At 34.4% G+C, this 286,654-nt stretch overlaps 23 protein-coding genes, 1 long non-coding RNA gene, 2 other non-coding genes and 4 pseudogenes across 31 annotated transcripts in view; 14 read left to right on the top strand and 16 right to left on the bottom strand.

The window, feature by feature from the left end:
- The window catches only part of LOC117924560 (probable ethanolamine kinase), an 11,105-nt gene extending 4,418 nt beyond the window's left edge, over window positions 1-6,687 (bottom strand). The window contains exons 1-4 of one of the 2 annotated variants that reach the window (XM_034843214.1): window positions 6,446-6,687; window positions 5,710-5,801; window positions 5,387-5,493; window positions 3,551-3,656 (exon numbers count right to left, since the gene is read on the bottom strand). In XM_034843214.1, the coding sequence (XP_034699105.1) occupies window positions 3,551-3,656; window positions 5,387-5,493; window positions 5,710-5,801; window positions 6,446-6,579 (439 nt within the window). In that variant the 5' untranslated portion in view covers window positions 6,580-6,687. Of the gene's footprint in view, window positions 1-3,550; window positions 3,657-4,264; window positions 4,503-5,386; window positions 5,494-5,709; window positions 5,802-6,445 lie in introns of those variants that run through there. The other variant, XM_034843215.1, reaches the window with a different exon arrangement.
- A 2,961-nt stretch (window positions 6,688-9,648) lies between these two features.
- On the top strand, window positions 9,649-25,314 carry LOC117925245 (protein sel-1 homolog 1). Of its 2 annotated transcripts, none has more exons than XM_034844200.1 (9): window positions 9,649-9,711; window positions 11,819-11,896; window positions 11,979-12,107; window positions 13,061-13,176; window positions 13,771-13,852; window positions 23,280-23,339; window positions 23,422-23,529; window positions 23,922-23,967; window positions 24,679-25,314. In XM_034844200.1, exons 2-9 carry the CDS (start codon window positions 11,825-11,827, stop codon window positions 24,864-24,866), a joined length of 801 nt encoding a protein of 266 aa, XP_034700091.1. In that variant the 5' UTR covers window positions 9,649-9,711; window positions 11,819-11,824; the 3' UTR covers window positions 24,867-25,314. The 2 variants fall into 2 exon arrangements, with proteins under 2 accessions (XP_034700091.1, XP_034700092.1); XM_034844201.1 differs by lacking the exon at window positions 9,649-9,711 and adding an exon at window positions 11,460-11,720.
- Window positions 25,315-26,286: 972 nt separating this feature from the next.
- On the top strand, window positions 26,287-32,333 carry LOC117924487 (DEAD-box ATP-dependent RNA helicase 52C-like). Its single transcript, XM_034843110.1, has 6 exons — window positions 26,287-27,310; window positions 27,564-27,647; window positions 28,648-28,890; window positions 30,423-30,590; window positions 30,748-30,861; window positions 31,352-32,333. The coding sequence occupies exons 1-6, from the start codon at window positions 26,639-26,641 to the stop codon at window positions 31,916-31,918; spliced, it is 1,848 nt and encodes a 615-aa protein (XP_034699001.1). The 5' UTR covers window positions 26,287-26,638; the 3' UTR covers window positions 31,919-32,333.
- Window positions 32,334-33,986: 1,653 nt separating this feature from the next.
- Window positions 33,987-37,628, top strand: LOC117924584 (uncharacterized protein At2g34160-like). The gene is made up of 5 exons (XM_034843245.1): window positions 33,987-34,227; window positions 34,660-34,708; window positions 36,731-36,793; window positions 36,881-36,945; window positions 37,226-37,628. Exons 1-5 carry the CDS (start codon window positions 34,111-34,113, stop codon window positions 37,322-37,324), a joined length of 393 nt encoding a protein of 130 aa, XP_034699136.1. The 5' UTR covers window positions 33,987-34,110; the 3' UTR covers window positions 37,325-37,628.
- Window positions 37,629-38,209: 581 nt separating this feature from the next.
- LOC117924447 (adenine nucleotide transporter BT1, chloroplastic/mitochondrial-like) lies at window positions 38,210-42,664 on the bottom strand. Its single transcript, XM_034843050.1, has 3 exons — window positions 41,905-42,664; window positions 39,151-39,312; window positions 38,210-39,049 (listed from the first exon to the last, which is right to left on the bottom strand). The coding sequence occupies exons 1-3, from the start codon at window positions 42,469-42,471 to the stop codon at window positions 38,579-38,581; spliced, it is 1,200 nt and encodes a 399-aa protein (XP_034698941.1). The 5' UTR covers window positions 42,472-42,664; the 3' UTR covers window positions 38,210-38,578.
- A 3,784-nt stretch (window positions 42,665-46,448) lies between these two features.
- Window positions 46,449-50,075, top strand: LOC117925003 (chaperone protein dnaJ 49-like). Of its 2 annotated transcripts, none has more exons than XM_034843782.1 (3): window positions 46,449-47,562; window positions 47,656-47,938; window positions 49,386-50,075. In XM_034843782.1, the coding sequence occupies exons 1-2, from the start codon at window positions 46,851-46,853 to the stop codon at window positions 47,922-47,924; spliced, it is 981 nt and encodes a 326-aa protein (XP_034699673.1). In that variant the 5' UTR covers window positions 46,449-46,850; the 3' UTR covers window positions 47,925-47,938; window positions 49,386-50,075. The 2 variants fall into 2 exon arrangements, with proteins under 2 accessions (XP_034699673.1, XP_034699672.1); XM_034843781.1 differs by having other exon boundaries at window positions 46,451-46,608; window positions 46,760-47,938.
- Window positions 50,076-50,562: 487 nt separating this feature from the next.
- LOC117925004 (signal peptidase complex catalytic subunit SEC11C-like) lies at window positions 50,563-65,851 on the bottom strand. The gene is made up of 8 exons (XM_034843783.1): window positions 65,724-65,851; window positions 65,253-65,365; window positions 63,823-63,894; window positions 62,909-62,944; window positions 52,582-52,627; window positions 52,149-52,236; window positions 51,043-51,100; window positions 50,563-50,928 (listed from the first exon to the last, which is right to left on the bottom strand). Exons 1-8 carry the CDS (start codon window positions 65,800-65,802, stop codon window positions 50,878-50,880), a joined length of 543 nt encoding a protein of 180 aa, XP_034699674.1. The 5' UTR covers window positions 65,803-65,851; the 3' UTR covers window positions 50,563-50,877.
- Window positions 65,852-67,918: 2,067 nt separating this feature from the next.
- On the top strand, window positions 67,919-70,543 carry LOC117924525 (NHP2-like protein 1). Its single transcript, XM_034843157.1, has 5 exons — window positions 67,919-68,009; window positions 68,107-68,233; window positions 68,317-68,420; window positions 69,970-70,101; window positions 70,210-70,543. Exons 1-5 carry the CDS (start codon window positions 68,007-68,009, stop codon window positions 70,234-70,236), a joined length of 393 nt encoding a protein of 130 aa, XP_034699048.1. The 5' UTR covers window positions 67,919-68,006; the 3' UTR covers window positions 70,237-70,543.
- Window positions 70,544-71,585: 1,042 nt separating this feature from the next.
- On the top strand, window positions 71,586-71,667 carry TRNAS-AGA. The gene has a single exon. It is a non-coding gene; the product is annotated as a tRNA-Ser (tRNA).
- Window positions 71,668-72,013: 346 nt separating this feature from the next.
- Window positions 72,014-74,458, bottom strand: LOC117924955 (pentatricopeptide repeat-containing protein At4g32430, mitochondrial). The gene has a single exon (XM_034843708.1). The coding sequence runs from the start codon at window positions 74,410-74,412 to the stop codon at window positions 72,091-72,093; it is 2,322 nt and encodes a 773-aa protein (XP_034699599.1). The 5' UTR covers window positions 74,413-74,458; the 3' UTR covers window positions 72,014-72,090.
- Window positions 74,459-81,488: 7,030 nt separating this feature from the next.
- Window positions 81,489-85,442, top strand: LOC117924551 (protein NRT1/ PTR FAMILY 6.2-like). 2 transcript variants are annotated; one of them, XM_034843198.1, is made up of 6 exons: window positions 81,489-81,599; window positions 81,725-81,827; window positions 83,109-83,326; window positions 83,503-84,050; window positions 84,139-84,476; window positions 84,700-85,442. In XM_034843198.1, exons 1-6 carry the CDS (start codon window positions 81,597-81,599, stop codon window positions 85,230-85,232), a joined length of 1,743 nt encoding a protein of 580 aa, XP_034699089.1. In that variant the 5' UTR covers window positions 81,489-81,596; the 3' UTR covers window positions 85,233-85,442. The 2 variants fall into 2 exon arrangements, with proteins under 2 accessions (XP_034699089.1, XP_034699091.1); XM_034843200.1 differs by lacking the exon at window positions 81,489-81,599 and adding an exon at window positions 82,313-82,537 and having other exon boundaries at window positions 81,739-81,827.
- Window positions 85,443-93,203: 7,761 nt separating this feature from the next.
- LOC117925611 (protein NRT1/ PTR FAMILY 6.2-like) lies at window positions 93,204-96,699 on the top strand. The gene is made up of 6 exons (XM_034844675.1): window positions 93,204-93,365; window positions 93,444-93,601; window positions 94,586-94,803; window positions 94,898-95,445; window positions 95,644-95,975; window positions 96,119-96,699. Exons 2-6 carry the CDS (start codon window positions 93,487-93,489, stop codon window positions 96,667-96,669), a joined length of 1,764 nt encoding a protein of 587 aa, XP_034700566.1. The 5' UTR covers window positions 93,204-93,365; window positions 93,444-93,486; the 3' UTR covers window positions 96,670-96,699.
- A 2,745-nt stretch (window positions 96,700-99,444) lies between these two features.
- Window positions 99,445-100,867, top strand: LOC117924794 (annotated as a pseudogene).
- A 4,997-nt stretch (window positions 100,868-105,864) lies between these two features.
- LOC117925445 (probable sugar phosphate/phosphate translocator At5g25400) lies at window positions 105,865-107,426 on the bottom strand. Its single transcript, XM_034844451.1, has one exon. The coding sequence runs from the start codon at window positions 107,280-107,282 to the stop codon at window positions 106,230-106,232; it is 1,053 nt and encodes a 350-aa protein (XP_034700342.1). The 5' UTR covers window positions 107,283-107,426; the 3' UTR covers window positions 105,865-106,229.
- An 18,004-nt stretch (window positions 107,427-125,430) lies between these two features.
- Window positions 125,431-130,700, top strand: LOC117925508 (beta-glucuronosyltransferase GlcAT14B-like). Its single transcript, XM_034844529.1, has 4 exons — window positions 125,431-126,207; window positions 126,850-126,925; window positions 127,054-127,169; window positions 129,795-130,700. The coding sequence occupies exons 1-4, from the start codon at window positions 125,628-125,630 to the stop codon at window positions 130,310-130,312; spliced, it is 1,290 nt and encodes a 429-aa protein (XP_034700420.1). The 5' UTR covers window positions 125,431-125,627; the 3' UTR covers window positions 130,313-130,700.
- Window positions 130,701-132,066: 1,366 nt separating this feature from the next.
- LOC117924793 (pentatricopeptide repeat-containing protein ELI1, chloroplastic-like) lies at window positions 132,067-133,362 on the bottom strand. The gene has a single exon (XM_034843506.1). The coding sequence runs from the start codon at window positions 133,360-133,362 to the stop codon at window positions 132,067-132,069; it is 1,296 nt and encodes a 431-aa protein (XP_034699397.1).
- Window positions 133,363-134,531: 1,169 nt separating this feature from the next.
- LOC117924663 (2-alkenal reductase (NADP(+)-dependent)-like) lies at window positions 134,532-136,299 on the bottom strand. Its single transcript, XM_034843362.1, has 5 exons — window positions 135,976-136,299; window positions 135,715-135,892; window positions 135,364-135,530; window positions 135,176-135,258; window positions 134,532-135,093 (listed from the first exon to the last, which is right to left on the bottom strand). The coding sequence occupies exons 1-5, from the start codon at window positions 136,213-136,215 to the stop codon at window positions 134,715-134,717; spliced, it is 1,047 nt and encodes a 348-aa protein (XP_034699253.1). The 5' UTR covers window positions 136,216-136,299; the 3' UTR covers window positions 134,532-134,714.
- A 3,053-nt stretch (window positions 136,300-139,352) lies between these two features.
- Window positions 139,353-203,522, top strand: LOC117924488 (nuclear pore complex protein NUP205). 2 transcript variants are annotated; one of them, XM_034843112.1, is made up of 45 exons: window positions 139,353-139,634; window positions 139,875-139,970; window positions 156,569-156,643; window positions 156,756-156,860; window positions 156,962-157,072; window positions 160,675-160,834; window positions 164,926-165,011; window positions 165,089-165,211; window positions 165,305-165,532; window positions 173,606-173,695; window positions 176,494-176,655; window positions 178,229-178,345; window positions 178,452-178,658; window positions 180,044-180,145; window positions 180,309-180,452; window positions 182,366-182,496; window positions 182,584-182,703; window positions 182,845-182,968; window positions 186,098-186,295; window positions 187,510-187,628; window positions 187,831-187,981; window positions 188,071-188,183; window positions 188,270-188,351; window positions 188,436-188,522; window positions 188,647-188,724; window positions 191,437-191,643; window positions 193,880-193,972; window positions 194,055-194,168; window positions 194,292-194,462; window positions 194,596-194,651; window positions 194,733-194,805; window positions 194,911-195,101; window positions 195,190-195,313; window positions 195,412-195,489; window positions 196,030-196,194; window positions 197,985-198,155; window positions 198,235-198,372; window positions 199,462-199,605; window positions 200,019-200,141; window positions 200,264-200,356; window positions 200,495-200,632; window positions 200,743-200,843; window positions 202,015-202,134; window positions 202,206-202,338; window positions 203,160-203,522. In XM_034843112.1, exons 1-45 carry the CDS (start codon window positions 139,494-139,496, stop codon window positions 203,241-203,243), a joined length of 5,667 nt encoding a protein of 1,888 aa, XP_034699003.1. In that variant the 5' UTR covers window positions 139,353-139,493; the 3' UTR covers window positions 203,244-203,522. The 2 variants fall into 2 exon arrangements, with proteins under 2 accessions (XP_034699003.1, XP_034699002.1); XM_034843111.1 differs by having other exon boundaries at window positions 139,354-139,634; window positions 200,261-200,356.
- Window positions 203,523-204,337: 815 nt separating this feature from the next.
- On the top strand, window positions 204,338-209,169 carry LOC117924456. The gene is made up of 2 exons (XM_034843060.1): window positions 204,338-205,120; window positions 208,267-209,169. Exons 1-2 carry the CDS (start codon window positions 204,521-204,523, stop codon window positions 208,627-208,629), a joined length of 963 nt encoding a protein of 320 aa, XP_034698951.1. The 5' UTR covers window positions 204,338-204,520; the 3' UTR covers window positions 208,630-209,169.
- Window positions 209,170-209,797: 628 nt separating this feature from the next.
- LOC117925216 lies at window positions 209,798-214,266 on the bottom strand. The gene is made up of 9 exons (XM_034844152.1): window positions 214,164-214,266; window positions 213,511-213,641; window positions 213,148-213,220; window positions 212,929-213,011; window positions 212,682-212,720; window positions 211,667-211,737; window positions 211,481-211,595; window positions 210,755-210,900; window positions 209,798-210,124 (listed from the first exon to the last, which is right to left on the bottom strand). Exons 1-8 carry the CDS (start codon window positions 214,207-214,209, stop codon window positions 210,832-210,834), a joined length of 627 nt encoding a protein of 208 aa, XP_034700043.1. The 5' UTR covers window positions 214,210-214,266; the 3' UTR covers window positions 209,798-210,124; window positions 210,755-210,831.
- Window positions 214,267-214,465: 199 nt separating this feature from the next.
- LOC117925217 (protein BUNDLE SHEATH DEFECTIVE 2, chloroplastic-like) lies at window positions 214,466-217,247 on the top strand. Its single transcript, XM_034844153.1, has 5 exons — window positions 214,466-214,655; window positions 214,753-214,853; window positions 215,222-215,285; window positions 216,395-216,491; window positions 217,011-217,247. The coding sequence occupies exons 1-5, from the start codon at window positions 214,598-214,600 to the stop codon at window positions 217,087-217,089; spliced, it is 399 nt and encodes a 132-aa protein (XP_034700044.1). The 5' UTR covers window positions 214,466-214,597; the 3' UTR covers window positions 217,090-217,247.
- Window positions 217,248-218,694: 1,447 nt separating this feature from the next.
- Window positions 218,695-220,208, bottom strand: LOC117925214 (peroxidase 25-like). The gene is made up of 4 exons (XM_034844151.1): window positions 219,934-220,208; window positions 219,676-219,855; window positions 219,410-219,575; window positions 218,695-219,315 (listed from the first exon to the last, which is right to left on the bottom strand). Exons 1-4 carry the CDS (start codon window positions 220,144-220,146, stop codon window positions 218,894-218,896), a joined length of 981 nt encoding a protein of 326 aa, XP_034700042.1. The 5' UTR covers window positions 220,147-220,208; the 3' UTR covers window positions 218,695-218,893.
- Window positions 220,209-223,236: 3,028 nt separating this feature from the next.
- Window positions 223,237-230,237, bottom strand: LOC117924792 (annotated as a pseudogene).
- Window positions 230,238-234,616: 4,379 nt separating this feature from the next.
- On the bottom strand, window positions 234,617-236,177 carry LOC117925213 (annotated as a pseudogene).
- Window positions 236,178-238,510: 2,333 nt separating this feature from the next.
- On the bottom strand, window positions 238,511-238,583 carry TRNAR-CCU. Its single transcript has one exon. It is a non-coding gene; the product is annotated as a tRNA-Arg (tRNA).
- A 1,111-nt stretch (window positions 238,584-239,694) lies between these two features.
- LOC117925736 (heme oxygenase 1, chloroplastic) lies at window positions 239,695-244,381 on the bottom strand. Its single transcript, XM_034844831.1, has 4 exons — window positions 243,702-244,381; window positions 240,802-241,025; window positions 240,167-240,274; window positions 239,695-239,968 (listed from the first exon to the last, which is right to left on the bottom strand). Exons 1-4 carry the CDS (start codon window positions 244,147-244,149, stop codon window positions 239,876-239,878), a joined length of 873 nt encoding a protein of 290 aa, XP_034700722.1. The 5' UTR covers window positions 244,150-244,381; the 3' UTR covers window positions 239,695-239,875.
- A 1,784-nt stretch (window positions 244,382-246,165) lies between these two features.
- On the bottom strand, window positions 246,166-247,443 carry LOC117924791 (annotated as a pseudogene).
- A 2,250-nt stretch (window positions 247,444-249,693) lies between these two features.
- On the top strand, window positions 249,694-250,151 carry LOC117925615. Its single transcript, XR_004652996.1, has 2 exons — window positions 249,694-249,772; window positions 249,880-250,151. It is a non-coding gene; the product is annotated as an uncharacterized LOC117925615 (long non-coding RNA).
- Window positions 250,152-267,637: 17,486 nt separating this feature from the next.
- Window positions 267,638-269,226, bottom strand: LOC117924887 (peroxidase 25-like). Its single transcript, XM_034843616.1, has 4 exons — window positions 268,912-269,226; window positions 268,660-268,839; window positions 268,391-268,553; window positions 267,638-268,289 (listed from the first exon to the last, which is right to left on the bottom strand). Exons 1-4 carry the CDS (start codon window positions 269,128-269,130, stop codon window positions 267,868-267,870), a joined length of 984 nt encoding a protein of 327 aa, XP_034699507.1. The 5' UTR covers window positions 269,131-269,226; the 3' UTR covers window positions 267,638-267,867.
- Window positions 269,227-272,255: 3,029 nt separating this feature from the next.
- Window positions 272,256-274,886, bottom strand: LOC117924531 (SPX domain-containing protein 2-like). The gene is made up of 3 exons (XM_034843168.1): window positions 274,503-274,886; window positions 273,646-273,772; window positions 272,256-272,960 (listed from the first exon to the last, which is right to left on the bottom strand). The coding sequence occupies exons 1-3, from the start codon at window positions 274,797-274,799 to the stop codon at window positions 272,503-272,505; spliced, it is 882 nt and encodes a 293-aa protein (XP_034699059.1). The 5' UTR covers window positions 274,800-274,886; the 3' UTR covers window positions 272,256-272,502.
- Window positions 274,887-286,654: the final 11,768 nt, after the last annotated feature.

The raw sequence follows: 286,654 nt of genomic DNA, 5'->3' as shown, positions 1-286,654 counted from the left end.
AATCCTTACCTAAAACATGCATTGTCAAAGTCCCCCACTGGTATGGATTCAGGCAGAATCAAATTTTTCTAACAATAGAGGCCACTTGTGAATATCTTCCTCATGCTTGAGTTTATTTTTTTTTTTTTTGATAGATAAACATCAGAATATATTAATGAAGGCTGAGAAGCCGCATGTATACAGGTAGTATACTCAAAAGCCCAAGAAGAAAGGCTGCCACAACCTCACCCACCCTCAAGTGACCGCAAGCCACTCTAAAAAGCCTAAAAGAGAATAAGAATCCTCACCAATGTACACCCTAGCCCACCTCCACAAATTACATACAAAAAAATTCTTGAATTTTTGAATATCTAAAGATCCTCCCCTAAAAGCTAACCGGTTCCTTTCCTTCCACACCGTCCAAAATATACACAACGGAATGGAATTCCATGTATTTTTTCTTTTTTTTCCCACAAAAGAACCCCTCCAACTAAAAAGCACATCTATAACTGAATTTGGGAACACCCACTGGACTCCAAAAATAGCGAGTGCAATCTCCCAAAGAGATTTGACCACTGTACAGTGAACTAGAATATGATCCGCATTTTCCTCTTCGCAGCCGCACAAAAAACACCGATTAGGGAGCTGCCACCCCCTTCTTTGAAGCTTATCCAAGGTGAGGATCTTCCCCCACGAAGCTTCCCAAGCAAAAAAAGACACTTTTGTTGGAACCTTATCCAACCAAATGCGTCTGTTCGGGAAGGCACAGACTGAGGACCCCACCAGCAATTTGTAGGCCCCCTTAGCCCTAAAAACGCCATTGCCTTCCCCTTTCCATCTCACTGTATCATCCTCAGTAGAAGTTCTGAAATCCCTCAGCAGAGTCAACATATTTCCTATCTGGTCCAGCTCCCAATCATTGAAGTCTCTAACCAATCTCAGATTCCAGCTTCCTTGACCCATGCTCGAGTCCCACACTTCACTTACTTTGGCATTTCTATTCCCTACCAAGGTAAAAAGCTGAGGGAAGGTTTGAGACAGCGCCTCATTACCACACCATTTATCCGTCCAGAATAGCACTTTGGTCCCCTTTCCTACCTTAAAATCAATGCTCTCCCAACACCAATCAGCTTCCTTCATGATCTCCTTCCACAATCCCACTCCGTGAGGCCCACCAGCTTCCTTTGTCCTCCACCCACTTCCCTCTTGGCCATACTTTACCCCTATCACCATTTTCCACAGGTTCTCTTTCTCATGAGCATATCTCCACACCCATTTGCCCAACAAGGCTCTATTCAGAAAATTAATCTTTCGGATGCCTAAACCTCCCTCCTCCTTGGGGCTACAGACCACCTTCCACTTTATTAGGTGAGCTTTCCTCTCCAAGCTACCTCCCCCCCAAAGGAAGTCTCTTTGGATTTTCTCAATCCAGTTTATGTTTTCAAATAGATATCTTTCATACACAAGAAGTGCCATCAAAAGGAAACATAAAACTGTATATCAGTTAGCCACCAAAACCTTTACAAGTATGAGTTTGTGATGGGATTGTTTGGTAGTGGCAATGACTAGTTTTCTGAAAATTAATTTTCATAATGAAAACATTAACATGTTCAGAAAGTTGTCATGCTTGGATCATTTTAATTATTAATGATAGGTTTTGTTAATAAAAAATTTTGTATGTCACCATTGTCATGAAAATCAAATTGTAACATAGTCTAAGGCATTGCTGTCTCTGAACCAATCCATAAAAACTGAAGATGTTCAAAGAGAGCACATCGGCTGCATTGGACAAGGAGAAGGAACTGAACTTCTCATGAGCATGCATTTGAGGGAAACTTTCCTTGCTTTTTTGGAAAATGATTTTGAGAAATTCCAAGTTTTTAAATTGAAAATCAAGTCCAATTAAATGTTTCTACAGCTCATAATAAGTCAACCGGGCTCCGGACTTTTTGTAGCAGGCTATACTAAGTGGCCCAATCCATCCTGCTGTATTATCCAATCTCAATTGATTGAACTCCACTTCAAATGGTCAATGCTGGTTCCTACTGATCAATCAAAGTCCCTCCTCCACCAATCAAGAGGTGCAGGCAGCAGTTCCTTGTTTTGATATTTTCCTACTTTTCAAGTTTCTTACAGGTTCTAACCATCTATTTTGCAAGCTCAATTCAAACTGAAACTTTCCAAGTTCTCTTAACAAACTTATCTAGGTTTTCAGTGTACATTTTTCTCATGGTGCCTACATAGGAAAAATCTTTTTCAGGCAGAGAAGAACCTATTAAAAATCTTCATTACTTTTTTGAGCTCCACTGAGAAAAAAAAATTGAAAGGCAAATATCAACCATCAGAAAAGCTTTCTAAATGCAATCTGCAACAGAAAAGGTGTGGAAAGTGCAACTTGTGAGGAGATGAAAGTGAGGGGGAGCACAAAAGGCATGTGAGAGGCAAAGAGCAAAAGGAGCATAAAAGCATGGGAAGCACTAGACAAGAGATATGAGGCTTTTTCATATTTTTTTTTTTTTAAAAAAAAAATTGATATATAAAAAGAGACACCAAAAAGGTGACTCAAGGTATACAATACCTATACACTCACCTCCAATAAGGCCAAAAAGAACCTAGATGGCCCAAAAAACAACCTTAATTAGAGCCCAACCAATCAATAAAATTAACTATAGTTAGAGGATGGTCAACTATAAACAACTTAGCCTCAGACCAAAAAGAAAGAACAAAAGAGTATTTCAGTCCCTGGATTGACAACACATCATCCTTGAATGTCAATCTATTTCTCGCCTTCCAAACCGTCCAAAAAATGTGAAGAGGAGCAGTTCTCCACACCTTCTTGTGCTTTTTGCCCACAAAAGAACCATGTTAGCTTAGGAGAGTCTCTCTAACTGAAGAAAGCAACACCCAAGACACCCTAAATAAAACCCTTGTTTTTTAACAATGAAGGAGAAGATGGTCTATGGTCTCCTCTTTCGCAAGACACATAAAGCATCTATTTGCCAATGCCCGTCCTCTTTTCTGGACCATATCCAAGGTTAAGGCTTTGCCCCACGTAGCCTCCCACGCAAAGAAACTAATCTTGGGTTGCACACTCACAAGGGGGTGATATAACTTTTTTTTTTTTGGATAGGCGAAAAAGAAAATATATTAAAAGCGCCTAAAAGGGGGGTGATTTACTATTATGGCAGTCCAGAGAGGTCATGTGCTTTCAGATTCACATTAGATCAAAGGTTAGGCCAAAGCTGGTTTGGAGAGATGGTCTAGAATCACTAGCACACTAAATAAACCCAAAAACAGATGCCAGCAACAGAAAATGGTTGTCAATCTCACAATGGACCAACTACCACTCTGGTAGACCATTAACTATTCCAGCAATCAATAAGTGATTCTAGAATGCTTCATTGAATTACTTAATAGAAAATCATTAAAAAATCAAATTGAGCGAGCCAACAAAAATCATCACAGGCACTTAAAGCTGGTTTATGCATCAATAAATATAATATCCAGTAATTCCTTCTCAGAAAAATTCCATCACTACTATAACTCCATTTGTTATGTCAACAATGCTTACCTGATGGAGTTAGTGTCCGTGCATTGATAAAAGATTGAACCATGCCATTTCCAAAAACTCCAAGCAGCTTCGCACCAAAACCAGCAGCTGAGAGGTACCCAATGGCCTAAACACAATGCATGGCAAGAAATTACAAAGTGGAGCATATGACCAAAAGGATATCAACTATACACAAAAAAGAACTCGAATTAAAATAACCTTAAAACTTTAAGTGGCCAATGCTACTTGAAAGGAATTTCAAATACACATTAAGAGAAAATCACTACTATATGGTATGTATTGTTTAATTTTCCATGTAACATAAAATATTTTAACCAAAACTGTCTGATTCCCTAGGGCCAAGAGCACATTCAAGAAAGTAGAGAAATTATATCCTGGATGGATGCAAGTGGTAACATACTTTCTCCAAAGTTATCACAATTTTTTTAATTTCAAGGACAACAATGGTCATCAAGATATGATCTACATAATGGAAAATATTTTCATATCTGATATAATGCCTAACTTCCAAAACTTTAGTATGAGGGCGTTAAGAGTTCAAAACTCCACAAGTTTCTAACTATAGAGTCAAGTTCAAGTTCATACACTTATAAGGGGGCAAATTACTTTATTTTAAAATTATGGAGTTATGAGGCCAAAAATGAAAATTTTAAACTAACAATTATGACTGTAACCTCACAGAATAGCAGAACCTCTTTATTTAAAAACCCTTACATGGAGTTCAACAAACAGAAGATGGATTATAAGAAATGAGAGGAGTTGTATGAATTGAAAACAAATCAGCTTTCCTTGCCATCCATCAGACCATTCTGTGCCGAAATTCCTCCTCATGAACTCCATCCCATGCAAAGAAGCTCACAGTAACAGATGAAATTTTGCATACCCAGGCATCAATAACTATGTATGTTCATAACCAAGTTGAGTTCATTGATTTCTCCAGGAAGATGGTACACTGCATTGAAAGATTTTTGTTTGACAAATTAAAACCTTTTCATGTGGTATACAGTTTTAAGGAAGATTTTAGAATTGGGAAGAACCAAAGTTTAGGGCTTAGATGAATCTCTCTAGGAAATGACAGAGCACTTGGATATCCTTGACCAAGTGAAATTTTGTCTTTATCATTTGCATCTTAGTTAATCAGGTAATTCTCTACATGAATGTTCAACAATGACCTCAAGCAAACTTCATGCACTTACTATACTCAGGCCAATAGTTAAATTTCTTTGCTGTAGCTGATAGTAGTAAACAATTCTTCCTGCTCTGTCTGATTAATCATACAGTTTTATAAAAAAAATAAAAAATTCATAGATATGCTACCACGATAATTGAGTCATACACAGTACAAGTGCATCTAAATCGCATGTAAATTCTCAGGACTAACATGGATTGTCAAGCCCAATAGGAAGCACTTGCAGGGGAGTGGTTTTTTTATCAGTTAAGTTCTAATTATTTCAATTAATACCAGAATAATAGTAATGGCTTTCTTTTTTGTTGTTGTAGAGCACTCATCTTTTGCTTGTTTTTCTTTCTTTGTGCGAACACACATACAAACACATCGTACATTGCATATAGCAACAACATAAATTGACACCATCATCATATTTTCCTTTCTCTTTTTGGTAGTAGAAACCATTATATCCAATTTGACACACAAAATGTGTCCCATAATGCAAGAAACCATTACAAAAATGCAAGATTATGTCTTTTCAAATTAGAGATAGGAAAAAAACAATAATGTTAAAAAAAATTGTATGACCAAGAAAATCAGTTAGCATGCATACTATGGATACAGCATTGGCAAACTACATATCAACAACAGAAAACTTAGGGCCTCACCTGCAATTCACGTTCACGATTGATAACATATTCGGTGTTAGGACCATACAGCCTAACTGTCATACATGTACTATTTCCATTTTCCTCCTTAACGGATACCTTCAGCACTGCACATATGCATGGAAAAATTTTGCTTAGACTAAGACTCTAGGACCATAGGTACATTAGAAAAAGGAGAAAGGAAAAAGAAAAACATCCATAGGTAAAAGATCCTAATTTTTTTCATTCCAACGTACAGAAACTTTTGCAGCCATCTTTCAGATTATAGATTCAGGCAGCTGTTAAAGAAAGCCAATCTGGTGTACAAAAAAGCAAATACTCACACAAATTTGTAATGCCACCCGATATGGTCTCAACAGAAAATTGTGAATCGTCCAAATTTGACCATTTCTTGAACAGATCCTTGCACAGCTCTCTGTCAAGATGAATTTAATAATAACTTCAGAAAGAACGGCCATCATAAGAACAAAACAAGAAAGCTATGCTCTGTTTCATTTCTGAGAGAACTGTTTGGAAAAAACACAAATTTCCTCGTCTTTTCTTTTCCTCCCTTCCAACAGCAACAAAACAGAATGCCAACAAAATCAAGAAAAATAGAGCAAATTCAAATTTATCCTTTCCTGCTGTTTTACTTCAAAGACAAACTAGAGAATTTACTTCAATCGAACCAAAAAGTTGTTCTATTACTCTTAATTTACCGGAGATCATAGTTTCATCAGATCCCAAATAATGAAACGTATAAGATTCACAATCTCAATCTCCTTTGGCTTCTTTTCTTCTACATTTTACAACCAACAAGGGAAAGAAAAAACTACAGGAAGAAGTAATGAAATGAAAAGAAGACAGAGAGACGAAACGAAGGTGATCAGAAGCTTCGTTTGTAAGAGAAGTTACGACTGAAATTCTTAGCTTGCTCTTCCAGTTATCAACGAAAGATTCAAGATTTAAATTTTCTCAATCCTTCACCCCTCTTTTCCATTTCCTACGTTTCTGCACCAATCAAAGGGCAAAAACAAACCAAAAATCACATTTTAAAAGGAAGAAAGAAGAGAAACAAACATGATCTTAGGAGTCATTTGGGGGAAAGAGAGGGAGGTGTCGACGGTGGTATGGGAAGAGTGAATTTCGGAGCAGCAGTTCTCCCGAGCTTCCTCTGCAACTTCCATGGCGTCCCAGATCTTCACGGCTCCCATTCTTCAATCTAAATGGAACTGTGGGCCTTTCTCTCCTCTCCTGCTGTGCCGGGAACAAGATTTTTAGTTTGTATAAATAGAATATATCTATGCTACTGCCTCCTGGTCCTCGCTCTCTCTCTCTCTATTCTTTCAAATCAACATCCATGTCCAATGTTTGTCCTCGACTTTATAAATATTTACCGACAACCAACATCAAATAGAATTCCACCTGATTCCTCCATAAACCCAATCTTTTTTTAATTAAAATTTATTCATAAAATAACCAAATTACCCTTTTTTTTTTAAAAAAATAATTTAAAAAAACGTCTTAAAAGAAAAATGACTAATATACCAGATATTTTATATATTTATATGCTTATTTTAAAAAATAAGTAAAAATAATTAAAAGATATTTTATGAAATACTCTATTTTATATTTTTTAAAATAAAAAAGTAAAAATAAATTTTTATTAGATTTCATGGTTTTTTATTTTATAAAATAGAAAGTTATTTTAGAGAATAAAAAATTATTTTTGAAAACTGTTATCCTAATTACTTTAATGTAAAAATTATTTTTAAAAAAAAATTTGGAAGATATGCGATGAGTGGTGGTGAATGTATTTAAAATTTTTAGACAACAAATTTTCTTTAACGGTGGGAAATATTTCGAGGACAAACCTATACTTAAAAAATGCCCAATATACCCTCTGTCTTTAGAGTTCAAACGTCAAACTTTTTATCGTCTCTTCCAAGCGAGATTTTTCAAAAGTTATATCTTAACATTCGTCACATGTTTTAGTTTGTTCGGTACGTCATTGCTCCTCTGGTATTTTTCTACCAAAGCTACCAAAAGGGAAATGGATGCTTACAATATCCTATGGAGGAAAGATCCACAGTGAACAAACAATCAGCAAAATTAGGTCATTTCCTTTCTTGTGAATTAGATAAAATATCAAAATTCGAAACCAACCTAGATGGAAAGGAAATAAATCTTCCATGCGTCGAACCATATTCCCCCACTTGCCGTATTTGACCCCAGCTTCTTCTACCTCGATGATGCTTGGATTGTCTTTTCACTTTCAGAAACTCGGACCCACCCCAGCCTAGTTTGAATCTCATTATTTTAACTTTTTTAAACAGGACACGTGGGCTTGATAGCCTTGATGAATTCTGATTCTCCACATTGGGCCCACCCACATACACCCCGTCGCTGTCCGTTGGATTGCGCTTCCACCCACGTGTCACTCGGACCAAGGCGCGTGCTTTGAAGCTGTCAAACGCGGTGGTGAATCGATGATTGAAAGTCAATGATGAGAACGCCAGGTTTGATGGGAAGAAAAACCGGTTCAAAGATTCTAAAAAAGCATAGTTTTTTAGTAGTTTACACTTAAACTTAATTTAGCAAATTGAAATTTGCATTTCACTGGACGTCATGTGACCAAGATCATGACTTGACGAAATCCCCACCTTAATTTAATTTTTTTTCTCTTTTTTTTATTTGTTGGAAAGTCCACTTTCAACAAATCTTAAGGGGATCCGTGATTAAGATTAATTTTCTAGGTTATTGTTTGACTATATTTAATGGTACCTAATTTTACTTTTGAAATTGAAAGGATTTTATTTGATTTTCTGCATGTGATATCTTCATTCACTTGATTCTTTTTATTTTTTTTATGATATTTAAATAAAATCCATTAGGTGAGTTAGGGATTACTATGAGACAGATTTTTCCTAATATCCAAATATTGATTTAAAATTTAAATAAGCAGGTTAGGGGTGAGTTTGAAATTATTTTTTAAACATAAGATGAAATTAAAGAGGGTTTGAATATTATTTTGTCTCATCACATTCTGATTATATATAAAATTAATTTAAAATTTTAATTTAATTTTTTGTATTTATAATATAATAATAATAATAATAAATGTTTTTCAATAAATTAAGTTATAAAAAAAATTATAATATTTTAATTATTTAAAATATTTATTTATTTTAATATGATTAAAAAATTAAATTTTTTTTAAGTTAAAAAAAAAAGTTAAACACAAAATGGAAAATCCAAATATTTGCCTTGCCCCATTTAACTTTTTATAAAAAATATATTTATTTTAAAAAATAACAAATATAATTGTGTTGTGAGCTATTTATGTTATCTTATATATTTATATACTATTTCAATTAGTTTAAAAATATGTAAAAATATTTTATTTAAACAAATTCTAGACAAAGGTATAACTGTAAAGAAATACTAATATAAATAAAACATCATTTTGTATATATTTGAAAGTAACAAATGAATATATTTTTATATTAAAATAATTTAATCGATTAATTATAAATATATTATAATAAAATTTTCAAACATTTTACAAAAAATAATAAACAAATGTGATGAATGTAAAATATATATATATATATATATATGTTTCAGTAAATAACAATGAAACAAAATTTGGGTTCGTGATACTACTACATATAATTTTCTTATGAATTGATGTTCGTAATACGATAAAATAGTATTATCACCTATCAATGTTATTTCTCAAATTATTAAATTACAAATTACAATTATTTTATAACTCTCCAAGACCGAATGTGTTTTTAGATCATTATATGAAACATATTGTTTTAATCTCCTGAAATGTTTATTGAGAATAAATGTTGCCACTAACTTTAATTAAGCCCCAATCCATATAAATATATGATCACTTTAAGATTTTACGTCAAAGTCCCGTAAACATATATGTAATATTTTATCTTAAAATGATATAATTTGAAAAATTACAAATAAATTGATAATAAAAAATTATATAAAAAGGGAAAATGAAGAAAGATTATGAAGGGTTTTCAATATATTTATATTTTTACTATTTATAAAAATATAAATACAAATATTTTGTCAATTATATTTTTTGTTTTTATAAATATTGAATATGCTTGATAGTTTTTCTTTTGTTTCTTAATTAAAAAACTTAAAACAAAAGCATCGTATAGATAATGACTAGAAATAATAGGTTTGACATAATTATTGGGCCGCAATGACAAGGTGGAATGGGACTTCACCGGCCCAATTGGGCTCAGTGTAAACCTACAACAGCAACGAAACTCGGCATTGGCTTCGCTCAAGCTCCTCTCACGCTCTCATATCAGGTGGGTTTCACTCTTGGCTTGCTTTCTCAATCTACATGTATTTTGCTTAATTAGACGTCGATTTGGTTTGAATTTCATGTTTTCTGTTGTTTCGAACGGTGAGTGACTGTGGGTTTTGAGCTTGGTCGGGGAGGAGGCGGAGGAAATGGAGCTCGAATATGAGCGTAGGGGCGTTTAGTTTAAATTTCGCGTTTTCTGTTGTTTATCTGATAAGTGGAATTGTTGTTCTTTGTTTTTTCACTGGGCTGCCTGAAAAGTCGGGGAAATGAAGGGGAAAAAAAAATAATAATCATGTTTTGGGCGTGTAGGACTTGAGGTTTCTCAGTCTGTGTTGTCCTGAAAGTGGGGGAAGGGAAGAGGAGACAAAGTTTTTTGTTGTGTTGCTTTGGTTGATGAGAAACAGGATATTTTCTGTTTGGTTGCCGAGACATGGAGAAAAAGAAGAAAAGTAAAGTTTCTCTAAAAAATTGTTTTTTTTTTTGTGAGAATTTTTGTTTAATTGCCGAGAAAGTTGAAGAAAAGAAGCGAACTGTTTAATTCTAGTTCCAATGTCTAGTTTAGACTATTTGGAAAGAGAGAAATATAAGATCTTTTGAGAACGTGGAACTCTCCCTCCAAAGACTGAAATACTTGTTTTTGTGTAACTTGTTAACTTGGACCAATCTGTTCATGGGAGAAAGATTGATGTTCATAGTAGATTTCATTGATTGGTTGGGGTTGGTTTGAGGGATGGAGTATCTTTTTGTTCTCTTCATTTTTTTGGCGCTTTTTGGTTGCCGCTATATACATTGTGTATACCTTGGTGCACCTTCTTTTGCGTTTTTAATACAAATCTCATTTACTAATAAAAATTGGTTGACAACAAAGTTGGGCTTTTCTGTTTGGTTGCCAAGAATGTGGAGGGAATCCTGAAAAAGGGCTACCATAAAGTCAAGAAAATACATGGAAGGAAAACTTATGGTTTTAGATATCGTTCACTCTGTGCCCAAGGGCCCTTGTGGCTTTAAAATGTGTCCAAATGATTAAGAGGAATCCATACATTTATAGTGCTATGAACCTTTTCCCTATCCAATGTGGGATATCTAAATCACCCTTAATATAGATACAACATCTTTGTCATGTCCCACAAGATTGTGGGGTTAAACAAATAAACATCCTTTATAGGGCCAAACGATCTCCTACATTGGGGTGTGGATTTGACTTTGATACCATTTATAATAGTATACTCCCAAACATGTAGATATCGCCCATTTTAAGCCCGAGGAACCCTTACGGCCTAAAATACATCTACGTGGTTAAGAAGAATCCATACATATATAGCGTCGAAAACTTTTTCTCTTATATGATGTTTATCATGTTGGATATTACAAGGGCCTCTTGGGCTCACAGTGGATAATTTCATTAAAACCGGACTATTACAAATAGTATCGTAGTTGAAATATATGTATGGACTCCTCTTAACAATGTAGGTGTGTTTTAAAGTCGTGAGAGCCCTTTAGACTTAGAGTGGACAATATATACACGATTGAGAGCAAACCATTATAAATTGTATTAGAAATGAACCCTAACCTCGATGTGGAAGTTTGTTTGCTCCCCCTTCCCCCATTGCAATCTTATAGGACATGATGAGGATGTTGTGTCTAAATGGGGGGGAGGGGAGGTTGTTGATTGTATTATTCTACATTGGATAGAGGAAAAAGTTTTTGGTGTTATATATATATATATATGAAGTTCTCTTAACCATGATTTTAAAGTCATGAAGGTCCCTTTGGCCCAGAGCAAACAATATCAATATGGTTAAGAAAAGGTCACTACACATTCGGCCATTGCAAACATTGAAATGGGAATAATATGTCCTTGAATATCAGCCTCTCCGAAGTATAGGAGGGGAAATCACAAAAAGCATCCCCATCCCTAGGTACTAAGAATTAGATAATGGACCCATTTTTAGTCACCCTTTCCAGCCTACAAAATGAGGTTACTACATACTCAGGTGAGCCAAATTTGAGGTGAGCACAACTTGTTTTTAGGGTGTCAAGAGTTCCAACTGCTAACTGGCCCTTTTCTCATTTTCCCTATTTTATTTTCTTTGCATGATTATACACAGAAAAAGATGTTGGGGTCACTCTTTGCAAAGACTTCTCTGAAACCAAGCGCCCTTCACCTTTTCCAATTCAATCTACAGGTAAGTTTGCACTTCCCCAATATAATCCCAGTTGGATTTTTTTTCCCTTGTTTTTCATAATTATTTTCTTTTTTGGTTACAGAGAGGTCTACATAGTAGAAATAAGAAGGCTGCGGAGTTCTTAGCACAAGGGTTTAGTGCTATAAAGGAAGTTGATAGGGTCATGGATAAATCAGAGCCCAATAGCCGCCTTCTCATACCTCTCCTCAGGGTATGATAAATTTGAAATATTAAAAGCAAAAGAATTAAGAAGGAAAAAAAATTCACACCATTTTCTCCATTATTTTACTGTTATTTTGTTTTGTAGCATTTGTTGTTGTATATCTGTATTTGTATCATTTGATGTTTTTCCAAGGTAACAATTGGTGTTCTATCATGCTTCTTAAGTTGTGTGCAAGCTAGTTAATTGGTAAATTCTTTCAGTGGTTGTGCCATCAAATTCCGTCCTCAGTGGGGTTTGAGGTTTGGTGATTTTGAGGATTATGTGGTTGCATAACCCATGTGATGAGATGGTCCTGTTTCTGAAAAACAAGCATCCAATACATGAATAGACTCTTGTAAATGGTCTACATCGTATAATTTATGGATAGATACTTAAGGCAGCTGGAGTGTTGCTGTTATATCGTGATCTTCATCCTGAAGCTACTGATTAGTGAACATTGAAGTTATGTGGTTTCATAATTCAACTGTAAAGGAAGGGTCTTTTCTAAGGAGGGTGGAGCATTTGTGCTTAAATAAACAGAGGATATGATCATATGGTTGACTGACTTGTATATTAACTAATATCCATGAGTGAATTAGGTTACATAAGTAAGACTAGATTTAGCTTTATTCAGTTATAATGTTAGATGACATTGTTTGTTGGTTAGCAGATTTAATTGGAATCAGGGTTTGATTTTGGAATTTAAATTAGCTGCAGTTTTTTGTATATGTAGATTTTTGTGTTGAACTTGGTGGTGCCCTCACAGTGGGTTAACTTGTCTCTTTTCTCATCCTTTTCTATTTTTTCTATTAGTGGTTATTATTGTGATTATCATGATGATGATCATTATTATTATTTAGCTCTATTTCTGTTTTTTTTTTTTTAAATTATTTAGTTCTAATCAAGAAAAGTTCTGTTCCATTTTGTTGTCACCCTGTCTTCTTATTCAAGTTTCATGTCAGAAAGCAAAGGAAAACTTTGAGTTAGCTCTGGAGGCTGACAACTCAAACTCCCATGCTAGGTATTGGTTGTCCAAATTGCATCTCAAGTACCATGTCCCAGGGGCATGCAAAGCTATGTAAGTGAGAGTTATCTCTTTCCATAAGTGATTAGTTTCTTTTATCATGCTTCTTAATGCCCCTATGGTGGTCTTTGTAGACATCATTGCTTCACTTTCTATGTTGAAATATGTGTAGTCCAGCTGCAAAATAAGAATTCTACTGAGGTTTTCTGTATTTTTATCTTATCAATAAATGAACTGGATATGTTTGGTTCTAGATTGATTTTTGCGGCTCTTGTGTACTCCATCATCTGAAATTTGGAACCTTTTAGATGGAAATTGATTGAGGAGTTCTGATGTTCTCCTAGCCAACAAAATGCTTGCTTATGAATGAATATGCTTTAACATTATTTACGTTTGTGTCCTTGTCATTCAACTTCATTAAGCTGCCTAAAAAACTGCAGGTGGTTCTTTAACTATTTATTACCTATTTTGATATTTAATTGAATGATTGTAACAAAACTTAGGGCATACAGCCATCTCGTAGTGTTGTGTAAATCTTTCTTTGTTGTAACTCACACTATACAATTTTCCAAACACTTCCATTATATTTCTGTTTCCTATTTATCTACAAGCACATTCTTGATTTTGTTTGCTTGTTCGTTATGATAGTGGAGCTGCTTTGTTAGTGGAAGCTGCAGATATGGGTGATGCTGAAGCACAGTATGAATTGGGTCGTCGTCTAAGATATGAGGTTAGTTTCCTTAAGATTGACATTGTGATTATATAATTTATATTTGTATTGATTTGAACCACTTGGGACTCTTGTCAAAGCCAGTCAATAGCATGCTTTCAGATGGGCAGTTTTTGATTGATATCAACATTAATCAACGGGTGAATGATGTTATCTTTTTCATGATTCCATTGGGATGTAACGATTGTCACCATCATATCATGAATCTTGCATGGTTCAAATTAGGCAACCATAGTTTCACACCCTTCTCGGAAAATTTGAGGGAAAATGTGATGGAAAGAAAATCGAGAGTAAGAGTAGAAGGAAAGGAAAAGTAACACAAAATAAAAAATAAATTGAAAGCCAATAAAATATTAAAAGAAAATAAAAAATAAATTGAAAGTCAATAAAGCATTTTTGTATGTTTCTTCAAACTCATTGCACTTATTTTCCTTCATTATATGAAGATTAAATAATTTAAAAATGTATAAATTTTAATTATATTTGATTTTCTTTCGTATTATCCATGGTGTGAAACCAAACATGAGAAAACCATTTTCCTTGCTACTTTTATATCTTGGGTTATTTCTGGGAGGTTTCATGTTTGTTCTTTGGTACATTACTTTAATTTCCTAAATAGCTTAACCAAAATCCAAATCCATAAATCCCTTCCAGGCTTTGTGCTTGAAGGTTGCTCCAGCACTTCATTAGTTGATCCTTAACTACATCTTGCTTGTGTAAAGTTGGGATCATGGTTCCAGCTTTTCTAATTCATGCCCCAAGATCAAAGGATAGACACCTTTTTTATCCATGTCTAAGATTTTATAAGAAGGTTTTATCAAGATAATGTCCACATACATAACATATGTATGTGATTATGTGAAAAAATTAGTAGAAGGCCCATGCAACATGAATGATATTCTGAACCATGGAATATAAACATAAACGATCTGCTGAACACACACATTGTCATAGAGGAAGTGCACCATTCCATCTTCTTATCTCTAGTACTGTCCTTACACAATTTTATCATGGAATTTCTGATCCATAGTCAATATGAAGCTTTATGCCATGTTCATTCTGGACATGATGCTGTCCTATGAACATCATGTTGCAACCAGGGAAGTGGGAACAAGCTCTTCATGAGCATGCAATTGTCATGGAACTGCAGTTTAACCTCCCAGTAGATATTTGATGACATCCTGATGAGATTGGATAAGTGCTCCAGAAAGCCCATCAATCACTTCAAAAGCTAAGCAATGTTCTTGCCTCCTTTTCCAGTTTTTGATTTTTGAACCTTCTTCAATTTGTGTAAATGCCAAAATGTAACCCATCCAGTATTGCCCTTATCTGGTGAAATTGTCAACTTCCAGTTCCCCTTTGCTTCCCCTCAGGGGTTTTAAAAGCAGTCACAATTGCATGGTAGACTGACGCCCTCATGTACCTTATCTGGTGAAATTGTCAACTCCAGTTCCCCTTTGCTTCCCCTCAGGGGTTTTTAAAGCAGCCACAATTGTATGGTAGACTGAAAGGCCTCATGTACCTTATCTGGTGCAATTGTCAACTTGCTGTTCCCCTTTGCTTCCCCTCGGGGGTTTTTAAAGTAGCCACAATTGCATGGTAGATTAATCTGGTGTGTCTTTAAATTTTTCTTCTTGTAATTCAACAATTTCACCTATTTGACTTAATTTGCCCTTCAAGAAAGTATATTTTTGCCCCTTTTCTTATTTCTGCTCCATATTTATTCAAATATTTTTTGACCTTAAGATGCTTTTTGTAGATGTGAAATTTAATGAAACTTACAACATTAGTGTTGTTTTTTTTTTTTTTTTTTTTTTTTTTGATGGGTAAACAAAAAGAGCCAAAAAGAGCACACCCAAAATATACAAGACGTATACAATGGTCGTCAAAAGGTGTCAGAAAAAGGAAAATGGACAACAAAAAACTACCCTCCCTTAATACGAACCCATCCAATCACTGAAGTCAAATAAGGACATTGGGCCTTCAACTATATACAACTTGGTCCAAGACAACAAATTACAAAGAAATAAGCTTTTCAATATTTGGTCGGAAAGCTTCTTGTTTTTGTACGATCTTCTATCTCTCCTTTCGAATTGTCCAAAAGATGCACAAAGGAGCTGCTCCCCACCCCTTTTTCGTTTCCTCCCAACAAAGGAGCCACCCCATCCTAACAGGGTCTCTCTTACAGAAGAAGTAACACACAAGATATACCGAAAAGAGAGAACAATAGCCGGCACAAAATTGTCTTGTCACAATGCAGCAGGATGTGGTTAACCAACTCCTCCTGGATGTGACAAACGAAACATTATCGCCGGTTTTGGAATCCTAAAGGGCTTTAACAGTCTACTTTTTTCAGCTCTTCTATAATTCTTGGCTTCTGAGTTGTGAAACTCTGGTGTAGTGATCTAGGTTTGTGGTACTTGCCTGAGGTCATACATCTGTAAAATTTGCATCATGTTTGGTTGTTGATAGCTTCATAAATTGATTATTTTATGCCATCCTTTTTGTTCCTTCCTATCCTATTTCCTTGTTAGGAGCATATCTGATGTAGGACAACCTTAGGATGGTTGCCTACACTCAAGGGTAGGTGGGCTAGGGTTTTATTTTTAGGGTGTAAGGAGAGGAACAAGGAATAAACTTTATGGTAGAGAAAATTATAAGATAAGAAATAGAGAGAAAGAAGAAACAATGAAGAAAAGACGGAAAACCTTAGAGTCTCACTAAGGCCTTCTAGGAGTCTCACCTAGAAGAAAATCAATGGAGTCTCACCATTGAGGGTTGCAACCTTGCAATGAAAGAAAGTATAATATTATTCATCAAAATTCATTCCTTTGATTTACATTGATTAGCCTATTTATAGGCTTCTCTAAGAAATCCAAAGTCTACTAGGACTCTAATAACCTATTCTACTAGGACTCTAATAGCCTATTCTACTAGGACTCTAATAACCTATCATGACTCAAATTCTAATTATATTATAACTCAACTAGCTAATCCTAATTAGACTCCAACAAATACCAATCACTATTCAATTCTAATTAATATTAATCCTACTTAAAGTTTACTTAGGTCTTCCCTTTCTTCATTGAATAAACTTTAAAAGGCTTTCCCCCATCAATTCTCCCTGGCTTGAAAGAACTCGGCTCCGACAAGTTAGATGCTTGATACAATTCATAGAGATCGGGGTTAATCTTCTAAAAATCCGTTGTTGTAATCCATGTGTTCTCAGAATGTGGTTTGCCTCGCCATTTCACCAAAAATTTTTGGTATTCACCTTGTCGAGTAGACACAAGTTGATCATCAAGAACATACTCGATCTCAGGACGTGGGCTAAGAGTAAGTGGTAATTGAAGATCCAACTCTTCACTTACATCGTTGTGATGACCATGGTAGATATACAAATCTTCCACATTAAATATTGGACTAAAATGCAAGTTTGAAGGGAGCTCTAACAAATAAGCATTCTCACCCAACCGCTTTAGTACCCGAAATGGACCCGCTTTCTTAGCTTGAAGCTTTTGATATGTGCTCGAATGAAATCTTTCTGGTCGTAAACGAACCATCACTAGATCACCTTCTTGAAACTGAATATATCTTCGATGTGCATCTGCTGCCTCTTTATAGTTCTCATTGCTGATTTTGATTTTTTCTCGTACCTTTTCATGTATATCTCGTATATGACGTGCAAATGCATCACCATCTTGGCTGGTGCGGACAGAAGCAGGTAATGGTATAAGATCAACAGGTTGCTTAGGTTTCAGCCCATATGCCACTTCAAAAGGTGAGTACCCAGTAGTACAATTAGTGGAGCTATTGAAAGCAAATTCGGCTTGTGGTAAGATATTATCCCACTTTCTCAACTGATCTCTCACTCTCACAATGCATCTCAAAAGATTACCAAGACTGCGATTGACAACTTCTGTTTGTCCATCAGTTTGAGGATGAAAAGAACTTGAAAATTTTAATTGAGTACCTAGCTTGGCCCACAAGGTTTTCCAAAAATAGCTCATAAACTTGACATCGCAATCAGAAACAATGGATTGTGGTAATCCATGCAATCGAACTACTTCTTTAAAGAATAAGGCAACAACATAAGAAGCATCCGAAGCCTTCTTACATGGGATAAAATGTGCCATTTTGGAAAATCTATCAACCACAACAAATATAGAATCAAAACCCCGTTGTGTCCTTGGTAATCCAAGTACAAAATCCATGCTCAAGTCTTCCCAAGGTTTGGAAGGAACTGGTAATGGCGTATATAACCCCGTATTTTGCTTTGAACCTTTTCCTACTTGACATGCTCGACATTGTTTGATAACCTTCCAAACATCCTACTTTAAACTAGGCCAAAAGAAGCGATCTTCCATCAAAGCAATGGTCTTATCTCGTCCAAAATGTCCACCCATTCCGCCTCCATGAAGTTCCCATATGACATGATCACGTAGAGAAGTCCTTGGTAAGCATAAACGATTTTTATAAAACAAGTACCCTTCTAAAATCTGGAAATCAATACATGTTGCTTTTGAACCACTCAAAAGAGAGGAATAAACATCTCCAAAATCAGCATCATTGTCATAACAATGCTTTAATTCTTCAAATCCAATTGTAGTGGTTGACATGTTTACTAAGAGAAGGGCCTTCCTGCTAAGGGCATCGGCTACTTTATTTTCAATTCCTGCACAATGCCTTAAATTAAAGGTAAACAGTTGAAGAAAACTACTCCATTTTGCATGTCGAGAGTTAAGATTCTTTTGAGAATTAAGATATCGCAAGGCTTCATGATCTGAATACAAAACAAATTCCTTGTAACTGAGATAATGTTGCCAATGCCTAATTGCTTGCACCACTGCATAGAATTCAAGATCATATGTGGAGTATTTTTTCTTTGCCCCATTGAGCTTCTCACTAAAGAAAGCCACGGGATGTCCCTTTTGGCTAAGGATTGCTCCAATTCCCACATGGGAAGCATCACAGGCCACCTCAAATACTTTCTCAAAGTCTGGTAGGCGTAGGATAGGAGGGTTCACCATCTTGGATTTGATTTCTTCAAATGCCTTGTTGGCCGCCTTGGTCCAAATAAATAAACCAGGTTTCATGCATTCAGTAATTGGGGCCATAATAGAGCTGAAATTTCGAATAAATCGTCGATAGAATGTAGCCATTCCATGGAAGCTTCGCACCTCATGGATATTTGTTGGTACTGGCCAATCAACAATAGCTCTAATCTTCTCCGGATCTGTTTCAACACCCTTAGAAGACACAACAAAGCCAAGAAATACAACACTAGGGCTCATGAAAGTACATTTTTTCAAATTAATGTAAAACTTTTCAGCTCTAAGAGTGCGCATTACTTGCTTCAAGTGTTCCTCATGATCTTCACAAGATCGACTATAAATAAGAATATCATCAAAATAGACAACAACAAACTGTCCAATAAAAGGTTTTAATACCTGCGTCATAATCCGCATGAAGGTACTTGGAGCATTGGTTAGTCCAAACGGCATGACTAACCACTCATACAATCCATCCTTAGTTTTGAAAGGTGTCTTCCATTCATCCCCTGGTCTAATACCTATTTGATGATATCCACTTCTTAGATCAATCTTTGAGAAGATTATTAATCCAACCATCATATCTAGCATGTCATCAAGTCTTGGAATTGGAAATCGATACTTGATTGTGATTTTGTTGATTGCACGACTATCCACACACATCCGCCATGATCCATCCTTCTTTGGTGTTAGTAGGGCAGGAACTCCACAAGGACTTAGGCTTTCACGAATAAAGCCTTTAGTAAGTAATTCATCAACTTGCCTTTTCAATTCAGCATGCTCTGTTGGATTCATTCTTTAGGCTGGTAAATTTGGTAATGATGCACCGGGAATCAAATCAATGGCATGTTGTACGTCACGCATAGGAGGGAGTTCATTAGGTAACTCTGCAGGGCACAAGTCAGAAAAGTCATCAAGGATTTTACGTGCGTTTGCTAGATATTCCTTATCTTGTTCCTTAAATTCTTCCACTTTCCGAGCCATTAAAGCAAAAATAACTTTAGTTTCCTTGCTCTCATTTTCAAATTGACACATAGTAAGTACCTTTTTTGGTTGTGCATTCTCATTTGACTTCTTAATTGGAGGGACTTCTTTCATTGGACGAAGGATCTTCTTACGTCCGTTGTGTATGAGAGCATATGTATTTTCATAGCCGTCATGTTGAACTTTTCTATCAAAGAGCCAAAGTCTTCTAAGTAAAATATGACTTACTTTAATGGGTAAGACCTCACACCATACAGACTTTTCAAAGTCCTTACCAAAAAGGAATGTTACTAAACAACGAAAACTTACCGGGATAGAGGTGTCATTAACCCATGCTACTCTGAATGGATTTGGATGTCTCTCTGTTTTAAGGTTTAGCTTCTCAACAAGTTCTTGTGAAGCTATGTTCAAACTGCTACCTCCATCAATGATCATGGTGCATAATCTCCCTTGGCAAGAAATACGTGTTTGGAAAATGCTAGTACGTCGTCAATCTTCTTCTCCTTTTACTTTTGGAACGGTTAATAAAGGTCGTACTACAAGACTATGTCCTTCCGTCATACCATCATACTAGTCACATTCTTCACTAACTTCATCTTCATTGTAAGTCTCTTCTTCCTTTAGGTAACTTTCCAATTCAGATTCTGGTTCTTCAACACAAAAGTGTAAACTTTTGGTTGGGCATACAACAGCATAATGACCATGCCCACCACACTTAAAGCATAAAGGAGTCACGTCTATTTTTCTATCTCCATTACTCATTGAATTTTTACCTTTATTACCATTCTTATAAGCCACATTCGAAGTTTGTTGAGTGTTGCCCCCACCATTCACATGATTAGGAGTTCTGAAGTTTGATGTGCTTAAAGGTTTGCTTGCTGTCCTGCTGGAGAAAGTGCTCCCAATTTGTGAACTTGGACGCCTGGAAATCCGGAATTTGAGGCCTTCTTCTATTTTGAGGGCTAGTTGATAAACGTCATCTACAGTATAAGTGTGTGCAGCTATCATCTCAAGTTGAATCTCCATTCGAAGTCCAGCTTTGTAGCGGGCTGCAAGTCGAGCATCACTTTCCCGTACTTGATTTCGAATGCTCAATTCATGGAATTCTTTTGTATATTCTTCAACGGACTTGGTACCTTGTTTAAGGGAAAACAATTTTGTATACATAAGTTGTTCATAATCAGTTGGGAGAAAGTGCTCCTTCATCTTCAACTTCATCTCGTCCCATGTGTCAATAGGCGGCTAGCCAGTTCTATGAGCTTGATTCTCAATGTTATGCCACCATAGATGTACTGCTCCTTTCAACTTTGCCTTCACAAAACGAACTTTTCTATTTTCGGACATTGCATACCAATCAAAGTAATCTTCCATTGACATAATCCAATCAAGAAAAGCTGTTGGATTTAGTTTTCCATAAAATTCAGCAACTTCAAGACGTACCTTTTTTGTCACATCATCATCTAGCTCAAAAAGTTTGGCCTTTCTTTGATTCCCCATCATAAAATTGTCTTGTTCTTCGCGTGATCGATTTGGCAATTGTCTAAATTGATGACTTGCGATCTCCTCTTCAATTGGTCGTTTTTCTTGGCTCTTTTCTAATAACTTCATGATCTCATCAAGTTTGCTATTTAGTTGTATTATAGCATCTTGATGGGATTGTTGTGTGGCTGAAATTTCCTCCAAGCGTATTGTATCGGCATCTTGATTGCTAGAAGTTTTTTTGGAACTCATGCTTGCATAAGTTGCTCCGCTCCTTAATTGCATATGCCTTCAAGCCAAGAATTTTGGCTCTGATACCAAAATTGATGTAGGACAACCCTATGATGGTTGCCTACACTCAAGGGTAGGTGGGCTAGGGTTTTATTTTTAGGGTGTAAGGAGAGGAACAAGGAATAAACTTTATGGTAGAGAAAATTATAAGATAAGAAATAGAGAGAAAGAAAAAACAATGAAGAAAAGACGGAAAACCTTAGAATTTCACTAAGGCCTTCTAGGAGTCTTACCTAGAAGAAAATCAATGGAGTCTCACCATTGAGGGTTGCAACCTTGCAATGAAAGAAAGTATAATATTATTCATCAAAATTCATTCCTTTGATTTACATTGATTAGCCTATTTATAGGCTTCTCTAAGAAATCCAAAGTCTACTAGGACTCTAATAACCTATTCTACTAGGACTCTAATAGCCTATTCTACTAGGACTCTAATAACCTATCATGACTCAAATTCTAATTATATTATAACTCAACTAGCTAATCCTAATTAGACTCCAACAAATACCAATCCCTATTCAATTCTAATTAATATTAATCCTACTTAAAGTTTACTTAGGTCTTCCCTTTCTTCATTGAATAAACTTTAAAAGGCTTTCCCCCATCAATATCATTCAGATTTGTTGTCACAGATCACAAAGTTATGTCTCTCATACTTTTAATGGTGACTACTATTACCTCCAACAGCTTGATTCTTTTCTTAATTATTTGCGTCAGTATTATCCCATCACAGAAAAAAATAAAAATGCCTATTGGTGGCACAAAACAATTAAAGGAGGGTGAATGAGTCCAAAGATTTTTTAGCCCTTTTCGTCTTTATGTAATTAATTTGAAACTCCCCTAGATTGAATCTGATGCAGTTCCAATTTCACAGGACTAACTCATATTTAGTTTCAGTCCCTTTTCAGTTATAATCCAATTAAGGCAACTAAACTCGATTCTTGAGAATACTGTAATGCAAGAAATATATAGCAAACCTAATAAGAGAAGCATGTGCCAAAGATAAGGAGACCAGATATATGTGAAAACCCTGAGAACTGGGAACATGAGCCATGGAGCCGAAGCTTGAAGTTAGTCCACTCCCTGAACCAATCACTGGCTAGTCTTGATTGGATTTCTGAAACCAAAAACTACATGATCTCTCTCAGTCCATGTCTGTAGTAGATCAACTGGTATTAGGTCCTCCATTGATTGACTGACTTTGTATTGAAAACTCCAAAGTCCTATCTTTTGTAAAAGGAAGTGAATATTAAGTAATTTAAATTATTAAGCTTTGGAAACACTTAAAAGTTATACTTGGTTTTCGATTTAAAAATATTAGAACTTGTCAAAAATGTTTCCCCTGAAAAGTTTAAGAAAATCCTTGCTCAATTGTGTGCCCCTTAGAAGTTTGCATGCAAATACTTCCAGTCCCATGTGCTTTCTTTAAACATCTTTAGCCTTAATGGGTTGGTTTGGAGATGGCATATCTAATACTATTTTACAACTCAATTTTCACAAAATTACCACCATACAAACTTTTTTACTAACAAAAAACATTTGTTAATTATTCCTCAGTAACATTTTTTCTAGATTAATGCTTACTACTGCTTCATCATGTTCTTTGGCTTGGCTTTTGCCAGAATGAATATGTTCAGTCAGGACAACAAGCTTTCTATTACTTGGAGAAGGCTGCTGACCAGGTATGTTTTCTTAATGTTCACATGCATTAGCAATGCGTCCAGGATATGTTTCAAAGCCTTACTGGAGCTTGCTATGTTCTAGTTGCATACAGGTGCTCTTTACCTTCTAGCTGCTATATATTTGACTGGGGATGGCGTGAAGAAGGATATGGCCTCAGCATTATGGTGTTTCCATAAAGCATCGGAGAGGGTAAAAATGCTGACCACCCTCACTTTTTCATGAAATGCCATACAATCTTCATAAGAAGATATGTATATGGTTGGAAATCACTTTTTAGCCACTAGATTTGTTCTAAATATGAAATTCATTAACACTTGGTCTTCTAAAATTCTATGTAACCCACTTGAGCGCCATTTTTAGTGTTCTGTGACTTCATTGGATTCTCACGTCTGCTAATAGTGCAATATAGACTTTCTATATAATACTTTTAACAATGGTGTGATGAAAGTATATGGATGATTTCTCTGCAGACTCACCAAGAAAATTAAAAGCCAAAAGTTCTGACATGGTCAAAATCTCATTATGTATTCATTTAGTGCACCATTTTGAACAGTTCTCACCTTCTCTTCACATATCTGCAGGGACATGCTGGCGCAGCTATAGTATATGGATCTCTTCTTCTCAGAGGTCGGTCTCCCCACCTTATTGTGCTTTTCTTATTGGAACATGCTGGGGTCCTTTTCAGAAGATTAACTGCATAAATGCTCCATTGGGTTTTTCTATTAGAATAAATCCCTCTTATTTATTCATAATCTATAATATATAATCCATACACTCAGAACTTAATGCGATATTGTTCTTAGATTAAAAAAAATCCTCTTATTTGTCTATAATTTATACTACAAAATCTATTAAGTCAAAATATGAATGTGAGATTGGACTACATTGAAAGACATCCATAAATAGCATATACTTTATTCTCTGAACTGTTCACTTACAGTGACTCCCACTTCTTAGCTTGCTTGATGGGTATGAGAGGTACTCGTGAGTCATTGCTTACCATGGACTAATCAAGTTACCTGGGTGATCATTTGGATTAAAAATAGAAGTTTTAGCATCCAAGAAAAATAAAGAAATTACTATCTAATGCATTTACATCTGCCGAATGTATTAAAAATATTGCTAACAGATTCAGGTTCATTTGGATGCCATAGTCATTATCTTCTAGTGTTGAACAGGTATTTGGAAAACTGGGTTCCTGGTATAGGCTTCTTTTTCTCATTTGTCCTTTAGACCTCCTGTATTAGCTTAGTAGTGAATTGCGCCATTTGAAAATATTTTTTCCTCATCTTGGCTTTTGGATTTTCGCCCTCTTAATGGAGCACAATCATGTCTCAGGTGTTCAATTACCAGAATCTGTAACAAAATTGTACAAAACAGCAAGCAAGAGTTCAGGAAGTGCTGTGCTAGATCCAGTAGAGATGGCAAAAGAACAGTTTCAGATTGCTGCAAAAGCAGGGTGTGAGCTTGGATTCAAATGGCTGCAAAGACTTGAGGAGGAAGAGAAGCGTTTACTGACCGAATGACACATCAACCACATGCCTCTACAGATATTCTCCCTCTTTTCTGAATGCCAAGAGAAAAGAAATAAAGAAAAAAGTATGAGCTCAGGATCAATTAAAGAGTGAGGTTACCATTTCTGATCAGAGAATTCAACCATGCACCCAAATGGAGTGTCCATGTTCAAAATTGCTTTACCTTGTATTGAGAATAACTCCAAGTATTAGCAACAGGACTTTGATTCATAAGCCTACGATTTTCCATGTAAAATGCAAGAGTTGAAGGGTTTGGGTGTGGGGCAACCTAGAAATAGACCAGACCACCCAAGACAGACACTAATGGAAAAAGTTGATTGCAGGACTGACTGGGCAAAGGTCCCTAGCCTTTCCCCTATCGTTAATAGTGTAAATGGGAAAAGCCAAGGGCCCTGACTCAATATTCACTTCGTCATGCTCTGGAAAGATTTACGTTGAACTCTGCCATTATGCCATTCAAATGTCTTTTCTTACAAAAAGTTTCCAACCCATTTCGATGAATTCAGTCATCTTCAGTTCCTACCCCTGTTCTCTGTCACCTATATTCTCAAGCCATGGACCACGAAAGACAGGATTTTTGTTTTTATTTTTATTTAAATAACTTTTAAAATATGAGAATTCAAAAAACATTTTTAAATTGTGACATTAAGAAGAAATTCAATTCAAAATTTATTTTCTTAGAAAATAATATTTATAAAATTTTATCTTTTAAAAAAATCTACCAATTCAAGATTCAATTAAAAATATCTCTTCAAATGATAATTTTCAATTAATCCCCTAAAAAAGTATCATTTTCATAATTAAAAAAAAATGGTTGTGATATAAGATAGGTTTGAGATTTAAATGTATTTAGGGTTTGTTTGGTCGTGATTTTAAGAAATATTTTTAATTTTTTTTTTATTATTTAAGTGTTAGAAATATTAAAAAGATTTTTTAAAATCATAATTTTAATAATTTTTTTAAAATCATATAAAAGTGGATTAGCGGCAATTTAATGTGATGAATGGGAGTATCAACTGCCTGCTACTAACAACAGGTCCCCCACAAACAAACTTTGTCTGATGAAAATATCTGGGAGATAGTGGGTGGGACCCACTTTTTGAAAATTAAAATAATGAAAATATAATACAAAGCTACATGCAAACCCATTCGCCGCGGCTGACTTACAGTCCTTATTACCATTCTGCCCTCCTGGCCTCTCCACGCTAATTAATTGCGCGTGTCCGGCCCCACAATTCGTTTCCCACTTTCCCAAATTTGACCCTCCACCTTGCCCACTTTCCCAAACGCGGCCTTATTTCGAAAGAGTGATTTTACTGAGATGGCCCTGGCGGAATCTTCAAAGCCCACGCGCGCCTTAAGTTAAACTTAAATGACAGTGGGGCTTTGCAAGGCCTCCAACCCTCTGGGAAACCTCTCTTTTTTTCTCATTCACGTTCTCTCTCTAGACCCCCTTCGGTCTTTCTCACTCTTCTCGGAAAACGTGCTTGAGTTGTGTCCACCTTCTTCTCTCTCTCTCTAGGGTTTTGTAGCTTTTTAATTTTTTTCCCCATGGGGTCTACATCACATCTCTCACCTGTATATTATCCAACTCAGCTCTGTTTTTGAATCAATCAAACTACTTCAAACGGTTCATTTCCCATTTCTTTCACACTTTCTCCGTGCATTTCTGAAGCTTTACAGCGGTCTCTGGCCTAGGGTTTTACCCATTTCATCGCTGTTTGCTTCACCGAGGGTTGAGCTTTGGGAAGCTTTCATTAACGATGACAATGTCGTGGGCTGATGTCTCCACTGACACACCCACCAACCCAACTCGCCTTGCTCGCCCCACTCGCCCCACATACGTGCCCCCACATCTCCGGCATGGTGCTGCGGTTGCCACCGCCAACGGCACCACTCCAATCGGTTCCGACTGCCCTCCAGAACAAGGCCGGACGGCTACCAGCCGGGGCCGTGGCCAGAGCCGGGGACGTGGACGTGGGCAAGGATGGGGTCAGAGGAGAGAGGCTTCTGAGGCAAATGCTAGCCCATTCGACGGTTCTGAGAAATTTGATGAATTGGAAGAGGTAGAAGACACTAATGGTGGTTTGAGTATAAATTTCGATGCGTACGAGGACATACCAGTTGAGGCCAGTGGCTCCGATATACCCCCACCTGTCAGTGCATTTGCAGAGATTCATCTGGGTGAGGGTTTGAACCAAAATATCAGAAGGTGCAAGTACGTGAAACCGACGCCGATACAACGCCATGCCATTCCGATTGCAATGGCGGGTCGAGATTTGATGGCCTGTGCCCAGACGGGTTCGGGCAAAACGGCGGCGTTTTGTTTCCCGATCATATGTGGTATTTTGAGGAACCAGTTATCGCGGGGTGGTGCCAGGCTTGCTTGTCCAACTGCTCTTATCCTATCTCCGACGCGGGAATTGTCTTGTCAGGTGAATGGTTGTTGTTGGTCCATTTGGTTGCTGAGAACATGTGTGAAAAGAAAAGAAAGAAAAGAAAATATATGTAGATTTCCGAGGCACTAGAACCTTGACTCAGCTGTGCTTAATACTAAGGTTTTGGTTTGCTTGGGGTGATGGTGATTCAGGCTGAGGTTCTTTTGATGCATTTTCTCAGCAACCAAATAAAACAATATGGGTTTGTTTGAATTTTGATTTAATTCCTTTTGGGTTTGTGATTTGATAGATACACGAGGAAGCTAAGAAGTTCTCTTATAAAACCGGTTTGAAGGTGGTAGTAGCTTATGGAGGAGCACCAATATCTCAGCAGGTTTGCAAATTCCTAGTATATCATTATTTTAATATTTGAATATTTGGAATAGAACCCTTACTTGTTGTTTTCACGATCATACTCCAATGGGGAATAACGGTTTCTGGTATTTATAGACCACTGCTTTGGAGTGTGGCTTATATATGTATTGTGTGTGCGAGCTCGGGGCGCTTGTTTTGGGCCTTGTCTCAGTAGGTGCTTGCTATTAGCTGCAAAACATTCTATTATGATCTATTTTGTTGCTCAAAGATGGGTGGAAAAGTTTGAAAACTTGGAACCTTAGGTGGATGTTGTAGGATTCTGGATTTCTTATCTTTTCTGTCAAACAGAACACCAATGAAGAAGAGAAACATGAGCAGTCAGTCTGGTGAGATTCTTGATCATATAGGCCATGGGAGTCACATTGTATTCTGGTTTTCACCCCTTACCGAATTTTGATTCTCAAAGTATGTGTCCTTAAGTTTTGGTTTGAATACCTTTTCCTGCAATTTTCCCTTTTACACTCCTTTTTCTTCTACCTAAAGGCATTGTTATTCTCATAGGTCTATTGTTGAAGTGTGGGGATCATATTGACTATTTTATTGCTTGTCCATTTTTTGCTTTTTCCTAAGCACCATTATCTGTTACCGCTGTCAGCTGGACTTATTTTTTATTTTTTCTTTCATCTTTCCTTGAAGGTGCTAGTCGCAGATATGAAAATATGGAATTCTCTATTCATAGGGGAACTTGTTGTCCCCTTAACATGTCTTAGACAAGTCAATATTTTATTAATCATGTATTAGTTACTTGTTTATGCTGTCTATGGTGGATCTCTACATTTCTTTATGCCATCTTTAGAACATTATTCCATTAGCTTCTTTTACCGAAGGCAATTTGTCCATAATGTTGTCTTATCCTGTCCCTTCATTTTTTGGGCCATTTTTTTATTTCAATAGTTTTAAATTGAGGAACTTTAACTTTCAATCTGTTTTTGACTGCCTCTTAATTCTTGATTCTCCAGTTCCGTAATTTGGAAAGAGGTGTGGACATCTTAGTTGCTACACCTGGTCGCCTTGTGGATATGATTGAGAGAGCAAGAGTTTCTCTTAGAATGATAAAATATTTGGCTTTAGATGAGGCTGATAGAATGTTGGACATGGGCTTTGAGCCTCAGATCAGGAAGATTGTCGAGCAGATGGATATGCCACCACCAGGTGCAAGACAGACAATGCTTTTCAGTGCTACGTTTCCTAATGAGATACAGGTTGGTTGTTTCCCTTGTTGTGCACTGTCTATCTGGCAATGAATTTCAGATTCTTGATCATTTGGAATTTTATGCAGCTGTCCGGTGGAATTTTCATGGAGAGGTGCATAAATTTCTAAGAGCCCATTTGGTAGCAGAAAGGAATTCTTTTTACAAAACTGTTTTTGTTTTTGGAAATATAGATTATATGCATGTTAAATATCTTGTTAGTTTTCAACCATTTTCAATTATTAAACTCATCCATGTCCAAAAATGTTAAAAAGATGTTTTTGTCATTTCCTGTTAATCACCAATTTCTGGAAGGTTTTTTTTTTTTTTTTTCTCTGAAGAGTTTATGGAAGGTGCTACTAATATATTCCAACGTCACGTCAAATAACATGTTTGTTTTGGACCGTTTTCAATTATTAAAGTACTTCCATATCTGAAAATTAAAAAAAAAAAAGTTTTTGTTGTTTCCTGTTGTTAATCAATTTTTTGGAAAATCTTTTCTCAAAGGTTTACCAAAACATTCTACCAAGGTTCCTCTGTCAACTTTCAGTTGCCTAAAACTGTTGCCACCTTTATCTCATTAAGGATGATCTGCAGGATCTTTGGTCTCATGTTCCATATTATTGTGGTAAAAAGTTAGCTTGATGACTTGATTTTACTCCATTGATGGAAAAAATTTCAGAAATTTTCAATCTCATATATAAATAGTATCATTGAAACTTGTCTCATGATTATTACTTTTTGCATTGGAAATTTTCTAGACATGGCCATTTGTTTTTTTGGTTTTACATTTCTCCATGCTTGCCATGAGTGGCTGTCTATATTCTTAGTTTGAGGCTCAAATTCAAGACTTCATCATAATTCCCATAAAGTGTTCTTTGGTCATTAAATATATGTCCTACTCCTTACCTTTGTTTTTGATATAGAAGTGTTGAGAGGCTGTAAACATAATGGATTAACTTAGGCTTAGATTGTTAAAAGCACATAGCATCCAAGATCAATCACACGTTTTGTGCTTGGCTTGGCCAAGCTAACAGCCTAAAAATACTAAATAGTAAATACAGTTAAGCTAGTTAATAATTGTGGAAATTATCATTGTTCCTTATGGCATTTGGTTTAAATTTATACTTCTATGTGATGAAAATACCCCTAGAAAATGCAAAAGAAAATCAGAGCGGTTGATGCCAAGACCCAACAAAGTACTAGTCTTCATATCTTTGTGATATACATTATAATTATTTACATTGGATGCCAACTGAACAAGCTGAGCTTGAACTATGCTGTAGTGTGGTGTGGTTCTTGTTTTCACCCCCAAATGGGAAAGTACTTGTAATTGTTTACAGATTACATGTGTTCATTTGATGCATCGGAATTTTTTTTCACCTAGCAAAAATAAAAAAAAAAAAAAGAAAAAAAGAAAAAGAAAAATGAAAGCTATGAATAAATTGAGCTTCTCTGATAGCTTGTTTGATTGTTGTATTTATTTTCCACATTTTGGACTGCTACTCTGGGCTAATCAAACCCATTATTCATCTATCTTGCAGAGGCTTGCTGCGGATTTTTTATCAAACTACATATTTCTATCTGTAGGACGAGTTGGTTCAAGCACTGATCTTATCATGCAGAGAGTTGAATTTGTTGAAGATACAGACAAACGTTACCATCTGATGGATCTTCTTCAATCTCAAATGACAAATAGAACCCCCAAAAACGTATGTTACTTCTTTTTCCTGTTCAAATTAGATTTCCTGACTGCTACTGCACAGTTGTGGTTTTGATTTGATGCAGATTTTTATAAAGTCTGTCATTTCTTTTTAACTGAAATTTTCAGTTGGCTGATTTTCAGAAATTGAATAACTTGTTGTGCAGTATACTTTAACTCTAGTTTTTGTGGAGACAAAGAGAGGAGTAGATGCATTAGAACAGTGGTTGTGCATGAATGGTCTGGCAGCAACAGCAATACATGGTGACAAAGTGCAAATGGTTAGCTTATTTTCTGTCTTGACTCTCTTTAGGAATTTGGTTGTCTGGGATGAATACCATTAAAGGTTGAATGCTATTTAACAATGGGATGGTGCTAAGTGGACTGTGCGCTTTATGTTTTAAAACTTGGCTTGTGGGAAAATAAACTTGGCTTGCTGGAATCTCATTTTATTTTTATTTTTATTTTTATAATTTGTCATTTGAATGCAGAAATATTTATTTTCTGTGTGTAGCTGGCTGTAACTTTTTTGATAATTTCTTGTTTAGCTATTACTAACTGTATAAGAAGTTTCTCAAGCTTTGACCAATTTATTTTATTTTTGGGATGGATGGAAGTTATGAATTATAAGCTCGAATATCTTCTTTATCTGTCTTATAACTTTTTATCTAATATGAATTTTTATTCTGTTCAGAAAATTGCTTATTTAGTTTTGCAAATTGTCTTCTTATATCATCTGCATTAATTATTATTTACTTGTAAAATTTAAAGGAAAGGGAACGGGCCTTGAAATCATTCAAAAGTGGAGCCACTCCGATAATGGTAGCAACTGATGTTGCTGCACGAGGCCTGGATATTCCACATGTAGCACATGTCATCAACTTTGATCTGCCAAAAGCCATAGATGACTATGTTCACAGAATAGGCCGGACAGGTCGTGCCGGTAAATCAGGTCTAGCAACAGCATTTTTCAATGATGGGAACCTTTCCCTTGCAAAATCACTTGTGGAGCTAATGCAGGAATCAAACCAAGAGGTTCCTTCTTGGTTGAACCAATATGCTGAGAGACCATCATATGGTGGTGGTCGGTCCCGATACGGAGGTGGCAGGTTTGGTGGACATGATTTTCGAAGTAGTTCTCAATTGAAAAGGGAAGACTATTACTCTCCAAGTCCATATGATGATGTGACTCAGACTGACGTTTTTGTTGCCCCTGCTTCTGGTGAAGGTTACTATTCAATCCCTTATGGTGAAGCAGCTCCACCTGACTCTTATGCTGCTGGATCAGACAGATATGGATTTGATCATGGTTCAATTGTGGCAAGTGGTTGGGACTAAATGACTCATTTCATACTTTAAAGTGGCTATACTTAGCATTTGGTATAGAGTAGTTTTGACATATAAACAGCTGCTGAAGACTACAGGAAGTGAAAATAGTTCCAACTGTGGCTGTCCACAAATACTTAAGCTTTACATGGTCTTTTGCCCTGATTAAACGCCATTGACTGTAGCTGTCTTTTTGTTAGTTGGTACATTCCTAGTATTTGATCATCTGTGGTTTATTCCTCTTGGGAGGAAATGAAGGTTGACCATTCCCTCTATGCAGGATGGTTGTCTTGTAATGAATATACTCTCATGTATATTTGTAAAGCTTCAAGATGAATCTTGAACCCAGGTGGGATATGGAATGTTGTTTTCATTCCTTCAATTATGTTATACTTTTGTTGTTCAGTACATTGCTTTTCTAATTTTATACACTCTGGTTCATGGTTGATTATTTAAAGCAAGAGTAGCCGGTGGTCTGCTATATTTTTTGGTCAGCTTCAGTTGGTAGTAGCCAATAGCAGGTTTTCTCGGCCCATAACTTCAAGAATGGAATCACTTGTTTGGGACGGGAATGATCATTGTCTGCTAAAACGATCTCCAGCAATAGTTTTTTAAAACAATTTTTGAAAATAGTTTTATCATGTTTTGTAAAACAAAAATAGTAAAGTCAATTAAAATGTTATTAATCTATTTTTTTTTATAAATAACTTTTATTTATTGTGTTTTGTTTTTTATAATTCTCAGTATTTATGTAATTACTTTTTAAAATAAACAAAAACAATTAGAAATAATTAAAGAGATTTTTTTTTTTAAACAAAACACTCTATTTTTTATTTTTTAAAATGAAAAAAATGTTTTTTATTTTTTAATTATTAAAAGTGTTTTTCTGATTTTTTTTTAAATTTTAATGAAAAGAAAATTGTTTTAAAAATAATTGCAAATTAGAGCTTATATTTTTTTACTTATGCTTTCCATCTTCAACAAAAGTTTCTTAAATTCAGCTACAATTCCTCTTTTTGATTATGAAGTGTGGTTGGATATTAATTTGGCATGAAATTTATAGGCATTCTTGTGGTGCATTTATACTAAATGGAAAATGAGAAGTTGGAATATAAATAAAGAGAATTATAATAATATATGGAAGAGACTAATCAAAATCCAAATAAAGTATTTTCATGGCCATTCTAGGAAGTGTTTTTAACTTAAAAAATGTTTTATAAAATTAAAAAAACACTTTTAAATATCTAAGAAATCACTTAGATTACATTTAGTTGATGTGATATAATATAATAGGATATGTACATTTAAGGATATCATATCCATTAGATAAAAATGCATATCCTCGTATATGACTTCCTATAAGATATAATATCCTTGAATGTGCATGTTATATCCATAAGTTATTTTAAAGTAGGGTTATTTGATCAAAAGACCCATTAAAAACTTAATTTTGAAAATCTAACCATCTATCATCACATTTTGACAAAATATATTTTCATTATTTTCTTATAAAATAATTATTTCCTTTAAAACCTATGTGTAAATACTTGAAATAATCAAATGCATTTATGTAAAAAAAATAGATTACTTTTTTAAAAAAATACGAAAAATGTTAAATTCATAAATATGATGATTATTTTATTTTTTTTAAACCAATTAATGATTTATAATAATATATGTGATGAAATATGTTATGTTATTGTTATATTTAATTTGTAAATTAAATAAAAAAATATGAAATATATATTATTTTTAACGTTTAAAATAAAAATTATATCATATTTTAATATTTTTATTTAAAAAATAATAGTTAAAAGAAAATGTTATTTGATTAAAAGCGTCATTAAAACCCAATTTTATAAATCTAATCCTTTCTCTTTTTTTTTGACCTAATTTTGATAAAAATATAATAATTATTTTTTTAATAAAAATAATTATTTCTATTAAATTATAGTGTAAATATTTGAAATAATTAAGGAGATTTATGTAAGTTGAAAAAAAAAATTATTTCTTAAAATGAAATTTTTTAACACAAATAAAAAGCGTAGGCTGGTGTAAATAAGAAAACAGAGGCTTAACATACCCTCTTGCGAGCAGGTGTCCGTTTCTCTGTGCCTCTTCTTTCACTCTCATCATTATCTCATCTTCGACGAGGGTTAGGGTTAGGGTTTGTGGGTTTGTGGGTTTGTGGGTTTGTTTAAGCTATGGAAGAAATCACAGAGGGAGTGAACAGCATGAACATTGCAGATTCTCACAAGAAGAATCGGATTCAGGTCTCTAACACCAAGAAGCCCTTGTTTTTCTATGTTAATCTCGCCAAGGTATGTATTCATTTACTTTTTCAATTTCGTTTGCTTATCTATGTTTTGTCATATGCTCTGTTTGGTTGCTGAGATACTGGTAGGGAAAAAGATAATGAATTGAAAGTTTAAATCTTGGATTGCTTTGGACTCCGATGGTAGAAATTAAAATTACCCCACTAGGTTGTGCCAGGGCTGAACCCTTTTTTAAAAACACGAGGCTCCAGATCTTGCTTTTCTTTATTTCCTCTGCTTTTTATCTGTTTTCGTGGAAACCAAACATAGGGTTAAAGATTCGTGTTTGTGTCCCTGGCTTGGACGTTTTGGGATCTGGGGTTTAGATGTTCTGTATGGGTCCCGAATATGCCTTAATTACGTGAGTTTTTGTTCTGTTTATATTATTAGGTATCCCGAGTTTTTCATCTGTTACATTATTGTAATGTTGGTTTGCAGAGGTACATGCAGCAGCACAACGAGGTGGAGCTCTCTGCCCTGGGAATGGGTATTCTTTAACTTCTCTACATATTGATAATTTTCTGCACAATGTCAATTTCATAAATTCCTTTGCCTTTTCATGCCTTTCCATATTTGTGGCCTTGAATGCCAAATGATTTATAATTCTTTATTTCATTAGCAATCAAATGTATGGTATGACTTTTGGGTTGTGATGTTCATAGTATTGAGGTGCCTTGCACTATTTTGGAAAGCAACGCCATAATGTCTGTGTTCCTTTAAGCTAAATTAGGGCAAAACAATTTCTTGGCCCTTCGGTTTCTTGGCTTCCCAGCATCCAAACAGTAAAAGATAGAGACTATCTTTACCACTTTTATTCTTCAAAATTTTGACTGAACATTTAAACTTTCTCATTGCATCATTTTTTGTTGGAAGCTTTCATAAAATGCTTGGAGTCTTGATTGCTTTGTTACCCTAGATGTGACCCTAGAGATAAATGATTGTGTTGAGTACCATCTGCAATTTGTTGTGCTACTGCTATCTTTGTATTTTTGTATCACATGGTGCTTGTGGATGTTTTATGATTCCATGTGGAGCATATGATTGTATTTTGATGTGAACTTTTAGTGGGTTCTTATCTCTTGGTTGCCCACATTCTACGTACTTAACAGTCTAGTTCTATTTCTATTTGTTGCTATCCCCAGAATGCAAATTTATGTGTATTGTAAGTCATTTTCTTTATAATTGGTTACATTTATGTCCTTCTGGACTTCTTCTTTTACAAGGTTATGAAAATGGAAGTGTTTCTATGTAAGGATGATTGGGTGAATTGATTTTGAAACTTGTTTCATTGGGCCAAGCTCAATCTTCCAAGTTCATTTGCCTGCCACTTTTGTTTATTTATTTGTTTTAGTGGCAGTGGGGGGTTTGATTTGTAAGGGGTGGATTGATTATATAGCATTACTTCAATTCTTAAGGATAGGTGGTTGTCTATTAAATAAATGGAATTACATAAATTCTTAATGATGGATTTTCCTTCTTCTTCATAGAATTCAGGTAGAAATTTATGACTAGCTGGTATATTTAGTATTGAGGTTGGTTTTACTCCTTTATGTCATAGTTCTTCCCTTGGTCTCTGACATTTAGGTGTTCTTTCTTACCTTGATTTCTTTTCTTTTACTAGTAAAGTGATTCTTTGTGTTATTGTGAATGGGTTTGTCCCTCTTCAGTCTTATGCTAATCTGCTTGAATATCTTTGTCTTGCCACCTAGCATGCATGCTTAGGCTTTTCATCTAGTGGTTCTTTGTTATTGTGAATGGATTTGTCCCTCTTCAGTCTTATGGTAATCCACTTGAATATCTTTGTCTTACCACCTAGCATGCATGTTTAGGCTTTTCATCTGGGTCATTTGGATACGATCTTCAATAGGTCTTATGTGGTTATCATGTAGATGAGCTATTTATCTTTTATGTATGATCTTAATTTTTAATGTTAACATAGTTTTAATTTGTGTGCATTTTAGTCACTTTCTTTTTCAGTTTCTCAATGTAATTGTGAGATCTGTTTTTGTACTTTGCACATACTATATGTTGAATTTCTATGTTGTGGGATGTCTACTGTTAGCCTGCATTCCATACTAGAGTATTCCATAGTGTTTGCAAATTGTGTTGTGGAGTTAGTGTTGTATATTATAAATAATTTTCTCTTAATTTTTGGTCCAATCTTGGACTAGGTTGATGCACATCTGATATTGCTCCTAGATACGCAAAATATCTTCTTCTTCTTCTTTCTTTTTATTATTATTATAATCCCTAATTGAATAGTTGGAATTTCCTTCCATGTGGAATATTTGTATGCAACTGTTGTACACTGGCATGTATCACAGATTTTGTGGGAATGGGGGTATAATTGGTATTCCATTGCCTCAGACAAACTTCATGCCATGTATTATATTATTTTATTTCTTTTCAAAAGAAAAAATATTGTACTCTTTATGTGGATCTGATCAATGATCTTAGCAGTTTCTTATGGCAGTCCTAGTGACTGATGTGTAATCTCTCATATCTGCAGCTATTGCTACTGTTGTTACCATTGCTGAAATTCTGAAAAACAATGGATTGGCTGTCGAGAAAAGTAAGTTCTGTTGTGCTTTTTTCTTTCGTATTATAAGCTAACTGTTTAATCTTTGATTTTGTGAAATTTAACGGTTACACCATGCAGAGATCATGACATCTACTGTTGATATGAAGGATGAATCAAGAGGTCGACCCATCCAAAAAGCCAAGGTGAGTTTGGAATGTAGGATATGTTTGTGCTTCCTGTATGATATTGTTTAGAAACATCTGCTATGGGGTCCATTGGCTTGAGGCCCCTCTTCATTTTATTTGACTTTTTTTAATAATTATGTCTCTATGGTAGGTGCTTTTTTTTTTTCTGTTCTTTTTTTTTCTTTTACAGAATGTTTTATTTATACAAATTTGCATTTTTTTAGTCATTGTGAGGATGAGATGTACTTTCAATCTCTGTGAGTGTTTGATAACCTTGGGTTGATATATTGTTTCTCAGATCGAGATATTGCTGGGGAAGACTGAAAACTTTGACGAACTGATGGCAGCTGCAGCAGAAGAGAGGGAGGCTGGGGATGTTGAAGAGCAGCAGAGTTGAGAGGATGTTGTTTCCTTAGCATCTAGTTTGTCGTTCTTAAGTGTGCTGGTACTGGTAAAGCAGGGTACTCAGTCAATTTCAATGTTTGTAGACGGATTAAGGTCTGCAGTCTGGGATTAGCTTGCTAGCTGTGAAATATTATGTTAGGAGAGTAGATCTGCAGTTTTCCATTCAAAATTCAATTTTGTTTGATTTTTTATTTTATTTTATTTTTATTTTTAACTTGATGTTTTTATTTGAACACTTGGATGTGATGTTTTGGAATATGTATGAATCGATGCTTACTAATCCTTGGTTTTTTTTTTTTTTTTAAATATTAATTTTATTTTAGTCTTTTATTGGATTAAGAAAAGCTGTTATATACTTGTTACCCTTCTGCTTTAAGAACCTTATAGTATAGCATAAGGGTGATTCCTTCATTCTAAACTTTACTATCCCAATTTTGATAAATAAATAAATGAATATCTATTTCTGGGATTAAACCTTTGATCTTTGTCTAGGTTGGCCACATTGTAGTTTTGCAGGAGCTTATTTGTCCTGGGTGTGTTGGTTTGGTTTTGAACCTTGAGATAAACAGAATACATTTCCACCTTCAAGCTTATAAATACTACTTAAAAACAGTATGCTTGCATGTAAAATTGATAGGAAGGACTAATGTATGATGGAAAATTTTGTTAATAGTAGTCAAGCTGTCCTTAAATTAGATCCCAGTCTTTCTTATTCTGCATTCAGAATATCATGAGCTAATCCCAAACTATAGAACCTGCAGAATGTAACAAAATTCTTATGCCAAGGTGCCTCTTCTGACCCTTGGATGATTGAATTAAGCCTAGTAAATAAAAGCTAATATTGGTTAACTACTCACGTGGTTTCACACTAGTCACGGCAAACACAAAAAGGGCACTCCAGAATTGCATTTTCGTTGCCAGCCGCCCACCAACCAGTCGATGAGCATGACAGTCTACAACACATCATCTTACAAACTTATCCTCTCTAAAATAATAAAAAAATAAAATGCATCGAACTAATGACACTTGAATGCCCAAATCCCACTTCATGTCTCATCCCAGAAACAAGGATGTTTAGGCCAAAGCCTAAATTAAAATGAAAAACATAAGGATGCAATGGATTAAACAAATGCCCCCATCAGCGTGTCTTGGTTTTGCCCTTTTCTGATCAAAGGGGCTGAATATGTACGCAAAACCATTTATTCCATTGAATAAAAATATCAATTTTTTACTCATCGAAAATGCGCTATCGATCATCTTCTTTCTCGATCAGGATCCTCTTGCACGCCTCGTAGCACATAAAAGAAATCCCAGCAGCGGGTACCAGTTTCATGCAGCTTGGGCCCAACCCTCTATACAGACCAGGGAGCCCTTCCGTTTCAAGTATGCTTGCAAGAGCATGTAGTACGTTTTGGTACTGTCTCCCATTGAGAGCTCCAGCCTGCATATGCTTTCGAGCAACCTCAAGTGGGAAAGTTGCACTACTTGAAATAGCACCAGCTGCTGATCCAATTAAGAGGGTCATGATGTTTCCAATTTCCTCCTGATTAGAAGCTTTCTTGTAAGCTCTCCGAAATGTATCATAGGCAAAGTAATTGGTCGCAGCATATGGGATTACTCCAATTAGACTGGGGGTCAGGCCTCTGTAAAGTTCTGCAGGTCCCTCATCTCTCATGATCGTAAGGAATGCGTCTAAAAGATTTTTGTACACACCTCTCTGCAATCAGACAAATCAGCAAGTAATGAGACAAATGAGCTTTGAAGAAGATGCTTTGGTGCTTAACATTCTCTAGACCATTTATGAGATTTGAGTTTCACCTGCACGGTTAGTCTGGTTTTGAGTAACTCAAGCGGGTACGTACATAAAGTAGAGCTAACTCCAGCAATGGCACCTGCAATAGGTGATGCAGGAAAAGGAAGTTTAGGCTGTTCCCCAGGGTTAGGCGTCAAGTGCTTCTTCACTGTATCATAAGCAAATAACTGTAGGAAGGTTCTATTAGTAAATATAAGAGTGCAACAATGCATTGAAGCCAATGTAGATTATATCAGATCCCACAACAAAGGAAATGTGATTCTGTTGAATGTGAAGGTAGGTTTGGTTGGAAGTTTAATTGTATAAAATGTAAAAGCCTACGAATAGCAAATGTTCAAATCACATAATGCACGAAAAATGGTTATGACTAACAAATGTATTGTGCCATACATGTATTGCTAACAGAAAACATTCTACTGAGAAATCAGTCATTGCAACCATCATATCTTCTCTGTTTAGAACATCTTCCAAGGACTTTAGTAGCTGTGTTTGAAAAGATTATTGATGAAAACTCTACTAGGATACTAGGATCTAAGAACTTTGTTTGGTACTCTTTTCCAAAGTGTATTATTGAAGTACACATAATTGGAGCCCCACCCAGTATGAACCAAAAAGGCTCCTACCTATCTATGTATCTAAACAAACAACACTCACACATATCTATAACTAGGCTACCTAACTCTTCGAAAACAGGGAACCACTATCATTAATGATCACATATTTTTCACGTCTATAACTAGGCTACCAATCTCTATGAAAATAAAGACCATTTCATTCCTCCCACACATTTGAGGATCTGAATCATTCAATGAAGTGGTAGATGATTGTCAACCAGTTAATTTGCCTCTCTGCAGAACAAAATTGAACCAAAATATAATGAAACCAAACGGCAGCAAAGAGAAGAAGATGAAGATGAATGAGAAGGCATCAGGTAAGTGGGGGTTTATAAAGAGTTCTCTTGAATGAACAAATAAAATTTGAAAATATTATTTGTTTCCTGATAAAAAATAAGGATAAATGAGTTGAGGAGACAGATGAAGACACATAAAGTTTATGAAGCATGCTATCCTTCTAGGTAACAACTGTAAATGACAAAACTATATGAATTATAAATAAATTACATGGAAAAACCTCAATATGTCGGGTATGAAGAGAACAATAAAGCAAAACTTGCAGGTACTAGCTTATTCCATGAGAAGTCTATTGAGGCATACGAGGGTGATCTAGATCAAAAAGATTTCAGATCACGTGTCAGTGGTAGAGTCGGATGACAAAACCTTTTGCATGCCATATTATACTGGTGGCTTTTAGAGAAGTGTTCCAAATTTCCAATTGTGATTATTTGTCAGTTAAACCATATTTCCTGTTGAAATTTCAAAACTCCAACCCCCAGTCTTAAATATTCCATTGTGAATGCATTAATAACCGGTAATGATATCTTCGTGTAAAAAAGTATAATATAAAAGAATGAAATAAATATGAAAATCACTTAGATAAATTTCATATTAGGGAAAAGCACGTAAATATAACAACTTGATTTATGTTCACATTAGTGATCCTATTCTTTTCACTAGATTATTAGTTAAAATAATTGATTTTGAAAGCCAGATATTAGATAAACGAGAAGTGCTGAAGATGCCTAGAACAGGAACGGATATGGTTTAGCTTTCTAGCAACTATGGATATTTATGTTCATTGTTTCATTTGTCTTCAATTATACTGTGCAGTTATTGAAACTTTGAGCCATCTATCAATTTCATTTTGGTGGTCATAGTATCATATATGCCATTTAACCAGTACTTTTAGCAGAACCTGTCTTACTATTCAAATTGAAACCAAGAGATACTTTTCCAAATTGGAACTTACCGTAGAACTTTCAGACTGAAATTTCCATTCTTATTGTAAAATGCGATAACTTATGAGGGGAAAAAAGCAGGGATTCCCTGAGTAAAGGTTCTGTGCCACAGGATTAAGTGATCATCAGCAGACAATCTCAGAGCAATAATATACCAATGAACATCAATTACAAGTTTGGTTGTATGCTCAACCGCATTGGACACACTCACACACATGCTAAAAACCAGTAAATTGGGGCATCAAATAGTTCGTTTCAAAAATAAAAAAGGGTCCACTTTCTTAGGAAGAATCACGGTTTAGCTAATCTAGCAGGCATATCTTAACTAACACTTGGTTTTGGTGGACCATAAATCACCATGGTTTATGATATAAATGACAAAGAATTAAGTACAAAGCCAAACATATTAACAGCCACAACTCAAATGAAATTCATCAACTGGAAAGCAGTTCATGATATAAATGACAAAGAAAACAACACATTATTACAAAGTGAAACTATCAACTCAAATGATAAAGAGGGTCATTTCCTAAATCAATAGTTTCGAGACTCAATTTTCCTATGGAAGCACACAAACAAGAACATAGACAACCAACATACACAAACAAGAAGGATATCAATAAACCAATATACAAAATTCTAACAGAAAGAACATAGATGTATTGTCACAGCAATCACAAACCAATAACCAAAACCATATCTATCTGCATTGTCAGAACAATCAGAAACCAATAACAAAAATCATTTCTATCTGTCATTGCTCAATCGAATAAACCAGGAAGCTAATATCCAAACCAAGCAATCAACCCACAAACACTAAAATCAACGACAATAGGAAACAATTTAGAACTTTTACAAAAAATAAAATTCCAAGTAGAAAACATGGAACAAGTAAAATGCACACCTCAATGGCCCTGCTGGGCGCAACACGGATAACATTAACGAAATTACCCCTGAACAGGCCCTTCCATCCATCATTCTTCATGATATTCTGAAACACTTCACCTGTTGAGTTTCCACAACTCCCTACCATCAAATGAGTCCTTATAGTCTCTAATGGAGCAACGGCCGTCCTCGACACCGCACCCGCAATTGCCCCACTGATCAACCTCCTTAGAGACGGATTCCCAATCTTAATCTTCAATTTCACAGCACCCCTCTTCTTCTTCTTCTTCGTCACTATCTCCTCCTCTGCAATCTCACCCACTCCCAACTCTGGAACCTCAACAATCTTATACCCAGATTCCTGCACCAAGGCATACTTGGTGTACATGTTAGCGAATGGAGGCCTTGAGCCATTGTCATGAGAATTGGGAGAAATCCCAAACCCCATTCCCGCCTGACCCACACTTGCGAATAAGCCACCCGGGTGAAAACAATTCTCCTGGGGACTCCACTGGAACCCAAGTCCAGAAGTGGAGAATAACACATCCCCATTGCGTTCAACTCCCTGCAATCCTCTCCCACCCATGGATACAGAACTTCCCCAGGAAACAAACAGAGCAAGAGAGAGTTGCAGGGAGTAAAACCCAGAAGCGGAGGCCTCTGGTTTTCACTGTCGCAAAGAGCAGGGAGGGATGGTGGGGTGGTCCTTGTCCAAAATTTATGAACGCCTTTTTGCTTTGCTTTGCCCTCCAAAACTGTCCCTTTGTGGGCAAGAGAGCTGGGCCTTGCTTGAGAGGGTGAATATTTTATTGAGTGCAAATTACACCAACTTTATGAGTGCGAATTTACCAATAATTTTCCTTGTTACCAAACACTACTTTCTAGACTGTGGGAGCCCATCTTCTCTCTCTCATTATTTTAACAAAAACACCATAACTAAACATTCAAACTACATTAAAAATAAAAAAGAACAAGATTTCTTTCTTGTTATGCTCTTAAGACATACGGATTATCATATGATCCTTTCCTATATACAAATCTCTTGTATCTTGAAACATGGGCGTACAATTTTTGTTGTTACTACACTTTCCATGATATTAAAAATGGGGGAGGTGAATGATAAAAATGGTTGTACTTACGCAAAAAGGGCAAGTACTTGTGTAGGGAAGGCAGCAGGCAGTGAGTGCCACAGGATATAGATAGAATGTGATATTTGGGTTTGTGATGGGGAACCTTACAAAATATGTACGTGTATTTTAATTTTAATTTTAATTTTAATTCAACAATAAATATAATGCACATGCAGATTTTGTGCCACCGACACTCTATGAGATTGGACCATTTTCTCGTCACATCACCATGTGAGTGCCTCTCTCCCCTCTCCCCACCATTTTGTTCATTTCTCTTCTTTTTGCTTACCCATTTTTCATTTTTGTTTTATTTCTTGTTTGGAGCTCTTTTTACTAATTATTATGATTTTTTTCTATCTGTTTCTGTTGCGGGGGTAATATGTAGTATCTACTACAAACCTTTCCTAGTTGGAAAAAGGGAAAAAGGTTACATTTCCAGGAGAAAAAAATTGGATTCTTTGGAATGTTGGCATGTTTGGGAAAAAGTGGGCCATACTTGAGAATATAGGTAAAATTTACTTTTAAGTTTATACTCTATATTTGAATTCAATAAAATACTTTTAGAACCTAATTTCAAATAAATCAAAATCTTTTTTTTTTTTTAATTTTAGTTATAAATTAATAGCTTTTAATGAGTTACTTTAGAAAAAAGTTTACCCAAAAAAATTATTAAAGATAAAAAAAAAAAAAAAAAAACATCTCGAGTGCGCCAACATGAAAAAACTTAAAATTTAATATTTTTAAAAAAAGGTTTGTTTTTTATATTTAATGAAATTTCCACTAAGCTAAGATAACACACACAAGGTACATAGAAAAAAATTCTTATTCCATTGTACCATGTTATTCATGCTTTAAAAAAAAATAGAATTTTAAAATTGGAAATGGTAAAATGTTATGATCATATATATTTTATAAAGAAAAAAAAGGTTATTTGTGGATTAGAATTAAGATTCCGGATTTGAAAATAAATGCTTAGCTTATATTTCAAACATCATATTATTATCCTTTAATTCACATTTCAAATTCTTGAATTAAGTATTAACCCCTTTATTTCATAAGTAAACCATAGTTTTAAAATTTAGGGTATGACACAATCCAGCGATTCGTGAGTTGCAACACAAACAACTTCATTAACTCATACAAATGAAAGGTAAGTGGGATATACATTGGTTGAAAAACCTTCACTAAAAGTGATTGAAGTGTAGCAACTCACAACAAGGATATGAAGAAGAAAATCCAATAAGATGATTAAAGTAAGATGTGTGATAACTGTTAGAGTGATTTATTTGTTTCATATGCTAGATTTATTATCATTTTTTAGGAGTAATGGTCGTTTCTTTTCTTTTTTCATTTAACCTATTTAAACTTTATTTATATTATACCTATTTTTCAAGTGATAGAATAAGAAACCTTTTTTTCTATATGACTCTTTAAATATCACATAGTATTAGAGTTTTTTGATTTATGATATCATTAAAGAGAGTTTAATCCCACACATAGCTTTCTCTGTGTCTAATTATAGAATATTATCACGGGTGATTTCATCAATTTTTCTTGTTTGATCATAATATTTGATTTTGTATTTGTTTTATTTGGTTCGTATTTGTTTTCTTTTGTTGGGTGATTGTTTTTATTTATTCATTATGGTCAATAAAACAAATAATTTCCTTTAATCTATTAGTATGAGATTTGATGAAAAAGTGTATTAATTCGTAATGGGGTTATGCAATAAAAAATTTCCCAAATGACAAAAAAATGTGGAGTTATATTATTAGATCTCTATTCAAAACCAGAAATAGAGAGAATAAAAAATATACAGAATAATTAGACATTTGGGAAGTAAACATGAGGTGCATCAGTGGTTTAAGGAGACCATGCAGAGTGGAAGCATTGTTGTTCAAGTGGTTGACGTCTGTACAACAACTCCATGCCCAGCCACCTTAATTCTTTCAAACAAAGCTTTCAATGCCATCTCCAGATTCCCCACCGCCAAGATCAGTGTAGAATTTGCACAGTTGGTCTCCCTCCCTCCCTCATTATTTTCTGTTTGATTATTTTCCGAAATTGCCCTCATCTGACACTTACAGATAGTGATGTTTTGCAGGATTCAACGGTGGAGGCAGCATGAAGCATGTAGATCGTATATTGTTAATATTTTCTTTTCCGTTCTTCAATTTTCTCATTATCCAAACAGATGACGAGGGATGCTTAAGGTCAACTTCGGCCAACCTGTAGATAGTATATTTTGCAATATTCACGGAATTGGTGACATCACAATATATAATTTATGTATTATATAAAATTAATTAATTATAAAAACTTAAGAATATAAATATAATTCAAACTTTTAAAAATATTTTATCTCTTATATTTGATATCATCAAATTAAATAATGATAAGTTTAAATCTAAATATATTATTTTTTTTTAAATTTTATTTAATAAAATATATATAATATTTAAATGTGAAGATATATTTTAAAAAAATATATATATAATATTTAATTTTTTTTACACATAAAAAATTACAGATGTTATTATTTTATAATTTTTAAAATTATTGTATTATTTAATTTTATTATTTTAATACTTATCTTTATAAAAATAAATATTTATATTTACTTAAAGAGTTTAAATTAATGAAATTTCAAAAAATAAAATAAAAACAAAAAAATAAAAACCCAAGGTTACACTATCTATTTTTTGTAAAGATTTGCGCGAAGTTTAGGCATAGCCCAGTGGTAGCTATTTTCTTAGTCAAGTGCTGCAATCCAGCATTCCCCTCTATGTTGTTGCCCAATGTAACCAATCCCACATCAGAACTTGACAAAAAAAATTCCTCTGATAAAAAGTGGGCTAAAGCATGGACGAAATTCACAAAGCATTTGGCCAGTCCACAGTGGGCTGAGGTGCTTTGGGCCTGTGCAAAGTATGGCCCATTTTGGCCAAAAATGGGATCAGCCTCTGGCCCGTTGGACCGACCGGTCCTATGGGAAAGGTAGATAAATAAATTTGGGAGTGTGTCAGTAGAAAGACCATTTTGACCTGGTATGATTTACTTTTTATTTTTCTAACACATTTGGAATATAAATGGACAATTTTGTTAATACGCCTTTGGAGGAAATGTGGCTATTTTTGTTCTCATTTGACCGCAAAATATAATTGATTGCCATTTTAGTTTTTTTTTTAAATATTTTTATTAAAATTTTCTAAATTCAAATAAAGCTTTGATCAAATTTGTAAAGAAGTTTCTGATCGGGTAAAATTAGAATGAAATAATAATTAGAATTTATTCCATAGTTAATCCAGAGAGGAAATTCCTAAACCGGTGCAGGAAAACGCTCTGTCCACGTTTTGGGAATATCGTTTTGCTGGAAGCCAAACAGCCGGCTTCAAATGACCCAATCTATAAAACAAGGACGCAATTTCTTGGACACTTCTCTAGCCTGCTGCCGATTTGGCTCTGCACCTAAAACGTCGCCGTTTTTGTCTGTCCAAATTCCTCCGTTATGTAGAGACTCTGAGACCCTAGTCGATCGAAATTAAAGTGAGAAATCAAATCTGCGACGCATCATCTTTGTGATCCATTTGAAGGTTAAATTCCAATTCCTGAAATTCTTGCCTTTTTTGTCATCAATTGAATCGAAAATTTCTATTTCTGTTTTGACCCTCAGTTTCTCGTCAAACCCAACAAAAAATAAAAATTAAATTCAGTGATACAAGTATATATATTTTTTGAATGCAGATTTCATAGATAATTTCCAAATTTTCTCTCGTTTTCCCTAGTTTTCTAGGGCTTTTGTCGAGGTTTCCTTCATATTTTCTGTGATTTCGATATGGACGGGAACAAAGATGAGGCCTTGAAATGCCTGAAAATTGGGAAAGATGCGTTGGAGGCAGGGGATCGAGCCCGTGCCTTGAAATTCGTTACGAAAGCGCGTCGTCTTGATCCGAACCTTCCTGTTGACGATCTCTTATCGGCGATTGAACGAGAAACGGGTCAATCGGAGACGCCGGCCGGTGGGGCTAATGATGAGGCTTCGAAGGCCTCCGATCATCCTTCGGTTCGACATAGGGTTCCATCGAGTGGGTCTTCAGCGTCTTCGTCTTCATCATCGGTGGCGTACACGGAGGAACAGATCTCAATTGTGAGGCAGGTTAAGAAGAAGAAAGATTACTATGAGGTTCTAGGGTTGGAGAAGAGTTGTACTGTTGAGGATATTCGCAAGGCTTATCGGAAACTGTCTTTGAAGGTTCACCCTGATAAGAACAAGGCTCCGGGTGCAGAGGAGGCTTTTAAGGCAGTGTCTAAAGCGTTTCAGTGTTTGAGCAACGAAGAGAGCCGGAAAAAGTACGATCTTGTTGGGTCGGATGAACCAGTTTACGAGCGGCATCCAGCGACTCGCAGGGCAAACGGTTTCAATGGGTTCTATGATGGCGATGTTGATGCAGAAGAGATCTTTAGGAACTTCTTCTTCGGTGGAATGCCTCAAGCAACCACCCAGTTTCGGGGGTTCGCATTCGGGCCTGGAATGGGAACGAGAACGGGTAATAATGACTCTGGTGGATTTAACATCAGGGCACTTATTCAATTACTTCCAGTGCTTATTATTCTGCTTTTGAACTTTTTGCCATCATCAGAGCCAATGTATGCATTCGCTAGATCTTACCCATATGAATACCGGTTTGTCACACAAAAGGGAGTGAATTATTATGTGAAGTCAACCAAATTTGAGCAAGATTACCCTTCAAATAGCCATGAACGAGTGGCTTTTGAGGCACGGGTTGAGAGAGAATACTTTGCACTTCTGTCACAGAATTGTCGGCATGAGTTGCAGCGTCTCCAGTGGGGTTTTATACGGGAAACACCGCATTGTGACATGTTAAAACAGTTTGAGGCTGTGGCATAATGACCTCAATCAAGGTATATTTTTTATCCTAAAGCTTTGCAAATTTTACTATATTTTCTTAGGGGGTTTGGATGAGGATGTTATGTTATGCTGTGCCTAACTGTGATATATTCATTTTTCTCACTTGCACAAGTCTTAAATCTCCAAATGTAGGTTATATCTTTACTTTGAACAAAGTTGGAGCATTTGGTTTTACACAGATGTACATTTGTGTGTTAGAATCTCCAAGAGCAATGACAGTCTGATCCTGTGCTTGAATTTCTCTAGCCTGACTTTTTTGTTTTTTGTTTTTTTTTTAAATATGCCATCCCTTTGGAGCATACCATGTTGCAACAAGACAATGATCACCACCCATATTCTGGTCTTGGCCCCGTGTGCAACTTGGGAGAAGCATAAAAAGATTATAAACAATCATATATAAGGGAAACTTTGTGTATAGTGTTTTGATATGAAGCGAAATCTACTATCAAAATGTAGGAACATGCTTTGAAAAATGAGATGCCCTTTGCATGTGCAGGAGCCCTAATTACACCCTTGTGGAAGGAAAAAAATGTGGCTCAGAGTGAGAAAACCTTGTGAACAGTTTTGCTTGAATTTTTTATGATGGAAAAATGTTTGTAAAATAATTATTTTTTAAAATCAAGTTTATATGATTATTGTATAACTGACCCTTGATGTCTATTAACAGTTTAATGTTGTAAACTTTGTATGATACAGAGAGATAGGGAGATGGTAAATTCTAAAATAAGTCGATAATGATGTTCATATTTGTGATTCTTTAGGCTTGTCAGCTGAAAGGCTGTAAACCAATTTCAAGGAGGGAAGGAGGGGCATTCACTTCCATACCCCTATAAATATAGGAGAAAAGAATTTGGTTTTATTTATCAATAAATAAATAAATAAATATAGGAGAAAAGAATTAAAAAAAATGATGCACAAGCTCGATGATGCTATTCACATATCTTCTGCCTTTTTTACAGTAGTCCTTCAATGTCAAAACATTGTTGAATTCCAAAATTTATTGCCTTTTGGCTTGCTTTATTATATTATTGGTATTTTGATTGACCTATCCCATTGCTTAGTTGCTAGGGATATTTTTGGTGATTTCTTGCTACAAGATTGACCTGAATTTTGTGTCCAAGTTCATGAAATTCATGTTCTGTTGAAGGGGATATCGATCTGTTTTTCTTAGGTTTTTTTTGTAAATGATTTTTTCTTTTTTGTATAGGTAAAGGCTGGTACTGTTCTATGCATATTTTAGCATAGGTAAATTAAATGATTCTTAGTCATGGAATTCTGCATATATAATTTGGATGTATACCAGATTGTCTCAAATCTATTTAATTTTGAACAATCTGATTATCAACTGTAATTTGATTTTTCTGTTTTCTTTGAATATAAAATGAGCACATATATGGGAATGTCTATTGAGTGTCTATTGTTTCTTTCCTTGTTTTGCAGGTTTGTGCTCAGTGCCACTATTTCAAAATTTCTATTTTGAAGAAAATGCATCTGAAATTTGGAATTTTGCATTGAAGATATGAGTGATGGGTGTAGGATGCCATCTTGGGGTTATTGCTATTGAATTTGGATCTCTTCATTATCTTGAACACCTTTAGCCCATTTTGGTGCTACAAACTTCTGGTGCCTTGTATATGCGCCATAATTTTTTAGAAGCATTTATGACTAGCTTTGGTTGTAGTTTTGCGCCGCAATTTGCATAACCATTAATCTCCACTATAGTGAATCTCAAAACTATTCCCCATACACAAAGTTACATATTAAGTTCTATGTAATATTGTCTAAGATCCTCAATAATCACTATATATTTGTATTGATCATGCTTTCAGGTGCATTTTTGTGTTGGTGGTAGTCCATTACCTAGTTGTTATAGGTGAGGTATAGTATGATACTGGTAGGGTTCTCCCAGATTGATGGTGATCCGATGAAACTTTTCTTGCAAGCCTGGACCTTTTTTGGTTTGGGATGAACATGTAAACTTACAGACAAGGAGGGTTTACTCTGTATACCTTGCCTGGCTTCAAGCACACTAGGTCTGCCTCATGTAAGACCCACCAAGAACATTCAGTAACTGATCTTCATGATGATTACTGGTGATTATTTTATCACAGATGTGCATATTTGAATTTAGTTGCCATTTTATTGTAACTGGTATCCATTATTTCTTCTACCAAATTTTGGTCTAAGCAAGTGAGAATTCCATTTTTTATCTTCTTGTCAGTAGCTTTGATGCCCTGGAGATGAGCTTTAATGGGAAAAAATGTTTGTAGTCTTATGATTGAAAAAGAATGATTATAAATGAAAAGGGAAAATAACTAAGGAACTAGGCATCATACGAAGTCTTTTAAGTTTGTAGAGGGTGTCCCGAGGTCCTAGGATTTATCATGTTCTTGTTGCCTTGTACACTTTTAACGGTTGAAGAGGTCATACATGATTGTTTGGTTGTCCGTAATTTTGCTTTATTACCTGTCCGCATTGCATATATTTTGAAGCTATTAGGGTGACAGCCTGACACCTACAAGAGTTGCTACAGACCATTCAATGTTGGGTGCCTTTTTTTCTTGGTGTTCGTGTGTTTTGTTGATCCTCCTACTTCTAATAACGGAAATTCACATTCTGAGTTAATTTTCCGAATTTAAGCACTAATGGAGCAGGAACCAGCTGAACAAGTGTAGTTGTTACCATTCAACGCTACAAATTTAAAGTCCACATGATGGTGGGAGGATTAAGAATGAGAATAGCATCGTCCCAACAAAGACTGCTAGAAGTATGAGGAATTGCATTTGTTGTAACAATGTAACAAGGGAGGTGTCCATCAAATTGGATTACAGCCAAAGATGCTGTCATGTGTTATTTAGCCGTGTGGTCCAGTTGACAAATGAGTATGTCTGGAGAATGTAGTATGGTTTACTGTTTTCTGGTGAGCGTATATCTATTCCTTTGAAGTAATGAAAAGCAATGCCATAACACCTATAAGAATATACTGCAAGAAGAACAACAGTAACCAGAAGTATTAACAATTAATATTCAAGATTCTGATGATCTAACTTTTCTGAAATCAGTCCTCCAGAGAGGGAGAGAGCAAGAGAGACCAAACCTTGACAATAGGCTTTTCAGTCATGATTATTGTCACCCAACCAACATAAGGTAAAAATCTGCATACAATATTCAACAAAATGATCATGGACATAAAACTGTCTCCATTCTTTTGGGACATTTGGTTACTGAAACAAAGCATCAGTGAGAATATAAAGAATTAAGACATCCACAACTCCAACTAGGCTAGGAATGGGTATTGTGAGAACAAGAAAAGATTCATTTTACAACTGACAAGCCTAACAAGAAAATATTTTCAAAATGCCTGCCTGTCCACACATTTCATTAAGGAGAAAACTATAAGTAGATTATGCCCGAAGTATGGAATCCAACTACACCATGAAGTGTCTCATATTTAACTTATCTGCTGATATGCCACATGCAATTTCATGGAACTTACTTTTCAGTAAAATGGTCCTAGTCCAAATTGGAGTTAGTTGGAGGGGTGGCTTTCCCCTCAAAAGAAGTGTAAGGCTTTTGGCCTCGTCTGAAGGAAGCCTTTTTTTTTTTCTTTTTTTTGTTATGGGAGGATTCTGATTTTGGATCGACTCAAAAAAGCAGAGGAATCAATTCTGACCTTAGATCAAACTCAAAGAATAGGATAGATTCTGTAGATCATTGCTATATGTGAAAAAGTGCAAAAGAATTAATTAACCCTCTGATTTTGCATTGTGGGAAAGCTAGTATGCTGTGGCATCCTCTATTTTCCCTTTTAACATCTCTTGGGGGTTCCTTCTTCGGTGAAAGAGTAGTTATTGGGATGACATGGAAGTTTTGTCAGGAAGAATCGAGGAAGAGCATGGAAACAACTCCTTTGTGCCCCTTTTGGACAATTTGGAAGGAAGGTAATGGAAGATTTTTGAAGGAATGGAGGATCAGGTTTTTCACTGAAAATTTTCTTCATTTGCACCATTTTCCATTGGTCTCGTCAGCCTCTTCAACCTTATTAACCCGCCTGTTGGATTTGTTTGTCTCCTCTCCACCTATTGGTGCCTTTGGTATACCTTTGTACTTAGGGTGCACACCCTTAATAATAATAATAATAACCATTCTGATCATTCATCATGAAAATATTTGAAAAAATCCTGTTTTCTAGACAGCAATTACCCAACAGCTCTCCCCATGATATGGTGTCTTTGCAGCCAAAGTTGACCATAAGGGTACAAAAACCTGTCATCTTTAGGATTGTGATCTCCTGATACAAATAAGACAATGAAAAGATGAAGAAAATCAGTCTAACAAGTAATGGAGCACATTGTGATTACTTGAAATATTAAGGAACCCTAATATGAAAAAACTGTTCAGAACCTGCTAAAGCAATTTAAATACTTGGAAATTGTTTGAACTTAACAAGAAAATGTACTTAAGAATTTTATGCAAACCCATAATGGCCTTCAGATAATCTCATCATTATTTTTGTTTTCATAGAAAATTTTATGCCTGTCATAGTTTAGAGAAAGGTTTTAATCAGGCAGAAGATTTTATCTTGACATTTTTGTCAGTTAAAAAATTGTCTATACAGTTGTATTGAATTTATCACCTTTGGTTAGGACATCAACTTCTCCATTATCTTGCCGCTCATGAACCTATGAAAGAAGAGAAGACAACTGAAGCACAAATTTGCTGCTAATAGTAAACAACATCCAATAGTGGCAGCAAAAATTAAATGAAACTTAAATTTTATCAGAGTGCGAAGATTCACATTGAGATTTCAAGGTAGGAGATTCTTATAAAAAATTGATTTCAAGACAGAAGAAGCTCAACTTAGAAGAGCATCAGTTATTTAGAAAGGCTTCATGCTGAATAAGACATGAGACACTGAACTTTGAAGCAAACTCAGCTATATAAAGGAGAATGACTTCCCTAGCCCAGCCCATTTTTGGTACCTCAGCTTAGTTGAGCCTCTTCTTCCTGCATTGCTTTTTCATTCTCATTAATAGAGTGTTGCTAATTAATGATGCCATGGAAGCATTAAACTATAGAAATTAGAAGGATGACCTAGAAAGAATATAAGAAATGTTATAACAAAAAAAGCTTTGACTATATTTGTAATTTAGACAACTTCATGAGAAAGAATAATACAGAGTAGCGTACTAAATTGTATGAACAAAAATGTCAAACACACCTGGAAGCTCTTTAAAGTAATATCCAGAAAGAATATTGGTTATTATCTCTTCTGTCCACCCCATTCCAATTCCAAATTCTTTAAAGTAATATCCAGAAAGAATATTGGTTATTATATCTTCCATCCACCTCATTCCAATTCCATCTATCTAGAATGAATTTACATCCACTCCTTTCATAAGGATCATAAGATAGCAAAAGGCATATAACTTTAAAAGGGATGACATTCTAGTAATGCATTTTAACCTTCCAACTAGTCCACAACATCTTTGACCCCATTAAGAGCACCAAGAGAACCCAAGAATCCAAACCCCTAAAAAAACGTGGAGAATTAATAATGAAGCATGTTTTCTCTCTTTCTCTTGTTTTGTTTTTTTGTTTTTGGAGGAAGGGGAGGGGGTGAGAGACCAAGGTAGAGAGCCTATCTAAGAGGCCTTGCTAACCCAAAAGGGGGAAAATGGAACCACAAACCCCTCCTGAATCAAGAATAAAAGTAAAGAACATAAGATGCAACCAATCCCTGCCCACGTCATCCTCCTAAAAGGCAATCCTATTCCCAACTCTACATTTCTCACCCTAGATCAACAACCCCCAATGGACTGTAGAAATATATTTTTGAAAACAATATAGGAGGATAACAACCTCTATATCATTCTAAACAAAGTTGCAAATTCCATAATACGAAGTAATATTCAGCCTCCACAATAAACCAACAGAGAGGAAAAAGGGATAATGGTCTGTAAAACCTGTAGTTAATGGATGATACATATGGATCTTAATAGAGTTCATACTGCAAGTGTTTCATGTAGCCAACTCTTAATACCTGATATTAAGGTCTGTTGAATTGAGCTCGAAAGAGAGATGACCTAAAACCTAGATGAACCTGGCTTTTACTTACAATTTATATGTCCCATGCCCCACAGAGGAATATGAACTCATCATTTCCACTCCATAGTTTATTTAGCTAGAGTTCTTTCAACACCTCTGGCACTGGTAGTCGAATGAAAAAAAAAGTATGGGTGTACATGGGCCTTACCACACTTTGAACTAGTGATCAGAATGCTGGCCTAAGGTCAGACAAGACTGACCTCAAACATAAGACAGCATCAGCACAGCCCTAAAAAGAATTATTTTGAACAAGGTCAGCCCCATAAAGCTGATTCCACAAAAATGATATTATATCAAGACTTAATACATATTCTATTAGCTATTAATTAAGTATTTTGGTTTGGTGTTTGGTGTAGTGTTTCACCACCAGTAGATTCCTGCCCCTCTTTGCTCAGCATTTCTTTGTACAGGGATGCTACGGTAGCTGATATTTGGAGTTTGCAAGGTGGTAGGGGTCAGTGGAGTCCTTTTTCTAATAGGAGCATGCATGATTGGGAGTTGGAGAATGTGGTTCTGGTTCTTCTCCCACAGAGGATTCAATCCAATGTCGGTGGAGGTGTCTAGACCCACCGAGGATTGTTTGGAGTGGAGTTACACCGAGGACAAGAAATTGTACACAGGGGGTCCACCAGATATGCCAAAAGAAGAGGAATGGAAACTGAATCACCCACACAAAACAGCAAACTAGACACCAACTGTCCACAATTTAGGCTATCTAAGAAATCTATGAGTGTCAGTTCCTCAATCCCAATGGGACTTTAGACCACTCCAGGAGGGACTTAAGAGGGTTCTTCTCCTATTTTGATCAGGAAGCTCTTCCTCATTGAAGATCCAATCATTATAGTTCTCCACATGCACCAAAAAAATTAAAGGGGAGTCATTTGCCAAACCTTCCAACACTGACACTTTCCAACCCAATAGATCTTTCACTGAATTTGGAAAAACCCACTGCAACAAAAAAAGAGAAAAAAAAATGCTAATGACATAGACCACAACTTGTTCTATCATGATGGATTAGGATGTGATTTGCAGATTCTTTACCAACTTTGCAAATATTGAGTCTATTCACCATTGTCCATCCTTTCCTATACACCATTTCCCAAGGAATAAACAGGTCTGCAAAGTGGCACAACACAAGTAATGCAGGAGTTTTTTTTTGGGGGGAAGGAATTGCTCTAATTCTCAACACATGAGTCATAGAAAGTTTCACTTGAAATCTTTCTTTCTTTTCCTTCTTCCATAATAAATTGTCCTCCCCTATTGCTTGTGGTCTGGCATCAGCAATGAGCTCTAAAAACTGGTCCACCTCTCTCATCTCCAATCCTGAAAATTTCTTCTGAAATGAAGGGATTATTTTCCTTCACTCTCTCCTATCTTCCACAAGTCTCCTATCCTTGCATTCCTAGTAGAGGCTAGCCTGAATAGCCTATGAAAAGCCTCTTTTAAAGAGCACTTGCCACCTATTTATCCAACCAGAATTTGGCTCTCAATTCATTCCTAACCAAAATAATAGTTCTTAGGCTAAAAACTCTTCCCATTCTCTCCTAATATCCTTCCATAGGCCCATCCCAATGGCTATTTCATCTCTAGCATGCACCAACCCCTATTGAACTCTCCAAACTTGCATTGGATTATCTTTCTCTACTTACTGTCACACTCATGCACATATCTTCAAAGCCATTTGCAAAAGTGCTTTTAAGAACATCTAACTTTCTGATTCCCAATCCTTCAAACTTATCTTCCTTAGAAATGGTCATCCAATTCACTAGATGCGTTTTCCTCCCCTCTGAATGACTCCCAACAAAAAAATGTCTCATAATCTTTTCCAACCCTATTCTCACTTTCCCGGGCATGAAATACACAGGTGCTCTTTGTGAGGGTCAATCTTCCTTCCCTGGACAACCGTTACTTCTTCCAATTGGATCGTCTCCTTTTAAATCTCTCCTCTATAAGTGCCACATTGGAGGCTCCCAAAACCTACAACTAGAAAAGGATGCCAATCTATCCATCTTCTCCAATGCAGCAACAGGAATTAATCCCACTCTTCTGCAAATTAATTTTCAATTATGATACAAGCTCAAAAGAGATCTGCACCCATTTTCACTATCTCAATTACTCCACATTAGGCTCATAGAAAAGTATAAGTGTAGTCTGCAAACAATAAATCAGAGATTTCTATGCCTTCTCCCCATCTACTTCTTACCTTAAAACCACTGATAAAGACCCCCTACTTTGCTCTAGGCCTTTTACCTCATCATTCTGTCACCAAGACTTGACTAGATTCCCAAATCCCTCCACTTCAAACCATATGTTTTTAAATCTAAAAGGAGACTTTCCTTTTCTAAGGCCTCCACAATCAAGAAAAATGGGAAAAGATCTGACATTTTCCTTGGCAGTATCTACTGAGAAACAAAACAAAAATGCTCCTCCCAATCACCAGAGAACAGAAAATGACCCACATCGGCCTTTGAGAGGCTATACTACTTTCCACTCTAAGTGAAACCACCCTCTACTAGAGGAGGATCCACCAACTCAAACTCCAATAGAAGCTCAGAGAATTCCCTCATAGTGAATGGCAACTATTTTCAGTTTCTTTTTTCAACAAGTTAGCAAATCAAATTAAAATCCCCACCTAAACACCAAGGTTCTTCTCACAGCCCTTTGATTGAGACCAATTCCTCCCACATCTCTCCTCTCCTTCCCTCTTAGTGGACCATAGGTCCCTATAGGCACCCAAATGATACCATCTGTGCAATTATTAAATTGACAAGATAGAGAATACATCCCACGTCCATTTCCAAGCAATCCAATGCTTTAGAATTCCACATCAGCAAAATCCCTCCTGCTAACCCCCTAGGATCAAGAGACCATTCTAATCTCCGACCTACCCCCAAACTTCTAACTAACCCAATGGTCAAACTGATTCTAGTTTCCTGTAAACAAACCAAGTCCGGTTTCTTAGCCTGTATGAAGATTTGATTACTTTCCTCTTATCCAGATCATGCATGCCTTCCACATTCCAAGAGAGACCGCAACTTCATGTAGAGATATCTTCCAAAGAGCAACCTTCAGCTGCACTCTCAGCTTCCTTCCCTACAGGTTCCATTATGATTAACAGAGCTAAAATGTTTACTGAGTTCCCTATCCTTCCTTAAAACTGTTTTTCACTCCCCTCTTCTTCAATGTAATTGAACTGTTGGGACCCTTTCTTGCCTCAATCTCCATTAGGACTCTAAGAATATCATTTTCAAGGCCTTCCACTGAGACCCCCACATTCATACAGAACTATAGATATATTTTATTTAACCAGAGAGAAGGCCGTTTATCAGTTTCCCAGTTCCCTTCACCATTGCCAGTGGTGCATCATAAACTTCCACCAAAGAATTGGAAGCATTTAACAGTGCTTCTCCTGAGTAAGCTTCCGTAAGTATGCCCACATCAACCTTTGTTCCCTAAGGATTAGAGCATTTTTTGAAAATTCTATAGAGTGCCCATCCTTAAGGATCATTCACAAAGGACCACCATCACATGAAGCCTGCTTAGGCTCTGACTCCATTCTGAATTCCCCGACTCCCGAATTTTACTGACAGTCTCCCAACCCAGAAAGAGAACAAGAAGAGGCATGAGAAAACCCGCTGTTAACCCCCTTTATTGGAAAAACCAGGGATTAAATCCTTCTATAGGTTGTCCTTCATAGGAGGTGTGGGATTCAAAAGACTCTTTTAATTGTGGATTTCTTTGGTCTAGAAGGTAGTGTAGGAGAAATTTCTGAAACATTAGCTTACGAAGAGGGGATGGCATTTAACTAACAATTTCCCTATGCAAACTTTTTGAGAAATTAGGGTTGCAACTTAGATGAGTTGATCTGGTTGGAAATTAGCCCAAGGCCAACCAAACCTCAACTTGATTTAATGACTTTCAATCCAAGCTTGATTTGGTTGGATTTAGGTGCTTGTGTTGGATAAAAATTGATTTTTTTTTTGAAAAAAAAAAAAGTTATCTTTTCACATCCAATTATATATTAATTCCATGTCAATTAACTAAGCATACCAAGAAATAAGCCCCATAAAAATATGTTAAAATATTTAAGATAATAACATATAGACTTGACAGAAATACCAGTTTTTCTACAAAATGGTTAGTGCCCATAGGAGAAGGAATTCCCTGGTTAAGATTAAAATTATTGAAACTTGGGTAGTAAAGGAGAGAGAGATAGATTAAATTTGGGGTGGCTCCGGATTTTCATTTTCTTTTGTCTGAAATTTGGGAGTGGAGACCCAATTGCAATGGGCTAACCATTGATGCTTTAGGAGGCGATGATGCAACTATGCTAGAGGCTCCGTTCTTTGATGAAGAGGTGTTCAGTGCTCTCTCGATTCTTAGTGGGGGACAAAGCTTCAAGCCCTGATAGTTTTCCTATGGTGTTTTGGTAGTTCAGTTGGGATTTTTTTAAGGATGAGTTAATGAGATTTTTTAGGGATTTTCTTGAGCACAAAAGATTCGTAAAGTATATGAATGCTTATTTTCCAATGTTAATTCCTAAGAAAAGGGTTGTTGAAGACCTTAAGGACTTTAGGCCTATAAGCATGGTGGGTAGCCTTTACAAGTTAGCTAAAGTGTTAGCTAATAGGCTCAAGAAGGTTGTGGGGAAGGTAGTGTCTCTTTCCCAAAATGCATTTTGGGAGAGAAGGAAAGTTTGGATGCTTCTCTGATCACTAATGAAGCCATTGATTCACTTATGAAAAGTAATGTTTGTGGTCTAATTTGTAAGTTTGATATAAAGAAGGCTTATGATTATGTCAACTGGAACTTCTTATTCATGATGTTAAAAAAGATGTGTTTTGGAGATAAATGGATCAATTAGATTAGTTGGTGCATTTCCATAGTGAGCTTCTCTGTTTTTGTCAACGGCTCTTTGTCAGGCTTTTTTCAAAGCTCCTAAGGGTTGATGCAAAGGGACCCCCCTCACCTTACCTTTTTGTGATTGTTATGGAGGCGCTCAGTTATTTGCTCGAAAAGGCTAAGGTTGGAGGTTTCTTGTTAGGGTGGTAGGTGAGAGGCAAAGAGAGAAAGGGGATAGAAGTTTCTTATTTGCTATTAGTGGATGACACTTTAGTATTCTGTGAGCCTTCTCTAGATCAGATGACTTACTTAAGTTAGGTATTTATGTGGTTTGAGGCTATATGGGGGTTGAGTGTTAACTTGGACAAGAGCCAACTAATTCCAATAGGAAAGGTGGAGAATGTAGAGGAATTGGCTCAAGAGTTTGGTTGCAAGGTTAGGGTGCTTCCTTCTACTTACTTGAGCCTTCCTTTGGGTGCTTCGTTTAAGTTTGTGATAGTTTGGGATGACGTAGAGGAGAAGTTTCGCAAAAAAAACTAGTTGTTTGGAAAAGACAATATATCGCTAAGGGAGGAAGACTTACCCTAATGCATAACACTCTCTCTAGCATGGCTATTTATTTTATGTCCTTGTTTTATATTCCAAGACTAGTCGGGCTAAGGTTGGGACAAATTCAAAGAGATTTTCTTTGGGAAGAAGGGGCTCTTAAGCATAAACCATATTTGGCAAGGTGGTCTATCATATGTTCAAACAATAAAAAAGGTGGTGTAGGGTCAAGAATTTGTGAATGCTCAACATAGTCCTACAATGCAAATGAAGTTGGCGTTTTGCTGAGGAGAAAGGAGCTTTTTGGAGGCAAGTCATTAGTATAAAATATAAGGAAGAAGGAGTGTGACACTCCCACAGGGTGAGGAAAGGGAAAAAGGTAGGGTTATGGAAAGCCATCAAGAAGGATTGAGACATTTTGAGTTATAAAGTTGTCTTTTTTGTGGGGAATGGGAGGAGGGTGAGGTTTTGAAAGGACAAATGGTGTGGTGATGAACCATTGCGCATTTCTTTTCCTTCCTCATTTGCTATACCCATCATCAGACGAGGGTTGTTGGGCTCCTTGCTTCTCTAGGCGGCTCAACGATTGGGAGGTGGAAATTGTGGAGCATTTCCTTCTGGGATCGCAAGGGAGGAGGGTGTGTAAGGATATAGACGATAAAGTTATGTAGATAGATTCAAAGGATGAGATATTTTTTGTTAAGATCCTTTGCAAGGCATTGGAGATAGGAAAACAAGGCATTTTTCCAACAGGTGTGATTTGGAACTCTTGGTGTCGTTTAAGATGGGTATCTTTGCTTGGGAGGCTATTTGGAATAAGGTTTTAATTTTGGATCACATGCAAAGGAGAGGTTGGTCTTTGACAAATGGATGCTTCCTTTGCCTTGCATAGGAAGAATTTGTTGATCACATTCTCATTCACTATGATAGGACAAGGCTTTTATAACATCTTCTATTCTCTTTGTTTGGCATGTCGTGGGTGCTCCCCTCATCGGCTATGACCAAACAAGGGTCTTATGGCAACTTTTGGTTTCTCTGTTTGGCATGTAGTGGGTGCTCACCTCTTTGGTTAAAGAGACACTCTAGGATGACAAGGCTATTTTGTGGATAAAAAAAGGAAAAAAACATGGTGGACTGCTCTTTTACGCCTATTTTGAACAATTCAAAAGGAAATAAACAATAGGACATTTGAAAATGAGGGGAGGTTGGTTCAAGGGCTTAAATTTCTTTCCTCTTTAATCTGTAGGTGTGGTGTAAGTTGTTTATAGTTCCTAGTCCTATTTCCATTGTAGACTTTGTGGACTGGTTAGGTTCGGGTTGAGGAGGGTTGTTTTTTTTATTGCCCCTCTTTGTTTTTTGTGGCGCCTTTAGAGATTTTTTGTATACTTCCTATGTACTTTGGGATGCTCTTTTGGTGTTCCTCTTTTATAATATTCACCTTTTTACCCTTTTTTTTTTAAAAAAAAACATATACACTTGAAACAAATATGGAATTTATATAATGATGATTTCATATAATGAAAAGAATTGATATCAACATACTAAGGTTTAATATTATGTTAACAATTACAAAAATAGTTGTCCCATTTTCCTCTTAATATTTTACTTTATCTACCTAGCTTTTCTAATTCACGTATTAAATGCAATAAAAGTGAAGGCAATGTAGAATTACCACAAACAAAAATATGAAAATTAATAAACAAATTATCACAACTTCAATTTTTTTTTTTAATTATCTTTAACAAAAACATTAATATATAACATCCAAAAGTATAGTTATGTAACCAAAAGCATATACAAAACGATGAAATTTATGTCATGTCAGATTTAGGGTTGAGCTTTGGTTAGTGAAACTGAAGCCTGAACCCAAACACAACCCAACCTTAATTAAGATTCATATCTCTCAATCAAAGCTTGGATTTTTTTTAGTTTGGTTTGGATCAGGCTAGGCTTTAGATCACTCGTGTTCCAGCCCAAAAAATTGGCCAATCATGTTATCATATATTGTAAATTGGCCTAAAACCTAGACACACAAAAGGATCTCAGCACAGCCCATCCATACAGGTTTATATCAAGTGTCAAACTGGTCCAGAGGTTGGGTCAGACAGTCAGGTTATGCCAGTCTGTTGCACCATAGCCAATCCAGGCTCCATAGATGTTCTTTCTTGCAATAAATCCCATATGTGAAATTAAAGCAAGAATAAGAATCTAGCTGGTTAGTTATTCTTTAATGGGATAACTGAAATAGGTAAAAACTCAAGATGTAGATAGCTAATTATTGATGTATGATATTCGTTGTGACATGATACCCGGATCCTTCAATTTCACTCAATGTAACTGTGTTGACACAATATGACATGGGTGTTGGTGTGGGATCCTTGTTGGACACTTCTATTTTACTTTGAGTGTGGCTGTTTGATTTTTTTAATAATATCCTTTTTTTCTTTCAACTTTTCAAGTGATAATCATATTAAAGAAAAAGAAGGGTTAGCTGAAAAGTGAATTTTTGTAAGAATATTTAGTGATAAAAGGAAGAAAAAACGTATTAGAGGGAAAAGTTTGGAGCTTTTAAAAAGCATTTATTAACTTCTAATTTATTTTTAACTAATTTCTCTTTTATTATGTCATATCCCAGTACCCATGCCCATTTTTTGGATCCTTTTTAGTCGAGTCCCAATATCCCAAAATTTGAGTTGTGAAGGATCCAACACCTAGACACACACCCACATACCACACTCATGCCTAAACCTATGCAACATAGGTTCTTACAAATGATTTACACCATTTCCCTAATATGTCTTCTTCTTAAATGCTTCATTCTAATCAGTTTCAGCAATATGGATTCCATGACTAAAAAATTCAATGACTATTGTGATTGATAGGTTGATCTTCCATTTCTAGTCAGCATCATCACAATAAATTGGCACAATACATGAAGTTTTAAATTGCAAGAGATTTTAGAAACCACCTCTAGCTACCCTACAAAGCAGAATTTTGTGATTTGATTTAAGGCCCTTCCTGTTTTCTGGCTAAATGGTTAGCTTCCCATGGGTGAGATGTTATATGCTGATGCCAACATAATGCACTGTAAACCACTCAAAGGAAAGGGGGAAAGTACCGACAGACTTCAAATACTTCAAAGAACCTTTATGCCATATTTGAGCCCAGAGCTTCTGATTAAAGGGAACAATTATGGCTGGGAAAAGTTAAGAAGTGTAACCTACAGCATTCTTACCTGCGTTACTCCTCCTTTATCCATTAGTACATGGTTTATCTAAACAAACAGTATGGCATTCATCACATGCCAACAACCCCACACTTACCCAACACCACCACAACACACCCCCCACCTCCACCTCCCCGGATCAAACAGGAAATTAATTAATTAATGGGTTGAGAAATAATTAATTGGTTCCACTAGCAGGAACAAACAGGCAGAAGAAGGAAATAGTTCTAAAAATGCATACCTCAATTACTCGATGGACAATCGGAATATCTTTTCCCTGGAAATCGAAAGAAATATGTATTAGCAAGAGAGATTACAGAGGCAAACAGGTTCAGTATAAATAGGCCCATATCGAGAATGATCACTGAATGCCTAAATGTAAGAAAGACTACGGATCCATCTATTTTATACAGACGACATAGGAGAATTTCATCAACAACATAACTATCAAAATCCAGAAAGAAAATGTTTTAAAATGGAATTCCTTCACTTTTATCAAGTCATCCATGAAATTTTCAGCCCTAGAATTAGAGCATGCTACAATTATAGAGAGCAAGAGTTTCAGAGGTGTTGAAAAGGAAAAAAGAGTTCAAGTCTACTTGAAGTCAGACTATTTATGTAGATACAGTCACAAAATATATCCTTGATCGCAGACCCATTAATGAAGTTCAAATTATGAATAGGTTGTTATATGGCCAGTTGAATTTTCAAGAAGCTGTTATCTTTTCGAAATACTTGGATTGCTCTATAACTCTTATTAATGAAAATAGAACTTGTATTTGGCAAGAATATTTTTTAATAGGTCTGTTTTTGGCAAAAGATATGCAAAAGAGTCTATTCCATTTAAGCACTTCTCAGAAGATGCACAGACTTGCTCAAAAGCCATACCTTTCACCAGGAAAGTCCTTTATCTCAGAAGGAGATATTCCGCTAGAATGCCCATTTCTATATTATGTTGGAAGCAAGGAACACTGATGTTCCTCATAATTTTAGCCAATATAATAGCTGAATTGAGTCGGTACATACTGGTATAGATTTTATGCATTTAACGAACCAAGTTTAAAATAAACCTACTGTCTCAGAAAAAGCAAAATGAAAACAGATACTTATTAAAAAAAATAAACACCTCACAATTTGAACAAGAAAAGAACATACATCAACATTAAACACCACAATTTCTCCAGTCCGAATGAGATCCTTGGTCATTCGCAAAAATAAAATGTCTCCCTGCAAGAAAATAAAAGTTATACAGATACAACATGAAAAAAATTGCAATTGAAGGCCTAGATGCATGACCTATATAGCAAAGGAAATAAAATGTATCGAATGTACTCCAGCACCTTTCTTTCTTTCTTTCTTTTTGCTTTTCTATTTTTTCTTAAGTGGCATAACTTTACTATTAGGAGCAAAAAACAGGAAGAAAATTCCACCTCTCAGCTTGTATACTAACAGACATATATATATATATAATCACTTTACAGTTGAAGATGCAAAATAAAATTAGTCAGTGTATTAACAGCCACAAAATCTAGGTATTCAATCATAACTTAGAGTGAATTAATATTAATATTCAACAGAACAGTTAAGGGTTTCTTTTTTCATTTATTTCAACCTTTTATGCATAGGCAATGGACTGGCAACAACTTCTGTTCAAATTATGGAAAACAAGACTCTGTGGTGTAAAGTCTTATTATACCAACATCGAACTTGGACTTTCTTTTGGAATATATCTTGATAACGAACTACTTGTAAAACCTGCCCTTTTGGCGTTGAAGGTGAAAACAAATTTCATAATAGAGATCCAAAAAACACATCACTCAATATTTCAAAATACCACTTGTCTCAAAAGTTTAAGTTATTAAGGAATGAGGCAAACAATGTACCAGCTAACACTTAACATCCCACCTCTCTTGCAGCCTCCTCTTGAATGTGGAATCAACAAATTGGCCGAATAAACAATAAAGAAGTTTGAACCACTCCCTATTAGATTAGGCTTTTAGAGGTTTTGTGTTCAAGCCTCTTAATGTTTACTTACCCATTCATTTATACACATGCAAAAGGTAACCAAAGTGAGTGGGGCATTAAGTTTTTGGTTAGCTAGCTTCATAGAAATTGTTGACTCATACCTAATAGCTCAAGCTTTTGGGGCTTTCAGGCAAATGGTAGTTTACAAGCAAGCTGTGTATCAAGGAACAATAAAAGCTATTTACAACTTCAGAATTCAGATACAAAAACTTACAAGAGCTATCTGTTTGAAAGGGAATAGTAGTTTCAAGGTTTATTTAATTAAAAAGGTCATTAAAAACTCAATTTTGGAAATTTAACCCTCCATCATTTTCGGGCTTGTTTTAACAAAAATACCTTCAATGTTTTCTTGTCAAAATAACCCTTTTTTTAAAAAATTTACATGTAAATACTTGAAATGGTAAAGGGTATTTATGTCATAAATGAATTATTTTTAAGTAAAAAAATTCGGGAATTATTTCATTCTTTTTAATTAATTAATTCAATTTGAAAGCAGTGATCCTAGATCACAATAAACCCTATGCTACAAAACAAGTAAGTTGTGTGGCAACAAACCATACCCTTTTGAAACCAGGTTCCATGCTTCCAGAGAGCACAACTACAACAGGTGAACTGCTACCAGTTATACATATTAATCCTTTCCATATCATCAGCGCAGAGGCAACAATCATTCCTGAAATACAATTCAAACAAAAAGAACCTTTCAATGCCATTCATCTTCAGAGCAAAAGCACATATGTCCCCCCAAATTGTTTCATGCTAGAAGTCAGAATTTTTGCAAGTCCACTACCAAAAATGCCCCGTCTCAAAGCGCATTACCAGATGAAACTTCATGGGGTGTTTTTTCTTTTTGCTTCTGTAAGCAAGAAAATGTAGCTCTAATATGCCCTGAAACCTCAACCCAATTGAAATTGTAACTTTATTTTCATTTCCTTCCTATTCTTGGGTTCCAAACAAAAAAGAAAAAAAAAAAGATCAAAAGAGTGAAAGAGAGTTGAAGATAGAAGCAAAAATAATGATGTATTACTAACCAAGGGTGGCAGCTTGAGATAGAGTTGACCTGATCTGAAGAGTTTTGATGGAGTCCATGCTCTCTCCTATCAACCCCATTTCTCTGAGAGCTTCTTCTTCCAATGCAATTGCAGTTGAGTAAAGAGGAAATGAAGATTTGGAATGTGGGTGACCAGCCATGTGGCAGTTGGATGTTTGATGGGAATGCGTGTTTGGGTGGCCCACTATCAAGCCATGTCATGTAATCTTTGTTAAATCATATTAATTTAAAAATTTTTAAATTAAATAATAATATTTTTAAGGGTTGAGATTAATATGGTTTTTAATCTTCCCAAATATTAACTTTTATTAAAGAAAATATATCTAAGTAATTAGAAAAACACTCAAATATATGGTGTTTCCAATCCCCAATAAATATGACTAATTCCAAAATTTTAAGATGAAGTGCTCTTCAAGGGAGATCTAAAATTTCTTTAAATTTTCAAAGAAGACTTAACTAATCTCCCCAAATTGTCAAAAAAAAATTACAATATATTTTTTTTAATTCAAAGTTTGAAAATCAAAATCTATAAAATATTTTTTTCATCATTCAAGGTTAAGTTGTTGAAAATCCTCTATTGATGTTATTCAAATAAGACCCAAATCATATCATAGTCTAAATCACAACAGTATCGAAGTTAAAGCAAAACTCAAGTTAAATCAAAACTCAAAATTAAGAATATGTTTGAAAATATTTTTACTCAAAGTGTTTTTAGTATAAATGTTTTCTTAAAAAGTGTTTTGAGAAGACTCGCATATGAAGAGTTTTTCTAAAAAAACATTACAAGTAATTTTTCAATACTATAAATAATTTTTCAAAAATTTTAAAGTATTTCATAAATTTTATCAAACATCTAATGTTTTTTTAGAAATTTTTTTTTACGCTAAAAACACTTCATCAAATTACTACAAAATGAATTCTAAATTTAAGTCAAACGCAAATTAAGTTTAAACTATTTGAGATCATAAGTTAAGACTCAAATCATACCAAGGTCCAAACCACAACAAGCCCAAGTTAAAACAAAACCCAAGTCAAGTCAAAACTCAAAACTAAATTTAAGACAAACCCAAATTAAGTTCAAGTTATTTTGAGATCAAGTTGTTGAAAGCCTTAATTCAATATTATTCAAGTGAAGACCCAAATCATACCAAGGCTTAAACCAGACAACACCCAAGTTAAGACAAAATCCTTAGGACAAAACTCAAAATTAAATATAAGTCCAACCCAAATTAAGTTCAAGGTATCCGAGATCAAGTTTCTTCAAACCCTCAATTAACCATTATGAAAAGAAGAATAAGAGGACATAATAGAGATTGCACCCTATATATTACTTTTTCAAATCAATTAAAATCAAATTTAATCATGCATAAATTTTCATGAAAGAAAAATTTGTATGTAAAATATTGTCATAGTTGTCATACCATAACTATCTTCACAATAGACAAGATGCAATTCATAAAGTTATAACACATAAGATTGCTCAAAGATTAGTGAATAACAAAATGTATGAAGATGAAAACCAAACAAGACGATCGATTGATTAAAAAAGACTAACATTTTAGAGAAAATATCATGAACATATGGAGATTGAAGACGAGAATAATAATATGTTGCTCAAGAGACATCAAAGTTGAATCAAAGAAAGAATCAACCAACAAGTTCTAGATAGAAAACAATATAAGAAAACTAAATATTGGATCGTAAATTTATAAATACTTCTACTTTAAGTTCGATTAAGGATTCAAAAATTTTTTTTTTAATGTATTTATATGAAAAATTAAATAGTAAATATGATAAAATTTTAAGATAACAATAAAAAGGTAAAAATAAATTTATACATTTTTATAAATAAAAAATGAATAAGTATATAATATAATAGAATTTGATATTTTTTCTTAAAAATCTAAAAAAAATATATTATCATATAACATAAATAAATATTATAAAAACTTTAAATTCGATTTGGGTTAAGCTCGGATTGTTCCAATCTTGATCAAATCTCAATCTAAATTGAACTCCAATTGAAAAAATCTAATCCAAACCCAATGTGGTATTAAAATGGTTGTCCAAACCCATTCGGATCGGGTAGTCAAAACAAGTCCAAATATCCGATTCGGATCAGGTTGGTTTATATCAACCCGCCCTAGTTGGGTTCATATATAATTTGGCTTGATGCGGCCATAAACCCTTACTCATATATTTTGTGTGACCTTCGTTCCACGAAAAACCCTAGCCCCTCTTCTCCCCCAAGAAAACAACCGCAATGGTACTTTCTCTCTTTCTCTCTCTGTGATCATCCTCTACTCTATGGAATTTTTTTGTGTGGTTTATCGTCGTTGTTGTTGTGATGTTGTTGGTTTCAGACAGGTGCAGGTGAAGCAGTAAATCCAAAAGCATACCCACTTGCGGATGCGCAACTCACCATAACTATTATGGATCTCATTCAACAAGCTGCCAACTACAAGCAGCTCAAAAAGGGCGCTAATGAAGGTCCCTGTCTGCAAGAACTCTATTTATATAGCTCGATTTGTTTTTTCTATTTCATAATATTTATACGTGCTTTGAAATTTCAGCAACCAAAACCCTCAATAGGGGTATCTCTGAGTTCGTAGTTATGGCTGCTGACACGGAGCCCCTTGAGATCCTACTCCATCTTCCTTTGCTTGCTGAGGATAAGGTACCGTGTATTGGTGACGAACTGTTATTTGGTTTTTGATTTATTTTTGGTTGTACTCTTTGAATAAGTCATAAGCGTTTGTAATTGATAATGTGTTTTGGGTATTTTAATTGCTAGGGTTGGCAATGGGATATGAATTTCCCATTCATACCTTCCTTGGTCAGGTTCTTGGCGACTTCGTTAGTGGTTATGCCCATCATCTTAATCAGATGATAACATTCAGGCATTTAGAGCTTGAGGCAAATTTTTAGCCTTTTTGAGGGAATTTTTAAAATGCATATTAACCTAGATTCCTAGAGGCAAAGGGGAATATCCTGCTGGTATTTTTGGTTAAAGATTGAAAGAGAATTTTCTAATGATTATATTCTAGCCTTTAACATGGTGGATGTTGGAGAGATGAAAACTCATCCATCTCTTAGTTGTTGTTATTATGGAATGATTTAACTTTAAGATAGCTCATTTGGTAGTGGAAGGACCAATGCCAGTAGGTGGGCTTCTTTCTTCTCTAGAAAGATGAAAGAGATGGTGGTAGATGATTTAGGGTGTTTTTCATTAGGTAGAGATCTTCCCAGATGACTGTTTAGACTTTCAGTGCTTTCTATGTTTTTGTGGGTTTTGTTTAATATTGAGATTTTTCCTTGTTATTTTGTTATGTCATTTGATTTCTTTCTTTCTCCTTGTGGGTTCTTTTTTCTTGTGTGATTAATAGTGAAAGTAGATTTTGGGTAGCATATTTGCATAATATATATGATTATATCATAGTATAATTTCATTATTTATGTCAACTGAACACTTGGCAAAGTCTGCAGGAGTTATATCATCAATTGGAAGGGAGAAAAATGACTGCTTGATAAGTGAATTGTTTAGGGGCCATTTTGTTAGTTTATGGGTCATTAACCCTATTCTCAATAATGATTACATATGAAATCTGATGGGATTATGCTGTGGAAAAGGTTAATGCTGGAAGCACATCAAATAATTCATGAAACATATTATCCCGAGTTATTTTCTCCTTGGGCTTGTATATACAGTTTCTATTATCAACAAGAAGTTTCTCCTTTGGGTTGACATTAAGCTCCAGCGACAGGACTGACTGAACTCTCCTTTTTTTTCCCCTCTTTTTCATGGGCAGTTGTGAACATGTGATCTTTCCAGTCCATATACAATTTTTTATGGAATGGTTTAGCTCAGTTGGGAGTCTTAGATGTTTTCTCAACTGGCTGGTTTCATCTATTAATGATCATTTTGTCGGCCTAAAACTGCATTTGAGCTATGAAGTATGAGTGGGGCACCTATTCCAATTTCTTCCTCTTTCATACGCAATACATGGAGTCTGATTTTTTTCTTTTGTTTTACAAGTTTTCTGAAAACAAAAATTCTTAGAACTGCATATGGATTTTCAGTAAGAGAAGTCATATTTTTAGGATATAGTTAGTTTTTGGATTGCCTTGAAACATTTTTAAAGATATTTTTCAGAATTTTCTTTCCTTGCTAGTTCAGAATAATTATAATGCATTCATAACAAAGTTCCGGTTCTTGAATTTGGCAGAATGTGCCTTATGTATTTGTCCCTTCAAAGCAAGCACTTGGCCGAGCATGTGGAGTCACAAGGCCTGTCATTGCCTGTTCGGTGACTAGCAATGAGGGAAGCCAACTGAAATCTCAAATACAACAACTCAAGGTACCTTGCCATCGATATCTTCTGTTTTTCAAATTTTGTTGTCAAATTTTACTTACAGTGATTTTGATCTGGCAGCTGAATTTTTTTTTTTGTTTTCATGAAATGCAGGATGCCATTGAGAAGCTCTTGATCTGAGAAATATGGAATCTCGTTTCGGTGTGATGGGCCTCTTGGATCATAGTAGTTGTAGCAGCTCCTTTAGAGGCTTTGACCTAATGTAGTTGTTGTGCCACTAGGGAATTGAGCTCTTCCATTGTGACATTTATCAAAAATTTTATCCTCCATGGTTTTCCTAATTTAATATGAGAGAATATTTGGATATATATTTGCCAAAGTAAGGATGAATGATGCTTTAAACTGATCTTAGTAGTGTGTTTATGCTAAGTCTGTTGGCTGTGTTGTTTGGTGCTTTAAGATGGTAATGTATTTGCTCTTCCTGAAATACAATGTGCCACTGTCTTGGGCTCGGTAATCTGGTATTAGAAATCATTCTAACTTCCGCAAAATGAATTTGATTAGCCACTTGAGCAGATGATTTGGGCAGGTCTTTTTTTATTTTTATTTTTTTAAATGGGTATGATTTGGGTAGTTTGTAACAAGCTTGTGGTTTTTCTAGTTTGGTTGGGATGAGTGACCCATCATATAGCAGAATGAATTTGGTTGGGATGTTTGTACCGTAGAACATGTCATGTGGTCATGTCTATATTCAAACGTATTTGTAGCTTTCACTAAGTATTATTATCTTTCTTTTTCCCTCTTAATGTATTGTAGTGGATTAATGTAGATATTTTACGGCTATGGATGGGGTTGGAATGGGTGATCATCCTGATCACATATCGAATCCCACCCCCTCCCAAAGAAAATTTTAAATGGGGTGGGGATAATTTTCATACCCACCTCATTAAATACTTTTTTATTTAATTGTACATAATTAGGTCATTTGACCCAAGTTTGGTCTAAATATCTAATCTATTCCAAACTCATGTGGGTATTTTTTGACATCTGTAAAATTAGGTCTCATGCCATCCATACTTACAATTGCAATGAACTGATTATCTTTACAATAAAATTTGCTTGAATGTTGGGGCTTGAGCACCTGCTTGATGGGTGGTAGCCGGAGGAGAAGATGAGGGAGTTTGTGTAGATGTTACGTGTCTACTGCTTTTAACAAAAAAAAGGGGAAGCCTTTTCTGCCCGTAAACCTTAACGGGTGAAACTTAATAGCAAAAATTTTAAAAACAAATACATTAAAATTTCTTATTTCAATAAATTTAACATGGGAAATTAATATGTATGATTCTTTTCAACTTAATTATACTGGTGCCAAATGCAAAAAAACATAAACAAAATGCACGATTTACATTTGTAATCAATGTAGGGCTAAATTGGAAGCAGAGATATAGAATCCATGAATAAAGTTGTAAATCTTTTTGGATATGGTATGAAAATATTATATAGAAAATAATCACAACTTCAAGCATCTTGTGGGCGTGCCGGAGTGGTTATCGGGCATGACTAGAAATCATGTGGGCTCTGCCCGCGCAGGTTCGAATCCTGCCGCCCACGCTTTTTCATTTTGCGTTGCTTCTACCTTTTCTTCTCATTTTGTTTTGCTTTGAATGTGAAACTTCTAAAGAAACTATCAACACAATTATTTTTGGTTTCCAGAAAATATCAAAGAAAGAAAAAATATATATTTTTTTATTTTTTATTTTTATTTTTAATTATATCATAAAAAGAAAAAAAAATTAAATACAATTAAAATGAAATAAATTTGAAATAACATTTAAAATAATTTAATAAATTTAATTTTTTATTTTTTTATTTTCCTTCACCTTTTCACATTTTTCTTTTATTTTACTTTTCTCCTTCGTTTTTTTTTCATTCGCTTTAAAAGGATTTGAGGCAATCATTTCACTTTCAACAAGATTTGAGGTATTCAATGACGGTTGTCAACTTATGTTGTTACAAAGACCCTCTTCCTCTACTTCATGTTGTTACAAAGACTCTCTTCCTCTTTCTCTCCTTCTCTAAAAATTTCATTTCTAATCCCAGTGTTTCCGCCATCCTATATATCTCCTCAGACTGAGGGTGGGACTTGTCATCTGAGGAGAACCCATGCAAATACAAGGAACCATCAGCATCACCCACATCCACCCAACTAAATCCTATTTCCTTCCTCACTCCCCTTTCTCTCATCCCTTTCCTTATTTTTGCTACCTTTTCCCATTCCCCCTTCTCTGCATACAAGTTTGACATCAACACATACGAGCCTGACCCCATTGGCTCCATCTCAATCAAATTATCAGCTACCCTTTTAGCCATATCAACATTCCCATGTATCCTACAAGCCCCAAGCAAGCTCTGCAATACAGATAATCCTGCTCCTCCAGGGATCTGACCCACAAATTCCTCTGCCTCCTTTAGTCGTCCTGCTCGGCCTAGCATATCCACCATAGAAGAATAATGCTCCGGTGACGGTTCAATCAAATGGTCTTTCACCATTGAGTTAAAAAGCTGGTAGCCTGTATCAACCATCCCCTTTCGCCCACATGCTGTTATTACAGCAAGGAAAGTGATAGAGTCAGGTTTTACTCCTTCCCTCTCCATCTCCTTGAACAAATTCATTACTGCTTCATAATCTCCATGCCTTGCATGGGCAGAGATTATTGCTGTCCAAGCAACTTCATTTTTCAGAGGGGTTTCACTGAAAACTCCCAAAGATTCACAAATGCTCCCACGCTTTGCATACATGTCAAGGAGTGCACTCGAGACAATTGGATTGGTGTTTAAGCCGAGTTTTAGTATATGAGAGTGGCACCTTTGCCCATGTCTCATAGAGATGGATTCGGCAGAGGCAATGGAGCTCAATGCACTGCCAAATGTGAATTCGTTTGGCCGGGACTCCATTAGCACTGACAAGAATGTTTGTAGCGCCTCTTGCCACAGTCCATTTTGGGTATATCCTGAGATCAAAGAATTCCATGATATGATTTCTCTGTAGTTAAGCTCCTCAAAAACCTTCATTGAGTCACTCATGGACTCAAATTTAGCATACATGGTGATTAGGCTGTTGGAAACATTCAGTTCTGACAAAAAGCTTGTCTTCACACAAACCCCATGAATCATCTGGCCTTCTTCCACCAAATTCTTCATTGTTATGGCATGAATTAATCCAACAAATGTAACATCATTTGGATAAACACCATCCCTTCTCATCTCATTGAAGAGAGACGTGGCATCTTCTTCACTTATTGAAATCATGGTTGTCCAGGAGACTACATTACGATCAATAATGCTCTCAAACACCAACTTTGCATCTTCAATGTCTTCACACTTCGAATACGTTGAAATCAAAACATTACAAACCTTAACATGGGTGTCATATCCAATTTTCACAGCCAAACTATGTATTTGTCTCCCAAGCTCGAACTCTTTTCCATGGCCACAAGCTGAAATTGCACCTGTAAATGAGACATGATCAAGCTTCATTCCTTCTCTTAGCATTTCAAGAAAAACCAAAATCGCCTCTAATCCAGAATTTCCCTCTTGGGCATACCCTGAGAGCATTGCATTCCATGAAACCAAATCTTTATTGCGCATTTCATCAAACACTCTCCTGGCTTCCACTAGACGACAGCATCTCGAATACATTGTAATAAGGGCATTCCCAACAAAGACTTCGCAATCTAACCCACATTTTAGTATACGTGAATGCAACTGAAATCCAAAAATAAATCCTTCATGGTCAGAACAAAAGGCAAGAACAGTGGTACATGTCACCGCATCGAACGCAACTCCAGTGAAATTCATCCGAAGAGCAAAATTCAACGCATCATCGCTCCTCTGAATCCCTGAAAGGACGGTGTTCCAAGAAACAATATCGGGATTATTCAGATTCTCAAACACAACCAACGCTCGATCAAATAGTCCAGCTTTACAATACATGTTCATCAGAGAATTTGGAACCGTGACATGAGAAATGAACCCAGAGGAAATTGCGAACGCATGAATCTGACACCCGAGTTTTGAGTTGCCACAGCAAGCCTTAAGCACAATTGCAACTGTAACCTGGTCGATGTTGCCCAAGAAACCCCATTGAAGCTGTTTCTTGAAGAGGTCAAGAGCTTCAAGGCTAAGATTTCCGCGTAGAGCTGTGAGCATGGAACGGTTGAGGGAGGCAATGGTTGTGTGAGGACTTTGGTCGAGCGGTTGGTGTACATACTTAGATGAGTGGAAGTTTTTAAATTGTACTGACCGTTGTTGGACTACTCTGTGAAGAATTTTGAAAGGCGGGTGGCGAGTGATCATCAGACGACACCGTTTCAATTTGCAAAACAAGAAGAGTTACGGCGAGATAGAACCCTTATACCTTCACAAACGTGAAGGTGTCTTGCGGTTTGTCTTCTAATACACAGTCTTATTAACACCTATCTATGTTATTTTAAAATCACGAAGATTTTGATTTCACAGTGTTTTTACAAATTAAGTGTATAATAAAAATTTTAAAATATTTTTTTAAAAAATGAAAAATTTACCTGTAATATTTCATAAAAAAATATTTAATAAATAATTCTCTTAAAAGTATTTTTACGAAAATCCTTCAACTTAAAATATTTTAAATAATTTCTTTTTGAGATGAATATTTATAAAAATTATTTCTAGAGATCCTTTAAATTCTTTAAATTATTTTTTAAAACTTTGTTACCCATCTAACTAGAAACCTTGGCTTTAATTAATAGGTAAAAAAAAAAAAAAAATACATGGTATGTCCATTTAAAATGTTACCCATTAAAAAAAAAAGTCTATTTTAAATGTTATTTAATTATGACATTTCAAAAAAGTTCTCCCAGCAAAAAGATAAGAGTATGTTAAACAATATTTATATTCAATAATAAAAAAAATATTTTTAGAATAATTATCATTCAGGTACTTGTAAATAATTTTTAATTTTTTAAAAGCGTTTTTTAAATTTTAGGAAACGGTTTTTTTATATTAAAAGTGTGTTTAGAAAACAGTCAAATGTCATTTTGAAGAGACTGTTGAGCTAAGAATTCAATGAGGAGACTGATCAATTTGAGAGAAACAACTACCCTTCCCCCCCACCAATTTTTTTTTTTTTTTTTGAGAGACTGATTATTTTGAGTTCCCAAAAGACTTGGAAAGTCCTCACGTTCAAATGTTAATATTAAGTTGCTACCATGGTTTTGAGAATCTGGACCATCAACAAAGATGATATCCTTGAAAGGAAAACCCGTTGACCTATATATTTTTGGTAGCAAACACTACCCATATTCTCTATCAATCTCCTACCAATCTTGCTGTAATATCCATATTCTCTATCAATCTTCTACTACCAATCTCGATGGTAATTTACAGCTCACACATACCTCTTGTAACCTGTATATAATACAATGAATCACAAAGGAATAAAGAGGCTCTTATTTTCCTATTCTTTCTGTAAACCTAACAATCCTCTCCTTCAAACTCAAAGAACCAGGGGAATTTGGCATCCACTTCAGAATCAGTCGTCGCACAATACAGCTACTTGTTCTCATGGTCGACTCCTACTGTGACCATATTGTTTAAGGTTCAAAAACTTAGAACCAGAGGCTACAAGATTTGTTTAACATAGTAAAGAGCAATATACAAAGATGCATCCACAAACCCGCTGTGGGTTCATACTGAGACAGCGTATTAGGAACATATATTCTTGGTTGACAACTGAAGTAGCATTTGGGTTTAAAATATCGAATACAGAAGGCCCCTTAGAAAATTGGTATCTTAACTCACTTTTCTTATTGGTATGGGTATCTCTTAGTCCATCATGAGTAGGCAGGAAAGCTAGAATTATTGTCATGAGGGCAGCGTCGCCTTGTTGGACTCTGGATCATTCTCTTTGGTGGACTCAGGACTGAATCTTTTGTCTACGACATCAATCATAGAGTTTTACCATTTATTATAAGCTCCATTAATCATACTTTTTACGTATAAATTAATAATTTAAAACATGATTTGTGTGCTTGTTTGCCTCAAACTTTTGTGGAACCACGTTAAAAAGGGCATCTCCTCGACATATAGAATGTTATATGCATAAAAGCAGAAATGGACGAATTCTAATCCACCATTGAAAGCAAGCATATCCTTTACATCCAGCTGGCCATCAATACTACTTGAAAAAAGTAAACCAATAATGGTATATTGTGACAAGTACTACCTAAAAAAATAACCCAAAGATAAAATGTGATAAGTTAAGACTGTAGAAAGACAAGTCAAACTTTAATCTACGTTGATAAAAAAACTTAAAACTAGCAAAGGATAAGTTAGATCACAAGAACCACTTAAAAAGATACCATAAAAGTCAAAAGTGTATATCCAAAAATATCGTACGACATGTTATTATGAGCAGTATGACTTGAAAGGCCGAAAATCAATCATTAATCACACATAACAACTGTTACAAAATAAACTACAGATGCCCAAGGAATGAACAGAGAGGGGACCTATCCCTTTTTATTTCTCGCTGATCTTTACAAAAGAAAATTTTTTCCCCTTCAACTGGAGAGACATTCGGAAAAAGTAGCATTATTCAGAGTGATACCTCAATGAACATAGCAGTGAACTCTCCCTAGACCTAACGCTAGCTGTTGATTGAATGTCCGGATAGCACGAGGCAATGAAATTTTGCGAGAGCAGCAAAAATGTAATTTTCAGTACCTACCAATCCACCATTGAAAGCAAGCATATAGAATGTTAAAAACGGCATCTCCTCGACGTATAGAATGTTATATATACCTTTAGTGTTCCATCAGTTTGCCACATAAAGTATGTCGTATTAAGAAAAGAAAGCAATAATACCTTCTAATGCTTTTCTCAATTATCATTATGGCCCACTTAAGATTGTCATTACTAATAACACTTTCTTGTATTTTTTTTGTAATCAAATTTTCCACTACTCATCTTTATCTAAGACAGCATATAATGAGACAGTCAGCAGATGAATCCATACAAAACCAAGATGTCAAAGTTGTAGAGCTGAGTGAGGATGTTATATTTTCCTTTCAGTTGTTTTTATAGCATTTAACTTCGGTCGTATTTGACATTGAATTGTATATTGCCGTGTCCATTCCCTTCGGTTTTTGGCATGTCCTTGCCAACCCCATTCACATATCAGTGTGAAGTTTCCTGGAATCCAAACACCATAAGAATTTGGAAATGTGGGAGGATGATGTGATTGATGGCAAGGATTGAGCAAACGGGTGGTGCAGATGCTTCTACTCTTTTCACCTTTATCTTTTTCTCCTAGAGCCACCTCAAATTCAATTCCAAACAATATGTGGAGTATAATAAGAGCAAAACTGAAAGTTGCACTACAGAAAACCAATTTGATTTCATGTTGAAAATGTGCATTCACAAGATCTATATATTCTTCTACTGAATAAGTAGTTGGGGCTGGGAGAAATTCTTGTGTTTGGGACCATTTAATGGTCCTGTTTAGGAGTCTTTATCTGGAAAGTCGAAATAATTAAATGGTGGTAGCCACTCATTCTGTTGACTCCTTCTATACCGTCCATCGAAATTTGGCAAGAGTCTGCGGAGTTAGGACAAAATCCAGCCACAATAAGATCAATTGGAACTAATTCTAGGCACACATCTTTGTGCAGAAAATCAAATATTTCCCACTACATATTCTAATAAAATGTATGTTTCTCTTCCTCCATATATAATCTCCCATCAACAATACTTCTTTTAAACATTAGAATTAGTTCAAGTCTAAGGGCAGGAAACAATAGCAGTGTTATGATCAAGTAATTACTGATGCCAATGGAATAAAATTTTATCCAAGAAAGAGAAGCCCTTAATTATAGACTCATCAGGAATTGTAGCCCTCAAAACTGCTTGATAGTTGGCACTAGGATATTTCAAAGATTCTCGATCGTTTTCGGTCTGAATATTTAATTATCATTCCTTCATTTTAGTCCTCGGTGGCTAGCAAAGTTAGAATAATAATGAATGCGCGGTGTTCCCTTGTTGGACTGTGTATAATTGTCTACGAGATGAATTGAGGAGCTTAAAATGATATAATTAAATATAAGCCAGGATTTGTTTGCTTGTTTGCCACAAACTTTGGAGAAGCACATTAGAAACGATATGCCCCTTAAGATATGGACATCTAAATGTATAATGCAAAATGGATCAAGAATCGAATCACCATTAAAGCAAGTTTTTCATTCTTTTTGTTTGTTTATTATGCATCACTTTACACATGGAGAATGAAAAGAAGTGGGACACTAAAACTTGAGTTCCTCTATATCAAGCATATTCCTTGGTCTCCTCAAGGATTCTATGTATATTATCCTTTTACCTCCATGCAATGGGAGATATACACATATATGCCTCAAATCACATTCTATTGACCGTCCAAAAAATCATAGCGATGAGTCGAACCTCATCAAGATTCAAGACGATGATGATATGGAGATTAATGTCTGTCATAGTCAATATTTTTTGCAAGACAAAATAAAATGGGATAAAGAAACCTTGGTTAATTTTGAAAAACTTAAAATATTAGTCTCTACAAAAGCGAAAAATTTGGGGTTGGTGGAACAGTGGAACATAGGCACAATTTTGAAAATGAATTGGATGACCAAGATAAAAAGAAGGGAGCCATAAATCTTGAAATAAAAGATTTTCTGAAATGGTGGAAAAGGATCTGGGGTGGCTTGCCCTCAATAATTGGAATGAGGCACTGTATGGAAATAATAAAGAAATTAACACACCCACCATGTACACTTGGAGCTCTCTCTCTCCAACATCTGGCCGCTAAGGATAGAAGGAGAGGGTGGGAAACATGCAACACCAGAGTGGACAATAATCCCTACCCAGGTAGATGTTGTTGTGATTTATTCTCTTTATGTGATAAGAGTCAAAAGGGATTAAACAAATGCTTGGTTGCATATTTAGTGGAATTGTGGAAAAAAAGAGGACGTTTTAGGGGCCCATGGAAGGTTGTCTGAATATGGGGTTTGGCATTCTCTTCTGTGCAGTGGACCACTTCCTCATGTTGTATGTTGCCCTAGTGGCTGGTGGGGGTGGTGATAGCTCACATTTCTGTCTGTTGGTTCATCTGCAGATGCACTGCATATCTACTCCTCCATACATACTATTAAAAATTGAGTGCACGTGCAGATCACATGGACATACAGCACATGTGGGCATATTGATAAACATGACTCTGATCCATCTGCAATAGGACTCCATTTCTTTCATGAGCCTCCTCCAATGAATTAAGTCAAACCCCATTATATGTATCCTCTCATATTATTGAGCTTGATTTTATTCATCCCACTCCTCTAGCTGACTTTGCAAGTGACCCTTCTCCCCTGCCATGATTGTCACCAAAAATGAGGAAGCTAGTCAAGGATTAATTCTACATTAACATGATGAGTTCTTTTTCTCCTTTTCAAATTTGCTTTGAGATGGTGGGAGTCTGGTAGGGACCCTGGCTCAATTATTAGATCAATACAGGTATCATGCACAGCCCAGGGAGCTAGGGATGTGTAATAAGCCAGGTGTGCTGGCTGATATAACTTTGTGTACAGTTGGTAGTTTGGAGAGGCTGGGGACTAGATGAATTGAAATTAACCTCAATTTCAATAATCTTTGTGAATGTTTTTCATCTTCATTTTGAGAAAGAAAATAATCATCATCATATAGTAGTATTACTTTCAAATGTGTGCTCCACAAACGAGGATCACATGGAAGTTGGAAAAGAAAACATTTTCCTTTTTTCAATCACTTAATTGTCAATAGAAAAGAAGCAAATCTCATTTCTGAAAGTATGATATAGGAACAAAATAGGGAGAATTCAATCCAAACTCAATGAAAAGCAAAATGGAATATTATTTCACTTTCGGATGCTTTCAAACAAATGTCTTTCTTAGTCTAGTAATTCAGTGACTACGAGATCGATGGTGACAATCGATGGTACTCCTTATAAAGCCGCTTATTGTTATCCACATGTTAGAATTTGTATCTTCCTCTACTTTTTCCCTGATTCAAGGCTTCCAAGAATAGGGTTCAGAAAAACGCCCCTTGAATTTCTTCAAAAGAAACTTCATCATCTTTTATATTTCGGAAAATAGTTGCACTAAACCTTTTTAATCCCACAAAAGCTCTTATACCCACCTGATGAGAAAATCATAACACCCATATGCAGTTAGAAAAATAAAATGAAATAGAAGAGAAAATATTTGCATGGTTGAACATAATTGCCTACGTCCATGGCGAGAGGGAGATTAAATTTACTAATGAAATTTAAGAATATACATTTTAAACTCTTTCAATTTTTCTCTACCCAAAACCTAATACACCCTTTGTCTTCTTTCGTTTCACTTTATATCTCTTACTGCGTGAATTCTGCTAAATTTCTTGGTAAGGTAGCACACCACCACCACATGGGTGAACTACTCCTGCCCGCCAATAAAGTCAGCTGATCGATGAACCCACCATTCACCTCTTTGATTATATGGCCCCTACACTTTAGGCCTAAGATTTTGGGTTCAAAGCTCATAATGTCTCTTCCTGAGTGGAGTATCCAGCGAACACCTGTACGGTCGCAATCCCAATTGACTCCTCTAGTGATGAAAAGAACCAACGTTCAGTTAATACTGTTGAAAATTTCCATGTTCAACTTACATATAGACACTATACCATTGCAACTTAGCCACTTCCTTGACTGACGAAGTTGGCATGCCTTTGCAGCTAAGCTACTTGTTTGATCTATCAATGCAGCTATTTCAAACGATTCTAAAAATGATAGTTGAGTATAACTCCTTGTAAAAACCAAATAATTGAATGGGCACTGTAATAACATTGTTTTCATGTCAAAAAAGGGCTGCTCATGTGATCAATAAAATAAAATTTCTCCCTCTCTTTTTGCCCATACAGAGACAAAGGAGTTAGCAAGGGAAAACAAAAGGTGGGAAGCATTTGCGCGCTCTTGTGGGGTAGCAAAAGCACTTGATGAAACTTGGAAGGGTTGGGGTACTGTGGTTCACATATATCCTCTGTAACCAAGAGGCTATTATCCTATCAAAAAGGAGAAGTGGTAGCAAAAATGCCACGGGCATTGCACGTTCCAGATTCCATTTATTTTGCTCTTATACCTTCCTCTCTAACAAATCAACACCACCTTTAGTTTTTCTTATTTTTCTAAAAAATATCTGCTAAAACAACAAAATTTAAATCAGTCCCTAGAACCTTCCACATTGAAAATGGGATGAACCTAATCTCTTCCCAGCGGTGGCCTGTCTCAAGCTGGTAGTGGTGGGGCACTTTTAGTTGAGCATGGTCTACATAACTTTGCCTATAAAAGGAGAAGCTCCCAAGATAGCTAAGTCGTCAATTGGAGCATAGAAGAGAGGAAGATCCTCACTTTCCTAGCTTTCAATCTTTTTCAGCTTTCAAGTTTTCCTACACTAAGAGTTGGCAAAATGGTTATTATTGAGTTACTTTTATTACTTCGTTTCTTAAGATACTCTTTTGGATCAATGACAGTTGGTGCTTGTCATCTTGTTCATAGTTTAAATTTTTTTTTTTTAATTTTGTCTTAATCTCTCAGGAAGGGAAGATGAGTTGGACAGTTGCTGATGCTGTAGATTACAAAGGGCTCCCTGCTGATAGGTCAAAAACCGGTGGTTGGGTGCCTGCTGCTCTTATTCTAGGTTTGTTAATCTCTTGTTATATATATCTGTAAGCTAGCTTCTTCATATATTATGTTTCCACCATCATTGATCCTTGTGGTTTGGCTTCAGCTTAGAACTCAAGACTATGCTCCATCGCCTATGTCTTTTTTCTCTTTCCTTTTCTTTCCTGGTTGGAAAACCAAAAGTGCATTATCTCTTCCTTTTCTTCTTCTTTGCTTGTCTGTTTTCTTGTTTGGACTACTCTGTTCATTCAAGGCCTTTTTCAAAATCAAAGAACTAATCATTTTCCATATGATCTTGAAGCTTGCTTCACGATGTTCAATTTCAATAGATCTGGGGACTTTAATTCCAATTCTAACATTTTCACAACACTTGAGTTTACAGTCCAGTTTTTAAAATCACATTCTATTTGCTTTAGTTGATGATAACATCCATACTTTCTGATTTTATTATTTTTTATTTTTTATATTTATATTAACTAGTTAAATGGGAAAAATATGCAGAGGCAAGAAAGGAAGGAGGGAGGGAGAGAGTTTTTCTAATGTGAAACTTTTCATTCACTCAGCATGTGATCTGTTGGTAATGAATTTTGAAAAGAATAGTAAGCAGGTGGTTCATGCTAAATGACCAACTAGCTAGGGAGACATAAGTAGAAAACAAAAGCTCATCAGAAGATTCTGCACTTCAGATACGAAACCTCCTCATCGGGTGTCAATGTTTCCCTAAAAGTCAACTCAAGTTCTTAATTTTATCTGCAAACTTTGCTTTGTTCTATTTTATTTGATCGGGCAGGAGGGGTATTTGATCTGTGAGGGAAGACAATCTGAGTGGGACCCTTAGAACACAAATCTTTACACTTTGCATATATATGATAATATTTCATGCCCTCTTTGAAAGTTTGTGGGGATAAGGCAGATATTCTATCTGGTTCACTCATGTGAAGTATGCAGATATACTCTTATTCCCATCCTCCTTTTCCCCACCTTGCTTTATACAATTATGCACCCAACTTTACAAAAGAACCAGCCCTTTTTATCATCTTACTGTCTTTTGTTATTCAAAAATTAAATTCTAATATGTACCTTATGAATTCCTTAATTTCTGATATTTTTAATTTTTGATCCTTGTCCCCACAATATAAATTATATTAGAAGTAAGAGGGAATAGAAAAAATGAAGAAGATCAGGAAATTTAGCAATTGTTTAGTTGAGAAAAAAAATATTTAAGTCTTTTTAGTCTTTAATGAAGTGAGTATTTTTTGTGGCACCTGAATTTACAGATCTCTCAAAATTTTGACAGGGATTGAAATATGCGAGAGGCTCTCGACCATGGGAATAGCAGTAAACCTTGTGACATATTTGGTTTCCACAATGCATCTGCCTAGTGCTACTTCAGCTAATACTGTGACAGATTTTATGGGCACGTCCTTTCTCCTGTGTCTGCTTGGAGGCTTTCTTGCTGATTCTTTCCTTGGAAGGTTCAGAACAATTGCTATCTTTGCCACAGTACAAGCAATGGTGAGTGAAAATAGTCCAACAAATTCTATCTATAAAAATGATCCTTCTTTCCCATATGCCACCAGCACCACCACGTTTGGATGGAAAAATAAAATTGGTAATAAGGAATGAGCTACCCTTTGTTTTACTTTTATTCATTGTTTTTAATCTTCAGTTTGGTGATAACCATGATTCAGGGTACTGGCATGTTAGCAATAATCACCAGACTGCCGCAGCTTCAACCACCTCCATGCAAAAATACTCCTACCCAAACATGCAAACAAGCCAATGGCTTCCAAATGGGAATTCTATACTTGGCCTTGTATCTGATTGCACTGGGGACGGGTGGCCTAAAATCGAGTGTCTCAGGATTTGGAACAGATCAATTCGATGACAAGGATGAAAAAGAGCAGTCCCAGATGATCTATTTCTTCAGCAGGTTCTTTTTCTTCATTAGCACAGGAACTTTGATGGCAGTTACCGTCCTCGTCTACATACAAGATGAAGTGAGTCGAAGCTTGGGTTATGGAATTTGTTGTGTCTCAATGCTTATAGCCATCTTGGTGTACTTTTCCGGGACTAAAAGATACAGATACAAGAAAAGTGTGGGAAGTCCCATTGTGCACATTTCCCAAGTTATTGTAGCTGCCATGAGGAAGAGGAAGATGGATCTTCCTTTTAATGCCAGCTTACTGTATGAGGATTCTGCTGAGGGTTCAAGAATCCAACACACAGATCAGTTCCGGTGAGTAATTTTTATTCAACTAGAAATATTCAAGTAATCTTCTGGCATTATTTGTAACAATATTGATCTCATGCTTTTTCTGTTGTAGTTGCTTGGACAAGGCTGCCATTCTAGCAGAAGAGTTTGATAAAACTGCCAGTTCTGATCCAAACCCTTGGAAGCTATGCTCAGTGACAAGGGTAGAAGAAGTGAAAATGATGGCCAGGCTGCTGCCAATATGGGCCACAACCATCATATTTTGGACTACATATGCCCAGATGATCACATTTTCAGTTGAGCAAGCATCCACCATGGAGAGATCAATTGGCAATTTCCAAATTCCAGCCGGCTCTCTTACTGTCTTCTTTGTTGCAGCCATATTGATTACTCTGGCAGTTTATGACCGATTCATCATGCCAATGTGGAAGAAATGGAGAGGAAAGCCAGGTAAATTAGAAAGAAAAATAATTTTATGTGTGACTCAAGGGGATCAAAGCATCAACTTAAATGAATATGTGTTCTCTCTCTTTTCTCATTCTTTCCAATCTGATATCTCAAATGTTGATGAGATCAAGCAGGATCTTGGCCTCACCTAAGATCCCTAGACTAGAGTGATGTTTCCTTGTTTATACTTAAAGGCATGAGTAACTTATTAATCACTCTGCAACAGGTTTCTCCAGCCTACAGAGAATTGCCTTAGGCCTCATTCTCTCAATAGTGGGAATGACAGCTGCAGCACTAGCTGAGAGGAGACGATTATCTGTGGCAAAATCCGTGGGTGACAACACTGCTACTCTTCCCATTAGCGTCTTCTTGCTGATTCCACAGTTCTTCTTGGTGGGTTCTGGAGAAGCCTTCATATACACTGGTCAGCTCGATTTCTTCATTACCCAATCACCAAAGGGGATGAAAACTATGAGCACTGGCCTCTTCCTCTCAACTCTCTCGCTAGGTTTCTTTGTTAGTAGCTTCTTGGTATCGGTAGTGAAGAGGGTGACAGGGAGCAGAGATAGCCAAGGATGGCTAGCAGACAACATCAACTACGGAAGACTTGATTGTTTCTATGGGCTTCTAGCCATACTAAGCTTCATTAATTTCGCAGTATTTCTGGTTTGTGCAGTGTGGTACAAGCCTCAAAAACCTAATGATGGCATGCAGATGGAGACTATGGCTAATGGGTCATGCCCTGAGGAGAAGTGCTAGATAGTTATGAGCTAGCTAGGGTTGCACCCTTTGGATCTTTCTTTTGTTTCCAATGTGTATACAGCACAAAATGCATGGGGTTTGGTTATTTTTACTCTTTTAACTTGTATGAATAGAGTGGCTTGGTTTTTCTTTGATCTCATGTATACTTTGTTTGAATGGACATGCTGGCTGATCTCATCGCTTCCACTACAGTACTTTATCATCTAAGTTCCTTGTGATCTTTTCTCCTCTATCTATCGATCCAATTATGATTACACTTAAGACTCATTTAGTGGTTGATGTTCAAATTCAGGCTTTGTGTTGTCATCGTAACAATAATCATATCACCTTATTACCTTACATTAATTTAAGTTATATTAAATGCCATCTAAAGGAAGAAATTAAATTTTAATGGGTATAATTAAACCTATGGTTTCGAATAGATAAAAAAGATCGTAATTATTTCATGGTCATAACCATCTACCTAACTAGTTACTCAAGGAATGTTTCTTCTGTTGCCAATGGCATACATGAGCATGAAATGCTTTAGGTTGGTTTTTCTCTCTTTCATCTTCTTTTGTTGCCAATGTGTATACATGAGCATGTGGTTTTTCTCTCTTTCATCTTCCATCAATAGGGCAGCATTTGGTTGTTCTTTTATGTCATGTGTACTTGTTTTGAATGGACCTGTTTATTCAACTCATCGCTTTCACCACAGTATTACATCTAATTATGTTCCTTCTAATCTTTTCTCCTTTATCCATCTGTATATAATCTACTCATTACACTTGGACTCATTTAATGGTTTATGTTCAAATTTGGGCTCAATTATAAAACATATTTGGATTGGTTAAATTATCATTGTGTTGTCACCATTATAATCATTTCATTTGAGGAAATAAATTAAATTTTAACGTGTATAAACCTATGATCTCGATTACATAAAATAGATCATAATTATCTCCATATTTATAACCATCTAATTAACTAGTCTCTTCTCGAATCTTTCTTTTATTGCCAATGTGTAAACAGTAAGAAAATGAGTGATTTGGTTGTTATTTTACATCATATATACTTGTTTTGAATGGACATGTTTGTTCACCTCGTCGCTTCTGCTATGGTATTTTACATCATATGTAATCATTTTGTGCAGACTCATTCAATGGTTTATCATGTTCACTTGTACTTCATTATGACACATATTTTAATTCGTTAAATTATCATTTTGTGTTCTTACCATTACAATAATTATCATGTCATATTATCACCTTATATTCATTTAAGTTATTATTATATTTTTCAATGTCATCTAATGAAAACTAAATAAATTTTAATGTAAAACCATTAATTTCTTTTATTTTTGATACAAAATTCTATTTTTCATTAAATAAATCATGTACACCTTTAAAATCCAATCCATAAGTATTTTCATTTTTCTGCTTTTTTAAGTGAATTTGAGTAAATAATAGTAATAATAGTCTTCGTCTTTCACATTTCACAACTACTAGTATTAAATATAGTGTCCAACAAAAATATGTACATTGACAATAAATGGGTTCCTTCGAATAAAAAAATAAATCATTATTTCATTGCTAATATTCTATATAATATGATATTCATCTTGGTTGTAAAGTTGATATTTTATAAGTTACTGGAAACATTTTGAATAATTGAAAGTGTCATTGAATAACAAATCATTAAATATTACTTCTATTAGTTACCTTTAAAGTTTCAGGGAACTCTACGATGATAATAGTTATATTTTTCTTTGAATTGCTTTTAATTAAAATATTTTAAAAGCGTTTTCGAGAAAATAATCTATTAAATGTTTTTTTTATAAAAAAAATTAAGTACTATAAGTGATTTAAAGTATTTTCCAATTTTTTACTAAATGCCTAATTTTTCTTCAAAAACAATAGAATGAAAATATATATATATATATATATATATATATATATATATACTTTAAACTAGAAAAAAGGAAAAAAAAATAAAAGATTTAAAATCAATAAAATTATTTTATATTCTACGTTAAACTCATTCACTTATTTTTCTCTTTCTATATAAAGATTAAATAATTTAAAAATATATAAATTTTTAATTAATTTTAATTTTAATTTATTTTTATTATTTTTCATGTTCAAAACCAAACATGAGAAAAATATTTTCCTTAGTGTTATATTTGGTTCCATAATATATAAGGAAAATAAAATAGAGAAGAAAAGTGAAAGGAAAAAATAAACAAAGTAAAATAAAAAATAAATTCAAAATTAATAAATTATTTTTATATGTTTTTTAAATTTAATTTCACTTAATTTCCTCCATTATATAAGGATTAAATAATTTTAAAATGCATAAAATTCTAACAAAATTTAATAATATATATATATTTTCATAGTAAAACCAAAATGAAAAAAATTATTTTCTTTAATATTTTTTTTTCTTTACTTAATACTTTTTGGAGTCAAACATAAGCTTTACATTTATTTACAACTAATTAAAACTTTATAATGAAAAGATTAAGGAAAAAAATAGGTTATGAAATTCAACCTATTTACTAAATAGATTTTATGAATTATTTTTTAGAATTTATATATATAGTAAATGGCTTTTGAGTTGAGCCAAAGTCTAAGACGCTATTGCTAATTCTTAACATTGACTCAGATCTTAAGAGATGTAAAGTAAATGGAATATTATGATGACAGGTATCCAATTATCATCTATCACTCTAAACCTTATTTAATTTTCATGCATCATCATTGGCATTCTTTGAAGTGAAATGACTCAAAGGAAATTTAAAGATTCATGTAACGCTGACAAAATAGATGAAGCCTCTACCATAGAAACAACGAGTAGGAGTCATAGTGATATGATGTGAATATGACAAGATACAACATGCTATTCCCCTTGCTAAAGTACCACCAAATTGATTAATTGCTTCTTACTATGTGACAATGCATTTAGGTCCTCCAATAATATCATCACGTCTAGAAGCAAATGATTGATTGAAGAGGAAAATCTAAAATAAAAATTTTATTATTTCGCAAAAATTTTGAGGTTTGGTTGGAAATAATTATTAAAGATAATGTTTTTCAACTTAAAAATATATTTAATAATGAATAATAATTAAAAATACAAAAAATGTTTAAAACAATTTAAACTCTAGAGATTCCAAATGAATTTTCTTTCTCTTCCATGCACGCACGTTTTCCAAGCAATCAAACAAAAGGAAAAGAAGTACAAATCTCGCATGTCATGGGGGAACTTGGGAGATCCATTTTCAATGTAGCTGAATGGAAGTAGATACATTGTCCACCCGTTATTTCGAATCTTTATCATCAAAATGGAAAGTGGCTAGCTTAGAGTTAGATCCCAGATCCACCAACAATGGTGTTGGCCTATGACCTTATTGAAAAGGAGCGAATTGGAGGCGAGAGTTCACCCTGGATCCCTCGATCCTTGCAATGATGGCGTAGAAGGTGGCTCTTCAAGAATGGACAAGGCTGCTGGGATAAGAGCCACAAAACTTGCATGGTATTAGATCATCCTGCGGATCCATTTTCATTGTAGCTGAAAAAGAAGCCCATGTCCATATTCTCCACCCTTGTTTTGGAATCTTATAAAAAAATTTCAAATTCCTCACTTTAAGACTTTAGAGAAAGAGCACACATCCACCACCGTCCTACTAAAGGCAAAATTTTCCAGAACATTGTGGGCTTCTGGAGTTGTAATCATCAGGGTAGGTGCCTGTCTCTACGTGTAAACCAATATAAAACTCCAAGAGAAAAAGAAAGTAGAGAATCGCAATGAGGCTTAGCTGGGATCATGAAGTAGGCAATGATGCCTATGGGTGTGACTTGCATATTGGCGATTGACTTGGGGATGTAACACTCTTCACTCATATTCTACTGTTGTGATTATGTCCCTAGCACATTGGAATGGTCATGTTTTCTTTTTGGAAATTTTTTTAAAAAAAAAGTAAGAATATTTGGAAGAAGGTACATTCTCCCAAATTTTATTTTATTTTTTCCTTGAATCTTTCTTTATGAACGACGATCAATATAGATATAAATATATATAAATATATATATTTACATTTTATTTTTCAAAATTTCCCAATTATTTCTTTCTCTCCATTTTTTTTTGTGTGTAATAATTTGTAAGAAAAAATAATTTTTTTTAAAAAAAAAAAATTTCCTTCCCTTGCCCTGCAATATGGGATGTCAATCTTCTCTCATTTTTTTGTCAAGTATTGGAACCGATCGACAGATAGTTTGGAAAAAAAATGGATGAGCAACTCCAAATCCATGGCAACTATGAACAGTGACGAGGGTGGAAGAGCTAAAAATGATGATCAGAATGCTGCCGATTGGGCCACAACCTTCACTTGTTGGGCTGTTCATGCACAAATAATAACCTTCTTGGTGGAGTAAGCTTCTTCGATGGACAGTTCTTTTGGAAAATCTCCTTCATTCCATGTCTAGGTAGTTTATCGAGACAACAATGATCATTCTCATCAGGAGGAAGCCGAGGTAAATCAATGGAATCTCCAAAGACAGTCGTAAACTTAGAAGTACATCCACTCCTTTTCTTTTACCTCCTTTCACATTGTTACTTAACCGAAACCTCGTTAAAATATTTTTGTTAATGATCAGGTCTCACAAGTTTGCAAAAGACAGCTAGGTCTTGTGATATCTGTAATAGCAACAAAAGTTGTAGCAGGTGTGGAGGTGAGGCGACTGAAAGTGATTAGAGCCGTCAGCAGCACCACTACATCAAGTCTGCCCATAAGCAGCGCATTCATATTGATTCCTCAGTAAGCTAGTTGGTATTGCAGAGGCCTTTATAGCAGCGGTGACAATTTGAATTTGTGGGTCGTATTATCTTAGTCCTCTTCAGTCCCTGGACTGGGCTCTTAGTCCTGATACCGAATGGAAGGCCCATGCTAGCTCCATGCAGGAATAAGTCTGACAAGCCTTACTAGAGCCGTCAATGCTTCCAAATATGACTTTTGTATTTAATAATGAATTCGAGTTTGTTGGTAAGAGGATTTAAGTCTTTATAGTAGTGTTGATGGTTTGTATTAATGTTAAGAGCCTCCAAATATGACCTTCCTGTTTAATAATTAATTCGAGTTAGGTATAGTCAGAAAGTTAGGTTAATTAATGATTCCTTGTCATACTTGATTCAAACTCATGAAAACCGTCTCTACTTTGGTAAGCCTTAATAATCAAATTAAGTTATGCCAAAAGAGTTAGGTCTTTTTAGTAGCGTTTGTGGATTATATTAGTGTCAAAACTTCCAAATAAGACATTCCTATTTTATAATCAATTCCAATTAAGTCAAATTAGATTAATTAGCAATCTATCGTTCTAACAGGATAACCACTACCAAAGTTGAACTGATTGAATTCGATCTTTAACCATAAACTAATAACTTTTTTAATTTAGTAATCAGTGTAATTCTAAATTCATTAATGACAATAGTGAAGAGGATTTGGGGAGATAAAGATTGTGGACAAAATTGGCTATCACCTTCCCAACTTGGAATGCAATTAATGGAATGGTTTATGCTAGTGAAGGTGATTAAATTAAGACTTCAATGCCAGCTCACACCCTGATCCGCTCTCATGAATAAAGTATAGAGAGTTAACAAATCAAATCAGTTTTCATATTGTTTCTTGTTATTAAAATTAATATTTTAATTTTATACATTAGTCTTATTAATAAACAAATGACCTAATGGATAACAATAAGAAAATATGGGGATTAGGTGATTTTAGGAAAAACAATTACAAATATTTTTCAATATTTATGCCTACTTTTGTAATAAACAATGATTAAAAATATAGTTATCATATTTATGAAGAATGAAAAATAATATGTTTTAATTGTTTTAATCAATGTTTTCATAATTAGTCATTGAATTGAAAAAGTTATTAATGGTTGAATCGTAGTTGAATTGGTGATATCATAAATATATAATTTATATATTATTTAAAATAAAAATAATTATAAAAATTAAAAATATATATAAATTAAAAATTAATAATATTTATTTTTTATGTTATGCATAAATATAAATTTATTAATATTTTAAATCTTATTAAATGAAATATGTATAATATTTAAACGTGAATATTGAAAATGAAAGAAAATTTAATTATTTAATTTAAACTAATTTTATCATTTTAAACAATATTATATTATTTCTACTTAATATTATAATTTTTTTAGCAATATATATTGTTTACTTTATAAAGCAACAAGTTGGATGTAGCCAAGTGATATGTTAGCTTATATAATGGTTGGGCCCATTTGGATGAATAAAAGGAGAGGGGCATTGAACCATTCCGTTCTTCAATAATGGATTGGTACACCAGTCCTACTGTCAATTCAAACGGTTCATGGTTGATTCAATGGCTAAGTGATTTACAAAATTGAACTGGATCAGGAAGGTCATCAGTTGGATCGATTGGATTGATCGGTCCGATTTGATTTTCGAAATACTGGTTCTAATCATAATATGGTTTAAAAAATAGCCAATATATTTTTTTAATCATAATATATGAAATTATATTATTAAACAAAAATTTAACCACTTCACCTAAAGAATCTATTTCTATGTCTATATGGTATTGTATGTAATTTTTAAAGAATTTCATATGATAAATTATTAAATATAAGATTAAATTTGTAAAAATGATTCATTTTTAGACTTTAATTATTCTCATTGTTTAACAACAAAATAAAACTTATCACTTAAACCTAAGAAAACACCAAATATCTTTCACTCCTACAAATTCAACACTTATTATTTCAATACTCGTAATTTAGTATTAACGTTTTTCGATAATTCATTTTCACTTTTATCAAATACCACCTAAGTAGTTTCATTATGTACAATTTTTGTAAATTATACATTTTCTTTATTCTAATAAAAATTTATAAGAGCTTGTTTTGACCATGATTATAGTAAAAGTGTACAAAAGGCTTCTATAAACACTGATCTCATAAGAATTAGGGAAAATAATTCACATAGCATTTTTGGTAATGTTTAATAAAAAAAATGTTTTAATATTGATAGATTACTAAAAGAATATAAAATTTTATTATAAAAAAATTATAATAAATTAATAAATTTTTCATAGGGAAAGAATATATAAACAAACATGTTGAAAGAATATACATGTAAATATATACATTATTTGAAAAACTAAAAAAATATATGCAAAGAGTTATATTATTAGAAAACACTCCGTCGAATCCTAAAAGAAAATTATATGTAAACAACTAGATTATTATATATAAAAAAATATCTAAACATCTACATATAATCGATTGTGGATTAGAAATCGTTTTTTTATCTCTATAGTTAATATAAAGGTTTTTTCATGTAAAATCCTTATATCTTTTTTTTATTACTTTGATTATTCTTAATATCTTTAGATTTTAATTTGAATTAATTTCTCATCACTTATATTGCAATTTTTAAAAACACTCTTTAACTTTTTGATGTCAACCTATTTGACAAATGATTTTTCAACTTGTAATATTTTATAAAAAAAAAAAATCATATATAATGAAAATAATATCAAACACGTTCTTAATAATATTAAACGCATTTTTATCTAATAAAAAGTAACTAAAAAATCTTTTTATTTATTAATGGTCGAATTAAACATCAATTTTCAAAGTTTTGTATACTCTAATTACATCATTTCCATAAACGCATAATTCTCTAAAATTATACTTTACCATAATTACATCATTTTCCATAGAAGCATAATACTCCAAAATTTTAATTATGATATTAGATTTAGTAACTACTAACTATGTATTAATTTGGTCATTTCCTGTCCACGTGCTGTAATGCAACTTGGATAAAAATAAATAAAAAAGAAAAAAAAGGAAAAAGCGATTTCATCATCCAGATGATAAGTATCGGGTGCGATGATTCGCGGCGGAAGCTCTGAAGAAGTGGAAAAAGTCATGCTCAGATCGATCTATCCCGTGGCATTGGCGGGAAACCTGCGTTGATGTCTAACATCCTACGCACTCTATTGCTCTTACCAGCAACACCCATTCCACTTCCGTCATTTCTGTTCGCGTTTTTCAGTCATTCTTCCATTGCTTCTTCGGCTTTAATCAGGTGGGAACTGTCCTCACCATATCCAAATTCAGAAGCCTGTTTTCATGCTTTCGGAAGAGCCTTACATGAATCTTGCAGGGTATTTGATTAGGTTTTTGTTTATTTTTGCGAGCTTCCGGATATGGAGATGGAGACTGAGGAAAGGAAAGCGCTTGTGCTGGATGCCTATGATTACAAGGGTGCTCCGGCAGATAGGGCTCAAACTGGTGGTTGGGTTTCTGCAGCTACGATCCTTGGTAAATTCCCTTTTCCTTCTTTCTTTCTAAAACGAAAACATTAATGCGAATGCATGGTCGTTCCATAGATGGATGTAGGTAGGTTTCTTTCTAAAATGAAAACATTAATGTGAATGCATGGTGGTTCCATAGATGGATGAAGGTAGGTAGGGAAGGCTGGGATATTCGGTTGGGATCTTTACAAGTAAAGGTGAGAGTCATAGGTCATGTTTGGTTAATAAATAAATAAATAAATAAATAAAACTAAATTAATTAAATATAATTAGTTTTACTGTGATATTTTAGATTTAAAATATAAACAATTTTCTTATTACTTAGTGGAGAGGTTATAAATGTAGTTTTAGGTGATGGGTCTCTTTATATAAAATAAAATGTGGTTTAATATTTTTAGTAATGAACATCTAGTTATAACTTACTAATTTCATCAAGCAAAAAAATGAAAATTTCGAATTAATTTGAGTATGAATGAAAGCTAGAGCTCGAAGAGTACTAAAATAACTTACTAAAATATTATAATAATAGTATATAATTCAATAATATGCCACCATTTGTCCATTCAAGGGAGTGATTAGAGAATCATGCAATAATAGCTATTCTTGTTGCACTAAGTAATCCTATTTCAATCCAATTGAAATTGTTTGCCCCGATGCCCTTCAACTCTAGCCGTCAAACAAAGGACTATCCCATATACTTGATGATGAAGTAGGTCAAGCCCACCACCAAGGTGCAATAAGTCCGCACCAATCTCAGGCAAAGCATTTTCTATCAAGCACATTCCAAGTAAGTATAGACCACACTCAATACAAAAATATTAATCTTAAGCAAATTATCTCTTGAAGAAGCTGGAGGCAACTATTTGAAACTGTCCAGACGGAATTGTAATCTCTATCACCCATCTTAACATTTTGGAAGTGACCTCTCTTTTCATGCACAATATCAAGTTCATGCTTCCATCCCATGATACTAACATCTACCTGAACGTAGGTATTGAAGTATCCGAAAGGTTTACCACGATGGGAATTGCAGTGAACCTGGTGACATATCTAGATAACACAATGCATCAACCTAGTGCAACCTCTTCAACTATTGTAGCCAATTTCTCAGGCGTATCTTTTCTTCTGTGCTTGTTGGGAGGCTGTGTCGCTGATTCTTTTCTAGGCCGGTATTGGACCATAGCCATTTTTGCAGTAATTGAAGCACTGGTAACTATTTTGCAACCACATTGTTTCAATTATTGTTGAAATTTCAATTGGTCACTATATTGATGAATAGATGACAACTAACTATATTGAATAGGGTGCATGCGTCTTAGCCATCTCCGCAACACTGTCACACCTGCGCCCGCCTCCTTGCAACCCTTCGGTAGCTATCAAGTGCGTAAAAGCCAACAATTTGCAAATGGGTGTTTTCTTTTTAGGTCTATTTGCAATGGCACTCGGAATTGGGGGAGTTAAATCCAGTGTTTCGGCACTAGGGACAGACCAGTTTGATCAGACGGATGAGAAGGAAAAAACTCAAATGGAATACTTCTTTAACAGATTTTACTTCCTCATCAATATTGGAACTATTCTAGCTGTTACGTTACTTGTTTACATACAAGACGAAGTGAGTCGCGGTGTGGGATATGGGATTTGTTCGGCTGCTATGCTTATGGCAGTCATAGTATTTTTATCGAGAACTAGAAGATATAGGTATAAGAAACTTACGGGAAGCCCATTGATTCAAGTTATTCAAGTCATCGTGGCTGCGATAAAGAAAAGAAAGCTTGAGTTTCCATCTGATTTAAGCTTATTGTATGAGGATTCTTCTGCAAAATCAAAGATTTGTCGTACAGATCAGTTTCGGTAAGTAGCTTGTCATCTTGATTTCGTCTTTTTGACATGGATTTTGCTTCTCTGTTTTTGTAAATCTAGAAGCATATTTGCTTCTGTTACTTGAAAACTGTTGTTTAGAATAGGTTTATGAACAAAAAGCTCAAAACGTCATCATGTTTTCTTCATATTTTCCAGGACGTTTCTGTGAATTATGCTCTTTTATGATAGGTGGTTGGACAAGGCGACTATCAGAAGCGATGGGGATCTTGGAAAAAATGGATCAGAAACTCCAAATCCGTTGAGACTAAGCACGGTGACAAGGGTGGAAGAGCTAAAAATGATGATCAGACTACTGCCAATTTGGGCCACAACAATCATTTTTTGGTGTGTTCATGCACAAGTGATAACTTTCTCGGTGCAGCAAGCTGCTTCTATGGACAGATCTATTGGAAAATTTCATGTGCCAGCAGCCTCATTTACTGTCTTCTTTATTGGGGCAACAATGATCACTCTCGCCCTTTATGACCGCCTGGTCATGAAGAAATCAAGAGGGAGTCGAGGTAAATTCATGCAAATCAAAATAATAGAATGTCCACAGCTGGTCATGATAACTAATATTATACTCCCGCCTCTTCTTTCACATCCTTTCACATTGTTATAACATTTGTTCATTATCATGGGTTTAAATATTCTTGTTGATCAGGTCTCACAAATTTGCAAAAGATAGGGCTAGGCCTTGCAATCTCTGTAATAGCAATGGCAGTTGCAGCAGCTATGGAGCAGAAGCGTTTGAAAGTTATTAGAGCCAACAGAAACACCCCTACTTCAACTCTGCCCTTAACCGCCTTCATATTGATTCCTCAGTTTGCAATTGTTGGTATTGCAGAGGCCTTTATGTACAGTGGCCAGCTTGCTTTCTTCATTAGTGAGGCACCAAAAGGGATGAAAGCAATCAGCAACAGCCTCTTCCTCACTACTATATCTTTCGGTTACTTTGTGACTACCATCTTGGTCGACCTCATAAAGAAAATTACACCAGGCAAAGATGGTGGACACGGTTGGCTAGCCCCTAAGATTAACGACAGCAGATTGGATTATTTCTATGCTCTTATTAGTGTGTTGAGCTTCATCAACTTAGGACTGTATCTTGTTTGTGCTAGATGGTACAAGCCCAACTCCAGTGAAAATGCCAAGGATAGTGATGTTAATGCTTCTCATGATGAAGAAAAGCCACAGGATGTTGCAAATTCATAATTCATTAGATGCTTCTTATGGATGTCAACTAAGGATCATAAGTAAATTGCTCCCTATTGTTAATCATTTGATAATCAACGCCATCCTTTGATAAATGATCACTAGAGTCAGACTCAATAAAATTTGATCAATATCTTTTTTTTTTTTTTATGTAAAAGTGGATAACCGAACTAAAAATTCTCTTTCTTTATCATTAATTGAATCAAGTGTTCACATCCGGGATTCTAATTTTTCGTCAATCCAATCACCATTTACATTTTTTTTTTCTTATCAATGAAAAGATCTTTTTAATTATGTAACTTAGACATCTTGTATTCCTTGAAAAAAGTGATTCAATTGATGTAAGATGCCTAAAGCAAATAATTTGGAACCTTGTAATATGTATTCAATAAGCTAGAAAGATCCTTATATGGTTTAAACGGTCCAAGCGCATGTAGTGCAATCAGCTCGGTGAATATTTATTAAGAAAACTATGTGTAGAATCTTATTTGCTCATGAATATTCATTGAGAACTCAACAATAGAATTTGCAATTATTGTATCATATTTGGATAATTTGAATTTTTTTGAAACCCTAAAATCTCACAAGGATAACTTATTTGAATAGATAAGGTAAATTTTGATCCAACTAACTTGTGTAAGTCTATTAGCCCAATCCTAACCCATGCATTTTTCTAACCTAACCCTAACCAAATTCAACTCGAGCTTGGAAGAAGAGGTTTGGAATGAGCAACTTAAATTACAAATCAAGTTGAGTTGGGCTTTAAACAACGGGAGAATTATGTTTTGGGGGTAGATGAGCCCCAAAATTAACAAAAGGTCCATGTAATTCTTCAAATTGAGCCCAAGACCTAATGAAAGTATGGAAATTGAGTTGAAGGATATCATCCTTCAGTATTTCCAAAAATGCCCTTTGTTGATTTTGAGAAAAAAAAAATTAATATTTTTGAAAATTACTTTTATTTAATTTAATATTTTTTTATGTAATTTAATATTTTTTAAAAATAAATTTATTTAATTTAATATTTTTTAAAAATAAATTTATTTAATTTAATATTTAAAAAAAATTAATTTAATATTTTTAAAATACTTTAATTTAATTTAATATTTTTGAAAAAAATATTATTTAATTTAATATTTTTGAAAACTACTTTTATTTAATTTAGTATTTTTGAAAAAAAATTATTTAACTTAATTTTATAAAATATTTTATATGTGTTCTTAAATGGTATATTTGTCCATTACTATTTCATATCCTTCAACTCAATTTGAAGAGTTACATAGACCTTTTGTTAATTTGGGGGTCCATCTACCCCCAAAACATAATTATCCCTTAAACAAATGTGATTTTTCTTAATTAAGCTTGTGTTGACTATTAGTCCAGCCTAACATGCTCAAGTTACACTCCTAAGTAAAATGATTATAACAAAGCAAATAATTTTCTTAAAATATAAATAATTAATAATAAATGAAAATAACATAATACCAAATTTATTTCATCATCAACTTTATTTTTTTTTATCAAAATCATTTAAAGAAATGTAATATTAATTTTTAAATTTTTCTCATTAACAAGTTAATAAAAGTTTTATTAAACATTAAATAACAATTATTTAAGTCAAAATAGATTTTTTATAAGAACTTTTCAAAAGTCAAGCCAAATATAACAATTATTTGCTCCTTTTTTTTCTTGAACAAATTCTTATAAATCACCCCCAAAAAAAAAACCTTCTAAAAGGAAAAAAATGAGTAGGAATAGGAAAATTTATTATTTTTGAAACTCAAGCCAATTTCTTTCCCAAACTTAATTAAAGCAAACGGTTATTGCCAATTTTTCTTTATTTGAAGAATAGAGCTAAAGAAAGTTTGCTTTAAAGTAAAAAAGCGAAATTATTAGAATAATTTGACTTTCTAAAAATATTCTTAGAAATAAAACCCTTACTTTGATTAATGAAATTAACAACCCTTTCTTTCTTGAATTCAACCTTAATAATACCTTTATCATGTATAGAGAAAGAGAGGGAGAGGAATTTTATGAATTGTTTCTCTAAGGAATTATCCAATAGCATGGTAAGTAAATATTTGAAAAAAAAAATTAATTTCAAAATCCATTATGGATTCATAATTTTATGCTTTACAAAGTTTATCTAGTTATGGCTGTTGTCTAAATTAGATAAAATATACATGGGATTGTTTTTTTTATATTTTTTCAAATTAAGATGTTAAAACCCACTTTTCCCCTCTTATTTATTGCCAATTGAGCTCAATGTTTTAAGTAAGACATGTCAATTCCTTTTTTTTTTTCCTAAAACACATAATAATTAACACTTATATTTTCTACTCGTAAAAATAAAAATTAAAAATTGTAAATATGCAAAAAAAATCTCATTATTTAGGTGTTGCACATTTTTTCTTTCTTTCAATTTTAAAAACATAAAGCACAAATAGAAACTGGAATGAGACATTTTTAATAAAACTCAAAAAATGGAACCCTAATTTCTGCACGTGAATTGCTAGGTTTTTGAAGTGGTTGCTTTATTACGGTTTGACATTATCGCCAATGGCTCGACTGATTTTTCAAAATATAAATGTCATTTTTAAGGGATAAGGAGCCAATTCACCAGTCTTTCAATTTCTACTACTACTATAAAATTTTCAAATATCATCCAAATGTTCTAAGAAAGGCCTGGAGAGGCAATCAAAAAGATTCCCACAGCATTTTTGCCTAAAAAGATCTCTTCTTTTTTCAAAATTTTTGGTAGATATAGCTGTGGAAATGGAGAAATCTATTGTATCAGATGCCTTTGATTATAAGGGTGCTCCTGCTGATAGGGCTAAAACTGGTGGTTGGGTGTCTGCTGCTATGATTCTTTGCAAGTTCTCTCTTCTTCTTTATTTATTTATTCGAAATGAGTGAGTTTGGAGGTAGGCATATGCTTAATGAAAATGATTCACAGACCATTTTGTAGTAACCGGAAAGATTCATTTGTCTAAAGGTATTGAAATATGCGAGAGGCTTTCCACGCTGGGAATTGCAGTGAACATGGTGACATATCTAGTAGGAATAATGCACATACCCAGTGCAACTGCTTCAGTCATTGTAGGATATTTATCAGGATCCAGTTATCTTCTGTGCTTGTTGGAAGGCTTGCCGATTCTTTTCTAGGCTGGTATTGGACTATACCGGTCTTTATTCAATTATTCCTATTCTCATACTGATGAAAATAAGACGATGCAGGAACTTCATTCCAATATTGCTAGAATTTGAATGGATCATTTTATGTAGGGTTCTTGCATTTTGGCCATTTCTGCAAACCTTCCAAACCTGCAGCCGCCCCCTAGCAACCCAGAACTAGGTGTCAAATGTGAAGAAGCCAGCACTCTGCAAATGGCTGTTTTCTATATAGCTATGTATACATTTGGAGTAGGGGTTTGTGGAGTGAAATCATGTGTACTTTTCAGCACTAGAAAGAAAAAACTCAAATGGCATACTTCAACAGATTCTAGCTCCTCATCAGCATTGGAACCATACTGGCTGTTACAGAGATTGTTCACACTTAAGATGAATTGAGTCGTGGCTGAGGACATGGCATTTGCTCTGCTTCTATGTTTGTTCCGTTCCTTGTGTTTTTATCAAAGACTAAAAGATATAGGCACAAGAAATCGATGTCCTCCAAGTTATAGTTGCTGCTATAAGGAAAAGGAAGCTTGAGTTTCCATCTAGTGCTCGCTTACTGCATGATAATTCTCCCAAGTAATTGAGAATTCATCATGCATATCAGTTTCACTATGTAGTTGATCATAGATAACATCTTCTTAGTTTCCTTGTTTTGAAAATCTTGGACATAAGTTGGGTTTTCCTTATTAAATATAAAGCACATGCTGTAACAAGATATTTTTTCTGCAACAAGTGGTAGGACAAGTAGAGTATCAAAACCAGTGGGGATTACAAAATGGAAGGATCTGAAAAACCAAATCCATGGAGGCTATGTACAGTGACTAGGGTGGAGGAGCTAAAAATGATCGTTAGAATTCTTCCAATCTGGGCAACAACGATCTTTTATTGTACTGTACATGCACAAATGGTAACCTCCTCTGTGCAGCAAGCTGCTACCCTAGATAGATCTATTCGAAAATTCAAGTACCTCCAGCTTCGTTCTTTGTCTTCTTCACTGGGATCTCCACTGGGACAACAATGATCACTCTCGCCATTTATGACCATTTGATTATGTCTTCTGTTTCACTCTGTTTCCTTTGTTCATGATCAATTAGTCCAGTAATGACCTCCTCTGTTTGTAATATTTGGTATTGCAGGGGCCTTTATATACCGTGGCCAGCTTGCTTTCTTCATTAGTGGATGAAAGCAATCAGCGACAGCCTCTTCCTCACAACTATGGCTTTAGCTTACTTTCTGACGAGCATCTGGGTCGACATCATAAAGGAAATTACAGGAGGCAAAAATGGAGGACATGATTGGCTGGCCCCTAAGATTAATGATCACTTGATTTTTCATCGTTTATTAGATCAGAACAAAATTTATAACCTAATTCACTATTTTAGAGTAGTTTGTACCCAATCAAAAATAGTTTTAGTACAAACTACTGTAGTATAGTGATTTTTAGGTTTCGTCCATTAAAATGGATTATTCTCTATAATTAAGGCTTAAATGAGATGATAAAAAATGATTGTGATCAAGTGAAATTGATTTGAAAATTCATGTAGAAAAATCAAATTAACAATGGTCTAAATTTGAGAAGAAAAATGAAATCTAAAATATAAGAAAATTAATAGGAGGTGAAATTCTCGGAGTTAGGATTTTCTAGAAAACAATTTTCATAATGAATAGATGTTAAGATCTAATTTTCATCAAGTTAGATTGAAAACATAAATTTTCATCTAAACCCATTTTTGATTTAGCGTTAGATCTAGATCTAATTTCTCTTCAAATTAGGTCATTTAATACAAAAGATCAATTCAAATCATATATTCAATTCATCTTAAATTATCTTCCAATGATTCACACAATGCAACTATTCAATCTCATCAAATCTAACTTTAAGAATTTGATGAATCTACCTAGTTTGCATTGTAGTAATCATCCAAGACAATTTGATGAGAAAAATCCTCAAAATTCAATTAATCAATCAATTGGATCAAATTACATTTGCAATTCGAACTCATTTCTCTAATTCACCATAGATCTTGCCTCTAGATCCTCCTTCCTCCCAGAAAAACGAGATTTAGCCCCTCATGCTTGAGCTTTGGTCTCAAAAGGCATGTTTGGCTAGTGAGAAAATGAAGGAAAGTAGAGAATTCTATAGAAAGAGGAAATCTAGAAAATTCTATAATTAGAAATGTCTAAAAAAAATTTAAATGAGAAAATCAAGTTTCTATTTATAAGTCAAGGTCAAGTGGACACTTGACATCATCTAAGAGATCTTCTAGAGGCTTTTCACCAAGAAATCTGGAGTTTAGTAATAAAATAGTCATTTCACATGAGATCCAACAATTTCGCATGATTGTGCGAAATCAAAAATGTAATAGTAGCAAGTTATGCCTTCCTGGAGCATTTCGCACGACTATGCGAAATTTTCGCATGATCATGCGAAATCAACCTTGAGGTTCCCCTTTTGTTTGCAGCAAAAATTCCTTTTGGTCCATTTCGCATAGTCATGTGAGATTTTCGCATGATCATGCGAAACGGAAATATTTAATTTTTCAACTCCTTTTTGTCATTTTTTTTCCATTTCTTTCTTTTGAATCCACCTCAATCAACTCTAAATCCCGGTCCAAACCAATTGCATTACTTCTTTCATTATGCATTTGGATCATCATCAACTTTATTTGTTCTCTTTAATTTAATTAATCTCTTTTATCACCAATTTATCAAAATCATGTTTTGAAATGACTCCAAAACTTCATAAAACTAGTTAGTAACTCTTGCAAGAGTAATAACATGTTAATTGTGTTTTAAGCATAATTACTACTCAAAAGATGTAAAACTCATGATAATTATTATCTAAAATATGCTCTTTTTGAGTAGTAATCAATTAACAACAGCAAATTGGATTATTTTTATGGTCTTCTTAGTGTGTTGAGCTTCATCAAAAACTCGAGCAAAAATGCTCTACATAGGGATGTTAATGATTCTCATGAAGAAGAAAAGCTATAATGCTAACTTAAGGGTAGAGACATTTATTGTTAATTCCTTTACGCTATGTTTAGTTAAGAAAAAAAAATATTAAGAAAAATTATTTTTTCATGTCTGATTTTATCATGAAAAATATATAAAAAAAATCAAATATAATAATAATTAGTTAGACAATGTATTTTTTTAAATCTATTTTTTATTTTATTTCACTTATTTCTTTTTAATTTTCCTCTTTATTTTCTTTCTCTCACATTCTCCTTCAAATTTGCTAGGAATCAAACAGTGTTGAGGTATTGAAGTTGTGGCTTCCTTTACTGCACAAGTTCCTTGTTACTTCATTAGGATTACTTAGAGAACTCCACAAAACATGACCGGAGGGTCGACTACAAGAAGCAAGGCTTCGTAAACTCGAAGCCACAATCTGATTATTTCAGTGAGATCGAAGTCACAATCTGTGTTTTAAATCACATTGTATAGTAGTAAAAGAAACAATTGTTTGTTGATGGGTTGTTCTCACAGATTCCTAAACATGGTTCCAAATTTTTTGTTCAGATTCTACTCAGCTTTGCAAAGAATAGAGATTGGCTTTTCCTTCTCCATGATAGGTAGCTGCGGCATTTTTTTTGTGCCACACCAACACATAATAATCAGCCTCGTCCTCAAAATTATTTCGCCTGGTTTAGTGTTATGGTGACCATAGTGAAGAAAGTCTGTGGGGGCAAAGATGGACACACAATTGGGTAGTCTAGCAGCTTAACAAGAGCAGAGCAGATTGGGCGTTTTCTATCGGCTTTTAAATGTGTTCTCGCCTCTGCTAAATTGGGGTTCATGTTGTTTCACTAGTTATACAAGACAAATGCATCCATGGATACTGAAATTATATTTTCCCCTCCAGCAGAAAATACCTAAAACCTTTTGTTTACTTTTGCATATCGACAAACGGCTGCCCCTTTTTTTGTCTTCACTGCACAGCAGCACAGGTTTCTTATTCGGAGAAGTAGCAAATTTTTTGGTAGCCCCTGGCAGACGACTTGTATAAAGCCGCCCATGAAGCTTTTCTAGGAGAGACATTAACATCACTATCCATCTGATTTGGAATTTTCGCCTAAGTTTGGCTTGTGTCATGCTGTTTCACACCTAGAGGAGGAAATTTGTATGCAATTTTATTCTTAATTTATCATATATTTGCTGTAGGCCTCTCGGCTCATTACCAATAATACCATCAGGATGGAGAGAATAATCCACGTACGTGGCAGAAATTCCACAATAATACCATTTTTTTTCCATAAGCAACAGTGCAAGACATTTATTCTACAAGAAAAAGTCCAAGAGACTTAAAAGTAATGAACGGCAAATCACCCGACTCATAGCTACCAATAAGCCTAAAGCATACAAAAGACTGAGGAAATGGGTTTTCCAATAAGAAAAATACAAGGATGACTCATCTGTCTAGCCTACAGGTCCTTTTCCAATAACAAAAGCTTGGACCTTCCCCAGAAGGAAACAGGAAACATACCCTCTAAGGGCGGCAAGCAAGCATATTCCACCATTTATTCGTTGCTGATAATTTCTACTTCCCAGTTCAACAACACTTTCTGATGAGAGTTAAGCAGAGATAATTAAAAGTGAAGAGATGCAGCAAGTTCAGCAGTTGGCTTCCGAGGAATAAGGAATGCCGCAGGCTCTGTATTAGGAAGATACAATAGCGTGGTGAAGATGGTCTCCTAGCAATTGCCAGCAACAAGGAAATGAAGCCTGGTTTACTTTTTTTGGTTAGGTTATATGAGTACCATCCTTAGAACATTCAACTTTGGTAATCAACAAGACCCTCCACTTTTGGGAGGAAACTTGGACTATTTTTTCAGTAGGTTTGTAAAAGCATCATAGTTTGTTGAACATGTTTGAAAAATCAGCATGGTCCACCAGTTTGGTTGAAACCTAAAAGAAACTCATCTTGATATTTTGTTGCTAGTTTGACACTTCAAAAGCTATGTTCATATCTCATTCACTTAAAGTCAAATTCATCCCACTGATTTGGCAGAAAAGATGGATTCAAGTCGATATTTTGTGAATAGGGACGTACTATTAGGGAAAAGATGAACCTTAAAATGTAGGGCATGAAGCACTCCAATAGGCCGAAAAGAGGACATATATAATGACAAATAAACTAAACCTTTAGGACGGTAACAACCTGTGGAAAAATCAATCAAAGATAAGCCGCTCTCCCCTGGGGAGTTCCTAGAACCACACAAACAAAAACGAGTAAGATAGAGTTCTGTCGATCTCCTGCTATAACAGCACCACTCTTTCAAAGTCTTCATATCCCACTACCAAAACAATTAATACCCATAAAAAATATAACCAGCCTCAGAATACTACATATATAGGGCCGGCATAATGGATCGAAGGATCAGAGCACAGACAAGTGGATCTATTTGTATCTTTTGAGAAAAAGTCTGGATATCTATAGAAATCATTGGGATCAATGTGGAATGGATCATTAGTCATTCCACAAATCAAGTTGCAAATCATCATGCCAGGGTTGGGCAAAAGTGTGGTGGGAACCACAGACCAGACTAGTTTGCATTTACTTCAACCTCCATTGCTCCAACCTTACCTCGTGGAAAAAACATATCCTGAGGAAGCACTAGAATAAGATCTGGTTTCGCCTGGAGATATGCAATTTCGGTAACCCAAGAAAACTCAACTTGTTACAGCACCCCCACCCCCTTTGTTATCTGATGGCAATTTTCTTTATCAACTAGATTATGGTATAAATGATAGGAAACCAAGATATCTTAGTCCCAACAACCGAGACATGATCAATTTTCTGAAAGGGGCAAGTCTTTCACCCATACCAGTTCCAGCAGTTCTGTCATCCGATCATTAATAGGCTATCATATTTTAAATCACCGGATCCAGAAAGATTAGAGCCTTCCAAGCTTGATGAACTCCATATTGAACAGTTTAAACTTTTCATTTTGTTTAATATTATTCTAAGCATCAGCTGCCATTTGCGTCAAAATAAAAACTAAGAACAAGGTAGCATCAACAAAAACAGAACCGAGAAGATTTAAAAACCCCAATAGGAAGAGTTCCAAAATATGTAGGACATTTCACCGTAGAGCAGACACAAAGTGCTCTCAACGTTTTTTTTTTCTCTAATCACAGATAATAATGATTACATAAGCCAAGTACCATGGAGTAAAAATAAACAAGAAGAACAAAATAGCAGGAAAAGGGGATAAATTAAAGAGAATTATAAGAGCATATACCCATGACAAAACCTGCCACATTCTGATGAGCAATCTAATTAAGATCCGTTTTTAGCTGCAAATCATCAAAGCCCTTTTTCTCTTGCAGATCCATTTTCTTTTCCACTCCCTTTTAGCTTTCAATTAGTTACCAAATCAACCCTGTGATTCGGTTCGCCTACCTGATCCTTCCCCTTCCCTCTCCTGCAACAACCTCCCGGCCTCCTCATCAGCCTGGGCCGCCTTCTTCTGTGCCTCCTTCGCTTTCAATGCCTGCAATTTGGAATGATTATAGTAGGCCACCCCTAGGAATGCAAGCCCGTAGCCGACCAAGTTCACCGGCGTCACTGTGTCCTTGATTACGGACCACGAAAATGCAATCAACAGCCAATCCTTTACAACCCCAGCAACGTTCATGGTCAAAGCCGAGGTCTTTCCTACCAGCAAAAACACCGCCAAGTTCAAGGCGAAAGCACAAAGCGAATTGGTCCCGAAAATCACAAAATCTAAATGAAAACTCGAATTCTGCTTCAAAACGGGGAATTCCACAATGATCCAAGGAATAAACAGAAATCCCAAGCAGCAAGGAGCCACGTAGTAAAGCGAAGTGATCGGATTTAGGGTGATGCCCTTGGAAGTCAACAAGATCTGGATCAAGACCAAGCGTGTGGCCTCGAAGGCGACGGCACCCAGCTGCAGAATCACGCCCCAAGAATCGAATCGCGCCTCGCCGTAAGCCGCGATGGCCACTCCGACCGAGATCGAGACCATGTTCACCATCGTATCAGTCTTGAAACTGTCCTTCTTGAAGAGAACACCGATGGAGTAGACCGCAACAGGCATCAGAGCCTTGAGCATCTGAATGAAGGAAACCGAGAGATAAATATACGCCGAGTTCGAGAACCACAGCGAGAGCGAGTACAGAGCTCCGATTGGAACCACAGACGAGATGTAAAGCTCACGCGACATCGCAACCGGCTCCACCAGCTTGAGCACCCGCACTAGAAGGTACGCAAGAGAGGAACAAAACGCCATATGGATCATAGTAAGCGAGATCGGAAAGGGCCAGTTGTACATCTTACGATCGAGTATGTACTTGTTGTACACGATGACAGTAAAGCTGAGGAAGATCCAAATCCCAACATAGGCATATGACAGCAGGATCTTCTTCATCACGCCCTCGCTGAGAGACGACGCCCCTTTCCCCATTGTTGCAGGCCTCCAAAAAAACCCTAACCCTAACCAAGGATTTTGGGGGGGTTTCTGTGAGAGAGAGATGCAGAAGAAGCCTGGCACCGGCAAGGGAGAGAGAGAAACGGAGACTTTACTTATTGGGCTTGAAGGGATGATGCAAGCGGACAACTTAAGAAAAATATAAACCCCTGATGGGCCTTTTAAAATCCTATTTTTTTACCCACTGTTGACCTTGACTAATGGACTTTTCATCCTTCTGAATTAATTACGCTCATTTTTAAAATTAAAAACAATATTTTTTCCAATATTTTTTATCAAAATTAGAAATATTACCCAACATAACCTTAAAACCTTATCTTTTACAAAGAAAATCCATAAGTATCCATTTAAATCTCCATGCCTAATTTCTTTTTCTTTTTTTTTTCAAGATATTAATAAATTTATGAAAAAAGATTAATATCCAAAATATTTTATCATATGATGGGCACACAAATGATTCATAAGTAGTAACATTAAGGGTAGAAATTTACCATATGGTTTTTTACCATATGGTTTAGAAATTTACCATTTAAGAAATAAAAATAAATTTTTTTCCAATGGAATTTGAAGTAAATATATAAATTTTTAAAGGGAGTGGGTGAGGGTTGGAAACGCTCTATTCCGAATACTGTGTCACGCTTAACCCATTCCCTAATGTTAATTGGTCACTAGCATTTGGATTTATTAGGGCTTGTTGACCCAATTATAAAAAATGAACATGGAAAGTGATTGGGTTGGCGTAAGAATTGGGTTTGCGGCCACCACCTTCACTTGGGTGCAAGCCAATTCAAACTTCTAATTGGATTTCTCAAAGTGGGAGTAGTCAAGAGGGTGAAAATGCACTTGGCTTTCCATTTTTTTATTGTTTATATTAAGAAAATATAATATTTATCTTTAATTTAAATATTAATATTTTTTCATTATTAATTTGGCTTTTATTATAATATTGTTGGAATCAGTGCAATGATTTATGATAAAAATTGGAGAAAATAAGAAAAAAAACACGTAAATTTAACGTGATTTGGTAAATTGTCTATATCTATAAAACAGGAAAGATGATTTTCATATCAAATCAATGTTATAATTATATTAATCTTTAGGTAATGAAATTATAAAAATACCCCTAATCATAAACTCTGAAGTCGTAGGGAAGATTAAAGATGTAGATCTAGATAGAAATGTGGTGGTATGAGAATATAAATATAGGATTGGGTGATTTGTTTGAATAAAGTGGGAAAGGTATTAATGGAAGAAATGTTTTGATATTAATATCCATTGGATTCGAAATTTGAAATGCACAAAGTCACGATGGGCGTAGAAACATTGACATAAGGGTCAATGTCTTACGTTGGCGGCATAGCCATAGGAAAAAGTCTTGGGTGGAAATTGGGACACGTATAGGACCCTGTTTGGTGTATTGACCATGTATTTAGGGGACCTCTTTGTGCCCTTTGCCTGATGAAGAAGGCCAACCACATTGACTCATTGTATATTGATATTCTAACTCGGGATTGGGAAAACAAACCTTAAATCCAAAGTATTGTTACAATATTTTAAATATTTTATCTTTAAAAAAAAAAAAAAAAAAAAAAAAAAAACCCTTGTGACTAGGATTATTTTTTATTTGAAAAAATAAATTTAATTTTTATCATACTAAAAATTAAAATTTGGTAAAAATTAGTGCAACTCTAATTAACACTCAAAAAATAAATAATTTGAATTTTTAAAAATAATTTCATAATTTAATGTTAAAAAATAATTTTGTAATTTAAATTAATGATTTTTAGACTAGAATGTTATAAAAATAAATTTTATTAAATTTTAATTTCATTTAATAAGGTTTTTAAATTTTTAATAATAATTGTGAAAATCGTGTGGATAAGGTTAAAGTGATAATTTTAAAGACCACAAAATAATAAAGTGTGTTGGAGGTGTTTGAAAGGCCCTGTGGTTGAAATGTTTTTGGGAAAATGCAAGAAAAGAAAATAAATAAATAATTAAATAATTTAAAATAAATAATAATTAAAAATAGGTTTAAATTATTTTTATATGTATTTTAAAATTTATTTTACTTATTTCTCTCCATTATAGTAAGATTAAGTAATTTAAAAATATATAAAATTTAAATTAATTTTAATTATATTTAATTTTCTTTTATATTTTTTATAGTGAAACCAATTATAAAAAAAAAAATCATTTTTCATAATAGTTTTTTTCTTTTCTTAATATTTTTTGAGAACCAAACATAACCTAAAATAATTTTTAAAAGCTTAGAATAGCATGAGGATATGAGTTTGACTAATTTGCACAAATTCAACCAGCTCAATAATCAAAAATTACGAAAATATGATGGTTATATTATAGTTAGATTTTTTAGAAATATTGAAAAATCAGATAAAATATATTGAAAAATATTAGAAAAAATTTTAATAAAAATATTCACAAGATGAAAATTAATTAAAACTCAAAACTCATAGTGGTACTATAGAAACTTTTAAAAGATGACAAAATAAGTAATAATGTATATTGGATTTCTTTCTAGATTGTGTGTGATAAGATTTTCAATATTTAATAATAAGATATGTGAAAATCATATACGTATTTAATATTAAAATAATAAACTATTTAATTTAAATATATTATATTTGAAAAATGATAACGTATATGATTACTTTTTTGTTTGGACTTATTTACGAGTTACTTATAAATTAATATTTATCATATATTTAATTATTTAAAAAAAAAAACCATCACCAGGTTATGATGATATTTTTGTATTGAATTTTAAATCAATTGATGTGAAGTATCATATTCACATTGGATAAGAAATAAAGTTTATAACATTATATAATATGAATTCCTTTTAATGTTATTGAGCTCTTTGAACTTAAAAATAACAATATCTATATCTAAAAGAAAAATAATTAAAATTATTAAAAATTATATCAAAAATTAGAATTTTTGAGAACTTTATTAGAGTGTATTTGAAAGTGTTTTTAATCAAAGTGTCTTTAGCTCAAATGTTTTTTTAGAAGCATTTTTGGGATAACCATTTATCAAGTGCTTTTGAAAGTAGTTTTTAATTTTTTTTTAATTTTTTTCAAATTTTGTTAAATTCTTAGAGTTTGTATAATAATACTTTTAGAAATTACTTTTAGCATAAAAATACTTTTTAAAAAATCACCCTACTTTGTAAAATTTGAAAAACGTTTTAAAAAAAGTGAAAAACTATTCCTGATTTCTTAAAAAAATACTTTATCACTGCTTTTCGTACAAACAATTCAATGAGAACACTTCAAATAAAAATATTCTAAAATGCACTCTTAATTTTTTTTTAAATGTTTTTAGCACCATAATTCAATTTTTGTTTTCATCCATACTAATAATAATAATAATAATAATAATAAACAAAAAAACCACTTTGAGTAAAAACAAGGCTTCCATTTTAAGGGACAAATATGGTTTAATTTTCAAATAAAGGTAATTAAGATAAAGTCAATTTTGAGTCTGTTTGATAGGAATTTTAATAAATGGTTTTAATTTTTCTAACATTTGAAATTTTTAATTTTTCAAGTATTAAAATGATATAAACACTTTGTAGAATTACTAATAAACAAACTCTTCATCGTATTTAAATGACTTGACATCATCTCTTGATTGTTTACAATATATTTATAAAGTTGATATGGTTAAGCCTTAAGCTTCCATTTAGTGCATCATCTATAAAATATGACTTAATTGTTAAAAACTAAAAGTGCATTTAAACGTAATTTTAGAAAGTGTTTTTAATATTTTTTAACACTTGAATGATTAGCGCTTTATAGAATCACTATCAAACAGGCTGTAAGAGTGCGTTAGCCTGTAATTATAGAAATCACTTTTAATCTAAAAAGTGTCTTTTTTATAAAATAAAAAAAAAAAAGGTGTTTGATTAAAATTTTAAAACATTTTTAAGAACTTGAAAAATCACTTATAGTGGTAAAAAAAATCATTTATAATGTTTTTCAAGAAAACACTTGATAGGTAATTATTTCAAAAACACTTACAAAAAAAAACATTTTTATTAAAAATATTTTGAATAAAAACACTATCAAATATACTCTAAAAGTGTCTTTTGACAAAATTTCTATTCGGTGTTTTTCTTTAGCAGTAATTTTAAAGAATCATCTATCTTTAAAATTGAGTTTTTTATATTTTTAATTTTTTTTTAAATACCTGATTGTTTTTAAAAATATTTTTTTTAAATAAAAACATTTCTTATTATTACTGTCAAACCCTTCAAAAAATTATTTTCTTATTATTGAAGAATTTCAAAGTATATTTGGTTATAACAAAAGTTCGCTAAATTTTTAAAGCCAAGAGACGCCTTAAAAAAAATAATGATAAAAAAAAAAAAAGAATAAAAAACAAACAAACAAACAAACTTAAAACTTAATTTCTAATTGGGCGAACTGCGTACGTGGAGTTAATGTTACGCTGGGCGAACTTAGCGGGTTGGACAGGCCCATCCAGAGTTGGGATCTACGTGGGCCGGCCCATAATTGAATCAGGGCGGCCGCACGTTGTTGGGAGAGGGCAATCATAATATGATAGGATGATTTCCAAATTTCAATCATTACCCAAATTTCATATCCTCTCAATCTACATGAGATGTGCAGTGCCCAACAACATTCATTTTCTACCTACTCAGTCACTGCCACCATTAATAATTTCTCACATCCCGAGTGAGCGTCCTTTTTTAAAAAACAAATCCGTACGGCCGGGCCTACTTCCAACCAAAGAGCGCCACGACTGCCCGAAAATTGTTGGTCCCGGGCGCATCCGAACTTTGTGTCACGCGCCTCATCACCTTCCTGTCTTGGCTTTTTCACTTTTTGCTTCATGTGTTCTTGATGCAGGTCCCTAAATCAATTAAATTTTCTTAGTTTATAAAAATAATTGAATATAAAACTCAAAAAATATTTTTTTTTATAAAAATTATATTTTGATGTAAAATATTTAATAAAAAATTTATTATAGTTTTAAAAAATCATGATTTTGATTTCAATTTCAATATTAAGCTTAAAAAAAAATCTTTAAAAAAATGTATCATAGATAAGATCATATGTCATGATTATGATAAGTAGTTTGAAATGAAAGAAGACAAATTCTTAAATTCTTTGAGAAGGCGGCGATATCTTTTAAAGGGTGTCGCATAAATATATCATTTATAAAGTCTATGAAAGAAAAATAAGGGGCGCTCAATTTATGACACGAGGAAAGTATTAGGAATTTGTGTTAAGCTCTAGTCTTTTTAACTTCTTATTCAAGTTGGAAACAAAAAATATTGTGAAAAAAAATATATCAAATGGTCTTATTTTTAATCAATCAAAATTATTTAAAATAGTTTGTGTTAGGAAGAATTTATTTTTCAACTTATTTTTTCTTTTTATAACATTTTTGTTATTTTATGAAGTTTTTCTTTTCAATAATCATTTCCTAAAATTTGTAAGGAATCTTATATTGCCCCTCTTACACCAAACTCTTCAAATTTCATCATGCTTATCATTTTTTTTTTTTTTAACTTGAGTAATATTTCCATCTTGATTAGCTTTGTTAAAAAGTCCGCAACTTGATTTTCAGAAAAAACAAAACTTAAATATGATTTCTTTATATTAGAGCTTAACGACCTAAATTCTACTTGGTTCAAGCCAAAAAGCTCACAATGCCACATATGTGGTGAAGAAAAATAATAAGATTTTTTTGGGAATCTATGGTGGTAGCAAAGGACTTGGGCCGATACAGGGTGTAGAGGTTTGTCTCCACAACATGAACTTTATTTATTTCTCTCCCACATACATACATATGCAATGTTGTATAGGATTTAGGGTTATGATGTTTATGCATATGACATTTATCCCCCATTTTTGTACCAATTTTTGATATAATGATTTTTTTTCTCTTCTCCTTGTGGTTTTTGTCTATTCTCATATTTTAATATTTAATAAAAATTTTACTATATTTCTTAAAATTTATGATTTTGATTTAAGTTTCAATATTAAGCTTCTGACTAAAACTTAAAAAATAAATAATAATAACAATAATAATAATAATAATAATAATAATAATAAAATCTTAGATAAGCCCGTATGTCATGATTATGATAAATAGCTTGAAGTGAAAGAAGATGAATTATTTGAGAAAACTAAGAAATATATTTGCCTTTGGATTCAACGTAGTGTTGATTGAAGACTGTCACATAAATATATCACTCAATTTGTGACACGAGGAAAGTATTAAGAATTGGTGTTAAGCTCTTGTCTTTTTAACTTCTTATTCAAATTGAAAACAAAGAATAAAAACAAAGAATAATGTGACAAAATAATCAAATGATTTTATTTTTAATCAATCAAAATTATTTAAAATTATTTGTCTCAATAAGAATTTATTCTTCAACTTCCTTTATATATATATATATGTGTGTGTGTGTGTTATTTTATGGGGTTTTCTTTTTCACACACTTTCCTTAATATCATAGAATCATTTCCTAAAATTTGTAGATTCAACATGTATTGTCTTCTCTCCTAATATAGGTCTCCTCCTATTTTAATTGACTTAAACATTCTTAATAATTTTTTTATTATAGTGAACTAAAACATCGAAAAAAAATCTTTACATAACAATTTCTCCACACAAAAAGAATTAAAAAAAAATCAAATAATATTTATTATTATATAAAGTTTATCACACACTATTTGGATGCATTAAGAGTTGTATAAAAGATCCAACTTATGAAAGTTATTTAGAATATTCCAACGCTAAATATATGCATGTAATGTAATGAATAACTTGACTCATTTATATATTAAAAAAATATATTTTTAAAATTAAATATTATTAGCAATTATTAATTTTAAATTGTTGTTATTTATTTTTAACAAAATGAATCAATTATGCTTTTGTAAGGATGCTAATATTTATATTTTTTATAATATTTATAAAAAAATATAATTTATGATTTTATTATAATATTAATATTATATTAAAAACCTATTTATTTATAATTACAAAATTATTTTATTTTGAATAAAACTTAAATTAAATTTAGCTTATATTATATAAATTGAATTTACAATATTTTTTATAAAAACAAAATTAAAAAATTTATTTTAAAAAATAACTTATCCAAACAAGTTTTTGGCTTTTTTTTTTTTTTATTTTAAAAAAAACAACTTGCATTGAGGGAATCAAAATATCTTTTATCATATATGAACAAGTAAATTTCATTTATATTAGTGTGGACCGTGTTTTTCACATACGTTCCCATTTGTGATACTTGTTTTTTATTCCGAAAAAACTGATTTTTTGAAAATTGAAGTTGTTACTTATTTTTTATTTATTTTTAAAATTAAAAACAAAATAAGAAATAAAATTACAATGTAACTTTTTTTTAAGGAAAATACTGGTCTACAAAAAACCAAGTCCAAGTTCAAGAATAAGAAATCAAGTTGCTTATTGGGAAAGTACTGTAGGCTAGCATCCCTTTAAACCCTAAAGAAAATATCTCTACTAAGTCAGTAAAGGAAATTGCACCCCTTTAAATTAAAGAAAAGATCTTTACTAAGCGAGTAAAAAAATTGAGACAATTAATTAATTAATTAATTATTTAATTATGATATTAAGAACAAAATGATACAAATAAATATATACAATTCAAGATGAAAATCAAATTGCAAGAATATGCAAAATAAGAATAGGAGAAACGTGTAAATTGATTTATTAAATTAATTGAAAGAAAAGTTTATTATTTCAAAGATTAAACATATTTTCAAGATATTTCAAAAAGGGTTCATTCACATTGAAAAAAAAATAAATTTTGAATTAATTATTTTAATTTATTCATTAACAAAAAGGTTTCCATTTATATTCAACAAGTGATTTGATTCAATTTTAATTGTATTCAAATTTTATTTTAAAGAAAGTTATTTAACTCCTTGATGTTAAAAGAATTTATTGAATGCAATTTTATTAAAAAAATTTAATTTAATTTGATTTTATTTAGAAGAAAATGATTTTTATTCATTTTTGCTAGGAAAAGAATGAATTTTTACCATTTTATTTATACAAGTATTTCGATTTAATTTTTATTTAAGAAAAGTGATTTTTATAAATTATTTAGAAAAATGATTTTCTTTTTAATTTTATTTTCAAGAAAATTGATTTTTATAACATTTATAAAAAAACAAGAATTTTACAAATTTATTTGCAAAAAAAAATATTAAAATTCAATTTAATTTTATTAGTAGAAATGATTTGTAATAAGAAAACGACTTTTATAAAATTATTACAAAAACACTCGAACCCCTTATTTATTTACCAAAAATAATTTATTATTTAATTTTATTAAAAAAATTATCGAAAAGTTTTTCAATTTTATTATGACTTAAAAAATTATCTTTGACCCTATAAAAAGATATTTCAATTTAAAGATTTCGAATTCATTAAAAAAATATAAAAGATGTTTATCCAATTTTATTTAAAAAAATGGTTTTTCATAATTTTATTTATAAAAGCATTTCAATTTGGTTTTTGATTTAAAAAAATGAACTTTAAATTTTATTTAAAAAATAATTTGCATTTTCACTATTTTATTCAAAGGGAAAGAATTTTAGCTGACTTTTATTATAAAATGATATTTTACAAATTTCATATATGGAAAGATCTCGATTCAATTTTATTTATAAAAAGTCCATTTATAATTTTATTAATCAATAAATTTATTCAAAAGATGATTTTTGCAATTTTACTTTAAATAAAGAATTTTGTTAACTTTAATTAAAAAATATTTTTCTAATTTTATTTAAAAGAAGAATTCAACTTTTTTCAAAAAATAAACAAATTTACAAGTTTATCTAAAAAAAAGATCTTAAATTTTATTAAAAAAATTATATTTTTTTTTTACAACTTTTACTTGGAAAATAATTTTACCTTAAAAAAAACGATTTTACAAAATTATCTAAGAAGAATTTTTGTTTAACATTTATTAAAAGAATATCTTTTTACAATTTTACTTGTAAAGAGAAAAAAAAGAATTTTTACTTTTCTTTAAATAAATAAATTACAAGTTTATCAAAAAGAATTTTGCTTAAAAAAAACCCTTTTAAAATTTAATTTATAAATTAATTCTAAACCAAAATGATTTTCTTACAATCATTTACAAAAATCTTTCAATCTTTTTTTATTTAAAAATAATAATAATTTATATTTGAATTACAAAATATTTTTTTAAAAGAAGTATTTTAATTTATTTTATGTTTGCTTCCCAAATAAAGCTCAAAATAATATCCAAAAAAACTATCAACTCTACCACAAATATTCACAGAAAATACAGAGAAAATAGAGTCGTGGTCCTCCTCTTCTTTGCTCCAATCTTCCCCCTTTTATCCCAATCAAGTTCCCCTCAACTTTCTGCTTGGAGCCCATGTCCTGTCTTCAATCACTCCATCTACCTCCGACCAATGCACTGTGTTTTTCTTGCTTTCAACAAACAATCAAGCCATGAAAGAGAACAACAAGGCCACATATCATAGAAAATAATTTATCAAAGCCCAATTTAATATCCAATAAATATACAAGTCTAAATCAACAACTATGCAAACCCACTATAAAGGTAAGAAAGAAGGTTGAAGCTTTTGAAATGAGGGTGGAAGGATGGGTGTTGATGATGGGATGACGGTGAGATGTTGATTTTCACTTCTTATTTCTACATACCAAGTATAGCATATTTATAGAAGAGAAATAATAGAATCCAATTGCTATTTTCAACATCATTTTTATTAATGTAACATTTTACATTCTTAAACTACCTACCTTTGTTCCTTTCCCTCTCTCTCCTCTCTAACCTCGTGTCCTAATTGCACCCATTTTTTATTTTCTTTTTCTTTTCTTTCTTTTTTTCCCAACCCTCACCCCACATTTAAACATTCTTTTTCTTTTATTTTTATCTTTCTTTTCATCTCTACGCACCCAACCCCCCACCCCACGTAAACTTTGTTTTTTTTTTCTTTTCATTTCTTTTATTTTTTCACACTCAATTGTTTTTCATATTCTTCTTATATTTTAAAACAAAATAATTTCTTTAAATAATAAATTATAAAATGATTTTTTCACCAAAATTAAATTATGTAAAATGATTTTATTATATTCAATGTTTTAATGTGAAATTCATAACTCAAATTTTCTTACAAAAAAATTAGTAATTTAGTAAATATTATAAACAAATAAAATAATTAGAATTTTATAATTATTATAAGCAAAAATTTATGTCATGAAGAATTTTCTAACTATTATAAACAAAAAGTAATTTAGTAACTATTATAAACAATTAAAAAAATTATTTTTATAATTACTATAAGCAAAAAATTTAACCCAACCACCACCTCCGGTGGTTGCCGACTTCCATCCCTACCCCAAACCCTAATCGTCGTCGTCGTTGCCGCCTCCCAGGACGCCAAAGCCCCACCCAGGTCACCATTTTTTATTTTTTTTTTTGATATATATATATATATATATATATATATATATATATATATATATATATATTTCTTTATAAAAAATGAAAGTTATAAATCTTATTTAAAATTGTCATCAGATGATTGAATTTCGTCATTCATTGTATTTCGTATGTGATTCGTAGTCTTAATCAACTAGAATTTAGGTTTAATATGTTGAAAGAGGGTTAGAGAGAGTTCTTTATTAAAAATGGTATATGTAAAAAAAAATATGATAAAAAAGTGTTGCGTTTAATAAAAAGAATGTTGCGAATAGCAATCCCCTAATATAATTGTTAGATTGGTTTTGTCAATCATTCTTTTGTACCGATTGGTACTATTTTTTAGTTTTAAATTATTTTTAAAAATTATTTAAGTCATTGTCAAATTTAATACACTAAGTTTGGCTTAATTTGGAGTCCTAAATTATTTTTAAAAATTATTAAACTCATTAACAAATTAACCATATTAAGTGTTGTTCATTCACCTAATAAGAAAATTCATACCTATTTTGGTCTCTACTATTAGTTGGGTCAAATTTTTAATTTCAAATTATTTGTTAAAATTAATAGATTGGTTAAAACATCTAACATACTAACCGCTATCACGAACCTTATAAAAGAAATTAATACAAATTTTGTAAAAGAAAAAATTTCTTTTTATATGTTGTTTTCAAATTAAATAAAATGATATTTTTGTTTTTTGCATTGATCAAATACATTTTTTTGGTGAAAAATATGTTAGTTTATTTTTTATTGTTTATAATAACAAATTATGAAGATATTTTATTTTATTTTTATAAATTGGAATAAAATGAAAGATGTTGTAAAACAAGAATAAATGGAACACAAATGAAGTAGTAGAGATAAAATATATCTTACTTTGATAATAATATATTATAGGGAAAAATGAATCAGAGAAGAGAGTTGAGAAAATTGAAAGAATGAAAGACAGGGAGAATGAGAGAAAGTAAGAAATTTCTTTCTTACTTAAGGATGCATATTACAGGGGATGAGAAACCATTTTATAGGTTTTCCAAATGGCTTCCATTAATATTCTCATTAATGAATATTAATAGAACTCATAAATAACATTAATGGTTTCCATTAATGAGTATTAATGGAAGTCATAAATAATACTTAATTAACATTTATTATAATTATTGTGATGACATTCATTACTTCAGTTATAACACTCCTCCTTGGATGTCCACCATATTGAAGAATATGTCTCATTAAAACCTTGCTAATAAAAAAAACCCTATGGGAAAAACCTAACGAAAGAAAAACAGTACAATATTCTTTAAGTTGCTCTTGGTATGTTAGGATTGTTTCATTAAAAACCTTATCAGTAAAACCAAGTAGGATAAAACTTGGACGAAGGAAAAAAGAAGTATAGTATACTAACACCCTTTTACAAGCATACTCCCCCTCATGTTGATATCCTTGAGTTTACGCATTCCAATCCTGTGTATTAACTTCTTGAATGTTGAGGTTGACAATGATTTTGTGAATAAATCTGCTAGATTATCACTCCAGTTACAACAAAATAAAATTATTTGGCTCTAGTTTATTTGACTCCAGACAATAAACGAATTAGTTTCAACATTTAAATTTCCTTTCATGAGGATTGCTATTGCATTGAACTTCATTTTTTTTAAGGATTTAATTAGAGGTTACAAGTACTAATGGAATTTGATTTTGTTCAACTTAAATAGAAACAAAATTGAGCTAAGACACTCATTTAAAAAGTCTCACTTAATTGAACATCATTTTAATATTTGATAATTAGAGTAAAAATATTTTAAAGTAATTTGATTTTTCTTTGATATGAAATTATTATTAACATATATAATGTTAGGTTGAAAATTTTTTGAAGTCTTAAAATGGTCAAACTTCAAGGATTTTATGATTAAATTGTTGTAAACCCCTTAAAAAGACCAATGTTTTTTTATTTATTTATGGGATTTAGCTGGGACCACCCGAGAGAGGGGGGAGCTTTCTTTTTTGGTAGGATGGGGGGGACCCTTTTCTGAAAAAAGAGAGCAACTTCATAGACACGGCAAAGGGCATGGATGGTCAAGTTGGTGGTTGAGGAGGCCATGCTTCTGATGGAAGAACAGTAGGACAAGTAGGGGTTTGCCAAAGAAGATAGAAACAGGAAGAAATAGAGAGAGAAAATGGAAAAAGGAGGAGGCCTGAGGATTTTTTTTTCTAAGGTGTAGGGGATATTCAGACGAGAGAGAGGAGGGTGGCGCTGTGGACTATTCAGGTAAGGTCCTTTGTTAATCTATGAAGATTATTTTGTGATTTGCTATGGGCATCAAAGACCACAAATTTGTTTTAATCAAATGCGATTGCCTACATGTGCTTGCTCTGTTTTTGCTTTCTGTAATTTTGTTGATTTTTCCCCTGCAAGAGGTTGGATCCTCACTTGGGTTTGATGTTTAATTACGGCATTGAGAACTTCTAGTTCTCTCCACCCTTGCATGGTCGGGCATGGCCACATTGAACCTATACCATGCTCACCACCTCAGCTATCTTAGTTCCCATCCATGCCCATTACACCCATTCCTCTCACTCTCGCATGGCCATGCATGGCCGCCACCTTTCATACTCATCTCCTCAAGCTCGCTCAGTCAGCTGAATCAATGGCAGCATTAGAGTTTCTCCTCTCTCATGCTCGACGCCATTACACCACCAGAGCCAGAGCTTCATTTCTAAGGTTCCATTGATCTCTCTGTTCACCATCGTCATCATCATCAAAACTGGACCAGCCTCAACTCGACGAGCCCCTAAAGAGGAGATCAGTGCCAATCCAAAGTGTTTCCTACGCTATGAAACCGAATGACCAATCCCCACCAAGCCCAGAGAATCCTCAACCCTAAGCACCGTCGCCGTAGCCGCCGCTCCCACGGCAGTCGAGGCAGCCCGAGTCCGACTAGGGTAGCGCAGAGAGTCGCTCGATGTAGACTCGAGAAGACATGCGGTACGTGAAAGACACGCCTTCGATCTCGCCTATGTCGTATCTGACCCGGGTGGCGCCGCTGCAGGAGGACAGAGTCATAGCGGAGACAGAGGAGGAAAAAAGAGTACAAGGACGTGCCGAAAAAGCGACACGCGTCGGCTGCCAGTCTCTGACATTTATTCCAACGTGGTGGTGTCGGCTGCTGCCGCCGCGGAGAGGTGGCGAGGGTGTTGAAGCCAAGCGGGGTGAGGGGGGGTAGGTTGTAAAAATATGGGTGCCTTGGGCTTGCCCATGGCACGGATATGGGCTTGAGTTTGGAGCCCAGCCCAAGCTTGTTGATGGGGGCGCCTCATGGCTCCTCAAGCTAGCCACCCTCATGGCCCAAGCCCATGTTGGGTTAGCCCATTTAGCTGCCCAAATTCTAAACAAAAAAAAAAAGTAAATCTCTTAACCTCTAGTCTCCATAATCTGTTAATTCATTATTTAATTTTTATTTCCATCTTATCATATTTTTACCTACCTTCTTTAATTTGACTTGAGCATAACTAAAGGATAAATTATTAGGATTGAATATCGTTTTTGAAGCACAAAGTAATTTATATTTCACCTTCCCTTCTTTAATTATGTCTAATCACCATATATGAAAACTTTTGTATAAATTAACTTATATTGGACTCGATGAATTTACTACATTCTAAACCTTAAATCCCATTTTCAAAACTTAGATCTTTAAGTAATTTTTCAAAAATCCTATGTTTTAATTTAATTCTTCAAATATTCGTTTAAATATTATTTTCATTAAATAGAATTATTATCCCACATTATCTAGTCTAAATCCTTCAAAAATCCCATGTTTTAATTTAATTCTTCAAATATTCATTTAAATCTTACTTTCATTAAATAGAATCATTATCCCATATTCACCTAGTTATTTAAAGTCTAATTTTTCAAAAATCGCATGTTTTAATTTAATTTTTTAAATATTCGTTTAAGAAATATTCGTTTAAGTCTTATTTTCATTAAATAGAATTATTATCCCATATTTATCTAGTCTAAATCCTTCAAAAATCCCATGTTTTAATTTAATTCTTCAAATATTCATTTAAATCTTACTTTCATTAAATAGAATCATTATCCCATATTCACCTAGTTATTTAAAGTCTAATTTTTCAAAAATCCCATGTTTTAATTTAATTCTTCAAATATTCGTTTAAGTCTTATTTTCATTAAATAGAATTATTATCCCATATTTATAAAGTCTATTTTTTTCAAAAATTCCATGTTTTAATTTAATTCTTCAAATATTCATTTTAGTCTTATTTTCATTAAATAGAATTATTATCCCATATTTATCTAGTCTAATCCTTTAAAAATCCCATGTTTTAATTTAATTCTTCAAATATTCGTTTAAATCTTACTTTCATTAAATAGAATCATTATCCCATATTTACCTAGTTATTTAAAGTCTAATTTTTCAAAAACCCCATGTTTTAATTTAATTCTTCAAATATTCATTTAAATCTTATTTTCGTTAAATAGAATTATTATCCCATATTTATCTAGTCTAATCCTTCAAAAATCCCATGTTTTAATTTAATTCTTCAAATATTCGTTTAAGTCTTACTTTCATTAAATAGAATCATTATCTCATATTTATCTAGTTATTTAAAGTCTAATATTTCAAAAATCTCATGTCTTAATTTAATTTTTCAATAATTTGTTTAAATCTTATTTTCATCAAATAGAATCATTATCCCATATTTATCTAGTCTCATCCTTAAAAAATCCCATGTTTTAATTTAATTCTTCAAATATTCATCAATATCTTATTTTCATCAATTAGAATTATTATCCTCCACTTATCTATTTATTTAAAGTCCAATTCTTCAAAAATCCAATGTCCTAATTTAATTTTCAATCTTAAAAATTCCACTATTCATTTTTTGTTCGTTTAAAATTTTGTTTCCGTTAAGTAGCATTATTATTCCATATTTACCTATTTATTCTAATTGTTAAAGTTTAATTCTTCAGAACCTGACTTCCAAATCTAATTTCCAATCTCAAAAGCTTCACCGTTCGTATACCGCCGTTTAATGATTATTTTCCTTATTAACGTTATCCCATCCGTTTACCTATTCGGTTATTCGCATACCAAATATCTTATCTCTAAATAAATTCTTAAGTTTTCAATCTCTAAATTCACATCCTCAATCTCTAAAATTTCATCTTTTGTAATTATTTACCTAATCTTTATTATTTCACCATTGTTATTATTCCATTCCTTTACTTATTCACTCATCCACTTACCCACTCGTTTAAAATCCTGAACTCTCAAATCATTTTCAAAATTCCAATCCCGTTCAAATTTAATTTCTAAAATTCTCATTCTCATATTTAATCTCTAAAAGTCTGATCTTCAAGTAAACTCTAAAATTCCAATTTTCCAGTAATCTTCGAGATTCCGATTCTTAAATGAATTTCAAAAATGTAGTTTCCTTTCAAACAATTTTAATCCCTGTTTAGTGATGCATGTGCTATGTTTCGTGCTCTATATTGTGCACTGACTCCATTTCTCTTGATAGCGCACTGATCGTTTGATGCTAAGGTATGCCCCGCTCCCACTTCGATCGTTCTTTGTTGAGTGTTTTGATTCTCATATACGCATGATCAATTTGAGTATCCATTGATTTTCCTACTGATTGTCATGTCAGTTTCGTTTTATTAGTAGAGACCCGACTTTAGGGACTTAGAGGGGTGCTATGGTATTTACCGTACCTTCCCGATAAGTAACTTGACTCCCGAGCCCGATCCGGTTTTTCGTAGATTGCCTTTTTCAAAATTAGGAGTCACATTTAGGGTTTTCTTTCTTATTTTGTTTACCCTTTTAAAAAATAAAACAAAAATAAGTGGCGACTCCAAATCATTTTTCAAACAATAAAATCATTTTCAAAGTAAAATCAAGCTCGCCATCGAGTGGGAAACGCATGAGCCGAAATGCAGGGTCCACAATTGTATTTCCTTATTTGTATTCATATTTGAAATTTTTTTATCCATAAAACTATATCAATGTTCCTCACGAGTTTTGAGCTCTTTCTCTTTTGTTGACTATTTTTTAAGTACTCTAAGTTCAGATAAGAAGTAATGATTAAGATGGGAAATTAATCTCTATTAGGATTTTGGATTTAGAAATTTATTTTGGCATTTTGTTTGAATATTAGAAAATGTTGATTATTTGAATTGTTTGAGTTTGAAGTTGGTTTGATGTGTTAATTTTTTTAAATTGAGTTTTTAAGAAGTATATGAATGTTTTTACTTACTTCCAACAAAAATTTGGCAATTTGAGTCGTTACACTTTAAATCTGGAGGGCTCAAGGTATGGAATGACTATCATATCCTAAAAGGGAATGTTTGGGCATCTAGCCTTAAGCATGTTTGAACTTCAAGGAGTTTGAATGAAAATTATTGTTACATTATATTTCCAATTATATTCATAATTATTGTAACATCCCAAATCGAATAGGAAAAAAGGTTTTTAACACTATATATAGACCCTTCTTAACTATGTAAATATGTTTTAAAGTCGTAAAGATCTATTGAGCCTAAAAGGAATAATATTTACATCATTAGCAATAAGTCATTACAAATAATATCGGGGTTGATCCTCAACTCAAATGTGGGAATTTGTTTGGTTTTATAACAAATGTTTGTTTGATCCCCACAATTTTGTAGGATATGACGAATATGTTATATTAGTACAAGGGTGATTATGATATCCTACATTAAATAGAGGAAAAAGTTTATAACATTATATGTATATGATTTTCTTAATCATGCAAATGTAATTTAAAGTCGCAAAGGCTTATTGATCCAAAAACATATAATGTTTACATGGTTGAAAGTAAATCATTACAATTAGACTCATTTTAAGTAGCAAATTGTTAATTTGTTGCACAAGTTATTTGTACCAAGGGTTCAAATCCCTCTTTTTCCCTTTCCATTAATAAATTGATATTTTATTTATCTTTTAAATTTCCTGAACCATTTTTCTTTTTGCATAGTTGAAGGTGTGGAATGGATAAAATCAAGTAAGAAAATTTGAAATGTTTATCCATTTAGCTCCATAAATTTGCAGGATACAACGGAAATATCTCATATTGATATGAAAAAAAAATTGACACTTTACATGCACATACTTCTTTTAATCATATAAACACGTTTTAAAGTTATGAAAGTTTATTGCGTTAAAAGAAGGTTGAAATTAGGCCATTACAATCGAGTAATTAAAATCAACTTAATTATGACTTAGAATATATATGATTGTGTGCTAAGTATATAAATCAATGGAATGTTTTGATTTTTCTTAAATTAATTTTTTATTTTAGGTGTAAATTTAAAAAAGGAAAAAAGGTTATCATTTTTTATACTCTTTTTTTAAATGGATATTTATATTTATTTTATGTTCATTTTATATGGATTATCACCATGGGCTATCATTGCTGGCGGCCGTAGGCTGTGGATGATAAAGAGAGTTAATATTTTATAGTTCCACCTAAAAAGTAAAAATATTAAAAAAAAAAATTTAAAATAAAAAGAATCGTATCCGTATGTACTAGACTTCAACCATCTCAGATGGAAATTAATTCTCTCAACTCAATCTCCACCTCCGCCTGTCGCGCGTCGGGAAAAGCAAAATTGACAGCCGCAACGCCACCGCCACCGCCAGCGCCAGTCAGTCACCCCCACAGCCATCATTGATTCCGTGAACTGCGGTGGTGTCTCATCGACGCCAGCACCGCCCTTTCTCGCTCGCTCTGCTTCTGCTTTCATGCTCACAACAAACCCATCTCAAGTCTCAACTATGGAGAACAAGCCTCAGCACAAGAAGAAGAAATGGTTCCTCCCACTGGTTTTCTCCCTTCTGGTCTTCTCTTTTCTTGTTGTACTAGCGATCTTCACCTCCACCTCCACCTCGCCGTTTCACCGCCAACCCATCAAGGTGCAGAACCCTGTTTTTGTGGAATCGAAGCTGGGGTTGGCTTCTGCGAGCTCCGCCAATTCTGTGCCCAGAATTGCTTACTTGATTTCTGGGTCGAAGGGGGATGGTTTGAGCTTGAGGAGGACGCTGAAGGCTCTGTACCATCCATGGAACCAGTACGCTGTGCATTTGGACCTCAAGGCCTCGCCCGAGGAGAGATTGGAGTTGTTGAATTTTGTGAAGAACGAATCTGTTTTTTCCAGGTGGGGTAATGTTAGGGTGATTGTGAGGGCCAATTTGGTTACGTATAGAGGGCCTACTATGGTTAGTAATACGCTTCATGCTGCGGCGATTTTGATGAAGGAAGGTGGAGATTGGGATTGGTTCATCAATTTGAGTGCCTCCGACTATCCTCTGGTAACCCAAGATGGTATGTAAGGAAATTTTAATTTTCCTTTCCTTTTTCTTTGGAGGAATGGTTTTTTAAGATTTTGATTTTATTTATTTATTTATGTATGGCGTTTTATGATGTGCTCTCTATATCAGATTGGGTATTAAATTATTCTGTGTGGGTGGGTAGGAGGGAGGAGAGGAATTTATGATTTTCTTTTTGGGTGGAATTGGACTGGGTCTCGAATTGCTAGTGGTTTGGGGGTGGAGGGTGGGTTTGTGATTTTGATTTCATCTATGTATTTACGTTTTAAGCTGTGATTTCTATTATAATTGGGTACTGAATTATTCTTCGTGTGGTTGTTGGGAGGGAGGGGAAGAATTTATGATTTTCTTTTTGGGTGAAATTGGACTGGCTCCAGATTGCTAGCGGTTCTGTTTTCGTTTGCTAAAAAATGCAGCGTTGTGTTATACTTGTAGTTTTGGAAGGGTTGTCTTGTGAGCTCCATCTTTATAACCATTTTAAAATCAATTTCATCACTACTCACTGCACTGAACCCAGAAATTGTTCTATTGTTTTTCCCGTTATTTGTTTTCATATAATCTAAGAAATGGCTACTTTCTATAAGCTGCAGTCCATGCCTGATGCCTTTGGTTTTGTGTTCTTCTATGTACACAACAGATCTACTTCACACTTTGTCAACTATTCCAAGGGACCTCAATTTTATCGAGCATACCAGTGATATTGGATGGAAAGAGTACGCGTTCATCTCTCTTTGTTTCAAAAATTAGTTTATTTTTCCTGATTCAGTTCTAAAGTAGAGTGTATTCTTTTGTGAGCTATAACAACTCTGCTCATAGGATTACATCTGGTGAATATTCATAGGTATCAAAGAGCCAAGCCTCTTATAATAGATCCAGGGCTGTATAGCTTAAAAAAGACAGATGTGTTTTGGGCAACAGAAACAAGGAGTGTACCAACAGCATATAGACTGTTTACAGGTGAGGGTTTATATTGATTATGCTTCATATCATGGCTGAAAATCCACATGTTTTTTCTTTTCTACATTTATTAAGTTTGGTTTTCCTCCAACTAGAATGTCAAAGTAGTCTTTGAGAAGTGTAGCCTCTCAATAATTAGGGTATAGAAATGTGGTAGCATAATTGCCTGGGTTGCCTGGGCCACCATGCTAGGTGAGGTAGATAAAAGTCACCTCTTGAAGACCCCGACAAGGCTGCTTCAGAGAGTTGATGCCTAGGTGGTTGCCTTGGCATAAGGCTCAAGGCATAGAGACAAACCACCTTTGACCATAGGTTAAGATTAAACATATTGTAATTTAATTCAATCTAACATTAAATGAAACAGAGTATAAGATGATATACTACATTATCAATCACAGTAATAATGAGACGAAGGGTTATCAATCTTGTCTTGATGGAAGTGATGACACTTTTAATTTCAATAATGACTATGATGATGATGCTTAAAACTTCTCTAAAACGTTCATGCTCTTATTTTGTTTTTTTATTCTAATTTTTAGGTGTTTGGAATTGAGAATATGCATTTGGTCAAGATCAATTTCTCTAAACAATATAATGTTTCGTATGATATGTGGTATAATATTTAACATTTTGAATAATTGTTACTATTTTATTAATTTTATAAGACACCATAAGGGATAAAAAATTATTAGTGTTGATTGCTAAAGATAATACTTATATTGGTTAAGTATAGAATAGGTACATATATGTATGGTTTTTATTGCCTTACTACAGTCATACTATCACCTTGTTTTTCTCCTTTCACCTTATGCTAAAAGGAGTCATATCACCTTGACATAGCCTTTTGCCTTGGACAACATTGCCCGCAATCGTCTTGGCAACATAGAGCAGAGCATTCACATTTATGACTTGTATTTGTGCAGTATTACCAAAAATTGGCCAATTACCCTAGCTCTTCAAGTGGTTGTGGCTGCCATCCTCAGTATCACTCTGTTTATCATTTGCACATATTGGCATTAGGCCTAGAAATCTCTGTTTCAGATATCTGTCAATGGTTTTATCAGTTGTATTTTGTATAGCATGAAGTGAGGTTGAACTATTGATTTAAATTCTAACAGTGTCGTTCTTACTAGTAACTATTCTTACAATGTCTAGGTCCTTGGAACATATTTCAACTGACATTTCATTGAAGTTTGTCAAAAACTTCATTAGAACTTTCAAACAATTATGCTCTACGAACTAATTAACTACACCTTCGTGAACAGACATTTGGCATATGTTACTGCCAAATTTGTTTTGGTGTGAAATGCTAGTGGGAGATAGGATAAAAGCTCACAACACCAAGACCCCATGTTCTTTCTTGAGTCTCAGAATGTTAGGATTTAGAGAACTTCGTATTGGCTCCAATTTAATGAAATAAAATGATCTGAAATCATGAATTTGTTGAGCTTGGTATGATTTCTATAGATTTAGCTGAGTTGCACAGCATATTTTCTTGAGCCTAACTCTTGAAAGGCTTATTGAACTTGAACACAACCACTTTATGAGTTTTATGAATGTATTCTTGCGGTGCATCAAACCACTTTAGTAAGCAACTGACATTTTGTTGGGGTAAATGTAATGCCAGTTGGTAATTTGATCTGAAGATATTATGGTTTCTAATGACTGATCCAGATTCTTCCAATGGCCTAATTATTATATGTATTGATTAGCTTGTGAAAGAAATGAACTTTTCTAGGAATAAAATATCAGAGCTGTGTTGGGAAGTTGAATGAGCATTAGGTGGAGTGGGGGCTGGGGGATAACATTTGGCTCTTTTTGGTACCTAAAGATGGGTGTAGGTGTATATTGAAATAGGCCTTTTACCAACTGTTACAAATCTATGGGCTCTCTAGGGGGTTAACCCTTGGTTGCATAAGTTTGAACTGCAAAATTGACAGGGTGAGTTTCAGTACTTGCCACCAACTGCTTTCACATCAGGTTCATGGAAGCCTCTCTATTGTCACATTCCAGTGACCACAGGATATGGCTTCAATTTTTAGAGGATGACTTAAAGTTGAGAGCCAGATGCAAATAAAGAATTTTCAGAACCTGATGGATCAGGCTAGAATTCTTAAAGCCAACCCCAAAAAGTTGGGAAAGGCTTGCAGACCTGGTTTGTGCTACTGGGTCCTTTGTTCAATTGGTTGAAAATCCAATTAACATGAAATTGGCCCATGTTCTGACAGTTCATTCAAGTCAACCACATGCCTTTTCTCTGTCATAGTTGTATACCAACCTGCTTCAGGTCTGGTTTATGTCAGCTCAGCAGTGGAAAAGAAAATGTTGGTCCAGTAGTCTTACACCTTAAACTGCCCTGCCATTGCACGCTTTTTCATACGAGTGAAGGTGTGGACACTGAATGGTGTATTTTCAGTAATGGGATTTAAGGACCAGACATTTGCATGAGCCTGGCAAGGTCAGCTTGAAGTCTACAAAGAAAATTTTCACATTTGTTGCAATACTGAAAATTTTAGAAGTTTGATGACTGTACTATTTTATTTTTCCCCTCAATTGTCATCTTAGTTGAAATAATGTGAATGAATAGCTTTTATTTAGTCATTATTGTGTTTATTATTTTCTCAGGTTCTGCTTGGATGATGCTCTCACGCTCTTTTGTGGAATATACATTATGGGGTTGGGACAACCTCCCAAGAATAGTCCTCATGTACTATGCCAACTTTCTTTCTTCACCTGAAGGGTATTTCCATACGGTTATCTGCAATGCAGACGAATTTCGGAACACAACAGTTAACCATGACCTCCACTTCATTTCATGGGACAACCCTCCGAAGCAGCACCCACATTTCCTAACTGTTGACAACTACCAGTCAATGATAGGCAGCAATGCCCCCTTTGCAAGGAAATTTGGCAGGAATGAACCAGCTCTTGACAAGATTGATAAGGAGCTACTGGGTCGAAGCGCAGATGGGTTCGTGCCAGGTGGATGGTTCAACAATGAAGGAAACACAAATATTACAGCCCCACATGATATCATAGCTAATGTCTCTATACTCAGGCCTGGTCCCGGTGCTGAAAGGCTTAACCGCCTCATAACTGGCTTGTTATCAGCAGAAGATTTCCAGAGAAAGCAATGTGCCTGACATTTGAGAACCAGCAAGCAACCACAGTAAGGCTCCCAGCTATACTGGATTCACGTATCAGTTCCCCACTGCTCAATTAATAACAGAGGCTTGCCAATTGCAATAACAACATGGATACACAAGTTATGGGGTGAAGGGAAAGATATACCTGTCTGTACTGTTTGCCTTTACCCTTTTATTTTCCAATGAACCTCCAAGCCCCATGGCTAAAGCTTTATCCTTGTTATTTTTTGTTTATAAAGCTGATTTAACATTTCCAAATTAAACTCCATTAATTTGTTCTGTTGCACCTTGCATGGAACTTGCAGGTAGCAGCAAGCCTTAAAATTAGAGGACCCCATATTAGAAACTGAATCCATGGAGTTATGAAATTGCTTTTTCCTACGAATTATGTTTCTTCCAACGACCTGTTCAAGCAAATATTCCAGGGAAGATTTGACTTTTTAATTTTATGAAACAGAGAATCTTATTAAGGAAGAAAAGGGGGCCCATACATGTTCCTTGCACTCACCCAAAAGTATATGGAGGACAGATGAAAGCATCATTTCCAGCTGTGACCTATGAACGACAGGAAGAAGTGACCTTATTTTATGTCTCCATCAACCAAATAAACTACATTCATTTTAGATCCGATTTCAAATGCAGTAATGAAGAAAAAAAATCCATATAATATAGCATTTAAAATGCATTGCAGAAGGGGGAAAAAAAACATCATTTTACGTATGATTAAAGAAAAGACTGAAAAGTAGTCCAAAAAGAAAAAAAATGTTAAAAAATTTTTGATTTTCTTATATGAAATATATATATATAAAATAGAATATAATTAAAATTAGTTAGAAATATTGTGTTTTTAAATTATTTAATATTTATATATATAAAAAAATTAAGTAAAATGAATTTTAAAAATATATAAAATTATTTTTGTTAGTTTAAAATTATTTTTTAATTTCCTTGTTTACTTTTTTTTTTTTTTTTTTTTCCTCTTTCACATTTTCCCTCATTTTCTCATAGAACCATGCAACTGACTCCTTTCCTTTATCTATGTTTCATGCCTAATAGATCTAATATGCATTTTAAGTTCATTATAAATGGTATTAGAGGTAGATCCTAAATCCCATTGTGGGACTCTATTTCTCTGGCTTTGCAAGGGATTGTTATTAAGTGACTTTGCAATCTCATGGAACACGATGTTGGATGGGAGGGTGAATGACTTAGATAGACATGTTTTAATTATGTAGTGGGCTCCATTAACTATACACGCTCATTTTAAAGGTGAGGCCTATGAGGTCACCAACGAATAATATATACACCAAAGGGAAGGAGTGATTAAAAATCAAACATAGTCTAGATTTGAAGTGAGTGAGTGTTGCAATCTAACAAAAACCTCAATTTCGAATCATCAACTGGCCTTCTGTTTACACTGAAGGGTGCCTCTGTAAGCCCATAATGACAAATTGGTAAGTTTGTATTGACCTTAGACAAGCTCAGTTGCCATCTTCCAACTGATTGAATGATTTTCAGTACACTCACTACTATTTAAGTAAATGCAAACTGGAGAACGATCTCTGAAGAATTGGAATAGAAACTTTGTATAAAGAAAAAGAAGCAGCATTACCTAGCTGCAATACACTCTTTTCATTATTTTTTGTATTCCAAAGAGCACCACACAATAATTTTCAAGCATGTAAAGTTGCACTGAGAAAGGGCAATATAAGAATGTCCAACCACAATATACTGCAGAAGACCTCAACAATTTATGCACCATTGTAACTCTCCAAAAGCCCAATATTGAACAAGGAATCAAGTGTCTTACATATTTGTGGTGCTTGTGAATGAGAAAGATCGCCTGCAAGGAACTCTTTGACTGTACCATCAACCTCTATTATGCTGCAACCAGGTTTCTTCTTCATTCCAGCCTCTGAGATCAATCTCCTGACTCTCTTCGCTTCCATATCCCAGCCAGCTTCCCTATAGAGATTATATGAAAGCACATGAGTACCACAATCAGCCACCCCCATGTCAGCAAGCTTTTTCCAAACCCTGTTCCCAACCTCAATATTTCCATAAGTTCTACAAGCACCCAGCAGAGCTCCCCACACATTAGCATCCCCTCTACCAAGTCCACCCATCTTCTCTTCTATAAACTTCTCAGCTTCTGCTAACATACCTGCTCTGGCCATAAGGTCAACCAGACAAGCGTAATGCTCAAGCTGAGGCTCAACCCCATAGTTATTACTCATTTGCTCAAACAATTTATGGCCTTCTTTAACCAACCTTGCATGAGTACAAGCAGTTAGGACAGCAACAAATGTGGTCTCTGTGGGTTGAGTCCCATTTGAGATCATTTTATTGAAGAGTTCAAGTGATTTCCATGCGTCTCCATTCATTGCAACCCCAGATATCATAGCATTCCATGCTCCAGCATCTTTGTTGGGAATACCCTGAAAAGTTGATAAAGCTGACTCTACACAACCACATTTTGAGTACATGTCAACTAATGCGGTAGCCAATATTGGATTTGAATCAAAATTACATTGCTTAGCATAGGAGTGAACCCACAGTCCCTGTGCGAGTGCACCAAGATGAGCACAGGCAGTAAGAACACTCACTAGAACAGACTCATTCGGCTTTGTGCCTGCCTCTTGCATCCGCCTAAATAGGCAAAGCACCTCTTTGAAGTCGCCGACCCTTGAGTAAGTTGCCATTACTGCACTCCAGGATATTGCATTTCTCTCAGGCATATCTTCAAATAAGATTCTTGCATTCTCAACATCCCCTATCTTCCCATACCCATCAATCATTGCAGTCCACAAAACCACGTCCCTATTGGGAATTCTATCAAACAATGTTCGAGCAGTGCCCATGTCAAAATTCAAGGAGTAAAATTCAATAAGCGCGCTAACAACAAAAGGGTCTTCATCAAATCCAAACGTAACAACATGGGCATGAACCAAGCAACCAATCAACTTTGAAGACGATCCAAGAGTCGTACAGGCCTTAATCAATGGTGGAAAAGTGTAGTTGTTGGCTAAGAGGCCATAATTTAACATGTCTAAATAGCATAAAATGGCGCGTGTCGGTAAATGCGATAGAACATACCCCCTAATCATGGAATTGTACATGAAGATATTTCGAAGAGAGAGATTCTGAAAAATTAAGCAAGCATGAGAAAAGAATGAAGGATTGTTGGAGGTGGCCGCCAGGGACAAAAGCTGTCCAATTGCAAATGGGCTTTCGGGGAGGTGAAATTGGAGGAGGTTGGCATGGATTTGCTTGAGTTGGCTTAGAGTTCTGCATTTTTTTAGGAGGGAATTGAGGGTGTTACTTCGATAGTTAATGACGGCTTTTTGGATCATTTGAGAAGGTGAATATGGCGGGACGTATCATGGGAGGTCCCGCAGACGTGAGACGACTCAATCTACGATAGTAAGTTAAATTCGATCAAAATCACAGCATGAAATTATGATGAATTTCCGGCCTGAAACCGGACCAAGGAGAAATGAAGTAGAGGTTGACTTTTGTGACACATTTCTAATTAAAAGTAGCACAGGACTCCTCACTTCTTTATTGAAATATATAATCCTAGGCAGGCATCTTCAAAAGATAACCAACCTCTCACGGCAATATAAAATCAAGAAATTTATTTAGGATTTTCAATACTTTAATCTCTAAAGGTGAAATGTACCATAATACATTTTAAAAATCTCGAATAATGTCTACATAGATTTTTTTATCAATATTTTGACTTCTCGAGGTTGGGTCCTCTCAATAGAAGCTTCGATACAAACATACCAAGTTTTAATAAAGTTCGACCAATCATATTTACATCTACAAATAACAGAGAGTATTCCATTGTTATTGGATCTCAAGATATTTCATTTTTCACTCATTATACCCATAAATTGAACCATAAGAATGCTTGCTCTATTATGTGTTCTTCAAAGGTTCATCTCCATCTCATAAACATGTTCCTTCACCTAAAATAGTCTTAATAACTTTTTTTATTTTGTAAAAGAAATATGATATTAAAATAACATATGAATATAAAAAGTATTTTATATAATATTCTTTACGAAAAGAAATAAATTTATACCAATTAAGAATTTAAGAAACTTTCTAACATATACCAATACAACATAGGTCTAGTAGCAGGCTGAACCTAAATTTGGTTCTTGTGTATCCCAATTCCAAAGTGGTTTCACACAGAGGGCAACCCGGGTTTAAAGCTATTTAGCTATCCAAACATGCCAATGTATCATGTTCAATCCTTTTCCTTATGATATTGTTTTCTTATTTCACTGATTGATACTAGCTAGTCTAATGACAATCATAGGAACGATCATGGGAACTTAACATTCATATTCCAAACCGCTACTCCGGGAAAATGAAGTGTCCCTAGGAATCATTCATCTGCAATTTTTACAATCTTTTTCCCAACATTATCACCACGAAACAGCCCTACGAAAGCAGATGGAATACTCTCCACGCCCTGTGAAATGTCTTCAATCACTTGAATTTTGCCGTCATTTAGGTAATCTTGTGTCGTGGAAATGAAATCCGTGTACCCATTCATCAGATCAGCAGCTAAGAATCCTTGAATTGTGATTCTCTTGTACACAATGTCTAGCATGTCTGGTGCAGCTCGCTTTCCACTGTCTGTATACTGGGAGATTACTCCACAAACGGCAACTCTACCAAAGATGTTCATATTGGCAACTGCTGCTTCTAGCATCTCAGCTCCCACATTGTCAAAATATATATCAATCCCATCAGGAAAGTACCTGTAAGAAGATCATCTTAGGTATGCACTAAACTTAAGGACAGCCATTTTTTGTTTTAAAACTTTCGGACAGGGATTGTAACCTTTTGAGAGTTGACTTCAGATCAGTTTCTTCCTTATAGTTGAATGCATCATCAAAACCAAGCTTCTCTTTGAGCAAATTGACCTTAATTGTTCAGTTTAGCACACTTTTTCAGTTTAAGAATTAAACTGCTTAAAGATGCCCATATAAACCTAGGATTGGTTATGGTAAGAAATTGAAGAACTTCACCTTTTGTTTGCTTCCAGCACATCCAACAACATAGCATCCAAACAGCTTTGCATATTGCCCCACCAAATTTCCAACTGACCCAGAAGCAGCAGAAACAAACACTTTCTCTCCTTTCTTGGGCTTGCATACCTGGAAAAATCCACCATGGGCTGCCAACCCACTGAATCCTGCAGGAACAAACAACAAATGAACACTTGGCTAGTTTGAATTCCTTGAAATCAGTCATTAGTCCATTGGAACAGACTGCAGATGCAAAATATGGACAGTCCAAGCTATATGGCAGGTCGAGGTCCAGGCCCAGGTCCAGTTCCAGTGTCGAATCATCACAAGTGATAATGAGTAATTAATTACCTAGAATTCCAACATGGTTGGATAAGGGAAATCCCATGGGATCCAACTTCCTCAACATGTTGCCTCCTTTCACAACACTATACTCTCCCCAGCTGATGAGCCCCACCACCAAATCATCTTCTTCAAATTCCGGGTGGCCAGAAGCCACAACTCTCCCCACCCCATAAGCATCAATATCCTGTCAACATAATTCCACTTAAAACATTACAGGCCAGCGTGAAAATCAACAGGGACTAATAATAAATATGGCGAGTGACTCACCATGCCAGGACTAATCGGCACTGCAAAATTTATCGCCCTATGCGAGGAGCTATAACTCTTCATGCGGTTTAGCTGGTATGGATCTATGGATACATGGAGGTTCTTCACAATGACATCGTTGGAACCCGGCTCAGCCCACAGGCGAAGAGCTGCAGTCTTGAGCTCGAAATCAGAGTCTTGTGGTGCACCATCTATGTGGGTTTTTATGGTCACATACTTGTTGATCACTTCCATTCCCATGGATCCAATTTTGAGCTATCAATTAATGCTCAGGGGTTCAGGATTGCAGAGGTGTCGAGAGGATGAACAAGAATGATAAAAGTACGACCTTATCACTTTATAAGGGATGAGAAAGCGGTCATTTCTGGCTCTGTCAACTCACAACCATGAATAATATATTATATTTACAGCAGACAATCACGTTTTCCAAAATATCACAGACGGGTCATAAATTTTTTTAATAAAAACACCGTCAGTATTATTTCTAAAAATAATTTTAAAACATTTATATAAAAAAAATAGGTTACTTTTTAAGATCAAAAAATAGGATAAACTCGATTTTTAAATTTGAAATATTTTCATTATTTCAATCAATTAATTCAAGAACAAGGAAATTAGATCTCATCCTAAAGTGACTATCAATGAAAACAACATTAATTTTTATTTTTTTTTATGGGCAAAAGAAAAAATGGAAAAGAGGCATATTTTCAAAATATTTTCTTAGACAAGTTTAGTCAATATTTTCAAAACCAAATTAATCATTAAAATGAAAAAGTTTTCTAAATCATGATTGGTAATTAAAATGTGACATGAAGTAGATAAATATTTTATATCTTATTAAAATAAAATTAATTACAAGAGATAAAATATACATATATATATATATATATATAATAATTTTATAAAAAAAGTTGAAAAATGTTTATAGAACTAATAGAAGTCATATTATAGAAGCTGTTCTTTGTTTGGTGAGGTGTTGTTTTATGGGAAGGAAAATGACAGGAGAGGTATCAAAAGTAGAGAAAAAAGGAAGATTCTTCTCCACAACAGGCAAATTATAGTAGTAACAACAAAGAACTTGCCGTCCACAGATCCTATTCTCACTTGTTCCTATGATTCCATCTTAATCACAACAACCAGAATGATGGGAGACAACTAACAAGTAACAAGAAGAACAGCATGTAAATGGAGTAGCTTGTCTTGACTTTTGATTTAATATGATGCTTGGATGATTGGATCTCTTATGAAATTGGGAATTAGACATGGGTTCAGGTTTAAGGGCATTGTTGATGGATGAGTACTGGGTTCTAGCTAGCAAAATATAAAATGTTACATTTAAAATTTATTTTATTTAATTTATCGAGTGTTTGATAAATCAATTTAATAAACTTAATTTAAGTTATTAAGTATATTGAGTAAAAAAATAATTTTAAATAATAAGTAAAAATAGTTAACTTATTTTTAAATTTACATCTTTATTTTATTTTTTTTAGCTTTATTTACCCTAATTATCTCGAGGATCTATTTTGCTACTCTACTGCATTTATTGTTATTTGACTTCCTTTGTCATAATTATAATTTATGAAAATAAATATATTAATTTTATAATTTAGAATAAATTTTAAGTTAATTTTATCAAACAATTAACTTTAAAATTTAGAATAAAAATTAAGTAATAAGTTTTAGAATTACAAATGTCGATATAAGCTTACTTTATGAGTTAAAAAAGATCGAACACAATGAAGGAAAATACCTATTTGCATAAAGGACTTGTGTTTTAAAACATTATATCCAATTTGATATTATATAATTTTCAATGAGATATAATATCTTTTAAATATTATATTTAATGAATGATATCCCAAGTTATTATATCAAATAAGATCTTATATTTGGTTTATAAAGATAATAAAAAATGGAATGGAAAATATATTACTTTTTAATATTGGATAATTATATACAATAAAAATTATTTTGCATAATAAAAATTTCAATTAAAAAATGTATGATTTTTTTTTACATATTTAGTGGTATCTAAAAATCATTTTATAATTTATAATTTAATAAGTAATTTTTAATTTCCTTATCACTAATATTTATGGATAAAATATTTAAAATATACACAGATACAAATATTATATTATATACATATATATTGTATATTTTTTTTTTCGAGTTTTTTTAAACTATAAATATAACCTTTTTAATTAAAATTATTTGTTTTACAAGATTAGTAATATATGCTACTACTTGTCCAATATCATATTTGGCTGGAGTTGAAATATGATAAGTGATAGAATAATTAAACATATGATAAAATATGCTATCTCATATCTTATTATATTTTATATTACATTAAACCAAATGGACACGGTAATTGAGGTTTACATATTATTTTAATATGATGACCATCAAGCAAAATCGTCATAAATAAGATGATGAATGATTGTCACATTAATATCGATAAATGATGAATAAAAATTTATTTATTGATTTTTATTTACTAATCTTGAAGACGAGTATGAATGAAAGTTATTTGTAAAGTCTATAAAGGCTTCATATTCCATGTAAAAAATATATCATCGAATAAAAAAGTTTTATTTGGTGTTACTAATTGTTTTTATACATTTCGTGTAATTTTATTTCTTGTTTATTTATAATTTTATGATCTCTTTGATTTTGTATCATTAAAAATATATTTTTAAATAAAATTTTAAAAATTGTTTTTTTTTTGATGTAGCGATGGTGTTTAGTGTCAATTATATAAGGTTTGAATTAAATAATTTAATCATCGTAAATTTAAAATTTTAGCAAATGTCTCCCTTCATATTTTTATTTGTTATTTTCACTCACCCCTTATTTAATTGAAAATAAAAAAGATATTTAATAAAATTTCAAAATAATAACGGTTTCAATATACTTAGCCTTAGGAACATGAATGAAATTATCATAAATAAAAATTATTATTTTTTAAAAAATCATAAAAAAATAAAAAACAAATATATTTAATATTAAATTTACAAAAATTTTGCTAAAAAATTAATTTTGATTAAATAAATCATTTGTAAGAAATTCCAAAATTTTAATTTTTATATATTTTTAAAAGTGGGAACACTTTGGTTCTTAAAAATGATAAAAACGTATGATTTTCTTTTTCCAAATTACTGTTCTGCCACTCTCAGATTAGTACATACATTTTGCTTAAAAGTTTTATTTTTAATTTTTTAATAGACTAGAGAAAATCATAATATTTATTTATTTTTAATAATAATAATAATAATAATATTATTATTATTATTATTATTATTTTTAAATTTTCAATATTTATTGTTGTTATTATTTTCACAAAAAATTTGAACCAAACCCTCGCTAAGCCTCGCTGGTTTTTCGCTATTGCCTATGTAGGGTTTATCGCTCTTGCATTTCCGGACCTTTCCCATTTTTTTTTTCCCGCCTTTCTCTTTCTCTATCGCTTGAACTTCCTGCATTTCAAACCATTTAGATCTTCTAGGGTTGAAATGGTGTCTCCCAAGCAACTGCTCTCTATAATCGAATCATCTCTTTTGGGTCCCTCTCCGCCAACGCCTGCCCAATGGGTCGAGCTGATCCATGCCATTCGCAGTTCTCTCTCCTCTCTTCAGTCCCTCCTCTCCTTTCCCGTACGTTCTCCGCATTCAGGCCTCTCCTTGTTTGGTTGCTACGAAAATCAATTGAAATTTTTATGACAGCTGCTTCGATATTCCATTATGTTATTGGATTTAGCATTTTTTTTTTGTTGCTTTTTATTTTTCCGTTGGTTTTTCACGACCCAAATGGGCATTTTGTGCGAAAATTGATTTAGGTATTGGGTGTTCACCCCGCCCTTCATTTCTGTTTATGAATTTGAATTTGTCTTGCAGCCTCCGAAGCCGTCAGATCGGGCTCAGGTGCAATCGAAGGAAGTTAGGCTTCCAGATTCGCCACCGATTTCGCTTGATGATCAGGATGTCCAGATTGTAAGTAGTAGTCTCTGCTTGTTCTTTTCTCCATTCCAATTTAATTTTGTTTTCCTACTCTATCTTCGTTTTCTTAGAAAATGTGGAAAAAGAAAAGTAATTAAACAGAGCCTAGTACAAAGTTATTTTATTTTTTTGAAACTTTACTAACATTGCACCGAAATTTGATTTTTATTTTTTATTTTTTTTCACTTTGGCTGCGTTTGGTTTTGGAAAATTTAGAGGAAAACTCAAGAGAAATAAAACAGAGGAGAAAAATAGAAGGAAAAGAAAGTGAAAAATAAATTTAAAGTTAATAAATTGTTTTTATACAATCATTTTACTTATTTTTTTTATCTATCAAAAAAATCATTTCACTTATTTTTTCTTTCTGGAAGATTAAATAATTTTAAAATACATAAAATTTTAATTAATTTGATTTTCTTTTGTATTTTTCAGGGAAAATCAAATATGAGAAAGTGATTTTTCATAGTAATGTTCTTCTATTTCCTGAGTACTTTTTAGGATCCAAACATGAACTTTGTTTTCCAACATTTTCCTCAGCAACTAAAAGGAGGGTTCAAATTTAGGTCATATGTTCTCTAGTATTGCGGGTGAAGGAGCAAAATAATACTAGTGATGCCAAATAATTCTACTGGGTTCAGTTAAGTGTCAGTTTTCGTTATCCAAGTTTCCAAGTAAAGAAACTCCTATATAGTGAAATTAAAAATTTCTTTTTCCTTTTGTCTATCAATTTTTTTTTTTTTTTTTTGTCTTTTCCTTAACCCTCTCAATAACCTAATGGAGTATTATTTTGTAATCCACACCACGAAAATCATAAGTATATTTGTCATGAACTTATTCATTTGTTTGGAAATTCACTATTTAGGGGTTTAATGGTTTATTTTGGTATTGTTGATTAGAAATAATTCTATTTTTTTTCTTTAGAAGTTAGAACTATAAACAACCTCTTCTTTAGAATTAGAAACAGTGCTGCCAATGAGGTGAAACTAATAATCTTTTATGTGGTTCGACATTGCATTTACTTATTTTTTGATAAGTAAAGAGAAATATATTAAACAGAAAGAGGAGACACCAATCTAGTGCCCTCTAGGTATACAGGGAGTATACAAAAGCAACCCACAGACTCTAAAACAAGGAAGGGGAAAGAACAACCCCTACCCTTACTTAGAGCCTAGCCACTCAAAAAAGCTAACAAGAGAACAAGGACTCAAAATTATAAACACCCTAACCCAAGACCACAGATTACATACAAAAGAATGTTTTGGCCTTTAGAGTGAAAGCACCTCATCCCCAAAAGCCAACAAATTTCTTTCCTTCCATACTGACCACAATATACATAAGGGGGCCATTTGCCACTCCTTTTTACGTGTTTTTCCCACAAACGCTCCATGCCATCCAAGGAGAGTTTCCTTAACTGAACCAGAGAGAACCCAAGTCACACCAAAGAGAGAAAAAAGAAGATTCCACGATGCCCGCGTCTTAACACAATGAAGTAAAAGGTGATCCACCGTTTCTGCTTCAGAAAGGCAAAGAAAACATCTATTTGCCAAAGAGTACCCCCTTCTCTGGAGTTGCTCCAAAGTTAAGATTTTGCCCTAGGAGGCTTCCCAAGCGAAGAAAGCTACCTTAGGAGGCACATACGCTCTCCAAATACTATCATAAGGGAACAAAGCAGATCCTCCAGGCTCTAGAATAGAATAGAGTGACTTGATTGAGAAATCTCCACTTCTAGATGCTGTCCAAACCACCTTATCCTCGTCCTCCCTTTGCACCCTAAAGGCTTATATTTTTAGCATAAATTGCTCCACCATCTCAATTTCCTAATCATTAAGCGCCCTTGAGAAAAGAGGGGTCCAACCATCCCCTACACCATCTGGGTTCCACACATCCGATACCCAGACATCTTTAGCCAGGGAAATGACAAATAAAGAAGGGAAATACTCGCAAAGAGGCTCATCTCCACACCACTTATCCTTCCAGAATCTCACTTTCCCACCATTACCCACGCGGTAGGCTAAACTGCTATTCATACCCAACCACTCCTTTTTAATAGCTTTTCAAAGCCCTACTCCATGCCTCCCACTTACTGCCCGAGTACACCATCCCCCCTCCTCTACACCATATTTGTGACTGATCGCTTGCTTCCACAAAGCCTCACTTTCAATGGCAAAGCGCCAATTCCACTTACCCAAGAGAGCTTTATTCATCAAAGCTAAATTTCTCACCCCCAAACCACCTTTCTTTCTTTCTAGACAAACCAAGTTCCACCTAACAAGATGTGGCCTCTGTTCAAGTGCACCTCCCCCCCACAGGAAGTCCCTTTGAATCTTCTCCAACCTCAGCCTTACTTTTCTGGGCAAAAAGAAAAAAGACATGAAGTAAACCGGCAAACTAGATAGAGTGCTCCGAATTAGGGCGAGTCTTCCTCCTTTTGATATATATTGTCTCTTCCACATAGCCAGCCTTTTCCGAAACCTCTCTTCAACACTATCCCATACCACCTCTGATTTGAAGGGTGCCCCCAAGCAAACCCAAATAACAGGAAGGTAGACCACCCACTTTACAACCCAACTCCAAAACCAAATCCTCTATATCATTCACCCTCCCCATCGAACTTTATCCTCTATCCTCTCATCTTGGGTTTTAACTAACCAAAGACTCACGGTAAGACTTGATCATCCCACGACATACCTGTCTAGGGGCCTTTACTCATTCAAAGGCTTATAATGAGGCCTAACCATCCATCTTAAGGCTTTTACTCATGGGCCTTTGTCCATCATGATGTTTACAATGATGTATGAGGGGGAAAAATAATTGGGAATTAGCAAGAGTCGGTCAAGGAAGCTCATATCCTTTCTTGGAATGCTAGAGGGATCAATGAGGGGGATGACTGTGGAGTCATCAAGTCCTTGATTTGCTCACGCTTGGTTGACCTTGTTTATTTTCAAGAAACAAAGGTTCAACAAATGTCACCTCTTTAGGGAGGAGCTTGGGCGTGGGTAGATGTCTGCATGGCGGGCAATGGTAGTTAAGGGCTAATCAGGGGAAATTTGGTCTTTTGGGAGCTTATTGAGATGGAGAAGGGGGTGTTCTTAGTCTCTTGTTAGTTCAAAAATTTTGAGGATAATTTTATTTGGATGTTTACAGGGGTTTACGCTCTTGTTCTGATTGAGAAGAGGGAAATTTTTTAGAATGAATTGAGTGATATTAGAGGTCTTTGGAATGATCCTTAGTGTGTTGGAAGGGATTTCAATGTTGTGAGATTCCTAGGGGAGAGGAGGAATTGTCAGAGATTTTTAGCTTCTATTAGGTGTTTTTTTAGAGGTTGTTGAGGATTTGAAACTGATAAATCTTCCTTTATCTGGTGGTACATTTACTTGGTGTGGAGGATTAAATAATAGACTAGCTTCTAGGTTAGACTGTTTTCTTGTTTTTAAGTATTGGGGAAACTAGATTAGTGGTCTACTCCAAAGCATCTCTCCAAAACCATGTGGTTGATGGTGGAGGGATTAGGAAAGACAAAACGCCCTTCAAATTTGAAAACATGTGGTTGAAGGTGGAAGGTTTCTAAGAGTTGGGGAGAAACTAGTGGGAAGGGTATAGTGTAAAAGGCTCATTTTGCCACATTTTGGCGGTCAAGCTCAAAGCCTTGAAATAGGATCTTACGTTTTGGAACAAGGTGGTCTTTGGTAATGTTTCTACTAAGAAACTATCGGCCATGGTGCAAGTAGGGTACTGGGACTCAAAGGAAAGGGAAATGGTTCTCTTAAAGGAGGAAAAGAAGGTTAGGAGAGGGGGTGGTGTGGGGACGCACCTTCAAGGGAATTGTCTCTAGATTTGTATTCTATAACATCTTCAAAAGATGCTTAGGTGGTTGATGTCTGGGAAGATGGTAGCTGGTGCCCTATTTTGTTAGATAGTTGCATGATTAGGTGTTAGAGGAAGTAGATGTATTTTTTGGGAGATTGTATGATCACTCCATTAGTTTGGGCTTTGAGGATATTATAGTGTGGTTGGGTTCACATAATGGTAACTTCTTGTAGAATGAGGAGAAAACTCTATTCACTTAATTTTGAAAATCTAATTGATTACAAAGGGTCTTATATAAGAAATATGACAATAGACTGTCAACAAAATCTCCTTGATTCTAGCAACTTACTAATGGGAAAAAACAATCCAAATAAAGTAAGGAATAAAGGCGGGAGATATTATCATAAAGGCTGTAGATATTATTCTAATCTTTTTCTTAAAACAAATAAAAAACTTAACTAAAATAGGCTACAACCCATGATTTCCTCAAATTGTCCCATAAAGTAGGGCTCTAAACCAGGAATTCCACACTTTTCAATAAAGTTTTTCTACTCCTCTTCGGCAAGTAGGAGAGCAGAGCCTTTCCTTTATGATGTAGTATGAAATTCCTGTGTCTTAGTGAGAGTTAGCTTCTTTGCTTGGGAAACAACCTGAGTTAGGATTTTGACTCTGGATCAGCTCAGAAGGAGGGGTTGGAGGATTTCTAATAGATGCTTCATGTGCAAAGAAAAAGAAGAAATGAGTGATTATATTCTCCTTCATTGCACAAAAGCACGTGTTTTGTGACAATTGATTTTTGTTTTTTTGGTGTACAATGGTGATGCACTCTTCAGTTAAGGGGTTTCTCTTGAGCTAGCTTAGTTCTTTTGTTGGAAAAAAGAGAAAGAAGGTTTGAAAGGTTGCTCCGTTGTGTATGTTTTGGACCATTTAGAGGGAGAGAAATAGGGCAGCCTTCAACAATTGTGAAAGCTTGGGCTAAATAATTAAAAATTCTTTGTTAAACCTTTTTTGGGATTGGGTTAGATTGTATATTGGGGATGGTTCTTTGTCATTGTTAGAATTTGTGGATTAGTTAGTCTATTTGTAGGGCACGGTTGCTAGTTTTTGTGTCTTTGCGCCTCTTCTTTTGGTCTTTGGGTTGCTTTGTATACATTATGAATATTTTCTTTTCTCCTTAATACAATCTTTATTTACCTATCAAAAAAAGAAAAAAAAAACTATTTTCAACTTTACATATTCATCCTGGTTCATTTCTTTTAACCTTGCTTTAGTAGTTTGAGATCATATTTATTAACACTCATTTCAGAATTTAACAATTTAGATGCTCATAGTGGGAAATCATTTGAAGGCTTTTAATGAGGCTTACCATCCCATAATACACCCATCTTGGGACCTTTACTCATCCTGAGGCTTATAGTGGGGCTTAACTATCTATTTCATGGCCTTTACTCATACCATCACTTATAGTATGGTGTAATTATCTCTAACCTTGCATCCCGTATTCTTGATTTATTGCTTTTAATCCTCTTTATGAGGTTTGATGTCACACTTATTTATACTCATCTTGAAGCTTAACCATTTAGATGTTGAGAGTAGGGCTTGACCACCCCATAATACACCCAGTTATTATTATTATTATTATTTTTAAATCAGAAACAAACAAATATATTAAATAAGAAAAGAAACATGAAAATGATGAGAAATCCTCATGAAATACAAATCTGATAAAAAAGAGCTAAGTAAATCTCCTTTATACAAGGGGATAAACAAAACAAACAAAAGCTTATACAAGTGTGACAACTCCTGGATTTGTAGACCCTACCTTAAGGGGTGTAAATCGACAACCAACTAAGTTGAATTACACTCAAAGGATAGCGTTAAAAATGTTTATACAGTAAGCCCAAAAAGAAACAAAGAAATGAAGCACATCCCATATCATGTTTGGAGTCTTTGAAGTGTCCTCAAAGATCCTAGCGTTCCTCGCTTTCCATATAATCCACAACAAAGAGAGATGTGTGATCCTCCAAAGAGTCTTGCTTCTAATAGAGTTTTCAAAACACTTGAAAGAGATCACCATCATATCACAAATATTGTTTGGCTGAACCCATTTCATCCCCGCCTGTGAGAAGATCCTATGCCACAATGCCAAAGTGATTGGACAATGTAAAAAGAGATGATCAATTGTCTCATTAGTCCTACAAAGAATGCACCAATCAGGGCTAAGGGCTTTGAAAGGTCTTCTCAACTATAGCATATCATTGGTATTTGTCTTCTTGTGTGCCACTAACTAGGTGAAAGCCATAACCTTAGAGGGGGCTCTCAACCTTATGTGCCCATAATACACCCATTTCCCTGCCTACCAATCAATTCAGGTGCCTTCACTCATAGAGCTCATAGGGCTCTTGTGATTTGAACCCATCTCGATGCTTATAGCAGGGTAAGCTTATCTTTGACTTGACAAACCTCATCCTGGGATTGTTTCTTCTATTGTCATTTCTTGGGGAGTGACATTGTTGCATGCCTAACAATCCTTCCCTTAATATCAGACTCATTTGACTTGAACCTCTTGATACTTATAGCATTGTCAACTACAAGATTGGGTTCCTTTCTCGAGAGTTATAGGAACATTAAGATCATCACCTCCAAAAGTAAAATGTGGGTTAGAAGTTTGAATTCTTGATATTGGTTCAGATTCATGGTTTTGTAAGAGGTCTATTAGGTGCTCCGCTTTTTGAATATTCTTTTGTCTTGAATAAACAAGTGGTCGAGGAGATTGGAGTTCCAAGTCTCCCCCTGTTATTGAACCCTTGTTCATGTCATACTAGGTTTAACAGAGGGTGCTTGTGGGTGTTCAGGCTCATGTGGTAATGCAAATATAGGAGCAATGGTATCCCAAATATTTTATTCTTTCCTTACTTTCTCCCCTTTAGGGAAATTTTCAATAAAAAAAGGTTGGTTTTCAATGAATGTCACATGCATAGAAGTGTAATACTTGTGTGTTTCTAGTGAGTAACTTTTGTACCCTTTTTGTGTAGGAGAATATCCTAAAAAAAGACATTTTCCAGTTTTGAGGTCATGTTTATTCCTATGATTATTGTGAATGTGTAAAATGGTACAACCAAAAACTCTTAATGGAAGTGAAGAGATAGATTGGTTGTGAGGATAGGCTTTAAGGAAACAAACTAATGGTGTTTCATAATTGAGAATCTAGGTTGGCGTTCTGTTTATTAGATAGTAGGTAGCAAGGACAACATCCCCCCAGAAGGATTTTGGTACATTATTTGTAAACATAATGGCTCCCGCTACTTCTAGAAGGTGACGATTCTATTTTCAGCAATGCCATTTTGTTGGAGGGTTATTATGTAGGAGCTTTGATGAATAATGCCTTTCTTAGAGAGAAAACTTCCTAGAATAGGTTTAAAATATTCTTTTTCGTTGTCTGTTATGAGAATTTTAATGTTTACGTTGTATTGGGTGTTAATCACGTCACAAAAATTTTTGAACACTGGCTTTGCTTCTAATTTTCCTTTCAAAAGATATACCTAACACACCCGAGTGTGATCATTAAAAAATATGATAAACCATTTTTTTTTTTCCGTTAAATGTTTAACTTGTGAAAGGCTCCAAATATCACTATGGACTAATGAAAAAAGGTGATGAAACTTTGTATTTTTGAGGAGGATAAGTGGAACGAACATGCTTGGCTATTCACACATTTCACATTGAAAGAAATCTCCATTATGAAATAGTGATGGAAACAAAGTTCGTAACTATGAAAGAGACTTACAACATTATTTCTTGTTCTCTAAAAAGAGGCTTTCAACTTGTAGTTTAAGCTTGCTTATTCAATTCGACTTTTGAAAGTGAATCTCAAATATGGATTACACCTAGAGAGGTGGGGGTGAATAGGTGTTGTTGAACAATTTAAAAAGATCTCCCAACACAATTTATCTAACCTTAGAGATTTTTACAAATCTCAACTTTTCTCTTCAAACACTTTACAACATAAAGTAAAGATCACATACAAATATGAATGCAACAACACTCCCCTAATAAATTTCAAATACAAGTCACAAGCAAATGTAACAACATTCCCTAAATAGTTCATAATTGCTATTTTCTCATTGATTCAATTTCCCACTCCAAGTAACGTTGTCCAAAATAAACATAGACACCATCCATGATATCCAAATGAAATCACACCAATATTAGCTCATTGTTCTTCTAATCAACTATATCCATAAGTATCAAATGTAAAGCTAAACTAAAAATTAATCAAGCATTAGAACAAGAGAAAGAGATATAGGACATTGGGATTTACGTGGGAAACCTCCAAAGAGGTTAAAAACCACGAGCCTACAACCAATAAAAAATTCCACTATGAAGAACAAACCATGTGTACAAGGATTTACCTAGCTCAGGTTCTCTAAGCTTTCATGGACTGCTTGACCAACACCTTCATACTTCAGTTGCATATCTTCATCTTTGGGAACATACTCGACATCCTTACCAAGCTTGATCTTGGCTTCCTCTTGAAGCTCACTAAAAAAGAAATGGGTTTTCACCCAAACCCAAATAGTATAGAAGTTGAGAGATGAATGAAGTAGGCAAGTAACCTATTTTTTTTAGTCAAGAAAATCCATTGAAACCATTTGGAAAATAGGAAGATAGTTGGATTTTCTCGACAACCAAATATCCTAAATTAGGAAATGAATGAGAAAAATCAGGGGAAACAACTGCAATGTCTCTCTCACCAATTCTGGAAGTGGATTTTGCCTTTTAAAGGTAGGAGAAACCCTTGATCCTATGCTTGAAAAAAGATCAAGCAAATTGTGACCTGGATCAATTTGGCCTGAAGCTGGATCGATCCAGGAACAGGGCATTTTGAAAACTTCAGCAAAAAATGCTTAAGAGGGTGCTTCAATTATTGGAAGCGGAAGTGGGGAACTTTTCAGTATCCTGCAAATTCAAAAGCTGTGAGGATGATTTCTGTTGGATATTCTCTAGGGTTTATGGGCCTTCGTTGAAGAAAGAAAGGGAGGATTTTTGGGTTGAATTAGGGGCGGTGAGGGGTCTTTGGAGTGATCCTTGGTGTGTGGTAGGGGATTTCAATGTTGTGAGGTTCCCTGTGGAAAGCAGTAGGGGGGCATATTATCTTTTTCAATGAGGAAGTTTTCGGAGATTATTGAGGATTTAGAGTTGAGGGACTTGCCTTTGCAAGGAGGTTCCTTCACTTGGAAGGGAGGTTTGAACAATCAATCCCATTCAAGGCTTGATCGTTTTTGGTCTTGAATGAGTGGGAGGATCATTTCTCTGGGACTATACAGTGTGTCCTTCCTAAGCCGGTATTGGATCATTTTCCAACTCTTTTAGATGAGGGAGGAGTTAGGAGTGGTTCGATGCCTTTTAGGTTTGAGAATATGTGGTTGAAGGAAGAAGGATTCAAAGAAAAAGTGCAGGAGTGGTGGGTGGGCCTCAATTTTAGTGGGTCTGTGAGCTTTGTGCTGGCTTCTAAATTGAAAGCTTTGAAGCCTTTGTTGAGAGATTGGAATAAACTGGAGTTTGGTGAAGTGGAGGTCAATAAGGTTTTGGCTTTGAATAAGGTGGATTTTTGGGACAAAGTGGAATTAACTCGGCCTCTCTTTGTTCAGGAGGTGGACGCAAGGAGAGAAGCAAAGGAGGATTTTAAAAAGTGGGCGTTGTTGGAAGAGATTTCGTGGAGACAGAAATCAAGGGAAGTTTGACTGAGAGAGGGGGACAGGAACACTAGTTTCTTCCACAGGATGGCCAACACTCACAGGAGGAGGAACATGTTATTCCGGGTCAAAATAAATGGAGTTTGGTTAACAGAGGAGAATGAGGTTAGAGATGGGGTGGTGAATGAGTTTAAATTTATGGGGAATGGTACCAAAATCAGATTTTGGAATGATCTTTGGTGCGGTTGTACAGTGCTGTCCCAAAGGTTTCCCCACCTTTATGGGATGGCTGCTAATAGGAATAGCACAGTAGAAGAATTGTGGGATCAGAATGTGGGCCAAGGAGATTGGGATTTAAGATTTGTGAGGGGATTCAATGATTGGGAGTTGGAGATGGTAGGTAATCTGCTTCATACTTTGAGGGGGGTACAATCCTACTTTAGAAGAGGATGCTGTTTTTTGGAAAGGAGGGAGAAACGGACAGTTTAAAGTAAAAGAAGCCTACAACTTGGTGGTAAATACCGTGGCTAACAATTTCCAGAAGAACAACATTTGGGTCGATAAAGTCCCAACAAAAATTATGTTTTTTGCATGGGAAGCTACTTGGGGCAAGGTGCTTACGCTAGATAGGCTTCAGAAAAGAGGGTGGCATCTCCCTAATCGGTGTTTCTTGTGTGGTTGCGAAGAGGAAACTGTAAATCACATCCTCATACATTGTATAGTGGCAAAAGTCCTATGGGATATGATATGTGCTTTGGTTGGTGTTCAGTGGGTCTTTCCAGAAACTGTAAAGGAGGTCTTATTAAGCTGGAGGGGCCCTTTTGTAGGGAAAAAAAGGAAAAAGATATGGAAGTCTATACCGTTGTACATCTTTTGGACCCTTTGGAAGGAAAGAAATAGGCTTGCTTTTAGGGGGGGAATGATAAATATTCAGAAACTAAAAAATTCTTTTGTCTGTAATTTATGGTGTTGGGCGAGAATGTATAGTGGAGAGAGGTCGCTATCTCTTATAGGCTCGTTGGAGTGGATAGCCTCCACATAAGGGTTGGTGGGATTTTTTTTTGTTTTCCTTTTGGTTGTGAAGCTTAGCTAATTTGTATACCCCCTGTATACGTGTGGCTTTTTGGCCTCTTATCAATATATTCTGTGCTTACTTATAAAAAAAAATGAGTTTAAATTTATGCTGTCTGCTGTGGGAGGTTGGAGACCTAGCATAAGGGGGATGTCTTTTGAGAGGTTGGAAGCTGTGGATGCAGCTAATCTGGAGGAGCCGTTCTCGGAGCAGGAGGTGCTGGAGGCTCTTAAAGGTTTTTGTGGGGATAAAGCGCCTGGGCCTGATGGATTTACTATGGCTTTTTGGCAATCTTCTTGGGAGTTTGTGAAAGAGGAGGTCATGGGGTTTTTTAGGGATTTCCATAACCATGGCCGTTTCGTTAAAAGTCTTAATGCTACTTTTATTGTTTTGATCCCAAAGAGAAGAGGGACAGAAGACTTAAGGGATTTTAGGCCTATCAGTTTGGTGGGAGGTCTGTATAAGTGGTTGGCTAAAGTTCTAGCCAATAGGTTAAAGACGGTGGTGGGGAAGGTGGTCTCCAAGGCTCAAAATGCTTTCGTGGAAGGAAGGCAAATTTTGGATGTTGTTCTTGTGGCTAATGAAGTTTTAGACTCGGTTTTAAAAAGTAAGGAAGGGGTAGTGATGCGCAAGTTGGACAAGAGCGTGGTCTTTGTCTTCGTCAGGCTCGTTTTCAGTGAAATCTTTTTTCTATGCCTTGTCAAGAGTTTCAAGTCCTTTAATGTTCCTTCCGGCCAAGTTTTTATGGAGCTCAAAAGTCCCTTCAAAGGTTAAGGCTCTCGCTTGGTTAGTAGCACATGGGAAGGTAAACACTAATGACAAGTTGCAATTGAGAAGACCCTACAAAGCCCTTTGTCCTCAATGGTGCATTCTTTGCAAAGGAAATGGAGAGTCGGTTGATCACCTTTTTCTTCATTGTCCCGTTACCATGGGACTTTGGCACAGGTTGTTCAATCTAGTAGGTATGATTTGGGTCCCTCCAAGGAGCCTTGAGGACATGTTGGTTATTTCTTTTAAAGGCTTGGGGAACTCATTAAGAGGCAAGACACTTTGGCAAATTGCTTGCCTTACTTTGATTTGGATGGTGTGGCAAGAAAGAAACAACAGGATCTTTGAGGATAAAGGGAGAACGGAAGAGACGGTTTGGGATTTGATCCGGTTTTATTCTTCTCTTTGGGCTTCTTGTACTGAAGCTTTTAGATGAGTTCCTCTAAGCATTCTACAACTCAATTGGATTGGGGTTTGCGTTTCAAGAGTTTGAAGATTGTTGGGGTTTCTTTTGTTTTTAGAGTTCTATTGTTGGGTGTTTTCCTTGGTATTTGTGTAGGAAGGACCTCTCATCCTTCCCTTGGTTTTTTTCTCTTTCTTTTGCCTCTTTTTTCTCTCATGTATTTGTTCTTTTTTTAATATAATCTTCTTTGTTTCTGATCAAAAAAAAAAAAAAAAGTTGGACATTGAGAAGGCGTATGATCATGTGGAATAGTCTTTTTTGTTTTCAGTCATGAGTAAGATGGGGTTTGGGGAAAAATGGATTAGGTGGATGAAGTGGTGTATCTCCACTGTCAGTTTTTCCGTTTTGGTGAATGGGTCTTCCTCAGGCTTTTTTCAAAGCTCTAGAGGGTTAAGACAAGGGGATCCCCTCTCTCCGTACCTTTTTGTGTTGGTTATGGAAGCTTTCAGTAGTCTCATGAGGAGTGCAGTAAAGGGGGGTTTTGTGTCAGGTTGTAAGGCGAGTAGCAGGGGTGGCGAGGGAGTTAAAGTGTCACACCTTCTGTTTGCTGACGACACTTTGGTTTTTTGTGGAGCTTCCAAGGATCAAATGCTGTATTTAAGTTGGATTTTAATGTGGTTTGAGAATTAATTTTGATAAAAGTGAGCTTATTCCAGTGGGTTGTGTGGATGATGCAGAGGAGTTGGCTACAGCTATTGGTTGTAAGGTTGGAAGTCTTCCAACCACTTATTTGGGGTTGCCTTTAGGTGCGCCGTACAGATCGCTAGCTGTTTGGGACGGTGTGGAGGAGAGAATGAGGAAAAAATTGGCTAGATGGAAGAGCCAATACATATCCAAAGGAGGTAGGATCACTTTGATTCGGAGTACTCTAGCTAGTATGCCTATTTACTTTATGTCCATGCTCTCTATGCCAAGAAAAGTCAGACTGAGGTTGGAGCGAATTTAGAGGATTTCTTATGGGGAGGTGGGGCTCTTGAGAGGAAGCTTCATCTGGTTAGGTGGGATCTAGTTTGCCTTGAGAAGTGTAATGGGGGGTTGGGGGTTAAGAGCCTTTCTATCCTCAATAAGGCTCTTTTGTGTAAATGGAGTTGGAGATTTGCTATTGAGAGAGAGGCTTTTTGGAACCAAGTGATTAGGGGAAAGTATGGGGAGGAGCAAGGGGGATGGAGTTCAAAGGAAGCAAAGGGGGGAGGGGGGGTATGGGGTTGTGGAAAACTCTTAGGAAGGATTGGGAAGTTGTAAAAAGTAGGCTATTTTTTGTTGTGGGGAATGGGCAAAGGGTAAAGTTTTGGAAAGATATTTGGTGTGGGGATGAACCTCTTTGTGTTTCTTTTCCTTCCTTATTTGCTTTGGTGGTTTTTAAGGATGCTTGGGTTAAGGATGTTTGGAGGTGCAATGAGAGTGGGGGAAGTTGGAGCCCGTTGTTTTCTAGACCATTGAATGATTGGGAGTTGGACGAGGTGTGCAGTTTTTTTGTGGCCTTAAATGGGAAACGAATTCAGCAAGGTGTGGATGATAGGGTGATTTGGAGAGAGAGTAAATCTGGGAAGTTTTTAGTTAAGTCTCTTTATAAATCATTAGTATCAGGCCATCCAGCCTCCTTCCCTTCGTCGGCTATTTGGAAAGTCTCGGTGCAGCCTAGAGTGAGTTTTTTTGGGTGGGAAGCAACGTGGGGGAAGGCCCTCACCTTGGATCAGCTTCAAAGGAGAGGTTGGGCACTAGCGAATAGATGTTACCTTTGCCAAAGGAACGAAGAATCAATTGATTACATTCTACTCCATTGTGAAAAGGCAAGGACTCTTTGGGTGTTGCTTTTCTTTTTGTTCGGGGTGCAATGGTTGCTGCCAGCCACGATGAAGGAGATGCTTTTGGGGTGGAATGGGACCTTTGTGGGTAAGAAGAGGAAGGGTGTTTGGAAATCAAGTCCGTTGTGCCTATTTTGGACGGTTTGGAAGACAAGGAACAAAGTGGCTTTTGAGGAAATAGAGCTGTCAATTCAAAGGCTTAAGTCTTCTTTTGTTTATCTTCTTTGGTCGGAGACAAAGATGTCTATAAAAGATGGTCCCTCGACCTTAGTTGATTTTGTTGATTGGGTGTTCTCCCGTTAAGGGTGGTTTTTGGGTTGCTCCTAGGGCCTTGGCGTTCAGCTAGGGTGTGAGAGGCGTTTTTTTCTTTCTTGTAATTCTAGCCACTGCTTTGGTGGCTTTTTAATACAATCTCTTTATTTATCAAAAAAAAAAAAAAAAAAAAGCTTCCCAAGCTTCCCTAACACTTCAAAAAAAAAAATGTTTCAAGACAAACAACATTTAAAAACATATGGTTGAATCTATTTCATCCAACCCCAACCTCAATTACTTACCTTGGTCCCTTAGCAATTTCAACTACTTGATCTTCATGGGCAAGAGGTCTGAAGAGGATTTAAAGAAACTAAGCTAGAAGACACTTAGGAATTTTGTTTGGAATTGTCAACCTAGCTAAACACTTACAACTTTCTTCTTAAAATAGCATAGCCCCTCCAGTTCTCTAGCATTGCCAATATTCTTCCCCAAAGTTAGGTTTTGAAACACACAAGAAGACTCAAAGAAATGAGCACCACACTTTAAATCTCTAGTTAGCTTACTAATGGAGAGATGGTTGCAAGACAAATTTGGAACATGTGAAAACAAAATGTAGTTCAATATTAGGACTAATTCTAATAGTTCCAGTTCATGCCACTGTTGTAAGAGATCCATTTGCTATTTTAACCTTGAAACTCCCTGACCTAGGACTGTATGATGAAAATAATTTTTCGCGGCTCGTCATGTGATCTGTGGCTCCATAGTCGATCACCAACTATTTCAAATCATTGCCACAACTACTTAAGGCTGAGAAAAAATGAACTCTTTGTGCTAGTAATGAAGTATTGGTGTCTTGTGATGGTTTGAGTAGTATGTAAAGCTGCTCCATTTGCTCATTGGTAAGAAAAAATTATGTACCTTAACCAGAAACATTATGCTTCGAGCTAGGACTAAATTGGTTGGAGACCTTGGCCGAAATTTGAAAACCAAGGGATCTCAGTTTCCAGCCTTACTGTTCTTCCAATTTGGTGGCTTACATGTAACTTCCGACATCGATCTTTTGTGTGATTTATTTTCTTGTAGAAATCACACCAAAGATTGTTTCTTTTCGAGTTCTTAGGAGATTATTGAACACGAACCGCTAGGGCTGAAACTTCAGGCAATGATGGTTTTGATCTGCGCATCATAACCTGTTTTTGGCTTGCCTCTCTTTGAACTGCAACAAATATTTCAACTATCAACAGAAGAGGTTTTATTCCTAGAAGCAGACCCCTGACTTCATCAATATTGGGATTTAATCCTGCCAATAAATCATATATATGTTCTTTTTGAACTTGCTTTTTTTATAGTTCAACATCTCTAGGATTTGAACATGGAATTTGGACATAAAGATTGATTTTCTGCGACAATCAAGTTAGGGCATTGAAAGGCAACATCTACCTCTCCTTGTTTCAAGTCACGAGCTTTATTTTGAAATTCAAAAAGTTGGGCAGAGTTAATGCATCTCACATATCCTTAGCAGTGGAATAATATCAGTAAGAGTCCTTGATATCTTCTTTCATTGAGTTCACAATCCACATCATAACCATAGAGTTTTGTGCATCCCATGTTGGAAAAGAGAGATTTCCTGGATTAGGTTTTTTCATTGAACCATCTTCATAGCAAAGGCGGCCTCATCCTCTTATCACAATTAGAGCAAACCAAGACCATTGAAGGAAATTTTGATTATTTAGTTTTGTGGTTGTGATTTGAAGGGAAGAATTTTCAGAGAAGGCTGGAAAGATTGCAGTGGATGAACTTGTAGGGACAGGCTGAGAGACTTCTGAAGAAACCTCAGAACCGGCATCCTTGTGCTCACCAGTTAAGGCTGTTCTGTACATCTTTTCGTCTGAATTGGCACCAGCTCCAATTCCATGAAGCTGGGTAGGAAACAAAAAAAAAAAAAAAACACTGCAGAAAATGCAGACCCTTGAATGGAGATTGCTTAAGTTATTTTATTTCTTCAATACAAGCTGATTTTATAGGCTAGGTTCTCTAACCACAACCCTTTATTTCTAACCACAACCCTTTCTTTTAGGAGATTCAAAACCAGCTCTAATATTACAGCTAGCAATTAGAAATACAATCAGGTAACAAATTCTCCCATCATTAGAAAATATACCAAGTCTTGGATTTTATCCTTATTCAGTGAATAAGAAGGATCCGAGATTATCTACATAAATATAGCATATGCAAGTATAAATAATAAGAGCAATAGCCCAAGTGACAAAAGATCCAACTTTCCGCATGCTGGGGATTCTGATAAATTGTTGAAATTTCATTGGAAATTTCCTCTATAATATCCTATCGATAACCCTGAAACATGGAAATTTTGTGGAAATATTTATTTGCCTTATATTATTCTATGATGCTCCTTGTGTTAGGGGTTAGGGGTGCTGTAATACTTTGGTAACTGGTGATTGGACGAGCAGTATATTTTATAATAGCCTTATTCTTTTTGGTTCTTGTAACAAAATTTCATTTGTATTGGGAAATTGCACGTGGAGTTTGCTACTTTCTCAGTTTTCTTCACTCTCAAATTGATTGTGTTGTTTTGCCTTAAAGATTTGTGCTAACTTAGTATTTTCTGGATGCAGTCATGATTAGTCTTACAGTGATAGGTTCAGTTTCTTCTTCATTATTTTTTTTAATTAAATTTTTTCATGTCTTACTTTGTGCTGGAAATTTAGGCTCTGAAATTGAGTGATGATCTCCATCTCAATGAGATTGATTGTGTCCGTCTGCTTGTTTCTGCCAATCAGGAGGTAGATTTATGTTCTCTTTGTTTTCTTAATTTTTTTTGGCTAATAATTTATATATTGGCATGTTGATCCTCTCATATATGGCTATTTTTAATTATTCAATTTTGACGTCCAGTGGGGTTTAATGGGTCGAGAACCATTAGAAATTTTGCGTCTTGCAGAGGGACTCTGGTATACAGAGAGAAGAGATCTAATAACAGCTCTATACACACTCTTAAGGGTACGTCTTTCCTGGTACCAATTCTTGTCATTCTTGTTCTTTTTTATTGTAGGTCTGGTTCTTGTGCTTTCCCTTTGAATTTTTATTTGTTGCTTTTCCAGGCTGTTGTACTTGACCAGGGGCTTGAAGCTGATCTTGTGGCTGACATTCAGAAGTATTTGGAAGATCTTATCAATACTGGTCTTAGACAGCGGTTGATTTCTCTTATGAAGGTTTGAAATTCATGATTTTGTCTTTTACAAATGCCTTTTAAAATCAATTGGTTATTGCTCTAGTGTCCTTGTGGTAATTATGTTAACCGGTCAGAAGTGGGTTGTTACAGTCAAGAATCTAGACAGGATTTAGTTCAGGGTCTTGTCACATTCAAGGATATTTTGGGAAATTGGTAAATTTTGCAGAATGATAATGCTTACAAAAACCCCGTATTTTATGATTGAGAGTTGGAATTGGTGGTGGTTTTTTCTTTTCCTCCCCTTTTCACTTGGTTGTTTGTAGGGACTGCAAAGATTGATTGGTTTTAGAGATTTTTGAGAAGTAAAATGTTCTCAGTTAAATCATTGAAGGTATGCTTCTGTATGTGAGAGGTGTGTCTAGGAAAATATCATTTTGACTAGTTAATGTGTGAAAAGGTGTTAGGCTTTGCTTAGCAGCACCTGCTTGTTAAACAGGAGGGGAATTGATTAACCGTTTACTTACCATTGTGGTAAGGCCAGCATGTTGTCTGGCACTTGGTCTACTAAAGAATTGTGGAAGCTGTCTGGGGTGGGCTTGTGGGAAAGCTATTAGAAGAGGCTGGGAGGAGCTTAGGGCTAGAAGCTTGATAGTGGCTGAAACTGGCTCAAAAGTAAATTTGGTCAGACTCTTGGTGATAGGAGAGTCCACTGAAAGAGGGTTTTCCTTCTCTCTTTAGCATTGCTTTTATCAAACATGCTGGAGTGGCAGATTTATGGGTTGTGGAAGAAGAACAGGGCATTGGAAATTTGGAATCTTTATTTTTGAAGGTAGGAAATAGAGGTGCTGGATCTTTTTCTAGAGCATCTTCAGCCAAAATGTCTTAAGGGGAGGGGGAGGACAGTCTTGTCTGGGAGGAAGGTAAGGAGGGGTTGCTTCTCCTCAAAACTTTTTATGTTTCCTTGTCTACTAAAAGGATGCATCAAGTCTCCACTAAGGAGGTGGTGGGGGAAGTACTCTGCCAAGGGTGTACTTCTTTAATCAGGAAGCAACTTGGGAGAAGATTCTAACCTTAAATGAACTCATGAAGGGGGTGGCTTTTGGTAGACAAATTTGTTTTATGCCAGAATAGATGGGGACAACAAACCACATTCTTATCCATAGTGTGAACTTCTAAAAGGATGCATCAAGTCGCCACTAAGGAGGTGGTGGGGGAAGTACTCCACCAAGGGTGTACTTCCTTAATTAGGAACCAACTTGGGGGAAGATTCTAACCTTAAACGAACTCATGAAGGGGGTGGCTTTTGGTTGATGAATGTATTTTATGCCAGAATAGATGGGGACAACAAACCACATTCTTATCCATAGTGTTAAAGCCTGGTTGGTTTGGGATCTCTTACTTGCGTTATTCAGGTGGTGGTGGGTGTTCCCAGGGACAGTTAAGGAGGTTGCTGGGTTGGTTTGTGCAGTGTTGGACAAGTGATGGAAAAAGGTGTGGACGGTGGCTCCCTTATGTTTTGGTATTTGAGGAGAGAGAAAATGACACTTTTTAACAAGGAGAATGCTAATCAAAAGTGAAAGAGTTCACATCAAATCTCTCTTGGAGTGGTCCATAATTTCTTTGGAGTTGGAGGATAGTTCTTTGGTTGACGTCATTGATGCTTTTAACTGGAGTAGGGGTTGTTATTGTTCACTCTTTCCTTTTGTTTGTGGCGTTCTGTGTATAGTTAGTGCATGCATTAGTGACACTCCCTGCTTTTGGTAGGTGCTTATCAATATATTTTGTATTGCATATTAACAGAAGTATGGATGATGACTCTATTATGTTTGTTCTAGTGTGTTAAGAAAGAGAGAAGGAATATAACTTTTGAAATATGGAGTATGCTGGTGAATTGCTGAAAAATTCCTTCCACCAAATCTTTGCATGAGTTGTTTAGTGATCCTTTTGGCTGAACTGATCTTTCTTCTTTAGAGTTTATTGTAAACCTGGAAATAGTTTACTTTGTTGTAGGGTTTTGTGTTAGGTTTTTCTGCAGCCATGAGGATACTCTATATGTACTTCCTATATACTAGCTTGTACACTCCTTTTTAGTTAGAGCTTTTTGATATATTTGCTTATTTCCTGTAAGAAGAGTCTTGAAAAAAAAGTAATGTATTTATTCTTGTATGGTAGAAAATCCATGCACTTGGAAAAACCCAAGATCATGAGAAAATTAAGAAATGTTGAAAAATCCACATACCTACAAGCCCAAGTAGGAGGAGCTAGAGAAATTAGGAATGCACTTGGTTTTGTAAAAGGAAGTAAATAGAAGGAAAAATTAAGTGAACTTTTGTTTTTCTCTTCCTTTTTCATTTTAGTTGACTATTGGGCTTTTACAAAAACTGATGTGAAATATATCAGATGTGTGTGGATCATATATTTAACATAATACTTTACCTGAAAAATGCTCCTTCAATGATTTGACATCTAAATTTGAAAGGTGTTTGCTTTAGACTGGAAATTCACCCATACATTGTTGAAATTCTTGGAATCTTCTTTAAGAAATCCTCTAAAACTTTACCGAGGTTGAGATAACGTGAAAAAATGACCGAAGACTCCATTTTCCTGGAAATCAGCTTTGCTCTATTTTCCAGAAGATTTAACCGAGTTGAATATAATGCCAACTACAGTTTGGATGACATAGGATGGATGGAAGTCCAATATCCCACATTGGCTGATTACCAATGTTGGTTGGAGTTATATGTGGGGCTACCTCTACCCCCAATCAACTTCAGCTTTTGGGAGTTTATGTGGTCACATGTCATTTGGTATCAAAGTGAGGTTTAGCCTTGCTTGCCCTGTGCTCATTGATGTGGGAGTCAACAATTGAGTGGTGGTGTCTAACATAAAACGGACAGAAGTTCAATGTCCCACATCTGTTGATTACAAATGTTGATTAGGCTTATATGTGGGGCTACCTCTCCCCCCATTAGTTTAAGCTTTTGGAAGTGTATGTGGTCCTGCATAATTGGAAATTTTAAGCTGTATTGGAATGGGATTAGGCTTATGGTATATGGGTCTAGGCAGAATTTGGGTTGGCCTATCTTTGAAAGTAATAACAGAATCCTGACCTGTCAAAATAGCAGGAATTTTATGAATTTTACCTGCTACTCAATAAACAAAACTGTACAAATAAGTCTACTCTCTAGTTACAACCTCTATCCTGTTGTTTGGATCTGTGCTGTATTGTTTTGACATGTTGTACTCGTCAGGGAAAAAAAAAACAGAGAAGTTTTCTTACTGAAAGTACTTTGATTGAAGAGGATATGAATCTGTCTATTCATATATTGTAATCTTATTTCTGATATGATACTTTTCAAATTAAGTATACGATGATGTGAATTGTTTTCTATAAATTAGGGCTAAGGGTAATTGGTATTGCCCAGAAATTTTTTGTCTATCCATCTTAACAATTCATTACAATCATGCTAGTCTTTGAAAAAAGGATAATAAGACTTGACTAAACTCAATAATATAGATCATATTTCAAAATGGGATCTGCTTTCTGCCTCATTCGAATCTGGTTGTACCATTGAACACAAAATATGGCTTGTAATATAATTCCTGATTAAAAAAGTAATATCACCATCTGCTTTATTCTAGGAACTCAATCGGGAAGAACCAGCCGGTTTGGGTGGGCCCCACTCTGAACGCTATGTTCTTGATTCTAGAGGTGCTCTTGTGGAACGGAGAGCAGTGGTTTGTCGGGAGAGACTCATACTTGGTCATTGCCTCGTCCTTTCTGTTCTGGTTGTGCGCACAAGTAAGCTGCAGATAAGCATTTCTATCAAGTTAAATGTGAGGTGCATCTTAAAGTTTATAATAGGCAATTGTTTCTTGTAAAACAGATGATGACGTCATAGGAATATTTGATACTTCCCAGATTAGGTTTGAATAACTTAGAGCTTGTGCTCATGCAACTTCATAAAGTTCCGTCTTTCTCTGCTCTAAGGATCACACAATGTTATTAGTTGACTTGCCTGTTTAGTTATTGCTTTTTAGCTTCTAATTTGCCTAACTGAAACTATAGAATCCTTGAAGTTTTTTGACATCAGAAGTTGCTTCTCTTTGACTTGAAATAAGGTTTTTATTGTTACGCTCTGTTGAGTGCAGCCATGCCAACCATGACTTCCTATTTTTCGGGAAATTCTGGTTGGATGGTTTGCATATGACTTGTATGTACTTGTAGATCTTTTATCTTTCATGTCGTAATTTGGTTTTTATTTATACATCTGCTCAAACCAATCACAGCCTTAGGCTTACCAATGTAATCTACAATTGTGACAATGTTTGACCCCTCTAATTCTTGAAGAAAAGCAAAAAATGATTCAATGAACGTGTCCTTCACTGGAAAATGAGGGGTCTCCGGACCCTCAGAAATCTTTCGTTCTGCTTTTTCCACAAAAACTAGAATTGGCAAAGAGGGGATGACCTCTACAACTTCTTGAGAGCTCTTCACATGTTTTATTCCCACAGATTCTGCCACAAGTGATACGGGTCCTTTCTCTTGAAATTATACTTTACATTCTCTTGTTATTTCTTTGAATTTGTTGATGTGAAACAAATACATTGTTGATATAACTTTGTTCCTTCACTGTGGCAACCTTCTTTGTCCTTGTTCTTTACTATAGTGTTAGTGGTTATTATCAAGGGTAAGGAGGAAAACTAGAACCATATTTGGGGCAGAACGAAGTTTGCTTTTTCGATATCTTCTATTTTTATGAAAAAGAAACTGCCTGAAGAGCAACCACTGTACCATACGCCTATGTCATCTAGCCTGGCAAGTCATGTATTTGTTTTGGTTTTACACTTTCAATCATGCCTTTCATCTATGTCTTAACATTTCTTATTCTTTCTTCTATGTACCAAAATTGCTGTGCATTACGTCTGGTGTTCTGTGTAAATGTGTTTGTAAATATAGATTTTATTCTTGCTTGGGCTTGCTTCTGGAACTATTATTTCTATTCCATTTTGTTGTCCCCTCTGTCTTGAATCCATCTTAAGCTTTTTCTTTGTAAATAATGAATATAATTTGTACTCTTCTATTCTAGTCCTTCTGTAGACCCTATGCTTTGACTTAAATTTACTTTAGCAAGTTGTAACATGTAATTTGCATTCTTGTTTACTTTATGTTATTATGATTGTTGTGGTTAGTAATAGATTGGAGAAGCTCTAGAGAGACCTTTCATGTTTGGATCGAAAGGTTTTTGTTTTGTGTGTTTGTGGGTTGTGAGGTGTTAAGGCAGCTGAGAAGAAACTGCATGCGGGCAGACAATACAGTAAAGGACTGTGATACACAAACGCTTTAATTTCAGCCAAATACCCTTGTCGACATGATATGACGTGGGTGTAGGTGTGGGTGTGAGATACTTTTAAGATATATTGCATATTTAGTTGCATTATCTCTTTCTTTAATTTTTTGAAAATTAAGTTTATATTGGTTCAGATACATTTATTTCTTTTTATCTCTTTCTTAATTTTTTTTAACATTATACTAGATAATAATTATAAAATAAATTATACTAAAAAATAAAAAATTTTAAATTGATTTCTAAACCTTGTTACACAAAATTAAAGATTTTTTTAATTAATTTCTAACTCTTGTAGCTTAAGTGTTTTATCTTTTTCTTAATTTTTTTGAAAATTATAATAAAATATAATAATTAATAGTTGCTTTATCTCTTTTTTAATTTTAAAATAAAATTTAAAGATAAATACAATAATTAATATTATATTAAATTTAAAGATAAAGAAAAATTAATAGAATAAAAATATAAAGATAAATATCAAAATCAATATCTTAAAAAATCTAAAGATAAATGATAATAATTAATATACAAATTCAATTTTTCATATGAGAAAAAAATTAAATGTGAATTATATTTTATCAATATCTAATCTATTATAATTTTTTTACAAAATTAAAATAAAAGACTTATAATAAATACGTTCTTCATGTATAATTAACAATAATTCAAAGTAAGATAAGCTTAATATCTTCTTAAAATAGAAAAATTATAATAAATATGTTTTCAATTACAATTAACCATGTAATATTGTAGATAACTTAAAACTTACCTTACTATGCTTATATTTAATGTCAATTTTTAATTAATGCCGTATCCAAATACTTGCGCTTATAGTTGAGATCCTTCTCAGCTGAATCTCTGAGTTCTAGACTCCTAAGATTTTGGGATGCAAAGGATCTGACACCTAGACGTGTACCCGCAACCACCACCCTTACCTGAACCCATGTAACATATGTATAAGTAAAGGAAGAGGGTGGCTTGAGGATTAGAATCTTGTTGTTTCTCAATGGAGCTTTGTTAGGAAAGTGGCTGTATAGATTTATGGTTGATATGGATTGTTTATGGAGAAAGTTGGTACTGTAAAATTTGAATAGGAAGGTGGTGGTTGGAGTTTCGAGGTTCTTAAGAGGCATTTGGCTTAGGTTTGTGGAAAGCCATTAAAAGAGGGTGGGGGGGGGGGGTTTTCACGCATATAATAGAATCTTTGTGGGAAATGTGTAAGGATGAAATTTTTGTTTGATGCAAAGAATCTTCACTGAAGTACTGCTTTTCAGGTTCATTTGGCATTGCAGCAGATAAGGGTGCCTTGTTTGCCAATTATCGAGTGTGGAGGGAGGTAAGGGCATTGGAAGTTAGGTTTCTCATCAGGCTTCATGATTGGGAGCTTGAGTTGGTGGAGCCTTTCATGTCAGGCATTATTGAATTTGCTGTTCTCAAAGGTAGAAAGGACAAGCTAATGCAGAAGCCTTCAAAGATTGAATGCTTTTTTGTGTTGAGGAGTTCCAATGGATCTTTTCCTTGGTGGGTGGTGGGGATTGTTGAATGCTCTCTCTAAGGCAGGTTTCTCAGTGCAGGAGGTAATTGGACAACACATTCTTACCATTGCCCAACTTGTTAAAAGGTGGGAGTTTGTTGAGTTTGTGCTCTTTAAAGAAAACAGAGGAGTCTGCAAGTGGCCTGCTAATCCACTGTGGAATGGCTCATAGTCTGTGGTTTGGTTTACTCATTTACAGTCTCTTGGATGGCATGAGTTTGCAAAGGACTCTTTCTTTAGTTAGTGATATAGTTATCAATGAGTGAAGGAAAATTTGTAGGTCTGCACTGTGTTTTTTTGGTGCTTATGTTAGAATTGGAATTGAAGAAACATTGATGGTCTGGAGCAGTCAGAGCTAAACCTGAAAAATTCTTCTTAATTCATTGTTTGTTTGGTTGCTGGATTAGTTGGATAAAAGGAATTTGTTCTCTCCAGATTTCATTGAGAAGTTATGGTGTTCCTGGTTTTATCATTTGCTTTGTTTATTTGGTGTTCCTTGTATGCCTCCTGTTTTCTGGTGTTATGCCCCTTTCTTTGGTACCTTTTGACATATTTTCTGTATATTTATCAAACAAATAAATAAATAAAAATAAAAAAGGAAGGAAATTATAGCACGTGTCTGTGTTCAATACTGCCAATATCAAGATGACAGGTAAGTGGTTTTGGTGTTCAGAAACAGTGTCCAGAATTGAGGATGTTTGTGTATCTAAGAGAGGAAAAAAAAGGAAATATGTAAGCTAGGAGCTCCCAGGATTTGATTTTTTTATGATACTTCCTATGAAGCTAGTGGATGATTGTCAAAATTCATAGCTTGTGTATTTTATTGGCCAGCCTTTTCCTCCAAATTCATCTGCGATCTGGGGCTCATGGTGCCTTAAAAAAGGTGTAATAATTGCATTTGTTTGAATTCAACCAAATAGGAAGACAACTATGTCATGTGGAAGCCTCTTTATGCCTTTTATGGAAGATATATTCATACCTGATCAGTGTTATAAATATTTCTTATCACAGGTCCAAAAGATGTAAAAGACTTGTTTTCCACTTTAAAAGATTGTGCAGCTGAGCTTAATGGCAGCAGTGATACCATAAAATATCAGGTTTTATTTTATTATTTATATTCAGTAACCCATTTGGTGCTGACCTGTTTTATGACACTGATTTTATGTATATGCAGATTACATTTAGTATTCTTTTTTCTCTTGTTATCGCATTCATATCAGATGCTTTGGGGACAGTACCTGATAAAGCATCAGTCCTGTGCCGTGATGCTACTTTTAGACGTGAATTCCAGGAAATTGTAAGCTGACCTACTACTGGTGGTATTATACTGTAATGTTTATCACTTTTTCTGCCTTGATCTGTGATCTATTGATAAGGTTATATCCTTCAGGTGATTGCTTCTGGAAATGATCCAATTGCCGAGGGCTTTGTTGATGTCATAAGACTTGCTTGGGCTGCACATTTGATGTTAGTACAAGATGCAACTGTTGCAACAGAGACAGTTTCTAGTGCTTCATCCAATGATTTGGGATTCATCTGTTCATGCTTGGAAGTCATTTTCTCTAACAATGTTTTCCAGTTTTTGCTGGACAAAGCCCTTCAAACTGCTGCCTACCAGGTACTTTAGTTGAATTAATTAATTATACTTTAGTTTTAAATTGTTAAAACATTTCTTTTCCATTAGGTACTCCATTACAGGAACCAAATTTTCATTTATTTAGTTAATGCTGCTCATATTTGTAAACCTATGGGAATCTTGGAGTAAAATTGGCTAGTCTTGTACTAGGTCTCTGGTTCCAACACTGATGACTTTGGTGCAATTATTCTATTGCAATTTGTAGATTGCCTTTGTGCATGGATGTTCTTCTTTTACTTAATGCATTAGACTAACCATTTTATAATTTATACACCTTTCATGAAAGGTTAGAACTATTCACTGAAAGATACAAGGTTCCCTCTTGCAGAGATGAACTTTTAGTATCCCAAGGCTAACCAGTTGTTATTTCGTGAATGAGAGAAAAAGATTAATATCCCAAGGCTAAAGTCTCTAACTCAAATGGCTATACCCTTTTGAATATATTTAGGGAATGCTCTTTCTAGAGTTCTGAGATGATCCATGAGTGTTCCTGCAATTTTAGTTGTCATGGATTACCTAGAAAGCCTGATCAAAATTCAGTTTAAAAGAACCCATTGGAGGATGAGACCAATAGGGAGTGTTTCCTTTGACGGCCTAGTAAATTTATTAATGACATTTCTATCTAGCAACATAATACTCTGAGTGCCTCAGGTGTTACATAAGCCGTTGCCTAGAGGGAAGAGGAGAAATAATAAAATCCCATAATGCTCAAAGGTAATCTATCTATCCTAAAAATTGCTCATGTGCCTCTTCCAACAAGTAGTCCATATTAAGGTGAGACTAGCAATTTCCCACAATGAGTTGCCTCTAGGAAGACTTCCAAAACCTTGGTAAGAAATAGCCAGTGTCTCCATTATATCTCTAGGTAGAATCCAGTAAATCTTAGCAAGTTTGAGCAACCTATACCATAATGTCAATGGCACTGAGTAATGTAGAAAAATGATCCACTAATTCCTCACTTACGCATGGAATACCATTCCAGAGCGAGGGCCTTGTAAAACCTCATTTTCTATAGCAAATAAGTTGTATTAATTTTTTTATTTGCCACTAGTAATGCAAAGGTCTTGACTTTCGGTATGGCTTTAGATTTCGAAATAAAGTTTGCATGGAGAAAGGAACTTGAGTTAGCAGAGGCACGAAAAGCTTTAAAAATATGAATTCATTGAAAAGAAACCAGAGGATGTCAAGGACCAAATTCTTAGATTAGGGATAGTGGATCATGGAAATACATACTAACTAAAGTTGATTTAATTAGAGTAAGTTGTAGATTGATTGGGGTCTTGCCAAGGGAGGGGAGTTGTTTTTGGTGCCCTATCTCTTTTAGGTTGTGCCTTTTGGTTCCCGTTGTATACAAATTGTGTATTTTGGTGCCTTCTTTTAAGAGCTTTTTAAAAATTTCTTTTCATTTGCCTATAAAAAATATACAAGGAGAGTAAGTTCCTTAATTTTGCATCAGAAAATGATGATGGAAATTAAAATTCCATGACAAAGAGGAAGAGGATGAACTTCAAATTGAAGAAACACTAAAATCCCTTTCCTTCACCACTCTATAGAGATTTGGTGATTGAACACAAAAAGTTGATCACACCATCCAATATCATTTCAGAATTGAATTTTTCTACCATCACCCATTGAATATTGGGTGAAAAGAGTGAAATTACAAAATACTTGTGCAATGTCCTCCCAATATGGCACTCTTCTCTAGATTTATCTTTAATCTTGGAATGTGTTTAAACACTAATAAAATTAGTTTAAGACTTGGTAAGTTATATAGTTTTTAAAAGTGTGCTTAGGCCTAGGTGCAATGACTCACTAGTTGTAGCGCCTTGCCTATTGAAGCATGTGTCTCGTTAGAGGACACCACATTTATTTATTTTTCTTTCTTTTTTATCACTTGTTTTCTTTAATTTTTGGTTGTATATTGAAATTTATGGCATTGCATAAGTTTTTGTTGATGCTTGTTTGAAATGCTTAAAATCTTGAATATTTTTTTTGTTGTTTGAATTGAATTTTGGATCATATTTTATAAAATAGAAATGCACCATAAGTTGTTCCTTGCTTCGCTTAGACGCATGCTTTTGGTTGTGTGCGCACTTAACCCTTAGAGGACTTCTTTGTCTTGGGTGCATATTAAGCCTTTTAGAACGAACATGGTGTCATCAGTGAGTTGTAAATTTGTCACCCTCGTCATACTTTTGCCTACTAAGAAACCCTAAATTGTGTCACACCCTTCCACTCTCAACATCAATGTGCTCAATACATTTGCCACAATAGTGAAAAGAGATGGAAAGAGTGGATCACATTGTCTTAAACTCATTCAAGAACTAACCCAAGAGCTTTCCTGTTCTTGGAAAGGAAAATTTCTATTATGAAATAGAAATAGGTTCCTTCAATAAGGATGGACTTGGTGCCCTATAATTAGGTTCATCTATGTATTTATGAGGAAAAAATATGTAGAGAGATTTGATTGAGAGAAAGAACTTCTTTTTGTGTAATTGAGGCTTTGGGTTTTGTCAATTTGAGAGCTCTACGGGTGTTATCTCGTTGTCCAATTTTGGAAGTTCTTCACCATCTTAAGCCCATGAACATGGATTTTAGGTTGAACCATGTCAATTTTGTGTGCTTTGTATGGTTTATGTTTTCTTATTTTCTTCTCTACAGTAATTTTTCTTTGAGACGTATCACCATTTTTTTTTGGTTTAAAATTGAAGGTTGAAAGTAATTTTGTCATTTTGGGTAAAAAATTAGATTCTTGTGATTTAAAGAATGGATGTGGTATTCTAACAAAGAAACATAATTTTTTCTTGGCACATTTAGAGTTGTATGAACATTTTATGTAAAATATTGGTATTTGGTATGTTTGTCTCAACTACAGTTGATAATGTTGTGAAATATAGTGGACAAGGTTCTTTTGGGATAGAAAATGTTATTGTTATTTATTATTGCTTTTGTAATTTTAGGGGGTGAGAGTTATTTTGGTTCTCTTGTTTGAATTAATTGGTGGAAATTTTGAAGAAAAGGGCCACATAAGTGTATTATGATCATCCCCTATAGAGTGTTCATGATGTGTTTTATTTGATGTTAGAAAGTCATTTTGGGAAAAAATATTGATTTTTCATACTGGTAATCCTGTGTTTATTATTTATTCCTCTGTTGTGCCCTTGCTTATAGTGATACTAAAAAGACAATTTTTTTTTTTTGATAGATAAAGAGAATAAAATTAAACGGGAAGAGGAAACACCAATCTAGTGTCCTCTAGGTATACAGGGAGTATACAAAAGCAGCCCACAGACTTGAAACCAAGGTAGAAGGAAATAAATAACAATCCCTATTCTTACTTAGAGCCTAGCCACTCAAAAAAGCTAACAAGAGAAGAAGGGCTCAAAACTATTAACACCCTAACCCAAGACCAAAGATTACATATAAAAGAATATTTCAGCCTTTGAAGCGAAAACACCTCATTCCCAAAAGCTAACAAATTTCTTTCCTTCCATACTGACCAAAATATACATAAGGGGGCCATTTGTTAAGCCTTTTTACTGGTTTTCCCCACAAACGCTCCATGCCACCCTAGGAGAGTTTCCTTAACTGAACCAGAGAGAACCCAAGCCACACCAAAAAGGGAGAAAAGAAGACATCTAGAGGTTTAAGACAAGGCGACCCTTTATCACCTTTTTTGTTCACTATAGTGGCAGATGTATTGAGTAGGATGTTATTGAAAGCTGAGGAGAGAAACGTCTTGGAAGGATTCAGGGTGGGTAGGAACAGAACAAGGGTATCCCATTCACAATTTGCAGATGATACCATTTTCTTCTCCAGTACTCGAGAAGAGGATATGATGACGCTTAAGAATGTTCTGCTAGTGTTTGGATATATATCTGGTTTGAAAGTTAATCTTGATAAAAGCAACATCTATGGCATTAATATTGAACAGAATCACCTTTCTAGGCTGGCCGAGATGCTTGACTGCAAGGCTTCTGGGTGGCCTATACTTTACCTAGGTCTTCCTCTGGGAGGGAATCCTAAGGCGAGTGGCTTTTGGGATCCTGTGATTGAGAGGATATCAAGGAGATTAGATGGATGGCAGAAGGCGTATTTATCTTTTGGAGGTAGGATAACTCTCATTCAATCTTGTCTAACCCATATGCCTTGTTACTTTCTCTCCCTTTTTAAGATTCCCGCTTCTGTGGCAGCAAAAATTGAGAGAATGCAAAGAGAATTTCTTTGGTCAGGCGTAGGGGAAGGCAAAAGAGACCATTTGGTTAATTGGGACGTTGTGTGCAAACCGAAGTCGAGAGGGGGTTTGGGTTTCGGAAAGATTTCTATGAGGAATGTCGCTCTTTTAGGGAAGTGGTTGTGGAGATATCCTAGGGAGGGTTCTGCTCTGTGGCATCAGGTTATCTTAAGCATTTATGGTTCTCACTCCAATGGCTGGGATGTCAACAATATTGTTAGGTGGTCTCATCGTTGTCCTTGGAAGGCCATTGCACTAGTCTTCCAAGAGTTTTCCAAATTTACTCGGTTTGTGGTAGGGGACGGGGATAGAATTCGGTTCTGGGATGACTTGTGGTGGGGGGATCAACCTTTGGGAATACAATATCCAAGATTACTTAGCGTAGTCACGGATAAAAATGTTCCTATTTCATCAATTCTCGGATATTCCCGTCCTTTCTCTTGGAATTTCAATTTTCGCCGAAATCTTACTGATCCTGAGATAGAAGATTTAGAAAGCCTTATGCGGTCTCTTGATCGTCTACACATATCTCCTTCGGTTCCAGATAAGAGATCATGGTCCTTATCTCCTTCAGGTCTTTTCACAGTCAAATCTTTCTTTCTGGCCTTATCCCAATATTCTGAGTCGCCTCCAGTGTTCCCTACTAAGTTTGTCTGGAATTCTCAAGTCCCTTTCAAAGTCAAGTCCTTTGTCTGGTTGGTGGCGCACAAGAAGGTTAATACTAATGACTTGCTACAATTGAGGAGACCCCACAAAGCACTTAGTCCCGACATATGTAAGTTGTGCATGAAGCATGGAGAAACAGTAGATCACCTTTTCCTCCATTGCTCTTTGACCAAGGGGTTGTGGCACAGATTATTTCAGTTAGCAAAGATGGATTGGGTCTCCCCAAGGAGCATATCTGACATGTTTTTTACTAATTTTAATGGTTTCGGATCTTCTAAGAGAGGGGTTGTTTTATGGCAAGACGCGTGCATCGCGTTAATGTGGGTGGTGTGGCGGGAAAGGAATGCAAGGATTTTTGAGGATAAAGCAAGGAATTCAGGGTATCTTTGGGATTCTATTCGTTTTTTGGCTTCTCTATGGGCTTTTTGTTCTAAGGTTTTTAAGGGGATACCTCTTAACGTGTTACAACTAGATTGGTTAGCGGTGTGTAAATAGGCCGTTAGTCTTTTTCTCGTTGTATATCTTATATTTGATTACTTGTAGTCTTGTTTTTCTTTGGTGGGAGGATTTCTCATCCTTCTATTTGTATCTTCTTTTTATCAATATATTCCGTTATCGTTTCCTATCAAAAAAAAAAAAAAAAAAGGGAGAAAAGAAGACTCTACAATGCCCATGTCTTAACACAATGAAGTGAAAGGTGATCCACTGTTTCTTCTTTAGAAAGGCATAGAAAACACTTATTTGCCAAATTCTACCACAAGGGAAGATTTTGCCCCAGGAAGCCTCCCAAGCAAAGAAAGCTACCTTAGGAGGCACATTCGCCCTCCAAATACTACCACAAGGGAACAAGGAAGCACTTCCGGGCTCCAGAATAGAATAAAGCTACTTGACTGAGAAAGCTCCACTTCTAGAAGCTGTCCACACCACTTTATCTTCGTCCTCCCTTTGCACCCTAAAGGCTTGGATTTTAAGCATAAATCGCTCCACCATCTCAATCTCCCAATCATTAAATGCCCTTGAGAAAAGAGGGGTCCAACCATCCCTTACACCATCTGGGTTCCAAACATCTGAAACCCAGACATCTTTAGCCAAGGAGATGGCAAATAAAGAAGGGAAAGTCTCGCAAAGAGGCTCATCTCCACACCACTTGACCTTCCATAATCTCACTCTCCTACCACTACCCACGTGGTAGGCTAAACTGCTATACATTCCCAAGCACTCCATGTAAATCTATACGACTATGAGGTTCCACAAACCAGTCCATGTGGGGATATACAAGAAATAATTTATCCTTGCTAGCCCACACCCTTGGAACTACACACCAACATTCAATCAAGTTGGATCATATTAAGGGGAATATCCTTAAAGATTGTGGTGCCAGAGGCCCAAAAGGAAGCTGAGAAATGAATTATATCTCAAAGAACCTTAAGTTCTTAGGCTCAAGTGGTAAAGGGATGGGGAGGATTTAGGGGGAGGTTCCAGGTTCAAGTGCCATTGGGGACAAAAATTTACCTATTGAAAAAAAAGACCCTATGAAGTTCTTGCCTTGTCTTAAAAATCCCTAGCATTTCTTTCCTACCACACAACCCACATCAAAGCAAGACAAGCGGACTGCTACAACACCTTGCCTATAATGGTCCTTTCCAATCCTTTATATTAGATAATCATCGTATATCGTATACTTCTAGAAGGAACCCAATCCATATGAGCTAAGTTGAATAGTCTATACCATAGCCTCAAACAATGTAAGAAGATATGATTTACTGTTTCACCACTCTCCATACACAACAAACAAACATCAGGATTGAGGGCTTCGTTGGATCTTTTCAGTTGTAGCATGTTATTAATGTTTACCTTCTTGTGTGCCACTAATCAAGCAAAGGATTCGACCTCAAATAGAGCTTGCGATTTCCAAATAGAATCAGTAGGGAATGATGGAATTGGATTAGTATGGTTGGACATGATTGAAAAGAATGACTTTACTGTAAATAAACTTCAAGAAGATAAGGACCAAGCTCTCGAATTAGGACCAAATGGAGATAAGTGCAAATGAGAAAGAGAGGACATGAGTCTTTTAAGATCTCCTATCTCAAAATCAGAAAGATCGCAATGAAAGTTTAAATTCCAAGAGAAAGGATTAGTGTAGATGAGAATTGATGAAATATTGAGGTTTTGAATTGTGACACTTCTAAATAGACCTGAGAATTGAGAACACAAAGGTTGATCCTCCAACTACAAGTCTTCCTAGAAAAGATTTCTTGTCCCATCTTCAACAGGGTGTTTAGTATTTACCTTCCCTGAACAAAAGCTCCTTGTGTGATATGGATAGTTTCATTAAGAACACCTTGTAATCACCCTGATAAGACTTTGATTATGACCTTACACAAATAAGTGATCAAACTAATAGGTCTAAAATTGACAATCCTTTTGGTTTGACTCTTTTTGGGCACTAGGGCATTGAAGGTAGCATTTGTGCTTTGAGTAACTACCCCACTTTTGTGAAATTCTGAAAACACCCTCATTAAATCCTTCTAAATCACATCCTAACACTCTTGGAACACAACAATAGTGAAACCATTAAGCCCTAGAGCTTTGTCCTTCTCTAAATTTCTTATATGTTAAGTAGCATTCTAAATTTAATTTTTTTCATATTAAATAGCAATATATTCTTTGCACAAATCTTTTCAAATAAGCACTTTAGTAGAAGTTATAGCTACACCAAATGGGTCCTCTATGTTATTGATGTTACTATGATTAAACTCCTGCTTCAATTCGTTTTTAAAGTTGGAAATGTTTTGAATGCCCTACAATAGGCATTTCCTTATAGGATGTATATTTTGCATTTTCTTCTTGATAGAAACAAAAAAAAAAAAGTTATTCTTTAAATTTGCTCTTCATTTTGAATAAAAAAAATTGCTCTTCATTCTATCTTTTGTTTACCTACGTTTTTGCAATGTCGATCTCGTCTACATGATGTGCAATTTTTTATTCTTTATTTATTTATTCAATTTAGAAAGAATGGAAATTTATTGGTACGTTTTAGTGAAGTGGTTGATTTTTTTATTAAAATTTGTTATTCTGACTGTTCTTTTTTCATTGATCTATGTGCATATTTTGAATAAGGTTCCCTTTTTGTTTTATTGCGATTCTTGCAGAATGATGATGAGGATATGATCTATGTCTACAACGCTTATTTGCACAAGATGATTACATGCTTCTTATCTCATCCCATTGCTAGAGACAAGGTCAGTTGATTCTTTCGTGGTAAAAATGCATTTTGTATATTAATTTCCAAGATGAGTGTACAAAGATATATATGGTTAAGGCACAGGGAAAATAGGAAACTAATTTCCTAAAATCTGTCCTAAAGATATGGTAATAATAACTCAAGAAAATAAAAATAGAAAAGAATATGAACCTTCCTAAAATACATAAATTACAAAACGACATATAATAAAATTGTTTTAACTTCTTATTTTTCAGGGATTCTTAACAAACTTGCAAACACTCCCCTTTAAGCTGGTGAATAGATATTATCCATTCCTAGTTTGCTAGTAATTATTTGAATCTAAACAATCCCTTAGTCAAAATATCAACTAATTGCCTTTCAATTGAAACATATAGAGTATAAATTAAGCCGTTGTCCAATTTCTCTTTAATAAAGTGTCTATCTACTTGCAAGTGCTTAGTGTGATCATGTTGGGAAGGATTGTGTGCGATGTTAATAGCTGATTTATTATTGTAGTATGAACTCATAGGTCCTTCCCATTCTTGACAATGGCATGAAAAAGTAAGGGACGGGCGTGGATCATATAGTTTGGAGATGGGAAAGATTGAGTTCTTTTGGTTTTGTGTTATGTGTTGCTTCCTCATTCTTGACAATAGCTGTCTAGCAACTCCTGCTCATTAAAAGGCAATCAAAAGCTGCCTTTCTTGAAAGATAGTGGCTGTGGTTAAAGTTGTTACTAGATATGTACATTTGGACTACTTTGAATCATTCTATCAAAGTGTGTCATTTTTAGTTCCATTGTGAATCAATACATGCAGTTGAAATTGAAGATGAATCTCACCTATGGATAACACCAGGAGGTGGGGGTGTTGAATAGGTGTTTTTGCAACAATTAGAGAAGGTGTCTTACAAATGCTTATAGATCCCCTGTTTTTCTCCTATGAACTGATCTTCTTTTCAATCCTATGAACAAACAAGCAAATCATAAGCAACAATGGATATACCGACACTCTCCCAAACAAGTTATTCACTGCAAGTCACATGCAAATGAAACAACGCTCCCCAAACATGATATATAAGACATTACATCTATACAAACACTCATTTTAACATGCCCCTTGACATCAACCATCAAAAATTGAAATATATTTTGTTCTTTCAAAGCTCTAATAGTCAAATTTCAGTTCATGCTCCAATTAAACAATCAACATAATGAAAAATATTATAAGCTAATGAAATATAATCACAAGACAAGATAGAATAGAGAGACAACAACACCAAATTTTTTAACGTGGAAAACCTCCGAAGAGATAAAAAACCATAGGCCTCAAGCAATCAAATAATCCACTAAGAAGAAAAATTAACTGAGAGTACAAGGATTTACCTAGCCCAAGCCTTCGATTCTCTCCCGACCACTTGCCTAGAACCTTCAAGCTTCAGCTACCACCTTTCTTCTTTCGGAAAATACTTGGAATCCACTCCAAACTTTGATCTCGACCTCTTCATAAGTCCACACAAGAAGAAACTTGGGTTTTACCCCAAAATGTTGAATATGAGAGCAAGGATGAATAACTCAATGAATCAGCCCATTTGGAACAAAAATTTCACACTTAAAAATTGATTTTCAACTCAAACCCAACTAATTTTCTCTCCAGGCAAACAATCCCCAATTTGGGAAAAAAAGCTTGAAGCTCAAAAACCGAGTTTTCACTCTCACAACCACCTCTTCCTCATCTGGAAAGAAGGCTTAAATATTATGGTTTTAAAACCCATCCAACAATTGAGATTTGTTTGGAAAATCATGAAGATTCGTAGGTGTGATCGATTGGACAAGACCGAAAAAATCTGGGTTCAACATAAACCGTTACTTTTTAGTTTGATCAATAAAAAATCGATCCAAATGTTTTAAACACAATGTTTTACACTCTTAATCTTCAATTTCATTTTTCAATAAAAGAATAAAAATTTAAAATGCAGTTGATCAATTTTTTCCATCATCCATCGCCTCAAATGCACTTATTGACTCCTCTACCCATCTTCAAACATGAACAATTTGGAAGAGGCAAGTGTCCAAGGAAGGATTTGAAGAGTATGAGCTAAGAGACGCAATGGGAATTTTGACCGGGAATTGCCAATACACAAACACGCTTACAGAAATGAATATTTTGTCCTGGCATTTCATCGATTTGTTCCACTTGCATGCGCACATAATTGGGATGAAATTTATACTCGAAGTAAAAGTTTCTATTTCTTACACCCAAAATTTAGCTTCTTGTGGGATCCATGTTTTGCAACTTCCAGTCAGAACAGATGCCTTCCTGTGCTTGTCATGCATACCAAATATCATATTCATTGGAGATGAGTACCCTCTGCTCAATGAACTCAAGATTGTTTTGCAAAATTGTGAACGGAAATCTAATTTTGGTGTGCTATTGGATGGGATATCTCTTAATAGCTAGTATGTAAGTTTTAGATGATGCACATGGTAAACATGATCTGCTTCCTGTTTGATCTTTGGTATATGTTTGGAAGAAGAATAGGATAATCCTCAAGGGAAATCCTGTCAGAAGAAAATCCTTAAAGGGGAGGATTTAGATGCTTATAGAACCATGGGCATGGTGTTGAAGTTCTTGTTCCATGCTTCCTTTTTTCATTGGAAATTTTTGGCATTGTATCTTTTCTTGTTTCTGTGTAATTAGGGTGTCATTTTCCACCCGTTGTTCATTCAGGTAACAAGATTTCATTTGTGTACATGCATGAACACAAGAACTTGTATTTTCTGTTTACTATGCTTGTTTTATCATTTTCTAACAGGTAAAAGAAACAAAGGAGAAGGCTATGAGTGTCCTTAGTCCTTACCGTATGGCTGGATCACATGATTTCATGCATGATAACAACTCGAACTCTCAAAAGGCTGTTGAAATGGGTTCTCAACCATTTGTCTCTCTCTTGGAGTTTGTGAGCGAAGTTTATCAGGTCAATATGTTTTTTTTTCTGTAATATGTATGATGGTACCTTGATGGAACCATTAAATGCTAGTATTAGTTCTGAAGCATGGATATTTCCCTGAAGAGATTTCTTCAAATATGAACTGGGTTGGGCAACGATGCCTATGGATATGGCAGGATACATGTCTGATACATACCATATTTCCTTTTCTGTTTTATATCTTATGTCAACTCATGGAACTGTTGATTGTGAGTGTTATTATTAAATTGCTCTAAAAGCATGGATATTTTGTCAAAGCGATGCTCCCCCATATGAAATGTATTGGACGATGATGCTCGTTTAATATGGCCTGATATTTGTATGATACTTTCCATGTGTAAAATCCAAAATAGAAAATCTTACCTGTTTTTTTTGGATAGGTAATTTTTTTTTTCTTTTATTTATTTATTTATTTTGTTAGTTTTGTCATTATTGGGACTTCAACCTGGAACCTCCCATAAACCACCCCAACCCTGCCATGCGTCAAGGGTAAAATAGAAAATCTTACCTGTGTTGAATATGCATGGGACATAGCCTTTAAAGGATTATTGCATAGGTTCAAAACAATTGTTACTCTTTCCTTCTGAAAAGAAAATAGGCTGTTGATAAAACATGAGAATGTGGGCCATTAACATCAAATGGATGTCTAATGAATGTTTTGATTCCCTTAGTTTTTGTGATCTGGAGCTGGCCTTATTAAATTTGATTTTCAGGGATACCACTGACTTCCAAATAGTTAGCATCTCTGTGGTTTCATCATTTTAAGATTTTCCTTGTGGTTTCAGCATGTTTATAAAATGTCCTTTATTTTACAACATAAAATTGAAACAGAGACAAAATAATGTACTTGATCACTTGTTGCGCCTTTTTGCTAGCGCTTTTTAATATATTCTCTCATTTACCTATCCAAAAAATATACTTACTATCCATTTCAAATTAGAAACAACAACATAATCATTGTAATCTGAATCAAAAAGTACAAGAAAGATGAATTATCCTTTGGACTCCTTCCACATGAATTTAGACTTCTTTCATAACTATGTTTTTTATTAGGAATAACTGCAAAAATCATTGCAGTCTGAATAGATAAGTACAAGGATGAGATATCCTTCAGACTCCTTCTCTAACTATAACTGCTTCTGATAACCCTCTTTTGCTTAATTTTCAAAATTCGTTTTGCCTACAATTTACAATCCTCTTCATTCTCTCAACTAGCTGAAGAAGGGGGAAGAAAATGAAAAATAAAGAACATATTCAGATTTATTTGGTTGGTTGAGTCACATCTCTCCTCAGTTGTTGAGTTTAGTACACGTGTGTTTTGTTTATTGCAATGTGTTAGCAACTTTCTGGACCTCTGCCGTTTAATCTGGAGCTCTAGTTGAGATAAATTTTTTTACTTAGGATGAGATTCTGGTGTGCAATGGTCTGAGAAGACAGACATGATGCCAGATAGTCTCTTAGTTTCTTGCTTGCTTTTTTGTTCTATTGCTTCATGATGCTCTTCTGTTAGATTTATTGAAGTTAATTGAGCATAATAAAGTTTTGTGTTATCCATAATCAGAAGGAACCAGAGCTGTTATCTGGCAATGATGTATTGTGGACCTTTGTAAACTTTGCTGGAGAGGATCATACTAACTTTCAAACACTTGTGGCTTTCTTAAAAATGCTGGGTACCTTGGTATGTAAAGTGCATTATATGATTAATTTATGTGGATGCCAATTATGCTTTCTCATGTTTATACAATTCGTGGTCTCTTAGATCTTTGCTATGAATTTCCTGTCAGGCTTCTAGTCAAGAGGGTGCTTTGAAGGTTTTCGAGTTACTTCAGGGAAAGACGTTCCGCTCTGTTGGGTGGAGCACTTTGTTTGATTGTTTATCAATTTATGAAGAGAAGTTCAAACAGGCCCTTCAAAGCCCAGGGGCCATTTTGCCAGAGTTTCAAGAAGGGGATGCAAAGGCACTTGTTGCATATTTGAATGTTCTTCAAAAGGTTTTCACTTGTTTTACTCCAAAATGTCATCTGCACTTCCAAACTTTTTGCTGACTTTTAGCATTTGGTTCTGCAAGATCGTAATACAAATCTGGAACTGTATGCATCTGGTGCATTTTATTCTAGCTTTATCAGTATTGTTGGTGTTCTCAGTTGATATCAAGGTTCCAATGCTGATTTAAATGTGCTTGTTACATCTTGGAGTGCAACTTTACTATGAACCACCTTCCTCAATAACATAAACATCTCTTGTTCTCATCTGTGCTAATCTTTTCATGCTTCTTCTACTGCCTGTCTGGAAATCTTATTTTGCAACTTTCTCGTTGGATCACCTACTCTTCTATTATGTTCCCTTGTGAAACCCAAATTTTCCTATTTATTGATCTGCCTTTCCTACCATTCTTGTTGAATTAGTGCTTTCTTGTAAGCTATTGCTCCCTCCTCCCCTTGTCAGAAAAACAAATTTTGAAACCTGAATTTTCCTATTTATTGGTCTGCCTTTCCTACCATTCTTGTGGAATTAGTGCTTTCTTGTAATCTATTTCTCCCTCCCCTAGTCAGAAAAACAAAATTTGAAAAAGTTGGTTAAAACTTAGAGGAACAATTTCTTTTGAAGTTTAAATATATTATGTTCAATTTTTTATTTTGAAATTTGATGAAATTTGCAGGATTGTTCCTGAATATATTTGTATTTAAACATTTCACAGTTAATGTTTTGAAAAGTTGTTATGGACATCTGAAATTTTATTTATTTTTAATTTTCAAAAATGTGAAAGTTGTCATGTGAAAATTCCTGGTTAATCCTCACCAAGATCAATGTTAACGGTGTTTTAAGTACCTTATATATATATGTGTGTGTGTGTGTGTGCTCGCACACGTGTGTATGAGAGAGAGAGAGATTTGTATTTCAATCACAGAAAGGAGTGCAAACCATGTTGGCACCAAGTAGGAAAAGAACAGAAATGCAATGCCAGTAAATCTTTCCTCACTCAAAGAAGTTCTATTTTATGGCTTCTTTATAGAGGGTTTATGAATGGAATATGAAATCCCAAAAGCTTAAGCATTAAGGTTTTGGTTTTTTTTTTTGTTTTGTTTTTGTTTTTTATTTTATTTTATTTATTTTTTTATTTTATGTTTGTGGGTGGGGGCTATTGGGTTTGGGTGTTAATCTTTTCTTTCCCAAGTAATATCTTGTTCACTTTGTTTAATTTGATTTTTTTAATTCAATGAATTTTTAGTCTAACCAGAAAAGGGTTTAAATCTATTGCCACATGTAGGTGCTACCTCCTGTGCCTTGTCTGGATGGAAACCATATTTCTTGGTTTTCCCCTGTTATTACTGATTGAAATGAATCACTGCTTAACCCCGATATCACATATTTTCAGGTTATGCAAAATGGAAATCCTGTTGAAAGGAAGAACTGGTTTCCTGATATTGAACCATTATTCAAGCTTCTCACCTATGAAAATGTGCCTCCTTATTTGAAGGTTGTAGGCTGTGTTTTTATTCTGCTTCTCTTTATGCATAGCTTTGTTTGAAATTCTTGTCTTTGGTTACATTTAAAGCCTGCCATTGAATTTTTCTTTACCTGTTTCTACTCAATATCCTGCTTGTTTTTTCCTATAAAAGAGTATGTTGCACGTTCTACAGGGTGCTTTGCGGAATGCCATTACTACTTTCATTCAAGTCTCTCCTGCTCTGAAAGATACCATTTGGGGCTATCTTGAACAGTATGATCTGCCAGTAGTTGTTGGGCCTAGTTTAGGGAATAATGCACAACCCATGGCATCACAGGTTAGTTTTGTGTACAATATTTGAATCCGTTTATGGTTTATAATACCACAAATCACATGGAATAGCTTATCCCTACCATGAAAGGAAAAGGCTAAGTAAATGTTGACCATTTGTTTTACATTTATCAACTCTTAGTTTTGATAATATTCTTGAATAAACTCTATGATGTAGTTAGTTTCAGTGTATGGCAATTCTTGTTTCAACCTAGTCAAATATATCTTTGCCTTTTCTAAATGTTTTCTGGAGGTGGAGGAGGTGGAGAGGTTACTTGTGACAATACAAGGAAGGAGACTGATGATTGGATTTTTTCTGTTAAATTTCTTTATAATGCTCTTGATTCTAGAAGTGCAGTTCAGTTTCCAAAGAGCATCATTTGGAGCCCTTGTGTTCCAACTAAAGTGGGTTTTTTTTGCTTGGGAAGTCTCTTGGGGTAAGGTGTTAACCTTGGATCAACTAAAAAAGAGGGTGCGACCCTTGGCTAATAGATGCTTCCTTTGTCGTGTGGAACAAGAGTCTATTGATCATATTCTAATTCATTGCACCAAGGCAAGAGTTTAATGGGAGTTATTGTTTGCTCTTTTTGGAGTGATGTGGGTCCTTCTATATTCGGTTAGAGATACCCTTCTTGGGTGGCATGGTACCTTCATGGGCAAGAAGTGTAGAAAGGTATGGATGACAACCCCCTTATGTCTTTTTTGGGCGGTTTGGAAGGAAAGAAATAAAATTGCTTTTGGAAAGGAGGAGCTTTCGATTCATAGGATGAAAAATTCTTTTGTATGTAATTTTTCTTGGACGAAGTCGGTTATAGATGAAGGACCTTTACCTTTAATCAACTTTTTTGATTGGTTGGGTTCTAGATGAGGGCTGGTGAGATTTTTTGTATCCCTTCTTCTTTTTGTTCTTGCCTTTTGGCGCCTCTTGTATACTCCCTATATGCTTTAAGTCGGCCTTCATATATATATATATATATATATATACGTATCATTTTTCTGTGCGTTTACTTATCAAAAAAAAAAAAAAAAAGTTTCTGTAGTGTATATGTCGAATACCCAGATTTCTAATTTCTTCTCAGGCAATTCATGGAACAAGTTAATTTTCACGTTAATTATTGAATACATACTGCTAATTAGGATATAGTACGTATGCTTGTAGAGGTTTTCCAGTATTTTAAGTCTCTTTCATTGAGTTCTGGTGGCAAAATGACGATTGATGTGCAAACATGATCAATTGGAGAGCTGCCTAGTTGCAGTTCCTACATGTGGAAATATTTTTTCTGATGTTTCAGTTTGCCCTGAATGCAATGGAAGTTTGACGGATATGCATATCTCTTTTCTTGACATGGTGGATAATGTGATATTTGAGTAGCAGGTTGGGAAATAGCTGAAAGTGGACACTGTGATTGCTGAAGTTTTTACCTGGCAAATTTTCCAGACATAGACTGCATGAAGTACTAGTATTTCAACAGGAAGAAGGGAAAATATTTTTGTTGTAGTTTTCTGTTGTCAATAAATCAAATACCATTTGTATGAAAAACTGTGGTATTTATTGGTGTTACCATTATTAGTAACACTGTTTTAGCAATGGCCATAAATTCTATGTTTGTGACGTCTCAGCTTGGACCTCTTCAACCAAGCAATGTTTCTTTTCTGGCATGCACTTTTTTGATCTCCATGTTCCAGAAACTGTTGTGTATGAATATTTGCAATAGTTTCACCATGAATCATACATTGTTGAGTCAAAAAACTCTTCCCAAAGTTCTATTGAGAAATTTCATATTCTGATGCTAATTTCTGTTGGTTTTTCAGTTTCTCATTCTTTATGCAACCTTGATATCTCTGTTGATATCAATATTTTGTCCTTAAATTAATTGATACATACTGTAGTGATTGTATCTTAATCTGGGAGTTTGACAGATTTATGACATGCGATTTGAGTTGAATGAGATAGAAGCAAGACGAGAACTATATCCTTCAACAATATCTTTCCTTAAGCTGTTAAATGCTCTTATTGCAGAAGAAAGAGATGTTAGTGATAGAGGGCGTAGGTACTGGTCCTTGGTTTCTCTTGTAGTTTAAATTTGTATTTTTCATTCTGTTGTGTTCATTCTAATATTTAGTGGCAACTTTTGCAGATTCATTGGTATCTTTAGGTTCATATATGATCACGTGTTTGGGCCATTCCCTCAAAGAGCATATGCAGATCCTTGTGAGAAGTGGCAGTTGGTAGTTGCATGTCTTCAACATTTTCGAATGTGAGTTCCAAGGGTTAAACCTAGATCTCTCTGTTCTTTGGTTTCTTCCTGTTCCTTGGAAGTTACAAGCTCTTCTCTCTACGAATTTATGTGAACTCAATTATTGCTCCCACATCACATTTTTATATAATGCATGTGCAGGATACTGAGCATGTATGATATAAGGGATGGGGATATTGACAATGCTGGTGACCAACCACAGCTTTCAGCAGTGGCACAATCAGCCCCACTTCAAATGCAGCTCCCTGTTGTAGAGTTGCTCAAAGTATGCTTTTGTGTGTGTGTGTGTGTGTAATTCTTCTATGTCTCTCAAAATCCAAGCCAGTTTTGGATGTGAAACTAGGAGTTGGGTTATTATGATTCTTCTGATTGATTTTATGCATGGAGCTATTGATCTTATGGTATATGTTCCCCATGCTGAATACTACTTAATTTAACTTCCATTTTTGCCTTCTGTGCTTTCTATTATGTGGTGAGAGCCCAAGCTTGTTCAGAACATGATTGATTATCTTGATAATTTTTGTAATCTCTATTAGTATGTGTTACATTCTTTAGGTACTCTACAATTCAGTCAATTTTCGGCTCTATGATGATTATTTGATTGTAGATAATGACACTGATTGATTCCTAATCGTGTTAGGAATCTCATACCATATGCCATTTCCACAGTACTTACTGGTTTAAAAATGTTGCTTTTTGTCCGTCCTGTATTCCAAATGATCCTTGGTTGCTATTTCCTAAGCTTCCTCTTGAAGCAAATATCCTTAGTTGCTTTTTTATTGGAGTAGGATTCCTGCTTTTGCTGGAGATATGGTTTCTTATTTCATTTGGTGATCATGATTGGCTAATAGGGTGACTAACAGTTTGGCCAAGAGGGGTGCTAGATTCTAAAATATGAACAAGAGGATGGCCATACATTACAAGGATATAACAAGAACTTGTACAAGTTAGAGCAACTTCAACATGCTTCAAGGGGGTAAAAGATTCCCTATAAAACAGGTCTGATGCCTGTCTCCTCTTTTTGCTAAAAGATCAGTAACATCATTAGTTGAGCAAAGAAAATACAAGAAAGCACATCTCAAATGATATGCAAAATCTGGAATTTGATGAGGCCACCCATCACACTTCTGAGGTCCTCTCTTTGATTTAAATTTCCAAGATACCAAAATAGTAGAATCCCCTTCCACCTGTAAGTTAGAAAGACAAAGAGCCCTTGCTTGTGGCAAACTCTCTTAAAGAGCTGAACTTTTTGCCTTGATGGAAAAACCCTTTCTTGGTGATTCTAAAAAAGCTCTCATGACTAAAAACTATGGTCTCTGATCACCCCTCCAATTCTTAACTGACCTGGGTTAGCCAGAGCACATAATTGTAAGTACTCCCAAACCCCAAAAAGAAATGGCCATGTGTCACGGAAACTTTTAGGAAGAACCTAATCTAGCCCCAACTAGTCTCAATAGTCTATGCCACAGCCGCAAAATAACTTAGACTTTGTAAGGTCTTCTCACTTATATCAAGTCATTGGTATTGATGTTTTTGTTGGCCACTAGCCATGCAAAAGCTTCAACTTTAGATGGGGCTTAGATTTCCTAATGACATTGGCTACAAGATAAGGTGAAAGTGTTATAGGATTAGATAAAGCCAATAAGAAAGATTTTATAGTAAATAAGTCTTAGAACAATGATGACCAAACTCTCACTTTTGGAAAAGAAGGTGAGAAGTACACATGAATGAGTGAGCAATTTTTTTAAAAGGCTAAAGACGATTTTGAGATGTTTTGCCCAAATGAAGTGAAGCATAAGCTTGGAGGCATAAGCCTCAACTTAAACAAAATAATTGTAATGATGATGATGATGATAAAAACAAGAAATATCAATAAAAAATCACACAAAAATTAAATAATAAAAAGATCATACAATTCATAATAATCAAATTAATTGTATGCCATTGTCAATAGCTTCTAATTTAGTTCCCCTTTCTTTCTTCTAAATTCCAACTCTCTCATTGCTTCATGAAATAATCTTCAACACTAGTATCTCTATCACTTGTAGGATCCCCTAACGAATGATAATCAAATCTAGTTGCTCTATTATTTTCTCCATTGGTGTTAATGTTCACTCATTCTTTTTCTTCATCCCTTAATTGTAGTTAGCCTTTTCCTTTATCTATCAATGATAAGATAATGATTGTTTATAAGCTTAGCCACTATAGTGGCTAATAATTTCTTTATTTTTACTTCTCAATCTCTTCTTTCCCTTTCCATTTAAAGGGTTAATTGGTGCCAGCTAATCCCTTACTTTTTAAAAGGTTTAACTTAGTTTTGGATGCAAGACAAAACTTATAAATCTACAACACAACCATGTAAAACCAACTCATTAAAGCCATTTCATATTGAGACTTAAGTCTCTTATAAAATACATATAAAAATCATGTAAAATCCCTAAACTCATTGAAACCTTTTGAATACTAAGTTCATTGACCTCGAAGCTATAGCCTCACGCCTATAAGCCTCAACAGGATGGGGCTTAAGCCTTGATTGCTCTATACTAAGGCTATAGCCTCATACTTAATTTGCATAGCTTCACCATGGGGAAAGTCTCAAGGTGTAGGTCTCAATAGCCTCTTAAAATACTGTGAACGAGGATAGGAAAAGTTCAAGATCCTCAATTTTCAAAACATTAAGGTTAGGATGAAGATTAAAGTTCCAACACAGAGAGGAGGAGAAAATGATAATGAATGAAATAACAAAATTTCTAATTGTCATCATTCTGCAAATGTTTGAAAATAAGAGCAAAGTGGTTGATCATTCCACCACAAGTCTTCCTAAAAATGAATCCTAGAACCATTATTTGTTTAAAATTGGTTATGACTGGAGAAATCTGAGAAAACCTGGCCATTACCTTTCAAGGGCAATGCTGCGGCACCTGATTGCAAGGTTGGCATCACAATGATTGGAGTGTAACCCATATGTAACCCATAGATAAGCCAAATGACCTTATGCCATAAAGTATTATTTCCCTAGGAAACCTGCATAACCATTTGCCGTGGTGGTTGTGGAGTGTCTAGGGGCAGTCAGTTTGTTTTGGCTTGAAAGGAAGCCGCTCCTCCTTACTCTTATTATTATTTTTTAATTTTCTTTATTTTTTCTATTCCTCGTCTACAAGAGCATTTTGGTACCCTTGTTCTTATTTTAATTGGCACTTTTTCCTTTTGTAAATTAAGCAAAATGTTCTACATGAGCCTTATGGCTTGGGGCTAATGCATTCTTGCATGAGAAAATAAAAAGTCTCTCACCTCTCCTCCTCTTCTAAAACTCTGTTTGTCTAATTTTGCATCCTGTGCTGATTTTATTAACCTTTGAGCTTTGTCTACATATAAAATGTCTGATTTTCTGCAGGACTTCATGAGTGGAAAAACCATTTTCCGAAATATCATGGGTATACTTTTGCCAGGAGTCAATTCCATCATCAGTGAGCGTACTAATCAAATCTATGGACAACTTCTTGAGAAGGCTGTGGAACTTTCTTTAGAAATTATCATCCTTGTTTTTGAAAAGGATGTACTCCTTTCTGATTTCTGGCGTCCTTTATACCAGGTAGATATTTTCAGTTTTGTCGTTTGTTGAGGTTCTTCACGATGCCTTCCTTTTTATCCTGATCCATCTGTGGAAACCTCCCTGTACAATTGCATGTTACGTTTTATTTTAGATGGGAAATTGAAATTCATAAGTGATTAAGTACGCTAGTGGACAACATTTATTGCCCATATAATTGCAAGATTTTAAACTTTGTCCGTGAGTTAAAAAGTAGTCTTTATAAGTGGTGTTCTGGATGTTGATTTTGCATAGATATCAGAATTTTGATGCTATGCTTTCTAGTTGCCACTTTGTAGTGAAGTTGAATTTTGCTGATGTTTTAATCCCTTAGGTGAACATGTAGATGCTTAGGCAGGCTTCAGAAGATTAACAAGTGGTGGAAATACTAACCAGAAATAACATGTAGAGCACACAACAGGTTAGGGTTGAGCTTGGGTTAGAAAAATGCTAACCTAAAAATATTAATGTTTACATGGGTTGAAGGTATGGGCAACTCATCAAAACCTGAACCTGTACATTATTATTTATTATTTTATTTAAAATATGATAAGGAAAGAATTATAACCTTTGTTACTTTTTAATTATAACATTGTAATAAGCTTATCATTTTTACTTTTTAATTGAAACTTAAATTTAGGGGTTGTCATTTATTTTAAATTAGTAAATAAGCTTTGAGACATATTTAGCCTTTAACTTATATTCTATAATATGTTTTATATTTTTTTAGAATTGAAATAATTATTTTATTTATTAGGAGACTTCATTCTAAGTTTTTTATCTGATAACCCATGTAAACCCATAGTAGGAACTCTCTATTTGCCCTCAGGCTTGGTGTGGGTTAGGAATTTGCAGTTCAACCTCGGATTGGGTTTCATGTGGGTTTGAATATTTTTTTTTTGATCAATAAGCATAATATATTTTAAGTCATCAATGAATGATGTTAGGTGCTTGGTTCTATTGTTGTCCATTTCCTTAATTTTGAATGTTATATCAATCATTCTCTCTCTCTCTCTCTCTCTCTCTCTCTCTCTCTCTATATATATATATATATATATATATATATGATGCAACCCTTGATAAGTAAGCTTGAATTTTTGCCTTTTTTCTATACACTCTCTAGAAGTCGCATGAGTGATCTACTCTTAAATAGAAGTCGAAATTTAGAAACTTGGTTTTCTTTGTCTAATAGGCTAAGTTACTCATTTGACTTGCAGCCTTTGGATGTTATACTTGCTCAAGATCACAATCAAATTGTAGCTTTGTTGGAATACGTCAGATATGATTTTCGACCACAAATTCAGAAGCACTCTATCAAAATCATGAGTATTTTGGGGTACCTCTTTTGCTCACAGTCCAATCTCTTGATTTAGGCCCTTTTGTGAATTGATGTTGTATCAGAAGGTTTTTATGTTCTTTTTCCAAAATGGTTTTCTATTGATCAAATAGTTTTGTGGTTTTTTTTGAGCAATTTTTCTGAAATTCATTTGTTGAAGAAAATTGATCTGTGTGAATCTTTGGCAAATTGCTCTATGCAGTTCTCGCATGGTTGGGCTCGTACAGCTACTGTTAAAATCCAATGCTGCCAGCTTTCTAATTGAGGATTATGCAGCCTGTCTTGAATCAGTTTCTGTAGAATCTCAGATCATAGAGAACAGCAATGATGATCTAGGTGTTCTCATAATGCAGGTTACTCCCAGTTATCTATGTTTTTGGCCTAAATATTTTGTACATTGTCCAGAAGGTTTATGTACTAGTTTTTCTGTTCTCTTTTGCAGCTTCTCATTGATAATATCAGTCGTCCTGCTCCAAATATTACACATTTACTTCTTAAATTTGATCTTGATACCTCAATAGAAAGGACGATATTACAGCCAAAGTTTCATTACAGGTTTTGATGGTTAACAGTTGCCTCAAGATGTTCACATTTTGTGCCTCTATTTGTATTGTGACTTGTGCATTTATTATGTCTTTCAGTTGTTTGAAGGTTATTCTTGATATCCTGGACAAGCTTTTTAAGCCAGATGTAAATGCATTGCTTCATGAATTTGGTTTCCAGGTTAGATGGTACTTGTCCTACTGAATTGCTTTTGGTTTCTGTGTTTTTTTTTTTAAATAACTGTTGACCATTTGTTCCATGCAGCTCCTTTATGAGTTATGCTTGGATCCCTTAACAAGTGGTCCCACCATGGACCTGTTGAGTAATAAAAAGTATCAGTTCTTTGTGAAGGTGCAATTCTACTATATTTTAAAGTTTCAAAGCTCCTCATTGACGAATTTCAGCTGATGGACTTCGCTATTTCATTCCTCACTTTCCTGTGTTCATCATAATCTTTTCATCCTTCCTATGGCAGCACCTGGACACAATTGGCATTGCTCCACTTCCTAAACGAAATATCAACCAGGCTCTTCGTATCAGTTCCCTTCATCAGGTTCATTTTGGGATCTTTGTTTTCTTTTTTACATTTTGTTTCTTGTTGCATCATTAAGTTTTTAATGAGTTTCAAGAACTCTCTTTAGTTGCACTTGGGTTTGCAGTATCCGAGGAGCATGTGGTTAGGTTATAAGTGTTTTAATGAGTTTCAAGTTCTATTTTTTTTTTTTTCTGATTGAAGGTTTTTTGCATACAACTCATATTTATAATTTTCTAATGGGGTGTTTTTTCAAAATTAGTTTTATTAATGGGCTGTTACATGCAACATTGTAGATAATTTGGCAATTTAAACTTTTTTTTTTTTTTAAAAAATAAAATAAAATTCTGTGATGAAATCACTTAGTTTGATATATCATGTGTTTGTCTTTTGGTATTTTTTGCTAACTTTCGTAATTATGTTTAGAAGTGCTTGCTTGTTTGATTGATGATGACCAAAATATGAAAAGTTGTGAGGAAAACTGTAAATTTATCAAGTAGAGCTAATATTAAGTTATTGTATCTATGTATCTGTAGTTCAAAATTTTTCTCTAGCCTCATGTGAAAGTTTTGCCTCCCTAATAGAAGTTTTGACTCTTCCATTGCCAATACATACTTGAATTCATTGGTGGCATTCCACTAGAGTGGAGTCAGAGTTCTTTGGATATGATGCCTGATCATTACAATATACAATTTAATGCAAAGGGGATGAATGGTCCAAAAAAATGGATGTAGATGGAAAAAGGGGTGCTGGTGAAAGGATGGTTATCAACTCTCCAAGCCATTGACTACTTATTAATGAACTAGTCAATGGTCATGTGCATTGTGTATGATTGTATCTGTGGTGAAATTCTCACTGCAAAATAATATAGAAAGTGAATCAAACCTGTAAAATATGGCAGAGATTAATCTTGAATACCAAAATGTCTACCCTTCATACAATTTTGCAATCAAATGGTCATTAATTTGTGAATGAAACTCACTTATTAGATACTCCAATAGCTGTACCGACAATAGCTGATTGGTTGTGGTGAACTTGGATCAATTAGATGCGTGAACAATAGAAGAGAAAGGAATTTGAATATGAAAACATACCCTGGATAACCGAATCTTACATAGTTTTTCACAATATTGATGGGGCTTTAGCTTTAGTTGGCTTCATATATGTTGTCGATCCATTATCTAATAACTTATGTTTTTGGATCAATTATATTTTGGTGGGGTTATGAATTCAAAACTCATCCACTTTTTATTTCCTTCATTTATTGAGCCCCTGTGCAAATAAGAGAAAGTTGCATGTAAGACAGTACCAAGGTTTTAATCCAAATCACCTTGATTGGCATTGTTGTCTTCTTATCAAACTTTTTAAGATCTTGGGTCCACCTGCAAATACGAGGAAGCTGCATGTAAGATAATATCAAGGTTTTAATCCAAATGACCTTGATTGTCATTGTTGGCTCATTACTAAACTTATCGAGATTTTGGGTTTACTATTAGGCTACCAACTTTTGTAAAAGTCTAAGTTGATAGGATTTAGGCTCATAATGTGCGTTGACTCATTCCTGAACTTTTTTGAGTTTTTGGATTTATTAGGCTACAAATTTTCCTAAAAGCTTAAACTGTTAGGATTTGGGTCTATAATGTAATACCAAATGAATAGCCTTCCCAAATGCTTAAGCTTGTACTGGGCAAACCCTCTCTCTCACATTGCTATCTTTCCTAAGATCTATTAGGATTTGAGCCTATAATGTGTACTAAGCTTAGACCTTTCCTCACATGTGAATTCATAGCCGCACATGGAGAGATAACACAATAATAGATAAATAGATGGGAAAGATGATACAATAGGAGATAAATAGATGGGACAATAGCAGTATGAGAGACTAGAACCCAAGACCTCTAGCTAACCATAACTTTGATACCATGTTAGGTCACCAACTTTCCTAAAAGCTCAGGTTGTTAGAATTTGGCCCTCAATGCATACCTAACTCATAAGGTCAAATTGGAAAGGTAACAGGTAGATGATAGAAATTATAAATGTCCACATTTTATTTGAATATTTTATAATTTTACCTTTTTATTCTTGTTATTTACAACTAGACATCGTTTTAGATTTCATTACTTTTTGTGTTTCATTTTTTGGCTAAGGTATGTTTTACAGCTGCCCCTACTACTGATAGTAGTGTCAATAGTGATTATGCAATATTTTTTAGTTACTTTCCCCTTTTAGTACAGGTTACAACAACAAAAAATATATAAGCAATAATATATAATGATCTTTAGATTCATGGACATTCATTGGAAGTTTAATTAATTTCAGTCTTACTTTTTTAATTTATGCATTTATTTTCAAAATTTTGATGGTGATGATGGATAATGTTGAGAGTGAGGATGCTGGTGGCAGTGGGGGATGAAAGATACTGCTATTTGAATACTCTTAGGTTTTTGTTGGATAAAACTATGAAAATGATTGAATGGTAAATATAAAAAAAATATTAAGTGAAGAATCGATTCAGGGAGAGGAAAGAAGAGTGCTGCCTTTCTCTTGGATTCAGAAGGTTCACAATTTTTTTTTTTTGTTTTTTGGAATTTCATTTTTCTTGATTTCTGGATGCTATTTTCCCCTCTAATTCAAAACGTTAATATTCCGTCAATTTCCATTCATTCATATTTCATTGTTTCAAGATGCCATGTTTCATTCATCTGGGTATTGCTGTTTTCTTGTTTTTCCCAGAGAGCATGGCTATTGAAGCTTTTAGCAGTGGAACTGCATGCCGGTGACATGGTTAATTCTACTCACCGAGATGCATGTCAAAGTATTCTTGGTCATATATTTGGGCCAGATGTTGTCGACTTCACAACTGATCATAGTACATCTCATGCGTATTCCGTTCAAAATAGTGCTGCAGATGTTGGAACTAGAACTATCAGTAAGAGTAAGGTATACTTAGGTACTTAAATTGTTTCATTTTCCTTCTATAACAGGTAAGAATGGACTAATATTTAGCTTCTGGTTGGTTTCTGAGTTTCTGAATGAAATTTGTATGTGCTGTGGACACTATTGTCAAGTTGGTGATTATGATCTAATTAAATAGAATTTGTTTGACAAGATTTTTTCCTAAAATTTCAAGAAATAAAAAAAAATATTAATCCTCTTTAAATAAGATTTCTCATACAAGATATTTCCTAAATTTGTACAAAACTAAAATTATACTTCAATTGTAATTTTAAAAAAAGGGTAGACCCCATTTTATGACACCTACTATTATTAGAAAATAACTAAATCTTAAACAAATAAAAAAACATAAAATTTAAATGAAAATAATTATTTGAATTTTGAAATCAATTTATATTTATCTATAATTCTATATAAATAAGAAAATTATTTACCAAAAAAAAAAAAGAGAACTGAGTTGGGTAGAATTTTTGTAGTCTTGGTGTACTCGCGTGAGAGACAAAATAAAATAATTACATATATTCTTTGTTCAAAAGAATATCTTAAAAGAGAGTGTACCCACATTTTTCTCGTCACATGTATTTTTTCTTTTAAAATAAGAATAACTCTTTAGATTAGAAAAAGTTTATATCTCAATTTTATGCATTTGGTAAATATTAATTTTACATTTGATAAATATTAATTTTTATTTTTATTATAACAATAATAAAAATGGAAAAGATGATATTATTTTTATCCGAATAAGTGTAATTATTTTATGATTTTATTTATTTATTTTTGGTAGTTAAGTCAGAGGAATATTATGGCCACACATGTGAAGAGGCAACAACATTTTTTTAATTTATTTATGGTAGTTAGTGTGTGCATGTGTTGCAAGAGTGTGTATTGAAAGGGTGAATGAATAGGATAGGCAAAATATTTGCCCCTTCTTTTGTTTTATCACTAATTATATTAATGTCTCACACTCGAAAGGGTATTATGTTGCATTAAATGAAAGGAATGACTGTATGATTTTATTTATTTATTTAATAGGTAAAATTTTTGTCCCCACTGGGACTTGAACTTGGAGCCTCCCACAAACCCTTCCCAATCCTTTACCACTTGAGCCAGTCTTTAAGGGTGTGTGGTAAATATTTGAAGAAAATAAGGGTAAAAAACAGTAAAAATAAAAGTGCATTCTGGATTTTATTATATAGTATAGAAAAAAGGGAACATTTTGGTGAAGAATTTTGAGGACCGATACGGAATTCAAAATTCTCTGTTTTCAAAATCTTGGAATGAGGTAGTTTTTTGGGAGCTGGATTGTTTTTGGTTAACAGTAAGTAGTCCAAATAAAATTAGAAATGTAATTTATCAATAAGAGCAAAGTGGTTCATAATGTATTTGGATTGTACATCACTGTAAAATATGGAGATGGGAACAACTTTTGTGGAACTTTTAAAAATACTTCATATTTTATGTAGTATCTACGAAAAGCTTATTGACTTAATGTTTCCTCCTATTTTTTTCTTTACTTTATCACATTTTCATATAAAAATGCATTGCAGTCTACAACTTTTTTCAGAGTTATTTTCATTTGATATCAAGTGGTATCTTTTCATTTTGTTCACCATATGTACGATCTAAATTGTATACTGTATTTTCCACTTTAGTTTGGCATCCTTTTTATAGTCATCAATATACATACTCTTATTTGCCTATCCAAAAAACAAAATGTATGGTGTAAATTGGTTGCTTGTATTTGTACATTTGTTGGAAATGTTGCATTTGTGAAAAAATTCCCTACTTGTAATCAACTCCTTGTTGGACCATGGATTTGAATATTCACTTATTAATTAAAAACCTTTCATGTTAGAGGAAGCTGTTGCCTTTTTCTATTCTCTTAAGGATTGCACTTAGACAAAGTTTTCTTTGCTGAGGCTGTAGTTGTGGCTATGAGGTAGTATTATTATCTTGGTGACACACTAACATTTACTTATTGCACCAAAATGGGAGGGTCATTTGTTTTTCTTGTTAAACCTAATGAAATGTTATTCCCCATTCCACTCTGTATTGAAGATATTATCAGAAGATATGCTGTTATTTATAATAAATATGAGCAATAAGTTTCAATCAAAAGGTCTTGTAGGGAAACCTTCTTTCTTATTCCTTCGCTGTAAAAAAAAGTTTATTGGTTTTTTTTTTTTTTTCTGCTTCCCCCAACAAAACTTTCAATTCTCAGGTGTTGGAGCTGCTTGAAGTTGTCCAGTTTAGATCTCCTGATACTACAATGAAGTATTCTCAGGTTGTTTCGAACATGAAATATGACTTGCTGGTAAGATCTGTGTACTTCTTGGTGTTCTATATTTTGTTTCTTATTTGCTTTGTCTGATAGTATGTGCTGACCTGTCTTATAGGCAGAAGACATACTTGGGAATCCAACAACTTCTGGAAAAAATAATGTCTACTATTATTCAGAGCGTGGTGACCGCCTGATTGACCTTACTACATTCCGAGACAAACTTTGGCAGGTTAATTTCTTTAGTCCCAAATTCCCCTCTAATGGGCTTTTCTACTCCTAGATCAATGAACCTTGTCTTTCTCGAACTTCCAGAGGAAGTTTCTATCACTGATGACATTATTTTTGGTTTCAGAAATGCAACTTCATGAATCCCCAGCTAAGCTCCTTTGGCAGTGAACTTGAGCTAAATGATGTAAGAGAAACAATTCAACAACTGCTGAGATGGGGATGGAAATACAATAAGAACCTTGAGGAACAAGCTGCACAACTTCATATGTTAATTGGCTGGTCTCAAGTTGTTGAGGTCTATACGTTCTTTTATTTATTTCATATAACCCCATTGCAGAATTTCTCTTATGGTTTAGTTAGTGTATTTTTAGATACTTATCAGCTCCATGTTTTTTCTGTGCTGTTTCCCCCACTAATTGCATCTTTAGGTCTCTGCATCGAGAAGACTTTCTCATCTTGAAAATCGAGCTGAAATTTTGTTCCAGTGAGCCTCCCTATCACCATTAGAGCTTCACTTCCACCTTATTCAGGCATTTTTAACTGTTTCGTTCTTTTTCACTGACAGATTGCTTGATGCCTCTTTGACTGCATCAGCTTCTCCAGACTGCTCATTGAAAATGGCAGTGACATTGTGCCAGGTGTGATTCAATCATTTACACTTGTATTGTTCTTCAATTTAGCAAAAGATTTTAGCAGTTTTCTCCACTGTGGTTGATTTTGCTGTCCTATTAACATTTCTCAAGGTTGCACTTACATGCATGGCCAAGCTACGTGATGAAAGATTTTTGTGCCCTGGTGGTTTAAATTCTGATAGTGTTACATGTCTTGATATTATCACGGTGAAACAATTATCAAATGGGGCTTGCCACTCAATATTGTTTAAGCTTATTGTTGCAATTCTAAGACATGAGTCATCAGAAGCTTTGAGAAGACGGTATGATATTAATTTGGCAGTTGATGCTGTCTTTGTATGTGTTTAGTTTTTAAATAGTCATCTGACCTTCATTTATTTCTCAATTCAGCCAATATGCTTTGCTTCTTAGTTACTTCCAGTACTGTCGGCATATGCTTGATCTGGATGTTCCAACAGCAGTTCTCCGCTTGTTGCTTGATGAACATGATGGTGAAGATCTTGATCTCCTGAAGGTATCTGGTTTCTGTTACCTCAATGCAAAAAATTTCCATTGATATATCCTGATGGAAGAGTAGTTATATTTACGGTAATCATGTTCTGTTGTTTCCAGATTGACAAAGAACAGGCTGAACTAGCACAGGCAAATTTTTCTATTCTAAGGAAAGAGGCTCAAGCCATCCTTGATTTGGTGGGTTCCTATTATTTTCTGCACTCTTGAGCCATAAGAACTGACCAGAAAATTCTCAAGAAACTAGTACCGTTTTCGTCATCAATGCAAAATATTATTTAGGAGTCAATGGCCCTCTGAGGTTTCTGTCATTGACTTTGACGTGACTTCTACCTGTTGTGTTGTTTTTGATGAAATTGAGTAATTAATGGATCAGGCACATGTATTACCAAATTGAAAATTTCCCAAATCTACTGTAAATTATATCCTCTCTTTTGAAGGAAAACAAATTAGAAAAATGTCGTATTATAAAGCTTCATACACGAGATGAAACTACTTTATTATGCTTTCCAATGACATGAGTTACATGCTATAAACATCACCAAACCCACGACCTCCCTCCCATGCACACACATACCGCACACCACCACCAAAACAACTAGAGGGGAAAAGAGAGAAGAAAAGGATCAACCATGATGACAGTATGATTTGGAATTTATTTTGGTCCAACAATATTTTCTATGGCTTTTACATCTTCTGTTTTGTTTTCCTAATCTTCAGGTAATAAAAGATGCAACTCAAGGAAGTGAATCTGGAAAGACCATATCGCTTTATGTTCTGGATGCATTGATTTGTATTGATCACGAGAGATTTTTCTTAAACCAACTTCAGAGTAGAGGTTTTTTGCGATCTTGCTTAATGAACATCAGTAATATCTCTGTTCAGGTTTGTATTCTGTCCACTATAAAGTCACTATCCATTCGCGAAAAGAATATTTTGATTCATATTAAGTTTTGCCACAAAATGCTACTACACTAGCAACCTCCAATCCAGTTTGAACAATGCCAGATGCGATACATCCTTTTTACGTATATAGGTTTTAGACAGTGAGAAAACATTTCTTGTATTCTTTTTCTTATAAGTTGTTCAATGTGTTTTATCTTTTAACATTTGAGACTGAATAACTTGTTTCATTTTTTTACTTCAGTAATGCAGATTTTCATTTGTTACCTTCTGTAATTTGAAGATGAACAATAATTTGAAGAAGAGGAAATAGAGATGCAGACAAAATCGAAAAAGAAAACTTCTATACTCTAGCTTAAGGATCAGATAATCATAGAAAATTATAGTCAGCTATACAAGAAACTCCCTAATTTATAGCGTGTACATCTGATTATACAATCAGCTTCCCTCTTCAACAGAAGAATTCCAAGTTTTTGTTTTCACTGGTTGTCTGGTTGATTACTTAATAGGGTGTAGCTCTTTTGCCAACCTGTATTCCAAATTTATTTTGGTGGTACAATTCTCTCTTTATTTGAAACAATAAACTTATATTCCATCTGTTGCTTCACTTTAATTATAGAACATCCTTTTTTAAGCATGATTTAAAATATGGAATTTCCAAATTTTCTTTTCATTGTTGTTTCATTTTTTTACTTCAGTAATGCAGATTTTCATTTCTTACCACCTTTTGAAATTTGAAGATGAACAATAATTTGAAGAAGAGGAATTAGAGATATAGAAAAAATAGAAAATGGAAACTTCTATACTCTAGCTTAAGGATCAGATAATCATAGAAAATTATGGTTAACTATACAAGAAAGGAAACTCCCTGATTTACATCCTGTACATCTGATTATACAATTGGCTTCCCTCTTCAACAGAAGAATTCCAAGCTTTTGTTCCATTGTTCTTATTTTGTTTAATCCTATGGGGTTGCATTTGTTCACTGGTTGTCTGGTTGATTACTTAATGGGGTGTAGCTCTTTTGCCAACCTGTATTCCAAATTTATTTTGGTGGTACAATTCTCTCTTTGTTTGAAACAATAAACTTATATTCCATCTTTAATCGTAGAAAATCCTTTTTTAAGCAAAATTTAATATATGGAATTTCCAAATTTTCTCTTCATTGTTGTTATTATTATTTTTATTATTTAGAATTTGTTTATTCACTGGTTGATGTCATATTAGGGTGTAGCTCTACCCTTGTCCTGCCTTTTGAATTTGTACAAAAAAGAGAAAGAAATAATAATTATATTTCATATGTTTCCTTTTTTTCTTTTTCTTTTTTTCCCTACACTTCTCTTAACTCTAGTTTTCTTTATATTTTTTTAACTGTTTTGAATGTAGATATATTATTGATTTTCACCTCTCCAATCTTTAGTCTTCAGTACTGAATTTGATCTCGTGTGCCACCCCATCCTTCCAACATAGGATCCCAATTTTAACAACTTTGTTTATGCTTATGTCCAGATAAGTTATAATGTCTTACATATTGCATTATGCATAAAACTCAAAATTTTTACTATTTATGCAAACACATCTGAAGACATTGTTTGTTATGAAACTTATTTTTAATTTTTTGAAGCTTCGTATCTTTCACCAGATATGAGCTGCCTGAGTTACTATTTATTATTGCCTGATTAGTACTGATTTATACGGATGGTTGTATATATCTTTGGCAGTGCTTTTTATTTGATATATTAGAAGATATGACATGTAGTTAACTTCTTTAGGATGGTGGGCGTTCATTAGACTCATTGCAGCGAACATGTACTCTCGAGGCCGAACTTGCTTTAGTGTTGAGAATTAGTCACAAATATGGGAAATCAGGGGCCCAGATTCTATTTTCCATGGGTGCTTTAGAGCATATTGCTTCATGCAAGGTGGTTAATTTTCAAGTGAAGGTATTGTTTTTTGTTCTCACCAATCTCGTATAGTCATATATTTTATTTGACTTAACACAAATTGGAGCTAAACTAGCAGGGGAGTTTTCGGCGGTTTGAGACTAAACTTAGAAGAGATGCAGCTGTGAATATTGATAAACAACAAACAATTATAGCTCCTATACTTAGATTGGTGTTTTCTCTGACTTCATTGGTTGATACATCTGATTTTTTTGAGGTCAGTCCATACTCTTCTCTGAAGTAGTTCCTCTCTTATGTCTTGTTACTTGCCTGCATGTGTTGGGTGTTAGAATATTCTCTTATATTGGGCGAAATCCCATGATGCACCTGCAATACCTGTGCTTTCTGCTTAGAAGCTCTAAACTTTTGGTTATTTTGTGGTAAAACCATGATTCCTCATCATGGTGAAATCACAAATGAGGTGGGGAACAATTACAGTTATCAAGAAATTATATTCTTTTATCTGTGGAATGGTTTATGGTTGTCAAGAAACTCTCTCAAAAGAACATTTTCTGTTATTGGAAATAATACGAGGAATCAGAAATACCACATATGCTGTAATATGGTCAATGCTTTTTTACTTTTTTGAGAACCTTTGTTCTATGTGTATCTTCTTTTGCCCTACAACCTAAGCTCTTGGGTCAAATTGATAGCTTAGAATATCCTCCCCCTCCGTATAAAAACACAACAAGAACTGATCTTTTGAATGAGAGTCAATGGAGCCCCTTTAAAATTCTTAGCAACAGTAACCCATAAAAGCAAGGAATTTTTTTTTGTTCCCATATCACCTCAAGAAACATGCAAAATTATTCTCTGAAATCATGGCGTTGCTTTCAGTCAAACAATTCAGTGATCTGTATCATATAATTTTTCATGCAATAAAAGCAAGTTTGATGCATATCATTGATGTGCTGTTTTCATGTGAAATTTTTTGTATCCTGTGATTTTATGGTAACCAATTACTAAGGCATGAAACCACTCAAATAAAGCATCATTGCCCTGATCCTGATGTGTGCCAATAATCTGTGATTTCTCCCATTATTTAATCCATAAGTTTTGCCTTATTAGAGCATTAGTTACATCAATATATTGGCAAATTAAGAAAATTTCTGTTGATTACTTTTTAGCAATGGGTTTTCAGTTTAGTTTTGTTATGCATGGATTATTGGTTTAAATATATTATCTCTCTTTTTAAGGACATTTACAGTTTTGTATTACTGTTTCTCTTTCATCTCTCTTCCTTTGTATCGTTCCCTTTTCCATGCATCTTGTAAATAATGTTCTTGCTAACTTGGGTATGTAATAGGTGAAGAATAAAACTGTCCGTGAAGTCATAGATTTTGTCAAAGGGCATCAACTGCTCTTTGACCAAGTTATTCAAGAAGATGTTTTGGAAGCTGACGAATTAACAATGGAGCAAATCAATCTTGTTGTTGGTATACTTAGCAAGGTGAGTGCTTTTTTAAATTTCTTCAGGTCTAAGTTTGGACATGTGAAAGAAGCTGGTATATGGCTTAAAGTCATCTCTGCCATTGTCTGTGGATTAAGTAATATGGTTTAACCTGTATCAAACCTATTTAGGTGATTTTTCAGCACTTTGAAAATTATTTCTATTTTAAGGGCAGTCCTGTGCTCCTTGAACAACTATGTCTCTTCTTACTTATCTTGTAAAGCAATGTCTTTCTATTTTCTTGTTTTCTTTTCTAAGGATCCATTTAGTTATGAAAAGCTTTTGATGTCCTTAGGTTTGGGGGTCTTTTTTTATCAGGTTTGTATCTCATGGGGAGGATTTCTTATCCGTCTCATGTTTTGTTCACATCAATTAATACATCTTTTGTTTCTGAAAAAAAAAAATGTCCTTAGATTTGGCCATATGAGGAGAGTGATGAGTATGGTTTTGTTCAAGGGCTTTTTGGTATGATGCGTTCTCTCTTCTCGCATGATCTGGAGTCTCGTACTCCTACTCAGCCAGTTCAATCTCTTGATGTAAGTCAATATCTTATTTGAGCTTAATCAAAGAAGTGATGGAGATTTAAAGTCAATATATATTTGTGGTTCTATTTTTTTTTTTATATATTTTCTGTTATTTCACTGTGACTGATCAGAAGCAGAGGAAGTCTGAATTGAACATATTCCGATTATGCTTTAGCCTGAGCTCCTATCTATATTTTCTTGTTACAAAGAAATCCCTGAGACTGCAGGTAGATATGCAAAATTTAACCCGGTAACTGTTGGTTTTGTCTGTCTCCATCCCTATGATTTTAAAGTTGATTAACAAAAAAACAGAACGAAAGAGAGAAAAGAAACAATTGTTATCTGATCTACATTCTTTTTCCCAGGTTTTGGATGGTCCCACTGATTACCATGCACCTGGTAGACTTCAGCAGCCCACATTGACTTTACTTGTTTATCTTCTTAATTCTGTAACAACTGCCCTAGAAAGAGCTGCAGAGGATAAATCCTTACTGCTTAACAAGGTGAAATAGGTTTCCAAATGCACATTAATGTTTTTCACTTATTGATTTCAATATGTTGATATTATGTTATCATGCCACGTCACAAGCAATAAATCTTCTTTGATTTTCAGATTCAAGACATAAATGAACTATCAAGACAAGAGGTGGATGAAATTATCAGTATGTGCGTTCGACAAGATTGTGTTTCATCATCTGACAATACACAGAGAAGGTCTTCTTTATGATTTTGTTTTCAATTTCTGTTTGATTTTGTTACATGGGATGATTTCATAACCTTTTCATTTATTTATTTATTTTGAGTTTCAAAGCTTTAACATGGTCATGCTAAGTAAGGCATTATACTGAGATTTGTTGGCTCCTTGAGTATTTTAATCTCTACTTTGTGCATAGGCATCAGTTTGTTGCAATGATGTTTCGAACTTAATGGGTTTTTACTCCAGTTGGTCTCTTTATCATCTCAAAGTGTGACATTAAATTGTTTGGTATGGAGTTAACCCCTGACATTATCATCAGGAAATGAACACATAAAATGCTAGTTATCTATCTGTCTTTTCCCTTGGCACTAACTCTTGATGTTGAGCAAACTGAACCATTGTGCTGAATGAACCTAACTGGCCCTTGCACTTTGGATTAATACTCTCTGCCATGTGCAAGAACTTCGGCCTTATGTCTTATAACATTATCTGTATTGCTTAGGTTCCTATCCGGTTATTTTCTGCTTGTGGTATGTGTTAGGCAAGTAATTTGGTCTATTTCTGTTGCTAGGGTTGTTTGTTCTAAGAGAAATGCACTATTTCACTGTTCTTCTAATGCAACAATAATGGTGTACAATAATCTTTTTGATCTCTTTATCAAATGTTAATCCCATGCAAAATCCAATTCATAAGCTTCTTGGTAAGCCTGTCTATGGATTATGATTGGGTTGCAAGTAGGTCCAAATTTTCCCTCCCATAAGGTATGGGATTCACATAATTGTATGATACATTCATCAGGCATAATGATGTGTTACCAACTCCAGATAATTTCAGATTGAATCTGGATACACCTTGGCATGCCAGGTATATATTTATGTATATATGCAGACATGTTGACCTTCGAAAACTTTTTACCCAACTTTAATTCCTCAACCAGTTAGTTTAATCTGTATTATTTCCTAATGAAAGTAGTGTCATATCAACAACTGCACTGTTTGCTCCCAGTTTTCCTATTTTGTTTTTTCGAAAATGCAGTCAGTAGTAACTTTGTTTTGTGAATTGTGAGGAGTACCATGTGTGTTTGGTGCTGCCTCATGGAGCACATGTTGTTTTTGTTTCTTTATCTACATAGTTACATACACATCCACTGCTCAGATTTTAGATTCAATGTTTCTCTTCTTGTTACAGGAGGTATATAGCAATGGTGGAAATGTGCCAGGTTGCAGGCAATAGGGATCAGCTAATTACCCTATTGCTTCCTCTTGCGGAGCATGTGCTGAATGTAATCCTTGTCCATTTCCAGGATGGGTATGATCTCTTTTTTTCCTGATAACATATTGTCGTTTTATTTCCCTTTTCCAATGTGTTTTTCTTGGCAGCTCTATTACCCCTGGTACAAGTGCAACCACAAAAGCAATTACATTCGGTGACAAATTTGACAATGGGCAAGACATATCAGTGTTCTGTGGGAAGTTGATTCCAACATTAGAAAGACTTGAATTGCTTAGTGAGGTATGCTTTTCACTGTCTACTAATCATAGATTCATAGGAACACCGTCACGCACAGTTATTTCAAATCTAGGATGGTGGTATGGTATACACTGTGTTGTCAACCTGACAAATTCACTCCTATTTTTTATATAGCTTGGTGACTGTTGGATTTGGACTTTGATGGTTTTGACAGAAAATCAATTCAAGTAAACAACTATACAAATATTGCTGGATTATGTTAGAATTCCATTTTCCTTTAATGTTACCTATTTTAATGACATTCTTGTGAAATTGATTTTCTGGTACAATGATGTTGGGGGGGAATCCACTTTGCGTCTGCCTGGAGGACAATGAACATGTCATGAACATGTTTTGAATTTGTTTTGCTGCACAGAAGAGGGTAGCATGGATTCTTAGAACCATATCCTGACCTTACTCTCTGCTTTCAGCAAAGGAATCCTAGGTTAAATTATTTACCCTCCTTGGCACAACCAACTCTTATCTATGCTACTCCAGCCTTCATCATGATAACCTGTAGGATGGTTGTAAGATTGGGCCAGTTGTTAGCTTGTCTTTCTATCGTCTTTTTGGAATTCTATTAGAAATTTAACAAATTTTATGATTTAAGCTCAAGGTGCATTCAAATTTGTGGACAGTAGGTAAATGACAACTCTTTTTTCATTATTTTCCCACTGTTTTTCCTTCTTACTCTTTTGATTGTCAGGTTGTTTTTGTTTCTTCTCTAATCACTTTTAACCTGAAACCCTTTTCACGCATATGAATTTCATTAATTTGAAAGATTTTTTGGGATTCTATTTCATGGGATTTCCTCATCTTGACAGGATAAAGTGGGGCACAACCTGAAGGTGTTCCGGAGACTAGTGAGTTCACTCAAGGAATTGGGGATTCAGAAGTTGGGTGCATGAGTCAAAATAATGGATGTGTGGAGAGCCCACCAAAAATTTTCCTGGCGACTATTTTATGTATTTGCTTTGCCTTGAGTATCATATAAAAGTTTTCACAGCTTCTGAAACCTATTGAATGTATCAGTGAATGTATATGTGTAATATACTAATCTGTTTCATTTGGCATCCTTAAATTGTTCCAATAGAAATTAATGTGAGATGGATCTGAAATGCCCAGCATCAACTAATTGTAACTTGACACGGTCAAATGCATGTCCCCTTCACATTGTTCATTGTCCACTATTCATAGCAGATATGTAGACAGCAGTGAGATTGAAGCAGTTGGGGTGAGATGAGGCCCCCCCAGTCATAATGACCTCTTGTTCATTGTATCAATTTTACAACATGAATTTCAAATATGTTTAAGTTAGGAGGTGTTAGTAAAATTTAATAATTGTTACTTAATAAGTTAAGTTTACTTTAAGTTAAATTGAAATTTATTATTTAATTTTTAGTTTAAAGTATGAAGGTTGTTTAATAAAATTAACTTAAAATTTATTCTAAATTATAAAATTTACATATTTATTTTATAATTAAGATAAAAAGAGTTCTGAGTAACAATGAAATTGTAGAGTTGTAAATATAAGAAATTAAGACAAATAGGAGTAAAAAGATAAAATAAAAATGTGTATTTAAAAATAAATTAATTATTTTTACTTATTACTTAAAATTATTTTTTTACTTTAAGTTATTTTATCATCCATATTTTATATAATAACTTAAATTAAGTAATTACTACAAGTTAAAGATATTAAGTTGATTTATTAAACACCTACTTAACATATGAGTTTTGTGTGGTTTTTATTTTATTTATTTTATTTTATTTTTATCTTTGAAATAGAAAAATATTTCATTTATTATTTTATTTTTATCTTTGAAAATAAAAAAATATTTTTAATTATTTTTTATATTGTCAAGGATTAAAATGTTGGCTCATCCATCATAAAGATTGTGCCATATGCATTTACTTAAATTAATGTTGTGATTGGATGTGAAAATGAAATTAAAAGTTAATATATTGGCTAAGTTAAAAAATAAAAATAAAAGTGAGAAGCGGAGGTTGTGAACGAACAAAGAGCTAGTGTTAGACTGCTAGTGAAGCAGCCATGCCATACTCTCTGGATTGGTCACATCAACACTGTTACAGCATTCTCTTGTAGATCCAATCCAGATCAATCCAGGTTTTCCCGGAAAATTCGACTTCCACTTTGCCGGAGAATTTTAAGCTGTCATTTTCCATGGCAAATGCCTGGAAAAGAGACAGACCGCCGAGACTCCTCTCTCCCAGAATCCTTCTCCTGCTCTTCTCCTCTTCTCTCCTCCTCCTCATCTTCCTCTTCCTCTCCTCTCGCACCCCTAGTCCTATCCCTGTCTCCGCTCTCAAGGCCCTAATCCCCTCGCGCACGATCCAACCCTTTGATTGCTTCAAATGTCCACAGTCCCACCCTGTCATTGCCAACATCGTCGAAGGCGTCAAATACCCATTTCTTTACTCCCTCTCCGATTTTGGGACCCTGCCCGACAAGCCCCACAAGAACATTGTTCGGATCCTGAAAGGCAAGCCCTTTCGGAAACCCGATATATCTCTGACGGTTCAGGAGATTTTGGAGAAGATGAAAGATCAGGGTAAAAATGGGTTTGTTGTTGATGTTGGCGCCAATGTGGGTATGGCCACTTTTGCCGCAGCTGTGATGGGGTTTCGTGTTTTGGCGTTCGAACCGGTATTTGAGAATCTGCAGAGGATTTGCGATGGCATTTTCTTTAATCGCGTTGGGGAGTCGGTTACTGTGTTTGAAGCTGCTGCTTCGGATCGACTAGGAAATATTACATTTCATAAGGTATTTGCCTCTTTTTAATCTTTTTTATTATGTGTTCTTTTTTTTCATGAATTAACGAAATTCTAGTTTTCAGTTTTTCATGGGGAAATCGCGTGATAATTATATTGAATTTTGATCTTATCTTAAATAAAATACTGATGAGCTTAGGAACTTTGGTTAGAAGATCCAAATAATTCTAGTTTTCAGTTTTTCATGGGGAATGGAGATGGATGTGATTTTATTTGTTGGACTTCCCCTTGATGGGGTTTTATCTTTTTGAGTAATAGATATAAAGTTCAGGGGAAAGGAAGATTTTATCTACTATCAATGAATAAGTTATTGACATGGTTAAGCAACCAAAATCTGTTGTTAATATTATGTGTCTTTCCTCTCATTTAGAACTATTTGTCATACTGTTATTCCGAGAGATCCTTTAATCTTCTTTTCATTAGTTATTGTTAGAATGCAGCAATACCATTCTTAAGTCAGATGATAGATCATCCAAATAATGACTTTTATGACTCTTAGAACATACGACGTGTGATGTCATGAAAGGTTAGGCCTTCTTTCACTAAATACCAATTGATTTTTAGATGAGATGATCAAAGTTCGAAGGTCATGGGTTTGAGTCATGAAAAAGTCATGCTGGAAAAGGAATTGTTGGTCTGCAAGAATATCACTCTTAAGCTTGGAGATGAATCACCTAAATGATTACTCTTAGAACTAATCTACGAATGCCAAAAATGTCATAAAAGGTTTGGCCTATTTGGCCTATCCTCATTAGATACTAATTTTATTTTAGATTAGATGATCAAAGCCTTAATCTAACAATTAGTATCAGAGCCAAAGGTAATCAATTCTAGCTATAAGAGTGTGATGATGGGGAAAGGATTGTTGGAACTTGGATGGATTGTTGGGATGCAATAATGCCACTTTTAATTCTGGAGATGGTTTACACAAATGATGACTCTTAGAACTAGTCTGCAAAGTGTGATGTTGAATATCATAAAAGGTTTGACCCTACCCTCATTGGACACCAATTGATATTTAGATGAGATGGCTAAAGCTCAATCTAACAATTGATATTAGAGCCAAGTGTCAAGGATTTGGTTCAGTGAATGGAGTGTCATGTTAGGGGAGGGATTGTTAAGGTGTAACGATGTTGCTCTTAAACCCAAGGATAGGTCATTCAAATGATGACTCTTAGAATTAGCCAACAAGACGTGATGTCGAATGTCATAAAAGATTTGACCTACCCTCACAAGACAATAATTGGTTTTCAAATGAGATGGCCAAAACCTGATCCAACAATTAATATTAGAACCAAGGGTCATGGGTTCAAGTCATGGAAGCGTGATGTTTGGGGAGTGATTGTTGGGCAACAATGTCCCTCTTAAACCCAGAGATGAGTCACCCAAATAATAAATCTTAGAACTAACCTGTGGGATGTGGTGTTGAATGTCATAAAAGGTTTGACTTATCCTCACTAGACATCAATTAGTTTTTAAATGGGATGATTAAAGCTTGATCCAACAATTAGTATTAGAGGCAAAGTTTTGAAAGGCATTTTTGAGGCATGCTTTAGGGCAAGGTGTTTTGAAAACGCTCGAAGGCATTGGAAAAATGCGAAGAACACAAAAGGTGCTGCTTCATTCTCACTCCAAGTCTTTGACAACATCATTTTGAGGGAGTGCTGCTCTGTACCTTCAGCAATGATGACGCGTGAATATTGGCTGCTGCTTCATCCCCACAGTTTGGTCTTCTCTCTCAGTCCCTCACTCCCTTCTAGGTCTCACTTTTCCACATCTCCTCTCTTTTTATTCTTAGTTTTGATTTCACAACCCACTGTTCTGGTTTTTTATTTTTTTATATGCTCTTCTCTATTCTCTCACTTTTTATTCTCAGTTTTGCACTTTACCCACCCACTGACAACTGTTCACTCAATTTTTACAGCATTCAAGTGATCACTGTTCTGATTTTCACACCCTTCTCTCAGCACTTCCATGCTCATAGTATTTTTTTTTTTAAAATTATTCATGTTATATTTTTTTCTTAAAAAAATTCACCTAACAGTGAACAGTGATTTTTGAAAAAAAGAAATTACCTTCTTCAATTTTTGAAAATATTTTATTTGTATTTTTCTCTTTTGCTTTTTTAAATCACAAATTGCAAAATTAAATTTCAAGTCATTTATGTCTTATTATTTTTTTAAGTCAATTATATTATTATATATAAAAATCTAATGGATTTTTTTTTCATGTTTTTCCATTTATACTATTTTATTTTTATTTTTACATATTTTGAAATATTTATTAATTATAAAATGAGGGTTTCAAAAGGCTTATGACTCAACACTTCAAGGCTTACACCGCGCCTTACGCTTTCGCCATTAAAGTCTGATCCAACAATTAGTATTAGAGGTAAGGGTCATGGATTCTAATCACAGGAGCATATGTTGGGGAAGGGATTGTTGAAGTGCAACAATGTCGCACTTAAGTATAGGGATGGGTTACCCAAATGATGAGTCTTAGAACTAGCCCGTGAGGTGTGATGTCAAATGTTATGAAAGGTTTCATCTAACTTTACTGGACATCAATTGGTTTTTAGATGAGATTGTTAATGTCCAATCCAATAGTTATATCATGGGAATAAAAGGAAAATGCATTGGTTACAAGTTTATCATGAAAAATACCAACCTATGTATGACTAGTGTTACCCAATCTTTTTTATTTTTTATTTTGATAGGAGACTAGTGTTACTCAATCATGTTTGCTTAATTGGTCCAGTAACCCCTTTAGTGTAACAAACAATATTAGTGAATTAGCTGTTTTAGAAGGGAAAAAGTGTGGTTAGCTCATAAGGTAGGAGACTTGTTCTGTTATTAATCATGTCACAGGCTATGATCTGGACTTGGAAACAATCATGGAGAATAATGTTTCTGAGAAGCTGAAACACTCAAATATATGTAGATCATAGAATACTTTTATGTGATTATACTTTGTATATTCGAGTTTATTCCTTAGGAATATTTTATTTCAGTTTTATCTTATAATGACACCTTAACTTGGGCCTGTGGTTTTCATAAAAACACTCTTAACAATTAAGCCTTTTGATGCTACCCTTCATTGTTTTATGTGTTGCTTATGCATCCTTTCTTATTTTACTAGTTGGTTGGTCGGCTTGACAATAGTGCTGTTTCAGCCACTGGTGCAAAGATGGCCTTCAAGTCCAATGAAGAGATAGAACTTCAAGTAAGGTCCATCCCTCTTGATGAGGTTATCCCAGAGTCAGAGCCTGTGCTTCTGCTCAAAATTGATGTTCAAGGCTGGGAGTATCATGTACTGAAGGGGGCCACTAAGTTACTGTCAAGAAAGGAAAGTGAAGCCCCATATCTAATCTATGAGGAAGATGAGCGATTGTTGCAAGCTAGCAACAGCAGTGCTAAAGAGATTAGGGAGTTCCTCCACAGTGTGGGCTACCATCATTGCACTCAGCATGGTACAGATGCCCACTGCACCAAGAAGGGTTAATGAACAGATTTTGCTAGTATTATTGCCATGTGGCCCAGACTGAATCTAATAGCATAACTGCAACTTGTTTCTTATTCTCTCTTCGATGCAGTGAGAGGTATTTGGCTGGCTTGGTATCACTTTTTGTGGAAAATGATCCAATACATCAGTGGAAGTTACTAAGGGAACTACCCATATAGGAGTCAGTAACTGCAAAATTAAAGATGACTAAGCTTTAACTCCAGCTTCCTCACTGTTTGTAGTAATTATCTCTAGAAGGGTTCTGAATATAAAAGGAAATCCATCTTTGGAAGCAGCTGCATGATGAATTGGCTTTTTTGGAGAATCTTAGTTACCCTTCTTAGTTTCTTTGTTGTAGGTGTTCATTTTGGTTATATTGGTTTGCAACTGTGTCAAAAAGGTACAATTCTTTATTCTTCCATACATGGATGCTGGAATTAACCCATTGATATTTTTAATGTTTCCACGACATACTGGATCATTCATAGATTCTTAAGGCTGTCAGTTGCATCTATATATTAATTTTTGTAGATTCTTGAATACATGATGTTGTCCAGAATAAGTGACGTTAGAACCCAAAAGTACAAGTAATCTTTTAAACAGTTCTGTGCCCTTTTGTGTAAAACTCCCCTCTCTCTGGTGGAAAGGATATCCGGAATTTTTTATTTTTTTGCAATCAACGGATAACAACCAGCCATTTACCAATCTCTTCTGGTTCACGCATTACCCAGATCTAATTTTCTCAAACATGGTGGTAACTGCCTATCCCTTTTCCTTTAGAAAACAAATTTACAGAGCTTTACAGTAGGACCTCACTGTTCATAATAAAATAAGCTAAAATCTGGTAAAGTGGAATCCGGTTATGTTTTTATCCCTTTATGATTCACCTTTTGATATAAACTAATTTCCAAGAGTTTAGCAAGATCATTTAATTTTCGTTGCATAGAAGATAGGGAAAAGGCAGGTTTCAGAATTTCACAACTATTTTGTGTCTGAGATCATTACTGTAGTTGTGTCTATCATCACGATTCAGCCTTTGAACTTGCCAGTCAGCAAGCAGATGGAACGCTAGGTTGGTAATTTCAAAAGGAAGTCTGTAGTGAGGCTTCTCTTTGTAAATCTTAATGAATAAAGCTTAGCTGACAAAACAAACTAACAAGAGAGTCCATAAGCGATAATTTCTTTCCCTTTGTATTTCTTGAAGATTCACACCAGCATTTGCATCGGTTGAGCAATGAATTAGTTGAGTTGGGTCCCTAATGGTGGGATAACACCACATCAAGAGCCAACTGTATGATGTTCAAAATTTAAAATATAGAGTAAATTTCTGTCTCCAATATATTTACATGCATGTCAGCTAAGTAAAATGCTAGGTTACAGCATTAAGCCTTATAGCACCTCAGTGAAATAGTCCACAAATAACAGAGTTTGATGGATAAATAGTCGACTATATATTCTATATGCAGCTTCAAGTAAACATGGCAAGCACCTTTACCTGCAAGAAAAATGAAAACATGCATGAGAGAGAGAACTTGTTAAACTTTATACTGCAATGTTTACCATCTAACTGAGAGCAAGAAACAAGAAAAGCTTCACAAATCACCTAAAGAAACATTTCTGAGGGGTAATTCAAATAAAAAATTTGACATCTACTGTGTAAGCAATCTGAGCTTGTGCCTTGATCAAAATTCGACTATCATCTTTTCATTGCCAATATACAATATTACAATTGCAATGCAAACACCAATATACAAAATTATACAATATACAAAATTATTTGTTTTTAGTTTTATAAAGTTGGGTGTTTTCTCTTTTACTCAGTTTTGCTTTTGTGGGAAGGACCTCTCATCCTTCTCTTGTTTTCTTCTCTTTCTCTTGTATCCGTTCTTTCTCTAATATCTTTTCTTCTTTTAATATAATTTTCCTCGTTTCTGATAAAAAAAAATATGTACCCACAATAAGATTGCTATGAAGATGCATATAATTTTTATTCTGCTCACTAACTATATCAGAAACTTCAAAGGCGCACCTTCCTTGAAAATAAAAATTGCAGTAGAGGCAAAATAGTGAATGTCAGCATCAATTCAACATAAAATTAAAATCCTAGTAGCTTATTTAATCTTACCCGACAATATTAAATATATTTGATCTTCAGATGGAAGTGGCAGGATAGTTGAGACCACGGAACTCAAACTTTCACAATCATTTGGGCCCACTAGTTTTTGAAGGTCCAGCTCGCTCCACCATAACATCATAGAGTTGCTTCCCATTCTATTTGTTACAAGAAAACAGCATAAAAATATATAAGTATTCCTTTTGGGAAGCTTCAAACTGTAGGTCCAAGACATATGAGCAGACTTATATATATATATATTCCTTTTGGGATAAACTGGTGGAGTGACTAGAAACAGAGGACCTGTTTAACAACTATTTTTGAAAGAACAGGAAAATACGTTTCACAATAAAAAAATTTGTTTTCTGTTTTCTCTTCTTAAAAACATAAAACATAGTATTTTTAGATAATATCTTTTAATTATTTTTACTTATTTTTAAGGGTTGTTTTAAAAAATAATTATATAAAAATGTAGAATGATTAAAAATAAAGTATTAGATGTAAAAATTATTTTTAAAACATATTTAAAAAAATTAAAAACAAGTTAAAGACATTTCAGGTTCCTAAATAGACTTTTATTCTATAAAACATCTGAGAAGAGTTTTCAAAAACTATTCTCATAAACTGTTTTTCAAAACAGTTATCAAGCAGGGACATAATTTTTTTAACTCCTAGATGCTACATACAGCTAGGTTACAAATATAGTAAATTGTTGCTTTTGCATCTCTCAATACTCACAAAAATTACTGGAAAGAAGTGCACTTGTCCTTCAGGCCTAGTTTGTGTCTCCTTAAAATACACCAAAATAGGGAAGTTTGGCCACCAGAGTTCCCAGTTCACGAATGTTGAATATCTGTAATAAAGCCAATAGGTGAACCAACTATCTTTATCAGAATTTTGAAAGGAAACTCAGAATGCACTCACTTCCAGCAGTTTTTTCCACCCACAAAAACGTTTTCACCTGACTCCTGAAGCTGTTCTCCTACTTTTACCTCCTAAAATCACAAAACATCAAAAGTAGTAGTGTGAAAAGATTTCAATAGGCTGATTGGATCTATACTAAAAAGGAATGACATGTGGAGCAACTCATAAATTTCTGTATCAAGTTATACAAATCCAGAACTAAACACCAACTTGATGAAGACCCAGGTTTCAAGTGACCCAAAACTGAAGGCTTAAGGATAGATATAGTAAGGAAAAGTATTTAAGGGACTTCCAGGTTCTCATGCTTGATTCTCTAGGTAACCTAGCTGCCACTAGTCATCAAGTACTGATGCAGGCAATGGATTGTCCAGAAAGGTGAGGCAATGCCTAGCCTGGAGAGAATGGAGAACAAGTGCGGGGGCAGGAACTAGAGACCTAATCTTAGAAATGCTTTAAGAGCTGGGGTTATCCAGATACATGTGTAAAACAGATATGTAAATCTACAGGTACTGCACGTCTATTTTTGTTGTGTACAACTAAAAGAATCATCTTGCATAAACATAACAAGGTGGCAGCTGTAGCTTAATGGTTAGCAACCTAAAATGTCTTAAAAGTTCAATTTTCAACATTCATAGTATAGAGATTTTTAGACAAATATTAAGTGAATAGATGGGAGCTTGGTGCTAGTGCCATGGACCCAAACTCGCAAATTGATGGGAGCAAATGAAGAAGGATCTGCTCACAGTCTTTCAATTCAAGATTGAGAATAAGAATGTCACTTCGGTTAAGCGGAAGCCTCCCTGGATGATACTTCAAATACATTGAACTTAATAAGGCATTTAATTTGCCCCAGATATATGCATGAGCCCCTGCTCAACTTCATATGCATATAATATAAAGCATTAGTGCAAGTTAAAATATTCAGAGAAATGATTAAATATATGCTTTCTATATTGCCTCTGTTTCAAATATAGAAAGAAATGGTACAATTTTTGGGAAGATTGAGTGAACGCACCAGAGCCTCATTGTCAAAGACAAATCTCACTCTACTTGTCTGAGAGAAAGAAATAGAAAAGTTAGCTTGTTTAGAAGAACACCATATGATTCATAAAAGTAAAGAAAACGATAGCAAATGGGAAGCCAAACAATCAAAGAAGAAGAAATGCTTGGAAAGTGATAGGTATGAATAACCATTGGATACCATAAAACAGTACGAATTGTGAGCTCTACTCTATACATGAATTATTTCTAGTTATCCTTACCTGAACCAATAGGAGCAATCCAAGGAGGCCAACAGGTGCAGCTGGTAATAGATTATTTGTATAAATTAATCCACCAGATAAACCTGTTACCATAAACATTGGGCATCATGTTCAAGGATTTATGCTAGACATTGATCTTGTTAAGGGAAGTACAGCTGATGATTATTTACAATTGCAAGCTTCATTTCTAGAGAATAAGGAAAAATTCTCAATACTCACCAAGAAGGACACTCGCTATTCGGTAATCTGGGTCAGGGATAACTGTTTCTCTGTTCTTGACCTTCTGTCCAAGCTGACAAACATGAAAAAGAAAATTTTAAAAAAAAAATTACAAGAAAAAAGAATTACACAAAATGGAATCTACCCACATAAAAAACTCATCAAATCAGTTTCTCAAGAATTAGAAAACCAAAAAAAAAGTCCATTAAATCAATTCTATCAAACTTCTTGTTGCTTGTAGAATGCTTAACAAAAATTAAAATATTTAATTCCAAGTAGCCTATACTCTCAAGAACAACAACAGAACATTAGTTAACTAAATTGAAACATTAAGTTAAAGATGCATATAAGAAGTGTACAAACCACAGAGGCAACCACAAAGCAGTCTCCATGGACCCTCCTCCTAACAGCCCTTCTCACAAAACTTTTACTACCTATAACTTCTCCAAGATGCGGGCTCCGGAAATTTCTTATAAATCCACCCAGCTCCCTGTCTGTTTGAAATAACAAATAATCAGTTCCAAATATGTAGCATTGTAGACTAGAGAATATTTTCCTTTGGATAACCAATTTGCTGTAATCCATTTGGGATAGAAGGCATTCTCTTTCACAGTCCTATTGAACTATATCACAAGATTAACACAAATTTGAAAAATAAAATAAAATTTATGGAATTAAAGGGCATGGGCTGTTCTAATTGAAGATAAACAGATGAAATCAAAGCCAGATATTTAAAAGAAGAAGAAGAAAATTTCCCACACAATAAAGTTAAGGAAATTCAATTTTGGGTGCAGACGTTTTGTTATTCGGGACCTGAGAAAACAAATAGCTCTACTCAATTATGCCTAAAGCAATTCCTTTCCCTAGTCGTGGATTTTTTCTGTTCCTTTCTAGGAATCCAGAGCAATATGAACCACAAGGCTTAAAATTTCATTTTTAGTTCTTTTCATGAAATTTTCTCAGCAAACAAACAGGGAGAAACACTTGGACGATGTAGTGAAGTGGGAAATGCTTACTTTGCAAAGGGAGGAAACGAGAAACAGAGAGAAGAGCGCTCGCCATTTTTGTGTTCTTTTGTTTTCTGTTTTATGTTTTTCCAAAACAATTTTTCCATTTTCTGTAGCAAAGTAAAGAGGTATGAAGCCCGGGAAAACGACACCGTTTCTATGTTTCAACCAGGTTCGCCCTTTATTGTATTTTCATAGATTATTCGGATATATTTATTAATTATTATTGTTTTAAAAAAATAGGAAAAAAATTATTTTTAAGGAAAGTATTTTAATATTGGGGGAGAGAGAATAGGGAGGCTTATCCGGTTGTCACCTCTATTTGTAATCGTTACCACCAAAGCATTCAAGCTCAGTCTCACTTCAACCTTCCTTTCTCCCTTCCTCTCTTCCTTCTCATAATCTTTAAAATTTCAAACCATTTTCTTCTATAAACAAACCCCATGGCAAACTCTCTATGTTTCTCACCTGCAATTTCCTTCAAATCTTCACACAAACCAGGTACTCTCTTTCTCTCTCTCTCTCAAACCCTAATGTTTAGCCTTGTATGTTGCTCTGGATTTGATAAATATTTGACCCTTTTTTGAATTTTTTCAAGGGGTGGTTGTTGTTGGGAGTTCTGCTGCTGGAAAGGTTTTTAAATTCAATAATGTATTTCAACACCATGGGAATTCCAAATTTCAGTCTTTGGAGGTTAAGGTGAGGAGAGCTTATTCATTCCAATTCAGAGTTGCTTAATTTCATTAGCTCTTTGGCTGAAACTGAATGTGCTGCCTTGTTGAATTTGTCTGTTGTGGGGCCATGATTTAAGCATTTGTTTTGAACTGTTATCCGCTGGAGCTTGGCTGAGCTTCTCCCAATTTAAGTTGTGTGGAGAGGAGCAGAGCAGGGTAGAAAATAAAATACTTGGAATTGGGAAGAGATACTTTTGTCAAGGTTGGAGAGTGGAGAGGGGTCTGGGCTGTTGATATTGACGCATTTTAATTAAATCCTACTAGCTGATTGCATATTGTTCTTTTTACCTTTGTATTCCTAATCCTCAATTCACTTTCTTCTTGGTTCAACAGGCTACAGATAGTAATCAAAGTACCAAACCAAATAGCATAGTCTGTTCTAATTGTGATGGAAATGGTAAGAAAATGGTGGTTAGTTGGTAGCATCTTACCATTATTAGTACTTGTGTTTGGTATATAATCTTCTTTGTGTTGATGATAATTTTTCATAAGAATTTGATGCATGTTTGAAATAGATATAAATATCTTTTTACTTGATGATGAAGTTTATGGTTACTAAGTCTACCTGAAACATGCTCTAGGATGCAAACTATGGAAGCATTCAATGATACAGTTTAAGGTTTTTGTATATTTCTCCCATAAATATGCTTTACCTTGGAAGATAGAAGTTGGGTTTATCTTCATGACATTTGACATTTCTTCCTTATATAGGAAAAGAATCTCCATGACCTCCTTGCCTTTGAATTCTTCTTAAACTTGTGAGTGCTATATATTGTTGCATCAAGTGATTTTTATTTTTTTCCGAGTTCCTGTGCTTGGTACAATACCGATGAACGAATAGAAATTAAAAATTCAAAAATCTGTCAGCAGAGAGTAATAATTATTTTGTTTAGGACTCTTTTCTAATTCTCATCATGAGGAGAGTAGCACTCTTTCAATGCCTTAGGCTGCAGCTTTTGAAAATTTCAATTATGCTTGATGAAAGCCTTTTAGAACTAGTGTTTTCCCATTACACCCATTTGGAATTTTGTTAAACGCATTATGGATGCCTTTTTATGTTAAGGGTCTATACATCTTTTTCATTCACTACATAATAGGATTGGAGGGTTTGAGCCAAGCCTACTGCTTGTTACATCAATTTTTTCTAACTAACGTTTCATTTGTCCTGTGGTGTGATATCAATCTGTTGTCTAATAGCTGGTTTGGAATATACATTGCCTGAGCAACATCAATGATGAAGTGTTTGATGGAACCACAACTCTTTGTGGGTCATTGAATGAGTCTGTGTTGGTTAGGCAAATTTATTCCATTGGCATTTCAACTATTGTTCTCAGCTTATAGTCATGCAAGACTAAAAATTTGTCTTTCGGTCTACTCACTATCACTATTGCTATGAAACATCTTTCTTAAACTGTTAGGCTTAATTTTTTTGAACTTATCCCATGAAATACCGACATCATAGAGTGTCGGCTCATAGAGTTTCTAATGTTCCTGTCCAACTACCAGGTGCCATTCAGTGTTCACAATGCAAAGGTGATGGAGTTAACTCTGTAGACCACTTCAATGGGCAGTTTAAAGCTGGTGGATTATGTTGGCTTTGCAGGTAACAAGATCAAATTGTTTTTATTTTAGTGCATTATACTGTGTTTTAAGCTAAAAGTACAGCAATATAACATGATGTGTATCTACAGTAATACAATCTCCACTCCCCAACTCCCTCTCTTCCCATTGGTTCCCCTGCTTTCAAGCTTTTGTATTTTGTTTGAAACAAATAGAGCCCCAGTGTCAGTGTTTTGTTATTGATATTTGAAACCTTTAAACTATTCACTTAGGTAGGGTTGCCCCATGGACCATGCCTTATCAATCTAAGCACATGCTAGATTCCTTTGGACAACTTCACATTTCAAAATCGCTATCCTGCTCTTTAGATGGAATGAAATCCATATATACATGTATAGAATACGTGTTGTTGACAACTTCAACGCTCCTCTTATATGTCAGTCTCTTCTTTTCACCCAGCGTTTCCACCGTCCCTTGTGCAAGCCATGGAGAGTGATTGATATAGATATCTCATCTGTGCACCCATTACCTGATTCTCACCTAAAATTCTTGTTCCTTGCAGAGGCAAAAGGGAGATTTTATGTGGGGATTGCAATGGAGCAGGCTTTATTGGAGGATTCATGAGCACATTTGATGAGTAGTTCTATGGAACTGGAAGTTGAATATGTTGCAGTGGTCAGGAGGAGTGAGCATGTGGGTCAATTTGTGTTCAGCCTTGAGTGGTGTATCATGGATGAATCTGACATTTTCTTAGCTTGAAATGTGATACTTTTCTCCATGGAGCTAGATTCTTGCGGAATTTTTATAAAGAAATTCCTAATTATGGTTTTAAGTTGTCTAGGCGCGCCAGGTAAGGGTCGAACCTACGACTTTCTGCTATTACAACTATTTACAAACCACTTGCTATTAGAAAATTTTTCTTTCTAAAAATACCAATAAAGTTGTCCTTGTATGTTTTAATTTCAAGTTAGCATACGTGTCTCCCAATATGTTGTAAGGGATTGTACAACCAATACTATTACACTTCCAAAGCACGTTTATTAATTTAATAATTTAATTTAAATTATTAATTATATTAAATATATTTAATGAAAATAACTTAATATGCCGATAATGAATCAAAATAGTTTTAATTGTTGATGTTTCTTTCATCTCTTATTTTTTTCTTATGACCTCGGTACTTTAACATGAAAGGAAAGTAAATATGTTAATCCACTAATTTAGAAAGAAAAAAAAAAGTACATAAGGAAATTTTATCAAGCAATATTACTATTTAAAATAAAATTATATAATAAATTCTGAATTACGAACTTAATAAATTAATAGGTATTAAATTTTATGAAAAGACTACGTTGAAAAAGGATCAATCAGTTCAAAAATATCATATTAAATGCAAAATATTTTAATTTATTTGCATATTTTATTTTCTATAAATCCAATATATATTTAATTCAAATTAGTATAAAATTTATTCAATTTCAAGTCAACATGTGTAAGAAAAAATCACCCAAAATATAATAAATTATACGGAAGATACTTTCTTAAATAAAATATTTTCTTTTCATGATACAAAAGCTAAATACGTTACATATTTTTCAACTTACATTTTTCTTTTCATAATCAAGTGGAATGTTTAATTTAAAATTGCTGATAAATTCTAGCTTCATTTTTATAAATGGGTAGGGTTGGATGGAATATATTAAAGATAAGAAATTGAATTAATCTTGAATATTGTTTTCGTATGTGTCCAATTTCTTGATATATAAGAAATTGAACATGTGGGGTAAAGTTCAATGGGGCAGTCACGAGGCATGATTCCCTGCAGCTGATTGGATTCAATAATAGAGAAATGATGAAGCAGTACTGCAATTGTCAGAAGCCATGCATGAATGGGCTTGTGAGACAAGCTTGAATTTAGAAATGGGGTCATTTTCAATAGGGCTGTTATTGCGTGAAGCTTTGGTGCTTCTAATTGGCTCCAAACCCAACTCACAACTCAAAACTCAAAACTCAAGCTCCTCAAGCAAGTGATATTTGCTTTTTAGTTTGTCAAAGATAATAAATATAGATTTTTTGTGCTTATGAAAACATTTGAACACACCTTTGTTGCTACTATAATTTTCTCGACAAAAATACAAATTTTGTAACAATATTTTTAGATTTTGTAAATATTGATCATCTTTAGTAACTCTAATGTATTTTTATTTTTATTTTTAAAAATAAAAATTAAAAAATACTATGGAGTATGCAGTGGACACTTGGAAAGTGCACCCAGTTTTATTAATAGAAAGCGGAAAAGGATATCCATGATCGCATGCTTGTAATTATATGGAAGTGGGCGAGCCGGGGCTCCCCCTTGGCCTGGTCATGGCTCCTATGGATACATCATATGTATATACTATATACTATTACCTTTTATTATTCTATTTCATTTTATATGATGGATTAATTGGACTTTGAGCATGTCTTTCGAATCTCTCCTTGAGTACCAGTCTTGACCCCGATGCTACTCATTTTAATCATGGCTTTTGGAAACTCAATATAAAATCTGAGACCCAGTACGCCTCTTCCGTTACCAGCATAATTCCTAACGATCTTCCGAGTTTCGCTATCTCCAAAAAGCCTTTGATCCGACTCCAGGACTCCGTTCCCATCCCGCACATTCTTGAAGAAATTGACATCGAATTTGGTCTGGCTATTTGTATCCAGCGCCACCCTTGTGGAGCCATTGCCACCTTCAGGACAAAGGGCCTGCAGCTGAGCAAGGAAAGCTGGGTTTATTGTTGGGTCTGCATTTCCCCTTGTCGTGAAGTTGTAGAGACGGTATTGGAAGACCGAACAGTTCGTTTGCCCAATGGTGTGTGCCCCTGCACAAACATATATAGTGAACCAAACATGCACATATGCCATCTAATTATCATTTTTTTTTGTGGATAAATCAGAGAAAGAGAAAATATGTACCAACTAGTGTTACAAAGTCATGAGTGTTGAGTCCTTTATCAGCAAACTTCTGTCTTAGGACAGGAATAGAATCATTAGGAGCAGGGAAATTAGAGGTATCCGGGGATGAAGATACGTTCGTCTCATCTCGTCTTCCTGTGGGCACTGACCAACTTGGACCACCACTCTGGACATAATATGAAACAAAATTAATTGGCTTACCCCCTTGATCACAACCAAATATACTTCACTAGGGTTTATATTATATTTGATGAAGAGTACTCTACCAAGCCAACAGCATCACGAGCAGCTAGTGCTAGTATATCAGCACATGATACCACCCCGGGGCACAAGGCCTCCAGTTGAGTTTTGGCGTCATCTATCACATCAAATCCTCTTAATCCTGCGTTGGGCAATGCATCTGTCTCACCTGAAGCCTCAGTTATCAGTATCGAAGCGTCGCAGCCCTGTTCAGATCAATCAACTGAAGGTCCATGATCAATTAATATAAGCAAACATGGAAGAAGTAGAAAAAGAAAAAGAACCTGAACAAAGCAATCTTGGAAATGAAGCCTAAGAACACCAGCTGCAATTGTAGGATCCTGCTTGAAGTGCGTTTCAACAGTGGACCTGACTATGGCCTCAGCCTTTGGGCATGAAGAAGAGTAAAACCCGGATGTCAATCCTTGTTGAGTTTCTGCAAACAAACTTAAAATCACTGCCAACAAAACCAGCCATTTAGGTTCCATTTGCACCATTAACAAGTAGAAAAGAGAAGCAAAACTCTCAGTTGGCTCTCGTCTCTATCTCCTCACTACAAACCTTGCATGTCCACTATTGAGCATTGATCTTATATGAATTCCACCAAGCTGACTTTTGCTTGTCGATCACTTTCAGTCATTCAATCCGGGCTTCTCATCACTCCACAATCCTTTAGTGGAGGCGTGTGGGGGCCATTCAAGATGGTGATGATCATCTTCCTTTTTTGACTTTTGTTTGCGGGGAGTTAGGAGATGGATAATTTAGTATATATCATATCGCAACTTAACATATCATGTACATCGGAAGAAATGATAAATGGAGCCCTTCCCTCTCGTCCTTGCTTCCTTTTGTTTATTCCTCCCATGCGTGTTGGACGTCTCTTTCTCTCAGTTTCTTTGGCTTCCCTTTCCTCCTTTTTCCCTTCCATTTCTTCACTCAGTTCATGCTTAGCTTCAACTTCTTGTATATCCAGCCCACGCACAGGATACAAAGTCTGTCCAAATTTTTTTTTAAAAAAACATAAGATGCTATTTGGTAATCTGTTCATGATTTGCAGGCATAGGTTGTGTTTTTCAGCCTGACTCAAAAATCGTGGATTTAGGGCTCGTGAAATTTAAATCGAATGGCACAAAAGCAAAGAGACCTCTAGAACAGATCCAGAAAACACAGGGAGCAAAAAATAGCAATTTTTTTTTGTTTTCCTTAGGGATTTTGCATGGATTTTCTCGGAAATCAAACGAGGATGAATTTTCCCGGAAATCGAATGGGGGATGGATTTTCTTGGGAATCAAACGGGGGTTCCCAAAAAAAAAAAAAAAAAACATGATTAGATTAGCACCTGCGAGGATTGAGAGTGGCAGAGGAAAATAGGGCCTTTTTAGGGATTCTCTCGTCTGGAGAGCAATTTCAGAAATGGGCTTCCTGATGCCCGAGGCCCGAGGCCCGGAGTCAGAGAAGTGGGCGGCCCTTTTGATTTTTCCTCTCTGTATAAATACTTATTAATCATCTATCTTTATTTTGATTAAATCACTACCATGGATTGAAATTTCCATTTTTATCGATGATATTTTATAAATTAAAATTAATTTGATAAGATAAATTATTAATAATTATAATTATTTAAATAAATTAATGTTAATAAAAAAATTGTTACCACATATTTTTAATAAAATTCCAAAATTAAATCTCAAATAAAACATTTTATGTAAATTAATTTAATTTTTTATTTAAAATGTGATAAAACATGTTTTAATAAAAATATTTTAAAATTTTTAAAATAAATATTGTCTTCAACAAGATCGGCTCCCTTCATCTAATAATATGATGGAACTACATCGATCTTCATTTTGATACTAAGACTATTGCAATGTCATATATATTATATTTATGTATAAATTGTTTTTATTCAATAAAATCAAATATTTCTTAACTCGATTCTAACTTTATACACTTCCAAAATTCATATTTATTATTCTTAAAATTTAAATATCGAATCTATCAATATATCTTTGTCTATTGATGTTTTTCTTCTTGATCATATTTATGTTAATTACAATTATAAAATAACTTAAAAATATGTATTTTTGCTTATTTTATCACTTTTTAGAGTTTTTCCAATCATTCCTATAAATTTTAAATAATTTTCGCTCCACTGATATTTCTCTGATATTTTCGATATATTTGTAAAATTAAAGTATTGATATATCTGTAATTATCGCTATTTTTATTATTGCCTAAAACTTATATTCTCAACTTAAAGCTTGCTTGCCATTGCAAGGTGGCCCAAGCCCAACCCATTTGCATATCGACCCGTTTAGATTACAAAACCAAGATATCCAAGAACACATTGTTTGCGACCTTGGCCATCCAATATTGTTCTCAAAATTATTCCGCTATATCATTGTTATCTGTATAATTTTATTATTTAAAAAAGGATTAAATTTTAAATGAAGAACAAAAGGATGTTTGTTGGTAATTCAAGTAAAGACAAATGATTTCTAGTTGTCTAAATTAATAGAAGAAATTAACAATTCTAATTTATTCCTTTTTTTAATTTATATATATTTCATAATTTTAAAATTAACAATATAAGGAATATAAATAGAACAATTCAAATAAATAAAAATATTATTTGCCCGATGAGCCAACAATCGATTTATATTACTATCTTTAAAATTCTTAAAACTTCTTCTTTCTTTTATTTTTATTTTGAATCTCCACTCTCTTTGCACAAATCAATGCCCTAAACCTAAAAAAGTGAACTCATTCATCTCTTCATCATGTCACTATCTTTACATTTTAAGAAATTTATAATGATATGAATAAAATCTTTGAAATTAAATAAAACAAAATCATTCAATTCACATACATATGTGGTTACAAAGTATTGGAAGATATCTCAAATTCCTAATTAATTATTACCTAACTCAATATATTATTATAATATTAGATTTTTTAATAAAATAAGAAAATTTATTATAAAAATTTTTATAAATATTTTAAGTCATGAATGGAAAAGAAATTATGAAATAGAGCCAAATTTGTAAAAACCATATGTGATTTGATAGATATGTGAAGAAAAATGGAAGATAACGAGGAGGGAAACATGTGATGTGGAGAACTTAATAGTTGTACCTTGTTTTTGTTTTCTATAATAATTCTCCATGGTGTAATAGAATAATTTTTTCTATATTTAGAAATAAGAGAATTATTTAACTATACCACAAAAAATATCATAGAGGACACAAACTAGATATGATTATTAGGTTCCAAAACATTTTATATTTTCCACTCCTTTTATCCACACATTAAACCATAAACCCTTAGTTGTTTCATGTATTTGTCGGTCTTTCTTGCATCTCCATTCATCACATATAATATATTATGTTAAAAAATCTTCTATGTACTATTCTCTACAAAAAGAATATGTTCTAATTAGGAATTTGGTATACTCACCTCGATCAACCAGCATAAGGATGATCAATTTCCCAAGTGTCAGCAGATTCACAAGAAATATGTAGATACTTCTATGGTATATAGCATACATCATATGTATATACTATTACCTTTTAATATTCTATTTGATTTTATTCGATGGATTGATTGAACTTTGAGCATGTCTTTCGAATCTCTCCTTGAGTACCAGTCTTGACCCCGATGCTACTCAGTTAAATCATGGCTTTTGGAATTAGCTCAAAATAAAATCTAAGCCCCAGTTAGCCTCTTACGTTACCGGCATAATTCTTAACGATCCTCTGGGTTTCGCTGTCTCCAAAAATCCTTTGATTCGACTCCAAGACTCCATTCCCAACCCGCACATTCTTGAAGAAACTCACATCGAATTTGATCTGGCTATCTTTATCTAGTGGCACCCTTGTGGAGACATTGCCACATTCGGGACAAAGGGCATGCAGTTGAGCAAGGAAAGCTTGGTTTATTGTTGGGTCTGCATTTCCCTTTGCCATGAAGTTGTAGAGATGATATTGGAAGAACGAACAGTCCGTTTGCCCAATGGTGTGTGCCCCTGCACAAACGTATATACTGGACCAAGCATGCATATATGCCATCTAATTATCAATTTTTTTTTTTTTTTTTTGTTGATAAATTAGAGAAAGAGAAAATATATACCAACTAGTGTTACGAGGTCATGATTGTTGAGGCCTTTAGTAGCAAACTTCTGTCTTAGGACATGAATAGAATCAGTAAGAGCAGGTAAATTAAGTGCATCAGGGGATAAAGATACAAGCCTCCCATCTCTCGTCTTTCTGTGGGCACTGACCAACTTGGACTACCACTCTGGACATATTTTGAAACAAAATTAATTGGCTTACCCCCTTGATCACCACCAAATATACTTCACTGGGGTTTATATTATATTTGATGAAGGGTACTTTACCAAGCCAACAACATCACAAGCAGCTAGTGCCAGTATATCAGCAAACAATACCACCCGAGGCACAAGGCCTCCAGTTGAGTTTTGGCATCAGCTATCGCATCAAATCCTCTTAATTCTGCGTTGGGCAATGCATCTATCTCACCTATTGAACCATCGCAGCCCTGTTCAGATCAATCAACTGAAGGTCCATGATCAATTAATATAAGCAAACATAGAAGAAGAAGAACCTGAACAAAGCAATCTTGGAAATGAAGCTTGAGAACACCAGCTGCAATTGTAGGATCCTTCTTGAAGTGCGTTTCAATAGTAGACCTGACTATGGCCTCAGCCTTTGGGCATGAAGAAGAGTAAAACTCGGGTGTCAATCCTTGTTGGGTTTCTGCAAACCAACTTAACCCTAGAATCACTAACAAAAAAAACCAGCCATTTAGGTTCCATTTGCACCATTAACAAATAAAAAGAGAAGCAAAACTCTCAATTGGTTCTCGTCTCTAACTTCTCACCACAAACCTTGCACGTCCAGTACTACTGAGTATTAATCTTATATGGATTCGGGCAAGCAGACTTTTGTTTATCGCTTTCAGTCATTCATTCTAGGTTTCTCATCAGTACACAATCCTTTAGTGAAGACGCGTGAGGCCCATTAAAGATGGTGATAACCATATTACTTTTTGGATTTTTGTTTGTGGAGAGTTAGGAGATGGATAATTTTCACTTTCAGTATATATGATATCATATACAATGGAAGAAATGATAAATGGAGCCTTTCCCTCTCATCCTTGATTCCTTTGTTTTATTCCTCCCAAACCCGTTGGACATCTCTTTCTCTCAGTTTCTTTGTCTTCCCTTTCCTCATTTTTCCCGTCCATTTCTTCACTCTATTCATACGTAGCTTCAATTTGATGAACCTGCATACATGGATCAATTTTTTGCAAATATACCATTGAATTCAATCCAAAATATGTACTTTCAAATAAAGGTTGAAGTGTGCACATATGTGAAAGGAAATGGAGGAAAGACGGCATGTGATCAAAAGAGAAATGACACTAGGGGGATTTTTATGATGAAAGTGGCCCTCTGTTAGCCCATTAGACCTTTGACTCGAATGATGGAACAAAGGGCTTCTGGGGTTGGCCCTGCACCCATGGGGACCATAGGAATAAAGCAAGGAGAACCTAGAGATTTGATATGGGGGCCCTCAGGAATCTAAGTGATGAGGCAAAAATCAATGCTAGTAGACCATGCATGCACAGGCCGTGCGCATACCCTCATGCATGCTCGCATGCATCCTCGTATGCACGATTGCTGGCACACTTGTGTGCACGATTGCTGGCACACTTGTGTGCACGATTGCTGGCACACTTGTGTGCACGATTGTTCGCATGCCTGCGTGCACGATTGCTTGCATGCTTATGTGTACGATTGCACACATGCTTGTGTGCACTTGCACGCATTCCTGCATGTGCACTAGCCCTTGCCCTTGCACGCACCCCACACACTTGGGCATCTTTAGCACCTAACATACACCCTAATGTGGCAATATTGATGGCGCAGATGTCGTATGAGGATTATGTGGATATTTATTTATGTATTTAATAAATATTTCATTATGTCTCCTCAAGGTGGTTCGATATCTTCTCAAGACATTTCTAAAGCGACTTGTAATGCTTTTTAAGAGGGGATAAGTGACTTAAGGGGTCCCCAAGGTCAGACCTTGGTCGTATCAAGGGAGAACCATGACATGGCCTTGGGTATGCCTATGACATGAGATAGTAGCACTCACACATGGCTCTATGACATATGTGGCATGCAACCCATGGCCACAATGGCACAGGGGTGGTATGACCTATCCCTCCCCAATGTTAGCATGAGGTACCTCAAAGCGTATGCACTAAGACAGTTCAAGAAGCCATGGACATAATTCTATGGTTCGATAGGGTGGCAAGGCACACAACCAACTTAGATCGAATGCCTATGCATGGCACAGAGAAGCAATGCCCTTTGCACGAGGATGATTAGGCCATGGTGCAATACCATGGCTAGACGCTGCGACTAAGATGGCTTGATATAAGACACTATTGCAACAACTACACCAATGGGTTGATGGTGCATAGCATGACATGGGCAAAACACCAACGAACCATGCAACAAGATGGAGCCTAACATAGGCCCAAATGCTATGAGCTTGAGCATCACTGTGGGGAAAGACACATTGATGAATTAGAGGGACACGATTGGATGGCTGGTGTAAAATGTTGGTTTAGAAATCAATTGGCTTTTAAGCACCTTGGTGGGTACTCGTTGACAAGAGACACCTTATGGGGAGAAGACACCTTGTTAGGCATTTATCATCAGTGGTACTTTGAAGAAGCAATTTGAAGGGAATGACTATTTAAGGACATTTTGAGGAGTTGCATCCGTTGGAGAAAAACACATGGAGTGTAGTAGCCTTAGCTTAGCATAAAAGGAAAATGAAGATAGTTGACTGGTTACAAATGGTGCAAAGAGACATTTCAGTTTGAAAAGGTGTCTCCATATGCATAAGTACCAACAAACTCCAAATTTGAATTCAAAATGTAAACTGGAGGCAATGAGATATAAAAGCCTCTTGCATATCAAATAAACACATAGAGAAAGGTTTGGCAAAATTGTGAGCATTGTATGGCTCTCTGACTCATGTATAGGTGTTAAGACACTCAATCAAATTTGTAATCTCTTGTAGTTGATCAATAACACGAGTTAAGAAAGGGTTCCCGTATTTGATTGGCCTCTTTTATGCTGCTTTTGTTGAGCCACTTGGGAAAGATTGGTTAAGAAAGAGTTCTTAGCACCGCACATTTAGAAAACAAATTGGTGGTGGTTTTCTATGGTGTGACACCCTTCATTGTTTGTTCACTCGTTTTATTATTTTCTTTATTTCTTATCAATTTTAAAAACGATAAAAAAGAAAAAAAAATGAATAATCTAAAGTATATAAAGTGTACACTCATATCTTCCTTGTATCATTAGGGACATGTTGTATAAAATTTGAACACATCGGATTTGGATCAAAGATGTGTCAAGCTCACAGCTAACAGTTAGGTTAAGCCTTGTAAATTAATTTAATTATGTGATAATTATTGAGTTTGGGGTTGGATTTTGCCTAAATCTTATATTCGCAACCTAAAGTCTACCTACCATTGTAAGGTGGCCTGAGCCTAACCCATTTGCATATCGACTGATCTAGAATACAAAGGCAAGATATGAAAGAATGAATCCACTGTTTGTGACCTTAACCCATCCAATATTATTCTAAAAATTGTTTTGTTATATTATTTTTATCTTTTGTATGGTTTTATTATTTAAAAAATAATATGTTGATAAGGATAAAAAATGATTAAATTTTAAATGAAGAAAAAGGTGTTTGTTGGTAATTCAATTAAAAACAAAAGATTTCCAATTGTCTAAATTAATAGAAGAAATTAACAATTCTAATTTAGAATATGAGGAAATATATATTTCATAATTTTAAAATTAAGAATATTATGAATATAAATAGAAAATTTCAAATAAATAAAAATACTATTTGCCCATTATGTGGAATGGGATGAGCAAACAATCCACTTATATGTCTGCCTCAAAACTCTTAAAATTTTTTTTTTCTTTTTTTTCTTTTTTTTTAATTTATATTTTGGACCTCCACTCTTTGCCCAAATCGATGCCAATCCAATATTATTCTAAAAATTGTTTTGTTATATTATTTTTATCTTTTGTATGGTTTTATTATTTAAAAAGTAATATGTTGATAAGGATAAAAATGATTAAATTTTAAATGAAGAAAAAGGTGTTTGTTGGTAATTCAATTAAAAACAAAAGATTTCCAATTGTCTAAATTAATAGAAGAAATTAACAATTCTAATTTAGAATATGAGGAAATATATATTTCATAATTTTAAAATTAAGAATATTATGAATATAAATAGAAAATTTCAAATAAATAAAAATACTATTTGCCCATTATGTGGAATGGGATGAGCAAACAATCCACTTATATGTCTGCCTCAAAACTCTTAAAATTTCTTTTTTTCTTTTTTTTCTTTTTTTTTTTTAATTTATATTTTGGACCTCCACTCTTTGCCCAAATCGATGCCAATCCAATATTATTCTAAAAATTGTTTTGTTATATTATTTTTATCTTTTGTATGGTTTTATTATTTAAAAAATAATATGTTGATAAGGATAAAAAATGATTAAATTTTAAATGAAGAAAAAGGTGTTTGTTGGTAATTCAATTAAAAACAAAAGATTTCCAATTGTCTAAATTAATAGAAGAAATTAACAATTCTAATTTAGAATATGAGGAAATATATATTTCATAATTTTAAAATTAAGAATATTATGAATATAAATAGAAAATTTCAAATAAATAAAAATACTATTTGCCCATTATGTGGAATGGGATGAGCAAACAATCCACTTATATGTCTGCCTCAAAACTCTTAAAATTTCTTTTTTTCTTTTTTTTCTTTTTTTTTTTAATTTATATTTTGGACCTCCACTCTTTGCCCAAATTGATGCCATAAACCTAACTCAAATCAATGGCGAACTCCTTCGTCTCTTCATCATTTCATTATTTTTACAGTAAAATCTTTATAGTTAAAAGAAATGTTGAAAAGTATTTCAAATTCTTAATTAATATAAATTTCTTTTTGTAAATAATATTATATAAAATATTTCCTAAGTTGATATATTATTATAATATTATATTTTCTAATAGAATAAGAAAAATTATTTGGAATATCTCCATACATATTTTAGGTCATGAGAGGAAAAAGGTTATGAGATGGGACTCATAAAGACTATATGAGATGGATAAAGAATAGGAGACACATAGAAGAGTAAGGGACTTGTAGTTAAATATGTTAAGGGTATGGATATAAGGAGTAGGGAAACATGAAATGTTTTAGAAACTCAATGGTTGTATCTGATTTATATTCTTTGTAATATTCTTTAAGTTATAGCGCATTCAAATGATTATTTCTTATTTGTAAATATAGGTATGGTTGGTTAAACCATGTTAAAACTCTAAATACCTGTGCATTGATTGTTTTATCTTTATATTATTGAATTAACATTATTTGCATTAAAACTTTTACTGGTGCAATAAATTAGTATCAAAACTTTGGTTGAAGATTTGTGGAAGAACCATAGAGAATAGAGCACACAAGATGATTAAAATTCTATTGTGGATTATTTTATCTACCTTGTCTACCTTTGTGTGGACTATTTTATTTTGTGTTATTGAATTAACATTACTTGCATTAATGCTTTTACTAGTATGACAAACTAGTATAGAGTTTTGCTTAAAGATTTGTGGAAAAGTCAAGGAGAATAGAACCCATGAGATGATTAAAAGTTCAATCATTTTGTGTACTCTATTCTCCCGAGCTCTTCCACAAACCTTAAACCAAAGCTCTATACCAATTTGTTGTATCAACAAAAGTTTTAATGCAAATAATTTTAATTCAAAAAGATAAAGATAAAATAATCTATAAAAAAGTAGACAATGTTTTAGCACGATTCAACCAACCAATGTCTATATGATGAGAGAAAAATCATTTTACTGTACCATAAAAAATATTACAACAAATATAAATCAAATACATTTAGTGGTTCACAAAACATTTCATGTTTTCTCTTGTATCTCTAAACCATAATCCATTTACTCATTTTGGTGTCTCTCATTCTTTTTCATATCTTTATCCACTTCATAACCTTTTTCGGCACTTAACTTAATTTTTAATAACTTTTCTTATGCTATAAGAAAATCTTATATTATAATAATATATTAAGTTACAAAATATTATATATAATATTAGCAAGAACTTTATACTAAATAGTAATTTAAAACACTTTCCATCAAGAAACTCCAACGGCATAGCAGTGATTAGTTTCCCACGTGCCAGAAAATTCACAACCTCGAATGGCACCCAACACCCTGTTAAGAGCTCGCGCAATAGTAGTAAAGAAGACGACACATGCACGGGTTGGCGGAGGGAGCGATGGAAAAAAGTGCTTGTTGGAGGGGGCCAGAACAGGCATTGGCTGTGAATAAGCCCAAGCAGCCTGCTTCACCAGGGGGTTAGATATGGGAATCTGGTAGGCAGATTGGATGGTGCAAGGCGCGAGGGAGATGGTGGGTGAAGAGGGCATCAAGTCCTTCAATCAAGTTAGGTTGTGCGTGCTGAAGAATCCAGATATGAGGTGGTGGCGGCAGCAAGGAGTGAGTGGTTGACGGTGGTAAGTATAGGATAATGGAAGAAACAAAAGAAGGAAAAAATCGACATTATGGACAGTGAAATAGGGAACAGCAAGACATCCAGTGGCAAGTATAGGGTCCAGCATGCTCCTCACTCATCATAAGAGCCGCTAATTATATGGTTTGTCTTATTTAACTCTTTCCCTGAAAACGAACTTCACAATTCTAATGGCCATATGGATTATTCGCATATATAGTCATAAAACTAGGTTTGTGCTTCATGTGCTTGACAATTTCAATAACCATACCCTGGAAAAAGAAAATTGGCTTACCGAAACCAGTCATAGTTCTCAATAAATTCCAGAGCCCTAAACAGATACAAAATAAGATGCAGACTGCATTTGCAAATCAACTGTCTCTACACTCTACAGATGCAGTCAATATAACTCATAACTAGCCCGGAAACAAAACTGACCCAACCCAACCTGTAGGGACCCCTCCCCCTGATGACACGTGGCGCACATCGCTATCCGGAGCAACTCTATCCGGATTCCCCAAGAGGACACGTGACACGCTCCCCCTATCCGGACTCCCCAGGGGAGGCACACGACACTCTCAAATATTATACCCGGGCGATGCTCTATCCTACCCGGACCTATTATCCGGATCATTGACTGTAGCGAGCAAGCCTCGCTGAGTCATCCCCGACAGCTTGCCACACATCATGACAAGCCAAAAAGTCTTCCCACCATTAAAGAGGGAGGCAGAGCTTCTGACACTATATAAAAGGGTCTTCACACAAGGAGGAAGGTAAGTTTATTATCCCTAAAAAAGGCCGACAGCTTAATCTCTTGAGCCATGACTAACAAAACCATCGGAGGGTGTGTCCGGACATCTTTTGCAGGGATAATTGAGCCAGAACTCAATTTTGGTTGACCGCGTGCGTCTCATTGGCAGCAACGTGGATCCCTGGGACGCAAGGCATCAACACAACCCTCTCCTTTCCCTTTTCCACAGCGCACACTCAAACTAGATGTTTTTCTATCCTCTTTATAGTAAAGTGAAACCTACATAAAAATAAAAAATAAAAAAAATGCCATCCAGAAGAAATCAATGGAAACAACAACAGGATTCACAAACCCAGAAATAAGCATTCAAGAAATCTAAAATACCGACTCACAGGAATCAAAAGCCGCCTTCTGAACAATCCCCTCGAGCGTAGACCAACTTGTTGTCCACATGAAACCTCAAGTACCCATCAATGGATGGAGCCATTTCCAAAAATCCGCCTCGTCTTGCAGGGACAGAGCCGTGTCTTCTCAAAACCCGGAAGCGAAAACTAGGGCCCGTGAGAGAAACGGGTAGGAAGCTTGCCTGTAAGGTAGGTGACTTGAATTAGGGTTTATTCAGAGGGGACTGGGATTGAGAAACGGGGGTCAGCGAAGCCATTTTTAAAAGAAATTTTAAGAAAAATGATATAGCTTTCCTGGGGAGAGAACGTAAGGAGCTTTTAGAGAAGGAAAACGGTAGTTGGGTTGCAATAGCGTTTCAAGTGGTCTTGAAGACAAAGCGATTGACTAAACAAAGAGTGAGACGTTGATTGGTGCATGGGTGTATCGTCTACGTAGGGATCTTCCTCCTCCTCTGCCTGTCTCCAATCCTCCATTGATGCAGGATGGACCTCTACGCTCCCGTTAATACATTATTTATCCCCAAGCTTTCATTGGGTGCCACATACGACGTCGTTTTTATCTCTGCATTGATTGGCGGAGTGGGGTGATGAATCATATAAGAGCGAGACGACGTCGTTTTCCCATTTTCCCCTTCACCATTTCCTTTTTATTCTGAGGTGACATAAACATTACCATAAAAAGCAGTACCAGAAAGGGGGACTTTTCTCAATAATACGATAATTTAAAAAAATTATTCTTAAATTATTGTAATAGAAGAAGTTATTACAAATATATGATAATTTTTGCCACTTAAGAAAGATGGTGAACGGATAAATTTTTTTTTTTAACCAAAATCGTCTTTTCAAAAGACGATTTTATTTCTATTTAAAAAAAAAATCCTCAAGGGAACTCATCTTTTCAAGAGATGAGTTCCCATAAAAAAAAAAATTAATATTTAAAAAAAATCCCAAACTAAAAAAAAAATCCTCAAGGAACTCGTCTCTTGAAGATTTTTTTTTTAATTTAGGATTTTTTTAAATATATATATATATATAATATATATATATTATATATTTCATGAGAACACGTCTCTTGAAGAGACCAGTTCCCTTGATGATTTTTTTTTTAATTTGGGATTTTTTTGAAAAAAAAAAATTCATGGGAAAGAGACGAGTTCCCTTGAGGAATTTTTTTTAAAAAAATATATATTTTTTTTCATGGGAACTCGTCTCTTGAAGAGACGAGTTCCCTTGAGGATTTTTTTTTTTTTAATTTGGGATTTTTTAAAAAAAAATATTAATTTTTTTTCATAGGATTTCCCTTGAGGATTTTTTTAAAAAAAAAAAATTATTTTTTTTCATGGGAACTCGTCTCTTCAAAAGACGATTTCCCTTGGGGTATTTTTTTATTTTTTTTTTATAATTTGTAATAAATATTAAAAAAAATATTAATTTTTTTTAATGGGAAATCGTCTCTTCAAAAGACGATTTCCCTTTTGAATTTTTTTTTTAAATGGAAATAAAATCGTCTTTTAAAAAGACGATTTTGGTTAAAAAAAAAAATTATCCGTTCACCCTATCTTTAGGTGGCAAAAACTACCATATATTTGTAATAACTTCTTCTACTACAATAATTTAAGAATAATTTAAATTATTAATTATATTAAATATAATTAATGAAATAACTTAATATCTTAATAGTCTTAATTGTTAATGTTTTTTTCATCTCCTATTTCTTTCTTATGACCTCGTTGCTTAACATGATAGGAAAGTAAATATGTCAATCTACTAATTTAGAAAAAAATTATTTAAGGACATTTTATCAAACAATCTTACCATCAAAAATAAAAATTATAAATTACCAACTTAAGCATAACTTGAAATAATCTTAATTCAATAGAAATTAAATTTTATGAAAGGACTGCATTGAAAAGGATTAATAAGCTGAAAATATCATATTAAATGCAAAATATTTTATTTTCTATAAATCCAATGTATATTTAATTCAAATTGGTATATATTAGAGTTGGGTGGGTGCCCAAGTCGGGTTGACCCAACCCAATCATACATAATAAGAGATAAAGAGGGAGTAGTTTTTGAGAGTTGAAAACCGTCACAAATTGTCGAGTAATCAATCCAATTAAATAATAAATAAATAAATAAATCTCTTTCCTTTTCTCACACTTTAACTTTTTCTCGATTGAGATAACTTGAAAAGAATTTTTTTTTATAAAATGTGAAAAAGATTTTGTGTTGTGATATAAAGTGGTTCTCAATTTTAATGTGTTTCTATTCAAAACTTGGACGAAGAATTGAACGGTGAAACAACTATTTTTGGATCTTGAACTTTCCAAAAGATTATTCAAAGATTTCCAACAATATAAAATTTATTCGACTTCTAGTCAACATGCATATCCCAATATATATATATATGATAGTTCGTAAAATAAAATATTTTCTTTTCATGATACAAATGCAAAATACGTTATATATTTAATTTCAAATGCTATTTGTCAACTTACATTTTCTTTTCATAATCAAGCGGAATGTTTAATTTAAAATTGTCAATAAACTCTAGCTTCATTTTTATAAATGGGTAGTGTTTGATTGAATATATTAAAGATAAGAAATCGAATTAATCTTGAATATTGTTTTCGTAAGTGTTCGATTTCTTGATATACAAGTACTGGAACATGTGGGGTAAAGTTCAATGGGGCAGTCACGAGGCATGATTCCCTGCAGCTGATTGGATTCAATAATAGAGAAATGATGAAGCAGTACTGCAATTGTCAGAAGCCATGCATGAATGGGCTTGTGAGACAAGCTTCAATTTAGAAATGGGGTCATTTTCAATACAGTTATTGCGTGAAGCTTTGGTGCTTCCAATTGGCTCCAAACCCAACTCACAACTCAAAACTTAAGCTCCTAAAGCAAGTGATTTTTGTTTTTTAGTTTGTCAAAGATAATGAATACAGATTTTTTGTTTTTGTGAAAACATTTGAACTCACACTTTTGTTGTTACTATAATTTTCTCGACAAAAATACAAATTTTTTAACAATATTTTTAGATTTCGTAAGTATTGATCATATTTAGTAACTCTAATATAATTTTATTTTTATTTAAAAAAAGAAAAAAGAAAATATACTATGGAGTATGGACTGGACACTGGAAAGTGCACCTACTTTCATTAATAGAAAGCGGAAAAGGATATCCATGACCGCATGCTGCTTATTATATGGAAGTGGGAGAGTCAGGGCTCCCCCTTGGCCTGGTCATGGCTCCTATGGCTTACATTATATGTATATACTATATACTATTACCTTTTAATATTCTATTTCATTTGATTCGATGGATTCATTGAACTTTGAGCATGTCTTTCGAATCTGTCCTTGAGTTCCAGTCTTGACCCCGATGCTACTCATTTTAATCATGGCTTTTGGAAACTCAAAATAAAATCTAAGCCCCAGTAAGCCTTTTCCGTTACCAGCATAATTCTTAACGATTCTCTGGGTTTCGCTATCTCCAAAAAGCCTTTGATCGGACTCCAGGACTCCATTCCCATCCCGCACATTCTTGAAGAAACTGACATCGAATCTGAACTGGCTACCTTTATCCAGCGGCACCCCCTTTTTGGAGACATTGCCACCACCATCAGGACAAAGGGCTCGCAGCTGAGCCAGGAAAGCTTGGTTTATTGTTGGGTCTGCATTCCCTTTGCCGTGAAGTTGTAGAGACGGTATTGGAAGGACGAACAATCCGTTAGTCCAATGGTGTGTGCCCCTGCACAAACATATATTCTGAACCAAACATGCATATATGCCATCTAATTATCAAAATTTCTTTTTTTTTTTTTATGGATAAATCAGAGAAAAAGAAAATATATACCAATTAGTGTTACAAGGTCGTGATTGTCGAGGCCTTTAGCAGCAAACTTCTCTCTTAGGATAGGAATAGAATCAGTAGGAACAGGTAAAGTAAGGTTCTCCGGGGATACACCAAATAAGAGCCTCCCATCTCGTCTTCCTGTGGGCACTGGCCAACTTGGACCACCACTCTGGACATGTTTTAAAACAAAATTAATTGGCTTACCCCCTTGATCACCACCAAATATACTTCACTAGGGTTTATATTATGTTTGATGAAGAGTACTTTACCAAGCCAACAGCATCACGAGCAGCAAGTGCCAGTATATCAGCACATGATACCACCCCGGGGCACAAGGTCTCCAGTTGAGTTTTGGCGTCATCTATCACACCAAATCCTCGTATTTCTGTGTCAGTCAATGCATCTATCTCACTTACTAAACCATCGCAGCCCTGTTCAGATCAATCAATTGAAGGTCTATGATCAATTAATATAAGTAAACATGGAAGAAGAAGAAAAAGAAGAAAAAGAACCTGAAAAAAGCAATCTTTGAAATGAAGCTTGAGAACGCCCGCTGCAATTGTAGGATCCTTCTTGAAATGCGTTACAACAGTAGAACTGACTATGGCCTCAGCCTTTGGGCATGAAGAAGAGTAAAACCCGGGTGTCAATCCTTGTTGGGTTTCTGCAAACCAACTTAACCCCAGAATCACTACCAACAAAACCAGCCATTTGGGTTCCATTTGCACCATTAACAAATAAGAAGAGAAGCAAAACTCTCAGTTGGCTCTCCTCTTTATCTCCTCACTACAAAACTTGCACGTTCAGTACTACTGAGTATCAATCTTATATGGATTCGGCCAAGCAGATTTTTGCTTGTTGCTTTCAGTCATTCATTCTGAGCTTCTCAACACTCCACAATCCTTTAGTGGAGACGCGCGGGGGCCATTAAAGATGGTGATGACCATCTTCCTTTTTGGACTTTTGTCTGTGTAGAGTTAGGAGATGGATAATTTTCACTTTCAATATATATCATATCATATACATTGGAAGTTCCCTCTCATCCATGATTCCTTTGATTTATTCCTCCTAGATGCGTTGGACATCTTTTTCTCTCAGTTTCTTTGTCTTCTCTTTCTTCCTTTTTCCCTTCCATTTCTTCACTCTGTTCATACGTAGCTTCAGTTTGATGAACCTGCATACATGGATCAACTTTTTACAAATATACCACTGAATTCAATCCAAAAGATGTACTTTCAAATGAAGGTTGAAGTGTGTACATATGTGAAAGGAAATGGGGGAAAGAGGGCATGTAACCAACCAAAAGAGAAGTGACACTAGTGGGATTTTCATGATGAATGTGGCCCTCTATCAGCCCGTTAGACCTTTGACTCGGAAGGTGGAACAAAGGGCCTCTTGGGTTGGCCTTGCATCCATGGGACCATAGGAGGAAAGCAAGGAGAACCTAGAAATTTAATGAGAGGGCCCTCAAGAAGCTAAGTGAGGAAGCAAAAACGGATGCTAGTAGGCCACGCATGCACAGGCCACGCGCACACCTTCATGCACCCCCGCATGCACGCTCGCACACATGCCCGTGTGCACCTGCACACATTCCTGCACTCTTTCAATGCCTTAGGCTGCAGCTTTTGAAAATTTCAATTATGCTTGATGAAAGCCTTTCAGAACTAATGTTTTCCCATTACACCCATTTGTAATTTTGTTAAACTTATTATGGATGCCTATTTATGTTAAGGGTCTATACATCTTTTTCATTCATAATATATATAATAGGATTGGAGGTTTTGAGCCAAGCCTGCTGCTTGTTACATCAATTTTGTCTAACTAACGTTTCATTTGTCCTGTGGCGTGATGTCAATCTGTTGGCTAATAGCTGGTTTGGAATATACATTGCCTGAGCAACATCAATGACGAAGTGTTTGATGGAACCACAACTCTTTATGGTCCAATAATGAGTCTGTGTTGGTTAGGCAAATTTATTCAATTGGCATTTCGACTATTGTTCTCAGCTTATAGTCATGCAAGACTAAAAATTCGTCTTTCGATCTACTTACTATCACTATTGCTAAGAAACATCATTCTTAAACTGTTAGGCTTAAAAAATTTTAACTTATCCCACGAAATACCGACATCATAGAGTGTCAGCTCATAGAGTTTCTAATGTTCCTGTCCAAACTACCAGGTGCCATTCAGTGTTCACAATGCAAAGGTGATGGAGTTAACTCTGTAGACCACTTCAATGGGCAGTTTAAAGCTGGTGGATTATGTTGGCTTTGCAGGTAACAAGATCAAATTGTTTTTATTTTAGTGCATTATACTGTGTTTTAAGCTAAAACTACAGCAATATAACATGATGTATATCTACAGTAATATAACCTCCACTCCCCAACTCCCTCTCTTCCCATTGGTGCCCCTGCTTTCAAGCTTTTGTATTTTGTTTGAAACAAATAGAGCCCCAGTGTCAGTGTTTTGTTATTGATATTTGAAACCTTTAAACTATTCACTTAGGTAGGGTTGCCCCATGGATCATGCCTTATCAATCTAAGCACATGCTAGATTCCTTTGGACAACTTCACATTTCAAAATCGCTATCCTGCTCTTTAGATGGAATGAAATCCATATATACATGTATAGAATACGTGTTGTTGACAACTTCAACGCTCCTCTTATATGTCAGTCTCTTCTTTTCACCCAGCGTTTCCACCGTCCCTTGTGCAAGCCATGGAGAGTGATTGATATAGATATCTCATCTGTGCACCCATTACCTGATTCTCACCTAAAATTCTTGTTCCTTGCAGAGGCAAAAGGGAGATTTTATGTGGGGATTGCAATGGAGCAGGCTTTATTGGAGGATTCATGAGCACATTTGATGAGTAGTTCTATGGAACTGGAAGTTGAATATGTTGCAGTGGTCAGGAGGAGTGAGCATGTGGGTCAATTTGTGTTCAGCCTTGAGTGGTGTATCATGGATGAATCTGACATATTCTTCATGGAGCTAGATTCTTGCAGAATTTGTCTATTTTCTTCGTAACCTCCCAATTATGGTTTTAAGTTGTCTAGGCGCCAAGGTTTGCCGCATTGAAGGGTCAGCGATGGCGAACCTTAAATGATTCCCAGAAATAGAAAAATAAAAAGTAAAGATTACGAAACGAATTTAGTTCATTGAAAAATAACGCGCCAGGTAGGGGTCGAACCTACGACTTTCTGCTTAGGAAACAGACGCTCTATCCACTGAGCTACAGGCGCTTTCTTGGAAGATGGAGCAATAAAATAAATTATAAATAATAATTAAATTATCGTAAACTAATGATTCATTGGCATTGTAGAGCTAAAGCAAAGTTTCAAATATGTTGTCAATTCATCAATATCTTAAGTAGGCATAATAATAGCTCTATGACCAATGGGCATGGGTTTTAAGTGATATCTCACATGGCACTTGGTCCCCCCTTCAAAAAACAAGGAATCATCTTTCTCATAAAATTGATATGACATTTTCGAGCGATTATTCACCGCCTAAGCACAGTGACAAGTTGAAGGTCCAAAAGACAATCATGGTCTACAATATTTTAGAACTCCTTTGCAAAAATCACTTCATTGCCCAAAAAAAAGTTGACTATTATTCATATTAAAATTTATTTTATTATATAAAGTCTTCCAGGGTAAGGAAAAATTGTGGTGACATTATTTGCACTGGAACCTTGAAATATTTGTGCTTCCCCTCCTATGGAAATGTGAAGTATTTCAAACCACGTGTTAGCGCTGTCCAAAGTTGCATTGGAGTAAGAAAGTTTAAACCCACTGTACCCGAACCAAATTTCTTTGGTAAAACTTCCTAAATCTTTTGGAATATGTAACTTACTCGCCAAAGGATGCAATATCCCTTAAATGGTTGTAAAATGGATTCAACATATTCCCCCGGTTAATAGAAAGATTCAAAAAGATTCGAACATGTTTGATGATGGACGACTAGAAACTCTAATAAAGTCGTAAAAATGACTAAAAATAGGCATATGGGTACTACAAATAGACGTAATACATTAATAATTATTGTGTAATGCATGGCTTGTTAGATGTTAAGTTTTGAACCTAAAGATTGAAGACCTATTCAAAAATAGTGATAAATTATTATTAGAAAACATTATATTTGAAGATTAAATATAGTTCGAAGGTTAAATTTTCTTAGAAATATTACTAAATTTATATTTGAAGATTATTGTAACTTATCTTTCAATGGGATATATGGACCGTATGTTTCGTAGTCCCATCCCATCAATAAAATAAAATAAAATTGTAGTAGGCTAGACATGATATCAACACTACCATCAGGAGAAACTTTGGCCCATGAAGACATCAGCAGTTTGGCCAAACTTCATATATCTATATTTATTCATATCTTAAACATTGTTCTGATAATGCACAACGTTAGAAACATGGAATATGGAATTTCACAAAGGAGAGAGCCAATGTTTTGTGTATAGACAGTTAGGATTGGTGCCATTACTTACACCATATCACAATGCAACAATGCAATTTTTGAATCATGACAATATTAGACGCAGGATATCTCCTGAATACTTGAATGATTTCTCAGTTTCTTCCAGACAACGGTTCTTCTCCTCTCTCGTCCAACCCTGAGAAAAAAAACCCCATACAAGTATATTAGCTACACTGGGTAAACAAGAAATAGACTCAAGGAAAAGAAAAGAAAGAAAAGAAAAATATCTATATCAGATGTGAAGTTTACAGCTCAGAATCTACACAAGGTCAGATTGGTGAGAAATGTAGGGAGCTAAGAAAAGAATTTTAGAAGACACTACTCAGAAAATTACTTCAGCAACTTTGTTCAGCTTCTCTCTCACATTCTGCAGCAGCTGGGAAAGCTCCCCATCCCATTTGTAGAATTCTAACTCTTTGTCGTCTAGTATCTTTTCAGCTACCTGTAGCAGAGAACAAAAAGAATTTCAGTACGCACATAAGGTCGATGTTGCCTCTGCATTCCCTTGAGAGAAATCATGAAGTCCATATGGATCAACCCTGCTATCTAAAGAGATGGGTAAAGGGCTCACAATAAATATTTTCTTTGGAGTACATCAAACAAAAGTGGGTATCCAGTGCATGAAAAAAGTAAGGTGCCATGTTCGAGAGTCATGCTAAAGCTTGAGGTCAGATTAAGAGTCAATTCTTCCCACTTTATTCAATCATATTAAAAAACTAAAAGGAATGTGTTCACGATGTAAAAAACTGGGATGCATTTTCAGGAACAGAGGAAAAAGAAAATCCTCCGACTTGCTTGGATACTTTTATCCAAACGAAGTTAGATATAAAGAAATATTTTTATGGACATGGAAATCAAACATCATGAGGTGAAAAACAATTGAAGTAAAAGAAGGGGTTATTTCAAGATATCATAAGCTCAACAAGGATATGTAATTTTACATACAAGTTTCATGTGAATATTGTTTACCTTTTTCCCAATCATTCGACCCCCAGCAGAGTGTGCAAAGTATATATTGTAAAAATGGCAAATGAATGCTTGAGGATCCTTCTCAGATAGTTCTTCAAGATAAAGTGCGTAAGTAACACCGGGAGAGGAAGGTTCAGGAATGGTGTGCCCTTGTTCTTTGAACCACTCCAAATCTTTTGCTAATTTTTCTGACCGTTCCAATCCTGTATTTCTGAACTCAGAATCTGTAGTAAAAAAGACATGAATGTTTAAGATTTTTAGTTCCATTATACTAATCCACAGAAAATAGGGTGCTCTATGCTATAAGCATGTCTTGCACAAACACAAAGACATGGCATACAAAGGATGATTCAAACCCAAGGCTGCTCATCTAGAGAGATCATAATAGCATTCTCAAAATATTGGTGCAATCTAATGTACATCTACTATGAACATCAGGATTGCAGAGAATATTCACCAGAAAAAAAAATGTCCCTATTACAATTAACAATCCTAAAAGAAAATCTAATAAGCAAGCATTATCACAGATAGAGTTAGCAATAGGTCAGAGTCAGTAGGGGTCATGTTCAATGGCACCAAAACTGCTCAACTTGAAGCCAATCCATGTATGATTGAAATGAGATGATCTCAACTTATATGGCATTGATTAATCAGGAGGTAAACCCAAGCAGCCTGTTATCTTCAACATTAAAAGGAATTTTTTAGGCTGATCACATCCAAGAGACCAAGCAAGTACCCAAAATGCATTACTGATTTGCTAAATAAACATATCAAAGTCAAACCTTCCATTGCAAATGGTTTATAATATCACTCTACATGTTATTTTTTTATTTGAAACAATTTAATATGGAATTCTAGCCTCCTGCTTGAAGCAACAATTCAGCCATTTGGCATTAATTTTCTTTTTCTTTTTTTGGACAAATTAATTAAAATCATCCTCCAAAACCAAGTTTTTTCTCTTCAAGTCATAGACTTTGCCAATGGAGAGAAACAATACCAGTATTGTTAAGGAAAAAAGAAACAAGAAAATCATTGTGAAGTCACTGTAATGGATCATGATATTAAATTAACAATTGGAATCGTACATGTATGCATCTATTTAAGAATGAAATTCATGCAAAATACAACTATGAAAACTAACTCATAAAAAGATGCTAAAGAACTTCAATCCAAATATGCAAAAGCTAAGTCTCTTCCCTCATTAAAATGCAACATGGAAAAGAACCAGGTCACTGGAAACATAAAAGAAGGTTCTCTTGGGCCATATTCTAGTTTGAAAAATATTAAGATTCATCATCAATAAATAGTTTTATTTTAAAAGCGATCATTGGCACAAAGATCCATGAAAAATAAAGAGCTCAAAATCCCTGATGAATAATTTGACTTAGAAACCAAATGGTTATACCTTTGGACCTAATAGCAAAAACAAGAACTAAAGCCCTACAAACTACAATTAGATGCGTTAAATTAGTCAAACAAGAGTGACATCTAAAAATGCATACAATAAGCTATTTTAATTTTCGAGTTCCTCACTAACCTGGGCTAGGCCTTAAGCATAAGGCTCCAAGGGGAAACACTTTACCATTAGACATACCACTATTTAGTGGACCTGGTTACCCAGCTCTTGCACTGTTCCCATTCATGAGAAACTTTCAGCACTCGCTTTGTTTTCCAATTTTAGCTTCCTTGTGCTCTGAAATTCTTTATTTTTATTATTAATACAAACAAAAAAGAGCTCCTGTCTTCCCTGTGTTCTCAAAACTTGTTCAAAGGGCTCTGTTACCCCCCCGTCCTCTCACCCAATGTGGTGAGCACCACAGAAGTAGAGGACTTTTTATTTGATACCTATCACTATCTCAGAGGGGCTTCTATACCAAAAGCAGATAAAGTTAAGCCCGTATATTTTTGTAGGTTCATCTGAGCAATTGCTCTTTCCCTGTGGTGATTTCACTTTAAGGGGTTGATTCACAAGAACAACCTTAAAGAATAGTACACGGGTTGCATTTTCACATCCATGGAATTCAGGATCCATTGTGATATAAAGTTACAGATATGTGAAACTGCAAATAGGATCATTGACCATAATGGTAGCTAGCCTACAAATGGAGATGAAAACTTGATAATTTAATTTTAAGGGAACCTAAAATTGATTAAACATCCTCAATTGCAGAGACAACTCACATATTTTCCCATTGCCTCAATCATGGTTATGGATTTCTAGCTTCAAATGCTATGCAAATCAAAGGAAAGCAAATTTGAGTTCAAAGTTGCCTATCGAAGGGGTGCAGCCCAAGTACACAGGAGGTATACAATTGCACAATGGCAAGAACATCCAGCTTAAACCTACCTAAGAAGTTGTTGAAATAAAAGATAAAAAAAAAAATAAAATAAAATAAAAATTAAGAGTACAATCCCAAACAAGATTAAACCAAGAGTACAGAGTATAAGAAAACAGTTTTCTCATCTTCACCTTGGGTAAATTATAGGCTCAAAAAAGAATCCACATCCTCCAGGACTTAAAATGAACTCATAATCAAGCATACATAAAACCAAGACTCGTATTTTAGATAACTAAGACAATAGGTTATAATCATTCACTAATGCCAAAATACAAAATAAGATGCAGACTGCATTTGCAAGTTAACTGTCTCTACACTCTACAGATGCAGCCAATATAGCTCAGAACTAGCCTGGAAACAAAACTGACCCAACCCAACCCCCTCCTTTCCCTTTTCCACAACGCACACTCAAACTAGATGCTTTTCTATCCTCTTTGGATAGTAAAGTGAATCCCACATAAAAAGGGGGGAAAAATGCCATCCAGAAGAAATCAAAGGAAACAACAACAGAGTTCACAAACCCAAAAACAAACATTCAGGAAATCTTAAATACCAACTTACAGGAATCAAAAGCAGCCTTCTGAACAATCCCCTCGAGCTTATCGTAGACCAACTTGCTGTCCACAAGAAACCTCAAGTACCCATCAATGGACGGCTCCCATTTGGCCACCGGCTGTCCCTGAGGTTCCTTCTCCCCCTCCTTTGCCTGATCCCTGGTGTGCAATTTCATGGCCACAAACCTCATCTCCTCCACAAATCCCTTCGCCTCACCCGGGTACCGCTTCTTCGGCTTCTCCGCAGTGGTTGCAGACACAACAAGACTCTTGGGTGCCATTTCCAAAACTCCACCACGTCTTGCAGGGACAGAGCCGTGTCTCCTCAAAGCCCTGAAGCGAAAACTAGGGCTCCTAAGAGAAACGGGTGGGAAGTTTGCGTGTAGGGCTGGTGACTTGAATTGGGGTTTATCCAAAACGGACTGGGATTGAGAAACGGGGGTCAGCGAAGCCATTTTTAAAAGAAATTTTAAGAAAAACAATATAGCCTTCGCAGGAAGAGAACGTAAGGAGCTTTTAGAGAGAGATAACGGTAGTTGGCTTGCAGTAGCGTTTCAAGTAGTCTTGAAGACAAAGCGATTGACTAAACAAAGAGTGAGACGTTGATTGGTGCGTGGGTGTATCGTGTATGTATGGGTCTTCCTCCTCTGCCTATCTTCAATCCTCCATTGATGCAAGATGGGCCGCTTCGCTTCTGTTAGTGCATTATTTATTTATTTATTTCCAATCTTTCATTGGTTACCACGTACGACGTCGTTTTTGTCTCCGCATTGATTGGCGGTGTGGGGTGACGAATCAGATAAGAGTGAGACGACGTCGTTTTCCCGTTTTCCCCTTCACCATCCCCCTTTTTAATATTTGTATGGTTTTGCCTTGTTCGACATGTTTGCCGCCCACAGGGTGTAGCGGCAGAAACATTACCCTAAAAAGCAGAAAAGGGCGATGGCAGGGCTTCAAGTACCAACTATTTACAAACCACTTGCTATTAGAAAATTTTTCTTTCTAAAAATACCAATAAAGTTGTCCTTGTATGTTTTAATTTCAAGTTAGCATACGTGTCTCCCAATATGTTGTAAGGGATTGTACAACCAATACTATTACACTTCCAAAGCACGTTTATTAATTTAATAATTTAATTTAAATTATTAATTATATTAAATATATTTAATGAAAATAACTTAATATGCCGATAATGAATCAAAATAGTTTTAATTGTTGATGTTTCTTTCATCTCTTATTTTTTTCTTATGACCTCGGTACTTTAACATGAAAGGAAAGTAAATATGTTAATCCACTAATTTAGAAAAAAAAAAAAAAAAGTACTCAAGGAAATTTTATCAAGCAATCTTACTATTTAAAATAAAAATTATATAATAAATTTTAAATTTCAAATTTAATAAATTAATAGCTATTAAATTTTATGAAAAGACTACGTTGATCAAGGATTAATAAGTTCAAAAATATCATATTAAATGCAAAATATTTTTTATTTTCTATAAATCTAATATATATTTAATTCAAATTAGTATAAAATTTATTCAATTTCAAGTCAACATGTGTAAGAAAAAATCACCCAAAATATAAGAAATTATACGAAAGATACTTTCTTAAATAAAGTATTTTCTTTTAATGATACAAATGCTAAATACGTTACATATTTTTCAACTTACATTTTCTTTTCATAATCAAGTGGAATGTTTAATTTAAAATTGCTGATAAATTCTAGCTTCATTTTTATAAATGGGTAGGGTTGGATGGAATATATTAAAGATAAGAAATTGAATTAATCTTGAATATTGTTTTCGTATGTGTCCAATTTCTTGATATATAAGAAATTGAACATGTGGGGTAAAGTTCAATGGGGCAGTAGTCACGAGGCATGATTCCCTGCAGCTGATTCGATTGAATAATAGAGAAATGATGAAGCAGTACTGCAATTTTCAGAAGCCATGAATGAATGGGCTTGTGAGAGTCACACAAGCTTCAATTTAGAAGTGGGGTCATTTTCAATAGGGCTGTTATTGCGTGGAGCTTTGGTGCTTCCAATTGGCTCCTAACCCAAGTCACAACTCAAAACTCAAGCTCCTCAAGCAAGTGATTTTTGTTTTTTAGTTTGTCAAAAGATAATAAATAAAGATTTTTTGTGCTTATGAAAACATTTGATCACATTTGTTGTTACTATAATTTTCTCTACAAAAATACAAATTTTGTACAATATTTTTAGATTTCGTAAATATTGATCACATTTAGTAACTCTAATATAATTTTATTTTTATTTTCAAAAAAAAATACTATGGAGTAAGGACTGGACACTGGAAAGTGCGCCTACTTTTATTAATAGAAAGTGGAAAAGGATATCCATGACTGCATGCTTCTTATTATATGGAAGTGGGCGAGTCAGGGCTCCCCTTTTGGCCTGGTTATGCCTCCAATGGCATACATCATATGTACATACTATATACTATTACCTTTTAATATTCTATTTCATTTGATTCGATGGAATGATTAAACCTTGAGCATGTCTTTCGAATCAGTCCTTGAGTACCAGTCTTAACCTCGATGCTACTCATTTTAATCATGGCTTTTGGAAACTCAAAATAAAATCTAAGCTCCAGTAAGCCTCTTCCGTTACCAACATAATTCTTAACGATTCTCTGGGTTTCGCTATCTCAAAAAAGCCTTTGATCCGACTCTAGGACTCCATTCCCATCCCGCACATTCTTGAAGAAACTGACATCGAATTTGAACTGGCTATCTTTATCCAGCGGCACCCCCCTTTTGGAGACATTGCCACCAACATCAGAACAAAGGGCTCGCAGCTGAGCCAGGAAAGCTTGGTTTATTGTTGGGTCTGCATTTCCCTTTGCCGTGAAGTTGTAGAGACGGTATTGGAAGGACGAACAGTCCGTTAGTCCAATGGTGTGTGCCCCTGCACAAACATATATTCTGAACCAAACATGCATATATGTCATCTAATTATCAAACCCTTTTTTTTGTGGATAAATCAGAGAAAAAGAAAATATATACCAACTAGTGGTACAAGGTCATGATTGTTGTGGCCTTTAGCAACAAACTTCTCTCTTATGACAGGAATAGAATCAGTAGGAACAGGTAAAGTAGGGGCATCCAGGGATACACCAAATAAGAGCCTCCCATCTCGTCTTCCTGTGGGCACTGGCCAACTTGGACCACCACTCTGGACATATTTTGAAACAAAATTAATTGGCTTACCCCCTTGATCACCACCAAATATACTTCACTAGGGTTTATATTATATTTGATGAAGAGTACTTTACCAAGCCAACAGCATCACGAGCAGCAAGTGCCAGTATATCAGCACATGATACCACCCCGAGGCACAAGGTCTCTAGTTGAGTTTTGGTGTCATCTATCACACCAAATCCTCTTAATTCTGAGTCGGGCAATGCATCTATCTCACCTACTGAACCATCACAGCCCTGTTCAGATCAATCAACTGAAGTTCCATGATTAATTAATATAAGCAAACATGGAAGAAGAAGAAAAAGAAGAAGAAGAACCTGAAAAAATCAATCTTTGAAATGAAGCTTTAGAAGGCCGGCTGCAATTGTAGGATCCTTCTTGAAGTGAGTTACAACAGTAGACCTGACTATGGCCTCATCCTTTGAGCATGAAGAAGAGTAAAACCAGGGTATCAATCCTTGTTGGGTTTCTGCAAACCAACTTAACCCCAGAATCACTACCAACAAAACCAGCCATTTGGGTTCCATTTGCACCATTAACAAATAAAAAGATAAGCAAAATTCTCAGTTGGCTCTCATCTCTATCTCCTCACTACAAATCTTACACGTTCAGTACTACTGAGTATTAATCTTATATGGATTCGGCCAAGCAGACTTTTGCTTATCGCTTTCAGTCATTCATTCTGAGTTTCTCAACACTCCACAATCCTTTAGTGGAGACGCGTGGGGGCCATTAAAGATGGTGATAACCATCTTCCTTTTTGGACTTTTGTTTGTGTAGAGTTAGGGGATGGATAATTTGTTAGATTAATTTTTGTAATTAATCTATAATTTGGGCCACACATGTAAATAATTAAAATGTGTGTGTGCTATCATTTAATTAAGCCTAAATATAGTGATCTAATTAATAATTGATTAATTGGCTTAAGGGTATAATTGTCATGAGATTATTGTGTAGATACCATTAGATAATTATTATTTCTATGAGGGGCAGAAATGTAATTGTGATAAAATTAAAATTGCCCTAGCAGTTTATAAATAGGGTTATGGTCCCCATTCTACCACTACGCATTCCAATTTCCGAAAATCCTCTCAGAGAGAAATTGACACAGAATCTAGTGGCTAGAATTGGAAGACCATCTCAAGGGTTTTCTTCCTATAAGGTTTCTCCTTCAATGGATTCAGGTATGTTTCCGCTATTATTTTTCTACTCATTTTTAATCAGGAGATTCCAGTATATATGAAATTAGGGTATTCATCTTGGTTGAGTTATAACAAGAAATATTCCAGTATATATGAAATTAGGGTATTCACCTTGGTTGAGTTATAACAAGAAATATTCCAGTATATATGAAATTAGGGTATTCACCTTGGTTGAGTTTTAACAAGTGGTATCAGAGCCAACTCCTTGATTAATTTTTGAGTTATTATTTTAATATATATATATATATATATATATATATATATATATATATATATATATATATATATATATATGTCAATGGATTAAGATTTATAAAATATTGAGTTGATAATTTTTTTTATTACTATTATTATTATTATTATTATTTAATAGCATTTTATGATATTAATGTTTAAGTTATTGATCTAGCATTTTTAAATGGGCTAATTAAAGCGGAAAATCACCAAAGTGACATCTTTCGTGTAGATTAGTCTATTCGGGGTGTTAGATATTTGTGTGTATGTGATTCATGCGGGTGTTGACTGGCCCAAAGGAAAGTTAATATTTGGTCAAATTGCATACATACCTGTGGTGATAAATATGTGATGATTATAAAGGTAACTTAATGTGAATAATAAATCAATCCAAAGATAGATTTATTATTTGACATAACTTATCATCAATGTTTGATCACTACAACAAGAGTACCACTTACAGTTAATATTACTGTCCAAAGACTTGATATTAATGTTGTGCTAGGTATCTTGAAATGTCATAATTTGCTTTTAAATTTAAAGATTATGTGTTTAATTGCTTATTTTATGTGAGCATGATGGTTTATTTGATTCATTTTATTTTGTTCTGGATTCAGCTTTTATATCAACTACTTCTATATCTGCCAACATCAATAATGTCCCTATGTTAAATGAGACTAATTTTAAGGACTGGAAAGAGAATATGATGATTCTCTTAGGCTGCATGGATATAGACTTAGCCTTGAGAATGCCCAAACCCGATGAACTCAATGAGCAAAGTACTCAAGAGGATGAGGTTTATTGGGGTAAGTGGGAACGTTCAAATAGGCTAAGTCTTATGATCATGAAGCGCGGAATTCCAGAAGCTTTCAGGGGTGCGGTAACCGATGAGGTTATTAATGCCAGTGACTTCCTTGCGGAAATTCAGAAACGTTTTGCCAAAACGATAAGGCTGAAACGAGCACGCTTTTAGCAAGCTTGATTTCAATGAAGTATAAAGGCAAGGGTAATGTTCGGGAGTACATCATGGAGATGTCTCATCTTGCTTCAAAACTTAAGGCTTTGAAACTTGAGTTATCTAATGATTTACTCGTGCATTTGGTTCTCATCTCTCTTCCTGCACAATTTAATCAATTCAAGGTCAGTTATAACTGTCAAAAGGATAAATGGACTCTTAATGAGCTCATTTCATTCTGTGTGCAAGAGGAAGAGAGATTGAAGCAAGACAAGACCGAAAGTGCTCATCTGGCTAGCACTTCCAAGGATAAGGGCAAACGAAGGAATAAGGATAATAAGGTTGCTGCTTCTAATGGCCTAGAACAAAAGAAACAGAAAATTAAGGTAACATGTTTCTTCTGTAATAAGCCTGGACATACTAAGAAGGAATGTACCAAGTATGCTGCTTGGCGTGTTAAGAAAGGTATAATTCTTACTTTGGTCTGTTCTGAAGTTAATTTAGCTTCAGTATCTAGAAACACATGGTGGTTAGATTCTGGTGCTACTACTCACATTTGTGTTTCTATGCAGGGTTGCCTGAGTTACCGAAAACCAAGTGATGCTGAAAGATGCATCTATGTCGGAGACGGTCAGTCGGTAGAAGTGGAGGCAATAGGGCACTTTAGATTATTATTGAAATCTGGTTATTTTTTGGATTTAATAGATACTTTCGTTGTACCGTCTTTCAGACGGAATTTAATTTCAGTTTCTGTTTTGGACAAATCAGGTTATTCTTGTTCATTTGGAAACAATAGATTTGCATTATCTATTAATTCAAATATTGTAGGAACCGGTTTACTTAATGTTTATGATAATCTATATTTGTTGGAAACTGTTCCGTCCTATAATGAAACCTTGCATGTGGAATCACGAGGTACAAAACGTAAATTGAATAAAGATAATTCGGCCTCATTGTGGCACAAACGTCTAGGTCATATCTCTAAATCTAGAGTTGAGCGACTTGTGTCCGATGGGATTTTATATTCACTTGACTTTTCAGATTTTGATATTTGTGTTGAGTGTATTAAAGGAAAACAGACCAAAACAAAGAAATTAGGTGCAAATAGAGCTACAGACGTCTTAGAATTAATTCATACAGATATATGTGGACCATACCCTACGGCATCTTGGAATGGTCAACAGTACTTTATAACATTCATAGATGACTATTCAAGATATGGCTACCTATTTCTTATACATGAGAAATCACAATCATTGGACGTGTTCAAAACATTTAAAGCAGAAGTTGAGTTACAACTCAACAAAAGAATAAAGAGCGTCAGATCTGACCGTGGTGGTGAATACTATGGTAGATATGACGGATCAGGTGAACAATGTCCAGGACCATTTGCTAAATACCTAGAGGAATGTGGGATCGTCCCTCAATACACCATGCCAGGATCACCTAGCATGAATGGTGTAGCAGAAAGACAAAATCGAACCCTTAAGGACATGGTAAAGAGTATGATTAGTCATTCTACTTTACCCGAAAAACTCTGGGGTGAAGCACTCAAAACGGCAGCTTATATCCTAAATCGGGTGCCAACTAAAGCGGCTGCTAAAACGCCTTATGAGCTTTGGACGGGTCGAAAGCCCAGTTTAAAGCATTTTCATATTTGGGGATGTCCAGCTGAAGCGAGACCTTATAAGCCTCATGAAAAGAAATTGGACTCTAAAACAGTTAGCAGCTACTTTATTGGCTATGCAGAGCGATCAAGGGGTTTTAAATTTTATGATCCTGCTATTAGGTCAATTTTTGAGACGGGAACTGCAACATTTTTTGAGGATGTTGAGTTAGGGGGGAGAAATCAGGTTAGGAATATTGTCTTTGAGGAGGAAGAGGGATCTACTATTGCTTTTGATAATGTACAGGTTTCACTACCTATCATTGATCAAGAAGTAAATTTGGATCCTCAACCAACAAACAATATTGTTCAACCCTTAATTGCAAATGAGGACATTGCTCCTGAAGAACAAACTCAACAACCTCAAGAAAATATGCCATTAAGGAGATCCACGAGAGAGAGGAGAAATGCAATTTCGGACGATTATATCGTATATCTCCAAGAACATGAGGTAGAAAGTGGAATGATGGAAGATGATCCAATCAACTTCCAGCAAGCCATGAAAAGTTCCAACTCTCAGAAATGGATTGAAGCCATGAATGAAGAGTACAAATATATGCAAGACAATAAAGTTTGGGAACTTGTCCCATTACCAGTTGGTACGAAGCCCATTGGTTGTAAATGGATATTTAAAACCAAGCGGGATTCAAATGGTAATGTAGAAAGGTATAAAGCACGTCTTGTAGCTAAAGGCTTTACTCAAAAAGAAGGAATTGACTTTAAAGAGACCTTCTCTCCAGTTTCTACGAAGGACTCTTTCAGGATAATCATGGCACTAGTTGCACATTATGATCTTGAGTTACATCAAATGGATGTTAAAACAGCGTTTCTCAATGGTGACATTGATGAAACAATTTATATGGTACAACCAGAAAATTTGTGTCCGAAGACTCAAAGAATATGGTTTGTAAATTAACTAAATCCATTTATGGGCTCAAGCAAGCTTCTCGTCAGTGGTACTTCAAGTTTCATCAAATTATTGTCTCATATGGTTTTGAGGCAAATCTTATGGATGAATGTGTGTATCACAAATTCAATGGGAGTAAGTATATTTTCCTGGTTTTATATGTCGATGACATATTGCTAGCCACAAATGATATTAGCATATTGCACGACACCAAGAGATTTTTATCAAAACATTTTGAGATGAAAGATCTTGGTGATGCCTCCTTTGTCTTAGGAATCCAGATACACCGAGATCGTTCTAGGGGTATTTTAGGATTGTCACAAAGGACCTATATTGATAAAGTCCTCCAAAGGTATGGCATGCAAAATAGCAAACCAGGTGATACCCCTGTCGCTAAAGGAGACAAATTCAGTCTTAATCAATGCCCTAAAAATAGTTTAGAAAGTCAAGAAATGCAGAAGATTCCTTACGCTTCGGCTGTGGGGAGTCTAATGTATGCTCAGGTATGTACACGTCCGGATATTGCGTACATTGTTGGCATGTTAGGCAGATATCTAAGTAACCCTGGAATGGATCATTGGAGAGCAGCCAAGAGGGTTATGAGATATTTACAGAGAACAAAAGAGTACATGCTTACATATAGGAGATTGGATCAGTTAGAGTTCATTGGGTATTCCGACTCTGATTTTGCTGGATGCCAAGACAGCAGAAGATCCACATCAGGCTATATTTATCTGTTGGCTGGTGGAGCAATTTCATGGAGGTCTGCCAAACAGACACTCGTAACTTCATCCACCATGGAAGCAGAGTTTGTAGCATGTTATGAGGCATCCAATCAAGGAATATGGCTACGAAATTTTGTCACTGGGCTGCGTGTTCTGGATGGTATTGAAAGACCACTGAAGATATTTTGTGACAATAAATCAGCAGTTTTATATTCCAATAACAACAGGAGTTCTACAAAATCAAAATACATTGATATCAAGTTCCTAGTTGTAAAAGAAAAAGTACAGAGTGGACAGATATCCATAGAGCATATTGGAACAAACTCCATGATAGCGGATCCGCTTACAAAGGGATTACCACCCAAGGTCTTTCATGAGCACACTGCTCATATGGGTGTTGTCTCAATTGAGGATATCCAAATTTAGTGGGAGTTTATATTATTCATTGTATATTGCTCTATGTTATGTTTAGACTTTATCTATAAATTTGGATTGTGTTCTGCAGAAATAAAGTATTCATTTTATTGCACTCTGTTAAATTATGCTAAAGATTTGATCTCAATAAAGTTAAGTAGGACCAGTTGGAAATAGGCATGAACAGATCACATTGCATGTAATTTCCATGCTATGCACTCATGATTGATCTATGTCATTTAGCTGTATAGATATATGTGACCATTGATTGGTCTGGTAACGATTGATGTAACAAAGACCACCTTGATCCTATGTCAGTATAGTTAATGGACGAGATTGTTCGGATATACCCTAAGGACATGATAGCAAATTTTGAGCTCATAAGGTTAAGCACATTTATTTGATTACATATGCATGTGGCCCAGTGGGAGATTGTTAGATTAATTTTTGTAATTAATCTATAATTTGGGCCACACATGTAAATAATTAAAATGTGTGTGTGCTATCATTTAATTAAGCCTAAATATAGTGATCTAATTAATAATTGATTAATTGGCTTAAGGGTATAATTGTCATGAGATTATTGTGTAGATACCATTAGATAATTATTATTTCTATGAGGGGCAGAAATGTAATTGTGATAAAATTAAAACTGCCCTAGCAGTTTATAAATAGGGTTATGGTCCCCATTCTACCACTACGCATTCCAATTTCCGAAAATCCTCTCAGAGAGAAATTGACACAGAATCTAGTGGCTAGAATTGGAAGACCATCTCAAGGGTTTTCTTCCTATAAGGTTTCTCCTTCAATGGATTCAGGTATGTTTCCGCTATTATTTTTCTACTCATTTTTAATCAGGAGATTCCAGTATATATGAAATTAGGGTATTCATCTTGGTTGAGTTATAACAAGAAATATTCCAGTATATATGAAATTAGGGTATTCACCTTAGTTGAGTTATAACAAGAAATATTCCAGTATATATGAAATTAGGGTATTCACCTTGGTTGAGTTTTAACATAATTTTCACTTTCAGTACATATCATATCATATACATTGGAAGAAATGATAAATGGAGCATTTCTCTCTTATTCTCGATTCATTTACTTTATTCCTCCTAGATGCATTGGACATCTCTTTCTCTCAGTTTCTTTGTCTTCTCTTTCCTCATTTTTCCCTTCTATTTCTTCTTTCTGTTCATACATAGCTTCAATTTTATGAACCTTCATACATGGATCAAATTTTTACAAATATACCACTGAATTCAATCCAAAAGATGTACTTTCACATAAAGGCTGAAGTGTGCGCATATGTGAAAGGAAATGGGGAAAAGAGGGCGTGTAACCAACGAAAAGAGAAGTGACACTAATGGGATTTCCGTGATGAAGGTGGCCCTCTACCAGCCCGTTAGACCTTTGACTGGGAAGGTGGAACAAAGGGCCTCTTGAGTTGGCCTTGCACCCATGGGACCATAGGAGGAAATCAAGGAGAACTTAGAAATTTGATGAGGGGGCCCTCAAGAAGCTAAGTAAGTGAGAAAGCAAAAACGGATGCTAGTAGGCCATGCGCATGCCTTCATGCATGCACTAGCCCTCACCACTGCACACACCCCGTGCCCTTGGGTATCTTTAGCACTTCACATGCACCTTGATGCGGTTATATTGATGGTACAGATGTCGTATGAGGATTATGTGAATATTTTTATTTATTTATTTATTTAATAAATATTCCATTATGTCTTCTTAAAGGGGTTTGATATCTTTTTCAAACATATCCAAAATGGCTTGCAATGCTTTTTAAGGGGGAGAGGGAAGGTAAGTGACTCAAGGGGGCACCAAGGTCAAACTATGGTTATACTAAGGGGGAACCATGGCATGGCCTTGGGTATGCCTATGGCACTCAAACGACACAGTAGCACACACACATGGCTCAATGACATATGTGGCGTGAACTAGTGGCCACAACGGCATGAGGGAGCTCAAAGCTTATTTACTAAGACTATTCGAGAAGCCATGGACATAATGCAATGGCTCGATGGGACGGCAAGACACACGACCAACTTAGATCGAATGCCTATGCATGGCACATGGGCACATTGCCCTATGCATGAGGATGACTAGACCATGGTGCAATACCATGACTCAATGATGCAACAAAGATGGCTTGACATAAAGCACTATTGTAGCAACTACACCAATAGCTTGGTGGTGCATGGCATGACCTGGGCAAAGCACCAACGAACCATGTAATAAAATGGAGTCTAACATGAGCCCAAATGACATGGGCACCTTAACATGACATGAGCTCGAGCATCACTGTGGGAAAGACACACTAATGAATTAGAGGGACACGATTAGATGTGATAAAACAAAGACTATGAATAATTAAGGAAAATACCCAAAAAGGGGGGTGAATTGGCTTTTTCAAAATCTTTTTCCACACAATAATATATGCACAAAATAAATAAAGGAAAGAGATAAAGTTAGAGAATTCAAACTCAGGTTTATAGTGGTTTGACACTCCCTTGCCTACGTCCACTCTCCTCAATCTCCTAACCGAGTGAGAGTTCCACTAACTTGAAGCTTCAATCAAGCTTACAATCTTCTTACACTTGGATTCTGGCTCCAATGGGCTCTTACACAATCTCTTCAAGATTTGAACCACTTGAAGGCTTTCACACTCAGTTTACACAAAGATGAACCTCTCAACCTAGCTTAAGGATGACTCAAGTACAAGAGAAAGCTATGATGATTTACAAGAGTGCACTAAGAGTATGCAAGTGATGGTTTGATGCACTAAGAAAGAAATGAGAGCTTTTTGATCAAGAATAGGTAGGTAGGCTTTGAATGCAATTGTTCTCTTGTCAATAAATGAAGAGGAGCTCTCAATTTATAGGTTTCTAAGCTCGAGAGTCAAAACCAGCAAAAGCTAGGGGTCGACCGGTTCACTAGCCGTTGGAGCATTTAATGCATGACAGGTTACCGTTGCCTCAACCGAACCTCGACCGGTCCTCGACCAGACCTCGACCGGTAAAGGAATCACCTCGACCGGGAGGAGAAGGCTACTGGGAGAGAGAGAAGGTTTTTAACCTTCCTCGACCGGTCCTCGACCGGACGACCTCAGCCGGTCGACCGGTTCCTCAACCGGTTGGCCTTAGCCTCGATCGGTTGAGCCTTTTTGGCCCCGAAAAACCTATTTTTTGATTCCTTTCTTTTCTAACACTTAGGCAAGGTCTTTAGGTGAGTTAATATGCCAATTTTGAATCAATTTGCCTAAGGTATATTTGATAAAACTCGGGTTTTAAAGAAAATCAAGTTTTAAAGAATAAATCGAGTTTTCTAAGATGCATGAAAAGGTATGAACATCCTAAGTGCACTCATGCTATCATCTTACATTCATTTCCAATGATTTCAAGTCTTCCAAGTGTCTCGATCTTGTATCCATTTGGTCCTTTGATGAATTTTCAAGTTTATATCTGAGATTCTTAAACATTGAACTAATTAGTTACTTAACCATGGTTTGTTATCATCAAAACCCGATTAGGAGAACCCTTGGGCTAACAGGATAGTTGATGTAAAATGTTGGTTTAAAAATCCATTAGCTCAAAGGCACCTTGGTGGGTATTTGTTGACAAGAGGCACCTTGTGGAGAGGAGACACCTTATTGGGCACTCATCATCAATGACACTTTGAAGAAGCGGTTTGAAGGGAATGACTTGTTTAGGGGCATTTTGAGGAGTTGCATCTGATGGGAAAAAGCACATGGAGTGCAGTAGCCTTGTCTTAGCATCAAGGGAACATGAAGATAGTTGACTGGTTGCAAATGGTGCAAAGAGACGCTTCAGTTTGAAAGAGTGTCTTCAAATGGGTGGTTATAGTGGTTGCATAACCACCACCAGGCTCCTAATTTGAATTCAAAATGTAAACTAAAGACAATGAGGTATAAAAGCCTCCTGCATATCAAAGAAACACATAGAGAAAGGCTTGGCAGAATTGTGAGCATTGTATGGTTCTCTAACTCATGTATAAGTGTTGAGACACTTAATCAGATTTGTAATATCTTTTAGTTGATCAATAACACAAGTTAGAAAAAGATTCCCACATTTGATTGACCTCTTCTACACTGCTTTTGTTGAGGCACTTGGGGAAGGTTGGTTAAGAAAAAGTTCTTAGCACCATACACTTAAAAAAAAAATGGTGATTTTCTATGGTGTGACACTGACCGAACCTCTCTATCGTACCAAAATACTTAGTGTTTTTATATAACAACTTTGGTCAAGAAAAATTAGAGAAAGAGTCACTACAGCTTTTGTAATACTCCGAGTATCATCCTCAAGGACTAGCTTAGGGAAATTGTCAATATTAAAATAAATGAATTGCTTTTGTTTAAATCCTAAAGTGAAAAATAATATGTAAATGAAGTGAAACTAAGTAAAAAAACTAAATTAATGGAAAAAAAACAAATATTGATTTTTAATTCAATCGATTCAAGTTTAGGGCTTTCCACAATCCAACTTAAGGTATAGAAATAAAGAAAACAAGGGTTTCTTAAGTAAAGTGATCTTAGGGTTTTGGGATCCTTGGCCGCTTACTATCAACTTGAGTTCTATAACTCAAAATTGCATCTGAAACCTAATTTTTCCTTTTTAAAACATATTCCTAAAAGCATCAAATGAATGAGATTGATTACCAATTTAAGATTTCACTTTTTAACCCTTCCTACTCCTTATAGCTTTGTTTTAGGGCAAATAATGAGAAGGAAGACCAGGATAACTAATGATAAAAAATTACAAGAATCACTAGTATCGAGTAATAACCTACCATATCATTCCCTAAACTAACTCACAATGATAGGATTAAAAAAAATTGATAAATTGTCACCCAACCAATAATTAATCTCATTGATATAATAATTTACCCATTATCTCTATAAGTTTCCTAACCCTTAGGTTTTCATGCTTTAAGCACCAAGTTGGCTTTTTGGCCTCTCATGGAGGTGATGTCACATTCACAATCCATAACAGGGTAAAAATCCATAATTTGAATCAAAAGAAATTAAAAACAATATATTCAATAAAAAAGAAAAAAAAAACAAACAAACCAAAGTTCTTGTCTTTTTTCACCTTTAATGTCTAACTCTCCAAAAAAAAAATCCAAGATCTCTAAAACCTAGAATTAAGAGAGTTATATAATATCATCAATTACCTAACATGTGGCAGACTCTCATTGGCTACTTATTATAAAATATTTACCAAAAAATGATTAAAAAAATAATGAAATGGTGATTTCTAGTTGTGTGGGATCCACTTAGGGTGGATGAAGTGCCCTAAGTGTAATTGTTCCGAGGTAGAAGAGGTGAAACATCAAAGTGGCAGTGGGTGATTTCGAAATTGGGGTCATTTCAAAGTGGATTTTGAATTTATAAGTTGGATTTTGAATTCATAAGTTGAATTTCGAAATCATTTCGAAATGACCCTTTAGTTTTTCGTACTTATCTTCAAATGGTCATAACTGTTTCATTTCAGCTCCAATTTGCACATTATTTGAAGCGTTGGATTCTTGAGTTCTTGATCTTCGAAATGATATAAGTATGACTGAAGTAGACTCCGTGAAGTGCTCTAAATTTATCCTCAAATTCAAAGTATAAGTTACCACTGGATTTTGAGTTCTAATTTCTACGCAACTGAATCTTACTTTATGCCTTAGTTCTTATGTTTTCTTGCCTTCTTTCTTACTCCATAATGGTCATTTCTCATCTTTCAAACTCTTGATATTTTCGTATTGCCTTTCTTCATGGTTCATAAGTCTTGACTCGCTTATTTCCTCATTTAACCATTTCTTGATCTTTCAAACTTAAAGTGATTCAACTTACACTTTTTTCATCTCTTGAATGTGAGATAAATCTTCAAAATACAAGTTAAACACATGGATAGGGACTTAGCATCAATTTAGATCAAGTTAGGTGAGTTGAGTGTCCTTTGGTGCACAAATCATATCGAATATGTGTCATTAGAACACATATTTTGGCTCCAATAAGACACCCTCCATTGTCCATTCACTAGTTTTATCATTTTTTTTTTCTTATCAATTTAAAAAAGTTAATAAAAAGAAAAAAAGAAAAAAAAGGAATAATCTAAAGTAGTATAAAGTGTACACTCATATCTTCCTTATATTATCAGGGGCATGTTGTATAGAATTTGAACACTTTGGATTTGGATCAAAGATGTGTCAAACTCACACCTAACAATTTGTGGACCCACATTTTTCACGTGCACCCCTACTCAATCGGCAATACTCGTTTTTCTATTTGCGAAAAATTAATTTTGGAAAAAGTCGGAGTCGCCACTTTTTTTATTTTTATTTTAAAGGGAAAATAAAACAAGAAATAAAACCCTAAAAAATGACTCCATAATTTTTGGAAAAGCGTGTCTTTGAAAAACCCAAGTCTAAATCCGAATATCAGGTTAGTTATTAGAAAGGTACCTCTAAGAGGTAACACCCCTCTAAGCCCTAAAGAGGTCTCTACTAACTAAATTAGGGGAAATGTGGCAATTAATTGATTAATTGGGGATACCTAGATAGACTAAGGTGATTTCAAAAAATAACATGCCAAATAGGATCAAATTACAATAAAGGAGAGTTAAGGTGCATACTTGGACTGTTTCTCAAACGCTATCATAAAACATAAAAGTTAGTATAGAGATACATCACACAACATATGTATTTGTCAAAGATAATCAAACAAGCATCAAATATATATCAAGGCAATCAAACAGAATAGCAAGCATGGGCATAGTACGCAATGACAATCATATTCACAGGGTTTAGAAGGTGGGTATTAGGGAACGTACCTGGATAGCATATATAACTCATAGCGTGCTTCCACAGGACAGAGAGAGGTTAGATAATAAATAATATAGAGCAAAAATCTTAACATGCATGTCTAATTAATATAACAAAAAAATGATCGAAGTACACTAAATTACCAATCATCACACATGTCTTGTATAGAATTCTTTAAAAAAGAAGATAAACACGATTTCAATAAGCAACAAAGGTGGTAGTAAAGAAAGAATTTTAAAAAAAGATTTTTTTTTTATGTAGGGGTTTCACCAATTCCCCAATTGATATACACAAATTTAGCCCAAAATTATCTCATTTATGTGGGACCACGAGCTTTGATTTGTGTCTGATTTAAAACCAAGATTTTCATTAAAAACCAAGAAAGATGCAAATCAATTAAAAAAAAATGGTTGCATATTATTTTAAGAAAATGAGATTTTTATTCTAAGAACTCTAAATGAATTTTTTAAAAATAGAATTTCTTAAAGGGGTCTTTGGAGAAAAAGGTTTTGATTTAAAATAAAAGGAATTAATTTTTTAAAAAAATAAAACATAGAAAACAAAATACCAAGCGAAAATCACAAAATAAAGATTTAGAAAATCATGTCAATTAAAGTGGTGAGGGTAAGACCAACCTTCATGAGTTTCTAGTGGCCTATAAACCGTTATTTGTGGAGATTTTATGGGCTGCTCCTCTCTTTTTTATGGTTATGTGTCGGCTCCTCAAAGTTCTTCACGCGTCCTCTCAAAAGAATTGCTCCCGTGTCCTCTTTGCTTGAAGTCCCTTGCTCTCCTCCAAAGTTCCGCGTGAAAATTCTTTCCGCCTATTCCCCTCCAAAAAAAAAAGTTTCCTTATGCTTGGATTCTCTTCTTTATTTATAAGGCAACCCACTCCTTATGGAATATCTTATTTCCATTTTTTCCTACGTGCACGTGGATATGGAAAGCCCATTATGTGTGGCTCACTTGGAGATTTCCCCAAGGATGCAGTCGTATCTTGTTTGGTAAGTGATCAGATTCTCTTTAAATCTTCTTTCCATATGCTCTCGGATGTGCCTTAGCCATGATCTACCCATTTTCTATATGCAGCCCGGATTCCTTCCAAGTTTCCCTATTTGGTTGTGATCTCCTCTCCCTGATGGCTCCAAGTCTCATGCAAAGTAAAAATAAAGTTGAAATAAGAAATCATGTAATTGGAAATATAATAAAATCAAATAGAAAATCAAATCACATAGTCACAAAAATCCAAAATGTCAATTCATGGAATTAAATAATAAATGAATAAGTGAGTAAATAAACAAATAAATTGATAAAGGTATAAAAATAAATATCAGACGTATGCAATTAGAAAAAATCAAGAAATTAAAGTAATGCAACAGATTATAATAATTTAAATGTCAAACTCAAACCCTCAAAATAAAAAATAAAAATTCATTTCATGCAATAAATAGTCAAGCCAATACTCATCCTATTTCGAAAAGGAAGTAACCAAAATCAAGAACACGCCTAAGTAGGCTATGCCAAAAGAAGTGTCCAAGTGACTTATTCTAAAATATTGTCTAAGTAACCTAGGGTGAATGTGTGCAAGTTAAAAGGTGTCAAGTGCATCTAAATGGGCCTAAGGTGATGCCTAATGGATCAAGTGTATCTAAATGGGTGTAGGGTGCCTAAGTGGGCCTAAGTTTAAATTAGGGCTACTAAGAGTCACAACGGGGTTAGATAAATCTCTCAAACAAAGTCTCCGAGGTGGCTCAAGAAAGGTAAGTAGTGTGAGTAGCTATGGGCCACAAAGGAACTACTGTAAAGTATCAAACAAGTATCCAATAGGACATGTGCTAGGAGGACAAAATTAAGGGTCTACACAATTAGGTTAAACCTTGTAAATTAATTTAATTATGTTTCTCAGATTATTGGCCTTGGGGTCAGATTTGGCCTAAAACTTATATTCTCAACCTAAAGCTTGCCTGCCGTTGCAAAGTGGCCTAAGCTCCGCCCATTTTCACATCAATCGATCTAGAATACAAAGACAAGATATGAAAGAATCTATTGTTTGTGACCTTGGCCTTATCTATGTCTTCAAATGGCCATAACTATTTTATTTCAGCTATAATTTGCACATTGTTTGAAATGTTGGACTCCTGACTTCTTGATCTTCGAAATGATATAAGTATGTCTAAAATAGACTCCGGGAAGTGCTCTAAATTTATCCTCAAATTCAGAGTATATGTTACCACCAGATTTTGAGTTCTAAATTTCCATGCAGCTGAATGTTGTTTCATGCCTCATTTCTTATGTTTTCTTGCCTTCTTTTTTACTCCATAATGGTCATTTCTCATCTTTCAAACTCTTGATATCCTCGTATTGTCTTTCCTCATGGTTCATGAGTCTTGATTTGTTTATTTCCTCATTTAACCATTTATTGATCTTTCAAAATTAAAGTGATTCAACTTACACTCTTTTCCTCCTTTAAACTTAAGATAAATCTCCAAAATACAAGTTAAACTCATGGATAGGGTCTTAGCATCAATTTAGGTCAAGTTAGGTGATTTGAGTGTCTTTTGGTGCACAAATCATATCGAATATGTGTTGTTAGAGCACATATTTTAGCTCCAATCAGACACCCTCCATTGTCCATTCACTAGTTATATTATTTTTTTTTCTTATCAATTTAAAAAAGATAATAAAAAGAAAGAAGAAAAAAAAATGAAATGAAATGAATAATCTAAAGTAGTATAAAATGTACACTCATATCTTCCTTGTATTATCGAGGGCATGTTGTATAGAATTTGAACACTATGGATTTGGATCAAAGATGTGTCAAACTCACACCTAACAATTAGGTTAAACCTTGTAAATTAATTTAATTATGTTTCTCAAATTACTGGGTGTGGGGTCAGATTTGGCTTAAAACTTATATTCTCAACCTAAAGCCTACCTGCCATTGCAAGGTGGCCTAAGCTCCGCTTATTTGCACATCAACCGATCTAGAATACAAAGGCAGGATACGAAAGAATCTACTATTTGTGACCTTGGCCCATCCAATATTATTCTTATTTCTGTATGGTTTTATTATTTAAAAAATAATAAATTGATAAGGATAAAAAATGATTAAATTTTAAATAAAGAAAAAATGGTGTTTGTTGGTAATTTAATTAAAGGCAAGATTTCCAATTGTCTAAATTAGTAGAATAAATTAACAATTCTAATTTATACTATATATTGATAAAACAAAGGCTATGAATAATTAAGGAAAATACCAAAAAAAAAGGGGGGAGGGGGGGGGGGGGTGAATTGGGTTTTTCAAAATCTTTTTCCACATGATAATATATGCACAAAATAAATAAAAGAAAAAGATAAAGTTAGAGAATTCAAACTCGGGTTTATAATGGTTCAACACTCCCTTGCTTACGTCCACTCTCCTCAATCTCCTAACCGAGTGAGAGTTCCACTAACTTGAAGCTTCAATCAAGCTTTCAATCTTTTTACACTTGGATTCCGGATCCAATGGGCTCTTACACAATCTCTTCAAGATTTGAACCACTTGAAGGCTTTCACACTCAGTTTACACAAAGATGAAACTCTCAACCTAGCTTAAGGATGACTCAAGTACAAGAGAAAGCTAGGATGATTTACAAGAGTGCACTAAGAATATGCAAGTGATGGTTTAATGCACTAAGAAAGAAATGAGAGCTTTTTTATCAAGAACAAGTAGGTAGACAATTGATTGTAAAAATTCTCCTGGTCATAAATGAAGTGGAGTTCTCAATTTATAGGTTTCTAAGCTCGGGAGACAAAAACAGCAGAAAGTAGCCTTGACCGGACGAGCAAAGGGTTGATAGGATCACTAGTCATTGGAGCATTTAATGCATGACAGGTTACCATTGCCTCAACCGGACAAGGGAAACCGATCGACCGGTTCCCAAACCGATTGAGTCGATTGGTCATAGCCTCGACCGGTTAAGCCTTTTGGCCCCAAAAACCTATCTTTTTTTATTTCTTTCTTTTCTAATACTTAGGCAAGGTCTTTAGGTGAGTTAATATGCCAATTTTGAATCAATTTGCCTAAGGTATATTTGATAAAACTCGGGTTTTAAAGAAAATCAAGTTTTAAAGAATAAACCGAGTTTTCTAAGATGCATGAAAATGTATGAACATCCTATGTACACTCATGCTATCATCTTACATTCATTTCCTATGATCACAAGTCTTCCAAATGATTTCGATCCCGTATTCGTTTGTTCCTTGATGAATTTTTGAGATTATGCCTGAGATTCTTAACAATTTAAAACAATTAGTCACTTAACCATGGTTTGTTATCATCAAAACCTGATTAAAAGAACCCTATATATATATATATATATATATATATATATATATATATATACACTATTTGTCCATTATGTGGAATGAGATGCGTCAATAATCCATTTATGTTCCTGCCTTAAAGCTCTTAAAACTTTTTCTTTCTTTTGTTTTTTAATTTATATTTTGAATCTCTACCCAAATCGATGCCATAAACCTAACTCAAATCAATGGTGAACTCCTTCGTCTCTTCATCATTTCATTATTTTTACAGTAAAATCTTTAAAGTTAAAAGAATTGTTGAAAAGTATTTCAAATTCTTAATTAATATAAATTCAATTTTGTAAATAATATTACATAAAATATTTCCTATAATATATTATTATAATATTATATTTTCTAATAGAATAAGGAAAATTATTTGGAATATTTCCATATTTTAGGTCACAAGGGGAAAAATATTATGAGATGGACTTATAAAAACTATATGGAGTACTAGATAGAGATGTAAGGAAGCATAAGAGATACATGGAGGAGCAAGAAACTTGTTAAATGTGTTTAGGGTGTGGATACAAAGAGTGGGAAAACATGGAATGTTTTAGGAACTCAATAGTTATATCCAATTTCTATTCTTCGTAATATTAATTCTTTATTTTATAGTGCAGTCAAATGATTCTCTTTTATCTATAAATGTAGGTATGATTGGTTAAACCATGTGAAAACTCTAAATATCTGTGTGTTGATTGTTTTATATAATTAAATTAACATTATTTGCATTGAAGCTTTGCTGGTACAACAAATTACTATCAAAACTTTGGATGAAGATTGTGGAAGAACCAAGGATAATAAAGCACACAAAACGATTAAAATTCTATTGTGGATTATTTTATCTGCCTTGTCTACCTTTGTGTGGACTATTTTATCTTTGCGTTCTTGAATTAATATTACTTACATTAAAGATATAACAAACTAGTATAGAGCTTTGCTTGAAGATTTGTGGAAGAGTCAAGGAGAATAGAGCACATAAAATTATTCAAGGATAATAGAGCACACGAGATGATTAAAAGTTTAATCATTTTGTGAGCTTTATTCTCCTTAGCTCTTCCACAAACCTTCAACCAAAGCTCTAATACCAATTTGTTGTGTCAATGAAAATTTTAATGTAAATAATGTTAATTCAAGAAAATAAAGATAAAATAATTCATACAAAGGTAAACAATGTTTTAACGCGATTTGATCAACCATGGATATATGATGAGAGAAAATTATTTTACTATATCATAAAAAATATTACAACGAATATAAATCAAATACAACTAGCAGTTCCCAAAACATTCCATATTTCCCCGTTTCTTGTATCCCTTAACCACAATCCCCTCACTCATTTTAGTATATCTCATTCTTCTTCATATCTTTATCCACTTTATAATATTTTTTTACACTTAGCTTAATATTTAATAACTTTTCTTATACTATAAGAAAATCTTATATTTAATAATACGTTAACTTAGAAAATATTATATATAATATTAGCAAGAAATTAATACTAAATAGGAATTTAAAACACTTTCCAACGGTATAACAGTGATTAGTTTTCCAAGTGCCAGCAAATTCACAACCTCGAATGGCACCCAACACCCTGCTAAGAGCTCGCGTAATAGCAGTAAAGAAGACAACACACGCACGAATCGGAGGCGACTGCTTCTCCCAAAAGCGATGGAAAAAGTGCTTGTTGGAGGAGGCCAGAACAGGCATTGGTTGTAAATAAGCCCAAGCAGCCTGCTTCACCAAGAGGTTAGATATGGGAGTCTGGTAGGCGGATTGGATGGTGCAGGGCGCGCGCGTGAGGGAAATGGTGGGTGAAGAGTGCATCAAGTCCTTCAATGAAGTGTAGGTTGTGGGTGCCGAAGAATTCAGAAATGAGGTGGTGGCGGTGGCCAACTGAAACCATTCATAGTTCTCAATAAATTCAAGAGCCCTAAAACAGAAGCCCTACAATTTCAAGATTACACAAAATTTATATCTTTGTTAGTAACAATGGGAGTCATAGACGCATACATCTATTTAAGAATGACATTCAAGCAGAATACAAATATGCATAAAAAGTTGGATGCTAAAGAACTTCAATCCAAATATGCATCAGCTAAGTCTCTTCCCTCATTAAAATGCAACATAGGAGAGAACCAGGTCACTCGAAACATGAAAGAAGGTTCTCTTGGGCCATATTCCTGTTTGAAAAATATTGAGATTCATCATCAATACATAGTATTAATTTAAAAGCAAACATTGACATAAAGATCCATGAAAAATTAAGAGCTCAAAATCCCTGATGAATAATTTGAATTAGAAACCAAATGGTTATACCTCTAGGCCTAATTGGAAAAACATTAAAGTGGTGTTTGTTTTTTGGTTGAATAAAAAAAGCCAAAATATGTGGTTTTTTCTATTAAGTTAAAAGTAATATGTAATGGTATCATCCAACGTAACTAAAGTGAACCTATTGATAACAAGTTCACTTTAATTATGTTAGATGATGTCAATAGATTACTTTTAGCTGAATAAAAAAAGCTAAATATTTTAGTTTTTTATATTAAGTCAAAAAATAAACACCACCTAACTAAAGCCTAACACTAAGATCGGATGGGTTAAATTAGTCAAACAAGAGTGACATCTAAATACGCATACAATAAGCTATTTTTAAGTTTTGAGCTCCACACTCGCCTGGGCTAGGCCTTAAGCATAAGCCTCCAAGGGAAGGGCTCTGGTCTTCCCTGTGTTCTCAAACTTGTTCAAAGGGCTCTGTTACCCCCTGTGCTCTCACCCGCCGTGGTGAGCGCCACAGAAGTAGAGGACTTTGTGTTTGATACCTATCAGCATTTCAGAGGGGCTTGTATACCAAAAGCAGATGAAGTTAAGCCTGTATATTTTTGTAGGTTCGTCCAAGCAATTGTTCTTTCCTTGTAGTCACTTCGCTTTAAGGGGTGGTTGATTCACAAGAACAACCTTAAAGAATAGTATAAGGGTGAATGGTGGTGTGGGGTGATGAATCAGATAACTAGATTTAAGAGTAGAGACGACCTCGTTTTCCTATTTTCCCCTTTACCGTTTCCTTTTTTAATATTTGTATGGTTTTGCCTTGTTCGACATGTGAGTCCCCCACAGGCTGTGGTGGCAGAACATTACCATAATGCAAAATATTTTATTTCTATAATTCCAATGTATATTCAATTCAGATGGGTATAAAATTTAACTCATTTCAAGTGAACATGTATGTCCAAACAATGTTGGAAAGAATCATAAAAAATATAAGAAATTATATACACAATACTTCCTAATATAAAACAAAACACAGACTTTGTAACAATATTTTTAGATTTTGTAAATATTTTTTAGTAATTCTAATATGATTTTTTTTTTCTTTCAAAAATAAAGAAATAAAAAAATAAAAAATAAAAAATACTATGGAGTATGGAGTGGACACTGGAAACTGCACCTACTTTTATTAATAGAAAGTGGAAAAGGATACCCATGATTGCATGTTTGTTATTTGTATAGCCGGACCCATTTGGAAGTGGGCGAGTCAGGGCTCCCCTTGGCCTGGTCCATGGCTCCTCTGGATATATACGTATGACCAACTTTTATTATCATATGTATACACACTGTAACCTTTTATTATTCTATTTGATTTGATTTGATTTGATGCATTAATTGAACTTTGAGCATATCTTTCGAATCTCTCCTTGTGCCCCGGTCTTCACCTCGATGCTACTCATTTTAATCATGGCTTTTGGAAACTCGAAATCAAATCTAACCCCCAGTAAGCCTCGTACGCTGCCAGCATAATTCTGAACGATCCTCTGGGTTTCGCCATCTCCTAAAAGCCTTTGATCTGACTCGAGAACTCCATTCCCAGCCCGCACATTCTTGAAGAAACTAACATCGAATTTGGTCTGGCTATCTTTATCCAGTGCCACCCTTTTGGAGCCATCGCCATCTTTAGGACAAAGGGCTTGCAGCTGAGCAAGAAATGCTTGGTTTATTGTTGGGTCTGCATTTCCCGTTGGTGTGAAGTTGTAGAGACGGTATCGGAAGAACAAACAGCCCGTTTGCCCAATGGTATGTGCCCCTGCACAAACATATACACTGAATCGAACATGCATATATATCATCCAATTGACAAACTTTTTTCTTTTTTGTGGATAAATCAAAAAAAGAGAAAATATATACCAACTAGTGTTACAAGGTCATGATTGTCGAGGCCTTTGGCAGCAAACTTCTGTCTTTGGACAGCAATAGAATCAGCAGGAGAAGGTAAGTTTGAGGCTTCCGAGGAGGAAGAGATCCTCCCATCTCGTCTTCCTGTGGGCACTGACCAACTTGGACCATCACTCTGAACATATTTTGAAACAAAATTAATTGGCTTACCCCCTTGATCACCACCAAATATACTTCACTAGGGTTTATATTATATATATATACGATGAAGAGCAATTTACCAAGTCTACAGCATCGCGAGCAGCTAGTGCTAGTATATCAGCACATGATACCACCCCGGGGCACGAGGCCTCCAGTTGAGTTTTGGCGTCGTCTATCACATCGAATCCTCTTAATCCTAGGTTGGGCAATGCATTTCTCTCAGCAGAAGCCCCAGTTATCAGTACCGAACCATCGCAGCCCTGTTCAGATCAATCAACTAAAGGTTCATGATCAATTAATATAAGCAAGCATGGAAGAAGAAGATGAAGAACCTGAACAAAGCAATCATGGAAATGAAGCCTGAGAACACCAGCTGCAATTGTAGGATCCTTGTTGAAGTGAGACTCAACAGTAGACCTGACTATGGCCTCAGCCTTTGGGCATGAAGAAGAGTAAAACCCGGTTTTCAATCCTTCTTGGGTTTCTGCTAACCAATTTAACCCCAGAATCACTACCAACACAACCAGCCATTTGGGTTCCATTTGCACCATTAACAAGTAAAAAGAGAAGCAAAACTCTCAGTTGGCTCTCGGCTCTATCTCTTCACATCAAGCCTTGCATGTGCAGTGAACCATTACTGAGTATTAGTATCTTATATGGATTCGGTTAAGCTGCCATCTGCTTGTCGCTTTCAGACATTCATTCTGGGCTTCTCTCATCACTCCACTCTCCTTTAGTGGAGACGCGTGGGGCCATTAAAGATGGTGATGACCGTCTTCCCTTTTTACTTTTGTTTGTGGAGAGTTAGGAGATGGATAATTTTCACTTTTCAGTATATATTATATCATATCATGTACATTTGAAGAAATGATAAATGGAGCCTTCCCTCTCATCCTTGATTCCTTCGCTTTATTCCTCTCAAACGCGTTGGACATCTCTTTCTCTCAGTTGCTTTGTCTTCCCTTTCCTCTTTTTTCCCTCCCATTTCTTCACTATGTTCACACTTAGCTTCAACTTGATGAACCTGCACACGCATGGATCAACTTTTTGCAAATATACCACTGAATTCAATCCAAAAGATGCACTTTCAAATGAAGGTTGAAGTGTGCGCATATGTGAAATGAAATGAGAGAATAGAGGGCGTGTAACGTGTGGCCAAAAGAGAAGTGACACTATTGGGATTTTTGTGGTGTATAAAAATTATCCAAGATTCAAGAACATTCCTCTATTGTGATGAAAGTGGCCCTCCATTGTCCATTCACTAGTTTTATTATTGTTTTTCTTTCTTCTTAATTTTAAAAACTATAAAAGAAAAAAAGAAAAAAAAAAAAGGAATAATCTAAAGTAGTATAAAGTGTACACTTGTGTCTTTCCGGTCTTATCAGGGCTATGTTGTATAGAATTTGAACTCTTCGGATTTGTATCAAAGATGTTTCACACCTAACAATTAGGCTAAACCATGTTATAACTTTGAATATCTTTGTTTTGATTGTTTCATGTTTGTATCCTTAAATTAATATTATTTGCATTAAAACTTCTACTGGTACAACAAACTAATATCAAAGTTTTGGTTGAAGATTTGTGAAAGAACCGAGGAGAATAGAGCACATAAAATGATTAAAATTTTGTTATGTCTTATTTTATCTACCTTGTCTACTGGACTATTTTATCTTTATATTATTAAATTAACATTATTTACATTAAAGCTTTTATTGGTATAACTAATTGGTTGAAGATTTGTAAAAGAGTCAAGGAGAACAAAGCACATCAAACTATTTAATCATTTTGTGTTCTATTCTCCTTGGCTCTTCCACAAACCTTCAACCAAAGCTCTAATATGTATCAGTTTGTTGTATCAATGAAAGTTTTAATGCAAATAATGTTAATTTAATAATCCAAAGATAAAATAATTCATACAAAGGTAAACAATGTTTTAGTGTGATTCACCCAACTATGCCCATATGATGAGAGAAAATCATTTTACTATACCATAAAAATTATTACAAAAAATAAAAATCAAATACAATTATTGGTTTCTAAAATATTTCATGGTTCCCTACTTCTTATATCCCTGAACCACGAACCCCTTGCTCCTTCCAATGTCTCTCATTCTTCTTCATATCTTTATTCACCTTATAACCTCTTTTTGCTCTTGAGCTTAATTTTTATAGAAATATTATTAACAACTTTTCTTGTGCTATAAGAAAATCTAATATTATAATAATCTATTAACTTTTAAATAGTCTATATAATATTAGCGAGAAATTTATACTAAATAGGAATTTAAAATACTTTACATCAAGAAACTCCAACGACATAACGGTGATTAGTTTCCCAAGTGCCAGCAAATTCACAACCTCGAATGGCACCCAACGCCCTGTGAAGAGCTCGCGAAATTGTAGTAAAGAAGACAACACATGTACGAATCGGAGGCGAGAGCTTCTCCTAAAAGCGATGGAAAAAGTGCTTGTTGGAGGAGGCCAGAACAGGCATTGGTTGTAAATAAGCCCTAGCAGCCTGCTTCATCAAGAGGTTAGATATGGGAATCTGGCAGGCGGATTGGATGGTGCAAAGGCGTGAGGGAAATGGTGGCTGAAGAGGACATCAAGTCCTTCAATGAAGTGTAGGTTGTGGGTGCTGAAGAATTCAGATTTGAGGTGGTGGCGGTGGCGAGGAGTGAATGGTTGACAGTGGTTCCTGGGAAGCTGTGGCTTTGCATGCTTCCACATATTGGAGATTTTGATGGAGGTCTTGCATGAGCCTATTTGGCCTTGTGGCCGATGGGTCTTGAAATTTGACTCAAAGTGAAATTGTTTCAATTTTTTCGTTTTACCCTAAGAAGATTGGTACCAAATAGCAGTGAGATTAGTGATTCAAAACTAAGACTGTCCACAAATGTGTTTTACAGTGATTCAAGAAATGTTTTTAATATTTGAAAAATTAAAAATTTTAAATATTAGAAAGATTAAGAGTTTGTTCAACAGTGACTTTAAGAAGTGTTTTTAAATTTTTTAACATTTAAAAAGTTTTAAAATTGAAGTATTAGAAAGACTAAAAACGTTTTCTAAAATCATTATCAAACGCATTTTAAAAATGTTTTTTAAAATCATTATCAAATAGACTTTTAATATGTAATACTATTTTTTAATTTATAAAATCACAACTTAGCATAAAAAATAGTTGAAAAAGAAGATGATTATCTTTGTCATGTCTTTAGTTTTCTATTTTTAAAAATAAAAAAATAATTTAAAAAAAATGCAAAACCCCTTTTACACTTACCATATAAAGATAATGATTTTTAAAGTATTAAAAACATTTTATTACCTCAAGTTTCAAAAATCTTAAAAATTGAGGAAATAAAATAAATTCATAATTTTCATATAAAAGTTGTCATATTTTACATGGAAGTAAAAGATCCGATGTTCTTCTCATGCCTACAACTTCCTTTTGACCGGCACTCAGGGAACAACAAGACATCCAGTGGCAAGTATAGGGTTGAGCATGTCATAAGAGCTGATAACTATATAGTTCTCTTTTTTAACTTATTCCCTGAAAACCAACTTCACACTTCAATGGCTAAATGGATTATTTGGGTATATAATCATAACGCTAGGTTTGTGCTTCATGTGCTTGAAAATTTGAATAACTATACCTGGAAAAAGAAACAATAAATTCAAGAGCCCTAAAACAGAAACCCTACAATTTCAAGATTACACAAAATTTATACTTGTATCATTTGGAATTTGGAAGTCCGTTTTAGTTTAAATTTAAGCCTTTTTATATCTTTGTTAGTAACTAACACATGCATGCAGATGCATGAGAGGTGTTTAAAAAAAAGGGGGCGGGGGGAGATATGATACATAAGGGATAGACCTGTCCCAATTCCCTCGGAAAAAGAAACGAAAGAGGAGAGAAAACTCCAACTACTTGGCTTCTTGTTCCAGAACAGGAAGTTCTGGGATCTTTTTCCATGTATCCTCCAATCCACTAATTTGAAGAGGTGGCAAGGAGAATACACTAACAGTTGAGCTTTTACTGCGAATTTCCTTCAGGGCCCGCAATGCAGCTATGGTGCTCTTCATGCATAAGCTCTCCATGTACTCAATCTCTGCAAGTTCCTTGGGCATTCTAAGAAGAGAATCATTTTGGGTGGTGGCCGTAGTTGTGGGATCACCACACCCTTCCTGTCCATCAGTTGCCCCAGTTGATGCTGGCAGTTCATTAGTTGGGAAGAGGCGGTCAAGCATTGCCTCACACTCCTTAACAAGTTTGTAAAGCAAATCCGTGGTGAAGAAGGGCTGCTGCAAGACCTTCTGAATGAAGGGCAACCGAATCAGAGCACCAGTTCTTTTGTCATACTTCTTTAGTATCTTTGCCAATCCTGTTATAAGCAAATGTATCAGTTTGAGCCTCTGAAACAATGTTAAGACCAAATAGACCAGATATAGAACAGGGGGTTAGAATTCCAGGCACAACAAATAGGTTTCCACAATGAATATAATTTCTCACCTAAAATTCATCATTTAAAAAAAAAAAAAAAAACCAGGACAAGTGGGTTTCAATTTAATATGAGCTCATGAGCTCCCCAAATTGTACCACAGTCCTTTTTGCCCTTTTGGTTGTCTTTTTTTATTTTGCATTTGAACGAAGGATTGAGAATATTCTATTCATTAAATGATGTGACAGCATCTTGATTTGGTCCCGTAAGTGGCTTTGTAGCATCAGAACTCTCCAAAAAAAAATTCCACAATAAAAGATGACTCTTTAAAATGCATACGGGCACTCGTGAGTACAGAGTGGCGTTTTGAATTTTCATGAGACCAAAGGTCAAGAGGCAGATTTGACCATTCTATTTGTAAGAAAAAATGGACACTTGTAAATAGATACCAGGTGGTCTTACTCCCTCGCCATTATTGTTACATCTATATATGTCATTTCTATTCATTAAAGGCAATGTTACATCATATCCTTTATTGATAGAACTCTGAGAATTGCGAAAGGCCATTAAAATATATATATATATATAATAAAAAAATAAAAAAGAAGAGGAAAACGTAACAAGTTACCTGTATAATTGAGGGCGCTGTAGTTCTCCAACAAGACCATCTCTCCATGGAAGTCCACAATCTCCTTCCGAATTTTGATCATCTCTTCATTGTAGCCCGTTGCTTCTGCAACCCTATCTTGCAACTCCTGAAACCCCAACCATAGAAACAGAACCAAACTAAAATCAGCTTCGCTGGCGTAAATTTTCTGATAATGGACCATTTTATGATTCATGAACTATAAATGTTGCCACCAACACAGCGACGGAATATTCCCAGCGAACACCAGATGGCTCTTGTTAGCAGAATATAATGTGTTATGTCCATTTCGCACAAAAACGGATGTGGTTGACTAAAGTAACGATAACTAACTTTAAGGCTTTAACGGTTTATACCTACTCGAGCTTCTCGAGGGTCATGATAGCAGAGAATTTTATTGCTGTAACGGAAAAGAGAGAAAAGAGGAGAAAGCGGAAGAGTATGCACCATTGGCGCAACATAGCAAAAGAGGCGCATGATTGGATTGGCATAAAATCCTTTTTCTTGTTCTCTTATGGGGAAATTTTACCAGAAAAACTCAGATCTTAAGAGCCAGATATACATACAACACGATAAAAACAAGTCGTTTTGATTCTACCTCTAAGACAAACGGCGTTGTTTCGCTAATTCTTGTGTTCGCTACATTATTTCCCAAGATCAGAATTTCAGATAAATTAACGACAAATTTCTGGAAAAAAAAAATAATTTCTGAGAAAAACTATAGTAATAATCAAACAAATAATGAGACGAAAGTTCCTGTTATATTCAATCTTTTCCGACATTTTCTCAGCACAATTACCTACAAGAATGAAAACAGAGGGAAAGATGAAGAAGAATACCTTCAATCTGATGATATATTCTTCCTCCTTTTCGACGAAGAAAGTATTGAATTTCTCGAGCTCGTCTTCCAACAACTTGATGAAATCGACCTCCTCTTTCGTCATGTCACCAGCCTCCTTCTCTCCGGCCTCGGAACAATCTCCGACATCCAATCTCAGGCGTTTGTACGGCCTGTCTCCGGCTTTGGGATCGATGAGCTTCAACTGCTTCTTGAGCTCCTTGTAGGAAAGAAACTTGTCTCTCCATTCAGGTAAGGTCTCCTCGATCTGATTACTGAGGCTCTTACCGAATTTCATATTTCCGGGCGTTTGGTTGGGAAGAAAACGAGAGAGTGCAAGCGGAGCGAAAATGAGGGAAATGTGAAGAGAAGAAGAAGGAATATAACGGTAAAAAGAAGAGAATATTCGAGAGAGAAAACAGGAATATCCTTTTCGTTTATGTGGGAGTGAAGGTATATCTCCGGTTTTATTCCATCTTGATTGAGAAATAATACACGTGGCAACTCGACTTCAGGGGTGGCTAGGAGGTGAACCGTGTAGCCGGTTAGTTTAGATGAGGTGTGTTACGGAAGCCAATCAGCTCACTCATTTGTGGGGACTCTAGACCTTAGCCCAAGATATTTAGCCTATAGGGATGCTAACCTCACACCTCGGTGATGCATGTTTTGTTTCAGAAACCAGAAACCAGAAACATGAAAAACAAAAACACTTAAAGCAGAACATCACATCATTAAATGTTTTACAAAGTGATGTCTCCGTCTCTGTCTAATTTCGCTTTCTTTTCCCAAACAAACCCTACTTTAAATTTTAGTTGCTTCCAAATTCCAATCACGTAATAAAAACAAGCACTTCTGTTTTTCAAATATTTTCTCACTAGAAATTGGATATAAAAATTATTTTATCTAAACAAGCCGGGTTAGAGAGGTGGCGGTGCAGGAGCCGAGGCAGGCAGGGAGTGGGTGGAGCGAAGCCAAGCGGAGGTGTGATTTTAATGAGGAAGGGATAATCGGAAGGCATGTCGAATATGCGTGCCGCTGATCCATTTATTAATAAGAAAGCAATAAATGGGTGGCCGTTTCAGCGCCACCGGAAAGTCAAATGTGAGTGTGTGAGGGGTGTTTTTGGAATTGCACATGGACCCCCTGAACTGCTGGACGCCAGCGTTCTCCATCTCTCCAAATAAGATTCGGATCGCCCTTTCGGATATTCTTGGTTTCGGCTTGGAATCTACTTCCATTCCTGTATTCTCTTTTTCTCCTTTTCTCCCTCTTTTCAGTCCAAATTCATGCTTAGCATCGTTTCCGTCTAGAATAGGTTTGAAATTGACGGACTGTTGGTTAATTTGGCCCAATTGTAACGACTTGTTTGGCAATATCCTTGAACACACTTTTCAAACACTTATTTTTAAAAATAAACTTTTGTTTGAAATTTGTAAAATGAATAATTTTTTTTTATTATTTTTTCATTAATTTTTGTTCGAATAATCTACAAGTTTTACAATTATTTTTCATCTTTTTAATTATTTTTCAAAATAATTTAAAAACAATTGAAAATACTTGAAATTATTTCTAAAAAATACAGTATTTTCAAAACTCGGAAAAACTATTTTCAAGAGATAACAATCCAAGATTTAAAAAAAAAAAAATCTTTTTAAATATTAAAAAAAATTAAATAAAAATGGGATTATATAAAATAAAAAAAAAAGTGGGAAATTGAAATCATGGTACAATAATTATAATTTCATTTTGTTATAAAATACAAAATTGTCACATTTATTTTCGACACAAGATACAAACTACACATGCTTAGAATATTTCAAAACATTGGTAGTTAAAAATAGTGTTGGTCCTCATACTTAAGAGCCTTACCTCAACATGACGCTCTCGTGACTCAAACTTATAACTCTTATATCTTATATTACTTATTCGATCAAATTATAACCACGTGATGGCATGTCAAACTTTTTATAACATTCAACATCACACTCTCACATACATGGATTGAAATTTTAGTTTTTATCGACGATATTTCACCGATATATCATATATCGGACAATCCCGAAACGATTTTGAGTACTGATTATTGAACGGTAGAAATATTGAAAAAATATCGAGAAAATCGTCAAAATATCAATGATATATCGGTCTGGAATCGATAAATCGGCAATAAAATCGCAAGTGGAGCAGCGCACGGAGCAGTCGGGGAGAACGGAAAAAAAATCATATTTATTATTCTTAAAATCCAAGTATCGAATCTATCGATATATCTTTGTTTACTGATGTTTTTCTTTTTTATCATATCTATGTCAATTACACCTACAAAATAATGTTAAAATGTGTATTCTTACTTATTTTATCATTTTTTTTTTTTGAGTTTTTTCAAGCATTCTTATGAATTTTGAATAATTTTCGCTCCATCAATATTTTCGATATTTTCGTAAAATCAAAGTACCGATATATTTGTAATTACCGATATTTTTATCCTTGCTCACAGACCTATTCTAAGAGTCATTATTTGGGTGACTTATCCTTGGATGCATTGTTACACCCCAACAAAAAAATATGTAATTTTAATTTTTATCTATTTTTCATTTTAATAGATATCAAACATTGTACCATATAAATTCTTTTCGTATATGGGAATGCTAAATCATGTATTTACATCGTTATTGTAAGATGTGTATCTATTATAATTATAGTACAAAACCTATAAAATCACACACATTACCTTACTCTATCAAAATCCATGCGATATCATATAATAATACCAACCAAAAATCAACTTGTCTATATATCATAAAGTAAGAGTATACAAACATGATGAATAAAACAAAACCGTAGTATATAACCTTAGTGGCAATCTTCTCCATTATCTTAAACAAGGGTTGGACAAAAGTAAGCATTTGTGAATGAATACAATGACTTGAATACTAGAAAAAGGGCATAGAGCATTGAGATAGTGAGATTATATTAATAATCATCAAATAATTATATCCAATTCATGGTTTAGTAAGCACTTTTAGTCTCTAATATGTGGTCCACCTTTTCTTATATAAGTAAGTTACTATATATAGAAATATATGCCTCTCTAGATAATTTAATCATATATATGTTGATAAGGTTGAAATTATATACATTTGGTGCCTCACATTTTATTCTTTCAACATCTCAATAAACTTTAAGAAGCTTGGCTTTTTTTAGTGGGATCTAATGTCCATGTATATCAAATATTTAATATATAGTATTGACTTATTGGTTCAATGTTGAAACTTTGGGTTAAATTAATAATATACCATAGGAGTCAAATATTTGTTCGGGTTACAAGTTAACTCTACAAATTTAGTTCTTCGATAAAGCAAAATAGAGTTAATCATTCATTAAATTTTTGAATTAAGGGTGTTTTTGGGAGTGTTTTTATATAAAATGTTTTTAGATAAAATATTATTTCAATAAGTGTTTTTTTTTTTCAGAAAATATTGTAACTAATTTTTTTCAAAATTTTAAAAGTACTTTCAAAATTTTATCAAATATTTAACATTTTTTAGATTAAAAACGTTTTTTTAAATCAGCATCCAACTCTAAAATAATAATTTGGGTACTAAAAGAAAATTAAAGAAAATGATTATTTTATCTTTAAGGAGGAAATATTTGAATTATTTGAAAAGAAAGAGCATCAAATGTAGCTTCACGTGCACACTCTCTTGTGAATGGAAGAGGAAAAGCATCTTATGGGAAGATTATCCTTAGAAAAACATTGAAGTATGTGGGATTGCAGCATATCGATGAGATATGTGAAGATGGGGTCAAAGAAAAGGAAAAGAAAGCATTGGCATATTCCAAATTGGTTCCTTTGTGCTTTGGATCCCACCCTCACTCCACTTTCTTTATTCCATTTTCAGGGTCACGGTCCAAATTAAGAACTATACCTTCCAACAACTACTTCTGGCTATTAAGGCCCATCTCTTCCTTCATCCATATCTGCCCGTTCACGCCTTTACCTAATCGCTTTGAATTTCTTCACATGCTTTCTTTTTTCCCAATGCTTTCGTCACTACTATACTTTTATTCACGTGAAAGATATCCTCGATCGACTTAAAGGTAAAAGCAAATTTAAATTATGAGAATGTAAGAGATAAGTTTATACAAATTATATAATAAGAATAATATTAAAATAATTGTACATAAAATAAAATAGTGGAGAAGAGATAATACAGACGAAATTTTTATAATGGTTTGACGTAACTCAACTTATGTTCATTATCCTCTAACTTCAATCCAAAACTTAAGGTTCCACTAATTCAAGATTTTCAAATCAAGTCTTGAAATAATACAATTTAATTATGATTACAACCAACTCTTTTAACCTTTTGGTGTTAAACACCCTTTATAATACTTAAGAAATACATCACTCTTGAATAACCCCTCAAATGATACTCTATATTTGAGAATCCCTAAATTATACTTACACTTAGATTTTACATCTCAAAGATTTACAAATAAAGATAAGAAATATTTTTACAAAATCCTGATACAAGATAAACAATGATTGAATTGTGTATTAATAATATGCAAGTTTTAGAATAAAGCGCACTCAAAAACACCCCCCAAGGCTAAAATATATATTCAAGACAAATTTAAAAAATCTAAACTCTTAAAACAATGAAGGTTAAAGCCTTTAAATAGGGAAGAGAAGCCTAAACTAGTCATTAGAACAATCTAAGGGTCAATCAATCGAGCCCAATTTCAATCGATTCATTAGCTATTAGCATTTAATGCTCTGACAGATAATCGTTGGGGTTTGTTTGGACTTCAATTGGGAAAGGTCTAACCTTAATTGAGAGAGCAACTCTTTTGAAAGAAAAAGAAAATTTTCACCTCTTGATCAAGAAAAGGTAATCAATTGATTGGTTCAATCAACCCTTAACCAATTGGACCATTTTTAACTCAACAATCATCTTTTTCAACTCAAAACATTTTAAATAAGTTTTAAAAATCATTTAACTCAAAGTTTTAATCAGAAATAAAAAATAATATAATTATAAAAGATTTTAAACAAAATAACTCTTTGAAATTTTTTAATGCAAAACAAATAAAATAAAATGTATAAAAAAAAAAAATTAATACACCAACAGCCTTATAAAAAAATCCTATGAAACTTAAGTCTTGAAAATATTTTTCTTTGAAATCTTCTTATTATTAGTTTCTCTTTAACTTCATTTTATTTTTATGATTATCAGTTTGAAAATCTTCTCACACATGCACGCTTAAAGATAAAACATTACATTTAAATTTTTTTCTTATCTTGGATAGGGGCAAGAAAAAAATTATGAAACGTGTATGTTACGTCTTAGATGTCCTAGAGCTATCTTTCATTCATTATAAGTGAAGAAAAGGGTCATGTTGGTTGTGCTCATATTCGTGGCATGTCTCACATTTTCCCAACTTACCACCAAAGATGGGTTTTTTTCTTTTTAAAAAATAATAATAATAATAATAATAATTTCACATCTTAAGGGAAAGCGGCTCCAAACAACGATTGAGGAAGTTTCGCGGTGCCCCATTAACGTGGACTATATATCACATACTCCAATACACGTCAAAATTGTACCTACCCTTTTGTAGCATCCATGGTTAATCTACGAAGTTATACTATGGTATTTTTGGTCGGTTTGGTTTAAAATATACGTTCACAATCAAGGTGACAAGCCCACCAATACAATTTGTCCCATTCGTTATTAAAACAAGGGGAAAAGGCCGATATCTTATATTAATCATTTTCTTCTTTTCAAATGTATAAATTCTTTAGGATATTCTTATTCCAAAATGATTCCTACTCATGGTTGCTTGGTTGTTAGAAAAGTGAGGAAAGATAAAACAAAATATATGTGAGATAATGGACAAAATTTCTAACATTATATATAATTAGGGATGATAATGGACGAGTTTGGGACCCATTTCAACCCGTTTTATTTATTTATGTATGTTTCAATCTCCACTAATAAACAAATTTAAACAGGGCAAAGTGGGGTGGCGGGTACAGGAATTAGTTTTTATTTTTTCAAAATTTTTAGTTTTTTTTTTTATAAAATATAAATTTTATTACAAATAAATAAAATTTATTAATTAATAAATATTTAGAATTTATTTTTATGAAAATTAATATTTTATATATATCAAAAATTTGAAAAATGAAAAAAAAAAATCAATTAAAATAATTTTTTATTTGATATTATATATAATCTGGGTGGAGGTAGGATAAAACCAAATCCACACCCATACCTGCTTTAAACATATCTCTAATATGAAAAAAAAATTCTCAAATCTATTTATATTTTTTTCAAACTCGTTCTATATAAGAAATTTGTTTTAATCGTATAAACGTGTTTTAAAACTTCGAAAGCTTATTAGAGCTAAGAAAAACCATATATACAAGAAAAGAATGGGTCATTATGGGTTATTACAATTACAATAATGGTGATACGAGTTATTATAATGAATGCGAGCTAGTGATATTGTGAATTTCCATGTATTTTACACTATAACAATGATTTTTAGTGTGAAAATAGAATTTATGAATCAGCTCCCAATTCTTAGCACTGCACCAAGACCCAAGTTCTTAGTCTAGAAAGTTTTTTCTCTATTAAAGTATTGTTTGTGGGGATTTTTCAAAAGCTGAAAACAATATTTCAAGATTAAAACTGAAATTTTAACATGATTTTTAATGTATCATTTGTGTTTTAAAGAAACATGGGTGATGAAAATTTTTATTTGCTTAGAATTTTTAAAATGTTAAAGTTATCTTAATTAATATAAATATTTTTAAGATATGTTTTTAATTACAAAACCCACACAATAAGGCTAGACCGCTTATTTAACAGTTTGGACTGGGTCTGGACGATAAAGTAGGGAGGTCCAAGCTAGCAATTGATTTACTTATGCTTTACTGCCTTATAGTCTTGGACCATTACAAGATGGGCCACTAGGCCCACCTATTAGTACCCATATATATATATATATATATATATATATATATACATTTAAAAACATTAAAATTGGGTTTGGGTAGGTTTGGATTCTCCCAACCTTAACTTCAACCCAACTCAAATTAATTCGGATTGAAAAAACCTAACTCAAACTCAACCCAAATATTAAAAATGATTGTTTAAGTTCATTCAAACGTTAGGTTTGATTTGAGTCGGGTCAAGTTATGTCAATCCGTTCAAATTGTACTAAGGCTTACTTACTTGTGAGAAACATATTTCTAAAAATTTTAAAATAATATAAATTCCTATAATTATAAAATTATAAATAAATCATTTATAATCCTCATCTTAAAAAAATAATTATTAATTTATTCTTATACAAAATTAAAATAAATATTTCAAAGATAACAATTTGACAAATAATAAAATTAATAAACCTAAAAAAAATAGAACAATTCAATTACATATTTTGAAATATCCAAGACAGAGACATTTTATGTTGATATCCAACACATCATATTTAAAAGCATAGAAAATGACAATTTTTTTTTACAATGGTAAAAGTTCATATCAAATATACAAAATAAGAAACCAAAATGTTTACATCACAATTATCATATTAAGCCTAACAAGGCTCGTAAACTCAAATGTATCAAGTATCCAAAATAAGAAACCAAATGTTCCACATTATAATCATATAAAAAAAATATACTATATTGCTTTTTTTTTTTTTTTTTTATCTATTTACAACTCTCGATGCTCTTTCTCCTTACAAAATGCATTCATCGTCACATGATATAATGAATCTTCATAAGAATTTCCTCAAAATCTTTATACATTTCTTTATTGAGTATCATTTTCTGACACATTCATTCTTCTTAAATTTGACAGCAAATGCTCTATCTAATAAATCATAATGAGAAAACAATAAAACTAAACCCAAAATTTACTTTCATTTTCTTTTAGGTTTCAATAATAAAACAAAGTATAAAATTCTAATAACCAAATAAACCACAAAAATCACAACGATCAAATTACTAAGTAAAATATAAATCATGAAAGCATTAGCAAAATAAGTTCATAAATTTGACTAAGAAAGAGCAAAAACAAATGAGAAATTTACCTTGAGAAAGTTTAGATAAAAAGAGAAAATGGAAAAGAAAACCACCTTAAGAAAGTTGGAAATGTGATTGTTTGATATAGGTTACAAATTTAAATAAATCTTACGTTATGATTTCTCCTTGGATATACTTTTTGATCATTAAAATAAGAGAAAATAAAATACTTTCTCTCGTTGAATTCAAAATCAGATTTGTGATACTCTTGATGTTCTTTTGACGTGTGGTTAGTTTTAGTCATAATATTAATTCATCTCAAATCATATGTTCATCATATTCATTATTTTAATCTTTGATGTTTGATTAGTTAGGTTAATTTTTACAATAAGTCACAAACATAAAATAGAAAAAAATTGTTTCAGGAGGCAACGTGTTATCCAAATACAAATGGTCAAATCTTTTTTAATTATAAATCAATAATATAGTGGAAATTTACAGCTTGTTTGTCTATACTTTTAGTCAAAGTATTTTTACGTGTTTATGTAAAAAAACGCTTTTATAATAATCTAAAAAAATAATTCTAATAGTGTTTTGAATATTAATATATCACCAAAAAAGCATACAATTTGAAAAATAATTATAATTGTTTCTTTATAATAATAATAATAAAAAAAAGAGATTTACAAATCTAGATAATGCTTAAGTTTTGGAAAAATAATAAATATGGAGGTTTTATCATAGATTCTCTATTATTTCCTATTGGAAAAAACAAATTTAGGGATCAATGAAAGCAATAATAATATGATCACACCAACTAATGTTTTTTCATTTACTTGGAAACCAAAACAACAATAATTATTTAAAACCCAAGAAAGCAAAATCCTCCACTTGACTCATACAACTATTTTGTTTAATGGAGTCCAATTTCTTCGATTATCTTTCCATCTTTCATGATTCCATGGAATATTTTGATTCATCTTTTAGACTTATCAATAAGTCATTCTAATCAACATTTCAAATAATTTGTTTTCACTACCTTTCCTACGTGTTATATGTATAGTATCATAACGGGGAATTGAGCAAAAATAAGTGGATGGCTAGGAACACGTACATAAAGAGTTAGTAATGGCCTCAATGACCTGTGCTTGCTCAAACTAGAATCCTGCTAACTCTAAGTTTCTCCCGTGTCTTTTTCTTCACATAATTTGCAATTTTTACTCATTTGTTTTTCTCCTTCCAATTTTCAAAAATGAGTTTTATTAATCCAAAAATATCAAAGAAACAAAGAAGAAAAAAAGGATGAATTTGTATATTCTGTCCAAAAAAAGGGGAAGGTACATTTGCTTGAAAGAGTTGCCGAATAATTTTTAATTTAAGGGGATTCATCATTAGAAGGAAGTAGATTACTGAATAATATTTCATTTATGTTGGAATTGAATTCCGAATAGCATTCTTTATGATGCAGACAAAGTGCAGAAGGATTGTCTATGATGTATTCCTGAAGATAGCAAGAAAATGTACCATATAACACCTCTGAGGCATCAAACGCGCGTTGTAGCTCGATTTCTCGGCCATCTGGTGCGTTTCCCTCGTGTTGGAAACAGGTGTTTTTTGAGCTTCTGCTATCCGGGTGAGTCTCCTGTCTTTATTTTCCTCACTTTAGTTCCATGCTACTTGTGGATCCCTTCTGTTAGTGGTTGCCTAGAGTCTACACTATATATACTCTTTTATTAGCTCCCCCTAAGGTTTCTCTTTCAGTTTCTGTCTTAGGATTTCCTACTTGTACAGTACTGGCGTCCCTACGAGGGCTGCCTTCCCTCTAGTCCACCACCCCTGGGGATTCTTAGGGGGGATTCCGCTGTTGCCAGAAATCTCTCCCCTAAGAATCCCCTCTTCAGGGTATGGAGCCACCGTCAACCAAAAGAAGGAAAAAGACAACTGTGGACTCCCAAAAGTGGCTTGGCAACCCATTTTGTAGCCCCCAAAACGTCCAAAAATAATATAAAAAAAAAAAACACCAAAAGAAAAACCCATAGCCTACTCCCCCACAACACCGCATGGTACCCCTCCCCTGCTGTCCTTTCACCACTCCTTTATGCCACCTCCATTCCTTTCGAAGGCCGTCTTTTTCTTTTTTTCTTCTCTCTTTTCTCTTTCTTTCTTTTTTGTTTCTTCTTCTCTGGATCTCCTCTTTTCCACCATGACCCCACTGTTACTTGCCCTCTCTCCACGACGCTATCATTCCATCGCCACTGTTCATATCCATGGAGACCATCACTGTCACACCTTGTCCACGCACCAACCATTGCACCTCCGCACCCATGGACTTGCCTCATTCACACGCCGCGACTCTGTAACCTCTAGTTGACACCCACCATGCTTGCACCGTTGCTGTCAGTTTCAGTTCACCATCCTACTAGCGTTTCCTATGAAACCATGTTTGGTTTTTTTGTTTTATTTTTTTTATTTGTACTTAATTGTATTTTATTTCATTTTTTTCTTTATTTATTCATTTGTTGATTGAATATCTAATATAAAAAGTTATTAGTTAATGATTCACCCAACGGTTGAATTGATAACTATATAATTTATATATCATTAAAATTAATTATATAATTAAAATTTTTAATAATATTTTATTTTTTATATTTGATATATCAAGTTAAATGAACAAGATAAATATAAATATATTAATATATTAAATTTTATTAAATGAAATAGGTATAATATTTAAATATAAATATGAAAAGAAAATTATAATATTTAATTTAATTATATTTTTATGTTTTTTGTTATTTTGAAATTCTAAAAATTATTATATTAATTAATTGATATTATTTTAATATTTCTCGTTAATAATTATTATAAAATAAATGTAGATATAAGAATTTATATTTGTTTAAATGTCTTATATGATAAAAATTTTAAAACAAGTACATATATTTTTACCATGTTCTTTTAGGAAAGGTGTCGTATAGCTAAATGGTCCTCCATCCATTTTGAAACCCGAGTCCCCGGTTCAAATTCCACAATGCAGGTATTTTTCAATGTAAGCAAAAGCTATCCCACATCGGAAAGAAAAAGACTCCACATGCATGATAAATTCCAGCACGTCTGCATATCCATGGGATTTCGACCAGATCGGTTGGGTTTTCAGAACACTGATTCCTGTAGTATTTGTTTGTGGAGTTATGTTTTGAGTTGGTTTGGTTTGGGTTTTCATTTGAGTCTTTCGATCCTCGAACATTTAGTTCTTATTTGCTTGGGCTTACTGTTGGGCCTCCAGCATTTGGATTTATTATTTTGAGCTTACTATAATTTGGGCTTTGGACTTGAGCATGAGATTATCTTTTTGGGCTATATTTTCTATCATTTCATTTGTTGTTGTTCATTTATTGTTTTGTTTATTCATTTTTTTTATAAATTAGTTTCTAAAAAATAATCCAGAAAATTATTTTCAATAAAAAAAAAATCAGAAAATGTATTTTAAAGAGTTCCAGAAAATTTTTTCAATAAAAAGTATCAAAAAATTATTTTAATAAAGTTCCAGAAAATTATTTCAATAATAAGTATCAGAAAATTATTTTACAATCAGAAATTCGTTTTCAATAATCTAAGAATTTTTTTTTTAATGAAGGTCCAGAAATTATTTTCCTGAAAGTTGTTTTGATAAAATAGTTCAAAAAGTTGTTTCTAATAAAATTTCAGAGAATCGTTTTAATAAAAATTCTAGAAACTTGTTCTTAATAAAGTTCACAAAATTGAAGGTATTGGAAAATATTTAGAAATATTTAAAAAATTTTAAAGTCTCATTTTTTTCTTTCAAAAAACCACTTTTCAAGTGCTTCTCTAAAAAACACTTAAGAGTGTGTCTTGTAGTGATTTTAAAAAACATTTTTAATATTTTTAACACTTAAATGATAAAAAATTTTAAGTGTTAAAAAAATTAAATATGTTTCTTAAAATCACTATCAAACAAGCTTTTGATAGTTATTTTAAAAAATGTTTTTAATCTTTTTAATACTTAAAAAAATTTATCTTTCAAGTATTAAAAGGATTATAAACACTTCTTAAAATTACTATCAAACATACTCTTAATTGTTTTAAAAAAT

Source organism: Vitis riparia, chromosome 11 (assembly GCF_004353265.1).
Source record: "Vitis riparia cultivar Riparia Gloire de Montpellier isolate 1030 chromosome 11, EGFV_Vit.rip_1.0, whole genome shotgun sequence".
Classification (NCBI taxonomy): domain Eukaryota; kingdom Viridiplantae; phylum Streptophyta; class Magnoliopsida; order Vitales; family Vitaceae; genus Vitis; species Vitis riparia.
The sequence above is the reverse complement of the archived record's forward strand: the minus strand, read 5'-3'. Positions and strand labels throughout refer to the sequence as shown.

Excerpts from the sequence above, each read along its gene's own strand:
- LOC117924531 (XM_034843168.1), bottom strand. The coding sequence starts at position 274,799 with ATGAAATTCGGTAAGAGCCTCAGTAATCAGATCGAGGAGACCTTACCT. Across the intron at positions 273,773-274,502 it reads AATATATCATCAGATTGAAG|GAGTTGCAAGATAGGGTTGC; the intron begins GTATTCTTCTTC and ends TTGGGGTTTCAG. Across the intron at positions 272,961-273,645 it reads CAGCGCCCTCAATTATACAG|GATTGGCAAAGATACTAAAG; the intron begins GTAACTTGTTAC and ends TGCTTATAACAG.
- LOC117925214 (XM_034844151.1), bottom strand. The coding sequence starts at position 220,146 with ATGGTGCAAATGGAACCTAAATGGCTGGTTTTGTTGGCAGTGATTTTA. Across the intron at positions 219,856-219,933 it reads TCCAAGATTGCTTTGTTCAG|GGCTGCGACGCTTCGATACT; the intron begins GTTCTTTTTCTT and ends TGATCTGAACAG. Across the intron at positions 219,316-219,409 it reads TGACTTTGTAACACTAGTTG|GGGCACACACCATTGGGCAA; the intron begins GTACATATTTTC and ends ATGTTTGTGCAG.
- LOC117925736 (XM_034844831.1), bottom strand. The coding sequence starts at position 244,149 with ATGGCTTCGCTGACCCCCGTTTCTCAATCCCAGTCCGTTTTGGATAAA. Across the intron at positions 240,275-240,801 it reads GTCGAATGATTGGGAAAAAG|GTAGCTGAAAAGATACTAGA; the intron begins GTAAACAATATT and ends TCTCTGCTACAG. Across the intron at positions 239,969-240,166 it reads AGCTGAACAAAGTTGCTGAA|GGTTGGACGAGAGAGGAGAA; the intron begins GTAATTTTCTGA and ends TTTTTTTCTCAG.
- LOC117925611 (XM_034844675.1), top strand. The coding sequence starts at position 93,487 with ATGGAGATGGAGACTGAGGAAAGGAAAGCGCTTGTGCTGGATGCCTAT. Across the intron at positions 94,804-94,897 it reads TTGCAGTAATTGAAGCACTG|GGTGCATGCGTCTTAGCCAT; the intron begins GTAACTATTTTG and ends TATATTGAATAG. Across the intron at positions 95,976-96,118 it reads GAAATCAAGAGGGAGTCGAG|GTCTCACAAATTTGCAAAAG; the intron begins GTAAATTCATGC and ends CTTGTTGATCAG.
- LOC117925216 (XM_034844152.1), bottom strand. The coding sequence starts at position 214,209 with ATGGCGAGCGCTCTTCTCTCTGTTTCTCGTTTCCTCCCTTTGCAAA. Across the intron at positions 213,642-214,163 it reads TCGTTTCCTCCCTTTGCAAA|ACAGGGAGCTGGGTGGATTT; the intron begins GTAAGCATTTCC and ends TATTTCAAACAG. Across the intron at positions 213,221-213,510 it reads GCTTTGTGGTTGCCTCTGTG|CTTGGACAGAAGGTCAAGAA; the intron begins GTTTGTACACTT and ends CATGTTTGTCAG.
- LOC117924663 (XM_034843362.1), bottom strand. The coding sequence starts at position 136,215 with ATGGGAATGGAAGTGATCAACAAGTATGTGACCATAAAAACCCACATA. Across the intron at positions 135,893-135,975 it reads TGCCGATTAGTCCTGGCATG|GATATTGATGCTTATGGGGT; the intron begins GTGAGTCACTCG and ends TTATGTTGACAG. Across the intron at positions 135,094-135,175 it reads CTGAAGTCAACTCTCAAAAG|GTACTTTCCTGATGGGATTG; the intron begins GTTACAATCCCT and ends ATCTTCTTACAG.
- LOC117924955 (XM_034843708.1), bottom strand. The coding sequence starts at position 74,412 with ATGATCACTCGCCACCCGCCTTTCAAAATTCTTCACAGAGTAGTCCAA.
- LOC117924887 (XM_034843616.1), bottom strand. The coding sequence starts at position 269,130 with ATGGTGCAAATGGAACCCAAATGGCTGGTTGTGTTGGTAGTGATTCTG. Across the intron at positions 268,840-268,911 it reads TCCATGATTGCTTTGTTCAG|GGCTGCGATGGTTCGGTACT; the intron begins GTTCTTCATCTT and ends TGATCTGAACAG. Across the intron at positions 268,290-268,390 it reads TGACCTTGTAACACTAGTTG|GGGCACATACCATTGGGCAA; the intron begins GTATATATTTTC and ends ATGTTTGTGCAG.
- LOC117924487 (XM_034843110.1), top strand. The coding sequence starts at position 26,639 with ATGACAATGTCGTGGGCTGATGTCTCCACTGACACACCCACCAACCCA. Across the intron at positions 27,311-27,563 it reads CGCGGGAATTGTCTTGTCAG|ATACACGAGGAAGCTAAGAA; the intron begins GTGAATGGTTGT and ends GTGATTTGATAG. Across the intron at positions 30,591-30,747 it reads CAAATAGAACCCCCAAAAAC|TATACTTTAACTCTAGTTTT; the intron begins GTATGTTACTTC and ends CTTGTTGTGCAG.
- LOC117925508 (XM_034844529.1), top strand. The coding sequence starts at position 125,628 with ATGCTCACAACAAACCCATCTCAAGTCTCAACTATGGAGAACAAGCCT. Across the intron at positions 126,926-127,053 it reads AGTGATATTGGATGGAAAGA|GTATCAAAGAGCCAAGCCTC; the intron begins GTACGCGTTCAT and ends GAATATTCATAG. Across the intron at positions 127,170-129,794 it reads AGCATATAGACTGTTTACAG|GTTCTGCTTGGATGATGCTC; the intron begins GTGAGGGTTTAT and ends TTATTTTCTCAG.
- LOC117924793 (XM_034843506.1), bottom strand. The coding sequence starts at position 133,362 with ATGTTAAATTATGGCCTCTTAGCCAACAACTACACTTTTCCACCATTG.
- LOC117924584 (XM_034843245.1), top strand. The coding sequence starts at position 34,111 with ATGGAAGAAATCACAGAGGGAGTGAACAGCATGAACATTGCAGATTCT. Across the intron at positions 34,709-36,730 it reads GCTCTCTGCCCTGGGAATGG|CTATTGCTACTGTTGTTACC; the intron begins GTATTCTTTAAC and ends TCATATCTGCAG. Across the intron at positions 36,794-36,880 it reads TGGATTGGCTGTCGAGAAAA|AGATCATGACATCTACTGTT; the intron begins GTAAGTTCTGTT and ends TACACCATGCAG.
- LOC117924447 (XM_034843050.1), bottom strand. The coding sequence starts at position 42,471 with ATGGGTGGGAGAGGATTGCAGGGAGTTGAACGCAATGGGGATGTGTTA. Across the intron at positions 39,313-41,904 it reads CGCCCAGCAGGGCCATTGAG|TTATTTGCTTATGATACAGT; the intron begins GTGTGCATTTTA and ends ACCTTCCTACAG. Across the intron at positions 39,050-39,150 it reads AAACCAGACTAACCGTGCAG|AGAGGTGTGTACAAAAATCT; the intron begins GTGAAACTCAAA and ends GTCTGATTGCAG.
- LOC117925445 (XM_034844451.1), bottom strand. The coding sequence starts at position 107,282 with ATGGGGAAAGGGGCGTCGTCTCTCAGCGAGGGCGTGATGAAGAAGATC.
- LOC117925003 (XM_034843781.1), top strand. The coding sequence starts at position 46,851 with ATGGACGGGAACAAAGATGAGGCCTTGAAATGCCTGAAAATTGGGAAA.
- LOC117924525 (XM_034843157.1), top strand. Across the intron at positions 68,421-69,969 it reads CTTTGCTTGCTGAGGATAAG|AATGTGCCTTATGTATTTGT; the intron begins GTACCGTGTATT and ends TGAATTTGGCAG. Across the intron at positions 70,102-70,209 it reads CTCAAATACAACAACTCAAG|GATGCCATTGAGAAGCTCTT; the intron begins GTACCTTGCCAT and ends CATGAAATGCAG.
- LOC117924456 (XM_034843060.1), top strand. The coding sequence starts at position 204,521 with ATGGCAAATGCCTGGAAAAGAGACAGACCGCCGAGACTCCTCTCTCCC. Across the intron at positions 205,121-208,266 it reads GAAATATTACATTTCATAAG|TTGGTTGGTCGGCTTGACAA; the intron begins GTATTTGCCTCT and ends TTATTTTACTAG.
- LOC117925245 (XM_034844200.1), top strand. The coding sequence starts at position 11,825 with ATGTTGGGGTCACTCTTTGCAAAGACTTCTCTGAAACCAAGCGCCCTT. Across the intron at positions 12,108-13,060 it reads TTCTCATACCTCTCCTCAGG|AAAGCAAAGGAAAACTTTGA; the intron begins GTATGATAAATT and ends GTTTCATGTCAG. Across the intron at positions 13,853-23,279 it reads GTCGTCGTCTAAGATATGAG|AATGAATATGTTCAGTCAGG; the intron begins GTTAGTTTCCTT and ends GGCTTTTGCCAG.
- LOC117925004 (XM_034843783.1), bottom strand. The coding sequence starts at position 65,802 with ATGGGGTTGATAGGAGAGAGCATGGACTCCATCAAAACTCTTCAGATC. Across the intron at positions 62,945-63,822 it reads TTGTGGTGTTTAATGTTGAT|GGAAAAGATATTCCGATTGT; the intron begins GTATGTTCTTTT and ends TTCGATTTCCAG. Across the intron at positions 50,929-51,042 it reads CTGAAAAGCCTATTGTCAAG|TATATTCTTATAGGTGTTAT; the intron begins GTTTGGTCTCTC and ends TTCTTCTTGCAG.
- LOC117925217 (XM_034844153.1), top strand. The coding sequence starts at position 214,598 with ATGGCAAACTCTCTATGTTTCTCACCTGCAATTTCCTTCAAATCTTCA. Across the intron at positions 214,656-214,752 it reads CAAATCTTCACACAAACCAG|GGGTGGTTGTTGTTGGGAGT; the intron begins GTACTCTCTTTC and ends AATTTTTTCAAG. Across the intron at positions 215,286-216,394 it reads TTCTAATTGTGATGGAAATG|GTGCCATTCAGTGTTCACAA; the intron begins GTAAGAAAATGG and ends TCCAACTACCAG.
- LOC117924488 (XM_034843111.1), top strand. The coding sequence starts at position 139,494 with ATGGTGTCTCCCAAGCAACTGCTCTCTATAATCGAATCATCTCTTTTG. Across the intron at positions 156,644-156,755 it reads TTGTTTCTGCCAATCAGGAG|TGGGGTTTAATGGGTCGAGA; the intron begins GTAGATTTATGT and ends TTTGACGTCCAG. Across the intron at positions 193,973-194,054 it reads ACATGAAATATGACTTGCTG|GCAGAAGACATACTTGGGAA; the intron begins GTAAGATCTGTG and ends CCTGTCTTATAG.
- LOC117924551 (XM_034843198.1), top strand. Across the intron at positions 83,327-83,502 it reads TTGCCACAGTACAAGCAATG|GGTACTGGCATGTTAGCAAT; the intron begins GTGAGTGAAAAT and ends ACCATGATTCAG. Across the intron at positions 84,051-84,138 it reads CAACACACAGATCAGTTCCG|TTGCTTGGACAAGGCTGCCA; the intron begins GTGAGTAATTTT and ends TTTCTGTTGTAG.